Raw genomic sequence first — 260,096 nt, forward strand, 5'->3', positions numbered from 1 at the left:
GTCCATGTTCCTCTGTCCATTGTGTGAGGAGGATTCCAAAGGTTGACTAGCAATTTTTTTGCTGCTGTAAGAGCAGCTAACCGTAAACATCTTTGGTTTTACGCACAAAGTGAGGTCCCAAAAGTCATTCATGAAAAAATGGCGTAGATTCAAACATATCTCAGTATCCAACAAAAAACAAATGGACTCCTGTGAATCCAAAAAGGTGAGAGAGAGGGTCACTACAAAAACATGCCTAAAGATCCTTGCAAACAGAGATTGCACTTAGGAGAAGAGGACAGATTCATATAAAAACGTTTCATTGGAGTTAAGTAAACCCTATGCAGTAATTTCCAATGAATCATTTGGTGGTTAGGGTTTTTAGAAGACAATTTAAACATTCCCCATACCTGATCAGAAAATAAAACATGCACCTCCTCATTAAGATCCTTAGCCCAAAACGTTGTAATAGACAAAGGTTTGTATGAATGCTCAAGAAAAAAGAGAGAGATAACTGAAGCAGAGGAGGGAGATCCCTCAGAGGGAAGGATTTGTTTGCGCAAAGGGTGAACAGGCAGTTGAGAGTTCCACGGCACCCCATATGACCATAGGGCCGATATAATGCACAGATACATAAAAAAGGATGTGCCTGGCAGATTATATTAAGATTTGAGATTCTGGAAGGATTGTAAACCACTATCATCATAGATATGTCCCAGAGTGTCTACAACCCGAATTCCGGAAAAGTTGGGACGTTTTTTAAATTTTAATAAAATGAAAACTAAAAGACTTTCAAATCACATGAGCCAATATTTTATTCACAATAGAAGATAGATAACATAGCAAATGTTTAAACTGAGAAAGTTTACAATTTTATGCACAAAATGAACTCATTTAAATTTTGATTTCTGCTACAGGTCTCAAAATAGTTGGGACGGGGCATGTTTACCATGGTGTAGCATCTCCTTTTCTTTTCAAAACAGTTTGAAGACGTCTGGGCATTGAGGCTATGAGTTGCTGGAGTTTTGCTGTTGGAATTTGGTCCCATTCTTGCCTTATATTGATTTCCAGCTGCTGAAGAGTTCGTGGTCGTCTTTGACGTATTTTTCGTTTAATGATGCGCCAAATGTTCTCTATAGGTGAAAGATCTGGACTGCAGGCAGGCCAGGTTAGCACCCGGACTCTTCTACGACGAAGCCATGCTGTTGTTATAGCTGCAGTATATGGTTTTGCATTGTCCTGCTGAAATAAACATAGGCCTTCCCTGAAATAGACGTTGTTTGGAGGGAAGCATATGTTGCTCTAAAACCTTTATATACCTTTCAGCATTCACAGAGCCTTCCAAAACATGCAAGCTGCCCATACCGTATGCACTTATGCACCCCCATACCATCAGAGATGCTGGCTTTTGAACTGAACGCTGATAACATGCTGGAAGGTCTCCCTCCTCTTTAGCCCGGAGGACACGGCGTCCGTGATTTCTAACAAGAATGTCAAATTTGGACTCGTCTGACCATAAAACACTATTCCACTTTGAAATAGTCAATTTTAAATGAGCCTTGGCCCACAGGACACGACGGCGCTTCTGGACCATGTTCACATATGGCTTCCTTTTTGCATGATAGAGCTTTAGTTGGCATCTGCTGATGGCACGGCGGATTGTGTTTACCGACAGTGGTTTCTGAAAGTATTCCTGGGCCCATTTAGTAATGTCATTGACACAATCATGCCGATGAGTGATGCAGTGTCGTCTGAGAGCCCGAAGACCACAGCATCCAATAAAGGTCTCCGGCCTTGTCCCTTACGCACAGAGATTTCTCCAGTTTCTCTGAATCTTTTGATGATGTTATGCACTGTAGATGATGAGATTTGCAAAGCCTTTGCAATTTGACGTTGAGGAACATTGTTTTTAAAGTTTTCCACAATTTTTTTACGCAGTCTTTCACAGATTGGAGAGCCTCTGCCCATCTTTACTTCTGAGAGACTCTGCTTCTCTAAGACAAAGCTTTTATAGCTAATCATGTTACAGACCTGATATCAATTAACTTAATTAATCACTAGATGTTCTCCCAGCTGAATCTTTTCAAAACTGCTTGCTTTTTTAGCCATTTGTTGCCCCCGTGCCAACTTTTTTGAGACCTGTAGCAGGCATTAAATTTTAAATGAGCTAATTAAGTGGATAAAAGTGTAAAATTTCTCAGTTTAAACATTTGCTACGTTATCTATGTTCTATTGTGAATAAAATATTGAATCATGTGATTTGAAATTCCTTTAGTTTTCATTTTATTAAAATTTAAAAAACGTCCCAACTTTTCCGGAATTCGGGTTGTACTTTATTGTGAAAAAGGCTTGAGCATACAGTCTAAAGTTGGGGAAAGAAATACCTCCATGTAATCTACTTCATTGTAAGGTAGTCAATTTAATATAATGGCGTTTCCCATCCCATATATACAGTGAAACATGTGCATTAAGTTTGTTCAAGTAGCCAACTGGTGGAGAGAGAGGAATCATATATACAGTATATATATATATATATATATATATATATATATATATATATATATATATATACATATATATGTGTGTGTGTGTGTGTGTGTGTGTGTGTGTGTGTGTGTGTGTGTGTGTGTGTGTGTTGGAGAACATTCATTTTAATCACCGATATACGAGCCATAAGAAAAGTGGGAAGACGAGACCGATTTTACAAAGAATTGAGGGGGAAGTAGATATGACGTCCAGAAAGAGATCCAAAATGGTCAAATAAATTCAACAGACAAGGAATAGAATGTGACAGCTTCTCTAAAAACAATAAGATATTATATGTGTAGTTTCAGATTGTCAGACCACTTGAGCTAAAGGTTCCTAGGATAGGACAAATAACTGGAGAAATAGGGCAACCCTGACGAGTACCTCGATGTATGAAGCAAACAACCTGTGAGAACACAGGCTGCTGGATAAAAAGTTACATTCTAGCTGGTCGAAAGCTTTCATAGCATCTAGAGATAATACTGCGCAAGGGGAGGACGAACTATTTGTTGAATTAACGTTATGATATAACCTGCGTTCAGGATCTTTAGGCTGCATTAATTAAGAAAATTCGGAACCAGGAACACTTCCCATAACACACAGTGTACTTGCTTAATAATTAAAAGAATGGCATCTACGCTAATATTAGTCTGTTTCTCTCTTATTCCGAGGTCACCGTAGCCACCAGATCCAGTCTGTATCCAGATCAGAGGGTCACTGCAGTCACCCAGATCCAGTACGTAACCAGACCAGATGGGGGATCAGCACCTAGAAAGGACCTCTACATCCCTGAAAGACAGCGGAGAACAGGACAACTAGAGCCCCAGATACAGATCCCCTGTAAAGACCTTGTCTCAGATGACCAACGGGACAAGACCACGGGAAACAGATGATTCTTCTGCACAATCTGAGTTTGCTGCAGCCTGGAATTGAACTACTGGTTTCGTCTGGTCAGAGGAGAACTGGCCCCCCAACTGAGCCTGGTTTCTCCCAAGGTTTTTTTCTTCATTCTGTCACCGATGGAGTTTCGGTTCCTTGCCGCTGTCGCCTCTGGCTTGCTTAGTTGGGGTCACTTCATCTACAGCGATATCGTTGACTTGATTGCAAATAAATGCACAGACACTATTTAAACTGAACAGAGATGACATCACTGAATTCAATGATGAACTGCCTTTAAGTGTCATTTTGCATTATTGACACACTGTTTTCCTAATGAATGTTGTTCAGTTGCTTTGACGCAATGTATTTTGTTTAAAGCGCTATATAAATAAAGGTGACTTGACTTGACTAGGATAAATAGATGTTGTACAGTGATAAATAGTACACAGGTCATCTTTCAGTCTAAAAAAACAAACAAAAACAAATCAGTAACACTTTCGATGAAGCCAATATTTCTAATACATTATAAGGGTGTTCTTAAGGCATTATAATTAACGCAGAATGCATTATATATATATATATATATATATATATATATATATATATATATATATATATATATATATATATATATATATATATATTTCTAAAAAATTAGAATGTTTCATCTCATGAATATTCATAAGGACAGTTTTAATATATTCTAATATTTACTTATTTGTAGTTATAGCTTTTAAGAATATGATGATTTATAACACAATAAACACATTGCATAAATTTTTACAATGGATTATACTTCTCATAGTTATAATGTATTATAAGTCTCATATCTTGCCATTTTTCTGATGCTTTACCTAAAGCAGTCAAAGACCACTTATAAGTAGTAGTACTAGTAATAATAATAATATTAAATACCGGTATTGTATTTTTTTCAGTTGTAGTATTAAGCTCACATAAATTAATTAACATTAGCTCCACAGGAAACACTCTAATAACACTCAACATCTAACCACTCACAAGCTGTAGTGAGATACTGTGAAGATCTTGAATATTCAATGTCTAGATATGATTGTCAGAGAGAGCGTTTCCGTAACTCCCTCTTCGGGCCATTAGAGGGCTCCATCACCAGAGTTTGACAATTCTCCCCGCACTACATTTCCCATAAGCTCTGTACCTGGCACTGATTACCTCTGACACCTGAAACTCATTATTTCAGCTATTCATAGCAGGTCCACGCTCAGGCTCTTTATGAATTCTTGTTTTTCCTTGGTGAACATTTCCAAGCATTTGCTTCTTGTATTTTTGGACTGCCTATTGTTATTACCCTGACTGCCTTTGTTACCGATGTTTTGCTGCCTGCCCCTTGGACTGTTTACCTCATATTGGATTATCGTTGTTGTTTGATTGCCACCTGCCCCAACCTTACGCCTGGTAACTGTTTATGATTCTGTCTGCCCTTCTCTACTGTCTGCTCTTCCTTACCTGTGCATTGACCACTGCTTGTACGACCATTGTTTCTAATAAAGCTGCAAATGGATCCCAGTCATTGTGATGAATCATTACAATCATACAGTCCATTATACTGTAAATGAAGTAGATTTAATATGGTGTTCATTGTGTGTTATAAATAATCATACTCTTAAACTTATAACCACAAATATGTAAGCATTATGATGTATTATAATTGTTGTTATAGTTATTCATGAGTTATTATACATTTTTTTTATTATGCATTCATTATAATGCCTTAAGAATACCCTTATAATGTATTATAAATACGGCTTCATAGAAAGTGTTACCAAAAAAAAAAAAAAAAAAATCAAACGACTGAGATAAAACAAATAAGTCCCCAGAGTACTGCATAAATATTAGTGCTCTGTTGTTCAGTATATACTTGACGTATGACACTAAGAATATCTGAATTCATTATTCTCTCTTCACTGAATTAAGGTTTTATTGGAGCATGGTTTAGCAAGTGTCAGATGTTTGCCCTGAGACACCTTTGTGTAAGCTGTAGTCAAGGCTGTGTGTTTAAATGAGGGTAATGGAATACAGGAAAAGCACAAACTACTGCTTGATGCTTGTGTGATGCATTCCCACAGAGTGAACACCCACACACACAAACACACACACACCCACCCACCCACGCATGCTCTCTTCAGCCCACACGAGATCCCCTCCATACAGCAACCTGGGGCAGCCATCACATGCTTTTTTGCAGAAATAATAAGGCCACTCTTGGCTCCGTGTGTTTTAATGTTCCCTTTGAATGCCATTAGTGTCAGCTTTCCTTTCAGCTAGCTTTGACCCAACAAAAGCTTAAAAACACCTAGTGAGATCCTAACACATTCAGATCTCTGTAGAAGCAATCAACACATTTCCTACTATATGCAATCACAGATAATATTGTCAAGCTGTTTCAAGACAGTATTTAATGGCATATTGGCTGTAAGTCAGGCATATATAATTTCTTAAAATAATCTGTTGGTCACATTTTATAATTGGCTAGTATTTATTTATTTGTTTGTTTGTTTTGTTTATTTATTCTTGACTAAAGTTTTGATGTACTTATAAACAAGTATGACTATATATATATATATATATATATATATATATATATATATATATATATATATATATATATATATTTTTTTTTTTTTTTTTTTTTTTTTTTTTACAATAATATGAACAAAATGTTATTGTTAAATATTTATTGTACAGGTATTCAGGTTTTGACGAGTCTGTAGTCTGTTGTTCACATCTGGTGTAGAAGTATTAGTGTTATTTAAAATTATTGTTTTAATTAGTATTATTAATATATATTTGAATTATTGTTGTATTTATTAAAATATGGTTAAATACATTTTGTAATAAACAAGAACAAGCAATTTAATAAATTATACAAGGTATTTGCTATATTTGAACTTTGAAGGGAACAATTCACTCATTCAATTTTACGCAAATATATAATTTCAACATTGCTACAGATATACAAATTTTGGCTAACAACTTACTGAAAAAAAAACAGAAACCAGACACTTCGGCAACTTGCCACAAATCTCTAGCATTGTAGCAGTGTGTTTTGCACAGTCAAGTATCACTCAGATTCAGTCTAGGTTCATGTTTTTATTTTTATGTGTTTTATTGTAACAGCATTAAGCACATGCTGTTTAGCTGACAAAACTTCGCACACCACTGAGAAAAAATGTTAATCTTGTTGAGCACACATTTGCCCTGTGAAAAAATAAATACATAAATAAATCTCAACCAATCTGTGAAGATGAGTATTTTTATTTTATTTTATATGGATATTTGAATTACATGTACAAAGATGTTGTGCAAGAAATGTTATATGCCAAAGAGCACAATGACGTTAACAGTGTAGCATCCAGCAGAGAGAAGCAAACCACTGCATCAATTCAAACTGAGAAAGCAAAATTAATATTCTTCCAAGGTATGGGAAAGTGGCACTTTCTCCAACTGTCTGCCAGCCGGTGCACAACTCAGAAAATGGGCAATGAAACAGTGGATATAAAATGAATCTATAAAGGTGAATTATTATGAACTCTTTCAGGCTTGAGCTGCTGTAGTTTGCAGTAAAGAGTCATGGGCCGTCCTGCTGTGTAAATGCTTCCATGGTGATCAATTAGGAAATGTGATGTCTGTTGTGCTGTTGTGAAGTCATCCATCACACAGTTTGCAAGACCGATGACAGACATACACTACACTAACAAGATGAACAAGCAGGTCTCCATTTGGCATTTATCAGAGATGTTTGCCTCGAGCTGTGTGCCCTCTTGTGTCTGAAACAGATGTTAATAAGTTTAGCCTGTGATGTGATTAAACCATAAATCTCACACTTCAAGCGCTATTTATATGATGGGGTTCACTGTGCTGTTTGACGTCACTTCAAAACATTGTTCAACATCACAATCAGTTAAGAAATCTTAGTCACTCTTATTGTACTGCATGATTTAATAGTACATTTAATCCAAATCGTTGTGGGATCAGTCTTAAACAGGTCATGACATTGCTTTATTTTATCTTTAATGTTCCTTAAGTTTCACTTACATTGTTACAGAAATAGTTCACCTAAAAATATACATTTGCTGAAAATGTGCTCACCCTCAGGTCATCCATGATGTTGATGAGTTGGTTTCTTCATGGGAACAGATTTGTAGAAATGTAGCATTACATCATCTGCTCAACTAGCTCTAGTTATGAGGACTATAAAGGTGGTTAGTGCATGTTACCTGGGAGGGCATTACGTGTGACATCATGTCATTGTCGTCGTTACAGCACGTGGTGCAAGAGCTGGAGATTGGACAGGGGAATTAATCAGCGTACACTCGGCGGTGCTCGTTGTTGTGCGAGCTTCCGGTAAAGCGGATGAGTTTCGCAGTTCTTTAATGACGTGCTGTTTCAACATGCCTGTTCAAGGTTATGGTGGGTTGTTTTGTCATCATTGTCGTTCACTGGACGTTGGGATCGGAGGTCAAGTTTAACTTAAGTTGCTGAGTGACCACTAACTTACTACGTGCTGCTGTTTGACTTGATTTCATGGATATACGACTGCGAGTGTACAATTCTGTGTGCTGCTCTGCTATGTAGTCTTAATGACTAGCGTCACTACGACGTCTCCAACCTCAACGACACCATTAACGTCAACTTTTTTTTTTTTTTCTGGTGGGGATGTTTTCATCGCCTGGGATTTGATATTGGTTACCCAGAATGTAATGAGCTGTATTTAAAGTGGCTTTTGATGCTCATTACTCTTAGTCATCACTGTTCATTTTTGTTTTGATTTAAGTTTTCACCCTTTTTGTCTATTTACTTATTATGTGAATGTTGTTTGTTTTGTTTCTGAATTCCTTTTTTTTTTTTTTTTTTGCCTCAAGTGCGGTCTTCGTGGCCCCGGTACGATTTAAACAAATGTAACACGCGCGTCCTACGGTCTTAGCATAAACCAGTTTCTAATGTCTTGGACCAGATCAGAAGACTATGTTCGCTCTTGAGCCAGTGTTGCAGCAAGACAAGGGAAATAATCACAGAAGACAGATATAGTTGAAAGAGGTAAGTATTTATATATATATATATATAGTATTAAGTCGTTTCAGTTTGGGAAAAAATAACACTGTTAAATGACTTTTGAAATAAACCAATTTAAATTATATAATTGACCTCATGCTCAATAGTTCTGTTGTTAACTCTATTTACTTTAGCTAAATTAGGTTGTAGCTTGTTTTAATTATAGCTATTTACTCTATAATCTCCTTTGTTTCTTTCATTTTCATGAAAATAATATACCCAGTTCACTCTCAAAATTCAAATTACAATTATGTAACTCAACCTCTGTATTCACTCTTTTTCAGGGAAATTTCAATAAAAAAATGAGAAAATAAAATTAAATAAAAATACAGACGATTTTCCAGGTGAAATGTCCAATGACACACCAAATCAAAATCAGAAATGATTCGTTTAGCTCAGTTCAATGTCCTTTGCACTCGTTTCAGTGTTCAGTTATAAAATACCGATATGCAACTCCGAGATGAATGAGAGGGAGAGAAAAAACTTCTTGGTCACAGTTGCAACAATGTCCGAGGAAGAAGAAAAAAAAAAAAAAAGGAAAAAGGGAAAAGTATATGTGTGGTCCTACCACTTTGATGAAACATGAAATGTTTTCCAAGTTCAGGAAAAACGTCTCAGGTTACGAATATAACCATGGTTCCCTGAGAGGGAACGAAACACTGCGTCCTCTGAGGGGACACTATGGGGAACACCTCGTCGTGACCCGTGTCTGAAGCATACTTTGAAAAACGCCAACGTGTTGGCCGGCGACAGCCTCTGACGTCACTACCAGCGCGACTATAAATACAATACAATACAATACAATACAATTTTATTTGTTAAGCACATTTAAAACAACCGAGGTTAGCCAAAGTGCTGGACACTGACATAATTGCAACAGATTTTAAAAACACATAACATGAGCACAATACACAGTTTAAACAAGTGACAAAATAAAATAATAAAATGCAAAGATGAACTCTCAGGCTGGTTTAAAGGCCAATGAATAAAAGTGAGTTTTAAGTCGTGATTTAAAACTGTCAAGGCTGGGAGCCACTCTGACACGCATAGGCAGATCATTCCACAGCCTAGGGGCCACGACTGAAAAAGCTCGATCTCCCCTATTTTTAAGTCTTGTTCTAGGAACGGATAAGAGTAGTTGGTCAGCAGACCTCAATGACCTTAGAGGAGCATGCATCTTCAGTAGATCATCTATGTAAGCTGGGGCTTGACCATGAAGAGATTTAAAAACAAACAATAAAATCTTAAACTGTATTCTAAAACAAACAGGTAGCCAATGAAGAGAGGCAAGAACAGGCATAATGTGTTCTCGTTTACGGGTACCTGTAAGGAGTCGAGCGGCAGCATTCTGAACTATTTGCAATCTAGAGAGAGAGGCCTGGTTAACTCCTATATATAAAGCATTACAATAATCCAGGCGAGTGGTGATAAAAGCATGTATAACCCTCTCCAAATCTTTGAAAGATAAAAATGGCTTCAATTTGGTAAGTAGTCTAAGTTGAAAAAAACTAGCTTTTACTACAGAGTTTATCTGTTTCTCTAGGTGAAGATCACTATCCATCTTTACCCCAAGGTTCGTTACCATAGACTTTACATAGGGCGTCTGGGGTCCCAAGTCCAATTTGGAGGTGCTAGTAAAACTGCTAGGTCTGAAAATCATAATTTCAGTTTTACTTTCATTAAAATGTAAAACGTTTAAAGCCATCCATGCTTTAATATCATAAAAACACTCTAACAGCCTATTTATCGAATCCTCACCCTTACATTTTATAGGCAGGTAGATTTGTAAATCATCTGCATACAGATGGAAACTAATATTATGCTTTTTTAAGATGGAACCTAAAGGAAGCAAGTAAAGGGAGAAGAGAATCGGCCCCAAAATAGAGCCCTGCGGTACTCCACATGTCACTGGTGCTGCTGGTGAAGTAGAGCCCCCATACCCAACTTTAAACACTCTCGCTGAGCGATATGATCTAAACCATTTTAATACAGTGCCTTTAATCCCCACGTTGTGCTCGAGACGCGAGATAAGAACACTGTGGTCAACCGTATCAAAGGCTGCTGTAAGATCTAAAAGCATCAAGATTGAAGAATCTCCAGAATCTGTTGAAATCAAAAGATCGTTAAAAACTTTTATAAGTGCAGTCTCTGTACTATGAAATGCTTTAAAACCAGACTGGAACACCTCAAGAATACCATGCAGATCTAAATAGGCTTGTAACTGCACTAGGACTGCCTTCTCTAAAATCTTGGACAAAAAAGGAAGTTTTGAAATTGGACGGTAATTTGAAAGAACTGAAGTGTCCAGATTTTGTTTTTTGATAAGGGGCTGCACCACAGCCTCTTTAAAACAAAGTGGCACATAACCAGAAGTCAGACTACTGTTTATGATTGCTTGAATGTTTGGTCCAATAGTGTTCCATATCTCTTTAAAAATACGTGATGGGATGATATCAGTGGGACAAGTTGAAGGTTTTAAATGTGTAACAATGTCATTAAGGGCCAAGATGGAAACAGGCTCAAACTCCGTGAGGACTGCAGCACACTCTATGGAAATGGAAGGATCAAAGGTTGGAGGTAAAATGCTAGCTCTAATAGTGGTAATCTTTTCCACAAAAAAGTGGAGGAATTTTTCACAGGCCACAGTAGATTCTTCCAACATTATAGATTGTGGGGTATGAAGAACAGAATTAATTGTTCTAAAAAGAACATGAGGTTTATGGCCATTTTTATCAATAACATCAGAGAGGTATTTAGCCTTTTCAGTTTGAACAATTCTCTGATAATTATTCCAACAATCCTTTAGAATATCATAAAAAACCTGCAATTTATGTTTTTTTCCATTTTCGCTCAGCTTTCCTACACTTTTGCCTAGCCGCTCTAGTTAAATCATTAATCCACGGTTCAGAATTTGGTTTGGAGCGCCTGGGCTTTAGTGGTGCAATTTTATCAAGAATATTTATACAGGTGGATGAAAAACAGGAAACAAGCTCATCTGTACATTGGAAAACAGACGGCTCTATAGTGTCTATAACATTACTAAATGCTTCAGAAAATTGTGCAGCAGTGGCCGGTTTAATCATCCTGCGGATACGAGGTGGAGCACATTGCTTAACAGTATTGTATGGAAGGGAAACATCAAATAAAATTGGTGCATGGTCAGAAAAAACAGCCTTTTGTATCTCAATATTTAAAATAGGCAAACTGCATGACAAGACAAGATCTAATGTGTGGCCATGAATCTGTGTAGGACCACTTACAAACTGTATAAGGTTAAATGAATCAATAAGTTCTAAAAAATCTTTAGCCAACAGATTTGTGGGACAACACACATGAATATTCATATCTCCTAAAATTAAGATCCGGTCATATTTTGGCATAATTTCAGACAATAATTCAGTAAAGTCTCTGATAAAATGCTTGTTATATTTAGGAGGTCGATAGATAAGAGCACACAAAACGGGCTGAAATTTGCCCAATTCAAACATTGTTATCTCAAAACTCGAAAATGTTATCATTGGCAACTGCCTGCAATTGTATTTTTCCTTAAAAATAACGGCAAGTCCTCCTCCTCGACCAGTAGTCCTCGGGGAGTTAAAATATGTGCAATCCAGTGGTAGAAGTTCAGAAAAAGGGCTCGACTCACCAACATTTAACCAAGTTTCAGTCACAAATAGAAAATCCAAGTTATGCTGGGAAAAAAGCTCCCTTAAAATAAAGGTCTTATTCACCAGCGATCTAGCGTTGACCAGGGCAGCTCTGACAGGAGCCGGGGAACTGGCCGTACGAGTTACATAACTCAAAGACCGAAGGTTTCCATGGTTAACACCGCCTTTCCTAGGGCAAGGTGATCGTTGGCGAGAATACTCCATATCTGAGCCAGTAATTGGTATCAACCAGGTCCCGGCAGGATCCATAACACGCCAGGATAAATAGTGAACCAAAGGCAAACGAAAGTGACGCCGGGCTCCACAGGCAGAATAGTCCGCTATGTAAGCTTTCAACCTCACCAGCTGCCCACTGCGCTTCCCACGGCGTCTCGAGCGTCCTCTCCGGGCAAGGGAAACCGGATTGCGTACAAGATGAGCAGGTATGTTTAGCAAGTGGGGAGGGAGAAAAGTTTTCTGACCATCCCAGTCACACTTAGTCGACTTCTCCATCGCGAGACGGAAATCGATCAGCGTTTGACGATCATAAACCAGCAGAGAGTCAATACATTCCATAAACAGTGACACAAGCAGTAAAATCACGAACAATTTGCTCAGCACCAGACGGCAGGCCACAAACACTGGCGCCATCTTGGAGATCTTGGAGATACGCGCCCGTAGGACCCGTCAATATCTTCTTCGCGAAGCTTGCGTCCGAAGCATGGCAGGGAGCTAGAGGACGCAGTGTCTCGTTCCCTCTCAGGGAACCATGGTTACATTCGTAACCTGCGACGTTCCCTTTCAAGGGAACTTGGAACTGCGTCCTCTGAGGGGACACTATGGGGAACAGTATACCCACGCCGCCATGCTGAGGGGAGTGCAGACCAGAATCATGGCAAACACTAAGTACCAACTCTACCGCTTTTCTCTTCACCGGGAGTCGCCCCTGGGACGGTCTGACGGCTGCCTTATGACATTATCCCTTACGGCCAAAGGCCTAAGCTACATACCCAACTTATCCTGTAGGGCCCTGGCCCGGGGTAGAACTAAAGGCTTGGAATCACAGAGATTCCTTTAAAGGGATACGGCTAAAAGCCTGGCACTTTCCTCTACCAAGTCTTTACCTGTCACACAGGGGCTACTGCTAGCTTTCGCAAAACCTGCCGAAAGGGCTGTCCCCACAGCACTCTAGTAGCGGCGCCCTGTTCTAGATAGGTATCCGAGGATACCTAGGTGGAGTGGTGCCCAAGATGAACGGGGCTTAAACCAACTCAAGAAAGGGCACGAAGCAGCAGCGCGAAGCCCTTACCATCTAGGGATTTTAGAAAGAACGCAGAGACTAGCGTGCGAACTTACCACAATGTGGATTTCAGAAAGTGCGCAAAGACTCCCGTGCACACTTACCATAACATGGATTTACAAATACTGTTCTAAGAAGGGGCTCTCATGGAACTCTGTCAGAGCAGCTCGCAGAAGAGTGGCCCGGGAGCAGAGCAATTGGAGGCCTCAGCCCCTGCCTCAGCAGGATGCCTGCTCTCACAGAGCGTCTCAAACAGTATGTGGTACTGGAGCGCTCTGAAGAACCGGGAATCAGTCTCCCAAGAGAGGAAGACTCCGAGCTCCGAGCAGCATGCTCATAGGTGACCCTTTCAGAAAAGGGGAGCGCTGCTGAACTATCCGAGAATTGCCCACACAGCCCCCCCCAAGTTGAGGGGGCTTGGGGTGTACAATAACTACACACCGGTTGGATGAAGCCCAAGGAACACCGGGGCGAATCATCCCAAGAAAGGGAACGAAGCGGAGCCTGCTACCTGATAACCACAATATGTGGGAGTTCACCTACAGAGAGGCCTAGAGAGGCCTACTATCTGTTACCAGATAACCACCTCAGTGGAAACTGAAAGCAATATGGAACTCGACTCCAGGGAGGCCTGGTGAGGCCTACTACCTGACAACCACAAATCGCGGGAGCTCGTTTTTTAGGAAGCGCACAGTATGTGGGAGCTAAATCTCCAGGGAGGCCTGGTGAGGCCTACTACCTGGCAACCACAGTATGTGGGAGCTCTTCTTCAGAGAGACCTGATGAAGCCTACTATCTGAAAAGCACAATGTGCTATTTAGTGGAACGCACAATATGTGGGAGCTAAATCTCCAGGGAGGTCTGGTGAGGCCTACTACCTGGCAACCACAGTATGTGGGAGCTCGTCTTCAGAGAGACCTGATGAAGCCTACTATCTGAAAACCACAATGTGCTATTCCGTAGAAACGCATAGTATGTGGGAGCTAAATCTCCAGGGAGGCCTGGTGAGGCCTACTACCTGGCAACCACAGTATGTGGGCGCTCGTCTTCAGAGAGACCTGGTGAAGCCTACTATCTGAAAAAGCCACAATATGCTATTCCGTGGAAACGCATAGCCTGTGGGAGCTAAATCTCCAGGGAGGCCTGGTGAGGCCTACTACCTGGCAACCACAGTATGTGGGAGCTCGTCTTCAGAGAGACCTGGTGAAGCCTACTGTCTGAAAAAGCCACAACATGCTATTCCGTGGAAACGCATAGTATGTGGGAGCTAAATCTCCAGGGAGGCCTGGTGAGGCCTACTACCTGGCGACCACCGAACGTGGGAGCTCACCTTCAGAGAGACCTGGTGAAGCCTACTATCTGAAAGGACCACAATATGCTATTTAGTGGAGACGCACAGTATGTGGGAGCCAAATCTCCAGGGAGGCCTGGTGAGGCCTACTACCTGGCAACCACCGTATGTGGGAGCTCACCATCAGGGAGGCCTGATGAAGCCTACCACCTGATAACCACAATATGTGGAAGTCCACCCAGCCCCTCATGTTGAGGGAAGCGATGCTTGAGGTGCATAACAAATACACACTGGTTGGATGAAGCCCAAGGAACACCGGGGGCGAATCATCCCAAGAAAGGGAACGAAGCAGAGCGCGTAACCCTTACCATACAGGATTTTAGAAAGTGCGCAGAGTCTTGATTGCACACTTACCAGAGTGAGGTTCTTTTAGTTGGTACCCCTGCAGCTACCTGTAATGGAAAAAATTTTAATTTGGAGATTGAAAACAATGTACTGTCTGCATCACCACAAGTAGGCAACCTTGGAGTAATTTTTGATTCTCATTTGACACTTGAAGCACATATCAAGAGCATTTCAAAATCGGCATTTTTCCATCTAAGGAATATTGCTAGGATCAGGTCCTTTCTTTCATTACCTGATGCAGAAAGGCTTGTCCATGCACTTGTGACCTCTAGGCTTGATTATTGTAATGCCCTTTATCTTGGGCTACCAGCAAAATCTATTAAGCACCTGCAACATATACAGAATTCAGCTGCTCGTGTTCTTACACATACTCGTCAGCATATCTCTGGGGTGCTTAGGAACCTGCATTGGCTTCCGGTCCATGACTGTATTGATTTTAAAACTCTTATCTTAACATATAAAGCTGTACATGGAATTGCACCATCATATATATGTGATTTAATTACGTTATATATGCCCTCTCGATCTCTCCGCTCTGCCAACTCTCTTCTACTTAAACAGCCTTCTTGCAGACTGAAAACGATGGGTGAAAGAGCTTTCTCTGTGTCCGCCCCCAGGTTGTGGAATGCACTTCCTTCAACTGTTAGGAATGCACCAACACTAACAAGTTTCAAGAAACAGTTAAAAACCCATCTTTTTAAGATGTCTGTGTCTTAATTGGTGACACTCGATGTATATTCTATTATACTTCTTGTTGTTTTCTTTTTCTTTTTTAATGTATTTTTAATGTATTTACTTTTGTACTGTACTTGTAGCGCTTTGGCTACAAGAAAAGCGCAATATAAATAAAATGCATTATTATTATTATTATTATTCAAATCCTTAGTTCCACAAAAGTCAAGGTCTGAGCCCGTACAAACCCAGAGATCTTAGACCGTCTCAATCTGAGGGTCAGAAATGGGAAAAGGATGCTTGTGTCACAGCTCGCCCCTTCCCCCGCCTGCAGGTAGGGGTAGGAGGAATCGTGGGTCAAAGGAATGTAGGCAAGATAAGAGATGTGATCTAAATGATGTGTCAGCGCTTTTGTCTGAAATAGAGTGATACTTGAGTATCTACTCATTTCCCTTGGGGGGTTAAACATCTGCCTTATCTTCCCCTACATAATTCTCCTGTAACCACCATCTTTCCACCTGACTGAGATTAGGTAGGAACTTCCTGCATTAGTCTCCTATGCTGGACCTATGATGTTCGGTTGGTTCTATTCATAGTAAACACCTTACTGATGGTCCGTACTGGAGGCTTCTTTGGGTCACCTCTTGAGTGGGGCTCCAGCTCGGGAACCATGGTGGGTGAGTATGATCAATTCTATATATATATTTTTATTAATGTACTGGTGGTTATGTGTGTATAATCCTTGTGTGAGATTTCTTTTGCAGTGTTTTTCCGGGATCTGTTGGTTTCTGTACTTTCTAAGGTATGTCCTCTATGAGCACTCCCCTTGGCTGGATTCAGCAACCGGGTGATCAACTTGCAGTGTGTCCAGCCGGTATGATAGCCTTGGTTCCAGATTCATGACACTGGATCATGCGGCTAGGTCATAGGCTTCTGCGGGAGCCTTCTTGATCATCAGGCTCCTGGCACGGCACTGCAATATTTCCTGGATGTCTGGCTATGTCGCCCTGAGGGGTTTTTCTCGTCACCAGGATATCCCCTCTTGCTGAAGCATATAGAGCAGGAAGTATAGGTGGCATTTACGATTTATGTAATGCTGTCGTAGGCAGTGCTCCCCTCGCCATAGAGGGTTGTATTTGAGCTTGCCTCTCCCGTTCGGTTCTGTACCTCTGGGAATCTGTGACCAGATGCTTGGGAGCTTTAAGTACACACACTGAGCTCTGTGTACTTTTTGAAATCCACATGGTGGTAAGTGTGCATGTTGAACACTTTGCACATTTTCTAAAATCCACTATTTGGTGAGGGCTTTGCGCAGTTGCTTCGTGCCCTTTCTTGAGCTGGTAAAAGCCCCGTTCATCTTGGGTGCAACTCCACCTAGTTAACCTCAGGATACCTATTTAAACAGGGTGTTGCTACTAGGGATCTGTTGAGACAGTTCCTTCAGCAAGCTTATACGAGAGCAAGGGGTAGCCCCTGTGTGACAGTTCTAGACTTAGTATAATGCTAGGATTTTGGTCGTATCCCTTTAAAGGAATCTATTCTTGATTCCAAACCTTGAGCTCTACCCTGAGCCCTGTAGTCTGGCCCTAACAGGTAAGTTTGGGTATGTAGCCTAGGCCTTTGGCCGTAAGGGATAATGTCACGGACAGCCGTCTAATGTCCCAGGGGCAAATCCCATGGAAATGTTTGAGTTGGTACTTAGTGCTCGCCATGGTTCTGGCCCAGGACTCCCCTCACCATGGTGGGGTGTGTATTCCATTGTCCATAGTAACCCCTAGAGGACACAGTTTGAAGTTCCCTTAAAATCGAACGTCTCAGGTTACTTATGTAACCATGGTTCCCTGATTAGGAAACAACGAAAAAGTGGATGACATGTTCTCACGGCGCCTATTTGTACTATAGTCGCACCGGTAGTGATGTCATAGGCTGTTGGCGGTCAAACATGTTGTTGATGTTTTTTTTTAAACACGGGTTACGACGAGGCATTCCCCATAGGACGCTACTCAGGGAACCATGGTTACATAAGTAACCTGATACATTCTCTGTTCTCGCTGTGTGACCGTGACCACCGTTGCCGTGATGAGCGTCAGTGATGCCCTACTGTTCGGCTCTGAAGCGAAAAGATGAATGGATGCGGTGCCCCTGCTGTCTCTTATACTCACGGCAGCTGGATGCAATAATCACATGCCAATGTGCATTGGCATTGGTTCTTTTAGTTACACTCAAAGTGGATTGGTCTCTCTGGCGAGATCCCAATTCTTCAGTCATAACCTACGTGACGTTGAGAGTGATCTACTGAAAGGGAACAAAATTATCTTAAATTATATTTTAGTTTCAGGTATTCCTTTTTTCTACAAGTCGTTAATTTCTGAAGTATACTCACGGAAAGCCTTTGATTGCAGAATTCCCTCAGTTACTCTGCACTGGATAAACACACGTGTGTCTCATTTGTTCCTATAACATCCAGACAAGATTCAGGTTTCCTCTGTGATTTATGTGCTCAATACTACATTTATATTTTAAGGTAGTTGCTGATTTGTTAACTGGCTGATGCGTTCTTTCCTACACACATTTAACAGCAGTACTAATGAACAAATAAAACAAATAACTCGTGTTTAGTTTCTTTATGTTGATTCGTTTATTTACATTACTTACTGTACATTCATGTAATGCCAGCAGTGTTGTTAACAGTGTATTCTACATAATAGCACACATACCTCACTCACTCAAATGTGTCTTTCATATTGTGATGTGCTCATAAGCAATACTTTTCAAATATTTCCCTGTCAGATAAATCAGCAAAATCACAAATATACTAATCTGTCTAGTGTCTTTACACATTCAACAATATGGTATACAGTACAGTACAATTCAGTAGTTCAATGTGATTTTAACACAAGGAATCATGTTTTTGGTTTGTACAGTTATAATCACTGTTGTGGCTAATCTTTAAAAACTTTCTTAAGCCTCTTCAGGTTAGCAGAGGAGTTTCTCCCAATACAGAATATCCATAAAACATGCACAGAGATGTAGTTGATATCCACCTCTAAAATGGTTAAACAACATTAATTGACTATTATGGTCTGCACTTTCATGCCTTAGTGATGCATGAAAGAGGAGTAATTAAATGCACATGACAGGTTAATCCAATAATTAAACATTATATGTTCTGGTGTAATTTAAATGTGGCTCCTACTCTCACATTTGAAGACACCCTCATCCATCTTCTCCACCATGTTTGAATATGACATATCCTCCTTTTCTTCTTTATGACGTGTCCTTTTGCGTTGTCTCCTGGGATAGAAAAGTGTCCATCACTATGCACACTTCAGAATCAAGGCTGAAGTAGTAGAACATCCAGGGATTTCTCACCTTCTCTTTTCATGTACTGTTTACTTTTTGTATTCAGATGCAACATTAGCATACACATGGAAATTAATACAACAGCCAGGTAATTCTTGCATACTCTTTTATGAATACTGAGGATCCATACATACTTATTAATTTGCTTTTGCCTGCAATATAGTAGGTAAGTATGTGGTTTTCGCTTTTCGAAAACTCTTTTTATCATTATTTGCTATATTGCACTGTCAATTCTGGTAGAGACCTTGTGTGATATGTTTTGTTTTTACTTTATAATACACTGCATAAATAAAAATTTGGAATTAAAAGGCTGTGGCGGGAAGAGCAAACAACAGACACAGTGGGGGTGGCGTCAGGCCTTGGAGAGGTCTTTATTAATAGAAAAATAACAAAAACGGAATAAAGTGTCCAAAAGGGAAGAAGTCCAAAATAAACATGGAATCTGGTGTCCTCATCATGTTGCGGGGTTCGTGAAGCTGGGGCAGTTTTCAGGAAGGAAGGGGTGGAGTCCGGCGGCCACACATGCTCCCCTCTTCAGTCAGGGCGCAAGGGGCTTCTTCTAGCTTCTTCCAGCTGTATCCTTCTCGCTGGCCGCGGCACTTGAAGGGACTAGACGGCCTGGCATCCTGGCCTGACGGCCGTGTGACGGGTGCGGTTCTCATCCAGAATGCGGGTCCGGCAGCTCTGGTGGAGCAGGAGTCCCTCTACACACCCTATCTGGACCCACAAGGACACCAGCATGCATGTACGGGGGAAGAGACCAGTCTCTCGAGGAGAGGAGTGTTCGGCATTTAAACAGTGGCACCAAACTGTTTCACCAAAATCAGAAATCTTGTATTTTATGGTAATTAAAATAAAATTAAACAATAAAAAAATCACCTCTCCACTGTAAATCAGTATAAATATTTTGCACAGATTTTTTTTTGTACTGTGATTCTACAAAGTGAATCATTAAATACTGAATTTATATTGAACTTCTACATATTTTTAACATTATTATCTAAACATCAATTTAAACACAGGTATTGCAAATACAATTTTATTTTACAGTATTCTTTTTTCTTTATTCTTTTGTCTTCCAAAATAATACTGTTATTTTATAATAAAACATGATATTTTAAATACATTTATGTAGGTCTACAGTATGTAAATTATTGTTGTGAGATGTAGTATGTTATGCAGTGTGTCTATTCAGGAAATATTGTTTGACTTTTGTATGAGTGCATCCGGCCATAATAGATGTACAGCTTGAAATAAGCTCATTTTAAACAGATGGCATCTTGGTACAATGGAAATATTTAGCAGATTTAGTGTTTACAAACAGTTCTGCAGGATAGAGAGAGACTTCTGTCACATTAACAAATCTTACCACACATAAAACCAATCAGCAGCAAATGTAAATCTGGAAACCTCTTTTCAGTGGATACCTATATGGATAGGCTCTTCTCTTTTGAGTGATTTGATCTGTGACTCATTGATAAGACTTTGTGAATCGTTTTGACCACTTTGTTGAAAATAAATTATTTAAATAAATAGATCTGACTGTTAATAATTGACCCACCTACGCAGCGCTATCATTTTCTGTGGTTTGAAATGGCAAAAGAAAAAACTCTGGAGAAACTGAAACAATGAGATATTTGTTGCTGCCACTTTATCTGTTGTTTTTTTATAGTTACTGAGTTATCCTAAATCAATTTTCTACTGTCTGTCAGAGTCTGGTGATACAACTATGAAACTAATATTGATGTGAATATTAATTAAGAGAGTAATCAGTAAAATGCAACCTGGTATATTGATTAATAATATTAATAATAAGTATAAATAAAAATAAAAATAATTGGCATTAATGATTAATAAGTGACTTAATATAACGGTATTGTCACAGTGACAGCTGTTTTGCCATTTTTTTCTGAGATAAATATATTTTGCTAGAATATATAGATTGCCAGCTCCTGATACATCTTTTGGGCTGCTGCTGTTCAGGAAAGCATAATAACAACAGTCAAGAATCTGACGATGCAAAAAAAAAATTGCCACTGGGGTGAAATCCCAGAAAAACATCAACATCACATGAGCAGCGTAAAAGCAAAGCTGATTTTTTATGTTTTGGAGTAGTTCCCTTTTGACTTCCCCAAGGAGAGATGTTTCATGAGGTATGGTGGCATAGAAAGCTCCGGAACATCTGAGAGAATCTGTTTGAGGAGCTTTTGTTTTGCATTAGGTATGAAGGTTAGCCAGCAGCAAATTGGGAGATGTAATGTAAAATACCAGGACCTTGATCAAATGCTGTTCCCTTTCGATACTTCACTCATACTGCGTATGGGGAAAAGCTCCTTTTTTCCTCGATACTGAAGCCTTTTTTCAATAACGCAGTGCAACTGCACTGCCATTGGTTTAATCTGTAAACTTTTTTAAACCAATGACAGCGCTGCGAAGCTGCGCGAGCCTGTGGCGATGCAGCGCGCCAAAGCCTGCCAAAATGGGCGGGGCGAATGGCTATATAAGCAGACAATCGCCAGAGGAAATCAGATCTTACTCCTTCAGCGACGACTTCACTTCGCTGGATCTTTGCTGAACGCCTTCGCCTGGCGTTCTCGCAGACAGCCGCTTTTAGCGCCGATCTCGGGCCGCCAACCGGCGATCACAAAAGAGCTTTTTCCAGCGGTTTTCACCGCTCTAAAAGAGCGTTTCTAATGCCGTTTTAACGGCGGCGGCCATGCCGCGCCACAGCTGTGGCACATGCAGAGCACCTCTGCATGATGACGACGGCCATGGTGAGTCTGTTTTCTGCCTGGGAAAACCCCACGCCGAGGCTGCACTCACTGAGACTTCATGCTGCTTTTGTGAGAGCATGAGTCTCGCCTCTCTGCGCTCGCGGATTGCTTTCTTTAATGAAAGCGATCCCGCCCCTCGCGCCCCCCCGTCTTTTTCCTCCCGCGAGCCGGCCAGGAAAAGACAGCGGGGAAGAGGGGCTCAGCGCCCGGATTTGGGTGAGCTCACGCCGGCTCAGCACCCGCGTGCCTCACCCTCTCCAATGAGAGAGCCGTCCCCTGTCCTCTTCTCACGCCCAGAGCAGCATCCCTCGGCTGAAGTGAGTGACCGTGTCTCTTTTGGCAGATCGGAGGACGAGAAGCTTGACGACTCCATGTCACTCGCGGCTTCTGAAACGGAGGACTGGGACAGTGATTCTGACCCCGCCCACTTGCCGTCACTAGAGCCCATCAAGACAACAAGAGAGCCCTTCACTTCAGAGCCTACACTTCTGTGGGCCAAGCCGCTTCAGCACTACACACCATGGCCATATTACAAGTGTTCCAGGCAAAGCTTCTCCGTTCCCTGGATGAGTCTAGTCCTAGGGAAGTCGTGGCCTAATGGTTAGAGAGTCGGACTCCCAGTCGAAAGGTTGTGAGTTCGAGTCCCGGGCCGGCAGGAATTGTGGGTGGGGGGAGTGCATGTACAGTGCTCTCTCCACCCTCAATACCACGACTTAGGTGCCCTTGAGCAAGGCATCGAACCCCCAACTGCTCCCGGGCGCTGCAGCATAAATGGCTGCCCACTGCTCCGGGTGTGTGCTCACAGTGTGTGTGTGTGTGTTCACTGCTCTGTGTGTGTGCATTTCGGATGGGTTAAATGCAGAGCACAAATTCTGAGTATGGGTCGCCATACTTGGCTGAATGTCACTTCACTTTCTGCTTTTTGCGACCTCCGCAGCGCCACAGATTTGGCCCTGCACGCCACGAAAGCCACGGCCCAGGCCATCGGACGATCCATGGCCAACCTGGTTGTGCTGGAGCGCCACCTCTGGCTCAACCTAACAGAGATTAAGGAGAGCGAAAAAGTGGCCTTTCTCGATGCCCCAGTCTCTCCATCCGGTCTCCTCGGGCCAGCCGTAGAAGGGTTTACAGAGCGCTTCACTGCAGCACAGAAGTCGTCCCAAGCCATGCGACACTTCCTGCCCAAGCGCTCCACCTCTGCCCCGAGTCGCCCCAGGACTGCGCCGACTCAGCACCAGAGCAAACCTGTCCCTTCTACCCCCCAGGCGGCGCCCCCTAAGGAGCAGCACCCAGCTCGCCCCACTAGGTGCGCTAAACCGCCTAGACGTCAGGGCCCCCGGCAAAGGATTGTGCTGAACCCGATGCCCTCTAAATCCTCCTGATCGTTGGAGAAGAAAGAGGAAGGGGCAAAGTCCCGCCACGGCCGGACCACCCCAGAAGCTCTCTCGCCTGCCTGCTATGCGACCTGGGCCCACCGTTGTTGCATCCACGCAAAGCGCCATTGTTATGGCGAACACAATAAATATTTCACATTTTCAAAAAGAGAGCAGTTTTCCTCTTCCACACTCGTCAGTGTTCAGGCCCCTAATCAGCGGCCTGCCATCCGACACCATCCAGCCTCTTGTCACGCGGGCCGAGGCCTGGCAGGCCATCCCCGGAGTGTCCAAGTGGGTGTTGGGGATAATAAAAGGGGGCTACTCACTGCAGTTCGCCCGAAGACCCCTGCGTTTTCGCGGGGTGATTCCCACCTTGGTAGAGCCGGACGATGCTCAGGTCCTCCGCACCGAAGTGATGACGCTGTTAAGGAAGGGAGCCATAGAGATAGTTCCTCTTTCAGAAAGCGGATCGGGGTTCTACAGCCGTTATTTCCTTGTCCCCAAGAAAGATGGCGGTCTCAGACCCATCTTAGACCTCAGACACCTGAACCTCTCCCTCATGAAACGGAAGTTCAGGATGTTGACATTGAAGCAGATCCTCACGCAGATTTGCCCTGAGGACTGGTTTTTCTCGCTGGACCTGAAAGATGCTTACTTTCACATCCAGATAGCCCCCCATCACAGACGATTCTTGAGATTCGCGTTCGAGGGTGTGGCTTACCAATATACAGTCCTTCCCTTTGGGCTGTCTCTAGCTCTAGCTCATTCCACTTACTCTGCTGGTTCACCGCGACCATCTGGGTATCCAATTCTGCGATAGACAAAAAGTACAAAAGATAAATACTAAACTGCGTCTAGCCTCTTGGAATGTGCGCACACTTTTGGACTCTGCCGATCGTCACGAACAAAGAACTGCAATCATTGCCCGTGAACTGGCGAGATACAGAATCGACATTGCTGCTCTCAGTGAGACAAGAATTTCTGGAGAAACCAAACTCACAGAAGTCAACGGCGGCTATACATTCTTCTGTATTGGGCAGCCCGATGGTCAGCCAAGGCAGGCTGGAGTTGGATTTGCAGTGAAGACATTATTGCTACCACTCTTAGAAGTGCAACCTCGCGGCCTGTCGCCAAGGTTGATGACCTTGCAGCTGATGCTTAAGAATGGCAATAGTGCTGTTTTGATTAGTGCCTATGCACCCACAATGACTGCCAGTGATGACCAGAAGGAGTCTTTCTATGAACACCTTAACACTGCCTTACGCTCAGTGCCTCATAAACACCGGCTCTTCCTTATGGGAGATTTCAATGTGCGTGTGGGACGTGATGTCATTGCATGGCCGAAAGTCTTGGGGCAACACTCAGTAGGAAACGAGAACACTAACGGTAAGCTGCTGCTGGAGATATGTGCGCAACATGAGCTGGCGATCACAAACTCTTTCTATCAGCAGGCGAACAAGTACAAGACCACGTGGCATCATCCTCGATCAAAGCACTGGCACGTGTTGGATTACATCATCACCCGGCAGGAACATCTCAGGGAGGTCCATATAACTTGAGTCATGCGAGGCACAAGCTGTTGGCCTGACCACCGACTGCTGCGTAGTGTGATGTCTCTGGACCTAGCTCCATCTCGTCAACATAAAGCCAAAAGGCAAAAGCGACTGGATGTTTCTAAGCTTTGTGTTGACTCTTGCCATACTAACTTCTGTCAGACTCTTTCAGACAGGCTCAGCACACTGGATAATCAAGCTGCCAATAATGCTGAGGAGACATGGTCCAAAATCAGAGATATCACGTACAACACAGCTGCTGAAGTCCTCGGCTTCACCACATCCAAACATAAGGACTGGTTTGACGATCAGGATGTCGAAGCGCAAGCCCTGTTGAACACAATGCACACAGCTCACTTGGCATGGGTCAATGATAAATCTAGCACTGCAAAGAAGTCTATATACTCGAGCATATACTCGAGCAAGAAATACAGCAAATATCTGCCTGCGTGAAATGAAGAACAGATGGTGGCAGTCAAAAGCTGAGGAACTTCAGTCTGCTGCAGACCGACACGATATGAAGACATTCTATTGTGGTCTTAAGACAGTCCATGGGCCCCTGAGAGCTGGTTCTACACCTGTACGTGCTATTGACGGAACCCTACTTACTGACAAGGCTGAGATCCTCAGACGCTGGGTCAACCACTTTCAATTGGTATTGAACCAGCCAGCTGCTTTTGATGACTCCGTGCTTGGTGACATAGCGCAGCGGCCAACGGCCTCAGATCTATACGACACTCCGTCGCTCGAAGAAATCGCACGTGCCATTGAGCAGATGCCCCCTGGTAAAGCCCCAAGTTCTGATGGCATTCAAAGTGAGGTGCTGAAGGAAGGCGGACAATCTCTTCTTGCCGCACTCAACGCATTATTCTGTAAAATATGGAGCGAGGAAGCTGTGCCTCAAGATTTTAAAGACGCATTGATTGTTCACATCTACAAGCGCAAGGGAGACAGAGCCTGCTGTGATAATCATCGTGGCATCTCGTTGCTCTCCATTGCAGGCAAAGTTTTGGCACGAATTCTGCTGAACCGCCTCCAACGACACATTCATGACAGTGAAATCATCCCAGAAAGTCAGTGTGGATTTCGTGTAGGCCGCGGTACTATGGGCATGGTGTTTACTGCTAGGCAGATCCAGGAGAAGTGCCGAGAACAACACCTTGACCTTTATATGATCTTTATTGACCTCACAAAAGCCTTCGACTCAGTTTCCCGCACCGGGCTTTGGCTCATTCTTCATAAGGTTGGATGTCCAGAGAAATTCATTAATATCGTCCGTTCATTTCATGATGGCATGCTTGGTCAGGTTCTGGATGATGGCAAACTGTCTGACCCATTTGGCATCTCCACTGGCACCAAACAAGGCTGTGTGCTTGCCCCACTGTTATTCAGCATCTTCTTTTCCATGGTGCTGTCCGTGGCTTTTAAGAACTGCGACGTGGGCATTTCAATCCAGTTCCGTACAGATGGCTGTGTCTTCAATCTACGCAGGCTCCAGGCTCATACAAAGACACATTCAGCAATTATGCGTGACCTCCTATATGCAGATGATTGTGCACTGATGGCGCACACCCTTACCGAAGCTCAGTCACTATTTGATCGTTTTAGAACTGCAGCTTCTAGGTTTGGGCTTACTGTCAGTCTAAAGAAGACAGAAGTCATGTTTCAAGCGGTGAACAAGTCAAACTCCAATCCACCGGTAATCACTGCAGGTAAGACAGTGCTGGCGGCCGTTGACAAATTCTGCTACCTCGGTAGCATTCTTGCAGCTGATACAACAGCGGACTCCAACATCAGTGCCCGCATCGCAAAAGCTAGTTTTGCCTTCGGTCGACTGTCCGAGAGAGTATGGGATGAGCACGGCATTCGACTGGACACAAAGGTGGCAGTATATAAGGCAGTCATCCTCACTGTGCTGTTGTATGGATCTGAGTCCTGGACCATTTATCACCGACAGATTACCAAACTTGATCAGTTCAATATGCGCTGTCTCCTTCGTATTGCACATGTTAGATGGCAGGACAAGGCCCCAAATACTGAGGTACTTCAGACCTGTGGCATCACTGGTATTGAGGCCTTCCTGCTTGCTGCGCAGTTTCGCTGGTCTGGACATGTTGTACGTATGGCAGACTCACGCCTACCGAAGCAGGTTTTTTATGGACAGCTCCAGAGTGGCATGCGCTCTCAAGGAGGGCAACTAAAACGCTACAAGGACGGCCTCAAAGCCAATTTGAAACTGTGCAATATGGACCCAAATGACCTTGAAGAGATGGTTGCAGACAGGACATCATGGCGAGCACAGTGCCACACTGCCATACACTCCTTTGAGCTCAGCCGTATTGTTACTGCTGTAGACAAACGAAGACGCAGAAAGCACAATGCCTTAACATCTAGAACAACATCTAGCCAGTTTGTGTGCAACACCTGTGGCCGGTCATGTGCGTCAAGGATCGGCCTCTATTCACATCGTAGGACGCACCAACAACAACAACTGTGACGAGATCTGTCGTGTCGACAGCTCAGACCAAGAGCTCTCCGCACTTTCACGAAGTGCATGAATGAGGTGCTTTCCCCTCTGAGACAGATGGGAATCCGCATTCTGAACTATCTCGACGACTGGCTCATTCTAACCCAGTCACGAACCAAACTAGACCACAACAGATCCATGCTCCTGAGCCACTTAGAGTGCCTAGGACTCAGGGTCAATTTCGCCAAGAGCTCACTGCTCCCCAGCCAACGTATTACGTTCCCGGGAGCAGTTTTCGACTCAGTCATTATGAGGGTGGTCATATCACCAGAGCGCACTCTGGTACTTCAGCAGCTCACGGCCTCTGTCAGGAACAAAGCCTGTTTCCCTCTGAAGTTCTTTCAGAGGATGCTAGGGCTGATGGCTTCCGCCTCCCCAGTTTTACAGCTCGGCCTCCTACGAATGCAGCCCCTGCAATACTGGCTGAAACTCCGGGTCCCACCTCATGCTTGGCGGCACGGCCGCTTTCGCATCAGGGTCAACCAGGCCTGTCTAGTAGCCCTGGAGCCTTGGATGAACCCGAATTGGTTCAGTCATGGAATACCCTTACAGGCGGTTTCCAGAAGGACGGTGCTCTCAACAGATGCGTCCAACCTGGGTTGGGGTGCTCTGTGCGAGGGCAGACCAGCCTTCGGCTCGTGGTCGCACGAGGAAAGCCATCTCCATATCAACTGCCTCGAGATGCTGGCAGTAGAACGAGCCCTTCAATCCTTTCAGGAGATCCTGGAAGGGCGCCACATCCTAGTCCAGTCGGACAGCATGACAGTGGTGTCCTACATAAATCACCAAGGCGGCCTTTCGTCCAGCCGCCTCTGCACACTGGCAAAGCGCCTCTTGGAATGGGCATTACCCAGGTTGTGATTGCTCAAGGCGACACACATACCTGGCAAGACGAATCTGGGAGCATACATGCTTTTGCGGAGCAATGTCCCCTCGGACGAGTGGATGCTCCATCCCCAGACGGTTCTCAGAATCTGGGAGATTTTCGGGAAGGCAGAGGTCGACCCCTTCGCCTCAGAAAGCAACTCTCATTGCCCAACTTATTTTTCAAAGGAAACAGATGCGCTGGCCCACGACTGGCCCAGCCTCCTTCTTTATGCTTTTCCCCCGATCGCTCTGAATCCTCAGGTCATCAGACGAGTCAGGGAAGACGGGCACAGAGTCCTCCTAGTGGCCCCACTCTGGAGGAGCCAAGTTTGGTCCTCGGAGCTATTCAGGCTTTCCATGAAAGCCCCATGGCTGATCCTACTGAGGCGGGACCTCCTCTCTCAGGCGAACAGGACAATCTGGCATCCACAGCCAGAACTCTGGGCTCTGCATATATGGTCCCTCGATGGGAGCCTCTGAGCCTCCCCGGGGACGTGCTACACACCATTGCTCAGGCAAGAGCCCCGTCTACAAGACGCCTCTACGCCCAGAAATGGTCAGTCTTCGTTGACTGGTGCTTAGCACAAAACAAAGACCCTGTTGAGTGTGACATATCTCCGATACTGTCATTTCTCCAAGAGTGTCTAGACAAGGGTCTCACCCCTTCCACGCTCAAGGTTTACGTAGCAGCCATCACAGCATTTCATGCTCCTATTGCTGGCCAATCAGTGGGTCGAAACAGCCTCATTGTGCGTTTCCTGAGAGGTTCTAGGCGGTTGAAGCCCCCACGTCCTCTCACCATTCCCACTTGGGACCTTCACACGGTCCTTGGAGCACTCAAAGGACCTCCCTTTGAACCGCTGCGGTCAGCTGACCTTCGGCCCCTAACGCTCAAAACCGCTCTGCTACTTGCTCTAGCATCGGTCAAGCGTGTTGGCGATTTGCAGGCCCTCTCGGTGAGCCCTGCATGCCTTGAGTTTGGGCCCAATGACTCGAAGGTCATTTTAAAACCCAGGCATGGCTACATCCCTAAAGTGCTCTCGACGCCATTCAGAGCACAGGTAATTTCCCTCTCAGCTCTGCCTTCGTTGTCAGGTGAGCGAGAGCTGGATTTTCTCTGCCCAGTGAGGGCTTTGAGGATATACATTGAGCAGTCACAGCCGTACAGGCAATCTGACCAGCTTTTTGTCTGCTTTGGTGGTCGCACCAAGGGGTCCTCGGTCTCAAAGCAATGCCTCTCGTGTTGGATAGTTGAAGCTATCGCTCTATGTTACTCCTCTATGGGCCTTGAGTGCCCCATAGGAGTAAGAGCCCACTCTACTAGAGGGATGGCCTCTTCATGGGCCTGGTCTAGTGGTGACTCTATCAAGGACATCTGTGAGGCGGCCGGCTGGTCCTCGCCGTCCACTTTTGTCAGATTCTATAACTTGGATATCCCGACCTTGCATGCTCGGGTTGCATGAACGTAACCTCGGTTCCCTGAGATACGGAACGAGTACTGCGTTATATGCCGTGCCACGAGGCTGCGGGTTCAGCGTCGTCGCTTCAGTCGTATGACTTGATTTCCTCTGGCGATTGCCTGCTTACATAGCCATTCGCCCCGCCCATTTTGGCGGGCTTTGGCGCGCTGCATCACCACAGGCTCGCACAGCTATGCAGCGCTGTCATTGGTTTAAAAAAGTTTACAGATTAAACCAATGGCAGTGCTGTTGCACTGCGTTATTGACAAAAGGCTTCAGTATCGAGGAAAAAAGGAGCTTTTCCCCATACGCAGTACTCGTTCCGTATCTCAGGGAACCGAGGTTACGTTCGTAACCGAGTACGATTTGCAGATTGTTTGTTTGTTATGCTGGAAATTATGGATTTTGGGGATTAATTCTTAATATTTTGTGTACCAAAGCCTGATGAAAGTTTTGCAGCCTTTTACAACCGTTTAAACGTAAAATTAAAAAAAAAAAAAAACTATAACTTTATAAAAAAAAATTATAATAATAACTTTAAAAGCTAAATATGTATGAATATGCATTGACTTTAGCTTTCTTCTTATTTCAGAGGTGAGTAACGAATTACATTTACTCCGCTACTTGATTAAATTCGTGAAAAATTTGTGAGACGGGTACTTTTACTTTAATTTGAGTACTTTTCTAATGAAAAAATAAAAACCTTTTACTGCATTACACTGGGTAATATTACTCTTTTTACTTTATTTTAATGCAATACATGTAAAGAAATACATAATTTCCACTCTTTCTTCTCAGTGTCAGTTGTTCCCTTTAGATGCATTCGAGAGTGAAAGGTTTTGATAATGTCAATCAAAACAAATCCAGTTGTAGCAGTATATGTTTTTCTTTTTTAAGTGAAAGTGACATACAGCCAAGTATTGTGACCCATACTCAGAATTTGTGCTCTGCATTTAACCCATCCAAAGTACGCACACACACACACACACACACACACACCGTGAACACACACCCGGAGCAGTGGGCAGCCATTTATGCTGCAGCGCCCGCGGAGCAGTTGGGGGTCCGATGCCTTGCTCAAGGGCACCTCAGTTATGGTATTGCCAGCCCAAGAGTAAAACCCACAACCTTAGGGTTAGGAGTCAAACTCTCTAAGCACTAGGCTACAACTTCCCTATAAAAGCATTTATACAAAGCAAATGACATTCAGTAATACTGGCGCTGCAGATGACATGCCAGAAACAATGCTATATGTATATAGCACATACAGAATATATATGTTTTATTATTATTATTGTTGATGCCCTTTATATTAGCAAAACTAATTATTAAAATATTATCTGGAAAATAAGAATATTAAAGTGATTTGTTTAAGCCATGAATGTTTAAAATGTGCTCTTATAATTCTTCTTTAACTTTTTTTACAATGTGCTTCATTAACATTTTTACATATTGTAATATTCTTCTGTTTATGATCTCAAGACCTCCAGTCTGCTTGTAGACTTGAAACCTTGTTTCTGTTGCATGACTATCTGCTCTCTGAGCTTTGACTGGCTGGAATCAGCAGGCTATTTTTAGCATTATTCCCATGACAATAGAAAGGAAGTCCTTGACATAATGCTCTGATCCAGCCCATATTTGCTTGTGATGTGCTCCAAAATGACTAAACCAATCAATCATTCAATCAGTCACTTGGAGAGGGAGGAAAATAAAAATAAAATAATAACAGAGATTCACAATTCCCCCACCAGAGGTCCCAGGTATCAGGCGATTGTCCATTTGTTTCCATAGTTACAAGCATTGGAAGGTGCTGGAAAAGCCATAAAAAAATACACTTTCCTGACAGTGGTGCGAGTCGTATTCAGATGGGAGGATGCCCTGCAGAGCATTCAGATCAGGGTGTCATGCACACCTGAAGTGCAAACTGCAGTGAATCCAGATGGTTGGTGACCAGGGGGTGGAAACAAAAAAATAATAAATAAATGATGTTGTCAGAGTGAGCAATTGGCTTGTTACCCCATCTTCAACACTGGAACACTGCAGGATGTTTGACACCATCATCAGATGTGCTAAATTACACCACTGAACATTAAGGTATTTTCCACCAAAGAATGGGAAAAGGAGTCGTGCTGAGGACAGGGGTGCTGTCTTAGTTCAGGTGCTACCTACAGGGAAACGAAAAGGTACTGGGTAAGTAGATGAGAGAAGGGCAAAGAAATAAACACATTGTGATATGGTAAGACAGGGGTCTGCAGCCTACAGCTACAATAGCAAAAGAGGTGTATACATTTAATTTAATGTCCGTAGCACCTGCATACCAGTGTACATTTTCAGATAATCATTCCCACAGCCTGTTATATTAACTTAGGAGCTGTAAATATTATTATAAAATGGTTAGTTCCAGTCCTTGATTCTGACTGGTCAACAGCTGAGTTCTATTCAGGATAAACAGCTATGACCACTTCACCCAACGGTTCTGTGCATCACTGCACAACTCCCTTAACAACCACTTACTGTACGTATTGAATTATGAGTTACCCCTGTTGGTGTCATGTTGCATTATTTACCTATAATTTTGAGGTCAAGGCCCCTTGCGCTGTAAAAAAAAACATTGTTTTTTTCTTGTTTTCTTGTGCTAAGAGATACGCAGATGTACTATAAGTTTTTACTTGAGCTTCATACATTCTAAAAAAAAGAAAACCCAGCTGTTGATTTCAAATGTAGCATGTCAATAAATGCTTTTGGTGGGGGGGGGGGGGATTTGTTGGCATATTTTGGGCCGCTTAGCTATAATTGAGCACCATTTACACATCACAGCCTTCATGAGTATTGTTGCAAACCATGTCCATGTCTTTATGACCACAGTGAACCCATCTTGTGATGGCTACTTACAACAAAATACTGCACCATGTCACAAAGCTCAAATCATCTCAAACTGGTTTCTTGAACATGACAATGAGCTCACTGTTTAAATCAAAACTGCTCTGGAAGTATTAGCTTCGCCCAACCTAAGAGGCTGATTGACAAGGGAACCTATTTGTTCACAAAGACAGTTGGGCAAGCTGCTTTGTATCCTGCCACATGCTCTCTGTAAATGTATCCTGTCTTGTATTTTCACACTTTCTTATTTCTCCTGCACACACGTTTATGTATTAATTGAGTGTCAGACCCTTGCAATCACATGAAATCAAAACACATTTCTGATCTTATTGTTTGCATTTCCTTTTTGTATCTTATTCCAAAGAAAGTACATTTATTGATGATTTTCTATTTCAGCTGGCATCACCTAGGTTGTGTAGAAGATGTAGTAAAACATACTCTGTAAATCACCAGGTACAGCACTGTACTTGTAATGCAGAGAGGTCTTGTACATGAAACATGAGTGCCATGTCGAAGCAAGTTTAATTTCTGTAGTATCTGAAGCAAATGTATTCTGACGTTTGCCTTTGCTCTTAGTTTGATTTTTTTTTTTTTACTTCTTAAATAATTTTTTTAAGTTATTTTAGAGAGAGAAAAAAAAGAGTAAAATTAATAGAAAAAAATAATATTTTATATTTGCAATGGCAAAATTAGAAACATAAAATACAAATTCAGAAAGCATGCAATTAATAACTAGTAGTAATAACAATTTACCCATTTTCCAATTCAAAATGTTGAGTAGGCTGTATCTTGCTTGCCTTTAGCACCATACACTGGACATTTCACTTTGACATGCAAGATGTATATAATTTTGCAAAGATTATACCATAGACATAGATTTTTGTGACCGTGAGACTGGGCTGCAAATAACTCTATGACACAAGAAAATGCTTTAGAAAGAGAAGTCAACACTGATGGGTGAACTTGACCTCCAGCTTCCATGTACCGATCAAAAGGCTTCCTCAAAAGATGCTGGTGGTGTTTTTCTGGAGAGTAGTAAACCTCCGTAGCTCAGTGTTATTAACAATCCAATCAATTGCCAATGGATAAAATCAATCCCTGTCTCATTCAATACACATTACACTCATAAAAACGTCACATTCCGTAAGTAAAATGGCTTGAGAATGCCATTTAACGTTGGCTTCAAGGTCCTGAGCAAATGGGAAATTCCAGATCACCTCACTGAGAGAGCATGTTCACTCCGTAATCTTACACTGGTTTGAGTATTTAACCATGCTACTTTGCTTGGTTATTTGATTAGCAATCCAGTGTTCCTTCGGTCATCTCCCAGAAGGTTTTCAAAGAGCAGCCCACAGGATAGTTCACTTCCGTCCCATATTCCCTGCGGAAGTCTTTAATGTAAATTTCCTCCTGGGGCAACGCATGCAGCCTCTTTGCCTCAGTGCATTCCCCGCATGCTCGTATATGTGATTGATCATCTGGTCTTGGCACGTATATATGAATTTTTTTGTATAATCAATGTCATGGCACAAAGACAGACAGGGAAACCCAGCATGCAGTAATATCAAAGCAACATTACCCATAATCACACATGTCCAGAGAGCCTCTCTTGGGATGTGCACTAACACTCTAATGTGGACGTGACTGACATGTACTGTAGTCTCACCACAGACCCTCCTCTTCTCTACCCTCCTGATTTATGCCAATAAATGAAGCATCTCTCTCCTGCGCCTCCCTCTCTCTTTCTCTCTCCCTCCCTTTCTCTCCTCCTCTCCTGCGTTCACGCTCTATCCCTCCCTGCATCTCAGTCACACTCGTTGGATCTCACAAAAGGAAGAAAAATGCATGCAAATCCAGCGAGGTGGAGAATACGGGGGAAAGTTGCGCCCAGCAGTTGCTGAGAGCAAACGCACACCACAGGGATCCACCAGAGATGTAAGAGGTCCGAGCAGCCGCCCATCCCCCCCTGTCTGCTCAAGAAGACACCAGGGCCAGCTACAATGACCTGGGTGAACGGGAAAGAGCTTTCTGTGAACCTCCACTTGTGCAACTGCCAGCAAGTGCTTGAGCTGCCCAAATAGGAGGGCATGATTGGTTGGGCTGCAAGCGGCTGCTGCATGCTTCAGACATAGGTAAGGTGCCTAATCTAATTCAACAGATTTACCCTCTGAAGGGATCAATGTAATCCTCCACTGGGAATAATGCGAGCTGTCATTCTTTTTTTTCTTTTTCTATTTGCTTTTCTTTCTAGGGGAAACTGTATATATTGTTGTCAGATTGGAATGTTTGAGGGAAAGTGTGGTTCCAACGAAGTTTGAAAATATGAAAGAGATGTGTGTAATCAAAACTCATGCCTTGGGGATGCTTGGAAAGATCCTCATTAAAATTCAGTGTGTGTGGCAAAGCAGACAGTAAAAAAAAGGAACGATGCCTCAAGCAATCACATCTACTTTATTCTCAAATGAACAGTAATGCGAGCCATAGTCTTCCTCTTGCATAATCGTAATTAAAACTCACAAACCTGTCAATGATCTCTGAATATGACGACCAAAGGCTGTAAACAACATCATCTGGCGGCTTTGACAAGTGGATTTCACCTTTCACTTGAGCATATCTTGCATCAATAAAACTGGAATATTGAGTTAGCACGCATTAAATGCACTATTGGCTGAGGTGATGTTTAATTTGCAGTGGGCTGGGGATCTGTGAAAGCCCTTGTGGGTGGGGGTGAGGGGTCTCTCAGCTATAGGTTTAGTGCTGGTGATTGATTCAAACATGTCTATAATGCACTTCAGCTCACAATTTCAATGCACCCAATCTGTGCAAATGAGGAAAATAACTTAATTCAGTACACAAAATCAGCTGTGCTTACATTTGCATGCCTTCTTAAATAGTTATTAATAATAATGATGCTTGATTTTTAAAGACGAATCTCTGGCAATCTTTGAGGAAATCTCTGTTTGTAACTGGGTGAGTTGCAGTATTTTACTGTAGGGGAAATGTTGATCCCTGGCATTGATTATTGACATGTTTAGTGAAGAGTAGAAATCTTGTTTTGCGAATGTTGAGAATGGATAGGAAGTTATGACTAAGTGATTTTAGTTTTCTCTTTAATTTTCTTTAACCATTAAATGCATGATTTGCTAGAGGACCCAACAGATTTGAAAACTGCATCATCATGTCCTTTATATTCAGTGCCTGATTTGCTGTCAAGCCCACTGTTCTGCTCCACGTTTACTCACATGTCCAGTGCAATCTAATTTGAAAAGATTAAAGCGGTCATGTGGTCTCCTGAGGAATTAACAGTTATATGATATTCAGTGTCTCTTTAACACAATGGTTGGTTTGCATCCAGTGTCAGACACAGCAGCTCATATGCATGCAAATGCATACTCCAAACCAGTGCAATTTTCAGTTCGACACAACCCGATAAAAGTTTATGACAGCACAAGGAAGCACCAATACCAAACATTGTCTGAATACTTCAGACAATACCAAACAACTTTATCACTGTCCAGTTTGATCGTTGACATAGGAACAATGTCTCTTGTTTTACTTGGTACTCGCTAATGATAATAAAATGTATTTTCACACAATTTCAGCTTACGTCAATATTCCATGTCCACTTATTTATTTGTGAAAAACTGTGAACTAAGTAAACAAATTTACACTCATTATTGCAAAATAAATACATTCTGGGTGAAATAAAGATCTGGGGTCTGTACTACTAATTCAGTTTAGTTGGCTAGTCCAAGGAAGTTTTTACATTAGTTTTGCCAATTTTGTAATGGGGGGACTACAAAAGTGTGTCTGCTTTTACCAGTCTTTATCCCCATAGAATCTCTACTGAACCATATTAAATCAATCATCGTCACCTCACGTTTCTCAGATGCTTCAGATTAAAGCACACTGCACAGAGAAATAATTTCAGACTTTCATCTGATGGAGTGTCGTCTTTGTTTTTTTTTTTTTTTTTTTTTTTTTTTTTTAATTTTAAGCTACATATCAAAAAATATGAACTGGCCATTTTTCCAGTCACCAGCATCCCAACAACCCTGTACTGTAGGTTTGGACTGGAGTACATTAAAATGTATTATTAATTTGTGTTGTTGGTGTGTGTGTGTGTGTGTGTGCATTTTCTTCCTTCCTTCCTTTCTTTTTATTTTATTTTATTTTTTTTTTGTAAGTGTGCTGCAATTATAAACATCCTCCTCTTTGAATTATATTTTTGTACTTAGCCTTTAAATGCTGCTAGCTAGTTTAACACCTACTAATAGTAATTTAATTATTTTAAGCTTTTTTGATAAAAAATAAAAACTTTATAAATATTCTATTGACTTTAAAACTTTAAAACTCTATAATTTATTTATAAAAAATATTTTAAATCAATGTATGGTTTAATAGGCCTATATTTTCTTGTTATAAATCTAGATAAATTCACTTACATTGACAGATATTTTATATATTGTATGTCACTATTTTCCTCAAGCTTTTGTGACACCAGTGCTATTTCCTGTTGCTGTGTGAATGTGTTTTAATTTTTCATAATGATCACTTCATTATCAGCCATGAAATAATTCACACTTACTCTTGCCAGCAGGGAATTGTTTTGTCTTGTGGCAGGATGTATCAAATTGTGAGTTCACAGAGAAAGTTCAGATGGAGTGTAGAAGTGGAACCACTTAATCCAGGTTGGATCCGTTTTTTTTTTCTTTTTTTGTTGTTGTTTTTTCCTGATCATACAAAATGATGTGCATTGGCACTAACACAACTTACAAGATGATAGGATCACAGTAAGACTTTGTATATAACTTCTTCTTCAGAAGGGTCTTGCTGGTTTGGCAATCTGGACACGTTCTGAGTCTTTATTGGGTCCTACATGACACAAAGGAGGTCAGAGGCTGGGTTAAAATTAGAAACATGACTCAAGCCTTTCAGCTGTAGGTGCTAAAGGAGTCAAAGGACTGATGCTATTTATTAATAAAGGGTGTTAGACAAACAGGCTTCTAGTGACTTGGAGACCCGTTTCTAAACACAGAATTGAATGATCTAATTGAACATGGATAACTAAATCTATTTTGTAAAACTCATCGTGCATATGTTTTATTTACTTTTCCCAATAAAATGTATTATTGTAAACCAATGTTTCAGTTAGATCGTATCACATAGAGTACCAGTGTTGTAGTGGAGACCAGCTCATTCTAAGTCTGAGTTCGGGCCGAGACCTGAGTAGGTTGAGTCAGATTCAAGACCGAGATCAGAGGGAGGTCTGTATGATTCAGACAGTGTAAATATACTTTCCTTTGGAGTGAATGAAGCTTGGTTTAGTGTCAGTGTCTAGCAAATCTTTTCAGTGTGCTCCGGTCTAGAGACACAATAACACAGAGCAGTCAACATGCGTGAGCCATCACAGACTTTAAAACATATCCACAGTGTTGTATACTCCAGAACCAATATAAGTCAGTACGAGTCAACCTGGATCCTCATGCTCCACAGTCCATGACAAGACCAAAGAAATGAACATTTGATTTGGACTTGGACTCAAAATGTACTAGAGAATGAGTCAGATCTTGAGTACAACACCGTGAAGTACATTTTTTCTTTAAAACAATTCTGATGATATTCTGGCAAAAAGAACTAGCTTATAATTGGAAAATGTGATCCTCCTTGGAAGGTCAAAACTAACATTTTAGCAAGACATTGTACCAAAACCCCTCTCTTTTTAGCGTAGCATGTGTATATCAATAGTCATATGTTGATTGCTGGAGTTGATGTGAATGCAGTAGACAGAGCTGAGAGCTGAAGTGCAGCGACACAAAAGGCTATTATAAAAACTCACCCACTCTAGTGAACATTTCACCAATTAACCACCGTGGCATCTGCGATTATCCATAAAAAAGACAATTTAGAGACCACTATCATTCATTCATTTATTTATTTGTGTATCAGGACCATTTTATTGTTTTGTTGCTTTACATATATTAAATGCAAATGTTTGAATGAAAAGGTGTTTTCAAGGAAAAACAAGTTTAAAACAGCTTTCACTGATATAAGTCTGTGAACTGTGAACACTGTAGTGAGAATTGGTGCTTAAAATACAGTTTTTTCCCCTTTTGTAAATTTTATTTGATGTGGACACCAAAATATGTTCATACTGTATATCAAAAATGTAAAAAAAAATAAAAAAAATAAATAAAAAAGAAATATAAAAATTACGAAAAATGGAAGTGATACAAACTTTAATGTATACAAAATTTTAAAGATCAAATGATAAAGCATTAGTAGTAGTAGTAGTATTGTTGTTGTTGTTATTATTATTATCATTATTATTATCATTACAGTAATGGGACATGTCTATAATTTATTTTGATTAAATGTAATTCAGACATGTTTTTCTAAAATGAAAAATTTGTGGGGGGGGGGGCAGTTTGTGTCCAAATTTGTATGAACTTATAATCAGCAGGACAGGGAATTATCTGAAGCAGGTGTCTTGTGGTTGGTTCATTATATGTGCATCTATCATCTACCACCTCTAATAATGATGCAGCCAAGCCCTCGGCTAACACCACATCACAGTCCATGCACGCCCTTAACTATATCTTTTTATGTGATCTCCATTTAGTTCCCATGGAAACCTTTTGTAACTCATGGCAGAATAAATGAAAACAAAGATCCTGTGCGCAGACGGAGAGAAAGAGAGGGAGCTGTGGATGAGAGTCCACCTACTCATGGAGCTGGAACAGAACAGCTCTTAGCATGGTCAAAGTGCAATGCTACATCAACACTACCACTCTCACGCTCCTCATGCTGTAAAACAGCACCGCAAGAGCTCACTCTGGATCAGCCAAATCACGCAAACCTGATTGTATTTACAAGAAGAAAAAAAAAATCTTTTTTTTTTTTTTTACGAATGTGCCTAATCTCACTGCCCATGAATCATCAGTGCATGTTGTTCTAATGAAAATAATGTGTGTGTGCATCGTCTAGGATCCAGTCCCACCCTACACTGTACTCTGCTGAATATACATTTCACAGGGATGGCTGTAGTGTTAAAGTGTCTAGCTGTTTCAACTTAATAAATTAAGTTCAGTTGCTGCCTTAAACATTTAAGTTTAATCAACTTGCCATTTAAATTTTAATTGCATTATTACACGGCCCTGTGGAATACTTGTTTCTGATTGGTCAGTCATCACATCCCTCAATAACAACCGGTAAAAGCTGATAACACAGGCTCATCCGGGTAACTGAATTCTACATACCGTTTTTTCTCTTGGTGGAAGTTTTTAAGTTTTTTTAGCTAATATTCAAAATGGTGTACATTTCATTATATCATTCTGGTATCGTGGACTCACTCGCCCTTCAGGGTGATACATCGCGTCGGGGTCCTGATCACCCTCTCGGGGTTATTTTGGCTGGATGTACATTATCCCTTCCTTAAACCAACTTAGAAATCAAGTTGAAGAATATAACATAAAAAAATGAAATTTCTCAACTGAGTTATAGTAATGTAAAAACTGTTTGTTTAATTATTGATCATATCATTTTTACAGTGTGGGTTGGTTGGTACACCTCATATTATTTATGAAATATCTGTGGTGGAACAAATATTACCCAACTAGATACAACTTAAAGCTTAAATCCTTTGATGAGAATCTAACAAATGTAATGCAACAAATTGTTTTTGTTCCATACAGTACTGGGCAAAAGTGATGTCTGGCGTAAAATTTACTTTGAATATCTTGTATCTGAAGTCATGCTGATAGAGCTTTTCTAAGCATTTTGTGTAGGTGTGTTTGAAGAGGGTAAATTCTTTGTATGTGCGCCACATTTCAATGGTCTCATTTGTGATATGCTTATTGATTCTTGGGTATTCTGTACTCTTTCAAAAGATGTGTAATAGTGTCTCCTACTGTATAACAGTGAAAACACAGAAAGCCGGAAAATTCTGCCAATTTCTGGGAAAGAGTTGCAAATATTGTGCAAATGCCCCTTCAGATATCACTTTTGGCCACTGCTGCATGTGAGTAAACAATTCTATGTACACAAATTATTGGTCATATATATGCAGTTTTTTTTTTTTCAGAATAACCCTGAAATGATTAAGTTAAAACCCGTGTTTTAAATTCAGTCAAAAATACTTGGATTTAGTCCACTCTTCAAGGCAGAAACCCAGCTCAGGTTAACATCATGCTGAGGCACTAAAGAGGCCTCCAAATGAGACACTACTGTAGACCATCCAATAGTACAGACTCTGAGATGCTATTTTTATTCAACACACATGAAAATAAGGTCTATAGGTCTATATGATATGTTGGCCTGTCTTATATCATTTTTTATGTTCAAGGCTTTCTCCACTCGAGATTTGTTGAAACATGGGTTTTCATTGTTTTGTCAAGTGAATGTTTGACACTCAGTACTGCAAATTCTTAAATGAACTGTACTTTACCCCTCACAGCCCACAGTTTTGTTCCTGTCAAACTGAATATGCGGTTGACTCTGACTGAGCTCTGTTCTTTGGAAACCTGTGAGTAGTCATCTCCAAACAGAATGCCAGGGGCATGTCAGGGCAGGAAAGGGCAGCTTTATTTCACTGTGCATGGTACCAGAGGAGCGCCATATGAGTTTTGTGCCCCTTTGAGTTGCAGTGCATAAGTTGCATACTCCATTTTTTTTGGTAGTTCATGGAATTTGTATTTATTTTGACTCTGATTTTATATATGCTCGCATTTGTTACTGAAGACTGTTCTGTTTCAATAAATCTGTAAATAGAAGCTCCACATCACAGACATCTCATCAGAGCCAAGAGTGCACTCCAATGCAGGATACTTGTGCAGAAATACAGAATTTTAGAAGGAAATGGATTGCAAATTGCATTCCTTGAAGATGTGTAAAAATAACAGCAAGAGCTATAAAGCTGATTAGACAATTAATTAACACTGCATGAGCCCTTTTCAATCACTGTCAGTCTCGGCTCGAGACATTTGCATGATTTACTGCCACAGCCAGCCATATGTGTATATATGTGATTTTATAGTGATTGTGTCTGATTTGTGTGTGTGTGTGTGTGTGTGTGTGTGTGTGTGTGTGTGTGCATAGAGTGTGTATGGGAGCATTTTAGGCTGTGTCTTCAATCTATATGACAACTGAAGCAAATTAAGCAGTATCCCTGCCATCTGCCATTTAATGTCGAGTGTGTAAATCATAATGTTTACTGGATAGAGTAGTCCAACAGTTCAGACAAAGAAGGGCTGCACACTTAAATTAAAGCTCAAGAAGAGCTTTTAAAAGGTATTTATTCCAACCAGGCAGAATGTGCCTGATCTAAAGAGGTGTTTTTGACAGAGTTCAGTACCCAGTGAATCTTTGGCGATCACTCTGAACAGCCTGTGCTCCGCGTGCTGAACAAATTGTTCCTGGTGCCTGATGGAAACCTAAGTGGTTTAAACATTTGTGCTTCCTTCTAAATGCAGCTTTTAATTTCAGCAGATATTCACCCTCTTTGAAATATATAATTATTATTATTTTTGTCCTACACCTAAGCTCATTTTAGGGTTTAGAATTATTATATATATATATATATATATATATATATATATATATATATATATATACAGTACAGACCAAAAGTTTGGACACACCTTCTCATTCAAAGAGTTTTCTTTATTTTCATGACTATGAAAATTGTAGATTCACACTGAAGGCATCAAAACTATGTATTAACACATGTGGAATTATATATGGAATAATATACATAACAAAAAAGTGTGAAACAACTGAAAATATGTCATATTCTAGGTTCATGGACATTTTATGCATCTCTATAATCACATTTAAAGATCACTTTTAACAATATCAAACCCTATTGACACAGATCTGAATCAGTATTAGTCACATACAGTCTCAAATCAAGATGTCCTGTTTCCCAAAGCGTGAGCGGGAAAAGACACATACATGTTGAAAGGTTTGACAACAGTACGATTCAGTCTCGTCAAGCCTTTTACTGAGACACAATCCAATATAGATAAATGTCTCATAGGTTTTTAATAAAATAAAGATGGAAAATAAATTTGCTGAAAAAAAAACATATAGACATATTCACTTAATATTTCAACATAATTTAATGGATTTCTCTTTCTGAGTTTTCCCCCTTACTCAGAGCAATGTTTATTTTTTCTCTGTCCACTCTCTCTCTCTCTCTCTCCATGTGAGACTTTGGCACTTCAGAAACAGCTACAAAAACAGGTAACACTTTAGTATAGAGACCAATTCTCATTATTAACAAGTAGCTTATAGCATGACTATTATTAACATCATGGCTGTATATTAGTACTTATAAAGCACATATCCTGCATCCCTGATCACACACAATACCTAAACTTTCCAACTACCTTACTAACTACTAATAAGTTCACTTTATTAGCCATTTGCAGTGTAAAACCACATTGGAAAAGATGTGCAAGAAGCTCAAGGTACAATGTCAACACATAAAAGGACATGAAAGTGCAGCCAATGATCCTGCTGGCTGAGCGGACCACTTTATTCAAAGCCTTCTTCTCTTTCAGTTTGAGATTACCAAACCACAAAGTAATACAACTAGTTAGGACACTCTCAATTACACAATAATAAAAATTCAGAAGAATCTTAGTATTTTGAGTAAACTCTCGGAGCCTACGTAAAAAGAAGAGCCACTGTCTCGCTTTCTTAGCAATGCTATTCGTATTAGAGCTCCAGTTCAAGTCATGAGAAAGAGTCACACCCAAGAATTTACATTTCTCAATAATCTGCACATCAGAATCATAGATAGTAATAGGCAACTGATTCCTATTGTGAAAAAAATCAATAACAAGTTCACACGTTTTAGAAGTGTTCAAAAGCAAGTTGTTTTTTTTACTCCATTGAACAACATTCTCCACCTCCTCACGATAATGAGATTCATCATTTGAACTAATCAGCCCAATGATAGCATACTTGATTATCACATTATTATCATTAATAAGCAGCAAATTAGAAGTTTATTGAGGCAAAAGTCATAGTTAATGGTTTGTTTATAGCAATAATGAACTTAAAATAAAGTGTGATCCACAAACATTCTTAAAACATATATATATATATATATGTATATATACTTAGTTTAATACACAGCGAGAGCTATAAGTTGACAATTTATAATAGATTTCCCTGATAAATTTAACACTTTGATTCTATTAAAAACATTAGTTTGAGCATCTATAACTGATCCTGTATACAGCAACACAAAAATCACAGCTTATGCTTTATTTGAAGGTGTTCTTGTTACAGTGTAATTTTATACAGTTAATTAATGAGTAATATTAATTAACCACATGTACTTTCTACAGGGTTAAGGATAAGAACAGGGTTTGGTTTAGTCGCATGCAGTTATACATAATTTTCTGTTAATAAATTACTACATTTAGAACATGTAACGTTACCAAAATATATCTCAGTAAAATCTCAGTAATTTTGTCTAGCTTATATTCACATACATTTGCATGAGAAGCAGAACTGACAAGTAGAATAAGACTTGTAGAGAATATTTCTTGAATGAAATATATTTTTTTCTGACCTCACTGGCAAAGCTTCTCGAGGCAGCAAATTGTGTAAGATTTGATGATTACTGAGGATGGAGACTGTTAATAAAGACTTCTTTAAACTGTTCCTCACAAGAAGCAATCATATGGATTCAGGAAATTTGAAGTACAGCAAATTAATGAAATGGATTACATTTATGATCATTTTATGTTACTTTTTGTTGTTTTAATTTGTAAGTCACAGTACACTAAGAAAATAAGTTCTCTTACGAGAGCTCTCTCGTACTGCGTCTTAGCTAAGACGCTACGGGAAAAGTCTCTTTTCACGAAATACTGAAGCAAAAAATTATCCTTAATTTTGTATTTTTGTAAAGCGCATTTGCAGCAGTACACAGCCATAGGCGAGACGGCTCGTTCGCTCATTGGCTTGTACTGCTTCGCGCCCTTCTTGCCACTTCCAGCCGAAACGGGTGTGGCCCAACCTATAAAAGGAGCTCGAAAAGGCTGACTCACCTGATTTTTTATCTCTTCAGCGAAGCTCACGCATCGCTGGATCACGAGGAAGCAAGCGCCGTCTGGAAGAGCATATCAGCAGGACGAGCCATCCTGAAGCCGCTGGCACCGCCGCCTTCCACTGCCGTTCCTGCTGCGCTATCCGGCGCCCATATCCTTTACAATCCTTGTTCTGTAATATCCTGTGTGTGTGATTGCCCTGCGACGCACATTCACAAAAGAGCTGCGTCTTTTTAAAGATGCCTTCTTGCGGCTCGTGCAGAACCCCGCTCAGCGAAGGAGATCGTCACGTCATCTGCGTCTCCTGTCTGGGTGAGGACCATGCAGCGCTCGCGCTCGCTGATGGCGGATGCCCTCATTGCGAGTTGATGCCTATGGTGACTCTGAGGACTCGCCTGGCATCCTTCTCGAAGCCTGCATCATCCGCTGTGCTGCAGCGCCTACCAGAACCGCCTCCAGACCGGTTCCCTCCGCTTCGCCGGTCTCCCCTGCATCGCTTCCCGATGCTCAGCGTCCGCTGCTTGCCGACGCGTCATCTGAGGAAGTGGATCTCAGGCCCGCGTCGGAGGAAGAAGACACATGCTCTCTGCTTGCTTCGGGCAGTGAGGGTTGGGCGAGCTCCGTGGATCTCGCGCCGGCTGCTCAGAGGCCCAGCAGACGGGGGGATATCGATAAGGAGCTGATGCGTGTACTCTCGTTGTGTACTCTGCGTGTACTCTCGAGTGGTCTGCACCAGCGCCCCCTTCACGTTCCCGGCTGGATGGTAGCTATCTTCCGGATGAGCGCTCTTCCTCAAGCTCAAAGCACGCCCCTTTTCTTCCTGAGCTTCACGAAGAAGTGGCGAAGGCTTGGGACACTCCATTCTCGGCGAGAATCCGCTCATCTGTTTCGCCAGCATTCTCCACACTGGACGGTGCTAAGAACAGAGGCTACATGTCACTTCCGCCGGTGGAACAGGCTATAGCAGCGCACCTTTGCCCACCCTCTGCTGGACGGCGGACTAAGGCGGCGTTGCCACCCAAAGCCTGCCGCATGACGTCATCGCTGCTCGCACGGATATTCTCTGCTGCTGGGCAGGCTGCGTCTGCGTTGCACACCATGGCGACGCTACAGATTTTCCAGGGCGATCTCCTCCGCAAGCTGGATGAGATGGGACCTGAAGCGATCTGTCTCGCGAATCTGAGGAGTGCTTCGGATCTCTCCCTCCGCGCTACTAAGTCCGCTGCACAGGCCATGGGACGGGTTATGGCTTCCGCTACGGTGGCTGAGAGGCATTTGTGGCTGACGCTTTCTGACATCAAGGAGTCTGAGCGCGCTGCGTTCCTTGACGCTCCGCTAACTCCTGCCGGCCTCTTTGGATCTTCCGTCAACGAGTTTGTGGAGAGATTCGCCGAGGACCAGGAAGCTTCACAGGCGTTCAAGCACTTCTTGCCGAAGCGCTCCAGTTCTGCAGCTAGCCGCTCTAGACCGGCCCCACAGAGCTCTCAGTCACGCCCACCGCCTCCTGCTGCGTCATCGCGACAGCGTCAGCAACGCAGCTCGGGACCCCGTTCTTGCTCTTCGAGCCGTCGCCCCGCGCCACGGGAGCCGCGGCAGAGGATTGCGGTGAAGCCAGAAGCCCCGAAAGCATCCTAGCACTGCTGGGAAAGCGCCGGTGTTCGAGTTCCGCTGCGGCCGAGCTCTCACCCAAGCGCGCCGCTGTTGCAGTTCCAAGAGTTGTGACTGCCTCAGTGTCTTCTGCAATGCGCCAGCCTGCACGAGTGCCCGCTTGCCTGCACACAAAAGCCGTTATCACGGCTACCCAGATGTTTCACAAAAAGAGTGTTTTTTCTGGTGTTCCGGCCACGGCCGATGGTGCTATAAATGTTGTGACGATGCCCACTCCTCAGTGCCCATCTCCACATATAAGCACAGCCCTGCACACAGGGCCTGCGCCCATAATGTCGACTCAAGTCGGTCGCGCACACTACATAGTAAACGTGCCTACCCCTCAGTGCCCACAATTACTATGTCACAAGCGTCATGTGGTTTCTGTAAAAACGAAACCCGTGCACGTTCGTCCGGCCACGGCCGATGGTGCTTTAAATGCAGTGACGATGCCCACTACCCAGTGCCCATCCCCACATGTAAGCACAGCCCTGCACACAGGGCTAGCACACATAAGATCGACTCAGATCGGTCGAGCGCGCCGCATAGTAAACGTGCCCACTTCCCAGTGCCCACATACACTATGTCACATACGGCGCGGGGCTTCTGTAAAAATGAGGCCCGTGCACATACATTCTGCACAGGCAGACGGCGAGTTGAAAGTGGTAAAAGTGCACACATGCAGCCCACGGTTACTCGCAGATATATCGAGTCCCACGGGACCCGCTCAGCCTCCCTCCAGTCGGTTAAGCGCCGGAACGGGGTCGAGGAAGAGCGATCTGCCCGCTGTGATCAGCGCGCTCCCCGCCTCAGATGCGCAGCACACTCGAGCGCCGCCGTTGCCCAGTCAACAGAGCGCGTTTCACATCCAGCCCTTAGCCATTCATGCAGATGCATGGTCAGCGCTTCCAGGGGTTTCGGATTGGGTGCTAGGCATTATAAAGAGAGGCTACTCGCTATAGTTTTCTCGACGCCCACCGCGCTTTTCAGCGCGCGTCGAAACTACGGTCAAAACAGAAGTAGCACACATACTTCGGGCCGAAATATCAAAACTGTTGAGCAAAGGGGTTGTAGAGCCTGTGTCTCAAGCTCAAAGCGAGGGGAGGCTGTACAACAGATACTTTCTGGTGCCCAAGAGAGACGGGGTCTCAGGCCCATACTGGATCTAAGACAGCTGAACAAGGCATTGATGAAACGCAGTTTCAAAATGCTCACGACCAGGAAGCTCCTCGCGCAGATTCGCAGAGGGGACTGGTTCATGTCAATAGATCTGAAGGACGCGTATTTTCAAATACAGATAAACCACAGGCGGTTTTTGAGATTCGCCTTTGAGGGCCAGGCATACCAGTTTGCAGTCCTGCCATTCGGCTTGTCCGTAGCTCCTCGTACGTTTACGAGGTGCATGGATGCAGCGCTCGCTCCTCTCAGACTCAGAGGCATACGAGTGCTGAATTATTTGGACGACTGGCTGGTTCTGGCCCGATCACGAGCGGAGCTCGTGGACCACAGGGCCGTTTTACTCGATCACCTCGAGAAGCTCGGCCTCAGTGTCAATTGGGCGAAGAGTTCGCTGAACCCCAATCAGACGATCCTGTTTCTGGGTATAGTTCTGAACTCGTGTTCCATGACGGCGCGGCTGTCACCACAGCGCGCGATGGGCATTCAGCGCGCAGCGAGTTCTTTCCGTTGTGGCGCGACCGTGTCGCTCAAACACTGTCAAAAGATGCTGGGTCTCATGGCCTCAGCATCTCCGGTTCTGCGGCTGGGCCTGCTCCGCATGCGCCCCCTGCAGTTCTGGCTGAAGGCTCGGGTGCCGCGCAGAGCGTGGGCGTCTGGCCGGCTGCATTTCAAGGTCGATCAGAGCTGTGTGGCGGCTCTAGCACCTTGGACAGCGAACGGCTGGAACCGATCAGGTGTAAGCCTGGGGACTTCCCCGAGTGTGAAAATGGTGTCGACGGACGCCTCCACTTCGGGATGGGGAGTGCTGCTCGAAGGCAGACCGTCCTTTGGCCTATGGTCAGAACGGGAAAAGCTCCATCATATCAACTGCCTGGAAATGCTGGCAGTGGAGAACGCGCTGACGCGCTTTTGTCCCCATATCAAGGATCACCACGTCGTAGTCCGTTCAGACAACATGTCCGTGGTGTCCTACATAAATTGCCAGGGCGGTCTCGGGTCCCGAAATCTGTGCAGGCTGACGGAACGCCTCCTGATTTGGGCTCAACGGAACGTGCGCTCGCTGAGAGCAGTGCATGTGCCTGGACTGCAGAATCTGGGTCCAGACAGGCTGTCCAGAGGCAATGTCCCTACGGGCGAATGGTCTCTACACCCGCAAACAGTCCGGCTGTTGTGGGAGAGATTTGACATGGCGGAGGTGGACCTCTTTGCGTCCCACGAAAACGCTCACTGCCCCACGTTCTTTTCCAAGAACGTAAGCGCACTGTCACGGAGATGGCCGTGCTGCCCGCTTTATGCGTTCCCTCCCGTCTCCCTCCTTCCGCAGGTGATAGAACGGGTGAGAGAAACGAGATGTTCAATACTGCTTGTAGCACCTCTTTGGAAGAACCAACCATGGTTCCCAGATTTGATGCAGTTAGCAGATGTCGCCCCGTGGCCGGTACCGTTGAGGAGAGACCTCCTCTCGCAGGCCAGGGGCTCGATTTGGCACCCTCAACCGGAGTTGTGGTCCCTCCATGTATGGGCACTCAACGGTTACCCGCTGATCTCGCAGTGGGAGTGCTAAATACCATCACTCAGGCTAGAGCTCCGTCGACACGACGTCTGTATGCCTCGAAGTGGTCGGTGTTCTCCAGCTCAGCTCGAGGTTATTCACCCCTTAGTTGTGAGGTGACGGAGGTCCTCTCCTTCCTTCAGGAGCTGTTGGATAAGGGCAGAGCCCCATCCATGCTCAAAGTTTATGTGGCTGCCATCACGGCATTTTCTGAAACGGCGTCCGGTCAGTCAATAGGAAGGAATGATTTAGTCATCCGGTTCCTCAGAGGAGCTAGGAGGCTGAATCCTCCCAGACCTCCGTCAGTCCCTATGTGGGACCTCGCGGCGGTTTTGGAGGCCTTGAAGGGTCCCCCTTTCGAGCCTATCCAATCGATTAGCCTTCAGCATCTGTCATTCAAGACAGTATTCTTGTTGGCTCTCGCTTCTGTGAAGCGTGTGGGTGATTTGCATGCGCTCTCGGTGAGCCAGTCGTGCTTGGAGTTTGGGCCCAATGACTCAAGAGTCATAATCAAACCTAGGCACGGTTATGTGCCGAAATCCCTCAACACGCCGTTTCGGGCTCAGGTTATTGCCCTGTCTGCCCTGCCGGTGTCAGGGGAGGATAGAGACTCGAGTCTTCTTTGCCCTGTCAGGGTTTTAAGAGCTTATGTGTCTCGCTCTGCTGCCTTTCGGCAGACGGAGCAGCTATTTGTCTCGTTCGGTGGACGTTCCAAGGGAATGGCTGTTTCGAGACAGACTCTATCCCGATGGATAGTTTACGCCATAGCGTTAGCTTACGCTTCCAGGGGCCTTCAGTGCCCGTTGGGCGTCAGAGCACACTCCACAAGAGGCGTCGCCTCATCGTGGGCGTGGTCTACTGGGATCTCCTTGCAGGATATATGTATGGCGGCAGGTTGGGCCTCGCCGTCTACATTTATCAGGTTCTATAACCTGGAGGTTCCCGCCTTGCAAGCAAGGCTGCTGTCAGTATAGACGAATCAGGGCCCTGAGGGGAATTCTGAGTTCACGAGCGCTATGCGCTGCCGGCTGTTATATGGGCAGTATTGCGTAAGACCCACATTGCCACATTGGTCAGGCCTTGCCTCGGCTGTGTGATGTCATATTGCCGCATCTACGGATGCTGCTAGATATGGGACGGAGGGCTTTCCCCCTTTTCTGTCCTGGACTCTCTGTGAGTCCCTCAGGTGATTGTGCACTGTAAATCCTGGGCGTTGCTTCAGGTTTATTGGTGTGTGATCCCTGCGCGCACGGCGTTTTACATTGGGTTCCCGTAGCGTCTTAGCTAAGACGCAGTACGAGAGAGCTCTCGTAAGAGAACGTACTCGGTTACTAAACGTAACCTCGGTTCTCTCTAGAAGAGCGAACGAGTACTGCGTTCTCTGCCGTGCGTACAATTCACTCTGGTTCGCTTCGGCGATGAAATAAATCAGGTGAGTCAGCCTTTTCGAGCTCCTTTTATAGGTTGGGCCACACCCGTTTCGGCGGGAAGTGGCAAGAAGGGCGCGAAGAGCCCTTATTGGTCTGATGTTGCATCAGCCTGCGCTCGATAGGCTGTGCAGTTGCCGCAGAACAAGACAATGAGCGAACGAGCCGTCTCGCCTATGGCTGTGTACTGCTGCAAATGCGCTTTACAAAAATACAAAATTAAGGATAATTTTTTGCTTCAGTATTTCGTGAAAAGAGACTTTTCCCGTAGCGTCTTAGCTAAGACGCAGTACTCGTTCGCTCTTCTAGAGAGAACCGAGGTTACGTTTAGTAACCGAGTACGTTTTATATCCAACAGCAAAGAAAAATAAATATTACATGGTAAGTCATTAATTTTGAGGCCACGCCCCTTTTTGCTGTCAAAGAAACTCTTTTATAAAAGCAGATAGTTCCGGTCATTGATTCTGATTGGCTGAGCCGCGTTCAAAGCTGTTGTGAATGACTCTACAAACATACTCCTTTGTTTACTTCTGTGTGTTGCTCGGCAACCACTTTGTTGGAACCACAACTGTTTCTGAGGAACTACATTGTTTGGTGGAAGAATACTGTTTTTATTAAAATCATTACACTTTATTTGCTCTGTTTTATTCTGTGAAACATGACTAGGTATATGGACTAACTGTTTTATAAAAGCAATAAGCCACGTTGTGACTAACAACAGCCTTCAGCCGTGATTTATTCACAATACAGCACACTTAATTGCTTATTTAGATGCTGTCTTAACGTCGATAGTGTATATTTTATTGTTTGTGCAAATGTGAGTAGATGTTTGGTAGAAACACACTTGTCTTAAAATATACACGAATACTCATCAGAAAAATCAGTTGAAAAAGCAACATTTCAGTGTTTTCTGTTTTGAATCTGCTCAGTGGATACATGTTTAAAAATACATGTTTTTTATCTGTGAAAACCGTATCACTATGAGCTCTGGGTCTAAAAACAGAAGTGCTGATAAAGTTCATGTATTCCAGCGGGCAAATGTTCAGCTCAAAGCATGCAAGCACCAATTTCTGCTGGTCCTTCATTTCACTGAGTACACCAGTTAGAGTAATGACATTAAGCAGATTACAGCAGACACGTGAGCACCATACATGTTAGCTATACATTGAGTTCATACTGGAGGCAGCATGAAAGTAAATGATAGGTTTGCATGAATAAGATGAAGCGCAAGCTTTAATAATGTCATATACATGATGCTTGCCATCAAAACTTGACATCTGCTAGTAAATACTCAAGATTTCTGCAGCGCCTCCATCTTGGAGACGGAAAATCAGATGTGTGCGGCGTGCGGTGAGGCTGACTCGAGGACCGACTTGATTGATTACACCAACTCTTTTCCAGCGATGCCATTTCGTGTTTGTATTGGGAGCCACAAAATTCCCCGGACCACTGGGGAAGGCATTGCATGACATTGCATAAAGCATGCATAATGATGTATGGGAGCTCATGCTAGCAGCCTGCATGCATTTCCATTTATTTGCTGCTTTACTGTTTGCATCATTTCTACATCACAGTCTGTTTTCTGAATAGTTCAGCCTAAAGATTCTGTCATTTAGTCTGTCATGTCATTCCGCCCCAAATGACTTCTATGAAACACAGCAGAAATATGCATTACAGATGGTTTCCGTACAATTACAATGAACAGTCATCATAAAAGGAATGCATCACAAATGAAAAGACCACTGAAATATAATGAAATAATCCTTAGGACCAGAGTGCATGTTCTTCCAATCTGTTCTTTTCCATCCAGTGATCTGCATCTGGATTACGGAGTCATCAAAAGACAAATCTTCCAGGCTGGCTTATTGAAATGAATGAACAGGTTTATTGAAAGGACTCAATGGATGGTTAGTTTTACCACTCTCTCAAACACTCTCATGAATGTAATCAGTGCTGGGTAGTAACTGATTACACGTAATCTGTGTTATTAAATCAGATTCAAATAGTGAATGACTTATCAAATAGTTCAGCCATTCAAATGAATTTCCATATTCATGCTATTTCAAACCCATATGGTGATAATTTGTTGTGGAAAACAAAGGGACACTTTTTTGAAAAGCTCTTTTAAAAATGACAACAGAAGTTGTCCATATGATCAAATCTTCATAAATGATGTATTTTAAAGCAATATTCACTGATTATCTTCTTATAAAATTTGTATATTAGACTATTTAGATTTTTTTTAGCTTGAGAACTTTAGAGCATTAGAGTCTTAGTTTAATTTGAAAAGAGAAACCTTGGAAAATAAGGTTTTTTAAAAGTCCATGCCAGCCGGCCCCCTCAGAGAACAATCAATCCTGTCGTGAAACCTTAAAGACTGTTAGCTACATTACAGCTTTAAATTACTACTTTGAAGCATGACTCACATTCTGTTCTAGAGCTGACATTAGCTGGAAATGAAAAAAAAAAAACACCTATTTGTGTATTTACAACCCACATAGAAAAGCTTTCAAAGCAGGAAAGAATCGGACACATCAGGATTAGGTTCACCAAAGGTCTGTGCAAAGTGTTTTCAAATGTCATCCAATTACATAATGAAATGAAAATGACCAATAATGACAACTTGTAAAAGTCCAAACTTTTCCACATTAACTGCTACAAACATACATACATACAATCGGGGCGGCCCCACGGCCACCACTGTGGATGATTTGCAGTGGGTACTATTAATTTAAATGCAGAATGTAAATTCACAATACTTTAAGAAGTGAAAAAAAACGTGCAGACACAGTTTTGCGTCTCTGAGCAATATTAAAGTGTTTCGTTCCTGAATGAATCAACCGTTTAAATGATTCGGTTCAATCGCAATGAATCACTTATTAACAGTGACTCGCTGCCACCTATTGGCAGTTTTAATTTCACATTTTAGGTACCTTTTCATTTTTTCAATTACTTTTTAAATAATTTCAAACATCAGTTTTCAATGTTTTATCTTTAAAATATCAAAACATTATTTATTCATTTGTAACTGCAGGTTAAAGTAATCGTCTCAGGTTACGAATGTAACCATGGTTCCCTGAGAGGGAACGAGACACTGCGTCCTCTGAGGGGACACTATGGGGAACACCTCGTCGTGACCCGTGTCTGAAGCATACTTTGAAAAACGCCAACGTGTTGGCCGGCGACAGCCTCTGACGTCACTACCAGCGCGACTATAAATACGCGCCGGTAGGACCCGTCAATATCTTCTTCGTGAAGCTTGCGTCCGAAGCATGGCAGGGAGCTAGAGGACGCAGTGTCTCGTTCCCTCTCAGGGAACCATGGTTACATTCGTAACCTGAGACGTTCCCTTTCAAGGGAACTTCGAACTGCGTCCTCTGAGGGGACACTATGGGGAACAGTATACCCACGCCGCCATGCTGAGGGGAGTGCAGACCAGAATCATGGCAAACACTAAGTACCAACTCTACCGCTTTTCTCTTCACCGGGAGTCGCCCCTGGGACGGTCTGACGGCTGCCTTATGACATTATCCCTTACGGCCAAAGGCCTAAGCTACATACCCAACTTATCCTGTAGGGCCCTGGCCCGGGGTAGAGCTAAAGGCATGGAATCACAGAGATTCCTTTAAAGGGATACGGCTAAAAGCCTGGCACTTTCCTCTACCAAGTCTTTGCCTGTCACACAGGGGGCTACTGCTAGCTTTCGCAAAAACCTGCCGAAAAGGCTGTCCCCACAGCACTCTAGTAGCGGCGCCCTGTTCTAGATAGGTATCCGAGGATACCTAGGTGGAGTGGTGCCCAAGATGAACGGGGCTTAAACCAACTCAAGAAAGGGCACGAAGCAGCAGCGCGAAGCCCTTACCATCTATGGATTTTAGAAAGAACGCAGAGACTAGCGTGCGAACTTACCACAATGTGGATTTTAGAAAGTGTGCAAAGGCTCCCGTGCACACTTACCATAACATGGATTTAAAATACTGTTCTAAGGAGGGGTTCTCGTGGGACTCTGTCAGAGCAGCTCGTAGAAGAATGGTGAGGCCTACTACCTGACAACCACAAATCGCGGGAGCTCGTTTTTTAGGAAACGCACAGTATGTGGGAGCTAAATCTCCAGGGAGGCCTGGTGAGGCCTACTACCTGGCAACCACAGTATGTGGGAGCTCGTCTTCAGAGAGACCTGATGAAGCCTACTATCTGAAAACCACAATGTGCTATTTAGTGGAACGCACAATATGTGGGAGCTAAATCTCCAGGGAGGCCTGGTGAGGCCTACTACCTGGCAACCACAGTATGTGGGAGCTCGTCTTCAGAGAGACCTGATGAAGCCTACTATCTGAAAACCACAATGTGCTATTTAGTGGAACGCACAATATGTGGGAGCTAAATCTCCAGGGAGGCCTGGTGAGGCCTACTACCTGGCAACCACAGTATGTGGGAGCTCGTCTTCAGAGAGACCTGATGAAGCCTACTATCTGAAAACCACAATGTGCTATTCCGTAGAAACGCATAGTATGTGGGAGCTAAATCTCCAGGGAGGCCTGGTGAGGCCTACTACCTGGCAACCACAGTATGTGGGAGCTCGTCTTCAGAGAGACCTGGTGAAGCCTACTATCTGAAAAAGCCACAATATGCTATTCCGTGGAAACGCATAGTATGTGGGAGCTAAATCTCCAGGGAGGCCTGGTGAGGCCTACTACCTGGCAACCACAGTATGTGGGAGCTCGTCTTCAGAGAGACCTGGTGAAGCCTACTATCTGAAAAAGCCACAACATGCTATTCCGTGGAAACGCATAGTATGTGGGAGCTAAATCTCCAGGGAGGCCTGGTGAGGCCTACTACCTGGCGACCACCGAACGTGGGAGCTCACCTTCAGAGAGACCTGGTGAAGCCTACTATCTGAAAACCACAATATGCTATTTAGTGGAGACGCACCGTATGTGGGAGCCAAATCTCCAGGGAGGCCTGGTGAGGCCTACTACCTGGCAACCACAGTATGTGGGAGCTCACCATCAGGGAGGCCTGATGAAGCCTACCACCTGATAACCACAATATGTGGGAGTCCACCCAGCCCCTCATGTTAAGGGAAGCGATGCTTGAGGTGTATAACAAATACACACTGGTTGAATGAAGCCCATGGAACCCAGGGCTAATCATCACAAGAAAGGGAACGAAGCGAAGCGCGTAACCCCTACCATACAGGATTTTAGAAAGTGCGCAAAGTCATGCGTGCACACTTACCACTTTATGTGGATTTTAGAAAGTGCGCAAAGTCATGCGTGCACACTTACCACTTTACGTGGATTTCAGACAGTGCGCAAAGCGTTAACGTGCACACTGACCACTATGTGGCTTTGAGAAAGTACACAGGCAAGCGTGTGTACAGAGAGGTTCCCAAGCATCGCAGAGGCGCTGGATCGCACGGGAGCGGTGAGCTCCAACCCTCTTTTCTAGGCGAGGGGAGCATCACCTGAGGCAGTAAATACAGAGCTTCTTGCCGTAACCACCACCTCCCCGGATGCGCCAGGCGGCCCCTCAGGGTGACCTGGCCGGACATCTATGGAATTCCCTGCAGTGCTGTGCCAATTCTTTGGCCACCTAGCTACTGTAAAGGAAACTCACAGAGATTGTTAGTAGACATATAACCACCAGCAACATAACGTCCATAAACAGGTAGAGCAAGGGTTACCTACTCACCCACCCTCCTGTACTGGAGTCCCGCTGCGGGGCGCCCCCTTCTGGTCCGGACCGTCAGTAAGGCGGTTGCTATGAACATAGAACCAACCAAAACATCATAGGTCCAGAAAGGAGACTGTTATGTGAGAGACCGTCCACCTAACCTCGATCAGGTGGAAAGCTGGTGGCTACAGGGGAATTAGGCAGGGGAGGACAAAAAACAGAGGTTAAAAACATCCGGAGCTACTAGGTCATCCTACCGCTCTGACCCGGGCGAGGACGCTGCCTCGTCCGAATCACGTCCCTCAGACCCTGCTTACCGCTCCGTGACCCGCGGTTCCTCTTGCCCCTGCCCTTAGGCGGGGGAGGAGCGCGAGCCGCAACACTAGCCTTCTGCGCCCTTCTACGACCCTCAGATCGAGATGGGCCAGGACCCCTGAGTTGCTCGGGCTCGGACCTGGACCTTCGTGGAATGAAGGATTTAAAGGCCGCTGAGCGCGCCCTTGCCTCCCTGAACTTCCCGACCACCATCTCGACGGAGGTACCAAAAAGCTCAGAAGGCGAGACCGGAGCATCGAGAAGAAACCCCCTTTCTTCCTTCCCGATGTCAGCCAGGTTCACCCACAGATATCTCTCCGTCACCACCATGGCCGCCATAGACCTGCCCATGGCGGAGGCGGCCTGCTGGGTAGCTCGGAGAGAGAGGTCTGTGGTGCGGCGCAGCTCGGCTACCTGGTCAGGTGAAAGGCCCTCACCTGTATCCAGGTCCTTCAGCAGGTCAGCCTGGTAGGCCTGGAGCACCGCCATCGTGTGCAGTGAAGCCACAGCCTGACCGGCTGCCGCGTATGACCTGCCATCTAAGCGGGATGTATCTTGGAGGGGCTTAGATGGCAAAGCGGGAGATTTAAGAGAGGATGTTTGCCCCACAGAGAGATAGCAAGCCAGCGTCTCTTCTACAGGGGGCATCCTCTCATAGCCGTTCTCATGCAAGCCCTCGATATTAGCATAGCTCGTATGCTGAAACCGGTGGATGCGAGAGGAAAACGGCCTCTTCCATTCCTTTTCGACTTCTGCATGTAAGTCAGGCAAGAATGGAAGGCTCACCTGGGCTGGAGGGCTATGGTCAGACAAGTACCGCTCAGCGAGGCGACCTCGTGGCGCCACCTTGCTGGCACGCTTCCATGGCAAATCTAATTTTGCGGTGGCGCGATCCATAACCTCTAACAGAGCTAGAGCTAAAGGCATGGAATCACAGAGATTCCTTTAAAGGGATACGGCTAAAAGCCTGGCACTTTCCTCTACCAAGTCTTTGCCTGTCACACAGGGGGCTACTGCTAGCTTTCGCAAAAACCTGCCGAAAAGGCTGTCCCCACAGCACTCTAGTAGCGGCGCCCTGTTCTAGATAGGTATCCGAGGATACCTAGGTGGAGTGGTGCCCAAGATGAACGGGGCTTAAACCAACTCAAGAAAGGGCACGAAGCAGCAGCGCGAAGCCCTTACCATCTATGGATTTTAGAAAGAACGCAGAGACTAGCGTGCGAACTTACCACAATGTGGATTTTAGAAAGTGTGCAAAGGCTCCCGTGCACACTTACCATAACATGGATTTAAAATACTGTTCTAAGGAGGGGTTCTCGTGGGACTCTGTCAGAGCAGCTCGTAGAAGAATGGTGAGGCCTACTACCTGACAACCACAAATCGCGGGAGCTCGTTTTTTAGGAAACGCACAGTATGTGGGAGCTAAATCTCCAGGGAGGCCTGGTGAGGCCTACTACCTGGCAACCACAGTATGTGGGAGCTCGTCTTCAGAGAGACCTGATGAAGCCTACTATCTGAAAACCACAATGTGCTATTTAGTGGAACGCACAATATGTGGGAGCTAAATCTCCAGGGAGGCCTGGTGAGGCCTACTACCTGGCAACCACAGTATGTGGGAGCTCGTCTTCAGAGAGACCTGATGAAGCCTACTATCTGAAAACCACAATGTGCTATTCCGTAGAAACGCATAGTATGTGGGAGCTAAATCTCCAGGGAGGCCTGGTGAGGCCTACTACCTGGCAACCACAGTATGTGGGAGCTCGTCTTCAGAGAGACCTGGTGAAGCCTACTATCTGAAAAAGCCACAATATGCTATTCCGTGGAAACGCATAGTATGTGGGAGCTAAATCTCCAGGGAGGCCTGGTGAGGCCTACTACCTGGCAACCACAGTATGTGGGAGCTCGTCTTCAGAGAGACCTGGTGAAGCCTACTATCTGAAAAAGCCACAACATGCTATTCCGTGGAAACGCATAGTATGTGGGAGCTAAATCTCCAGGGAGGCCTGGTGAGGCCTACTACCTGGCGACCACCGAACGTGGGAGCTCACCTTCAGAGAGACCTGGTGAAGCCTACTATCTGAAAACCACAATATGCTATTTAGTGGAGACGCACCGTATGTGGGAGCCAAATCTCCAGGGAGGCCTGGTGAGGCCTACTACCTGGCAACCACAGTATGTGGGAGCTCACCATCAGGGAGGCCTGATGAAGCCTACCACCTGATAACCACAATATGTGGGAGTCCACCCAGCCCCTCATGTTAAGGGAAGCGATGCTTGAGGTGTATAACAAATACACACTGGTTGAATGAAGCCCATGGAACCCAGGGCTAATCATCACAAGAAAGGGAACGAAGCGAAGCGCGTAACCCCTACCATACAGGATTTTAGAAAGTGCGCAAAGTCATGCGTGCACACTTACCACTTTATGTGGATTTCAGAAAGTGCGCAGTCTTGCGTGCACACTTACCACTTTACGTGGATTTCAGACAGTGCGCAAAGCGTTAACGTGCACACTGACCACTATGTGGCTTTGAGAAAGTACACAGGCAAGCGTGTGTACAGAGAGGTTCCCAAGCATCGCAGAGGCGCTGGATCGCACGGGAGCGGTGAGCTCCAACCCTCTTTTCTAGGCGAGGGGAGCATCACCTGAGGCAGTAAATACAGAGCTTCTTGCCGTAACCACCACCTCCCCGGATGCGCCAGGCGGCCCCTCAGGGTGACCTGGCCGGACATCTATGGAATTCCCTGCAGTGCTGTGCCAATTCTTTGGCCACCTAGCTACTGTAAAGGAAACTCACAGAGATTGTTAGTAGACATATAACCACCAGCAACATAACGTCCATAAACAGGTAGAGCAAGGGTTACCTACTCACCCACCCTCCTGTACTGGAGTCCCGCTGCGGGGCGCCCCCTTCTGGTCCGGACCGTCAGTAAGGCGGTTGCTATGAACATAGAACCAACCAAAACATCATAGGTCCAGAAAGGAGACTGTTATGTGAGAGACCGTCCACCTAACCTCGATCAGGTGGAAAGCTGGTGGCTACAGGGGAATTAGGCAGGGGAGGACAAAAAACAGAGGTTAAAAACATCCGGAGCTACTAGGTCATCCTACCGCTCTGACCCGGGCGAGGACGCTGCCTCGTCCGAATCACGTCCCTCAGACCCTGCTTACCGCTCCGTGACCCGCGGTTCCTCTTGCCCCTGCCCTTAGGCGGGGGAGGAGCGCGAGCCGCAACACTAGCCTTCTGCGCCCTTCTACGACCCTCAGATCGAGATGGGCCAGGACCCCTGAGTTGCTCGGGCTCGGACCTGGACCTTCGTGGAATGAAGGATTTAAAGGCCGCTGAGCGCGCCCTTGCCTCCCTGAACTTCCCGACCACCATCTCGACGGAGGTACCAAAAAGCTCAGAAGGCGAGACCGGAGCATCGAGAAGAAACCCCCTTTCTTCCTTCCCGATGTCAGCCAGGTTCACCCACAGATATCTCTCCGTCACCACCATGGCCGCCATAGACCTGCCCATGGCGGAGGCGGCCTGCTGGGTAGCTCGGAGAGAGAGGTCTGTGGTGCGGCGCAGCTCGGCTACCTGGTCAGGTGAAAGGCCCTCACCTGTATCCAGGTCCTTCAGCAGGTCAGCCTGGTAGGCCTGGAGCACCGCCATCGTGTGCAGTGAAGCCACAGCCTGACCGGCTGCCGCGTATGACCTGCCATCTAAGCGGGATGTATCTTGGAGGGGCTTAGATGGCAAAGCGGGAGATTTAAGAGAGGATGTTTGCCCCACAGAGAGATAGCAAGCCAGCGTCTCTTCTACAGGGGGCATCCTCTCATAGCCGTTCTCATGCAAGCCCTCGATATTAGCATAGCTCGTATGCTGAAACCGGTGGATGCGAGAGGAAAACGGCCTCTTCCATTCCTTTTCGACTTCTGCATGTAAGTCAGGCAAGAATGGAAGGCTCACCTGGGCTGGAGGGCTATGGTCAGACAAGTACCGCTCAGCGAGGCGACCTCGTGGCGCCACCTTGCTGGCACGCTTCCATGGCAAATCTAATTTTGCGGTGGCGCGATCCATAACCTCTAACAGCTCCTCATACGCGGGACAGGAGGATTGAGAAGGCTCAGCCTCAGCTTCTTCACCACTCTCAGACATCTCCTGCTCTTCCTGGGTGGAACCCAGCAGAGCACTAACTTCAGTGTCAGAATGGGTTAATGATACCACATCTGCCTCCCGAAGTTCGCTCTCGTTCGCCGCCGGAGAGTGTGAAAAGGAAGGTCCCTCTCTACACCCCTCAGCGAGATCCATTTGTGATCCCCACGAGCTCATTCTCCTCCGTGCCTCGGCAACGGCGGGACCTGAGCCGCGGGATCCAGATGGCTGTCCCTCTTTCCTCGAAAAGAGAGACAAACGAGAGTGGAGCTTTCTCAGAGAGAAACGCTCGCAGTGCACGCAGACCGCCCCCTCAAGGACATCGCGCGCGTGCTCTTCGCCCAAACAAGAGACGCAAAGAGTGTGCGTGTCATCGGGTGTCAGATAATGCTGACACGGATGCACACACTGTCTAAACGCCTTGCTAGTGGAAGCCATGATGAAAACAGTAATAGATCGCTCTTACCGTTTTGGTCGTTTCTCAGATGCACGCTTCAAACAAAACAGTCAACTGAAGACGAAGAAGATATTGACGGGTCCTACTGGCGCGTATTTATAGTCGCGCTGGTAGTGACGTCAGAGGCTGTCGCCGGCCAACACGTTGGCGTTTTTCAAAGTATGCTTCAGACACGGGTCACGACGAGGTGTTCCCCATAGTGTCCCCTCAGAGGACGCAGTTCGAAGTTCCCTTGAAAGGGAATCAATGTTCCACGGAGCTGCATTAAACAGTGTGTAAAACATCTAAATGGCACTTTAGGTGCAGCTTCTGTTTTATCTACATTGCAAAGATCAATTTTGTTGATACTGATTGCATTTGCTTGGTAACAGCCCCAATGCAAGTATTTGACCTAAAAGATGGTGCGCACTTTTAGAAACAATGGTGTAAAGGTAAAAAAAAAAAAAAAAAATTCAGGAGTCAGCTGTCAGCACAATTAGAAATAAGACATCAGCACGATAACACTCAGCACAATAGTCTAATTATCATTATCAATAAAATCCCAGAAATCACAGAGATATTACTTTGCAAACCCTCAATTTTTTTTCTTTATTTTAATGTGCCACCCCAAAATTTACTGTGGCCTCATCTGACCACCCCTGTTAAAATTTTCTGGGGGTGCAACTGCATACAATACAGCAGTCAGTTTCTTTGATTATTACATAGAATAGCAATGAGGCAGCACAGTGTAAGAGGCTGTCACATTAGTTGTGTTGTAACATACAGACACGATGGTGAAGGTGAAAGGCAAGCTTTAATAAATCCACAGTCAAGTAATCCACATAGAGAAAACAGCTACAAGACCTCTAGACCTAGACGAGACCTAGGATTGAAAAAGAATAGGAGTAACTTAAGCAAACAAGCAAATGAGGATAATTAATGACACTCACCTGAACTAATGGATGAAATCAAGTCAATAACCATTGTTGGGGGCAGGGCTTCACATTAACACCCGACAACCAGCCAAATGTGGGTGGATTTTGGCTCGTGGCAGGTAACACAGTGACTCCAACTAGCCACTTTTGCGGGTTGAATAATTGTAGTGTTTTTAAAAGGTATCTGAAATAAGCCATATTTCAGTGTGACACTATGACACTACAACTTCCATGAGTATTACATGCACACAGTGTTGCCTTGCGCTTGTGCGCTAGTGAAAGAAACGAAGAGACAGCTATCCATTTCTTGTCAACCCAACCCTCTACATTGTGACTATATCTTCATTCTGACGACTAAATGATGTCTAAAGCAAACACACAAAACCTGATTAATATTCATGAATCCAGCAGATCATTAATCCTTGGTAATCCTTAGTGTGTTTTATAGTTCTTATTGTTACAATTCGTATCATTATTATCCTATCAGTATTGTGTTTAGTTTTTTTCCCAATTTTTTTTTCTTTTGTCAGAAGCATTGAATGACAGAAAAAACTAACACCTCCCAAGTTAAAATGTTCCGTTAAAATGACTAATATGCATTCAAACATGGTTATCAAATTTACTTCTAATTACTTAAGTTATATTAAATAATACTTGATTATTATAAAGCTTAAACTGACTGATTTTAAAAGTGTACTGATGTTAAAAGTGTATTTTAAAAAAGTGTGCCATTTTACAAATATCAATCAGTCCGGCGTGTAAACGAAAATATTTTCTAGCCAATGGCGATTTAATTGCCAAGGTGTCCATAGAGGGTTGCAACCTAACCAGAAGTCATTATTTGGGCCTGAGCATGTAAATGACACAAACTGAAATGTGTTCTTTATGATGAGAGGAACGTTCCCCTCAAATTTTAATGAAGATAAAAGCAACTTTGTCCGAACCATGGCATGCATTTTCCGTGAGGTTTCGAGACTGACCTACTTTCTATTGCAACTTGTAACAAAGAATTTTCTAGTGTGGTTCAATAAAGTAATTCTGAGTCTGATATTTAAACAGACTTTCTAGTTAGTGTTTCTAATGCTAAAGTTTTTTTTTTTTTTCAGTTTAGTTTTTTTTTATTAGTGATCTACATCCATGCACCACTTTTATTATGCAATAAGAAGCTACTTTTTTATGTCTTTATCCTAATACATGGTTTTATTTTCAGTAAACATAGTCAACTTTTATCAGGTAATTTCACAACAACAAAAATTTGGCTAGTAAAAATGCTGTGTGGCTAGTAACTTTGCCAAATTGGCTAGTGAGCAAAAAAGTTAATGTCAAGCCCTGGTTGGGGATAACACATTACAAGTAATGCGAGTTACGTACGTAATCAGATTACTAAAGTAACACATTACTTTTTTTATTTACAAGAAAACATCTGAGTTCCTTTTTCAAAAAAGTAACGCCAGTTACTTTGTTTTCCCATTTATTGACTGACAAGTCTCTTGTCGCCATACCCGGAGAATGCAAACTTAGAATATGTCTAAAAACTGCAATAATTAAATATGGTAAATAACACAAATATATCTAATCCCATTTAATTAACTAATGTCTTTGCTGCTGACCTTTGATAATCCAGTTCAACCATGGCCGGGTTTCCCGATAATGATTGATCTAAGCGCTTAAGAACGTTTTCTACAAGTAATTTTACGGTCGTTTGTTAATGTTTCATGTGCGTTTCCCAACAATGCACATAAAGCAATCGCACGTAGCTGTGCTTTAAGTGCTACTTAGGAGTCGCTTTCCATTTGTCGAGTGCTCAAATGTCACCTTATAGAATGGCTCTTCATTGTAGTACACGATCGTTTATTGACATATTAACCTAATGCTGTGTTCCAGACAGACAACTTGGATATAATAGCTATAATACAATACAATATTATATTATATTATAGTGTATAATATTATACTTTACATAATACAGTATATATATATATATAGAGTGAGAGAGAGACGTTATTTCCGGGTCCAATACATAGCTGGTTTTCGTGCACTTCAGCAAGTCATTGACATATATTTCCCCCCCAGTCTTTTTATTCATTTTTTTATCAGTCATTTAATTTAAATGTATATTTCTATTTTTTTCTGCCCTTTTTAATTATTTTATTCATAAATTAGTAAAAAAAAATAAGAAAATGAGTCATAAAGTGTACAAGAGAGCACAATCAAATCCTTATATTATAATCACATTGCACTTGAATCAAGTTAAAGGTGCAATCTGCTGATTGTCCTGCAGGTGATGCATACATCAGTCTTCTTACGATGCACTTAGGGCTTACTACTCGTAGATCTACGATGATTTTCACGTGCTACTTAAGTTACCATGCTTTTGGGAAACAGACCGTAATATTAAGATCAGTCGTACGATCGTTTTTACGAACTTATTAGGCTTACGAAGCTTTTGGGAAACTCAGCCCATACTAATAAGCAAACATGACTTTAGATATACTAATAATTGTGTTTCATAGTTTTTTATTGCTGAAGGGTGTTGAACCTTTTCTCCTGTGTTCTACTGTACAGATGTGAATTTACTTTTCCTTCAGCTTTATTTATTACACTTTTTGGTGTGAAAGTGCTTTTACATTTGCTGTAAATAGAACTTCTTATATTAAAAACAATCAAGCCCTGATCATATTTAAAAATTAACGTGAAAGTAATGCAAAAATAATGTAACGCATTACTTTCCATAAAAAAATAACTATGTAATTAGTGTTTTTTTTTTTGTTTTTTTGTTTTTTAGGGAGTAACACAAAATTGTAATGCATTACTTTTAAAAATAACTTTCCCAAAAATTGATAACTATGACAAGCAACACAGCAAAAACTCCAGATCAGGGCCGGCTCCAGGATTGCCCACCCAATCAGAATTAGACATAGATTACTTTATTCATTTATTTATTGTGTGCATAGATTAAAACTAATCTGAAGCTGACTGTACTTTGAGAAGTTTAGGCTATAACTTGATACTGCCCAAACAATCATAAAATAACTCCAGAAAATTGCAGCATATTTCTTTTATTAGCTGAAAGTAATGCACGCTGAATTCACGCAGAGGATTCAGTCTGTTGCAGAAAAGCAGAGGCTGACAACAAGCGAAAACGGGCCGAAATATTTGCATGTTGTCCCTTTTGACTTGCTGTTAATGTTGAATGTAAGAATTACCTACAGCAACAGTACAGTGGCCTTGTTTGGTATAAATAAAAAGTTAACCAGTGTAGAAACAATGATACAGAGAAAGAGAACAGTTATTATTATTTTTATTATTCAATAAAGAAAAAAAGTGTTAATGTAGTTAATAAAGCAATATCTACAGTATAAATATCTAGATTATCTATTAGATTACCTATATTAGAATATCTTGCAATACAAGGGGAATACCAACAGGAAAAATGCCCACCCAAGATATCTTCCAACCCACCCTTCTATAGCTGTCAAGAACCGGCCCTGCTCCAAACGATCCAAACAAAAAGTCCAGAGACATTACCTCAGAGTAAGCATATTTTGCACTTGTTCATGTTTCATTTTTGCATTATTGACACACTGTTTTCCTAATGAATGTTGTTCAGTTGCTTTGACGCAATGTATTTTGTTTAAAGCGCTATATAAATAAAGGTGACTTGACTTTGACTTTGACTTGTTGAGATTTCAGGAAGAGATTGGTTGCTATTAAACCATCACTTCACACCAAACATACACGGCTAATTTTAGTCAAAAATAACCTGCATGCCCACCTAAAAAACTAAATCAAAACCAGCGGCTGACACACACGTCAGTCAAAATTAGCTATATTAGCAAGAGGACTGCTTCACCCATCAGAATCAACTACTGCTAACACATTTATCAGAGCAGTGCACATTTTTCACAATGATGAACAGAGGGAACCCATACCATTAATAAGATTAGCGTTCTGGCAACACTGCTGTTGTGCAAATGCAAGTGAAACAGAGTGAGTGCCCACATCTTCACAACTATCATTCCCATTCATTCTCTCCCTATGGGTAAAAAAAAACAAAAAACTGAATTAATTTTAAGCCACAAACCAGCTCTGATAAATGTGTCACAAAAACAAAAAGCAACAAACATTAATACAAACCTGCTCATAATTATCTCGCGTCTTTCATGAAGCGCAGTTATTTAGAATCACTTTGCCACTAATTTCAGAAAACTGACACAGGCTGTTCTGTGTTCACAATCACAACATGTATCCATATCTTAAAAAAACCTTGATCTTGCAGAATAATGGTTTTAACTAACTCATTGATCTTTAAATACCAAAAACTTTACTTTAGATCACACACACACAAACCACACACACACACACACACACACACACACACACAAGATACCAATAGCTTCACTGTGTTTATTACAACTTCAATCACTAAATATTATTATTATGAGAACAAAATAATAAACAACTTGTACCTTTGGGTTAGGATTAGTGCTTAGTTTAGGGTTATTGCATGTAACTATGCATACTTTGTGGTTATTACTATAATAATTAATATGTGTAAAAATGATACTATATCACATAAAGTGTTACCAAAAATAGGTTTATTGGAATGAAAACAAAACATACTGTAATTATCTACAAAAACCCACAATTCAGTAAAACGTCAACTGTATTCCTTGCATGGCTATCTGAAAATAAATAAATAAATACATACATAAATAAATGATTGATTGCTAACTGCATTTCTGTATTTCTATCAACACTTTTTTTCTGGATTTAGGACCATAGAAACCATGTCTGATAAAGAAATATCACATCCAATTAATAATGAAATCCATTAGTTTTCAGTTCCACAGTAATTGATGTCAATAGATCTTGTTATCCTGAAACTTTCATGAACTAAACATGGAATATAATGTTGATAAGTTTCCATAAAACTATGCATTAAGGGTAATGAAACAGGTATCAGTTTGAGCAGCTGTATCAGTTAATAAATAGATAATTTTAATGACATGAATAGAAAAAAATGCATTCTGAAATGGTTTTAGTTAATTATGAAAAAAAAAGACAAACTCCAGCCATGCAAATGATGTCATTGAATCAAAAACTGCAGTAAATTATATATCAATATATTTGACATTAGTTTATTACAAAACAGGCACATAAATGCAGATATATGAGCTTTTTGAGAGTGTCAGAGACTGACTGCATTCTGTCCGATTGGTCGCTGCTCAGCTCTAATGCTACAGCTCTCATTTCCATGGTAACAGCGACTTCTCTGATTGGTCAATCTCCAGTATTCACTGTGAAAGGTTTATGTGTTATAGTTACAATATATATATATATATATACTATGGGATTTTTACTTCCATAGCTGCTGCACTCTATATGAAGAAATCTGAGGTCCAGACTTAAGTCTATAGAAGCAGCATTTAACACTAAAACACTAGAGGGATAAAATCAGCATAAGTTTGGTAAAACTCCAGGTTCTGCTTCTATGAGTAGTAATGATGACGGTATCAGGACAGTGTTTAAGCTTGTGAGACGAGGGATATTGTGTTACCCAGAGCAGTGAATAATAAGATGAAATCCCATAGTGTTGATTCAACTCTCACAACACAACTGTCTTACATAGCTAATTATTTACTGAGTAATTAGCCACTAATTAGCATAGTACTAATTAAGTGTTAAGTAGAAGTCAGTGGGTTTAATAAGTCCAGAGCGTGTTTAAAAATGTTAGGAAATCTAGTTAAAATTCTACACTTTGCAAGTTGATCGTATTTAAGTTTATTCATTTGAACATTGACATTTAAAGGGACAGTTCACCCAAAATTGAAAATTATGTCGTTCTTTCTTCTTCTTTGTGCTGAACACAAAACAAGATATGTTAAAGAATGTTGGTAACTCTGTATCACTGAAGCCACAGACTTCCACAGTGTGAAAATAAATAGATAAAAAAATGAACTCGGCATCATTGTTATGAGGATATGCATAAAACCTTATAACATGCATCAGTAACAGATTATAATAAGGAACACATATACACTATCAACTAAGATTTCTCTGTACAAACTCCTAATTTGATGCTAATAAATATTTAGTAAGGTAGATGTTAAGTTTAAGTAAGGGGGTGGATAAAGGGATCTAAAATATGGTCAAACAGAATAAGACATTAATATGTGCTTTAAAACTGCTAATAAACAGCCAACATGCTAGTAATATGCATGCTAATAACAGGAGTGTGAAGAAACACATTTTCAAATACTCACTTGACTGTTATTAAGTAGTTTTTTTATCAGATTTTTTTCTTTTTTTGAGTAAATTAATTTGAGTAAGTTAAATTTGTGTACATTTACTTGAGTACATTTTCAGTGATGTATCTGTACTTTTACTTTGCTATTTTCGCTACATTTGTGGTTGTTACATGGTTATCAGAATCTTCCACTAATATGTTAAGGTAAATTCCAGTTTTTTTTATAAATTTCCCTGGAAATATTTCCCTATTTAATGCATTCCTTCTGGAACAATGTGCATTTATGAATAAATTGTAACGTAAATTATCAAGGTTAGTGTTTCTCATTTCTTTATAAATAAACACTAAAACTGGCACTGTTTATTTTTAACCCATCTCATGGTGTGTGATGTTTCTAATGGTTTTTTGTATTCTCATTTTGTATTATTTGCACTGTTCTAAACATATTTTATGTGCAATAATAGCATGCTTTGGCTCAGTAGCCTTACACCTGATTTTAAATATATATACAGTATATATATACTTTTTTTCAGACATTATGACTTTAATGGTGATGCTTGCACTGAGAATTCATCACTTTAATAGTTTTTTGTTTTGATGTATTTGAAAGTAAATAAATTAGAATAATGTACAAAATAAACCTTGGCACTGCAGAAGTTGCACAGAAGCTGCATTTGATGTTTAGAGGTGGCATGCATGCATTATGTTATGAGATTACACATTTTTGTTTTACATATAAAATACAGTATACTGAATCTAGAAATATGATGTTGTAAAAAAAATTATACTTTAAATATGAAACTTAAAACTGCTTAGTGAGTGAGTCACTGAATCATTCATTCAAACAATTTGTTTAAAATGGCTGATTCATTCAGGAATTCACTACCACTACCACTACCAAATTGAAAGAACAGCATTGTTTGTTACATTTGTTACAGTTACATTTATTTGTAAAAATGTATATTATTTACATCAAGCTTTTGAATGGTATAGTATTGTATATTGTTCTTGAAACTTCATAATGTTTCACTTGATTATTCACTTGGTCAGGAATAAAGTTTGGAAAAAGTCTAACTAGTAAAATGTTTACATGTTATGTGAAAACTAGTACAAGTATATAAATAAATAAAAAGAGACTTACTCATGTTTATGATCTCTGCTGAATAAAGTGCTTCATTCTTTTTTTCTGAGGAAATCCATTTCTCAAATCCTCAACCACATGACATCTTTTTTGGGGTGAATTATGTCTTATTCCTCTCACCGCGAAGCAAACAGTAAAATAAAAAAACTTGAAGAACAGTCTGGCTGCTTTTTCTTCTGTTATGGGCGTATTCAAGCCGCGCGCTTCAGTTTGAATATGAATAGCGCATTCAGCGCCGGGGGAGTGGTCACATTAGATATAAAGAAGGAAGACGTGAAAAACAGATATCGCGTTGTTTTCATATGGATTACTTTATCACAGAATATCTGTTTTCGGCGGCACTTGTTTAGTTTAAAAGTAGACATGTCAAGCTTTCTATAGATATATCTCTCATGTCTCTTCGTTGAGTATTCACAGAGTTACAGTTCATTTTAATGACATGTTTTTAAATGAAGATCAGCGCAAAGGCTGCAGACAGCACACCTTAAAACAATGTTACAATTTACTCTGTATCACTATGCAAGTTGCCAGAAAATCTCAGAGAAAGCAATTCAGAGACAGATAGTATAGTTGAAACACTCCAATAAATGCACAAGAATATAATAATTGCAAATGATTTTCATCTGTGAAATGGCTCATGTGTTGAACCTGGGGGTTCACTGGGGGCATAGATTAATTGGCAATCAGCTGTGAATGTCATTAAGTGTCACATATATTAAGCATGCTTGCTTTTGGAGATAAATTGCAGGTCGATGAGTCAAAGACATGCTGACAGAAAGGCTGGTCCCATTCCAGACCTGTGTACATCCAGAGACCTCTGCTATCTGTGATAGATAGCTACAGCGTATAGAGAGTGGCGCTATACAAAACCATTACCCTATGAATTCAGCGGCGCCTCCCATGGCTTCTCTTAATCTAATTGTGCCTGCAACAATAGCACTGAGCACGGTGGTTCAGGTAGAGCTCTGTATTCATCTCATCTTTGTCCCTTCAAAGCACTCAGAGTCTAAATCCAGCGCCACAGCTGGGAGTGATTGTATGACAGTGGTGGGCAGACACACAAATGTGGAGTTTATTTGAAAATTTATGAGTGATGCAAGCTTTATAAAAGTGATTGAGACTAATCTTCCTTTGAATTTCTGCACCCCATGGGCTACACTGAACATGTGTTGTGTGCACTGAATTGTGCATTGTCTGATACAGTATGTATGTAATAGGTAGGGTTCAAATGAATTGTGCCATGATACCATTGCCTATTTGCTCATGATTTGCTAAATGAATTATGTGAATCAGGTAATGCTGCAAACATGCTCACAAAATTGTTGATTGCAGTTTGTGCAGGGAAAAAAAAAGTCTAAATTTATTGCTGCAGTCGCTATAAAATGTACATAAGAAGAATTCTTCAATATACCACTTTCCACAAGCTAGTCAAATTGTACTGACCTTTGTGAATCTGCTGCATTATATAATACACTTAATTTGCATAGAAAGAAGTTTGTCCAGAAAGAAAATGATGCTGTGCATGTAGAGCCTGGTTGTGTTGGACTGTGAGTGGTATATGAATAACTGCTGCATAAGTAAATGCATGCATGCTGCCAATGCATTTCCATCCCATGTAGATCAGAGGTGATCTTTGACAGATTTGTGCAGCAGCGGTTTCTCCATTAGGGCGATTGGGCGACGCACCACCAAAGGAGAGGGAGGGATTTTTTTTGCGTTGGGGCGGCAGTGGCTCAGTGGTTCATGTAGGTTATCTACAAACTGGAAGGCTGGTGGTTCAATCCCCGTCTCCACCTGACCAAATGTCAAGGTGTCTCTGAGCAAGACATCTAACCCCAGCTGCTTCCGACAAGTTGGATGGCGCCTTGAATGGCTGACACCGCAGTCGGTGTATGAATGAGTGTGTGAATGAGTGTGTGAATGGGTGAATGTGAGGCAACTTGTAAAGCGCTTTGGATGGCCATGTGGTCTGTTGAAAGCGCTATATAAATGCAGTCCATTTACATTCAACCACAGTGTTATGCTTGCCTTATCAATTGTAGACTGTTTGTGCTGCCTCTAAATAGTTCAATCAGCGTCGAGTTGCGTTTTGTGCAGTACCGCCCCTTTTTGGGGCGGTACTGCACAAATTTCAAATGCAATTTCTGTCAAACTGAGAATCGCCCCGAGTGCTCTCATAGAATTCAATTTAAAGATATTTTTTTGGGCACTGCAATGCAATCTCTATGAGTTCTGGGAGGGCTCGCCCTAACGTGCTTTCGTCATCGTGCGTAACCTTAATTTGAGCAACGACTGGTGGGAACAGTGACATCCAATAATATTTAAAAACTATTTTGAATTTGAATAACAAGAAAAGATGAAAACCTACTATAATATCTTTAATCAAATGTGAAAAAAAAAAAAATAACAGAGAAACGGGGACAATTATGCCTTTGTAAGCTGAACTTGATCGACATCACGGTGAATGTTACCTCAGCGCAGATCAATTATATCGTGTCATTGGAAGAAATACCATTCATTTGTTGTAGAATTAAAGAATTAGGACAACCAAGACCAAATTTAAACATCAAACAAGTATCTAGAAAGGGCGTGAAGTCGTATAAACGAGGATTTTCGAGGATGTGGTATTCTGCTAATTTACCACTGCATTTTGTTCCATCGCGAGAGCGTGAAGGACATCGCATGGACAACTACAGGTGCTACAGGTGCTACAGGTACTACAGGTACTACCCAGAGCTGGGTAGTAACGGATTATATGTAATCTGGATTACGTAATCAGATTCCAAAATTCAAGTACTTGTAATTAGAGTAAACTACTTTTTAAAATACTTGTAATTAAACTACAGTTACTTTTTTAGGGATTACATGATTACATATTATTTACACAATGATAATAAGTCATTCACAATTCACCGATTCTCTTAAATTTCCTTTTTTTAACTTTTATATTTTTCCTATTAAACCTGCCGCTTATTTACGTTCGTGATTCTTTCTTTCGAGTTTTTCCGGTGGAGAGTGGGGAGGGGTGTTAGAATTATGCTCAGAAGAAATCAGAAAGAAGATGATGGAAAATGGAGCTGAACGCAGCCATTAATCACTGGATGTAGACATCATTTCATTTTTAAAGAAAGAAACTGGAAAAATGTCACTGTTCAGTGTAAGCTGTGCCTACGTACAATGGATTAATTTACTGTCCACGGAAATGTTTGACCTAGCAAAGTTATTGCTGGGAATTTCATGTCCTTTAATATATTTTTTGTAATGTTGATTTTTCCTCATTGTTACTACCTTATGCACTTCAAGGCCTTGTCCACACGGAGATGCGTTTCGCTGTGTACGCATACATTTTGTATCATATAGATATTTCGTCCACATGAATCCGCCATTTTGGGAGAATGTAATAATATTTTTTGAAACCGGGTCCCAGAGTGGATAAATTTGAAAACACCGCCTTTGTGTTTTCGTGTGGTCAGCGAATCCATATATTTTCTGAAAAGATGACGTCATCAGCCCAGGTCTCGCCCACTGATCTATATTTTAGAGATGAGTGGTCTCGCCCCTAGTCAGACACTGCTACGCCAAATAACAGCAACAAAAACATGAAAAAACACTGAACGATTGTCTTTTTATTAACTAGCATTAACACAGATCAATACATTTATTGTTCCATGTTCGTTTGTATACCACGCGCAAGGTTTATACGCATAGTCCATGTCTTCTCCATTTTTAGAGTATCTCTGTGGCAGAATTACAGCGCCACTATCTGGTCTGGCATGTATACTACATAGTTCCCCATCGAGGGAGAGACGATGCGTCGATAACGCTTTGGCAACGCATTCTGCGTGAGTGCGTCTGAAGCATCCATGTCAACTAGTCCAATGGCGAGAGTGAGCGTCAGGAGTGACGTCACGACCAGGAATTGATAAAAACCCCAACCGGAGCAACCGGTGTTAGCTTTCTGTGCCTCAGCAAGCGATCTGTGTCAAACCTGTCTGTCATATTTACTGTTGTCTTGTTCAAAGTTTATATATCATGGCGAAGCAACTATTCAAACCGTGTGCTTCTCCCTGCCTGCGTTATTTAACGGGTGGGGATACACACGAGCTTTGTGTAGTTTGTTTGGGAGTGGAGCATGCGTTATCAGCCTTCGAGGAGACTGATTGCCCACATTGTGAGAAGCTTTCGCTTCGCATGCTCCGCTCCCGCTTGTCACTCTTTGATGAGAAGAGCGGCGAGCCTCGCGCTCCTCAGGGTGCAGGACCCGCTTCTGCCGAGGCAGAACGGAGAATGCATTCCTGGGGTTCGCAAATGGATCTCTCAGCGGGGTTGGAGACGGGTCCGAGGGCTCTTTCTCCTCCCTTGCCTGGGAGATCAATAGCTCAAACTCCGGTGTCGGAAGCCCGCCCCGCGGCTTCTTCCGCCCGGGGGGAGAGCTCATTGCTTCGTTGCTCTAGCTCCGAGGAGTTAGATGTAACGGGCAGTGAAGGTGACACAATAAGGGGGGAAGAGGATTCGTCATCTCTTTCCCCAGCGTATGAGGAGTTGGTTGATGTAGTAACACGAGCTGTAGATAAGTTACATATATCTTGGCCATCTGATAAACAGAGCGCTCGTCCTAAAAGCAAATTAGACGAGCGTTTTCTGTCTTCTAAAACATCTCCTACATCACGGGGTCTCCCTTTTTTCCCTGATCTTCACAGTGAGCTGTCTAGATCGTGGAATAAGCCATATTCATCACGTCTTTTCAGCCCTCAAGTGCGCATTTTTTCTGATATAAGAGGGCTGAAAGAAAATGGTTATGAAGCGATGCCCCGGGTGGAACAGACGCTAGCGAGCTATCTTTCCCCTGGTTCAGCGTCATCTATTAAGAACCCGACTTTGCCCACGAAGCCTTTAAAGATCACATCTAATTTAGTGGGTAAAGCTTACACAGCAGCAGGTCAGGCTGGAGCTTGCCTTCACTTGATGGCTTTGCTTCAGGCTTATCAGGCTGAGCTGCTGGGGGAGTTAGATAACAGTGAGGGAGTCAGCCATGACGAAATTCGCGAACTTCATCGGGCTACGGATTTATCTCTCAGGGCGACTAAAGAAACAACACGTGCTATTGGTAGATCTATGGCTGCTTTGGTTTCTACAGAAAGACACCTTTGGCTTAATCTTTCAGATATTAAAGATAAAGATAGATCTTTTCTTTTAGACGCTCCCATTTCTCATGAAGGTCTGTTTGGTGATGCTGTGAATGAAGTGGTTGAAAGATTTCAAGAAAATAAAAAGCAATCTGAAGCTTTTAAAAGTTTTCTCCCTCGCCGATCTAATCCTGATGCTGCTGGGCGTGCAAGGCAGCCCCAGCCTTCATGCTCCTCATATCGTGTTTTTCAAAAAGAGAGTGTTGCGTCTCGCGCTCCTCTTCAAAAACCACGGGGACCGAGCCAGCACTCACAGCCAAAGCAATCTAAGCAGAAGCCGGATCTGAGGACCGTTCTTCTCGCTAAGAAAGCTTCGGCTCAGAAGAAAAGGTCCTGACGCCAAATGGGTCAGACCTGTGAGGGCAGCCCCAACCGAGACGGTGCGGTGTACACCTCAGTATACGGTGCCCGTCCGGTCTTGGTGCTCTCACGGGGCCGTCCTGCCAACCCCACCACCCTTGGTGCCTCGGGGCGCAGCGCTGTGTCTCTCAGATGCTGCGTCGGGCTCGCTCCCTCTGAGGGGGGTTCAAGAGCAGTTAGCTCCGGTGGTTCCTGCGTTTCATCTTCAGGTCCCCGCACTAGCTGTCCAAATTACACCAGAGGCCAGCCTCGAGAGGCTGGTTCCCTTAGTAGAATGTCTGACAGAATGGAAAAGTCTGCCGAATATATCTCAATGGGTCCTGCAGATAGTAGAGAAGGGTTACAGAATCCAGTTCGGTTCTCGTCCCCCTCGCTACAACGGGGTGTTGCTCACAGTAGTGTATCCCGAGCAGGCTCTGGTCATGGAGCAAGAAGTGAAATCTCTTTTAGCGTAAAATGCTATAGAGCAGGTGTATCCTCCCGACAGGGCATCAGGTTTTTACAGCCGTTATTTCATTGTTCCAAAAAAGGATGGAGGGCTGCGTCCCATTTTAGATCTTCGTCTGTTGAATCGTACAGTTCAGAAATTAAAATTCAAGATGCTGACACTCAAACAGATCGTGACTCAATTCAGATCCGAGGACTGGTTCGTCACGATAGACCTAAAAGATGCGTACTTCCATATCTCCATCCTCCCTCAGCACAGGAAGTTCCTAAGGTTTTCTTTCGGGGGCAAAGAATACCAGTATCGGGTACTTCCCTTCGGTCTAGCTCTCTCACCCCGCACATTCACGAAATGCGTAGATGCAGCTCTGGCCCCACTCAGGCTGCAGGGCATACGTATTCTGAATTACTTGTCTCATGGTAGCAGCGTCCAATGTGATCCCCTTTGGCCTGCTGGGTATGAGACCTTTACAGTGGTGGCTCAGGACCAGAGGGTTCTCCCCGAGGGGAAACCCACTTCGTACGATCAAGATCACGCGGCGGTGTCTCCGCGCCTTGGTCATATGGAGAGAACACTGGTTCCTGTCCCAGGGTCCGGTATTGGGAGCTCTTTGTCATCGGGTTGCCATCTCGACAGATGCTTCCCTTTCCGGCTGGGGAGCGGTAATGGAAGGCCGCTCAGCTCAGGGTCTGTGGGAGAGCCATCATCACTCTTGGCACATCAACTACCTGGAGATGATGGCGGTCTTCAAAGCTTTGAGGCACTTCCTGCCAGACCTGAGGGACCATCATGTGCTGGTTCGCACAGACAATACATCGGTGGTCTCTTACATCAACCGTCAGGGGGGTCTGCGCTCGCGCCCACTCTGCAAATTAGCACACCAGATCCTCCTGTGGTCCCTGGGGAAATTACGCTCTCTGAGGGCAATGTATATAACAGGGACTCAGAATATTGGAGCAGACACCCTGTCGAGGCAGGTGCTGAGGTCAGGGGAATGGGGGCTTCATCCCGAGGTGGTGGAGCTCATATGGGAATCTTATGGCCAAGCAGAAGTGGATCTGTTTGCGTCTCAGTACACGACGCACTGTCCACTATGGTTCTCCCTTACTCATCCAGCCCCCCTGGGGTTGGACGCTATGGTACAGACGTGGCCGAGGCTACGTCTGTACGCCTTTCCCCCTGTTGCTCTGCTCCCAGGAGTTCTGGAGAGAGTCCGCCAGGACGGAGTAAGTCTACTTCTTGTAGCTCTACACTGGCCGAGTGGAATCTGGTTAGCGGACCTGATTCATCTCCTCGACGGTCCTCCCTTGGAGATCCCGATCAGGAAAGACCTTCTATCTCAGGCCGGGGGCACTATATTTCACCCCCGGCCAGAGATTTGGAAGCTTTGGGTGTGGCCTCTGAGGCGGCACAACTCATAGAGAGTGGTCTCTCAACTGAGGTTGTGGAGACCATTCTTAGCTCCAGAGCTCCAGCTACGAGGAAACTTTATAGACTCAAATGGAATGTTTTTTCTTCTTGGTGTTACCAACATCAGTGTGACCCCGTCCACTGCTCTGTTGGCTCAGTTCTTGAGTTTTTACAGGACCGCTTCACTTCTGGTCTTTGTCCATCCACCTTTAAAGTTTACGTGGTGGCCATTTCGGCTTTCCACGCCCCAGTGGGTGGTGCATCTCTGGGTCGTGACCCTCTTATCTCTCGTTTCCTTCGTGGCACCTTGAGGCTGAGACCTGCAACTCGTACTAGAGTGCCGGCCTGGGACCTGGCTATAGTTTTAGAAGGCCTTTCTAGGGCTCCTTTTGAACCCCTAGATTCTGTCTCTGAGAAGTTTCTTTCCTTGAAGACTACCTTTCTCCTTGCTATTTCGTCCCTAAAAAGAGTCGGAGACCTTCAGGCTCTCTCGGTTTCTCCCACCTGCCTTGAATTTGCACCTGGGATGGTCAAAGCATTTCTCTACCCTAAGCAGGGATACGTCCCTAAGGTACCGACCGTTGTTCCGAGACCTATTTTTCTGCAGGCTTTCTGTCCTCCCCCGTTTGCATCATCGGACCAGGAAAAGTCTAACCTCTTGTGCCCGGTGCGAGCATTGGACACTTATGTTCATCGGACTTCTTTTCGGAAATCCGATCAGCTGTTTGTTTGTTTCGTGTCACCTAAGATAGGTCTTCCTGCCACTAAACAGACACTTAGTAAGTGGATAGTTGGGGCTATCCTTCTTGCCTATGAGTCTTCTGACCTACCGTGCCCTTTGGGGGTCAGAGCTCATTCTACTAGGAGTATGGCGGCCTCTAGAGCCTTATTATCTGGGGCCTCTCTTCAGGATGTTTGCGATGCGGCAGGCTGGTCCTCTCCACTCACATTCGTCAGGTTTTATAGCCTAGACCTGGACGCTACTCCCGGGTCTCAGGTTTTTAATTCTTGAGCCGTTGGTTTTTTTCTGGCTGACACTCAAGCACTTGTTATATGGCGGTTTGGGTATTCTCATTCCCAAAGCGTTAGCGACGCATCGTCTCTCCCTCGATGGGGAACGTCTCGGTTACGTCTGTAACCTCAGTTCCCCGAGAAGGAAACAAGACGATGCGTCTCCCTGCCATACTTCCTTCGTTCCTGTGATCGACTTGCTTCGGCACTGTCGAAGCTAACACCGGTTGCTCCGGTTGGGGTTTTTATCAATTCCTGGTCGTGACGTCACTCCTGACGCTCACTCTCGCCATTGGACTAGTTGACATGGATGCTTCAGACGCACTCACGCAGAATGCGTTCCCAAAGCGTTATCGACGCATCGTCTCGTTCCCTTCTCGGGGAACCGAGGTTACAGACGTAACCGAGACGTTTTGTGTCGGTTTTGTGGTTTTGTGTGGACACAGATATTTCTTGAGATGAGATGAGATGAGGAGGGGGGGGGGTAGGATATGGAAAGCTCTGGCTTCGTGTGGACGTAGCCAAAGTGTTTTGAGGTTAAATATTTGACCCAGAAATGGTCTTTAATATATATGTCAGCAATGTTATTGTTGTGAGTTTCATGTTCGTTAATATTCATTTCTGTAATGTTGTTATTGTTTATCTTTTCCTCATCGTTACTATGCACTTAATATGTTTGAGATGGATAGAAATTTCATTGCTATGTGAATTTAGTCTTTTCCAAAATGCATGTTTGCAATGTAGCTATTGTTTGATGTTTTTAATTGAGACAGTCATATACACTTCTAGTGTGTGTTTTTTTTTTTTGATCAAATGTTTGACCTAGCAGTGATGTTGTGAATTTCACGTTTTTCAATATTGGTTTTTGTAATGTAGCTGTTTTATAAATGTATTTAATTCTAAGTAAATATGCTTTAAAAAAGATGTTATTTTGTTTTATTCAGTGTTAAACACTAACAGCAAGGTACATTAGTGTTAGTTTTTCGGAAGTATTAACTGTCCATAGATTGCACTTGAAAAAGTAGCTATTGTGGCTGTTGTTGGTGAATTAAATATATATATTTTTGGAACATATTTTTTTCTTTGTATCTGTCAAAATAGTACAAGATTAGGCTAATTCATTATATCAAATAAGGGTTAGCTTGAACTGGTTCTTCTTGAACCAGTTCACCAAATCGAACTGAATCGTTTGAAATGGTTCACGTCTCCAATACGCATTAATCTACAAATGACTTAAGATGTTAACTTTTTTTCACGTGGCTGACACTCCCTCTGAGTTAAAACAAACCAATATCCCGGAGTAATTTATGTACTCAAACTAGGGTTACCACCTGTTCTGGTTTTACCGGGATAGTCTTTCTTTTTAATTTATCCACTCTCATTCAGTGTGCCGGTTTTCAAAAGGCAACGTGAATATGTATGTTCAATTTACTATTTTCTCACTTGAAATAGCCTATGCATTGTGCACAGAGTGGTCGGTGTCTCTCATAGGGTGTCTCTTGTGTGTAGAATGCACTATCATTGGCTCTGGGACGGGCATGTCATGTGAAATGACGTAAACTACGTCTTCTAGCACGTCTGTCTTGGCAGCTAGCCAGTTACTACAGGTGGCAAATTGAAGCAGTGAAGAAGATTGTACGTCGTCAACATTGTTTGTTAGTTTCAACATGGTCAGCGAGATGCAGGAACGAAGATGACAGTGTGTCAACAACAACTGACAGGCCAGTAAAAAATCAAATGAAATGTTCAACCTACTTTAATAATGACTGGATGAAAAATGACAATTACTCCACATGGCTAAAGCAAACACCAGGCGATCCACTATATGCTACTTGTCTGTATGCTCAGTTAAAAGTTTAGCAGAGCAACTGAATCCACCGAGCTGTTGAAAGTACGTTAGTTGCTTTTGTTTTTTCCATACCAGTCAGTAATGCCTATGCATAGATTGTTCAGTTATATAGAGGATGTTTGGTCCGATAAAAGAAACAGACTGTCAGTTGCAATGGTGAAGTCTGAGCTTCAGATCAGTTTCAATTTCAAATTGTCATGCACTGAATACAAGATGAATACATAGATAGAAGACTAGGTAAGCTAAGGCCTGTTTATGTATGATTTTGTTATTCCAATGTCTGATAAATAAAATAAAAGTGGCTATAAATGTGGCTTAGGTATAGTAAATGCAAATCTAATCATGTCATCCCTCTACTTATTTCTTTAGCAAAGAGGAATCAAAAGCAAGCACATGCACCAGTATCTAAGCAATCAGGCAAACTATAAGTTAAGGAAGATAAGTGAGAATACTTGAGACGTTTAAAATATTCACGAGTATGCACAATCTTACTGCACAAAGGCCAATTTTGTCTTGTGGGTCTAACGTTAATGTCTAATGGACATTTTCACTTGTGAGCAAAGTGGTCGGTTAGGTCATTGATATGTCCAGATTTTTTATCAGACATAGGTGGCAACCCTAACTCAAACAGTACACTGACTGAACTGCTGTGAAGAGAGACCTGAAGATGAACACCGAGTCGAGCCAGATAACAAACAAAAGATTAAATTGTTCTCGAGTCAAGAACCGTTTCTGTCAGACGCGTCCGATTCGAGAACCGAGGAGCTGATGATACTGCTCATGTGTGATTCAGGGTGAAGCAGACTGACACACAGAGCATCTGAACCGAACTGATTCTTTTGGTGATTGATTCTGAACTGATTCTGTGCTAATGTTTTGAGTGCGGGTAAACTGAAGGCTTGAATCAAGGGCAATCATTGCCAATGACGCCATTACGTCGAGCGCAAAAGAACCGGTGAACTGTTTTCTTCAACCGGTTTATTGAATCGAACTGTCCGAAAGAACTACTGGTGATCCGAAAACTGATGCAACCGGTTCTTGACTCTTGACTCAGTCAGTGTACTTTTTGAGTGCATGCATTACTCTGGGATATTGGTTTGTTTGAACTCAGAGGGAGTGTCAGCCACATTAAAAAAGTTCAACCATTTCAAACGATTCAGTTCGATTTGGTGAAATGGTTCAAGAAGATCGGGTTACATCGAATGATTCGATGATATCACTAAACTGCAGTGAATTTTTATTTTTTTCTTGGCTAATTGACAGGTTCTATTATTGTTATTATTATAGCATATTTTAATTGCTGCTGGACAATAACCATATATAAGAAATATTTGTAACTTTATAAATAATTATTTTCCTATATTTTCCAGTTTTTTGCCATTTTTATCACGTAATAAAGCAGGAAATATATTTTATATATTTCTAAAGGCTACTGTAATAAAATTATCTATCAATCATTCAGCACATTCCGCATTCTTCATATACTTTATTACCTGGATATTAATTGGAAAAAAAAATTACCTGGATATTAATTAGAAAAAAACTATTATAAACTCACACACGCAAAACCATATATTGTCGCAATTGTGTGTTGTCTTCACGTATCATCAGTCAAAACGTTTCTGCGTTTTATTCAGCTTAGCTACAGCAATAGCTGAATGCCTTTGTCCGTATTAGGGATTTCTTGGCAAGTCAGAAGTTATTCACTTCTATGAGTCTGTGTTGAACTTTCATCATGAGAGCATCCCCCAGCTTCGAGTGTGAATGAAACATACACATGAAAGTGTTTAGTGCTACATAATGTTCCCATTGCCTTGATTTGGATATGAATAAAATGTCAAGTCATGCTAATACCATCTTGCCTCTTTGAATTTAAATCTAGATTTATTCACACTGGCCCTTGAAAATCTCTTATTCTACTCCCATGCACCCACAGATCATGTTTTCATGCCATTTGTATACACTTTTTAATGCTATATTTTGTTATATTGATATTGTTTTATTTGTTTGTTTGTTTTTTCTCATCCAATATTTTAGTGAGGCAATGCCCCTGCTTGAAGTGAAGTTTTGCTCACCGGGAGCTTAACCTTGTTGTAATGTCTGTATGTCTTCTGCCTCTCTGGGAAAGAGACTCAGACCTTGGTCAATCCGCTTTGTCTCTCTAGGATGGAGACTCAAGACGTGCTTGCATCTTACCGGACTAAGACTCTAACCTCCTTCCTCACAGGCTAGAGGTTCAGAACATGGTTGTATCTGTTGCTGCCTCAAAAGCTGGAGACTCTGCTGTGGTCTGTTGATGTCTCTGCCTCACGAACAGAGGCTCAGAACCTGAGTGTACTGTATCTGTTACAAACTCACCTTCACAGGCCAAAGAATTAGAAGTGTCTGTTGAAAGGGTACCGTTATCACTTTTCAATGAGGAGGAGATTGCAATTTGGTGCTTCTCTGTTTCCATCAGTGGGGGAACACGGTGTGGTGCATCATCGTCTGTTTCATTACATCTTTTAGATTTTTCTGTACCTTTCTGCCATATACATATAAACTGACAGTCACCACTGATAAGCTACTAATACTAATTTTTTTTCAGGACTATTTAACCTTTTTCGAATCATAAATTGTAAATAAACTGTGTGTTTGTGTGCACTGTAAGTGGTAAAACGTTTACCAAAGTTTCGTACTGTTCTAATGAAGTACAAAGCATATTTCTTTCAGTCAAACATGAAATCCATTAATTGATTGTGGAGAGTTTTGATGAACCCTGGTCGGGGTTGCAAAACCAATGTACAGTAGGTGACAGCTATACTGTATCCCTGCTTTTTGCTTTTTAAAGCTCTGTGTTACTAGATTATCATGGGTTTTTGCACTGCTCTCTTTTGAGGAATTTGGAGCTCACAGAGTTATTCCCTGCATTACACCAAAGACATCACAAGGCCTAGCAGATATATGTGCAAATATCTGCGAAGATTAGCTCCATCACACAATGCAAACATCTGAGCCATGAGAAGCATGTGTTCACCATATTCCATATGCTAAATTAACACATACCGCTGACATTTGCTTTATTGCAGCATTCAATAAGTGCTGAATGATTTATCCATTGGATAAATTTTTTTTATACAATTAGGTGTCCAAACCGCTCTCAGTTGCATTTGAGCTCGGCCCTCAGATTCTTAGCTGAGAGTCTTTTCATAGATTTCATGCTGCTATAAAGACGTTCTGTCTCAATGTGTCGCATCTAACTGCAGCACATACAGAGGCAGTACATTTGGTAATGCTGGGCTGCTGTTGGGAATGAATTGGTGGTGTGAGGTGCTCAGAACACCCACTCCATGCTTTCATTAGCAAGTCGACAAAGTAGCTCCAGTGATCAATACCTAAGAAAATGTATAGGCCATAATTAATGCAGGGATTTCTGAAAAATGAGAGCACAACTTTGGGCCCTCATTGTGTAATTAATCCAAGTGCTGCAGGGGCACACCTTGTGTCAACAGCATTAAAGGTGCATTTCTTCTCCAACAGATAGAGTCAAGAGCAGAATTTAAGTATTACTCTGACTGAGCCTTGGCCCTGTTTATAGCTGCTAATGTTTCCTCTCTAGGGTGATTCTGTTTCATGTGACCAGCTGAGAAATTGGCATTTGCATCTGCTAACATGTCTCAAATGCATGATTTTCAGGATTTTCTAAAGGGGGGTGGGGGGGATCTCCGACTGTATGACTGCACTCATCACTTATTACATCAGGGTATTTCTGTGTGTTGATAAAGTGCAAAAAAAGGTATTAAAAAAAGAAAGAATTCTAATTTGCATAAATCCTCATGAAATCTGTCATTACACTACAATTTGTATCAATTTTGTAAATTAAATGGTAAGATTAAAACAAGATTGATAGAAAAAAAAACTAAAAGTAATCTAAAAAGTAGTCAGAATACAATACCTAAAATGATTAACCACGTTTGTTACTAACCACAGTTTTCATCATGTAATATGTAATCAATAACAGACTACAATTTGTTAGGAATCTACCCAGCTCTGTATCTAACCTATCCATCCTAACCACTAATAATGATGTTTAATTCCCTACACACTACTACAGTACAGAACGTTTCTCATAGCTGCTTATCATCACATATATTGCCTTCAGAGACCAGCTAACAATATTTGCATCATTTGCAATGGATCCACAGCAGACAGATGCAAGAGCGCATGCATGCATCTTAAGTTTTGGTAGCAGATCCTCTAGGGACAAATATTTCAATATTACAGGGAAGTGGGATCCCTGAGCTGTTACCCAGCTAAACCTATAACTTAGACTAACACCACAAGGAACTTTTGGAGAGGAAGAAATCTGTAAACTGATTGTAATTTATGAAAGAGTTCACTGGCAGTATACAGACAGAAATGTGGTAACAGCACAACTATCACTGTATCTTTAGAAGATATCATAAAATCTGTTTAGTATTTAAGTATTTATCTCTCTCTGTCAAGTCCAAAGTCATTAATTGACAAAATTTCAATTCAAAAATCATATCTGCTCTTCCTAAATAAACAAAGGCAGTCTATAACATCAATCCAGGTGCTATTTTTAGTTTTGCCTGTTACCGTTTGACGTGCATCAGAATTCCTGAGCTCCTGATGTATGTTTTTTTTTTTTGAATCTCTAATGGTCCCCTTCACTTCAAAGCCCAGTGCGACTGCCAGCATCTGGTAATGAAGTTGTCTTTGTGTGGCTGAAACTTCAGAGGCAGGTTTAATCTTTCTTGTAACACCTATCACCCCTGCAAGCTGCTGGTGTCTCCCCCATGATGCGGGCTACCGTCCCTCGATACAGCATCAGTCTGCTAGGCGCCATGTGCTTGTGATGAAACATTGCCAGCAACCAAATGTTCGTCATCAGCGATGAGAAATGGAGAGCAATGAATATGAAGGTCATTCATTCCAGTTGTCACATCGATGTACACAGCATTTCATACAATACAGAATGTTCCATAGCAGCTTCACAATAATGAACAGGAAAATGCAGTTCTATCAAAGTTTACATTCACCTTGCAGAATGTGCAAGATGTTAACCATTATAGCAAAATAGTAGGGATCATAGATACATACTGTAGTCCACAAGATAAAATAATGACTGAATTTACACAAAATAAATATATATATATATATATATATATATATATATATATATATATATATATATATATATATGAAAACCAAACAAGCAAGCCCAGCCCAGGTGAGAAAAATACAAAAGTACAACACAAAAGTAATTTAATGCATTACTTTCCATAAAAATATAATTAAATAATGCAAATACAGTTACTTTTTTATGGAGTAATGCAGTATTGTAATGTATTAGTTTTGAAAAGTAACTTTATCTAACACTGCAGATAACATTAAATATACACGCTCACATGTACACAAATATACAGTAAGATAAAAATATATACTAAAATACTATATAATTGTCATGGACTTGACTACTGTGTCGAAGCGAGGAGTGAAGGAGACGTAGGAGATTTCACCATGAACTTTATTTACCAAATAGGAACTAGGAACACACGTAAGAATGGTGATTGATGTTTAAGACAGCACGCTAGACATGGAAACACACTAGGCTTAAATCATGGGACTAATCAAGGAACAGACGAGGGGATGAATGGGACTCAGCTGGAACATATTGTTGATCTAAAATCAGTCTTTGTCCCCTTACAATTCAATCACAGGGCCGAATACCAGTTGCCTTGTCAAAAATCTTTATTGACATATGTATCAGGCATAGGAGAGAAACTTGTTGTCTTTGCCAGCTGTATGTTCTTTCTCCGTTTCTCAGTTTCTCTGAGGCTTTAACAGTGACCATAGCTTATATACCACTGACCAAATTCCTTACAAGGTACAGAAACATGTTGGTTTGTTCAAAATAGAATGTATACTTCATGCTTACATCAGTTGGTATATTTATACATACATACATTGGTGGAAAGAAGAAGCCACCCTATGCATCAGTGGAACACATTACATGTACACACGTTCCTTCATGCACACATTCTGGTATGGTCAAAATTAGCTCCTCTCCCTGTGTCTGTCATATGATCCTACATGTTCATGCAGACTTTAACTCATGCACTAAAACTACATCATACACTAAAACTTCTCAAATAAATATAAATAATATTAAAATAATACATTTTTTGGTCTACAATATAGAACTAAATGGGGACAGAATCAGGAAGGACCAAGGGGAAAACCAGGACATGAAGCACGTGGGGACTTTATTCCCCCCTCCCCGAAGGCACATCAACATGCCAGACAACATCCAATGGCGAGGTCGGGAATGCGCATAGAAGGCCCCTCAGGACAGGCCTACACGGGATGGCAGGCCTCCAGGGCGGTACTCATTACGGGACCCATCTCGGATCAGGCAGTTCGGGGCACCATGGCAAGCAGGGAACTCAGGAGGCCATGACCGAGTAAACAGTTCAGGAGGCCATAGTGGAGCAGGCAGACAAGTAGGCCATGGCAGGGCAGGCGGCTCGGGAGCCATGGTGGAGCAGCCTCCGAGGCCGCAGCCCCAGCCCTGCCCAATCCTCTTTGGCTGGAGCCATTCTACACCTCACCCCTCCGAGGCCCTCCGTGGGCCAGACACAGGGACTGTGACCCTCTCCGGGCTAAATTCAGGAACGGGAGCCCTTCTTGGGCTAAACTCGGGAACCGGAGCCCTCCGTGGTCTAAACTAACGAACAGGAGCCCTCCATGGGCTAAACATGGGAAAAGGGGCCCTCCGTGGGCTAAACTCGTGAACAGGAGTCAAGTCAAGTCAAGTCTCCTTTATTTATATAGCGCTTTAAACAAAAAAGATTGTGTCAAAACAACTGAACAACATTCATTAGGAAAACAGTGTGTCAATAATGCAAGATGACAGTTAAAGGCAGTTCATAATTGAATTCAGTGATGTCATCATTCAGCTCAGTTTAAATAGTATCTGTGCAATCATTTGCAATCAAGTCAACGATATCGCTGTAAATGAAGTGTGCCCAAGTAAGCAAGCCAGAAGCGACAAGCGGCAAGGAACCAAAACTCCATCGGTGACAGAATGGAGAAAAAACTTTGGGAGACACCAGGCTCATTTGGGGGGCCAGTTCTCCTCTGACCAGACGAAACCAGCAGTTCAATTCCAGGCTGCAGCAAAGTCAGATTGTGCAGAAGAATCATCTGTTTCCTGTGGTCTTGTCCTGGTGGTCCTCTGAGACAAGGTCTTTACAGGGGATCTGTATCTGGGGCTCTAGTTGTCCTGGTCTCCGCTGTCTTTCAGGGATGTAGAGGTCCTTTCTAGGTGCTGATCCAGCATCTGGGCTGGATACATACTGGATCCGGGTGACTGCAGTGACCCTCTGATCTGGATACAGACTGGATATGGTGGCTACAGTGACCTCGGAATAAGAGAGAAATAGACAAATATTAGCGTAGATGCCATTCTTCTAATGATGTAGCAAGTACATCAGGTGTTATGGGAAGTGTTTCCGGTTCCGGTTTACCTAATTAATGCAGCCTAAAAATCCTTTAACAGATTTGGATATTAAAAGCGTGTTAGTGTGTTACGTGTAAGCCAGGTTAAAGAGTTAGGTCTTTAATCTACATTTAAACTGCAAGAGTGTGTCTGCCTCCCGAACAATGTTAGGTAGGTTATTCCAGAGTTTAGGCCCTAAATAAGAAAAGGATCTGCCGCCCGCAGTTGATTTTGATATTTGAGATATGGAACGGCCTGCTGATTTGACTCGGAAATGGCTTGCACTTGTTGTGTTGGTCGGTGGGCTTGACTGGGGAAAGGCCTGCGGAACTGTCGGCGGACTGGTTCTGGCTCGGGACCAGGTCTACGTGGTGATGGTAGTTGGCCCCGAGCCAGAACAGAGAAAACATGATGGTGTCATCCAATGCCATTGGGCGGGGAGCCTGCCGAATTCCCAGGCATACTAGAAGAAGGGGAGATCTCAGCTGGCTAAGGCGGTGAAGCGAGCGGCTATTTCCATGGCCGCTGGGAGAAACAACTAGGAAAACAAAAACAAAACGGGGAGAAGGGGCGCTGTTTTCTGTTTCGGTGCTGTCTTCTGTCACAGTGTTGCCTACTGTGTTGGAGTGAGGAGCAAAGGAGACCTAGGAGACTTCACCATGAACAGTCTTTATTTACTACATAGGAACTTGGAACACACGTAGGAACAGGGATCAACATTTAAGACAGCACGCTAGACATGGAAACACACCAGGTTTAAATCATGGGACTAATCAAGGAGCAGACGAGGCGATAAATGGGACACAGGTTAAACAAATAGAACTAAATAGGGACAAGAACAGGAAAGACCAAATATGGGCAAAGAGGAAAACGGGGGAAAACCAGGACATAAAGCACGTGGGGAACAGAACACACAAAACACATTACAAAGTCTGACAATTATACATAAAAATAAATAAAGAAATAAAGAAAGAAAGAATAATAATAATGTAAGTAAACATTTTCATGCCTTGTGTTTGCAAAGTTATATGTTTATCGTGCATTGGTGCTATTCCGCTACTTATAATGTGCTGGAACAGAGCAACATGGTCACAGCACATTCTCATAAAGATGCATTCCATGTCTTCACGTCCATCTGAGTTTGTTCTTTCAAGGCAGCATGGTAAGACCAGTCTCCAAGAGAATGCAAACCCATTCTTAGAATTAAAATATAGCCTATGTTTTGCTGATTCAAGGAATTCATTCTGCTAAACACTATTGAAGACATATTGCTTGGCGGTAGAAATATAATTTTTTTATTCATAAATTATTAAACTTTTGTTTCTGTGTGTTTATTTTATGAAACTCTGGTGTGTGTGGTAACCGCTGTGTAAACATGATAAGCTCAGTGAAGCTGTAGTTTACAGTGATTTTTCAGAACAGCCCCTTAGCTATTCTACAATCACTGTAAACCACAGCTTAGTGGAGCTTATTGCTTTATTTAATTACCATTTTATTACAACATAAGTGTCACAATTTGGACATTGTTTTCCGTTTTAACTGTTTTCCTTTGTTGAATTGGTTGTCATGGTTATGCATTTGATTATTTTCAAGTGTGTCTAGTTATCACTTGTATATTAGTTCAGTTCTGTTTGTGTTTCCTTTATTCAGTTTCGTCAGTGTTACACTGTGTGTTGGATTAAAGACTTTCATCTTCATGCATTTGTTAACAGAGTAGCGTGACAGAAAGTCTGTTCCTATTATGCATCTCGAACTATAAACTGTCATATGATAAGTAACTGTATTTCCTTCTGGTCTGAAGTTTTGATAACACCGGTTTAAACTAATGTGTTCGGTTTAAAGTTACCATGAACATTGTCACTGGAAACTACCATACTATTAGTGCAAAATTGTAGTTGTAGTTGACATAAAATATTTACTCTTTAAATTATGTATAGAAACCTACATATTAAGATATGATGTTAAAGGCTGTTCTTGAGTGATATAATATATTACATAAAAAAAGTTATAATTTTATTATAGTATAATATAATAAAATGCATAAAAATTAAGAAAGAAATACTTAACCATACACAAATACTTTTGATTTAGCAAGATATTTTAATAAAATGTAACTGCATAATAATAATAAATATGATAATTGTCTCAGTGTCTGGGTTGTGTTCCCTTGGTGTCCTCCGTTCCCACGGTTTCTTTCTTATTATCACTTCCTGTTTCCTTATTTGGTCACCTTCCTCCTTGTTTTAGTTAATTGATTGTTCCCCACCTGTCTCCAGTTTCCCCATTATCCTTTTGTGTATTTATACCCGGTCTGTCTGAGTCTTTGTCACGGAGTCCTCGTCTTATGTGTGAAACAGTTCATAGTCTGCTCTTACCGTGTGTTCTTGTTTTGTGTTCATGTTTATTGGATTTCCTGGTTTTGACCCTGCCTAGACTGTTTACCCCTTTGGATTTGCCCTTTTAATAAATCTCACACCTGCATTTGGATCTCTCCTCGTTTTTTGTATCACCGCACGTGACAATAATAACAAGGATCTCTGTTCTATGTTTTCCATTTTCATGTGTTTGTCATGTTTCCTCACCTGCCTGTACCGCTCCGCTACTCACCTTAGAATTATGTTCAGTTATTATGTTTCACCTGTTCCCAGTTGTTCTTTAGACTCTATTTGTTCATCTGTTTGTTGTAGATAATATTGTCACTGTTACTGATTATTCTACTAAGTATTCTTCTGTTTTCTGGTATTTTCTGCTGCTGAACTCCTGTTAGCTTTCATATGATCCCTGTCTGTTCTGTGGATGTTGTGCCAGACTTGCAAGCCATAACAGCACTGCTTATGAAGGGCCCAGGGAACTCTTTTAAGCTTTTCATTATGGTACAATGAACTTTAATGGTTGTGAGCAAATCATATCAGTTTATGATTTGACAAGGTGTGGCTTTACCTTTAAACAATCATCTAAGGGTATGTTTACTTCAATGAGCATCTACTGTGCTAATGAAATGGCATTACTATGGATTATTTGTCATTGAATACATTTAGTTTGTGACAATTGTCCCTGCAGGTCCTCTTTATATATATATATTTTTTTTTTGTATAAAATTTAAAAATGCAGCTGTGCGGTTTATAGTCTCTCATTGGATTTGTGTTTTTTTTGCTGACTTTGGCATTTATTTTGAAGCCATTGGGCCGTGTTGACTACAGCCAATAACCTTTACAGCGTTTACAGCCTCAAGCAGGAGAGGCACAGAATGTGTGTGACGTTAAAGAGAAATGCTGAGGAGGCAAAAACCTCCCTCCTCCTCACTACAGCTGACCTACAGCCTCCTTTAATTTACAGCTACTCAAGTCGCAGAATACGCCATTTTGTATAGTGTTACTGAGATTTAATCACACTGATAGATGAAGATGTGCTGCAGTTTACAAATGGAGAGGCACATTCAGGAGAAAAAGCTGAATGGGAAACCGAGAATGCAGTGTTCTACAGCACTTGTTTCTCATTGAAATGAACAGTAATCAGTGTTTCATGATTATTAGATTGTGCTGTGAGGTGACACTGTGCTGCATTCAGGGTTATTACAGTTTCTTGTGAGTGTATTCATACCCCTTCATTTTTTTTGCTTTGTTTTGTTGCTGCCTTACATTAAAGTGCTTTAAATTAGTTTATTTTTTTCCCCAACATTCTACACTCCATACACCATAATTGTGAAAAAAAAAAAGTTTTTAACATCTTTGCAAATTTATAAAAAAAAAAAAAAAAAAAAAAAAATGATTCCATTGCATATATATTCATTACCTTATCTGGGACAGTTCAAATTTAGCTCAGGAGCATTCATATTGCTTTTAGATTGTTACTACACTTCGAGTGAAGTTAACCAAATTCAATTGAATGGGTATGATTTGGGATGGCATACACATCTTAATAAAAGGTCTAATAGCTGACAATGCATTTCGGAGTAAAAACCTAGCACTGAGGTCAAAATAACTGCCTGTAGAAGTCAGAAACAGGCTTGCATCAAGCCAAACATCTGTGGAAGAGTTCAGAAAAAAAAATCTGCTTCATTGAAGGGTCACAGAAGTATGTACTCTGTTACCCTTGATGGAAGAAGTTTGAAACAACCAGGACTCTTCCTAGAGCTGGCCTCCTGGCCAAACCGAGCAACTGATGGAGAAGGGTTTTGTTTAGTGTGGTGACCAAGAACCTGATAGTCACTCTACATGAGCTCCATGATCATATGTGGAGATAGGAGAAATCTACAGAAGGACAAACATCACTGCAACACGCCACCATTCTGGTCTTTATGGCAGTGTGGCCAAACTCAATCCTCTCCTCAGTGAAGACACATGAAAACATGCTTGGAATTTTCGATAAAAGCACCTAAATTACCCCCAGACTCTGAGAAACAAGATTATCTGGTCTGGTGAACCTCAATTCTAAGCACCATGTTTGAAGAAAACCAGCTCTGCTCATCACCTGCAGAGTAGCGTCCCAAAAGCAAAGTGTGCTGGTAGTGGCCTCATGCTGTGGGGCTATTTTTTAGCAGCAGTGACTGAGGGGCTGCTCAATGACCCAACATATTGAGATAGCCTTGATGAAAACCCAGTCCAGAGCATTCAGAAGCTCAGACTAGGCAGAAGGTTCACCTTCTAACAGGACAGTGACCCTAAGCACACAGCAAGAGTAGCTTATAGACAACTCTGTGAATGTCCTTTAGTGGCCCAGCCACTGCCTGAGCTTTAACCCAATCAAATATTTCTGGAGAAACCTGAAAATGTGCATCTGCCCCCATCCAACCTGACAGAGCGTGAGAGGTGAAGAGATGAGGAGAAGAATGGCAGATAATAGCCAAACCCTGATGAGCAAAGCTTGTCGCATCAAACAAAAAAGACTTGAGACTGTAAAGGTGCTTCAGCTAAATATTTAGTTAAGGGGATGAATACTTATGCAATGTACTTATTTAAGTTTATTTATTTTTTATAAATTTACAAAGTTGTGACAATTATGTTTTTGCTTAGAAGGATTTCCCATTGATGTGAGGAAAAAAAGTAATTTAAAGAAGTTTATCACAAGGCAGAAACATTATAAAATGTAAAAAAAAAAAAAATCACAAAACTTTTACACAATAAAACTTATGGTGTATTTAAGCTGTCTACTGCCATAGCAAAGCTTAAAAACTCTCTACTGAGAATACATACAGCTAATACAGTGTGTCTTGCCAAGAGTTAATGTCAATGCAAGTGTTGGATGTGCAGAAAGCAAATCTTTGTTACTAATAGAAATTATTTTAATGTGCATGAAAACTGATGTAATGATTCGTTAAGTGCATAGAAAAAACATTCGGGGCTTGAATGAAAATATTCGCGGCTTCAGCCCCTTTAGACTGCCCCAAGTGTTGCCCCAGCTAAAGACATATTACATATTTAAAGTATCATTTCAAAGTTCTATATTGATTTTATATTTAAAACTTTATTCTAATAACACTATTTATGTAAAAGCAAAGCAAATGCATTCATGGCATATAAACAGTATGTGTATGAGATGCATTAAACCGTATGTGTAAACAGCTTCTTGTTCATATGGATCTTGTTCATATGTCTTGTTTTTCGAATTTTAATAAGTACATTTAGAAATTCACATGAAAAATTATACTTTTTTTTATAAACTGTCACTGGTTCAGGATTATTTTTCAGTTTTATAGAAATCCTATGTTTAGGTTACCAATTTCTTTAATAAATGTATGATTTGAAATTATGATATTTTTTCGTGACACTAATGGTTACAAATGCACTTCAAGTGCATTGATAAAAAATCATGATATATCCTATTTTCATAGTCAAAAGAAGTCAAAGAAAATATCTGAATGTGTTGAGACAGAGCAGCTTTTTTTCTCAGCTAAATTTAAATTGCTGTACACTTGAGCTGTAATAAATTCAGGAAGCTGCTTTTTTCCAACACAATTGGAAGTAAATATATTAATAAACAGGCTATGGTGTTAATGTTGGAGATTGTGATAGTCTAGTGGTTAAGGATGTGCAAAAAAAAACTTATGCCCCTCAGGTAATCAAAACATTCATAGCAGGCAGCTTGCTCTAGGAGATGAGGATAATGAGCTTAGCGTGAAAATACTATCTGATTCCACTTAAGTGATAGAGCTACACTCAAAAAAATGTTTTTCAGTTTTGTTCACTTTACCTGAACAATTCATGTTGAATTAATGCCATTTTGGCTATTTTTCAGTTCAACATGATCGTGTCATGTTAAACTGACTTAAAACTGTCACTCGTTGGTTTAACATAAACTTTTCATTTTAAAAGAACATGTTTCAATCAAGTACCTCAAAATCAGTTTTACACTTCCCATCATGCTTTGCACAGGACTGGATATGGGGAGAGAAAATGTTGAAATAAAGTGTTATTTTATGCGGTTTTTAGTAAAATGTGATAATAAGGAGACTTTTTCATGTCTAATGCTCTATTATGTGGGCATTTTAAAAGACTTTATATTGGTGTATTTTGTGCAAGTTACCATTGTGGTGAAGTGTGGAGCTTTTGGTTGGGTTGAGGACCTGCCAAGTTAGCTAAAATTACAATGTTGGCAATTTTATCTAGTAGGCAGTACAAAAATGTATATTGTTGACATGGCTTTGTTAGATATATTAGACATGACACAATTAAATGTAGTTAACAGGGCATTTTTTTTAGAGTTGGCATGTCAAAATTAGACCTAGTTAACTTGAAAAGATTTTCTCTATTAGGGATGGCAAAACTTTATCTAGTAGGAATAACACTTTTTTTTTTTTGAAGTCTTGACTAAATGAATTCAAGTTCATACAACAAGATTACAACAAATCATATCGAACAAATTAGATATTGTTGGAACAATGTGATTCAATTTCGTGGAAAACCTTTCCTTAATTTAATTAAGTGCGTTTAGTGTAAAACTTCACTTAAGTGTAAACTGATTGTTAACACACACCCCCCAATTGTAATTTTATATTGAAGTATTTATTTTCCCATATCAGCAACCAGAAATGAAACACAACAGTCAAAAAATAGAATAAAATATATATTCACCGGATCATTATATTTAAGATTAACATTAATATAATAAAATTCAAGACTAAAACTGCAGATTAAGTCCTGAGAGACTTTCTGCACTTTGCATCCTAAGAGGCTCTCTGGAAGACAGGCATCTAAATACAAGTAAAAGTTAAAAAAAATAATAATAATAAAAAATAAAAGAAATACAATATGCTCCTATCTCAGATCAAGGTGCGTTTTTTTTTTTGATTAGTTGTTTTTCCATCAGTTTGCTAAAGCAAGCATCACAACGTAAGTGCTGTAATGTATGTAATTTTTTTATGTACTTAAAGGGTTAGTTCAGCCAAAAATGAAAATTATGTCATTAATAATTCACCCTCATATTGTTTCAAACCCGTGAGACCTCCGTTTATCTTCAGAACACAGTTTAAGATATTTTAGATTTAGTCCGAGAGCTCTCAGTCCCTCCATTGAAGCTGTGTGTACGGTCTACTGTCCATGTCCAGAAAGGTAAGAAAAACATCATCAAAGTAGTCCATGTGACATCAGAGGGTCAGTTAGAATATTTTGAAGCATCGAAAATACATTTTGCTCCAAAAATAGCAAAAACTACGACTTTATTCAGCATTGTCTTCTTTTCCGGGTCTGTTGTGAGTGCGTTCAAGGTGCTGCTGACGTGTTTTCTGGTGCGCCCAATAACAAAGATAACTCGACAGCAGCATCGTACGACAGCAAACTGTGTTCTGAAGATGAACGGAGGTCTAACGGGTTTGAAACGACATGAGGGTGAGTCATTAATGTCATAATTTTCATTTTTTGCTGAACTAACCTTTTAAGGAAAAAACCTTGTATGAAAAAACCTTGTAAAAAAATAGTATTTGAATTTAGCATGTTTGAAAATTTCTGATTTTCAAACATGCTAAATTCACATACTATTTTTTTATTTTCTTTTTTTCTGAAAAACGACTCTACAGCCGGTTAGTCTATGTTGAAATGTGTGTTCCATGCCGGAATGTCTGTTTTTGTTTTGGTCTGTGTGACTCCGCCCAATGGTAATTTACTCAATAATATTTTGACACACTGGGTTGTAACTCACCCAGTGGCATTTATGCTACAGGCATTGTTTCATCAAGTCATTCAGCTTGTAGATGAGGGGTATGATATTACCTTTCTGAGAAATCTTACTTAACATTATCCACCTGTCTGTCATTAAAATTATGCATAAAAAGAAATAAATAAATCCACAAAACATACATCTATTTTGTTTTAAGTTCTTCTACTGTCAGTGGGTCTTTGTGCAGCATTACACATCCGATGGTTACCATGAGAACACAAACCAAAGGGCACACAAGAGCAGTGATAAAAACAACTGATGTAAAAGTAATAATCTGTGCGCATCATGTAATTTGATGTAAAAATCAACCACAGATTGCAATAAAGTTCCATAGTACTTATTTAAAAGAATAAGAGTCCTAAAGCCTTGAAATGAGTTAGCATTTTCTATCAGCTGCTTAGAATCAGAACTAATGATGCCAGATTGAAGAATGAATTGCACTTTTAATCAAACTGACTTCTGTCAAACTGGTTTGCAAAAAGATCTGAAATTGTTCATCAAGCAGTTTGATTTATTCAGACAGTTTATAGTACTTCATGCACAATGAGACCTATTCATGGCATCTGCAATATAGTGGAGCCAAAACTGAGAAGAGGGTCCAGAAGTTTCAGCAGTGTTTCTCTTCACATAATTCACACAGATGCAATTCATGGGAGGCAGTTATGTCTTCCTTTTTTTCTTTCTTTTTTTTATTTTTTACAAAAGATTGGGATTCTATTATAGACACGTTTAACTTAATATCTGAAGTTTAGAAATATGAAGTTTGTGAATCCGAAGAATGGTTTCCGGGAAGGTCTAATTTATGCGTTATTTTTAATTAATTTTTATATTTGTGACAGTTTCATGAGTGAGGCCCACTGTTTGCAGTAGTTTAGTACAGTGAAATAGTGATGGGATACTTGGGAAACAAAGAAGAATCCTGGATGAGGTGGATATGTACCTACAATCAATTCACAATAGCTATGTATTATGTGTGCAGCTGGTGAATAAGACATATAATGTCCATGTATCCATTATAGTATCAACAAAGGAGTATCAACATATGGGGCTTTGTACCCCTAGAAATGCCCCTGGTTTAATGGGCTGAAAATGAAACCAAAGCGTTTTTCTCAGTCGCTTTTGTGCTTTTTTCACATCATCCCTAACATGTGCAAAATAATAAGTGCATTTCTCAGAACAATTTGTTCAAATTGCAATATACAATAGATAAGTTTCTAAAGCTAGTCAGTCACTAAAAATCCTTAGTACATCTCTCAAAAGTAAATATTCATGCCAACGATCATGTCAGTGCCATCAGAATGACAAGTCATTGAGTCATTGTTCACGAACAAGCTCGTCAAAATGTTAAGGCATGTTGTCAATGTAACTGTGTACTTTGACAGTATTACCAGATGTAAACTTAGGCTACAGTATTGGATGACGGTTACTGTACTGAAAATGCACAAGGCTGCACTTCTATGGCATAAATCAATTTCAACAGTACTATATACATATTACTGTATGTGGGTTATTGATTGAAAGAGACAAAATAGATTTTGTTTTTCACAGCTTTCCACAGGAAACACCCCTAAGGCACAACTTTGCCTGCAGCACTGTTTCTAGTGCTGTCTCTACACATCCACATCACACCGGATATTTTCCCTTCCAATGCAATGTGGAAAGAATCTTTTGGAATGCCTTATCCATCCTCTGCAGGCATCTACTGTGATGTCCTCACATGCTGCATCCATTGCAGCCAGCAGGGTCATCTGTGTGTGTGGCTGATGATCGTACACCTTCCACCTCCATGCTGAAAAGAACTCCTCAATTGGGTTAAGGAATGGTGAATAAGGTGGGAGGAATTCTATGAGCATCCTCGGGTGGGTCACAAACCATTGCCTTATGATGTTTGATCGATGGAAACTCACATTATCACAAATGACAACATACTTTGGCAAATCCTCTCTAAACAGACCCCTCTCATCATCAGGGATGAGAGCCCTGTAGAGAGTCTCTAAAAAGTTGAGTAGATGCTGGGTGTTGTATGGTCCTATAAGGGGGATATGGGTTAGGACGCCATGCTCTGAAATAGCAGCACACATGGTGATATGTCCTCCCCTTTGGCCTGGCAAATCCACAGTAGCTCTCTGACCGATGACATTCCTACCCCGCCTTCTGCATTTGGTCAGGTTATAGCCAGCCTCATCCATGTATACAAAGTTGTGAGAGGGTTCACTTGATTCCAACTCCATTATACGCTATATCCCAGAACACAGTTGAATTAGTTTTGGTAAGGAAGAGTGACATAAAATGTGCATATATTGTATGTTCCTTCCACAGCGATGGAAGTGTGTGCAGTTTATGCTTACTGTACTATGTATCACAATAAAATTATTCTGTAAAGTAGTTACATAGATATATGTTTTACCTGTACATACTGGAACTGTAGCTCCTTAACTCGGCCCTCATTCCTTTGGAATGGTACACGGTACAGCTGTTTCATACTTATCTGGTTTCTATGCAGCACCCTGTTGATGGTTGAGATGCTTACAGTATGGATGACATCGTTGTCTTCTATAATGGTCCTTTGTATTTCCCTGAGTCTCATAGCATTGTTTGCTCGGACCATGGTGCATATAGCCTCTTTCTGTTGAGGTGTGAAAAGGCGTCCTCTGCCACCGGTTTGAGGTAATCTTGCAGTCCTATGTGGGGACAAATGCAGTGATGCATCGCACACTTTTACATAGACAAAAATTATGCGAACACATTTTACTGTAAAACATACAGGTGGGTGCATGTAAAGTGCAGTATGTATCTGTATAGAGTATATTTCTGTATGCTGTGAAATACAAGTGGACTATAAGCATTATAGGAAGTATACAGTATACTGCTTATATACAGTAACAGTGCACTGTTCATTGGTGGGCATACCGGTTCTCTCTTCGAAACGTTTGAACTATTGAGGACACGGTTGATCTCCCAATGTTCGGCTGCACCCTTCGACCCGCCTCAGCCATAGTAAGGCCATGATTGACAACATGGTCTACAATAGTGGCCCTTATGTCATCAGATATGCGCCTATGTCCTCTTCTGCCTCGTCCTCTGTTTTGCCTTCCACCACGCATCCTTGCTCCTCTTCTTCCTCCTGGCTGTTGACCCTGTTCGTTTCCTGGTCCATCCATTGTTGGAAAATTGCAACTCTGTGTTGTGGTCTGTCTATATATGCTTCCCAATTGATTGTTCATGAGATTGTTGGTTGAACTAACACTTTACATTCCTTGAGTGAGGGTCAATTTCACCTGCACGATTCATCAATTCACATCTTTGTACAAAAGGTCTAATAAAAATTTGTAAAACTATGCCTGTGTCACGGTTCTGTTTAGTTTCATCATGGACTTAGTTGTGTTTTCATGGACTTGTCATTGGTTTTCTTCAGTCACATGTCTTTTTGTTCAGTTTTCCCGCCATTCTTTAGTTGTCATGGTAATTCATTTAATTTACTCAGGTGTTCATCGTAATGGCCCTTATTTGTCTTGCATTTAAGTTGCTGCTGTGTGATCTTTCATTTGTTCTGGTATTGTCTGTGTAATACACAGCTGTCTCGCAGTTTGGCATTCTGTGGATTTATTTAATAAATCTTGTTTCATTTTCATCATTGCCTTCATCCTTGAAATATTCGTGACAGAATACCAGAACCAAAAGGAAAATGAGAAGAAAAACAATGGACATTGCTTCCATTAATGTTGCCCTGACGTGGGGTAATAATTTACTAAAGGGAGGAACAGTGTTTGTATTCCAGCAAGGTAGAGACTTGGAACTTTATGTGGAGGAGTTCCTTGACATCTGCCATCTTGCCACCTGTGATGACGTCTGTCTTATGGAGGGATTTAGGTGTGGACTGGATGAAGATCTCCGCTTTGTCATGCCCCGCGGTGCTCGCAGCTGGACCCTAGAGTCTTATATTAACTTTGCGCTGTGGACATATGGATCCACATTCACAGTGGGCGAAGTGGAGGATGATAACAGCCTCGTCCAATCACACTGCACAGACATCGCACAGTTAGACCCAGAGCGCAACCCACCAACACCCCTCACCAAGGAGACGACAATGCCAGAGCCCCCTGCAGAAGGAGAGCTTCCGTCCACTGTGAGAATGGAGCCTGTGATGACAGCACTCACTTACGCCCCGGAGCTGAAGCCCCTATGTAAGTCTGACCAGGGGTGTGAGCCGGCAACAGCCGTCCCTGTGGGAATGTTGGTGATACATTGATACTGGGGAGGATTGGCTAATTGACTGGAACACGGAGGCACTGCTTTCCACCCTACCCCACCCTGATATTGCTACGCTTTCTTCATCGCTGCCGATTTTACCCAGCACTAAGACTGATTCTTCACCTGGTATGAACTGTGAATTATTATGTGAGATCCCAACCAACCTCACTCTCCTACCGACACTACCAATCCCATCCAATCCTCCAGCCCTTCTTCAGCTGGATGCCTGCAGCCCTTTGTATTCCCTAGTGATGCCTTCCAGCGACGTAAAGCCTCAGGTCATGCAGTCACCAGCCTCGGCTGAGTCAGTGGATCTTTTGGCTCTGCCTCTGGCCTCTGATCCCTTCCCTCCACCTCGGCCCGTCGACCATTCGGTTCCACCATGGCTCCTCCCTCCCTCGGCTCCACCAGAGACCCTCGGCCTTACGACTTCACTGGGTTCCGTTGTCCCTCCAGCTCCACCTTGGTCCGACATCCCTCTGCCTGTGCCACGGACTTACGAGCCCTCTGCAGTGATCTGTCTCTCCACCCCTACGGCTTCGGCGGGCTCCTCCTTCCCTACGGCTCCATTTCAGTCCTTGGTCACACCAGCTCAGCCTTATTCCTCGGGCACTCAGGCTCCACCTCAGATGCTCGTCGCCACGGCTCCACCTAGGTCTTCAGTGCCAGCGTTGTCGCTTGGTTCCATCAACTCTCCGTCATTGCCCTGGGATCCCCTGATATCAGCTCTGTCTCCTTCGGTCGTCCTGGAGATGTTGTCGGCCATGCGGACAACACCTTGGCTCCTCCCTCCATCGACTCCGCCATGGGGTGTCATTCATGCTGTACTTTGGGGCTGCAACATCAGGCCACAACTTCCATCAGTGCTCCTGTGGTTGCTCCCACCATCTGTGCCACCATGGAGTTTCTGCCTTTCTGCCTGCCTATTCTCACCAGCCCTCTGCCTTCTCCTCCTTTCCAGCCCTTCTCCAACTCCTCGCCCTCCTCCAAAGCCCCCACCATCCCTCCCTTACCTCTTCATCAGCGGCGCGAGGTCGCGCCTTCCAGGAGGGGGCGTTATGTCACGGTTCTGTTTAGTTTCATTGTTACGGCCCTTTATCTAATTTGGCTCGTTAAAACACATGTAAGACAAGGACCGTACATATTAAGAATCACAGACGATTGGGTGAGGTTTCAAGGTGTAAATCGTTTCTTTTAATGAAACAAATGAGAGAGCGCACCAACAATAAACAATAAATCAAACTAATAGTACAGGTAGGGCAGCAAAAAGGAAAACAGAAAACCTGACTATCTAACTCTGTAGGCAAGATCTTATCTGCTCCCGAAGAAAACAACAAACAGAGTGAGCCTTCCGGGCCACTGCTTTCCTACGCTGTGTTAACTAAATAATAAAAGTGATCAAAGAAAATACCTACTACCTGACTTGAAAATAACAAATAACAACTCAGTCCATGATCTGGAACAGTCGAGGCGAAGATCGTTGACCACTCGCCATGAGGCAAGAAACCCCAGCTGTCACTGATCAGAAGGGTGGAGACAGCTAGAGCAGTGAGAGCAGAGAGAACCGAGAGAGACCAGCCTCAATTCCGGACCAGCTTAAATACGGGGTTTCCGATGATGTCATTCATGACTGCACCTGCGATCTCAGATAGAACAATTAACATTCAGTAATTTAAAGCACCACCACATAACACCCTCACCCTTAAATCATTAATTGTAGGGTGAAAATATATATCTTACCTCAGAGACTGCAATTAATTTAGATGCGAGATAAAGCATCCGCAACCACGTTATCCTTACCCCGAATGTGACGAATGTCAAGCTCAAAAGGCTGTAGGAATAAACTCCAACGCATCAAACGTTGATTGTTATTTTTCATCCGATCAATAAAAATCAAGGGATTGTGATCCGTGTAAACAGTCAATGGGTACGAAACAGAACCAACGTAAACGTCAAAATGTTGAATAGCAAGAACAAGGGCGAGAGCCTCCTTCTCAATAGTCGAGTAACGTCGTTGATGTTTATTAAATTTACGTGAAAAATAGCAAACAGGATGCTCGACGCCAATGTGATCTGATTGAAGGAGAACAGCTCCAGCACCAGTGTTACTTGCATCAACAGCAAGAGAAAATGGAGTAGTAAAATCAGGAGCAGACAAAACAGGAGAATTAACTAAAAGGGCTTTAATTCTCTCGAAACTCGATTGACAAATCTCAGACCATTTAAATGGAACCTTAGGACTAAGAAGGTCGGTTAAGGGCGAAGCAACTACAGAAAAATTCTTACAAAAATTTCTGTAGTACCCAACCATACCCAAAAATCGACGAAGCTCACGACGTGTATTGGGCACGGGAAAATGAGTGATGGACTCTACCTTAGACTCAACGGGTCGAACTTGACCGCCACCAACAATCTTTCCCAAATAAGTGACCATAGCTCGGCCGAATTCGCACTTCGCTAAATTAACCGTAAGGTTAGCTTGAGACAAACGACTGAAAAGCGCGTCGAGTTGATCCACATGTTCTGACCAAGACGCGCTGTAAAGGACCAAGTCATCCAAATATGCTTCAACGTTATGCATGCCTTCGAGGACGTGATTGACCAGTCTCTGAAAGGTTGCCGGTGCGTTTCGTAAACCGAAAGCCATTACGGTATAATGGAGAAAATTATCTGGTGTTACGAACGCACTGATTTCTTTCGCACGATCTGACAACGGCACCTGCCAGTATCCTTTAAGCAGATCGATCTTCGTAACGAACACAGCATTTCCTACATGATCCACGCAATCTTCCATACGAGGCAATGGATAACTATCTGGTTTGGTCACAGCATTAACGCGTCTAAAATCAGTACAAAAACGAAATGTACGGTCAGGTTTTTTTACAAGCAAACAGGGTGAGCTCCATGGACTAAAACTTTGCTCTGCGATGTCATTCTCAAGCATGAAGGTCACCTCATTTTGCAACAACATTCTCTTTTCAGGACTTACCCGATATGCGTGCTGTTTAATAGGCAACGAGTCACCAATATCGATGTCATGCTCTATTAACGAAGTACGAGATGGAATATCAGAGAACAAATTACTGTACGTCTGAATAATATTAGTCACATCAGCTCGTTCGGCAACGGTCAAATGAGAAAGGTGCAAGTCTAAGGTTCGAATGATCTCAGAATTTTTCAATCTTCCCGCAACCAGTTCGGTAGAAGGAAACTCTACATCCTCCTCGAAAGAAGAATCATCACCGCTGTCCGATACAGCAGAACACAATGGGTGAATCGAAGATTCAGGACTGGACAGCGCCTCAGTGTCAGGTATATCAGCACTGGACAGCGCCTGTCCTCCGGCCACCGGAAAGTCTGTGGGTGAGACAGTTAACACAGCCGACTTTCTTCCAGACAAATCTGGCGATCTCTCAAAGTACGGCTTGAGCATGTTAATGTGACAGAGACGAGTTTTCTTTCTTCTGTCTGTCGTCGAGATAACATAATCAAGCTCACTCACCTTTTCTTTCACTCGATAGGGACCATAATAACGAGCCTGCAAGGCAGACCCAGGCACTGGCATCAGCACAAGCACCTTGTCACCAGGAGTAAAGCTACGAAGTTTAGCACGACGATCAAAATGCTTCTTCATTCGTTGCTGTGCAATCTCTAAATTCTCTTTGGCCAATTCGCATGCACGATGCAACTTAAAACGAAAACCTGAGACATAGTCAAGTATGTTATTTTGAGTTATATCACTAGTCCAATGATCCCGAATCAGCTTCAGTGGGCCACGAACAGTATGCCCGAACACTAACTCGGCCGGACTAAAACCTAACGACTCCTGCACTACTTCTCTCACTGCGAACATGACCATAGGCACTCCTTCGTCCCAATCTTTTTGAAACTCAAGGCAAAACGCACGCAACATTGATTTTAAAGTCTGGTGGAACCTCTCAAGTACTCCCTGACTTTCTGGATGGTAACAACTTGAGGTGCAATGTTGGATATGCAGCTGAGCTAAAGCTTGCCTGAACACACGGGACATAAAATTCGTGCCTTGGTCCGACTGAATAGTACGTGGAAGTCCAAACAGTGAAAAGAACTTTATAAGTGTTTTTACAATCACTGGTGCAGTGATTTTACGCAGAGGAATAGCCTCTGGAAAACGCGTTGACGTGCACATTATAGTGAGCAGATATTGGTTTCCCGACTTCGTGCGAGGCAAAGGACCGACACAATCGATCATCACACGCTCAAATGGTTCACCGATAGCTGGAATAGGATACAACGGAGCAGGTGAAACATTCTGGTTCGGTTTTCCCGTCATTTGGCACACATGACAGCTTCTGCAATAACTTGCTACATCAGTTTTCAGGCCAGGCCAGAAAAAATTTCGGAGTATTCGATCGTACGTTTTATTTACTCCTAAGTGACCGGCAAACGGGCTATCATGCGCAAGACTCAAAATTTCTGAGCGGTACGAGGAGGGAACTATTATCTGTTTGACGATTTGCCACTCATCATCAGCAGATGCAGTAGGTGGTCTCCACTTCCTCATCAACACTCCATCTTCTACAAAGTATCCTTGCGATACGTGTTCGAGTTGCTCAGCAGGAACAACAGCTTCAAAAAGGGATGACAATTTCTCATCTTTCCTCTGTTCAACCATAGGCTGCTCGCGAGATAGAGACAATTTAGTAGGCCCCATAAAATGTTCATCTAATTTTTTAACGGCACTATCTGAACCGTCAACAAAATTTGAACATTTCACTTCACAAAAATCAGAATTAGAAAAGAATGTATCACTCAAATCAAAATTACACTCAATTTCTGATTCAATAAGGTTTTTATCTTTTAGTCTCTGAGTCATAGCGCGAGTAATAGCACATGAGGGAAAAACCTCAGGATATTCCTGAGCTAAGGCATCAGCAACAGTAAGATACAAAAAAGGATCATCAGTTACCTCAGGGCTAGCAAAAACTTTTCCTCCCGCTAAGTCATTCCCTAAGATAAACGTGACATCTCGAACGGGAAGACATGGTCGCACTCCAACAACAACGCGGCCAGACACAAGGGAAGATTCAATTTCGATCTCGTGCAAAGGTACCTTAACGAAGCCCATCTCAAATCCTTGTACTAAGACACTTGAACCAACAGAGCTCTCATCAGACAACGGCAATATTCCATCCAGAATAAAACTCTGCGCAGCGCCTGTATCACGAAGTATCTTGACTGGTTTGCGCGAAGCACTACCTGACAAAGATACAAATCCGTCCATCAAAAACGGCACATATCCCTCATTTTCACACCTGTCAGCTTCCGAAGCCAACAACTCAAGTCCTTCCACTTGTGGCATGGACGTCATCAATAAACCTACCGGTTTAGGAACACGGTTTTTCTTTTTGAGCACACTGCACTCAGAAATAATGTGTCCTCGTTTCTTACAATAGAAACAAACGGGTGAGAACACAGACTTATCAGAACTTAGCGCCGCTTTATCAACAGGCAGGGGGCGTTCAAAATTACGCTGAGAAGACCGAGTGCTGTTAGCTGAAGAAAACTTTGGTGCAACACTAAACACGTTCCTATGTGTGAGCACATATTCGTCAGCCAATGTCGCAGCAACAGAACATTTAGAAGCTTTTTGCTCATTAAGATAGATTACAACGCGTTCTGGTAAACAGTTTTTAAATTCCTCTAAAATAATCAGTTCACGAAGCTCTTCAAAAGTAGTTACTTTCATGGAAGCACACCAACGATCAAACAGGGATTCTTTCTCCCGAACGAACTCAACGTAAGCCTCATCAGTTTTCCGTAAATTACGAAATTTCTGACGATAGGCCTCGGGGACTAGCTCATACACTCTGAGAACGGATGTCTTCACTTGCTCATAATTAAGAGAGTCTTCGACTGATAAAGAGGAAAAAACTTCCTGGGCTTTACCCACAAGAACACACTGTAACAACATGGGCCAAAAAGTCTTCGGCCATTTCATATTGACAGCGACGCGTTCAAAAAGAGCAAAAAATTTATCAACTTCTTGTTCTCGAAAAGGAGGAACAATACGAATATTACGACTCACGTCAAAATCAGAAGTGTCAGATAAACCCCTTTCACAAGCGCTTAACTCAATCTCTTTTAGATGGCACGCTTGCTCCATTTCGAGCTTTTTCAGTTCAAGTTCATGTCTCTCACGATCTCTAGTTCTCTCTCTCTCACGCTCCCACTCTTCTCTCTCTCTCAACAAAACTATATCGTGCTCTTTAGCTTGTAATTGCAATTTTTTAATCTGCATCGCAAGATCTTCAGAACTACCTTCAAATTCAACATCAGGATAATCCGTCATCTTTTCCTCATCACCAAAAACGCCTTGTTCATGCAATGAATCAACAAGCAGAATCTGAAGCTCCTGTTTAGTTGAAGTCTTACGAAAATTGACCTTAAAATAAGCAGCAATCTTCGTAAGATCTACTCTATTAATTTGAAACAGCTCAGCTTGCGTCGGTTTCGCAATGAAGTTCGCTAATTCAAACATGATTAAAAATAACGTCTGGTTATTAGAAGGAAAAAATTTAACGAGCACTACACGAGAAAGTATACACAGACCAATCGACTGTGATTCAACAAAGTTACTGAAGTTACTCAAGTAACAAATACAAAGTGTGAGCAGATCAAAAAGATCAAACAAAGCCACACAAAATTCAATCTCGGACGAGCCCCCAAATATGTTACGGCCCTTTATCTAATTTGGCTCGTTAAAACACATGTAAGACAAGGACCGTACATATTAAGAATCACAGACGATTGGGTGAGGTTTCAAGGTGTAAATCGTTTCTTTTAATGAAACAAATGAGAGAGCGCACCAACAATAAACAATAAATCAAACTAATAGTACAGGTAGGGCAGCAAAAAGGAAAACAGAAAACCTGACTATCTAACTCTGTAGGCAAGATCTTATCTGCTCCCGAAGAAAACAACAAACAGAGTGAGTCTTCCGGGCCACTGCTTTCCTACGCTGTGTTAACTAAATAATAAAAGTGATCAAAGAAAATACCTACTACCTGACTTGAAAATAACAAATAACAACTCAGTCCATGATCTGGAACAGTCGAGGCGAAGATCGTGGACCACTCGCCATGAGGCAAGAAACCCCAGCTGTCACTGATCAGAAGGGTGGAGACAGCTAGAGCAGCGAGAGCAGAGAGAACCGAGAGAGACCAGCCTCAATTCCGGACCAGCTTAAACACGGGGTTTCCCATGATGTCATTCATGACTGCACCTGCGATCTCAGATAGAACAATTAACATTCAGTAATTTAAAGCACCACCACATAACATTCATCATGGACTTAGTTGTGTTTTCATGGACTTGTCATTGGTTTTCTTCAGTCACATGTCTTTTTGTTCAGTTTTCCCGCCATTCTTTAGTTGTCATGGTAATTCATTTAATTTACTCAGGTGTTCATCGTTATGGCCCTTATTTGTCTTGCATTTAAGTTGCTGCTGTGTGATCTTTCATTTGTTCTGGTATTGTCTGTGTAATACACAGCTGTCTCGCAGTTTGGCATTCTGTGGATTTATTTAATAAACCTTGTTTCATTTTCATCATTGCCTTCATCCTTGGAATATTCGTGACAGCCTGACCGTTTATGACAAATAGTTCAACAATTTTGCATGTAATGGCTTATGCAAAGAACTCATGCCTAGATATTTTGAGGGGTAAGACTATTCAACAGAGAACCATTTACTACAATTTGATCAACATGACATGAGCAATTGAAAATGTGGAAAAAAGTTGACACTTGTACATTATCAATTGCAATATGTACAAAAGCAATTGCAATTTGTTCAAAGGAATAAGAAATTGCTTTAATGATGTGAACAAGTGACTAGATGATTTGGAATTTGTACAAGTAGTATCAAGAAATGCACTTTTGATCTAAGAAATGCACCAAAGCGATCGAGAAAAACTGTAAAAGCCTCTGAGTGTCACCATGAGTTTTGAACATCTGGAAGGGGAAAGCAGAAGGTCATATCTCAGTCCTTCACACACCTGCACCATACAGGACGTCAGTGATGGAGGTAATTACTCTGTCAGATGAGATTTCCCCAGGGTGCTTCTGCTGTGAATCATTTGTGGTAAATTTAACACAATCTCTCTGATTTACACCTCTGGCATCCAGGAAAGCCAGTCTGATAGCTGATAACTAAAAGCTAATTAACTGCTGGGTTGCAGAAGGACCTGCCACGTCTGCTTCTGTTCAATGAGTCATGCGATCAGCCTTCCACCTCAGAGCGGAAAGCTAAACTATCAAACAATGGGTCTCATATTCAAAAGATCAAATTATTTGCTTTTGCATATATTTTGGTGAAGGGCACTCAGGGCTCACCTCACTTACTGTGAATACCTATTATCAGGCCAGTTGAATCCCTCGATAAAGACACATGAAGTTGCCAGCTGATATGTAGATTATTTTTATACAGTTACCAATTTAAACATTCATTTAAACATGTTTTCTTGATTATTTCAGTGATTGGCTGCTTAAACTTCTCCCATCTATTTTGAAGTGCTTGAACCAGGTTTTTTTTTTTTGTTTGTTTGTTTTTTTCACATGAATTAAATTGTGGTGAACGGTCTTAAAGACATTGACATGACCACATTTCCTGGTCACACTGCACACATGACAGTGTTGGGCAAAGTTATTTATAAAAGTAATGCATTACCGTTTTAATGTGTGTAGATTCCTTGCATTAGTCTTTGGACTTTTATTGTGAATTTTATTTGTTCCCTGTGTTCACTTCCTGTGTTTAGTACTTTGTCAAAACCACTGGAAGGCAAGCCTGTAACCTTTAGTCAAAAAAGGCGTAATGGCTGATGGTTAGTGATGGGAGAAACAAAACATTTCGAAGTTTCAAATCAACTGAACCAATTGCTTCGCAAAATGATTTACTGTTTCGAAGCACTCGAAACACCACATTCTGGTTACGCCTGCTGGTCAAAAATTGTGTAAATGCAACAAAAACAAATGTCAAACCATGCAAAAAACTGCTTTTACAAACCCAATGCAAGTGCTTTCTTGAAGGTATAATAAATTAAATGCAATCAAAGTAATAAAATACTATTAAAAATTGTGTCTGTAGAATATGTCTTAAAAATAATTATTATTAATTTTCAAATGCTTGTTTTGTGTGTTTTATGTAGAGCTTGAGACAGACCAGTAAGAGACTACTACTCATCCTTTTAATTACACAAATGTCTCGTTAAAATGTCTACAAATTCATAAAACCGATCCAAGATCAGAGACGCTTATTCATTAGTTCGCTGCGGGAGCGCAATTTCAGTTAATTTGCGTGATTCATGGGTTCACAGAGATCGCCCCTCTAAAGCTAACTATTGAATTTTTTAAATGAAGCAAAGGCTCTTTTATTGAAATCACGTGACTTTGGCATATTGATACACACTCCGAACCACTGTTTTGAGAAAAAAATTATTTCAAAGGTTTCAAAGCAATTTATCATTTAATGAATCGATAGCCTATCGGCTAATCTTCAACATGTTTTATGCTAAACAATGGTTTTGGTTTGAACTATTATAGACTTTACACAAAAAATAGTTTTATAAGAGAAGTCACAGCATTTTTACAACAGGAGGGATTCAGCTTCAATGACATCACTGTAACGTGATTGGTTATCAAGGCACATGTGATCCAAGTTTACGTTACTCTTTCTCTGATGGTGACTAAGACAGACCCTCATTTTTAGTCATTTATCCCTGTGTTTTGTTAATTTCTTTCTTATTTTGTTTTCATTAAACATCCTGCAACTAAGTCCAGTTCTCCACCTGCCATTCCTTGCTCCACAACGTTACAGAACAATTGACCTACAATATGGATCTCGCAGGAATGTGTCAACGACGTCCAGTCACAACATAGCCACCGTGACAAAGTCTCCAGCCTTCGTGAATGCCACTTCAGTCTCTTTAGCCGTCATGGATCCCACACCAGTGTTTCCAGGCATCGGGAATGTTGCAACTGAAGATACCAAGGCAGTTCTTTTGGTGTATCCAGCACTGATGTCTGTATGAGTGGCCTGTATCCCCAGCTCAGCATTCTCAAGCATGGCAGACGCGCTGCACCTTGTCCAAGAGGTCATTCCTTTGTTAATGGCATTTTCCATGTTAATGGTCGCCATCTTGTGTGACTGGGCTGTACACATTTCCTCTGAGATGGTGGTGTTTGCCACAGAACCTCCTGATGCAGTGGCAGCCAGTACTGAATCCCCAGAGTGGGGGACAAGAGTCTTTGAATGGTCTGCCTGCCCTGGGCACAGAGCCTATCTCTGAACTCTCAGGCTGTCCTGTCACATGCACGGAAGGTGTCCCTGAAATTTCTGCCTGTTCTGTTATGACCACAGAGGCTGTTATTAACATCTCTGTGTTTTCTGCTCCACCTGCACTGCTGTAGTGGTCTCCAGATCTGCCAGCTCTTCCCTGGTCTCTTGCTCTACTGGCTCCGCACAGGTTCTGTGCTCCTTGTGTTTTGTTCATTTGTTTGTTGCTTTGTTTTCAATAAACATCCTGCAACTGGATCCACTTCTCTGCCAATCAGCCCTTGCTCCACAGTGTTACAACAATATTGACTCACCCCGTAAAAAAAGTAACCAATCACATTACTTACTTAGTTTTTATAGAAAGTAATGTTACATGGCACAGGCACTATTGGAAGAGAACTGAACTGGATGATGACATCTCTGAATCATCAATGGACTGACTTTAGCTGAACAATGTTATTGTCTTCTTGCATCATTGACTAATTATTTTCATGTTTGACTCTAAAGCTGCTTTGACACAACCAGTATTGTATAAAGTGCTATACAAATAAAGGTGACTAGACATTACCTTTGCAACACTCTTCGGCAATAAAGAAAAGAAACACAAATGTCATGTTTATGTGAAGTAATTTTTGCTTTTTGGTATGGTTGAATTGGATCATGGAAAATCAGCAGCAAAGACACTGGTTAAAGCAATGGGATTTAATACAAAGGATATTTGTGTGTTTTTGTTCATATTTAATTAATGCAGGTTTGCGTCATATTCTGAGTTTGCATTTCACCATTTTATTCATTTTGAGGAGTACTGGATCTGTTTTTGTGCAAGTGAGATGAGTAAATGCATGTTCACATTTAGTCTTGATCTACATTAACATCATGTTTCCAACAGCACACACAATGCCTCTGCACTCACTCCTGATTTTGCTCATTTTCACAAAACAGAAAACAATGTAACTGGCGTTACTTACTTAAAATAACTCTGATATTTTCTTGTAAATGAAAAAGAAATATGTCACTTTACTAGTTACTTGAAAAAAGTGCTTACTGACCCTGCATAGACAGCAGTGCAAGTAAAGAGTTCCCAGACCCAGAAATGTAGTAAGGACATCGGTAGAATAGTTAATGTGAAATCAGCGGCTCAAGTTCAGTTTTGCAAAACTACGAGAATACTATTTGTGCGCAAGAAAAAAAACGACTTTATTCAATAATTTTGATTTGGTTTACCATCTTCCGCCATTTTGGAGAGTACCATGACACAATGTGCCCTGAACGTAAACAAGGTGCAACGTACAGTATGCATGTTTACATTCAGGAAAAGCTTGTGCATGCATCGTGATGCGTCATATTTTTTAAAGAGCAGGTCATATGGTATTTTAAAGTGTCCTCATATTTTGTTGTAATTTTGTCAGAATATACATTAAATATTAGAATCATCTTTCAATGATTTCAAAACAATTAGTTTAAAGCCGTTCTGAGTTTGTAAACCCCTCCCTTCCATAAGCCTACTCTGCACTGATTGGTCAGCTGGTCAAGTCTTTCTGCAAGATTGGTCTTTCCGCATACAGTGCATGTTGGAAACAAACTCCCATTACCATAAAAATGTTTTGCTTCGGGGGGGTTCCTTGTAAACAAAAATGCTATAATAAGGTTAAAAAACTGGCATCAATATTACCTTATCAATTTGAGCCAGAGCCCGAGGATGATACCGATGCAGTCGCTCAACCGGAAACTCCATCACAAGCACGACTTGATCACGACGATTCTCAGTGTTAAGTTTAATATGTATGTGATCCTTTACGTGATGTGACAGCAGTTTCAAAGCATTCATTATCATTATTATTTAATTGAGGTGCACGTGGGAGCAGTGTTAGAATGTCCAGTGAGGCTGAAAACACAGCGTCTTCTCAACATGATGCTAACACAATAACTAGCGGGAGTGTTTGTGGGCAGGTTAGAGTGCTCATATTTCGCGGGCAGACAGGGATTATGTTAATGTGTTACCTTGTGACCAATAAACAGTAGGTAACAGGCAGAAGATTCTAAAATATGACGGCTCGTTAAGACAGTTCAGAGTCGACTCTTTTGAGAGAATCTTTATGTATCATGCACTTTTTTGATTAATAACTTTGCAGACTGTTTACACTGAAGGACAGCTACGTTACAAAATGCTAATATATATATGTTTGAAAACCCATATGACCTGCTCTTTTTAAAAATGGGACAGCCTAAGGACTTGAGCAGATTTGATTTTCTTCTACATCCTCTGTTCGACATTAAAGTTTCATTCTCTTTCTACAGAGCAGCTCTGAAAGCCACAGGCTGGTTGTATGGCTCTAAGAATAGCATTACTGAGTAGAAGTGAGCGAACAGCTATGTGCATTGGATTTTCTCTCTTACGCTCTGTTGTAAAAGGTCTTGAAACAGTTAATCTCAGTGTCTTTACCTCCTTAGAGAACCTTTCCGGAACACTTTGAGCTCATTGAAAGTGCTCATTAAAATAAGGTTAGCTTACTGATGCAAAACAGAAGTGCACTGGGCAACCTCAGCGGGTTTCAACTTTGACACCTCAGGTTAGGCGTCCTATTCTGAGAGTTGTTGTGCATTCATTTCAAGATCGCCGCTCTGTAGGATTTATCATGCGTTAAAGTCAACATGAGGTGTAAATTTACTGTAATGAAGAAGTTTTTATCAGAATCTGTACTTTGAGTAGTTTAAATATTATGTACTTTTACTCAAGTACATTTTAAGTGATGTATACTTTTACTCCACTATTTTCCCTCCATTTGTGGTCATTACATTTTTGTTTTATATATAATTGTATTTTTATCATACAAAAATATGCAAAAAAAAAAAAAACCTTTATTCCATTCAGTTGTAGATGCTGCTTATAGAGCAGCTTATTACCCAGAACGCCATGGCCCTGCAAAGAGACGTGTGTGTGTGTGTGTGTGTGTGTGTCTGTCTTCTTTTGAAAATATTTCCCTGTTCAATGCAATTTTTTTACAAATTATCAGCATAACAGTTTGAGAAAATGTAGCTGTGTAAAAGGTAGACATTGGTTTTCTTTAATAACTCTTTTTAACCCATCTCATGGTGTGTGATGCTGACCTCTCGTATGAGTCTCTAATGGTTTTTGAATTCTTTGCAAGGTTCTGAACAATAATATTGTACGTGCAACAATAACATGTTCTGGCTCAGTGGCCTTAAACCTGATTTTAAATATTTTCTAAAAAAAAAAATGAATAGCAGACATTATGATTTAAATGGTGATGATTGCACTGAGAATAAGGTATGGTTAAGGTTTTTTTTTTTTTTTTTGATGTATTCTAAAGAATTGTCAGTCAAAATTATAGATAACTTTTTAACACTTACTCAAGTAGTTTTTTTGCACAAGACCTTTTTGCTCTACTCTACTCTAATTTTTGGGAAAGTAATGGTATTTTTACTTGAGAATATTTTTTTCAGTACTCTTTCCAACACTGGTGCAGTGTGCACAGTTAATCAGTGCATGTTATTTCAAAGAAAAACTAAATATTTTCACACAGTCTTCACACATTTACAGAGCCAGCAACTATCTGATGTCCCTCTTGGGCTGTAATTGGTGCCCTACTCTACATATAGGGTGTGATGACAATATAACTTGTTCCACCTGTGAAACAGCTTTCTTTTTTGGCAGATGTCACCTTCACCACACAGGCTATTGTTAAATTGTTAACCAGCTGTCCGACACAGTGATTTAATATCTGAATTCTGTGATCAATATTGGATGCTTCGTTACAAGTAGGTGATAGCAGCCGTGGTTCACTGTAAACGCATTTAGCTCTTGCTTTGTTCTTTTATAGAATGGGATCTTTTTACGATCCAATCGATACACATTGGATTCAGTCAACCTATAAATTTTTTCTAAATTAGTACATTTATATTTATGCAGATGCTTTAAAGTGCATTCAAGGTGTACAGTACATTAAACCGTATGTGTGTCCCTGGGAATAGACTCCATGACACTTGTTGCTAGCATGATAGCCTGATCCTGATGTGGAAATATGTCACATTAAACAAGAAAAATGGTGTTTGAATGCCATTTCATGTTGACTTTAAGACAAGTGCCTAATTAAAAGTACAATAAACCATCTGCTTTCTAAGCAAATCTGATTCATAAATAATATCTCACTGCCCTACTGAATATTTAAAATATAATAAAATAGTAAAAGTCAATCATAACAATAATGGCTGATGTTTTATCTCATAAATCAATTAAGTGGTTAATGAAATTATTATAATTATTATTTACTGAAATGGCAGTGAACCAAAATGTTGGAAACAATTGATCAGATATATACGATTTAAGAATATATATAGTCTTTGCACTTGCTGCTTGCTAGAAGAGGGATGAGACATTGACATATTCCAGGATTCCTGGTGTAAAGGCTTGGACTGGACAGTCAGGCAGCGTGTCTCATCCTGTGTGACAGGCCAGTGCTGCAGAGATCTGACAGATGCTCTTGTTCAGATTTAATGTGTGCGGCAGCTCTTCTCTGAAGTGCCTTTATCAGCAATGCGTCATCTGACCAATGCATCTTTAAACAGAAACGTCAAAGAACAGACAATGTCTGCAGACTTGATGGGACACGCAGTTTTCTGGTTTAATTAGTTCAGTCACAACTCAAGAGATCAATAGATGTCAAAGATAAGAAAATATTTAGAAAAGGACATACGGCCTGATTTTTTTTTATAGTTTTCTTAGAACCTTAACAATACATTTTGTCTGAAACAAAGAGAGATTGTCCTTAGGATATTTAGATATGTTACAGTTTTGTGAGGATCGTGCGGAAAAAAGGGGAAGTTATACATTCAAGACACTTTTGACTGCATGAAATCCAAAAAAAAAAAAAAAAATGATTTAATCTATTTTAAAATACTGTATATATTGCATTTAGGGACTGGCTTATTAATATTAACATAACTTTAAATCTCCTTGTCATCTAAGGTGTAACATAAAGCTTACTTAATAAAATGTTGGGAATATATTCTGCATGTAACTGCCTGTAAATCATTTATTATTTTAAATATTATTATTATTTTTTGCAGATCTGTACCTGTTATGGAGGGGATCGGGTGAGCAGATGCCTGCTGTCTATTGCTATGAATGGCTATTATTGTTGCATGTTCTCATTGGTTTGTTGGTATGCGTGTCAGTCAAACATGGGGGAAAAATTGCTCTTATTGTTTATTTTCATGTTCACTGTTCATCAACATGAAAATTTTGATATTTCAGTATATATCAGTATGTCGTTTAAGAGGACACTGCCACCTAATGGCTTTCCTGACACCAGCCCTGAATTTTGTACTTGTTGGAGTTGAGGAAATACCTGGCAACCATCCCAAAATATTTTAGCATGTTAACAGATATGATGGTCTTTAAAGTACAGTATTTGGTGTTAACAGACTAGATCTGATGGCATGCTGCTGTTAGTCAAGTCAGGTCAAGTCACAAGATTGACTCAAAGCAGCTTCACAGTGAAAAACAGGTAAATAACAGAATCAGATGTGGAAACTCAGCTATGGAATCTCTGAAAGACAATAGTGTTATTATTTAGCTCAAGTCAGTTCAGAGTCCGCTCAGTTCAGACGGTAGCACTATGACTCAAATTTTTTTAATTGTTATCACAATTTCTGCTTCACTCGATTTATTAAGCATAATGGTTTGCAATATTTGCCCACTGGTTATTTATTCTAAAAATATTTCATTTTAATTTGGCAGTTCCGTTAGCTTGCATTGCTAACAGGTCGCTACAAGCTTTTGTGTTTGCGGTTGCCAGATTTCAAGAGTTTCAATTCCCCAATCAGAACTTTTTTACATAAAGTGATACATTTTTTATAATCGATACACAGATTGCTTCTGTAATCATGTAAGACATGATGCTGCTGCTGCACAAATATGCATAAGCAAGCAAGCAATCCTGTTGGCTGCCATTTACAGGAGGAGATGTTTCTGCCAAATTTCACTGGTTCAGAGACAAACTGTTCATAGATGATAAATATGATTATATTCTTCCTTCTGTTGTTCAGGTTTCAGTTTTTCTGCCCATGAAGATAAAGGTCCAAACAATCAATGTCCCCAGTTCTGCCCTGGGAACACTAAACTACTAGTCCTCCATCTCAATCCAAACACTTAACACGACCACACTGTGATCAGATGGACCTCAAAATCCTTGAAATATCTGCTTCATTTTTCGGGTAGCAGGACTGTTGATGCTGTCGTATTAATTAGTATGGCTATGGCATCAGTGCCGTACTTCATCTCTGTCTGATTTCAAGCAGAAAAAAAAAAACACGGCTTTGAAGTTTGCAATGTCACATTAGAGGAAAGATGTGAAAGAAGCATCTCTTATTAGAGCGTGAGTACCCGGCATGTTATGTCACTCCTATCAGTAAGATATGTCTTAATGAATGAATTGAGTAGTTCCAAAGATTCTACAACATTCTATACTTTAATGATGTGTAAATATAGAGTATACTTTCCGTATATGTGATGTTTTCTCATTATAAGATTTCAATGAAGTATTACTGAGGCAGCTGGCTTATGCATGAGGCAGAATAAACTTCACAGACATCTGCAATCATAGGCCAAAAGACCAAACGTCCACATTAAGGTCACACTTAAAGCCTTCTTAGAGAATGAGACAGATAAACAACCCTCAGTGTCTGGACCAGAAAACTGAAACCAGAAGAACAAACTTTACTGTGTGCAAATAATACAGTGTATTTTTCCTCACGCCTGACTTCTATTGTCTTTTGTTTTTGTTACTTATTTATTGTCACTGTTAAGTGTGTTATTTATTTTCTTTTTTTCAGACTTTGTCATGTCTGCATGGTGTTCATTTGCATAATAATTTGACTTGCACATAGATTTCTCCATTAGGATAATTTAACTAATGTGTGTCTCATTATTTGTCTGGCTTTTGTTTCTATCCCATCTCCAACATCTCTAATACTAATGCCGTGTGTGTCACTGCTGTAGTGCTAACAATAAATGCACGACAATGTAATTGATATAAATCTTTAATCCAAAACACAGGTAGCATTAACGTAGACATTAACGAGAATGAACAAACTAGAACTGAATACACAGGAACTTAAATACACAGAACAAACAGGAATAATTAACTACACACACCTGAATAAAATGAGACAATTAATGCAGGGAAAGGTGCATGAGAAAAACAAAGTCCAAACTGAATGACATGTGACATATCACCCCAGGAGAAAGATGAGGCAGCGAGGAGTGAGGATATGGCGAAGGGATGGTGAAAGACAAAGAAAAGATGCAGGGGGATGTTCGGGAGAAGGGCGGACAACTGAGAGGAGGAACGACAAACAAAATCCAGGGAGGTGCAGTTGGAGCAGATGACCAGGAAAGAGCCTTGAGCAGGAGAGGATAGGTGGAGACCAGTGATGCGTGGGTCAGTGTATAAACAACCCGCACCAGACCGATGTTTTCAACTAACCCGCCCGCAACTCGCACCGAAAAAAAAAAAGAAAATATAGTACCCAACCCGCTTCCTGACCTGCGTTTTTTTACAAGTAGTAAATGTGTCAGCCCTTTGTATTAATTTAATTGCTTAAATAGGCTATAGCCTACAGGATAATTAGCGTTATGACCGCACACATAAAGCTTGCCACAAAGAACTGGTTAAGTATTGATTATGAATGTGTCTAAATGAGCAAGGAGACATTTAATTGTTTAGTAATAAACTGGTGTTTTCTGTGTCGCTGCTGAGATGAAGTTGACCATGAGGACTCACCATGAACGCCAGAGAAATGCACATTTAATATGGATTACATCATCAGAGAGTAGCCCGTTTATTTTGGTTTGAATATTATAGTTTAAAAGTAGACATTTCAAGCTTTTTGTAATATATCGCCTATATTTATTTTTAAACCCACCGACTAAATGATTAAGACACTACCTGACCCAAAATGTCACCCAAAGTTTCTACAGCTTTTTTCTTAGCTATTTCAGAATCTGGAAAAATTACTGGAGCAAACTTGTTCCTGCAGTAGAGCGATATGAATGTGTGTGATGTACGGCATGATACATGCTCGTCACTTCTGCTGCCCAAACTTTGTCAGCCTGTGGGTCATTTGGTTTATTGTAAAACGATTGCACTGATTTTTTGCATAAAATGCAAAAAGCTCTCTCTGCTTCACCATCTACAGGTGTTAACCAAGAGTATGTTGCGGTCCATTCGCTATTAAAAGTGCATCTTCTCTTTTTTTGTGGCCATGACTGCTTAACCTGACCGAACAGCGTGCGCGCTCTCCAATTTGAGATTGTTGAATGTTGAGGAGGCGTTCGTGCACCAGTCAACAGTTTGATGGACGTACGACTCAGCCTATCAACTAACGCTTTTATTTCTCTCCTCTGAACTATTGGACATAAGTTAACAGTACGCCTATGGACGTATCCGTGTATTTATTAGGCAGGGTCGAATGATAATGTGGGACAGATGCTCAATTTGCGTGAGGTGGGACAAAGGGTAAAATTGCTGTACAGTAAACATAAAGCGGGACAGGTGGTCACTCTATAATCGCGCCAGTTATTCAGCTAATAAAGTGTAGTAATTGGGGGTGGGAGGAGTGCAGGCTCAGTAGTCTGGACTGTGGGACGAGGTGAAGCGGAGACATCTGAGCCTGGACGTGGAACCACTGTCTCCTCAGGTCCAGGAGACTAAGACTCCCAGCAGGCCCAAAAAGGAACCCCACAACTGAGGAGGTGAAATAGTGCCGCGTTTCCACCGAAATTACCCAGAACATTTGTACCAGGAACTTTTTCCCCCCAGACCTGTTGCTTTCTGCGTTTCCACAGTGGTCTAAAGTACTGGGAAGATTAGGCAAATAGACTGGTGACATAGGTCAGCTCGTGTTTCTCAATACAAAGTACGCACATTTTGGATTTGCATCCTCGGTAGTTCAGACTTTGTGCATTCAACTGGGGAGTGTGATGTCCACTACGACGCAAATCCAGTAATTCTGCTGGATTTCCGCCTTGGCTACTGCAATTTTCCTCACTGTATATTTACAATAAAACGAAATAGGATATCAAATACCACAGCCTCCTTTCATTTACATTTGAACATAATACTATCCGCAGACATGTACTTAGTTCAGGGAAATGTGTATATATATATATATATATATATACAGTCATTACAATGAAACGAAATTTCCCTTTTTTATTTTCATTTTAACATATAGATAAATTGAATACAGACCAAAGATTACCTGGTAGATTTACCCAAAACTAATAATATTTTATGTTTAACCACTAAAGAGACATCAGAGCCAGCGGCACACATCAGAAGGTCTAGTCGAGGTGAGGCTGCTCTCGGCGGATACATGAGGACTGATTGTGTGGAGCTCACCATCTCCGAAATCGGCGAAACACACTTTTAAATAGGTGCTGTATTCATAAATAGACATCAGATTTAAGTTTTAAACAACTAAATTCTCGCCTGAAATACTTTTAAAATTACATTTCATGACATAATAACAGTTATATTTTGAAAATGATCCAAATAAATGGTGGCTAAAAATCACAATGCTGCGTGAACTCAACCAATCAGAATGTTTAGCGCCCAAGTCCTGCCCCTTTGAAAAAGTACTACCTCGCCAGCAGGGACTTTCTGAGGGGCATTTTTTTACCTGAAACTTTATTTAGTTCCTGGTTCCTGCGGTGGAAACACACCAAGTACCAAGCCAAAGTCCCTAGTTCCTGGGTAAAGTTCCTGCGGTGGAAACGCGGCTTAGATAAACTGATAGGCTGGGCACTGGGTTGGGAATAGGGCTGGTGTCTTCTTCCATGAGACAGACGGTGAAGACATCCACAGGAGCTCAGCACTCACTCCACATAAGCCCCCTTGAGGACCCTCCCCAAACAACTTCACTTGTGTGGCGGTTTTCAGTGCGGCGTGGAGGAATGTACATGGGCAGTTTTTCTGGGAAGGTGGTCTGATTGGTGAGACTCGAGGCAGAGCCGGTGTAGAGCATAAACAACTATTAAGTTCTCTTTGGTGATGAATCAAAACGCATCTGATTGGAACATGTGGCTCAACAGAAACATGTGTAATTGGTGACTTCTGTTTTGGAATAAAGCCACATTAAATTTTTTTGTTCTAACTGAAACTCAGGTTTTATGTGGACACATTGAAGCTACTGTAAGATGCAGCAGTATTTAGGGATTGGGGCTCTTGGGAATGATTTTACATTATGTCGACAATGGACATGTTTGTGACAGTTACAGAGACGTGGTAGTTTTACTATGCATGTTTTCCTCTGTGTTCTATGCTTTATTTTCAATAGGATCAAGGAAAATAAGACTGAAATGACATGAATACTGAGACCAACTCCGTCCGTTAGTTATAGTGCCCACTCACTGGTTTATTTAGCTGCTTTTCAGTACACCATTAAGTATGCCACTTAGTACTGTAAGACTTTGAATGTTAAAGTGCAAATGAACACCTGACCACTCTTGTGGGTTTCCTGGATAAAATTAAAAATCATAGAAGGGCAAAAACATTCCAGGCAGACATTGGTATAATGTAAGCAACACAGCTACAACAAATAAAATTGATATTGGGTGTGTTAGATTTATAATGTGCAAACAATCAAGTATTGACTTAAAAGCTTGCCTACTCTTCTACAACACACTCTTCACCAAAAGAGTACATACTTTTAGGGTGTAGAATAGGTAGGCAAACTAGGATGCAGCATGATTCATTCGCAAATGTGGCATTGCTCATACCCGAGAAAAAAAAGAGACATCATACTTAGAATAAACTATGTGTTTCTTAACGTATTGCATGAACATTTCCAAAAAGTACTTCGTAACTACCCACTTCTGGAAATGTGTCATTCAATGCTGTAAAATAACGTGACTGTTGGATGTTTTTGTGAACATTGCACAGGAATTATCAATGCATAATCTTTTTTTTTTTTTTTTTGATGTAAAAATAAAAAAATCCTTGTACTGTAGAGAGTTATTAACTCAAAAGTGTTTGAGGTAATACCTTTTTCAGCAGCTACCTTTGCTTTTCTAGATGGTTTCTCCATTTGAGGTACTGGACAAGAAGAAGTTTAAAAGAAATGTATTTCAACTGATTTGTATGATATATTTTTTTCTCCCACTAAGTGTGTGTGTGTGTGTGTGTGTGTGTGTGTGTGTGTGTGTGTGTTTGTGCATATATTACTTCAAAGTTTTCTGTTTATTGTTTATTAAGTTTAAGTTTTCTGTTTATTTCTGTTCATTGAGTTATACATTTAATTATGTTTCTAAAGAAGACTCATGCTGTGCTGTGATCTGTGTGTGTGTGTGTGTGTGTGTGTGTGTGCTTAACAATGTCCTTTAGCCATGACTGTATTCACAATACTACTCATACTTTATTCCTGAAATATACATGCCAATGTTCATCAAAGGTCAGTTTCCATCATTGTCAATAAGAGGCTCATAGGTGTTCTTCAGCACACAAGCTTATGTGAATAGGACAAATTCAATTTTGGTGGTCTGATTGATGTAACTTGTTAAATTAAGTCTGTATTTACATCCATCATTTTCGCATGACATCTCTCAAAGCAGTGGTTCTCAACTCCATTCCCGGACCCAATGCTCTGCATGTTTTGTTTGTCTTCCTTTGTTTGGTTCACCTGATTCAACCTCATGAACTGAACTGAGAGTGTCAAATAAGAAAGATGTACAAAATGTGCAAAGTGCTGGATCACCAAAACTGGAGTTGAGAACCACTGTCTTACAGCATTACCCAGTTAGGAATAATATATTACTATTATTACATATACATGGCCTAGGCATGATTTTAACTGATTTTATGTGTTATTTTTGCAGTGGCTCTCTCTACCTATGCAGAGGTATTGAGGATCTCGGACTCTGAAACAGACCAGCTATCCACAGCACCTCGTCTAGAATCATTGTAAGTCATAGACATTGCATGCACATTCAAAAAAAAAAAAAAAAAAAGCAAATGTCACATAAACCTTGGGTAAAAGACATGGCGCATACTGGTGGTATTGAGTGAGATCGGTAGATATTACCTAGTGAGACAGAGTTACTTAGCTGACACTTCCAGTTGCTTACATTAAGTAGAGAAATTAATGTCACTGCCAGGATTAGCATCAAGAAACACTGGGGCAATGGCACAAATACAACAGCATTAGTAAAATTAACAAGTGACAATACAATACATCATAACAGTTTTTGAAAACCAAACATTTACGACAGCAAAGCATATTATTCTGCAGTACTGTTGTGGACTAATGCTATTTTGTGGGCTAATGCTTCTGTACTGTCACAAAGCATTAATAGAAACGTTTTCTGAAACCAGTTTTAGAAGTTTAATTTCTGTCTTGTTGTATCAGGAGTAACAAGAGAAGGCCTGTCTGGTTACAAACAGAGTAATTCCCCAGTAGAACATAAAAATAAAAAAAACATGGCATATAAAGTGACTTCCTTTTGCCAACATCCTCTTCTGTTGCCTTTAGGTAGTGTCCCCTCATGCCTTATATTAAATTCTTCAGCTAAATCATTAAGTCTCCTAAAACTACACTGAGCTTCCCACTCCTCCTCCTCCTCCTGCTCTTATTCTCTGAGTGCATTAAAAATGAGTCACGCGTGTGATCGAAACCAGTGCATTAGAGCTCATGAATTTAGCATGCTTTGCCATGCAGAAGCAAGACTATTCAATCTGAACTTTACTGTGTGTGAGTGATACTCATGAACTCCTGCTATTTATAGCTCAGGTCAAAGCACCACATGGAACATTGATGGCTTGGGCTATGATGTCATGCAGCGTTACTTCACTGCTAATTTTGCTAAAAATGTAGAACTGAGAGAGTCAAGGTTTATGCTTAGGATACAATAACATGATCTGTATTTAATAATTTAATTGTTATTTTATTTGATCAGGAACATAAAAATTATATCATGACTGTCAAAAAGCTATCGGACGTTTATGTCTCAAAGATGCAATTCACCTTTTAAATTCCAACCAAATGTTTATCATCAGCTTGAAGAACAAAATATTTGGTGTGAAACAACTCCACCATGTGCTTTCTATTCCCTGAAGACTACAGTCCCACTAACATACCTTTTCAAAGAGATTTTAGATGAATGGTACGACTCTCAGAGACTGGTTCTTACCTCAAAAACAAATGCTGGGTATCGTATTTGACACAACAGAGACCCTTTGTTCCTCCAGAGACAGTGACAAGGAAAGTCACTCTGCTCAATATCATAGTAGAAAATGGAAGTCCATTCTTATATTTTAATTCAGGCTATAGTTTCACTTTATTAAGTGCATTCTTTTTACCTAGACCAGCCTTTAAAATAGTTTTTAATGTGATTTCAGGAATTGAAGCTTGTAAGATTTTTGGGTCATTTAACATGTTGAAATGGCATCATGAGAAACCTTTCACCTTTCAAGACACAAAGAACTGCGCCTAGTTAGGAAATATCTGTCCAGGGGTGTTACTGAGATGCCCACCAAGGGAAATGGCTTGGTTCTTCTCAACAGAAAGAGGCTGGCAAAAAAAATACAAAATTGTTTGCAAAAAAATACATTGCTAGGCAATATTAGGCTTTTGCTGGAGATGTTGGCGAACATCTTGTAGGAGGCAATGATTGTGATTTTGCCAAGTAGATGGTGTTCCTGGATCAAATCATAATAACTTATGTTTCATTAATTTTTCAGAACAACACATAGGCCTATCTATATCTAGTTTTATCATTTGAAGCTTAACAAAGTGTGCTTGTTATTTTTCAAGTAAATGGCACTTGGTTTCATATTTTATTTCCTAATGCAATAACATTAGATCTGACTCAGGCTATGCTAATATGTTTAATTAATCCAAAATGATAAGTTGCTATTTATATAAAAGCTTTTTTGAACTTCTAAAAGCTAATAAGTTGTCATCTTTGATTGATCTCTAAAAATGTCATAAAAAAATGCTATAAAAAATGGCATGTCTTTGGAAAGGAAGTGTTAGTTTTATGGTCTGAGTGATGTCGTACTATGAAAACCACTGCTGACAGTGTTTAAATCCCTTCTGACGTACTCTCACGCGCTGGCACTAACTCATTTGGGTTTCTTCAAATGCCTGTCTTCACAAACATTGTCTGTGGTGTGATCGGCTTAGACAGAGCACACGCTCACGCCCGAGCCACTAATGAGACGTATCCGTCATAGTGGATCATTTGCTAGATGAGACTAATTACTGTGTTTCACCCATAGATGATAATGAATTCATTATTTATGTTGTGGCTGTATTTTCAATCATCTGATCCAATCTAGTAGAGATGCAGACTTAGAGCAGGCTTATAATGGGCAGGCTGTATAAGTATGAGTGAATGGTTTTAAGAAAACACTCTTGAGTTTGTGAAGAGACAGCAGAGTGTTTTCTCTCTCTCTCTCTCTCTCCGTCTCTCTATCTCTCGATCTCTTGCCTGGGGAGTCCAAGCTGTCTGCTGTGATTCTGATCCGTCTCACAGTCTGGCTGACAGAAGACTGACATAAGAAAACATGGCCCGCTTTCTGAAGTCTATTACTGTGGCCTCAGAAATAGACACTGGCAGGCTGGCGTTGATGTTATTTAAACAATTATATTGTTCATATGTCATTGATTGGCTGCATTGCTCAACGCTCCAAAACACATCGTAAATAGAAACCTTTGATGCTCCACTGAGCGTGAACACAAATACATACAGGAGCATTTGCTAAATCTGTGTTTTGCTGTTGTTGTAGTTGTTTATATATATATATATATAAATTAAAGTTGCATGTCAGTGATAGTGGCAGGTTTGGTTGCATTTTATTTTGTGATTTGGAGAGTGTTATGATGAGAAATAGGGACAGATTGTGAAGGGCAGCAGCTGCACAAGCATTTTAACTGGTAAGGAGAGAATTCAGCGTGCAATAAGCTCAGATATCAGGAACATGACATGTCAGAATTCAGACAAAATTAGACTTGTGACAAAACTATATCGACTGTACCCTAGATCAAGAAAGTAAATTATTATTTTCCAAATAATAATAATTATTATTATTTGTTAAACAATGACACCTGGGCTGTTTTTATTATATTTTCACTCGAAGTAAAAATGTATATAATCTTGTGATTTTGAAGTCAAAAAACGATGAAGATTTAAATGCACATAAATGTGTCAGGCTGTCTCAGTTAAGCCACAGGTCCTGCTGTAGACTAGAGATACAGGCAGTGCTCTGAGCAGCAGCTCCTGCAGTGCTGTCATTTTCTCCCTTATTATTTATCACTCTTTCACCGCAGTTTAAACTTCTGCTCGTTCATCACTGAAAAGGATTTGTATTTTAGCAAATCACTTTTTCCAAGCAGTTTCCTATGCTATATGCCCACCTCAAACCCCTTCTCCAGCTACCTGTCTGCACATGAATATCTCACCTGCCGGTAAACCATCCAGGAAATAATAAATAAATAAATAAAAGGTGAGTTCATTTTGGTGCTATAGAGACATGATGGAACTGTCAGTGAATGGAAAAAGCTATGTGTAGGTCAGAGGTTCAAATTCATTATTGGTTGAGGGCCAAATTGGATAAAATGTCACCTCCTTCAGGCCTAATTACCTTTTGTTAAACCTTAGTTTGCTCACAATTGCATTAATATTAACCATATATACTACACTATAATTTACAAGAAAACTAGGAAAACTTTTTTTTTTTTTACAATAATTAAACCATATTTTTCCAAGTGAGATAGTAGCTTGTTGTGGATAAATAATATGAAACTAAAACTGCTCATTCATTCAAAACATTTGTTCAAAATGCCTGATTAATTTAGAAATGAAGCAAGTGACTATCACTTCCTGTCTCCTGAGATACCTACAGTACAGACCAAAAGTTTGGAAACATTACTATTTTTAATGTTTTTGAAAGAAGTTTCTTCTGCTCATCAAGCCTGCATTTATTTGATCAAAAATACAGAAAAAAATGTAATATTGTGATATATTATTACAATTTAAAATAATTGTTTTTAAATTTATTTTACTTTAAATGATCATTTATTGATTCAAAGCTGATGACAAGCTGAATTTTTAGGATCATTATCACGTGATCCTTTAGAAATCAAAATCTTTTAAAATATAAATATTTTGTAATAACAATATACACTACTTTTTTCTTTCTTTTTTTTAATAAAATCGATACTTTTATTCGGCAAGGATGTGTTAAATTGATAAAAAGTGATAGTAAAGAAAATATATTATTAGAATCTATATTATTAGAATCTTTTATTTTTATTTTGAATAAATGCAGTTCTTTTTAACCTTTTATTGATCAAATATATGAGACAGCAGAACTGTTTCCAACACCCATAATAAATCAGAATATTAGAATGATTTCTAAATGATCATGTGATAGACTGATGTTACATGTGACACTGAAGGCTGGAGTAATGATGCTGAAAATTCAGCTTTGCATCACAGGAATAAATTTTTTTTTTTAAGTATATTCAAATAGAAAACTATTTTTTTAAGTTGTAATAATATTTCACACTATTACTGTTTTTTCTGTATTTTTGATCAAATAAATGCAGGCTTGATGAGCAGAAGAAACTTCTTTCAAAAACATTAAAAATAGTAACGTTTCCAAACTTTTGGTCTGTACTGTACATCTGATACATTTTTGAAGGCAGCATTGAGGTATCCTTCACTACATTAGATATCCCATAATCCAGTGCATATCATTCCATGATGGTTAAAAAAATTAAGAAAACAATAAAAAAAAGAAAAGCATCTGAAAGTTGAGTTGGGTCATCAGTTTTTGCACTTTTTATGTTATTTCTAGTGATAAATAAGAACTATAGTAATAAAATATTTGTTTAGTTATTACCAAAGCTCGCTTTATTTTGCTGTAGATCGTTAAACCATTACTCGTCCTCAGAATCTTGTCCGAAATCAGTTTCATGAGGTGTCCTTGTGTGCAAACACCGCCTGGAAAGTCATTGCTGATAATGCAGCGAGGCAACAAATCTCAGGCATTGTGCTGCTCGGAGAGCACTTATGTTCTACCCCTGCTTTGTTAAAACCTGTTTTTTTTGGCTAAACAGAGCAAAAACAGACAGCACTGTCTAAAACGTAACTCAATGCTAACAGCTTGTTTGCTGAACTGTATAAAATCACTCCCATCGTGCTGATATTCAGCAAAACAACACTTTAACTCATGTGATATTGCTTATATCATGACATACTGTACTTGTTTTTGTTAGTTTTTTACATAGTCATAAAATGTCGTTAAAACCGCAATTACCATATTATAGTAGATAAAAAAACAACTACAGCGTGTAACTGTCCTTTAAATTAAAAATAAGATATTGTAGCGAATACACTTTATTTAATTTTCAAAAGAAATAAATGTAAATTTGAATTTGAACCTTTGTGGGCCGAATGTTTGACACGTCTGGTGTAGAATTCTTTTGTGAAGTGTCTCTTCTTTTGAGTTTCAAAAACTTTGAACAACATGATATTGAAACCCTGGTGAGATTATTTCTTTAATTTAGTTAGCCCTGTATTGTAACTTTAGCCTGATTGATATTTATTGTGCTGCATTACGTCATTTTTCCCACCATGTCCGATACTAAAATCAGTGTGACACACTTTGCAAGAAACGTGGGAATTGTCGATGCTGTTTTGCGATAAGTTGTTAAATTCCTACGTCCAGCTGTTGTTAAATTTGCAGCTATATGTTGTTTGTTTGTTTTCACCGTAGCACCACCTGAGCTTTCGAATGCCATTTCTACCAGTGATACTTGATTCAGCTTCCCCCGTCAACCTGCGCAGATATCAGCAGGGCAACTGAGTTGTGCGTTGACAGGTTGAGGTCATAAATGGGTTAAAGATTGTATGATCTGTTGATTGTGTGAGATGCGTTTCATACAAGATATGGCAACTGGACAAACTTGGAATAATATATTAATGTCATTATTCATATAATGAGGTAGGGCCTTACAAATGATGGGAGTTTCCTGGGAGAAATAAGAAAACGTGAGAGGGCGGGAGATGGGTGTAAAAAATACAAGAGACTCCCAGAGTGTTGACATGTATGAACCAGAGACATCATTACTACAATACATCAAGTGTCATTCACTGGTCTGGAAACTTTATAGTACAGTTAGAAACAGTACTAAAATACCAAGGAAAGAAGGAAGGTCAGGTTGATGTTTGCTTACAATTCTCACTCTGTCTGCACAGCGTATGTGATGGCGTACCCTGTCTGCACGAACGGGGTGCGCAGAGGTATGCAAATACATAATTTCCTGGTCCTACGCCTTCCACAGAATATATAAACACAAGTAAATAAATTTAAACCACTTAATGATTGCTATCGGGACGTGAGTAGACTTTCAAACAGCATAACAAAACTGTTTCTGCAGACAATCTCCTATTGCACTTTTAACCTTCCTGCATTATTGAAGGATTGAAACAGGTAGGGGATCACAAAAGAAAGATTCCCAAATACTCCAGGGATGCGAAGGTCAAAACGAGGTCCTTATAGTTCCTCAGAATTACCATTTTAATGTCAGAGTCTTCCTGAGAAAGCAGTGCATAAACACGAATGCCAGTTGTATTTGTATGTGCGTGCTTGTAATGGGCTCTGTCTATGAAGACGAGTGACACTGAGATGGAGGTATTCAGTGAAGCATGAAATAAGCTTTTCAGGAGAACAGTGCAGGGTTGAGAGGATGGGGTGGGAGTGTGGGGTGATCGCTCATGTTATTTCTTAATTAACAACTAGCTGTTCTTAAGCCAAGCTCGTAAAATGTGTTCTATTCATCCTTTCTGGCCAGTCTGCTGCTAATTTCTGCAGATATTAATTTCCATCAGAAACGCTGAGCGTCTGGAAAAGAAGCTTTAAAAATATAAATGACTGTACACTCAACATTGTGTATGCAGTTAAAATTGATTTAAATACAGGCTTTTCATTACCGTACTCTCTCATATTTAAGACAAATTTACTAGTGTGTGACAATGCAGTGATGCAGCGAGAATCAGTTTTTGTCCAAACCCAGACAATCCTGTCCGGTATAATTGTTCTCCTAAAGAGTGTTATTGATTTTTCCTCCAAAGTTTCAGGGGCATTGGGGCCCTTAAAGGAATAGTTCACCCAAAAATTATAATTTGCTGAAAATGTCCTCATTCTCAGGCTATCCCTGATCAGGATGAGTGTGTTTCTTCATCAGGTTTGTAGAAATGAAGCATTGCATCAGTTATGAATTCAGATTAATTATTGAAGAAACTAATATAAATGTTTATTCAAATGCATACTGGTACTCTTATTTATTAGTAAATGTTGGAGTTTTGTTTTTTTTAATCTGAGAAAGGCTTTTTATGGCTTAATTAATTTGCAAATGAAATCCAGATGACACTAATAACGGCAAATAAATCTGCACTCTGCATAGTGGCATATAGTTATCATTAAAGCGTAATAAGTATGAATTATATTAATTGCATGTCTGTTTAATAGTGTAACATTAATGTGTTTTACTGATTCCTGTTTTTGTGTGCTGTCACAACAGTCTTTAGAAATCATACAGAATGAAATTATTCATCAACATTACATTACAACATTCATTACATCGACGTTTTAACATCAAAAGAGGTCAGTGCATTAACTGTGTTCAATAAATGTGATGGCGTTAATTAATCTCATTTATTACACGTGCAATAAAATCAGCTCATATATAATGAGCTTAAAATGACTTGTAAAAATGTGTTCCTCTCAAAAGTTTATGTTGATATTGTATGTAACACTTATTAAAAAGTAATGAAAGCATATGTGGCTAGACCCTGTAAATCTGAATGATATTAGGATCAAAATAATATCGCAAATCTATACTTAACCAGACGACTGATAAAATAAATGAATCCAAAGAAAGGTATGATGGATGAATGCAAATTTTGACAATGACTTCAGCAAACAGCTGAGGCTTGATAATGTCCTCTGAGAATTCAGATAATGCTCACTTAACTCATCTCATGCGATTTAAACATCCTGCTCCAGCAGAGCTCTAGTTCTAGTTAGGCAATGCGTATACAAATGAAGGGGAGGAGAAGTCGAGCTGAAAAACATCATTTACACTCTCCACAACCAGAGTCATTAATTATCTTCACAGTCACAGACTAATGAACAACTCATGGAGACAGAGACAGGAGAGTTGAGTTGAGACAACAGAATCAAAGACAGTACTATAACCTTCCTCCTGTCTGGAGAACTATATCATATCCAAATCCTTAAAGAGACAATCCTCCCAAAAATGACAATCCTGACTTCATTTACTTACCCTCATGACATATGACATTCTTCTTTCAAAAAAAAAAATAGAAAGAAAGAAAGAAAGAAGAGAAATAAATGAAAGTCATACGGTTTAGAATGAGGTTGAGTAAATGATTTTTCATTTTGGGTACACCATCCCTTTAAACATACCCATACATAATAAATAAATTCATGTTTTAATTGATCTTATACAGTACATATGGGTCATTGTAAGGAAATGTTTCCATTTTATATCACACCATTCCCATGCTAGCTAACACAATCCAGCACATATTCTTATAGACCTGGTAACATTTCATGCATGTTGAATAGCTGAATTGATTTTATGCCACTTGCTTTAAACTGACAAACCATCAATGCTAAAATGTGCAGTGTACCTTCAAGAATGAACAGAAATGATTTATGGTCCACCAAGCAGTATGAGTCATTCACACGGCAGTATTTGTTATATACACTAGTGCAGGAGTCTTATTACCTTATGTGGAGCGGCTGTGATCTTTCACATAGCACCGATGCACTGAATATTTCATAGCTATAGATTTAAACAACAATTTACCTTTAAAATATTGATTAGAAAAACAGTCTGATTTCCAGTTTTCTAAGATATAGGAACTGTACCCTTCGAAATGATTCTATATTTAGAAACTCATTTAGCAGCAAAACCTCCACTTAATGCTTTCTGTAGCTGCTTATCAATTTTGGTCCACCCCTCCAAATCTGTTTCAGTGAATCAATATTTCAGGGTTGTGTTGATGGTACAGCTAGCTTAAGGATATGCCACAGCATCTGAATTGGCTTAAGGTCAAGTCTCTGGAAAAGACAGTTTTCAGTCATTCTTTGGTTGATATTTTTATTTGGTTGATCATTGGTGATGCATTAGGTCATTTTCTTGTTGTATCACCAAGTCCCTCTAAAACTTGAAGTCATGAACTGAAGTCCTGACCTTTGGCTGTAAAATGTCTTAATACACTTTTGAAATCATTTTTCCTTCAGTGATGTCAAGAATCCAGACCCAGACCCAAACCATGATGCTTGTACTATTCGTCACAGTTAGGATGAAGTTTTAGGGCTGCTGTGCAGTGTAACACTAGCAATAGTCCAGAACCTCACAGCAAGACATTGATGAATACTTTAATGGCAAATATACATTGTACGATTTTGGGCTGTCCCAGACGAAAGACAACCAATGAGATACAATCAAAATCAAAGACAACCCACAATCATTTTCTTGCAATGTCAAGAATTTAGGATAACTACCTCACAGTGTGTTTGCTGCTATGACCTACATTTACTGACAAGCCAGTAAAAATGCACATAGCCACATGACACTAAAACATAAATGCCATGGAGGCGAAACTAGCTAGAGAGGAATACCTGTATGTAGGGTTCCAGTGAGTAATTTATTTTCCCCCTCTGTCGCCTCCTCTTCTTTTTTTCAGTTTGAAAATCACAATTGCCATAGCGTGTTTTGTCTTGCTGTATTTCATTATCATACATGTCTACATACATGTTCTACCCAAGTTTATTTGATCTGTGTTGCACAAATGTGATTTGTAATGATCTTATAAAATAGCTGAAATCGCACAGTCTGTAGAAAGCATTACATCTTAGTTCCATAAGCCCCATCCAAACCTGTCTACCCCAGCAAACAGAACCCACGCCTAACTGCAGGTTCCAGTGAAACCACACAATCACTGTGCTTCCACCCTGTTGCTGGTTTCAGAAATTCACTGTTCAGAATGCATGAGTGTTCATTCAGCTGCAGGTAGCATGAGCTAGTGTTACTAGAAGTCCTGACTGAAGGGAGGAAAAAAGGAAAGCATGACAGTTAGCTGGGATACTGCAGTGATGACAACAACAAGCTCTGACACAGTCCCACATGGCAGTAATGTAGTCAGTGGTACATAAAACTGTCAAAGTTAATCATCCTGAGTGCGTTCAGGAGTCAGTAAGGCAGTAGACAAAAATCCCAGACCAGAAAAGTCTGTTGGTGTAAGGATAGAACTAAAATCTGCAAAACGTTGGCCCTCTAGGAGGCCCTCTATGCCTTTTATAAAGAGTTCATTTTAACAAGGAGACACTGTCATGGACTTGATGTATGGAGAGAAAAATGGCTCACAAGAGTTTGTCTTCCTGTCCAGGACAGATAGAAGGTAAATGCTCGTGATTGGTCAGATTCAGCAGCAGTGGTTCTGATATGCCTTGGGTTGACAGGAGTTTTTTACTTAAAGAGGCATGAACTTGCGATAGAAAAGGCAGTTTGGAGTGTGAAGTGTCAGAACTGGAGTTGATGTGAACGTGCAGCTTGGAAGTATTGTGTATCCAGCTGAACAGCTGAGAAGTTCCTTTTAATAACAGGAGAAAAAACACAATAGATTGTAGGAATTCGTGTCGAGCAATCACTTAATATCGAAAGACTATAACCGGCTGGGAAAAGAACAAAACGAGAAGTACTTATACACAGTAAGAGAGAAAAACAGAGGTTATTAATAACTATAGAAACAAACAAGGCCTTTATTAGTACCTAAGGAAGTTAGAGCTAAAAAGGGGTGTGGGAAGATAGAGTTTGTATTGTATTTGTATTGTATTGTATTTGTATTGCATGTTAGCTCGCTTACTGTGTCCAAGAGTATAATTTATTGAAGTTCATATGTCTCATTAACAGTAAACTGTTACTTTTTTTTCTTTTTCTTTTTGTTTGTTAAGAGTGCAAAAACGACATAGGGTGAACACAAAACACAACAACAACAATAAAACGGCAATGATAGTAACTGCAATGAAAAATAAGCAGAAATGACAAATGGGTAATAGTAGAAGTATTTAAATAGTAATAGCATGTATAATAATAATGATAATAATATATTGTGTTGACGGCAATAGTAATATCAATAATAATAATAGATAATATTGATAATAATTTTAATAAAAGTAGTGATACTAATGCTAAAAGATGGTGATGAAAATATTTTGTGTTGACGGAAATAGTAATATCAATAATAATAATAATAATAATAATAATAATGATGATAACATTTATATCAATAATACTAGTAACAGTAATAATAATAATAATAATAACAATAGTAATACTGAATATGGTTATGATGATAATATTTTGTTTTGACAGCAATAGTAATATCAATAATAATATAATAACATTAATAACAACAACAATAGTAATAATAATAATAACAATAGTAATAATAACAATAGTAATGCTAAAGATGGCGATGATTATATTTTGCGATGACCGCAACAGTAATATTAATAACAATAACAGTAATTATAATAATAATGATAAAAGGACAATAGTAATAATAGTAATGAAATGACACATACCTAACACTTACCACACCTCTCCTAGCTTCTGTGTCAGTTTTTTTTTCTTTCCTCCTTCTCATTCACAGTACAGTTATTATTTGTATGTATGCCTAAGCTGAGGTGGTGCATTAAAAGAAGGGTGTGGTGCATTAAAAACTAGATAGTAAAGTTTGTGGTCCAACTTTAAGTTGGCTTGAAAAAGCCTGGCCAGAAAGTTTGAAAAATTTAGAAAGTTTGAAAAGTTTAAAAAGTTCAAAAATATTAAAAAGTTTGAAAAGTTAAGAAGTTTAAAAAAGAAAGTGATTAACATATTGCTAGCATTAAAAGCAAGTGACCACCATGTCATTAGCATGATTAGCAAAGTTGCTAGCATGTTGTTACCATGATTAGCAAAGTGACTAGTATGTACTTAACATGATTAGAAAGGTATCTAGCATTTCTTTAAACATAAGCAAGTGACTAGCATGTCGCTAGCATGGTTAGCAAGTTACTAGCATGTCACTAGAATGTTACTAGCATGTTCGTAGCATGATGAGCATGTTGCTAACATGTTTCTAGCATGATTAACATGTCGCTAGCATGTTTCTAGCATTGTTTCTAGCATGATTAGCAAGTTGCTAGCATGATTAACATGTTGTTAGCATGTTTCTAGTATGTTGCTAGCCTGTTTCTAGCATGATTAGCATGTTGCTAGTATGTTTGCTAACATGTTTGTAGCATGATTATCATGCGACTAGCATGTTGCTGGCATGATTAGCATGTTGCTAGCATGTTTCTAGCATGATTAGAAAGTGACTAGCATGTTTGTAACATGATTAGCAAGTGACTAGCATGTCGCTGGCATGTTAATAGCATTTTTCTAACATGATTAGCATGTGGCTAGCATGTCTTTACCATGATTCACATGTTGCTAGCATGTTTCTAGCATTTTTCTAGCATGATTAGCAAGTGACTAGCATGTTTGTAGCATGATTAGCAAGTGACTAGCATGTTAATATCATGTTCCTACCATGATTAGCATGTTGCTAGCATGATTAACATTTTGCTAGTATGTTGCTAGCATGATTAGCATGTTGCTAGCATGTTTCTAGCATGATAATCGTTTGTAGCACTATTAGCAAGTGACTAGCATGTCGTTAGCATGTTACTAGCATGTTCCTAGCATGATTAGCATGTAGCTACCATGTTTCTAGCATAATTAGCATGTCACTACCATGTTTCTAACATGATTAACATGTAGCTACCATGTTTCTAGCATGATTAACAAGTGACTAGCATGTTTGTAGCATGATTAGCAAGTGACTACCATGTCGCTAGCATGTTAATAGCATGTTCTGAGCATGAGTAGCATGTTGCTAGCATGTTTCTAGCATGATTAGCATGTTGCTAGCATGTTACTAACATGATTCGCATGTTTGCTAGCATGTTGCTAGCATGATTAGCATGTTTGCTAGCATGTTCCTAGCATGATTAGCATGTTGTTAGCATTTTTCTAGCATGATTAACATGTCGCTAGCATGTTGTTAGCATGTTTCTACCATGATTAGCATTTTGCTAGTATGTCGCTAGCATGTTGCTAGCATGATTAGCATGTCACTAGCATGTTTCTAGCATGATTAGCATGCGACTAGCATGTTGCTAGCATGTTTCTAGCATCATTAGCATGCTAATAGTATGTTTCTAACATGTTGTTACCATGACTAGCATGTTGCTAGTATATTTCTAACATGATTAGCATGTGACTAGCAGAGGTGGGTAGTAACGAGTTACATCTACTTCGTTACATTTACTTGAGTAATTTTTTGGGGTAACTAATACTTTTCGGAGTATATTTAAAGATGGGTACTTTATACTCTTACTTGAGTAAATTTTTGGTGAAAAATCTGTACTTTTACTTCATTACTGTGAGCGACACTCCTCTCGTTACTTTATCTTAATGCAATAAATGTTATAAATGCTTCAGTTTATTCCAAACGCGCCGTCTACTTTTCTCTGGGCAATGAGCGATCCCCTTTCGCGAATGATTCATTCTTTTGAGCCAATTCTGTTCAAAGGCTTGATCAAACCAATTGGCAAACGAGTGAATTGGTTCATGAATCAGTTTGAATGAGTCGTTCAGTTCCCTGCCGCACGCGCTGAGCGACTGAAGCGGTTCACTTAGAGTTGTAACGTTTAAGAACAAAAAGAGCGTTGAAAACGTGGCTGGAACTGCACTGAATTGAAAGCAAATCTGCTAAGGCTATATTTGCTAGCGATGGAGATCCTTATTAGATGAACACCACGTGTGCTGTCTACTGTTTAACAGGTAATAACTGGGGCTACATTCGATTAGAGTACACGATACCACTGTGACATTAGTTTGTTGTATGTGTGTGGCTTATAACAGAGGGGAGTCAAGTTGAATGCAGCTTCCAAAAGACAAAAAATAGCCGATTAAGATTTTATTAATTTTGATACAATCACACCGGTGCGAGTACGTTCAGCAAGTCATATTATCAGCTGCTAAATTCAGATCTGTGATTGCTTGCTGGCGCTGAGCCAGAGATAGATGCGTTTATACAACGCTGCGCATTATAACCAATCACACATGATTCTTTTGAGCTTATTAAAGCATTGGCCAATCAGATGAGTCATCGCTAAAATGCTGGTGCTTCCTTCACTCGCTCACTGACTGAATGCCTCTTTCTGGCGAATTCTCTCGTCAGAAACAACAAAGTGCAGATGTGTGTACGAATCTTTAATTAAGATATTGATTTCACAGTGTTAACAGTTTCAGTGATTTTAATGGGAGTTTCTGAGTGACTGAAATCTAGACTGTCATTGAAAATGATCTTTGATAATGTAAATGTTATTTGCTCTCTTTCTGAACAATGAAAGATTAGTAGCAATATTTATATCACATTAACTTTCAATGTTAAATTCACATTTAATATAAAGTCAGTCGTATTAAAAATATGTTATGGCATGACACGTATATCTGTTACTTAAGTAAACAGACAGGGTTTTATAATAAATTACATAAATTGGAGTATATACATTTATACACGCACACATACATTACATACATTTTATCTATATATCTAAATAAAAATAGGCTCAGTATGACCCAAAGTAACTAGTAACCAGAGGTGGAAAGTAACGAATTACATTTACTCGCGTTACCTTAATTGAGTAGCTTTTCTGTGTACTAATACTTTTTAAAGTAATTTTTTAAATCTGTAATTTTACTTTTACTTAAGTATATTTTGTTTGAAGTATTGTACTTCGCTACATTTTAAAACACATTAATTACTGAGTAAAAAAAAAAAAAAAAAAAAATCGCTCCCTGAAAACTACGGCATAATGGGCAGGAGGGCAAACTGGCGCTAAAATCACAAGAAAGATGCAGACGGACAAAACAGGCGTTAGTGGTGCAGACATTTCAGCATGATTAGCATGCGACTAGCATGTTGCTACCATGTTTCTAGCATCATTAGCATGCTAATAGTATGTTTCTAACATGTTGTTACCATGACTAGCATGTTGCTAGTATATTTCTAACATGATTAGCATGTGACTAGCATGTTTCTAGCATGATTAGCAGAGGTGGGTAGTAACGAGTTACATCTACTTCGTTACATTTACTTGAGTAATTTTTTGGGGTAACTAATACTTTTCGGAGTATATTTAAAGATGGGTACTTTATACTCTTACTTGAGTAAATTTTTGGGGAAAAATCTGTACTTTTACTTCATTACTGTGAGCGACACTCCTCTCGTTACTTTATCTTAATGCAATAAATGTTATAAATGCTTCAGTTTATTCCAAACGCGCCGTCTACTTTTCTCTGGGCAATGAGCGATCCCCTTTCGCGAATGATTCATTCTTTTGAGCCAATTCTGTTCAAAGGCTTGATCAAACCAATTGGCAAACGAGTGAATTGGTTCATGAATCAGTTTGAATGAGTCGTTCAGTTCCCTGCCGCACGCGCTGAGCGACTGAAGCGGTTCACTCAGAGTTGTAACGTTTAAGAACAAAAAGAGCGTTGAAAACGTGGCTGGAACTGCACTGAATTGAAAGCAAATCTGCTAAGGCTATATTTGCTAGCGATGGAGATCCTTATTAGATGAACACCGCGTGTGCTGTCTACTGTTTAACAGGTAATAACTGGGGCTACATTCGATTACAGTACACGATACCACTGTGACATTAGTTTGTTGTATGTGTGTGGCTTATAACAGAGAGGGAGTCAAGTTGAATGCAGCTTCCAAAAGACAAAAAATAGCCGATTAAGATTTTATTAATTTTGATACAATCACACCGGTGCGAGTACGTTCAGCAAGTCATATTATCAGCTGCTAAATTCAGATCTGTGATTGCTTGCTGGCGCTGAGCCAGAGATAGATGCGTTTATACAACGCTGCGCATTATAACCAATCACACATGATTCTTTTGAGCTTATTAAAGCATTGGCCAATCAGATGAGTCATCGCTAAAATGCCGGTGCTTCCTTCACTCGCTCACTGACTGAATGCCTCTTTCTGGCGAATTCTCTCGTCAGAAACAACAAAGTGCAGATGTGTGTACGAATCTTTAATTAAGATATTGATTTCACAGTGTTAACAGTTTCAATGATTTTATTGGGAGTTTCTGAGAGTGACTGAAATCTAGACTGTCATTGAAAATGATCTTTGATAATGTAAATGTTATTTGCTCTCTTTCTGAACAATGAAAGATTAGTAGCAATATTTATATCACATTAACTTTCAATGTTAAATTCACATTTAATATAAAGTCAGTCGTATTAAAAATATGTTATGGCATGACACGTATATCTGTTACTTAAGTAAACAGACAGGGTTTTATAATAAATTACATAAATTGGAGTATATACATTTATACACGCACACATACATTACATACATTTTATCTATATATCTAAATAAAAATAGGCTCAGTATGACCCAAAGTAACTAGTAACCAGAGGTGGAAAGTAACGAATTACATTTACTTGCGTTACTGTAATTGAGTAGCTTTTCTGTGTACTAATACTTTTTAAAGTAATTTTTTAAATCTGTAATTTTACTTTTACTTAAGTATATTTTGTTTGAAGTATTGTACTTCACTACATTTTAAAACACATTAATTACTGAGTAAAAAAAAATAAATAAAATAAAATAAATCGCTCCCTGGAAACTACGGCATAATGGGCAGGAGGGCAAACTGGCGCTAAAATCACAAGAAAGATGCAGACGGACAAAACAGGCGTTAGTGGTGCAGACATCGCTGAAAACGAAACCCCGTCATATTCTGAAGTTTAACTCGAAGGAAATGAAGTGAACCCCTGGCCATATGTATGCTCTATTATGCAGTGTAAGCTGTACTTGTCTAGGAAGACCAAACTAACAGCTTATAAAATCTCGACAAGACATCAACCCTTCGCAAGAATGTAGAGGTAAGCTAAATAATTGCATCGTTGCATTGGTGGTTAAAATGAAGCTTTGACATTTTAGCAAGAGGTTTTGCACAAATTAGCTAAAAAGACCGTGGTGAGGAGTGTGCTATTTGTGTTTTAATGACGTGCGCGCGCATTTATAGTGCGTTCTTTCACTGTGTGATTCAGTCTCCTAAAATGCATTTAGAATGATCACAAAATTGAAGATATAGGGGCAGAAAATTCACATATTTATATAATTTCATATATTAAATCAAAATCACACAAAGAATGCCATCTTTTCCTCCAAAAATCATCATGAATATATACATACTTATATATAACAGTTCAGTAAACAAGTTAATTAAGAGACTTGCGTTTTAGACACCATATTGCCTTTTTTAGCTCTATTTCTACAACAGAAAATAATTCCAAACACAGCCACCAAAGCACAGTTTTGCGTCTCTGAGCAACGTGACAGTGTTTCGTTCCTGAATGAATCAACCGTTTAAATGATTCGGTTCAATCGCAATGACTCACTTATTAACAGTGACTTGCTGACACATACTGGCCATTTTAATTTCACATTTAAAGTATCTTTTGATTTTTTTTAAATAATTAATTTCTTATCATTTCAAATGAGTATTCAACATTTTATGTCTTGTATATCAAAACATTATTCATGCATTTGTAACTGCAGGTTAAATGCATTCTTGTCCTGCACTAAACAGTGTAATACATCTAAATGCCACTTCCAATGAATCTTCTGCATTTCCTCTGCATTAAAAGATGAGTTTGTTGATACTGATTTGCCTGGTAACAGCCCAAATGTTTTATTATTCTAAATAACTGATTCCTTTAATTAAAAACAACTAGTTTGAGATTAATAGACCTATCCCAGGGGTGTCAAACTCAGTTCCTGGAGGGTTGTAGCCCTGCAGAGTTTAGTTCTAACCCTGCTCCAGCACACATATCATGTAGTTTTCAAATAAACCTAAATGATTAGATTAGCTGGATCAGGTGTGTTTAATTAGGGTTATATCTAAACTGTGCAGGACTGTGGCCCTCCAGGAACTGAGTTTGACACCCTTGGCCTGTCCCATTTTGACTCCCTCCCACTGTTAAAATGTAACTAAGTAATTTTTACTCTGAGTAAAGTTTAAATGAGCTACTTTTTACTTTTACTTGAGTAGATTTTTAGACTGGTACTTTTACTTGTACTTAAGTAAAATTTCATTAATGTAATGGTACTTTTACTTGAGTAGAATATTTTTGTACTCTTTCCACCTCTGCTAGTAACTAACTACTTGAGTAGATTTTTTATCCGATACTCTTTTACTCTTACTCAAGTAACTATTCAAGACTAGTACTTTTACTTTTACTTGAGTAAATATTTCTAGAAGTACTTTTACTTTTACTTGAGTACAGTTTTTGGGTACTCTACCCACCTCTGATGGCTAGCATGTTTCTAGCATGACTAACATGTGACTAGCATGTCGTTAACATGTTTTCTAGCATGATTAGCATTTGACTAGCATGTTTCTAGCATTAGCATGTTGCTAGGATAGATAGATAGATAGATAGATAGATAGATAGATAGATAGATAGATAGATAGATAGATAGATAGATAGATAGATAGATAGATAGATAGAAACAGTCAGATAGATAGATGGATAGAAACAGTCAGATAGATAGATAGATAGATAGATAGATAGATAGATAGATAGATAGATAGATAGATAGATAGATAGATAGATAGATAGATAGATAGATAGAAAACTGAAAGTCAAATCAGTTTGAAAAGATATAGCATACCAAGTCATAACAGTCTGAAAGTCTGACCCGAGTTTGGTTTTTGTAGAGTTAAAGCTCTAGGAGGAGTTAGAGTTGCAAAATTTTGGGTCAGAAGAATAAGAAAAAGAAGAAGAAGTTTAAATAGGATTTCAGTAAGTTGGCTTTCTCAAGCCAACTTAATTAGCATTCAGTGCATTAAAAAACGTGTGGTATATGTTAGGTGTAGATTTGATTTGGTTATATTTATATATTATATATATATATATATTCAATTTTTTATTTTGATAATTTTTTTATTAAAGATATTCATTATACTTACCGTCAGTAAACTGTTTCTAACCACAGATCGAGGGCTGTATTTCCAACCACCTAAGTTTGTGTTGCTGTTTGTGAATGCTCATTTGATATAGTTTCGGGAAACTCTGAATTGTTGCACTATGTTTGTAATGGAACTTGTGACCATAGTTGGCTAACGATGCTTTTAGGAAACATACATAGGGGCAGAATAGGGGCAGCTGTGACCTAATGGTTAGAGAGCCGGACTAGTTAACAGAAGGTCGCCGGTTTGAGTCTCGGTTTTTGCTGGGTTCAGCCCGAAACAGTTATCATTTTCATGTCCTGTGCCACGTTGTTTAAATAGCAAATGCATTTGTGCCCATTTGTGCGCCCATGGGCATGCTGGTCTAAAAACCAGGTGTGTTCAGGCACATTGCTGGCGCGTTACTATTTTAAAACATCTGAAATAGACTGTGCCGTTGACCAACAAAAACCTGATCTTAAGTCTAGCACAATATATATATATATATATATATATATATATATATATATATATATATTTGTTATTTAAAGACCGTGTTAGTGGTGCACCTATAGGCGGGTGAACAACGCACATACACTCTGCTTATTACACACACAGGGAACATTTTTAAAAATGAAAAATTTAATTAGTAAAATGTAAAAGATCATTATTGTGTACATATTAAAATGCCTACATGTCATAATGGATAGTCATTGCATGTATCCGATCCGATCCCTCACGAGAGAAGCATTCAGTTTTTCTGCTTGGAAATTCTTCCATGTAAATAGCGAATCGGCTATGGCTCGAGCACAACTGGCTTTTAAAGGAAATAGGAGATGAGACTCTGATTGGTTTATTGGACATTATGCCCAAAACACACCCATTACTCACTAAGAGAATAGGGAAAACCCCTTTAGACCATGCACCGGTTGCGCCAACCATTTTTCCCGTCATTTAACTAGCAAAAGTGGATTCGAACACAGCCTAAGTGCACCTGCGCCGTTTTTTTTAATATGCAGATATTTAAACGTATTCTTCTTCTTCTTCTTTTTCTTATTCTTCTGACCCAAAATTTTGCAACTCTAACTCCTCCTAGAGCTTTAACTCTACAAAAACCATAAGGCAGAATCTTCCCACTTTGTGTTGTTCCACAGTAAAACACTTGTGTTTAATGGAACACTTGTTTGATTTGACACTTTTCTTATGGCCTGTTGCATTCCTACTTTCAGAAGTTTTAGCAGCATATTGCAAACTTTACTCGCATAACAAGGAGGTTTTCCCAGGACTGGCTTGTAAGTGATGAGTCATCATTAGCTGATGCCTTGTTGCAATGGACAGCAACACATGTCCTGAAAAAGTTATGCTTGGTTTCAAAGCAAATTGTCCCAAGAACAACAACTGGACCAGAAACCTCTATCGAATGAGGATAAGGCCACAAGAAGTAGTGTTTTGGGAGCAGTTTTTCTCTGTTGGAAAAGGTCAAGAAATCGAAGCCAGTGTTTTGAAATCTTAGAGTCAGGATAACCAATTCTTTCTGCAGGTGATATGACCAGTTCAACGTTCAGGTGCTTTTCCGCCAAGAACAAAGAAAGCTTATGCATCCATGTTCAGACATGAACATCCTTCATTAACCCATTGTTATGGTGTCTAAAAGGTTTGTCCATTGATGCATAAGAACTGGGCCATTATCAAACTTCTGCAATTCTTTATTGAGTCCAAAATACCTTAAGATGAAATGATCAACACTGGGATGGAGATAGGACACTTGAACATTGCCGAGACCTTTTCAAGCATAATTACTGCAATGAATAGATAGATAGTGATAATTGAATCCAAAATATATTAAATGGGTTCAACAACTTGCAAATTGTCCTTAAACTCTAGACTTCTTTTGAATGAAGAGCTAAGGAAGCCCCTGATCTCTAGTGCTGTCAGATTAAATTGAACCAATTCAGCCACAACAATTGCCTCCAAGGACACTGTCGTAGCTTTCAATGACTTGGCTTTTCATAATAATGAAGATATAAAAAAAAAGCCAGCAGCAAGAGAATAATTAAGAAAAGTATATTTTGTGAAATGAGCAGAACAAACAAAAACATTCTTGTTAAATCTCTCAGACACATCATTAAAAATAAACTCTAGCCATCCATTTCTAATAGTTCTAATGCACTTCTAATACAGAAGTTCTAGCCATGCAATTCTAATTATCTTTTGGGATGACATTCACAGTTTTTGGAGGTGTGGTTTGTCTACATCCAGGAACAATGTTGGATGATATTACTCAACAACAACATCACTCAGGTGACTGAATGACAGAAATTAGTTGTTAGTAGCATGGCTCCTTCATTTTCACATTTGCATATGAAGGACCATGTATAGGAAGATTGTAACATTCATGTATAGGGCGATTTCAAATCTGAGCATTTAAGAAGGACAAAATACTGTACAAAGTCTCATATTTTAAACTGAGGAATTGCTTTGAGGTATGAAACTTGCAGTATGTTCTGTATTGTAGAGTTGCCTCTTATATGTGTAAATAAAAGGGACACTTAAGGACTGTTTGTGACGCACTTGAATGTGGTCATATTGAATCTGCTCTACACTTTCTACAGTCTTTCTATTGATTAGGGTAAATCATATTTATTTTGTCTTCTGGGAATCTTATGTAGCTTCTAAAGGGCAGCAAAAAAAAAAAAATTGATCTGACCCCATACCTAAACTTAACAACTACCTTACAAAACTCCTTCCCCGCCAGCATTTTTGAAAAAAGTTGCCAGCCACATCAAGCGATTTTGATGTTTTTCACAAAATTTTGATGGCCTCCAGTATATTTTGCTGTACGAATATTTGAAATATGCAATACACCAAAATAAATATCAGAGCCTCTACTTTATTATTTTTTTGTTCGGGAGGTTTTGGTCTCATTCAGAAAATGTGTAATATCGCCCCCGACTGTATAACAGTGAAAACACAAAAAGCCATAAAAACTTGTCTTTGGTGGGGAAACGTTGTCTTCTAAAAGACGAGATAACTCGTCAATGGTGGGGAAAGGTTAATAAGCAGAAAATTAGTAGTTTATTGAGGCAAAAGTCGTAGTTGATGGTTTGTTAATAGTGAAAATTGGATCTTAGGCTACGTCCACACGAAGTCAGAACTGTCCCTATCCAATCTTTTTTTTTTTCTCATCTCAAGAAATATCTGCATCCACACGAAACCATAAAACCGACACAAAACGATGTGGTGTACAAGCCAAACCAGTATACGCGCTGTAATTCTGACACAGAGATGTCTTTACTGCCCATACATGGCACTGCTTGTATCTTTAATTTTGCAAGCAATAATAATGATCAGGCAGAGCAATCCTAACAAAGATTTGTAGGTGTAACATATCCCCACTACTTTGAAAGCCTGGAGGAAGGCATTCAACGCAGAAAAAACAAAAACATCTGCAACACATACATGTAAAATAAATTATGTTAGCTTCAACTAGACAGTGCCTGGTGTATGAACCTTGCCACACACTTATCTGTAGTTAAAAATGCACGTCTAAGCATGCAGGCAGCAGCGCACACTCTATAATTAAGCAGAATGCTTTACATTTATAGATTTAGATTAAATATGTTATTGTCCTAAATAGAGTTAAGCTCACAAATTACATGAAGAAAAGACTTTAGGTACAGAAACTGCGAAAACAGAAGTAAAACAAACAGTGTGACTCGACAGGGATCCTTACAGCTTACCAAAGAACCACTGGTCCAAGAACATTGACATGTTTGCAAGAATCAGGTTTATTGACATTTATTTGTAGCTGATTTCTATGTCAAGGAAATATATAAAGCAAATCCTTGAAGCTTTATGTTAGACAGCAATATACATTATAGCTAGATCTAAATCCAGAGGATCACTTATGTCACTGTTACATCATCCAGCCCTAAAATTGGTTAAAGCACTAAGGCATTTTAGACATATCATGATAACTTTCAGTAAACCGCTTTGAAATGATGTGTATTGTGAAGCACTATACAAATAAATTTGACTTGAGCCCTATTCAGTAATTGTTTTTCATGTGAACATCTATAAAAATAAATTGGCATGGCACCTCAGTGATAAACCTCATGAATTCGGAGGGAGATTTAAGCCAGTTGTGTGATCCATGAACCCAGAAACATGCCGGCCTGTCGCTTGATTGTCTGCTTTAAATAAAATGTCAAATGCTTGGAATAATGAGAATAAATTCATAATTAATAATATCATATATTATCTGATTATTAAATCTCCTGATTAAAACTTGAAATGGTTTTCTGTCTTGCATTTTATCTCTCAAAATGATGGATGTCATTGAAAATGTGGAGATTAGCACAAATAACTCAATGCGGTCTTTTATTTATAGTGTTCCTGTAGCTCAATTGGTAGAGCATTGCATTATCAAGCGCAAGGTTGGGGGTTCAATTCCCCGGGAACACATGATAGTTAAAAATTGATAGCCTGAATGCACTGTAAGTTGCTTTGGATAAAAGCGTCTGCTAAATGCATAAATTTTATTTTATTTTATTTTATTTCATTTTCATAAGGTAAACATAAAGCTGTTTAATTTATATTTTTAGGCATGTAATTTTAGGCCTATATAATACATATTTTAAAGTTGTATTGTACTCCTGTTGCTGCCATAATAATGACCCATTTCAAATGTTTACATGTTTTTCTTTTTAATCTTAATCCTTAATCTTTAATCTTAATCTATCTTTGTGGAGTACCTACTAAGGAAACCTGTGCTTCCTAATGTTATCTAATCATCCCCCTTTGTAGAACACAAGCCTCATCATAATGAATGGGTTTTTTTAAATAAACGCTGCCAAAAACTTTACAGTTACACAAAATATAAAATGCAAATATTTCATTGATGAGTATTCAATACAATATATAATGCCGGGTTTGACTTTACCTCCAAATTTGATATACAAGTCACAAAACGGTAATTACAAATCCACGTTTGGGTGCCTGCAAATTGAAGTGATCCATTACCTTCGATTTTCTGTAGTTTTGGCAATCTGTAAAAAAGATAGCTTTGATTTCTTGTAGAACCCTATACATATATACAACACATTGTATAAAAGTGTATAATATTGTGGAATACCTCCCGCCTTCCAAACAAAGAGCCAGTGGCCATCTGGCCAGCTCCACTTTCCATAGAAACATGAGAATTACTGAACACCTTATGGACATTAAGAAATATAATCATCAGTGATGATGACTTTTCGATTTACTGAATATTGCTACCAGTGTTGTGCGCTTTATCCCACCGTTTCCCAACCCTGTTCCTGGAGGCACGCCAACACTACATATTTTCAAACTCTTCCTAATCAAACACACCTGACTCAACTCATCGCTTGTTAGTGGAGACTCTGCGATAGATGGGTCAGACAACGAATAGATCCAAATAGTGTACAGTTACAGGGGTGGGAAACACTGTTCTCTGCATCTATGCTGGCTACATTTATAGTGCAGTCTTCACAGCAGAGGTGGAGAACTCTGGCCCTCGAGATCCACTTACCTACAGACTTCAGCTCCATCAGTACACTCAAACACACCTGAACAAGCTAATCGAGCTCTTCAGGATTAATAGGACGCAACAGTAAGATGAGTTTGATCAGGGTTGGAGCTAAACTCTGCAGGAAAGTATATTTCGAGGGCATTTTGTGTCTAGTTGCCCTGAATTACGGTAAATTTAGGTTTCTTAATTAAAAGAGATGTTAAGGCTCCCACCAAGACCATCATGCCTGATGCTTATTGTGGGGGAAGTCGTGGCCTTGTGGTTAGAGAGTTTGACTCCTAACCCTAAGGTTGTGGGTTTGAGTCTCGGGCTGGCAATACCACGACTGAGGTGTCCTTGAGCAAGACACTGAACCCCCAACTGCTCCCCGGGCACCGCAGCATAAATGAGCCCACTGCTCCAGGTGTGTGTTCACTGCTCCGGGTGTGTTTTCACTGTGTGTGTGTGTTCACTGCTCCGGGTGTGTTTTCACTGTGTGTGTGTGTGTGCACTTTGGATGGGTTAAACGCAGAGCACAAATTCTGAGTATGGGTCACCATACTTGGCTGTATGTCACGTCACTTTCACTTTACAATTGCTTAGTCAAGTTAAATTTGAATAGGTAACCTTTCTAATTGCATTAATGAATTCATTGCCTTCTCTTATAATTTTTTTTTCATGGCATTGTTTGGTTACTTAATATTCACAAGTTACAATTTTATTATTCCATTAACATCCCTGAGACACTAAATTTGACCACAGTTTCTGCCACTGAATTAAAAAAAAAAAAAAGATGGTAATTGTTACTTTTTGTCTTGCAATTCTGACTTTATTTCCCAGGATTGCAAGGTTATTTCTTGCAATTTTGACTTTATAACTTGCAATTGCGCATTTATATCTCACAATTATGAGAAAAAAGTCTGAATTGTGAGATAAAAAGGTACAATTATATAATAATTTATGCATTTAGCAGACACTTTTATCCAAAGCGACTGTCAGTGCATTCAGGCTAACATTACCTAACATGTGTTCCCTGGGAATCGAACCCACAACCTTGTGATGCTAACGCAATGCTTTACCACTTGAGCCTCTATATATATATATATATATATATATATATATATACTTTATATAGTGTCTATATATAGTTTCTATTTTAATGTTCCATAAAATATTATCTCCACTGTGTCATGTCATTTTTTAAGGCTGTACATAGAAGATAATTGTTGTTTGTTATACATTAACAATTTTTTTTTTTTTTTAAGAATTTTATGTTTATTTAAATCTGTTTCTTTGTAGTTATTTGTAGACATTACTAGCAATTTCTAAGTGAAAAATGGTTCTATATCATATTTGTGAAATGTAATAACCAAAGCGCTTTTGAAAGTGAAACAAAAGGGAAAGGCTTCCCAGTGGGTGCATGACTTGTCACTCATAAATCGCATTCGAGACAATAACTGACTGCTTTTTATCCTCACTAACTGCAGCTAGCATTCGGATGCGTGTCTCCAGCTCAGTGATCTTCTCCATCAGCCTTGCATTCATCACATGTGAATGATCCCTCACTGCTAACGGATGAAGCTATGCTGAACATATGGTGTGACGTGCACATGGCAATAGCAGGAGATCCACAGTTGCTTGATGAATGAAGAGTTTGTTGTTTCTGAGTAGTAGGGGTTTTGAGAAATTAATGTGAAATGTGAATCACCAAGATAAAGATAGATCCATGAAGTATAAATCACAGAGGAGAAACAGCCTGATGTATTCCACAGATTCTTCACATTTAGATGAAGTGAATGTATCCAGTATAATCACAACATATCTTGCACTGGAAACTAAATTAAAAGTTAATCAAAGTGTTTAGCATAATTTTTTTTTAGTATTCTAGCAACACAAAATAAATGCAATGTAATAAGGAAACAGAGTGAGTTGGAAACATTACAGAAACAGAAAGCAAACAGTGTTTTTGAGTATAATGTAAATCCATGTTCCATTTGACAATGTTCCAATGAATTTTCATCAATTTTATGTTTTTAAATATTTCTTTACCAAGTTTACAATAATAAGAGTGTTTGTTTACACCAAGTACAAACAGCCCTTCTTGATGGTGAAGTCTATTTACATGAATCTGCTTTAGACAGAATTACTAAAGAAACCCAAGTCTACTGCATGCTTTTTCTCAAGCTTTTGTTGCACTTTTCCCATCATGCATCACTTTTAAAATAAAAAAATAAGGATATATTCAGAAATATAGTGCATAACATGTTTTTAAGACAAACAAACAAAATGTATTTGATCTAAGAAAATTCTGTTATTTTTACTAGCATCAATTGCATCATCACTAACTGCACTTTAGGGTTCATCCAAAAATATAAACTAAGTCATCACTTATTCACCCTAGTGTTGTTCTAATAATGTCGTATTTCATTTTTTCTTTTGGAAAAATAAATAGGTATCAACATACACATTCTCATTTAGATCATCAGAATACGAGTTCATAGAGACCAAACATTGAATAAGTGAGGTGATATTAACTAGTGACCTATCATAATCATGTATACGATAAACAAGACTATATACTAGAACGTAATAATCATACACAATGACATGAGAATGCAAAAAGTGCTGCTCGGACTCATCAATATAATGGCAGAGAATGGCATCAACCATCAAGGTTTAAAAAAAAAATGTTTTTTGTTTGTTTGTTTTAAACAGGAGTCCAGACCTTGGCCCCTGTTCTTATTCATGAGACTATATTAGCACAACAGCTCATGCAGTTTGGGTGGTTTTCTATTTGTACTTAATGCAAATAGCTTCTGTCAAAATATAATAATAGAATAAAAAGCATATGTAACGCTTGAGAATACTGTTTCCTCATTTATGAATAACTGCATTGGAACACACGAGTAATGCAGTAATACATCTCTAGTAACTACTGTTAACTAACAAGAACTCTGATTAATGAACTAGTAAGTAATAGCGCTTATCTTAATGTGGTAGTTCACTATAAGCTAATCAGTAACTACTATTTTTCATATCTCCCTAAAAACTACTAAGAACTACTGAATACAGGTTCATAATTAATATGAATAATGCAAAATGAAAAATTAATTCTAAAGTGAAGGTCATGGTAACACATAGTAATGACTCAAGTGCTACTACATCCTTCTACAGGAATAATTCATTATTTGAATCAGTATTCTAAAGAGAATAACATGATAACTCCCCAGGAATGACTCAATTCATTGTAAACTTTTGAGGTTTTTGTAAGTTTCTGAATAGTAATTTCTTCCAGTGGAACACCCATCCAAATAATTCCTTTAGGAGAATGCAGTAACACTTGAGTTGTTAATATCCACAACATATGCAGTGGCTATTTGCACTGAAAATAGCATATTTTCTTAGCAGTAGATGCTATTTACACAAAGCGAAAATAGCAGTATTTTCTTTTATTTTTTTTATTATTTTTTTTTTAATATGCTATTTACACTAAGTGCAAATAGCGATAGATTCTAGTTAAACTATGTAAAAATAGGAGTAATTTCTTTGCAATAATAGTAGTTAGATGCTGTTTATACTACTTTGTGCAAATAGCTGTATATATCTGCACCTCGCTATTGCAGTGCATTATAAAACAGCATGCAATAATAACATGAGTCTAAATTATCATTTTCATTAAAATTATTAAATGCATGCTGCTTTGGGACAATAAAGCCCTCCCTGCACTCAACTCATTAACACTTTAGAATAGAAAACACATATTGACTATCAACTAAGAGTTTTCCCTCAATAAACTTCTAATTTTCTGCTTATTATTAGTTAGTTAGGTAGTTGTTAAGTTTAGGAATGTGGTAGGATCTAGAAACCTAGATATAGGGATTTAGGTATCGAGATCTGAAAAAATAGTAGTGACTGATTAGCTAATAGTGAACCACCAGTTTCAACTGAGTGCTATAACTTAGCCATTTGTTAATCAGAATTTCTTGTTAGTTAATATTAGTTACTAGAATGTTCATAGTGCATTATTCACTTGTTCCTGTGTAGCTATTCATTAATGATGGAACAGTATTCTAAAGTGTTCCCAAACATGGACGCAGTGTACCAGCTCACTTATAAACCACTTATAATGTCTTTTTAAGCTTGTTTCAATTCAGATGTGACCAAAAGTAAATAGGTTTTATTTACTCCATCCATTTCCACTGCACATAAATATATATCTCACGTGACTTTGGCCTGTATTTTGCACCAGGCCTCTTCACATTCACAGGGACTCGCTGCAATTCTCACTCTGTTCACTCTAGTGTATTTCTCTTTCGTGTCTGTGAGACCCATAGGCAAGACCACCTACAGTATTGATCGGAGATCATTAAGTGTTAGAAATAACATTCTATAAACAGTGTATATATATACTCTGGGATTGAACATGGCAAGGGGAGCTGATAATAGATAGTTCTGACAAATTACTCACATGGCCTCCCACACAAAACTCTGATACGCCAGAACCATCCCCACTGCCCTAACTAGGTTAAGTTTTCTCTATATCTTTCAGACTATTGCTGATGTGTCACTGATTGTCTTGTTAACTCGCTGTGTTTCTGTAGTATAAGCCCTGGAGAAACGTACAGAGCTTCTGCTGCTACAGAAAACCTTTATGTAATAATCACTGGGGTGCTTTGTAAAGATGTCTAAACTATGAGAGAGGAGTAATTACTACTGAACAGATACACACACAGTATGTTGGGCAAGATCTTGTGAAGAGATGCACATCTCCATCGGTATTCTTGTTGTGTAGTGTAGATGCATTCTTTTATTTTAATGAGTCTAATCCAGACTATACAACAGCCTTCTGTTAGGAATCTCTTTTAAAGAGATGTAATTCATTCTCACAGCCGGGGGTTAAATTGTGAATGTGAAACACTTAAGCAATATTCAACAGGATATACATAGATACATTTTTCTTTTCTGCAAATATGATTAGCAGTGCAGCATGAAACAAATACCCTGCATGGTCAGCATTGATAGATGCTCTCAAACTTCACCTCGGGCATCTTGGTTCCTCGACTGTGTTCTTCAAAAGATCAAGTAGTCTTTATTTCCCCACACTTCGGTGTTTACTGAGATAAAAGCGGTAATGAAATGCTGGGACAGTGCTTCTTTCAGAAGGCGGGGTTAGAGTGCCTTGTGCTGCACTCATTAGTGTGTGTGTGTGTGTGCACAGTAAGAGGCTGAAACCCCTGCAAGCCAGCCTGCTCAGCCTGCCAGATAATTGCACACTGGTGGCCCAGGCACTTGGTATTCTCAACACACGGCCAGATAAGGCAGCTGAAAAGAGCATCCATCACCCTTGGTGCAACATTAAGTCAGACAGTCGGTGGCAAGACTCCAGCCGAAAGGAAACCATTGTGTTGTGTTGTGCTATTGTGAGCCTGTCCTCCAACAAAAAAACAACCATATAGGTAGTTTGTGCAAGCACCTTATTACAACCTATATTCACGTTTTAAAGTTAAGCGCCCTCTAGCGGGCCTAAAAATAATGACAGTATAGCGTTGCATCTGTCGTCATGAAATAACGTATAACGTCATTCCCAATCAAAACGCACATTTATTTAAATGAAATGCGTGGGCTTTTTACACCAATCTCACATTATTTTCTACATATTTTACTAGATGGCTTATTCGTTCGAATGACCACACCTAACCCCACCCCTAAACCTAACCCTCACAGAAATCATGCTAAATTATGATTTATTGAGCATATACATTTTTGTGCACATCCGTTCCCTGGGATCGAACCCATGATAGCATGATTACATATCAAGGTATAACGCAATAATCTACCAACTAAGCTACAAGAAACGCAAATCAGAGTGCAAATAAAAGAGTACAAAACATTAATATGAAAACGACCTTTTGCCGATAGGGGCGCAATTGTAGTATACGCTCTGATGGGTTGTATTTCAGGGATTTGGACAAATGACCTATACAAGCGTATTGGTTGGAGGACAGGTTGGCTATTGCTTATTAGACGCACATATAAATAATACAGTGTTACAATGAATTGCTCATTATATGCATCCTTCAGTCCCAGTAAGAAACTGCAATAAATCTGGCTGAAAATGTTAAACCAATATGGCAGAAAAATTTGTATATGTATTTCAATACTGACAAGTACCGATACAAATAGTTCAAATTCTAATCAAAATGGACTCTCTCAGATATTTTCTGTTACAAAACCCATATTATTAAAAACTAGGGTCCCACTTTATATTAGGTGGCCTTAACTACTATGTACTTACATAAAAGAATAAGTACAATGTACTTATTGTGTTCATATTGTATTGTAAAACACTTTTGCTGCTATTGAGGTGGGATAGGGGTAAGGTTAGGGAGAGGGTTGGAGGTATGGGTAAGTTTAAGGGTGGGTTAAGGTGTAAAGTATGGGTCAACAGTGTAATTATAAATGTAATTACAGAAATTAAATACAGATGTAATTGCATGTAGTTTTTTTTAAATATAAGTACAATGTAAAAACATGTATGTACACAATAAGTACATTGTACTAAATTATTAATTAAAATGTAAGTATATAGTAGTTAAGGCCACTTAATATAAAGTGGGTCCAAAACTAGTGTATGTGTGCTAGTTAACTGTCTTGAGTCTCTTCACTTGAGTGATTTGAGTGACTTACTCCGTGATGCTGCATCGGGGGATGCCTGCATATGAAAATATAAGACATAAAGTATCTCTCTGGGTTTTGTTACAGTGTCAGAATCATGACTGGTGTAGGTTTAGGGGTAGATTTAATGCCAGTGATAATGATTTCAGGACAGATGTTTCCGTTATTATATTTATGTGGGGAAGTCGTGGCCTGGTGGTTAGAGAGTCAGGACTCCCAATCGAAAGGTTGTGAGTTCGAGTCCCGGGCCGGCAGGAATTGTGGGTGGGGGGAGTGCATGTACAGTTCTCTCTCCACCTTCAATACCACGACTTAGGTGTCCTTGAGCAAGGCACCAAACCCCCAACTGCTCCCCGGGCGCCGCAGCATAAATGGCTGCCCACTGCTCCGGGTGTGTGCTCACAGTGTGTGTGTGTGTGTGTTCACTGCTCTGTGTGTGTGCACTTCGGATGGGTTAAATGCAGAGCACAAATTCTGAGTATGGGTCACCATACTTGGCCGAATGTCACTTCACTTTCACTTTATGGAAGCCACTGCCAGAAGCAAGGCATGGTTTTGTGTCTTGTAGTTTTTTTTTATTTTTTAGGGGTGTTGACCAAGTGACAGTGGATATAATGATTTTGCATCTATAATGATTTTGCCTTACTTGCCTGAGCAAACTATACAGATGAAGTAAGGTTTGCAGTGTAGAATGGACAATCAAATCTTAAAGTATCAGATTTTTTAAGTCAACATGAAATGGTGTTCAAAATCCACCTGTTCAGCATTTCTGTATGCATTCAAAGACAAAAGCATTACTTTTATCCACCGCACAGCTGATTTTATTGTGAAAGTGTCCCTATGTAAGAAAGCCAGTGTAGGTGGAGTGAGCTTGATTTCAGGATAATTGGGATATTTTTTCACAGTCATCTGTTCCAATTAACTTGAATTCACCCTATTATTACGCATTATTATATTTTGAAGAAAAACTGCAACCCTTTTTATATATATAGGAATGAGATGCACTAATGAATCATGCACAACTAGATCAGGAATGTGTAACTGTGTACTGACAGTAAATGGAGAGAATTCTGATTTATGTTAAATATTAGAAGTGTATTGTCTGTTGAGCACCTTATGCAACGCAGTGAGTGTTTGAGTGAGTGAGTGTTTGCCGCCCACCTGAAGGTGTATAAAATCACAGCTCCCAGTAATGTCACGCAGACAGTCAGGGTTCACACAGTACCTTCTTCACTCAATAGCAACCAAGTCAATTAAACTACGAAACTCCTTTAAAAAATGAATATGTTTGTGTTGTAATTTAAGTATATATAATCAGACTTTCAGAAATACACTCTCGTCAAGATGATCATTTATTAACATCTATTAATGAAAACTCTCTCACTGTACTTACCCTCATACGGTCCCAGATATTTATAGATTTTCTTTCTTCAAATGAACACAAATTGATATTTGAAAAAAATAAATAAATGGTAGCACTTTCTATGAAGCCCATATTTATAACACATTATAAGGATATTCTTAAGGCATTATAATGAATGCATAATGCTTATATTCAACTTATAATGTGTTGTTTCATCTCACAAATAATCATAACAACAATTGTAATACTGTGCATTACAAAACTTATTTCTGGTTATAACTTTTATTAGTATGATTATTTATAAACTGTCTCAGGTCATGTATGTAACCATAGTTCCCTTTCGAGGGAACTTCAAACTGCGTCCTCTAGGGGGCGCTTTGGGGAACACCTCGTCGTGACCCGTGTCTGAAGCATACATTGAAAAAACACCAACTTGTTGGCCGGCGACAGCCTCCTACGTCACTACTGGCGCGACTATAAATCAGCACCGGGAGAGCACGTCATTATCTTCTTCGTCTGAAGCTTGCGTCCAAAGCATGGCAGGGAGCTAGAGGACGCAGTGTCTCGTTCCCTACTCGGAACTATGGTTACATACGTAACCTGAGACAGTTCCCTTTCGAGGAAACTTCGAACTGCGTCCTCTAGGGGGCGCTTTGGGGAACAGTATACCCACGCCGCCATGCTGAGGGGAGTGCAGGCCAGAATCATGGCGAGCACTAAGTACCAATTCTACCATTTCCATGGGAGTTGCCCCTGGGACGTTTAGACGGCTGTCTGTGACAGTACCCTTTACGGCCAAAAGGCCTAAGCTACATAGCCAACTAAATTGTTAGGGCCTCAGCCCAAGGTAATCCTACAAAGTGTGCAAAGACTACATGTGCACACTTACCATAGCATGGATTTTCAAATACTGTTCTAAGGAGGGGCTCTCGTGGCACTCTGATAGAGTAGCTCATAGATGGAATAGTGTATCTCAAAACAGTATGATTGAGAGTCATCAACTCGATCTATGGAAACAATACTAGAGTGCTCTGGGGAAAAACAGAGCACCAGGAAAAAACAGGGAGCGCTGCTAAATTACCACGGGAATCACCCAAATAGCCCCTCATGTTGAGGGAAGCGATGCTTGAGGTGTATAAACAAATACACACTGGCTGAATGGAGCCCAAGGAACCAAGGTCTAATAATCTCAAGAAAGGGAACGAAGCGGAGCGCGTAACCCTTATCGTACAAGATTTCAGAAAGTTTGCAGAGTCTTGTGTGCAAACTTACCACTTGTGGATTTTTAGAAAGTGCGCAAAGTGTTCACGTGCACACTGACCACCATGTGGTCTTGAGAAAGTACACAAAGTCACCTTTCAAAGTCAAAGTCACCTTTATTTATATAGCACTTTAAAAAAAATACATTGCGTCAAAGCAACTGAACAACATTAATTAGGAAAACAGTGTCAATAATGCAAAAATGATTGTTAAAAGCAGTTCATCATTGGATTCAGTTATGTCCTCTCTGTTCAGTTAAATAGTGTCTGTGCATTTATTTGCAATCAAGTCAACGATATCGCTGTAGATGAAGTGTCCCCAACTAAGCAAGCCAGAGGCGACAGCGGCAAGGAACCGAAACTCCATCGGTGACAGAATGGAGAAAAAAACCTTGGGAGAAACCAGGCTCAGTTGGGGGGCCAGTTCTCCTCTGACCAGACGAAACCAGTAGTTCAATTCCAGGCTGCAGCAAAGTCAGATTGTGCAGAAGAATCATCTGTTTCCTGTGGTCTTGTCCTGGTGCTCCTCTGAGACAAGGTCTTTACAGGGGATCTGTATCTGGGGCTCTAGTTGTCCTGGTCTCCGCTGTCTTTCAGGGATGTAGAGGTCCTTTCTAGGTGCTGATCCACCATCTGGTCTGGATACGTACTGGATCCGGGTGACTGCAGTGACCCTCTGATCTGGACATAGACTGGATCTGGTGGCCACGGTGACCTCGGAACAAGAGAGAAACAGACAAATATTAGCGTAGATGCCATTCTTCTAATGATGTAGCAAGTACATAGGGTGTTATGGGAAGTGTTTCCGGTTCTGGTTTACCTAATTAATGCAGCCTAAAAATCCTTTAACGGATTTGGATTTTAAAAGCATATTAGTATGTTATGTGTAAGCCAGGTTAAAGAGATGGGTCTTTAATCTAGATTTAAACTGCAAGAGTGTGTCTGCCTCCCGAACAATGTTAGGTAGGTTATTCCAGAGTTTAGGCGCCAAATAGGAAAAGGATCTGCCGCCCGCAATTGATTTTGATATTCTAGGTATTATCAAATTGCTTGAGTTTTGAGCACGTAGCGGACATAGAGGATTATAATGTAAAAGGAGCTCATTCAAATACTGAGGTGCTAAACCATTCAGGGCTTTATAAGTAATAAGCAATATTTTAAAATCTATAGGATGTTTGATAGGGAGCCAGTGCAGTGTTAACAGGACCGGGCTAATATGGTCATACTTCCTGGTTCTAGTAAGAACTCTTGCTGCTGCATTTTGGACTAGCTGTAGTATGTTTACTAAGCGTGCAGAACAACCACCCAATTAAGCATTACAATAATCTAACCTTGAGGTCATAAATGCATGGATTAACATTTCTGCATTTGACATTGAGATCAAAGGCCGTAATTTATATATATTTTTGAGATGGAAAAATTCAGTTTTACAAATGCTATAGAAACGTGGCTTTCTAAGGAAAGATTGCGATCAAATAGCACACCTAGGTTCCTAACTGATGACAAAGAATTGACAGAGCAACCATCAAGTCTTAGACAGTGTTCTAGGTTATTACAAGCAGAGTTTTTAGGTCCTATAATTAACACCTCTGTTTTTTCAGAATTTAGCAGTAAGAAATTACTCGTCATCCAGTTTTTTATATTGACTATGCATTCCATTAGTTTTTCAAATTGGTGTGTTTCACCGGGCCGCGAAGAAATATAGAGCTGAGTATCATCAGCATAACAGTGAAAGCTAACACCATGTTTCCTGATGATATCTCCCAAGGGTAACATATAAAGCATGAAGAGTAGCGGCCTTAGTACTGAGCCTTGAGGTACTCCATACTGCACTTGTGATCGATATGATACATCTTCATTCACTGCTACAAACTGATGGCGGTCACATAAGTACGATTTAAACGTATTTTTATATTTGCGTAATAGACAACATTGTACAAGAATTAAAGGGACATCCTCCTCATCCTTAGATTGTCCTACTGGTGTTCCACAAGGCTCAGTTTTAGGCCCTCTTTTATTCAGTATTTATATAAATGATCTACCATCTATTTGTCTAGAAGTTAAAATTCAAATGTATGCAGACGACACGGTTATTTATGTTCATGCTAAATCTAAACAGCATGCTGCATCTCTACTCACAGGAGCTATGGAGAAAATCGCAGATTGGATGGCATATTCCTGTTTGACATTAAATTATTCCAAGATGGTTAGTATGTATTTCTCCATTAGAGGAAGTAGTTGCACTCCTCCTGTGATTAGTATTAAAGGACAAAAGGTACAGGATGTTCAGCAAGTTAAATATCTGGGTGTGTTTATTGATAGTGGTTTAACCTTCAAGAAACATATTGCAAAAATTTCTAAAACGGTATAATTTAATTTGGCTCATTTCAGATTTATAAGAAATCAAATGAGTATAGATGCAGCAAAACTGTTCATGCATGCCATGATACTGTCACATTTTTCATATTGTAGCACAACCTGGTCTCAAACAAGTCTTACATTATTGCAACCACTTAAGAGTCTGTACAAACAAACATTGAAAGTCATGGATAAAAAACCTAATTCCCATCATTATTGTAATATAGTTAAAAAGCAACAACTGTTGACTTTTAAAAACTTTCTGTTTATGTCAAATGTTGGTTTAGTATATAAGATCGTTCATGACTTAGCACCACAATCTCTTAAACAGTTTGTAATAATAAACAGACCAGGCTCAAGGTTTACAAGAGCTTCCTTTAGAGGGGATTGCGGTGTTAAGTTTCGGTCCACGACATTTGGACAAAACTGCTTTTCAGTGAAGGCAGCTGGGATGTGGAATTCCCTACCACTGACTGTCAGAGAATGTAGTACATTCATACATTTTAAAGGTGGTGTAAAAATATGGTTGAAGGATAATCAGGTTTGTAGTCATTGAGACACCGAATGTGGTTAGTATGTTTTTTATTGTGTATGGTAAAATTTTTGTAATGACAATTGTTTGTCTTTGGATTTGAATAATTGATGTTGCTTAATATGGCTTTGGGATGTTTTTTATATTTTGTAATATTTTGCATGCTATTGGCACCTGCCCAGGGACTGCAGATGTGAATTAGCTTTTAGCTAAATCTGGTACAATACATATATTGTGCATTGTCCCTGTTAAATAAATAAATAAACCATGCTAATGCACTTCCATTGATGCCAACAAAGTGTTCAAGTCTATGCAAAAGAATGTTGTGTAAAACTAATAGAGAGATACACCCACGATCAGATGACAAGAGCAGATAATTTGTAACTCTAAGGAGAGCAGTCTCAGTACTATGATACGGTCTAAATCCTGACTGGAAATCCTCACATATACCATTTTTCTCTAAGAAGGAATATACTTGTGAGGATACCACCTTTTCTAGTATCTTGGACAGAAAAGGGAGATTCGAGATTGGTCTATAATTAACTAGTTCTTTGGGGTCAAGTTGTGGTTTTTTGATGAGAGGCTTAATAACAGCCAGTTTGAAGGTTTTGGGGACATATCCTAATGACAATGAGGAATTAATAATAGTCAGAAGAGGATCTATGACTTCTGGAAGCACCTCTTTTAGGAGCTTAGATGGTATAGGGTCTAACATACATGTTGTTGGTTTAGATGATTTAACAAGTTTATACAATTCTTCCTCTCCTATAGTAGAGAATGAGTGGAACTGTTCCTTAGGGGGTCTATAATGCACTGTCTGATGTGATACTGTAGCTGACGGCTGAATGGTTGCAATTTTATCTCTAATAGTATTGATTTTAGAAGTAAAGTAGTTCATAAAGTCATTACTGCTGTGGTGTTGTGAAATGTCAACACTTGTTGAGGCTTTATTTTTCGTTAATACAGCCACTGTATTGAATAAATACCTGGGGTTATGTTTGTTTTCTTCTAAAAGAAAAGAAAAGTAATCGGATCTAGCAGTTTTTAATGCTTTTCTGTAGGATAGGTTACTTTCCCGCCAAGCAATACGAAATACCTCTAGTTTTGTTTTCCTCCAGCTGCGCTCCATTTTTCAGAGTGTTCTCTTTAGGGTATGAGTATGCTCATTATACCATGGTGTCAAACTGTTTTCCTTAACCTTCCTTAAGCGTAAAGGAGCAACTTTATTTAAAGTGCTAGAAAAGAGAGAGTCCATAGTTTCTGTTACATCATCAAGTTGTTCTGAGGCTTTGGATATGCTAAGGAATTTGGATACATCAGGAAGATAACTTAAAAAGCAGTCTTTTGTGGTAGAAGTGATGGTTCTTCCATACTTGTAACAAGAAGTAGAATTTACAATTTTGGCTATATGAAGAAAGAAACGTTACCAAAAAATCTATCTCTACAAATCAGTCTCTATAAAGCAGGTAAATGGTCCTTCAAAGTCGACCCATCAAAAACCACACAAAATGAACATGATTGTGATCCATATGACCCCAGGTGATGAATCAGTGTCTTCTGAAGTGAAATCATAGTTGTGTGTAAGCTAAATAATAATATTTTAAACTTTTTAAACCAAAGAGTTTACGATGGTCTTCTCATGACGCTCACATTGTGAGGACTGTTGGCTGGAAGCAATGGTTTAAAGTTTAAAATCTCTAAATGAGTAGTACTTTTTTAACACACACCTATTGCTTTGCTTCATCACATACTGATTCATCAGTCGGGGTTGTGTGTATTATCACAGTGTTTACTTTGTTTGGTTTTTTAAGCATCACCTTCAAAAGACCCATTCACTTGGATTACATAGACTCACACAGATGGATTGTTTTCTAAAAACTCAGTTTGTGTTCGTCTAAATAAAGCAGGTTTTAAAACGCATGACAGTCAGAATTTTATCTCTTTATTGGTTAATACCTTGCTCAATGGCAGGAATTTTTACAGAATGGCAGGATGGGAATAAGGAGGGGTTAATAGTTAGCTTACATGAGCCACATTTACATTCATTTTGATATCTTGTAACCATCTTTGAATGTTCTGAAGTCTTTATACTGTCAGTATAAAACACGATTTAATGGAAACATTTTGATTAGAGAAGAAAAATTGAAGAAACACCTTGAATATTAATAGTTTGTTGCCATTTTTCATTTTTTCTTCATGTTCTATAGCACTCAGGATAAGGGCAAATATAGCCACACATAACATTTACCCCTGTGTTTCCCCAATTTTTTTTTACTTTTAGCTGATATGTTTCTCATATTTTAAAATCCACAAGTTTTACTTTGTATCCAGTATACTATAATCTATATAACGGGGCATGAAATTGCACTTCATTATAGCAATGACAGACAATGTTGGGAACGTTACTTTAAAAAAGTAATTAGTTATAGTTACTACTTGTTCCAAAAAGTAACTGAGTTAGTAACTGAATTACTCTATAATAAAAGTAACTCGTTAACAGGGAAAGTAACTATTTGTGTTACTGTAAAAAAAATTTTTTTAAAAAGTTGCTAAATGTCAAAGAATTTTTTTTTTTTTTTAGCACTTTTCACAAGTCAGTTGAAATAAGTAGAACAGACAGGTGTTCGTACATAACTTTCGAGATTTATTATAGTCAACAGACAGCAAGAGTTTTATCCTGCACTCTTTGTAAGAAATGTGTTTTTGGCCACTAGCTTTGTAGATGCATGTGTCACACATTACTTGTACACATTACATGCACGTTCTTGCCTATGACTACAATGAATTTGAAGTAGTGCTTATATCTCCACCTTGAAAATGCCAACTTTTCATCGGATTGCTCCTGACTCGCCATTTCTCCTGCTGCTGCGAATCTCTGTGTCAGTGTTGCCAACTTCTTTCAATGGAAAGTAGTTAAACCCTGCCTGAAAAGTCGCTAAATGCCGCTAGATGATGTCATATGCTAATTAGCATATTAATGACGTAAGTGCGTCATATTATCTTGCCCTTTCTGTGCTCATGTACTGCATTTTAATGCAGCCAAAATTCTCAATAAAACGTTTTTCATTATTATATTTTAATGTTTCTGTTGTCCGACAACGGAATTAATATTATAATGACTGAAACGCGGTCCATTAAGACTGCATAATCAGCTCCAGATGTTAATCTCTAAAGTGCTGCTCGTCTCTGCTCGCTGAATAGAGAAGATGCAGAGAGAGAGAGGCGTGTGCGCGCCCTGGGGGAGAGAGAGAGAGAGAGAGAGAGAGATCATGCTCGTGCGGCACTACCGGAGAGTCTCAGAGACTAAATAAGGTCTGTCAAAAAAAAGTCGCTAGATTTGTCGCTTGTCGCTTTTTTGGAAAAAAGTCGCTATGAGGGTCTGGAAAGTCGCTAAATCTAGCGACAAAGTCGCTAAGTTGGCAACACTGCTCTGTGTAGCTGTTGCGTGTGTGTGACTGTGTGTGTTTGGCGCCGCTGGCGCGTGTGTGTAAAAACACTGGCTCTGATTGGCTACCATGAAACACATGACTCTGCCTTAGCCAATCATAATCGCTTATCTCGTTATTAACCCACCTGCTCACTCGCTGTGTGAGCCAGGGACGCGTTCGGATTGCATATTAAATCAATGCATAGTAACGCACCGCATTTAACGTTCAGTAGCGTTAACGGCGTTGTAACGACGGGAAAAGTAATTAGTTAGATTACCCCGTTACTGAAAAAACAACGTCGTTACCTAACGCCGTTCTTTTAAACGCCGTTATTCCACACACTGATGACAGAACATATTGAACACCTTATAGACAGGTTCATTACTGTTGCTTAAGAGACCCCTCGGCATGATGTCTCATCTACAAACCTGACAAGGCAACAACAAGGCATCGATGGAGGTGCAGTCATTCATACAGAGGAGACTGCTTTTGTTTCACTTTTGGGGGGTTTTCCACTGGGTACAGGACCTGGTACTATTTTAGTACCACTTCGTTTGAGGTTCCAAGTGAACTGTACTGTTACGAAAATGTGATGTTCACTCTGCTGATCACTGATTGGACAGAGAGAATCGTCACTATCTGCATCAATGAACTTGTAACACAAACACAAAAGAACAGCTATTTAAAACAGTACAGCCAGCGAAGGATCAAACGTAACAGTTTTTTTATCAACCAAAACTTTGTGTTGTCTGTTGCAAAAGTACAGACGTTCCTGTCTTTTTTTTTTTTTGAGTTGTGGCAGAAGAGGAAACGCAACTATAAAGAAATGTGAATCATTCCACCCATTTTCTAAAGCGATACTAAACTGCAGTGGAAATGCCAACCATGCCGTGCCGAGCCGAGTCATACCACACCAGTAGCGAGCCAGAGATGAGCTGTGTTTTCACAATCCACACATACTGTTTCCTGTCAGTGAGGAAAGGACAGACTGAAGCCTCACTGGACTCTTTTATACTAATGACTTCAACTTTGACTCACTCTGTCACTTCATAGCTCAATCAGGGTGTAAACAGTGTTCTCCTGTTGATTGTCAAAGCATGGCCTGCTGCCAGTCATGAGCCTGAGCCGCTGACAGGAGGAACCTCCGTATATCATGAACACTGACTGAGAAATGACACTTCAAAATCACTCTCAAACCACAGAACGTCACTGGCTGCAGTTTACGCTATTATGAGGGCTGAGAGCATCAGTATGGCTCCTGGTCTGAGAGCTTTTGCTCAAGGAAATTTTCCACTCACATCTGCCAGTGCTGCTGAATCTGTGCAAATTTCCATCGCTCACATCTCGATCCACCCTCAGCACTTTACTGTGTCTCATTCTTCATTTTCCCCTGCCGCCTACATCCAGGCAAATAACCCTCCTCTTCTGTTTGTTCCAGATGAAACCTTCATTCTCTTTGACAAATGCATAGTCCATCATGCTAATGTGTTTCTGGAAGCATTTGTCGTCTGGAAAGTCATTGCCAATCAACTCTTAATGGCAGTTTCATTAGTTAGTTTGGATTTTGCACTATTTTTTTTGTTTTAGTCATCCTGACTAGGCCTTTGGAACACAACCTACAGAGATAAATAGGTTACAGAACTACATTCTTGGATCAGTGGTGGTGGTTGCATGTCCAGTGTGTATGTGCGTCTGTTCAGCAGGACTGATATAATTGGGCAGTTATTGATGAAAAACGCTGCCTAAAGCAAGAAACAGCACACGTCAGCTTGGTTTTGTTATAATGGTTCAAATCTCTTACTTCAGGGTTATGTTCTGAAGAAATGTTGATCAAGCTCAACAAGGATCTCTAATGATCTTGTCTGCCCACTTTGTGTAGACCATTAAATCTACACTGCTTTTCTAAGTCAGCATGGAACTGCATTCATGAATGAAATTACTACCTTAAAGAGTTATTTCCACCTGACTGAATCCTTAAAAGTAGCTGTGCAGGCATAAATAAATAAATACTTGAATAAAACCCATTATTCGCTGAGTTCCTGTGGCAATTAAATTCCCAGGGAACACACATACTGGTAAAATCTAAATGTATAGTTTGAATGCACTGTAAGTCGCTTGGATAAAAGTGTCTGTTAAATGCATAAATATAAATATATTATTTTATATGTAACAAGTTTTAGGTTATCCTTTTTCATTGTATTTTGCTTCATATTTATGGCTGGTTTAGGCCTGTCATTGATAAATGAATGACTCTAAAACCACCAATAGAACATAGAAAGTCTGTCTAAATGAGTGATTCGTTGCATAATATATTCAAACAATAGTTGATTCATGTAGAAAAAAAGCAAGTGGCTGTCTTTATGAATGGATCATTGAATTATTCATTCAAATACTGATTTATTCGAAAATGAAACACACAGTGTCGCTCTGAGACGCACTAATGCTTTGGCTTTGTTTGAAACTATTTTCATTGGCGAAACAAAAATATACATACAACATAACTACTATTAATGTATTGTTTGTTAAACTTTTGTACTGTATAAAATATCACATTTGTGATCATGCTCACAAGCTGATAGGATTGATCATGCAGTGAATGCTTTTGGACTCTCAAGATTGACATTTTCATGTATCAATATACACTCACCTAAAGGATTATTAGGAACACCATACTAATACTGTGTTTGACCCCCTTGAGCATTGATTCAACAAGGTGCTGAAAGCATTCTTTAGAAATGTTGGCCCATATTGATAGGATAGCATCTTGCAGTTGATGGAGATTTGTGGGATGCACATCCAGGGCACGGAGCTCCCGTTCCACCACATCCCAAAGATGCTCTATTGGGTTGAGATCTGGTGACTGTGGGGGCCATTTTAGTACAGTGAACTCATTGTCATGTTCAAGAAACCAATCTGAAATGATTCAAGCTTTGTGACATGGTGCATTATCCTGCTGGAAGTAGCCATCAGAGGATGGGTACATGGTGGTCATAAAGGGATGGATATGGTCAGAAACAATGCTCAGGTAGGCCGTGGTATTTAAACGATGCCCAATTGGCACTAAGAAAACATCCCCCACACCATTACACCGCCACCAGCAGCCTGCACGGTGGTAACAAGGCATGATGGATCCCTGTTCTTCTGTTTAAGCCAAATTCTGACTCTACCATCTGAATGTCTCAACAGAAATCATCAGAGACTCATCAGACCAGGCAACATTTTTCCAGTCTTCAACTGTCCAATTTTGGTGAGCTTGTGCAAATTGTATCCTCTTTTTCCTATTAGTAGTGGAGATGAGTGGTACCCGGTGGGGTGTTCTGCTGTTGTAGCCCATCCGCCTCAAGGTTGTGCGTGTTGTGGCTTCACAAATGCTTTGCTGCATACCTCGGTTGTAACGTGTGGTTATTTCAGTCAAAGTTGCTCTTCTATCAGCTTGAATCAGTCGGCCCATTCTCCTCTGACCTCTAGCATCAACAAGGCATTTTCCCCCACAGGACTGCCGCATACTGGATGTTTTTCCCTTTTCACACCATTCTTTGTAAACGCTAGAAATGGTTGTGCCTGAAAATCCCAGTAACTGAGCAGATTGTGAAATACTCAGACCGGCCCGTCTGGCACCAACAACCATGCCACGCTCAAAATTGCTTAAATCACCTTTCTTTCCCATTCTGACATTCAGTTTGGAGTTCAGGAGATTGTCTTGACCAGGACCACACCCCTAAATGCATTGAAGCAACTGCCATGGGATTGGTTGATTAGATAATTGCATTAATGAGAAATTGAACAGGTGTTCCTAATAATCCTTTAGGTGAGTGTATACAACCATTCGAAAGTTGTTGTTTTTTTTGAGTGAGAGAGCGAGAGAAAGAGAGAGAGAAATTTATGCTTTTATTCAGCAAGGACATGGACTGATATAATTTATTTTATAAAAATTCTAAAAAGTGAAACTTACAAAAGATATCTATTTTGAATAAATGTTGTTTGTTTTGTTTTTTGTTGTTGTTGTTGTTTTGAATGATTTCTGAAGACTGCACTAATGATGCTGAAAATTAAGCTTTGATCACATTGTTTTATCACATATATTTTAATGTATATTACAATAGAAAATCATAATTTTAAATTGCAATAATATTTCACAATATTACAGTTTTTTTTCAGTACTTTTGATCAAATAAATGCCGCCTTTAAAAATACTGATCCCAAACTTTTGAACTGTCCTTTTCTTTTTACTTTGACCTCAAAATAAATGCCCAGAATTTACCTATTCAAATAAATATTGTATTGAGCATTAATAAAGACCTGTATGGTTTGCAGACACAAGACAGCCTGACACTTTTTCCTAAAGTCCTGTTATATTCATAAGAAGAGGCTGCATAACCTCTAATCTCTCTATTGCGCTTGGAAAGATGCTCTGTCAGGAGTTGGTGAATATTCTTGTACATCATGTATGCTGGTTAAAGGAGACAGTGCTGTTCCCAGCTGCTGCCAGTAATTTATTTTAAAGGCTAAAATCCATTTGACCCTGAGATAAACATTTCACGATTGCTTTTCACTGCTTTATGAAATAAAATTGCTGTGTATCACCCAGTACCTCTGCAGACATAATAATCTTCCCCGTGGACAGGGAGTGCTTTACTCTTTTGGACCCATTGCAGTCTTACTAACAGATGGATCACTTCATCTCTGAGTAAGAAAGACATTGTCCATCTGGACAGGTCCATTATTGTTTTGGTGACCAACCGAGGTTGAGTTTGGCACATTCTTTCGTGTCTCCTTTATCAATAACACCTGATTCAACTCATTGTTTTATTAACAGAGATATAAGAACTGAAAGTAATACATTCAAAGCATGTGGAAGGATAAATATCCTTGTTTTTGTTGCCTCTTCAGTCTTTTGTCTCTCAATGTCACAATACAGCTGTAAGACTCTCAGCTAAATAAGTTTGAGGAATGACATGAATAATGAATGAATAATGCAACAAGGTTAATTAAATAGTAGCCTTTCATTGCTGTAATATAATCTACATTGAGATGACTGCAGAACATGATCGGTGCTCTTAAATCACAAATTATATAACCTGACACTAAATCAACTAGGAGATGAACTAGGACTGCAGAATTGATTAGACAAAAATCAAGATTACAATTAAATAATCAAGAAAAATGTTCAGGTCTACAGTTGTGTCAAAAGTTTTTGTCTACATCTATGAAAAATGCATCTAGTCATTTAGCAGAAGCTTTTATCTTACACTCATGAGGAAGATCATAAGCCATTTATTACACTAGTGTAAACTAGAGTACAGAGGCAAGATCAAAAGTAAGGTTTTTTTTTTTTTTTTAAACAAGTCTAAGTCAAGTCAAGCAACTTTGGTTTCTCTATATTTTAAGTGTCTTTAAAGGGGACGTATCATCCACCTTTTTACACGTGGTGCTTTTCCACTGCATTGCATGGTACGGTTCACTTTTGGGGGGTTTTCCACTGGGTACAGTAGCTGGTACTTTTTTTAGTACCACTTCGGTTAAGGTTCCAAGTGAACTGCACTGTTACCAAAACATGATGTGTAAACTCTGCTGAGCACGGATTGGACAGAGAGAATCGTCACTACCTGCATCAAAGAACTTGCTACACGAACCGCTAGATTTAAATCAGCACAGCCAGTGAAGGATCGAATGCAACAGTTTTGAATGAGCGCACCTTTTTTAACAACCAAAAAAGGTTATTTCGTTGTCTGTTTGAGGAAGTACAGATGTTCCTCCGTTGATATCAGAGGAGCCGATCCCACGAGAGCTTGATGGGATGACACCGAATTAAAAAGTTTTTCATGAGTCGGCGCAACTATAACAACATGTGAATAATCCCGCCCACTCTAAAGCAGTACTAAACTACAGTGGAAACACAAACTGAGCCAAGTCGTGCTGTGCCGTACTGAGCCATACCACACAGTGGAAAAGTGCCAAAGATGTAATGTAAGTGTCAGGTGTCCCTAGAATGTGTCTGTGAACACCCCACAGATCATTTATTATTCCATGCTGAAAATTGCCATTTTTTACAGAAGCAAAAACATGCTGTTTTCGTGCCTGTATCTTTAAATTCAAATGAGTCACTGCTCCTCTCACATTTGTCCCGAAGAGGTCTGTGCCTTTACAGCTTGTGCCTCAGAAAAGAGGACGCAATATTACATGTGTAGCGCAAAAGTTACAAAAAGCAGTACATGAAGTGGAGGCATGGGCATATATATCGTTGGAGTTTCAGATTTCAGAAGTCATATGTGTTACATTTTTACACTGTTTGTGTTTTGTTTTCATGTGCTCTGTTTTCTCCCTGCTTAGTTTGTTGGCATGGTTTCAGATTGGTTGTCAGTTAGCTCAGATGTTTACCATTAATCTCCCTTGTTTTCTTTTTATTTAAGTTCATGTGTTTCTCTCTTCAATTGTCGGTTGTTGTTTATACTTATGCTTTGGTATCAGAGTTTACCTGTGGATTATTAAAGACTTTGGGATTACTTATCTTCTTCCTCATTGTGTGTGTGCTTTGTGCAACCAGAGTTGTGACAGAATACACGACCTAGAATGTGAATGCTTCACCCCATTTGTGGAGCCCCACTCCCAACCCAGTGCCCGGCCCTCAGCCACTCCAATCTCTGTCTCCCATCAGCAACTCAGGTCTGCTGGAAGCCACCTCTTCCTTTCCCAGAGGCCTGCGACCTCTGAGGCCTCCTTTCCACCTGGACCCATCACCTCTCCTGTGCCTGCGCTCCTCCCTCCCTCAACTCCAGCAGTAACTCCTGGGCATTTGACCTCGCTGGACTCCCTTGCACTCGTCAGCTCCACCTGGGTCGGACATCGCACCTCCTTCACCACAGACCTGTGAACTGTCTGCCCTCTGGCCCTCCTCAACTCAGGTTAGCTTTACCCTCCCTCAGGCTCTACCTCCGCCCTCAGTCATTCCAGCTCCACCTCTGCCCTTCAGATCCCTGCTTCCACCTTGGGGGTTGTCACTGTGGCTCCTTGGTGGCCACCAGGGTCAACGTTGAAAAGAATATACTGTACATTAATTAGATCAAGTTTGAAAAGTGAAAGTGAAAGTGTCTTGACATTCAGCCAAGTATGGTGACCCATACTCAGAATTCGTGCTCTGCATTTAACCCATCCGAAGTGAACACACACACACACTGTGAACACACACCCAGAGCAGTGGGCAGCCATTTATGCTGCCCGGGGGCAGTTGGGGGTTCGATGCCTTGCTCATGGGCACCTAAGTCGTGGTATTGAGGGCTTAGGTGCCCATGAGCAAGGCAAGGTTTGGATTGGTAGTATAATATATGAAATTGCATCTGAAACAGTTAAAAAGATTGAAGCAATTCAGATGCAAGCTCTAAGACTATGTTGAAGGTCTTTTTGAACATATCCAATTGCAGCCAAGCATCTAGCAGTTGGAGAAGCTCCTTTATACTTTTGTAGGTATAAACTAAGAAATGAATTATTGAGTCAATATAAAAGGTCACAAAAAGAATCATCCAGTAAATGGAGTGATTGAAGAATGCTGGGAACATGGAAAGAAAAACATTAACAGCTTTGGATGGACTGCTAACAGGGAAGCAGAAGTAGCTGGTATTGCAGACTACAATGTTAGTCCAACTGTAATTGTAATAAGTGTACCACTGTGGAAATTGCCAATGCCAAGAGTTGACTTACAAATAATGGTTAAGAATGAGAAAGATATCCCCAAAAACATTATTGTACAGCAGTATTTAGATCAGGTTTATACATTGTGGTTGCATTTACTGTATACTCTGGTGATTATATAGATCCTGTCTCTGGTAGAACAGCTGCTGCAGTAAATGTCCCTAAGTTTCAAAACAGTGTTACGAAAAGTATAACTGATCACATCAGTGTATGTAGTAGAATTAAGTGCCATGATGGTAGCACTTCAGTGGGTAGAGGATGTAAAACCAAGATTAGTAGTAATTTGACTCTTATGCAGCACCAACAAGCCTTGCAAGTGGATTAAAATCATGAAGGCATAGAACTTTGAAGGCAAAGGCAGACATCTGTACAATATTCAGCAGAATGGGCATGGAAAAATTAAGTATGCAAAGCCTTTTGAAAGAAAATTCAGAACAAAAATGTATTAAAGAAATAAGATTAGAAGGGAGAATTTCTTCTTTTTTCACTTCTTATTAGTGTTCCACGCTCCAGTCCAGTTGGTGGTGGTAGTACACCTAAAGTGTCTTATTGTGCTGTAAAATACACACAAGGTTATGTCAAAAACACAAAAACGGTCGGTTATGTCTGGGTGCGAAAACAGCTGGGAAAGAAATTGCATGTGTGTATTAGATCTGTGTGGCAGCAGTGTAATATATATATTGCTGCCTGTGCAAAACAGAAAATCACTCAGTGCCAAGCTAGTAAGGCATCGATTGTTACCAGTCAGGGTGTAATGGTACACAGAAGTCATGATTCGGTACATACCTTGGTTTTGTGGTTACAGTTCGATATGAGTTTGGTACAACAGGAAATGTATTTTTTCATTTATTTTGAACAGACAGTAGTGCTTACATGTAGCATGAGCAGTTTTTTGTGATTTTAATTAGATTGTGTAATTTCTAGATTTAAAGTCAAGTCACCTTTATTTATATAGCGCTTTAAACAAAATACATTGCGTCCAAAGCAACTGAACAACATTCATTAGGAAAACAGTGTGTCAATAATGCAAAATGATAGTTAAAGGCAGTTCATCATTGAATTCAGTGATGTCATCTCTGTTCAGTTAAATAGTGTCTGTGCATTTATTTGCAATCAAGTCAACGATATCGCTGTAGATGAAGTGTCCCCAACTAAGCAAGCCAGAGGCGACAGCAGCAAGGAACCGAAACTCCATCAGTGACAAACCTTGGGAGAAACCAGGCTCAGTTGGGGGGCCAGTTCTCCTCTGACCAGACGAAACCAGTAGTTCAATTCCAGGCTGCAGCAAAGTCAGATTGTGCAGAAGAATCATCTGTTTCCTGTGGTCTTGTCCTGGTTCTCCTCTGAGACAAGGTCTTTACAGGGGATCTGTATCTGGGGCTCTAGTTGTCCTGGTCTCCGCTGTCTTTCAGGGATGTAGAGGTCCTTTCTAGGTGCTGATCCAGCATCTGGTCTGGATACGTACTGGATCCGGGTGACTGCAGTGACCCTCTGATCTGGACATAGACTGGATCTGGTGGCCACAGTGACCTCGGAACAAGAGAGAAACAGACTAATATTAGCGTAGATGCCATTCTTCTAATGATGTAGCAAGTACATAGGGTGTTCTGGGAAGTGTTTCCGGTTCCGGTTTACCTAATTAATGCAGCCTAAAAATCCTTTAACGGATATTCATTTGGATATTAAAAGCATATTAGTATGTTATGTGTACGCCAGGTTAAAGAGATGGGTCTTTAATCTAGATTTAAACTGCAAGAGTGTGTCTGCCTCCCGAACAATGTTAGGTAGGTTATTCCAGGGTTTAGGCGACAAATAGGAAAATAAATACAAATAAAGCAAAAACAGAACAAACAGATTTCCCTGGTATAGTTCTTTCTCCTTTTTAGAGACTTCGTAAAAATTCCACACAAATTTTGGGAAATGATGGCAATGTAGTTTGTGTGCAATTCTGGAATAGAGATTGGCCAAAATAAAACTAAAAACTGGTTCTGATTTATAGCCTCTCAACCAGTGCATCTCTAAAACCCCAAACTTTCCAACACTGCTAATTTAAAACAAGCAGGCGGTTCTTCGAGCTCTTGCATGGCATCCAAACTTGCAATTCTTGTTTTGGGTTGGTGCATAGATCATCTTTTCTTTTGCTTTTTCCTGTTGTGACGGTTAGCGGTTAGCAACCCTTTCTGGATCAGTCCCCTATGACTTCGTCTGACTGCATGAACCGAAACATGACATCCATACAGAGACAGTTCGGGACGAATACATGTACCATTACAAACCTAGTTACCAGTCATGGGCGGGGCCTATTCAAAGTGACATCACTTTGCAGAAAATGGCTCATTTCGAGACACCATTTCTGAATTATGGGGGAAATAACAGAGTGTATGAATTTTTACCACAATAGGGTGGATGTGTACACACACTGCGGACACATAATTATGTTCAAAAGGAATACAAAAGTGAATTCTACATAAAAGATCCCCTTTAACACATTTACATTCATGCATTTGGCAGACACTTTTATTCAAAGCTACTTACATTGCATTCAAGGTTTACATTTGATCAGTTCATGCTTTTCGCTGAGTATTGAACCCATGAGCTTTGAGTTGCTAGAGCCATGCTCGCTGTTTAAACTACAGGAATACATTCACTGCTATGTTTACAAAAATTGTTTGGCACAATGTACTTTTTTGTGTTGTATTGCAAAACACAGCAGGAATTAAAGGTCAGGAACAACAGTGGAATTATAGATGTAAAATGCAAAGAGAAAATGAATTGCAGATGTAATTACATGCAGGTATTTTGTAAATATTATGGATGTCACGTCTATATTGATGTTATTATTATTTACAATATTATTTACAGTAATATATTAAAGTAACAGTTTAGATTGTTCATGTTTTGAAGACCAATGGGAGATCAGTGTTTATTCAATGTCTTGATTTACTGGTGTATAAAAAAATGTGAATCAGAAACTCAGTTCTTAGCTTATTTTGAATGTGTACATGAAGACGATGGCATGCAATTGCAAGATCCAGAAAACGTGTTATGTTTAAGAAAAGTGATTCCGTACATGCCCTTATTAGGCCACATGATTTATGATTAGGGGACAAGTAAGCTTAATAAACATTTTTATATGTCATTAACACACACTCATAATGCATTGTAGAATTTATGGATTGCTTACAGAGGCACATCTGGGCATGGCTCCATGAACTGTAAATATTGACTCAAGGTATTGCTTCACATTCTTTTGAAGCCATTTTGTCGGCCATTGCAACCATATTTTGAAACTCACAAACTGAAAGAGAAATGGGCACATGCCAGTAGGGCTCTGCTTGAGCTCCAGTTGAAAATCTATTCAGAAAGGACAAATACTAGATAGTGAAATTACTTCAGTTATACAACTTGAAGTGGGACTATTAATTTCAAAGCAGCAGATGGGTTTCAAATGTTGCTTTTAGACAGCTGAATCATGACCTTTTGTGGTAAGAATGGCCTCTTCCGCTTTTCCTATGGAGTAGACAGTTCTCTATTGGGTTAAAACTGCATCAGCATAGGTAAATTATATAGCACATTGAAGAGAAATTACTGCAAATGCCCAGTAAACGGAGACGTACACACAGGACTCTTAACCCTAAAGTGGTACATTATTCACAAATTCATTCAGAACCCATGACATTCTCTGGAAAAACGTTTTGCACTAAGCATGTTACATTCAAGATGCATGGGACCAAATGCTGTAATAATTTCTTTAATTTGCATATTATAGTGCAAGGTTACATTATTTACAGTCAATATGATTGTTCTTAAAGAGTAAATAATAATGAAAGTGACGTGACATACAGCCAATATGGTGACCCATACGCAGAATTCGTGCTCTGCATTTAACCCATCCAAAGTGCACACACACACACCATGAACACACACCCAGAGAAGTGGGCAGCCATTTATGCTGCGGCACCCGGGGAGCAGTTGGGGGTTCAGTGCCTTGCTCAAGGGAACCTCAGTCGTGATATTGAGGGAAGAGGGAGCGCTTCACATTCACTCCCCCCACCTACAATTCCTGACAGCCAGAGACTTGAACTCACAACATTTGGATTACGAGTCCAAATCTCTAACCATTAGGCCACAACTTCCCCTAAATAATAATTATTATTATTAATTAATGTGACGCAAATGCAAGACCTTGTGAGAATTCTAAATTGGTACTAATGGCTTTCACGTCCCTGGTTTTATTGTGCATGATACATCAGTGCATGTTAATTAAAGGGGTCATATGATATGATTTAAATTTTTTCTTTCTCTTTGGAGTGTTACAAGCTCTTGGTGCATAATGAAAATATGAAAAGATGCAAAGACTATAGTCTCAAAACCAAAGAGATATTCTTTATCAAAGTTAAGACTCTGCCACGCCCCCCTAAAACGGCTCATGCTAACACGCCCCACATGTCTACATCACTATGTGGAAATATTTGTGTAATGCTGCCCAAATGTTCACGCAAATAAAGAAGGCGTGGTTTCAGTAACACAGTGTTGAAGCAGTCATCTCAGGGAGATGTGTGTGTATCTAGGAGAAAGAAAAAGCACTTTATTTGGCCTTCCGAAAGTAGATGCATTTAGGAATCTTTAAGATTAATTAAAACAGAACAGCAACACATTTTATGGACGACAAACGACACGTTTGAGAGAGGCGGGGCATAGAGGACCTACAATAATGCACAGTATTTGAAAAATAATGGGTGTTTTGAACATTAAAGCATGATAACATATTCTATTACACCAAATACAAAATAATGATCTTTAAAAAAGCAACATATGACCCCTTTAAAATAAAAACAAACCAAGGTGTGTTAACAAAAAAAGAGATGGTAGAAAAGAGAAAAGTAGATCAGAGTTCTATCCTTGCTGAGAATTTTAATGAAAGAAAAAAAGAAATCCTGTCAGATACAGACACAGGAAGACATGTACTGCTTTCAAATGCCAGAATCCTTCATACGTTTTTGCCGTCTGTATGCTAAAAACATTTTAGCCCAGCAGTGGAGTCTAGACTCTTGGAGGAAGACGGTGAAGACGATGCGTGTGGTCTCTGTGATGGCAGGTTGAGTGAAGCCATCATCTTTTGCAGTCATATACCTCACTTTTCATCAGCTCGCTTCTGCTGTATCCATGGCAACGCTTCAGCTAGTCATGCCCTTGGGATGCATTTTTTGACAGTATCACTCTGTCTCCATTGCTGAAAAGGTTGGCCCAACGCTGAAACATTGTTTTGTTTGCATGTGTCCTCTCTTCTAGGTCCTTTTGTCTTGTTTTTTGTATCCTCCTCTGATGCAGATTTATTTGATTTAAATCTAACTGATAATGGCAACATAATGGTTGTCTCACTAATATCATCACAGTGTTGTACACCGGAATTATAAGTGATGATCAGTCAGTAATCAAGCGTCTGTACCCTCTAGTAATTGTAATATATTTGGCAACTTATTGCATGTAAATCAGAAATCTGAACAATGACTTATTATTTTATGAGAAACACCAGGAGCAAAGTTAATACATATTTCAGTTAAACATTACTGAAACTGAAAAAAAAAAAACATTATGAATAACCTTTAAACCGGTGGTTGATTGGAATTTCACTTTTTTAACTTTAGTTAGTGTGTAATGTTGTTGTTTCAGAATAAACAATATCTGCAAAGTTGCAGCTCTGAAAGTTCAATGCAAACGGTGATATCATCTTTTAAACTTCTGGCAGTTTAATGCCTACAAAAATGGACTACATCAAGCTTCTTCCCAGGTCTGTTACATTAGGAACCCAGATAAACCCCGCCCCCGGGAACACGCAACAAAGTTGGCGAGGCCATGTTCTGCTGCTTTAGAGAAGAGAAAGAGAAAACTAGGGGTGCACGTAAAAATCTGTGCATATATGAATCGCGATTCTGTCTTCCAGTGTTCCTGTAGCTCAATTGGTAGAGCATTGCGTTATCGAGCGCACGTTTGGGGGTTCAATTCTCCGGGAACACATGATAGGTAAAAATTGATAGTCTGCTAAATGCATACATTTTAATTTAATTTTAATTTTAATTTTAATTTTAATTTAATTTAATTTAATTTAATTTAATTTAATTTAATTTAATTTAATTTAATTTAATTTAATTTAATTTTACATTTCTAGCGATTCTAATGGATTCACAAATTTCAAAACCAATGTTCTAAAGCAGCGGTCAAATCCTGTTCTTCGAGTCATCCTGCTCTACGTCTCTCTCTCTCTCTCTTCCTTATTCAGATCATCAGATCAGCTCCAACAAACTGTTCCATTTATACACTTAGTTTCACAAAGCAATAAGAAGTGTTATACATGGACATGCATACAGTATTACTGTATTAAACCTTTAATCAGAATAAAACCGTATATTAAAAGCTAACAGAAGCAGTAGCATTTACAAACAACAGCATATCTAAAAGTATGAGACAACAACAAACAAACATACCATAAGAAGCCGTGCTTGCACAGTTACTGCGCGTTCCTTTCATTAATATTCTCTGCATCTCAGTCTGGCTCAAACTGATAAGCAATACAGAGGACGTCATTGTTTACAATTTAACCGGAGCACATTCTAAACTTGAGAGGGGCGGGCTGTTCAGACGCGCTTGAAGCAGTTTAGCCAATCACAACACACTGAGCCAGCTGACCAATCTCAGCCCATCGCATATTTCTGAGGGATGGTCTTTATAATAACAGGAAATAAATCAAGGCGTTTGTCAGAGAAGGGCCAGATTGGTATGGAATAAAGCTAAATTATGTGAAAATAATGCATTTTTTTGCACCCCATAAACACAATCAACCCTTAAAAAAAGGGTGGACCACCCCTTTAAGCAAAAACTAAAGTTTCTAGACCAAATAAGATTTTTATGCAAATTGATACGCATACCAAACATAATGAGTAGTAAGGCAAGCATTATTATCACTACTGTTCATACTAAACAGTACTAAACCTTTGTAAACTTTGTGGTAGTGGTTTTGATGTCTGCAGGATGCCATAGGATGCCTCTTGGTGAAGGTCAACATCTCTCCTCCATCCATATTAGAAGCCAGAGGTTTTCACAGTAATTCACATGCATCATGGTAGTCACCTGATGGAAAGTAAACCCTCGTGACGCATCAAGTCCTGTCCCGAGTGCATCTCCCCTCCAGCGTATGAGTCATCATGCTGGGTGATTTTAAGTTTACTGCTGCCTCAAAAACAGATTTCCACAGCAGCCTAAAGTGTTTTAAACATACAGGAGAAAGAAAGTGCTAGAAAGAGTCTGGGGTGAATAAACAATCTGATAGAGCTATGACCTTCAGAAACTGCCGGGAGGAACTTGATGACTGAAGATTGTCATTTTGTTGTGTCACATTCACAGCCAGACGTCAGCAGTCTCTGCTCTGCAATATTAGCATTCCTAAGAAGACCTATCCATTTTTTTTTCTTTTCTTTGTCCCGGTTTGTCTTTTTCTTTCTTACTCTTGGTAAATCCACTGCACAGCATAAAAAGAGTCTTGGCTGTTATTTCACCCTCCATCAGCGTGGCCATGGGTGATTCACTCTGATACAAGTGCACACTGGTTCTAAGAGTTTAAGTGTTTTGTTTTTTTTGCATAATGCTTCTTAGAATATTCCACAATGACTCTTACCATCCAAGTCTTTTATATACGGCATTACTTTAATATAGAAATGTATGCATTACTTGTAATGCACAATAACAGCTAAGTGGTTTAAAGACTGAGCAGGATGAAACAAAGAAGTTATTAAATTAGTTATTAAAGAAGTTAATTAAATTTACAGTATAAATTGGTGTAAGCTCCAGAAATCTACATACAAATCAAGGACATATGGTATCTATGCAAAAGAGTGAATAAAATATTATCTGAAATAACTGGTTTATGTAGGTTGGCTGGTTGATTTATTTAATCACCAGAAACTATTTGAATTTTATCATTTAGAAAGAGTACAAATACAGAACAGCTTCTTTCCTTACCGTAGTCATGTTTTAAGAAATCCTTGATGGTGCTTCATATAACATTATCCAGAAAAACAAGTGTTAATGATAATGATAGTGATTTTAATATCGAGGTTGATAATGAAAAGGATGCATTGGGATCAGCATTTATAGACATGGACTCTCTCTTTTCTAGCACTTTAAATACAGTTGCTCCTTTACGCTTAAGGAAAACAGTTTGACACCATGGTATAATGAGCATACTCACACCCTAAAGAGCCCGCAGCTGGAGGAAAACAAAACTGGAGGTATTTCGTATTGCTTGGTTGGATAATAGTCACATATCCTACAGAAAAGCATTAAAAACTCCTAGATCTGATTACTTTTAGTCTCTCTTAGTAGAAAATAAACAGAACCCCAGGTATTTATTAAATACAGTGGATAAATTAATGAAAAATAAAGCATCGACAAGTGTTAACATTACTCAATAGCACAGCAGTAATGACTTTATGAACTATTTTACTTCTAAGATTAGAGATAAAATTGCAACCATTCAGCCGTCAGCTACAGTATCACATCAGACAGTGCACTATAGACCCCCTGAGGAACAGTTACACTCATTCTCTACTATAGGAGAGGAAGAATTGTATAAACTTGTTAAATCATCTAAACCAACAACATGTATGTTAGACCCTATACCACCAGAAGCCGAAGCGGAAAATCTCTAAAAATACCCAACCCTAATTATGAAGATCTGTACACTGTAATATATGTTGCATTTTGACACTGCCAACCTTTAAATTAAGTTGACAGTAAGTAATAAACAATATTGAGCATTGAGTAGTTGAGTATTGTGCATTTTTCCTTACCACTATTTCTTAATAATTGATTAATGATTTTAATGGAACCGGAATCAGAACCGAAACCGTTAGGTCGAACCGGAACCGTAACTGGAAAATTTCTAACGATTCCCAACCGTAAGTATGACCAACACAATATTAGACAGATAAATGTTATTTTCTGTAGGCCAGGCCTATGATACGGTGAAATTAGCTGATGCATGAATTGATATGCATGACACTGTATTGAACTACAATCACAGTAGTATATTGACTGATTTTTTGAACTTCCAACCTTATAAGCATGTAATAATTATGACAACATAAAGCTCTGACAAATAAGCCTGGTGTAAACATTAACATACAAATCACACAAACTGAAGAATATTGTAGAATTATAAAAACACATCTGTTGCTTTACCACTTTAGGTAATTCAAATTCACTGTAATAAAACATGTAAACATGTGGACTGCACTTTATAAACACCGTCTGTTAACTTTAGACCAGTGGTTCTCAAACTTTTTTGGTCATGCCAAATAATTTCACTAAATATTAGGAAAAACGTATGTTTTTTTAATTTAAAAAACCTACAGGGAAAAAACACCTGCATTACTTTAAAAAATACCATTGAGAGAATAACTGTTATTATTATTATTATTATTATCTTTGTTGTTATTTATTGTGGGTTTCATGCTGTCTGCTAAGGCATAGGACACACACAGGCTTTCCTCCTCACCAACGACATTAAACACCTTGTCTACACCGGACACGAGCCACGGCAAAATACAGTAGAACCCAGTGATGCTGTCTACACTGGATGCGGCGTGGTGCAACAAAACCTGACATCAAACTGATGCCTTGTTCTATTTATGGCCTACTGCCAAAAAGTTAAATGATTTGCAATGGTCGTTTTGTTGCGTCCAGTGTACAGTAGAGCTGTTGTGGCGCTGCAACAACTGTATCATCTGGTAGACTATAGACACAGTGAGTGAAACCGAGGGCAAGATATGCTTCATTATATTTTGTGCATTTAGCTTTTGAATGACCAGCATCTGCCTGGGTCTGTGTGACATCATCTATGGCTTTTCTCTTCCCTTTAACAAACCGATCCATCTCCCATTAACTAAGTTAGGTCCTTTGGCTGTTTACTGTTTTATATATTTTCTTTTTCTGCTGATGGCCCGTGTGCCCTTTGAGAACCACTGCTTTAGAAAGACTTTAAATAAATAAAAATATATATATTAGCCATATTGGACCATATTAGCCCGGTCCTGTCAACACTGCACTGGCTCCCTATCAAACATCGTATAGATTTTAAAATATTGCTTATTACTTATAAAGCTCTGAATGGTTTAGCACCTCAGTATTTGAATGAGCTCTTGAGATTTTTAGGTTGCATTAATTAGGTAAATTCTTTAGAAGAATGGCATCTACGCTAATATTAGTCTGTTTCTCTCTTATTCCGAGGTCACTGTAGCCATCAGATCCAGTCTGTATCCAGATCAGAGGGTCACTGCAGTCACCCGGATCCAGTACGTATCCAGACCTGATGGTGGATCAGCACCTAGAAAGGACCTCTACATCCCTGAAAGACAGCGGAGACCAGGACAACTAGAGCCCCAGATACAGATCCCCTGTAAAGACCTTGTCTCAGAGGAGCACCAGGACAAGACCACAGGAAACAGATGATTCTTCTGCACAATCTGACTTTGCTGCAGCCTGGAATTGAACTACTGGTTTCGTCTGGTCAGAGGAGAACTGGCCCCCCAACTGAGCCTGGTTTCTCCCAAGGTTTTTTTCTCCATTCTGTCACCGATGGAGTTTCGGTTCCTTGCCGCTGTCGCCTCTGGCTTGCTTAGTTGGGGACACTTCATCTACAGCGATATCGTTGACTTGATTGCAAATAAATGCACAGACAATATTTAACTGAACAGAGATGACATCACTGAATTCAATGATGAACTGCCTTTAACTGTCATTTTGCGTTATTGACACTGGTTTCCTAATTAATGTTGTTCAGTTGCTTTGACGCAATGTATTTTGTTTAAAGCGCTATATAAATAAAGGTGACTTGACATACAAATTTGGCAGGAGGCAACAAGTTTGACATTAATCTGCCAAAAAGACAGAGAGAGGTGTCAGGTGTGAAAGTTTCTCAAAGGTAAGTGAGGAGAAAGGCAAATACACAGTAGCGGTTCAACATCTAGTCAGGGTTGGTCTTCCTGAGGAGGTCTTAATTACAGGTTTTATTGATGACCCTTCGAGGTTGCTCATGTGTCATCAGTAAGGCAGCAGACCTCAACCTTTCTGTGAGGAATAAGTTGCTGGAAAGTTGCTGAATGCTGCTTTGCAGTTTGGAATCCATCAATGTATGCCCCAGTTTCATATTCACTTATGGCACCAATCTCTTTGAGTGCCGGCATCTCTGAATAACCCTGCTCCATTAGACCCAGAATGGTGGTGAAGTCACATGTAGCATGATTGAAAGTAGCATGGCAAAAGTAATCAGGCTGAGAATGGCAGCTTCCAGGACCTCAAGATCTCCAAAGGGAGGTTTTGAAAGAATGGCAATGGCCTGCGAAGTCTATACACTGGGCCAGTTCAGCTTCAGCTTCTCAAAAGCATGTGAAACAGCATTCAACCCTTTAGCATAAGCCACGGAAGGCTATGGTCCAGTGGGGGGTGGGGGCTGGATGTTGGGGTTGTCCACACACTCTTCTTAGCTTCCAGCTCAACATCGGATCCCCAGGAACCTACTCCATGTGGCACCTGCTACTGCAGAACCACAGCAATTTATGTTCTTGAAAATAAGCAAGACTAAACCTTTCATCTTTAAATTAACCCAGTGCATGCAGTTGGAGGTGCCATCAAGTGTGGCTCTTGAATGCTGCACACCCAAACACTTGAAGCAAATCTCATGTGAATCTTCTTCCTCACTTCCTGAACACCATCACCTTCCCCCCTGGGGAAATAAAATATATACTAGATGATCGTCATTGAAACACGATAGAAGGCTAGATAAACTACTTCTTGAGGATGAGAGATCTGAAAATTGATGGTGCAGAAAATACAGGATTTTTGGTCTGTGGCTCATGATTATATTCAAAAAGTATCAATATGCTGCTTTTCATTTTGCCCAAGTGTTTATATCCTAGGCGATCCATCTTTTTCACTCACTAATGTTGAGATTAGTAGGGAAGGGAGACAAATTATTATGAGAGGTTGGTGTTCAACAGAATGCTGTCTTTTCAAGAATGGTTTATAGAAATGGGGAAGGTGGTAATAAAAATGTTTTATAGCTAACTAGTAAACATGGAAACAGGGTAGACTGAGGATACAGGGTAATAACCAGGTGGTGAGATGCAACATAAACATTTATATTGTATATTTTTGTGATTATCTTTCCTTTTTTTTTTTTTTTTTTATTTAAAAACGTTTATTTTTTCTTTTTTTTCCTTAGATTTGTTCTAGCAATCTGCATAACTGTGACTGACATATGTGGTATTGGTAGTGTAGTGTGAGGGGCTTTGACAATACCCTCTATTTTAAAATGGAGTGTACTGTGTAGCCTAATGATGTTCTCGCAACAAGATTCGGGAGGAGCGCGTCAGCCTAATCAACACAGGTGGACCACAATCTAGTAATCAATCCCACAGTATAAACATTGCTGACTTACCACTATCCATTGACGGTTTATCAGCATCCCTCCTCCACCCCATCTCCTCACTTCGAGTTCACTTTATAAATAGACGGGGAAGGGGGGGTACTCTAGGTTCGGGCCATTCCCGAGCTCGAAGCCCTTCCCCGGACAGCACGCCAAATACGCATACCATACCTCAGCTAATTATATGTAAGCATGAACTCGTAAATTGAAGGAAAATAAAAAGTGTGAATCATAAAAACCCATAAGGGTAACAGAGGAAGAAAGAAAGAAAGAAAGAAATGATTAAAAAAGATGTTACCTCCTATAAATTACAACTCACCTTCTCATCATCTTTGTCTACCCAGGTGAATGTGTACAAAACAGAGCCAACCCTCGGAAGTGGTTCACAAGGTCCGGTTCTGTCCTTTCAGGGGATGGCCTGGGTCCAGGATGGGCACACAGAGGAATATGACAGGTGCAGTCATTAATAATCATCTTATGTCAAATGATAACAATGGGAAACATAAAAGAGCCATTACCTTATCTTCCCACAAGGAAAGCACCTCATCTATACAACACTGAATCAAAAAATGGCACAAAGCATTGATGTTTTTTTAATGGCCTGCTGTTATACGAGATACAGACTGTCTATGTGAATGTAATTGCCAGGTCTTGTTAGATATTGGAAACCTAATGGAGGGATAGGTGTGCAAATCATGCACAATACAAAGCCTGTTTAGTTGGAATATATATTTGTCATTTGTGTCTCCATAGAAATGAGGTTTCATTTTATGGATACTTAAGACCTTTGTTGTCTTATCTGGTAGCTCTGTGATGTTAGAGGACAGTCAGGATGGTATGGACAGTGGTAGCCTGACTCCTGGCTCAGCTCGACAGGTCTGCATACAACGCCATCCAAGCCACGGCTTTGGGTTCATTGCCGGCAGCGAACGGCCTGTCGTTGTACGCTCTGTCTCTGCAGGTAAGACGTGTGTCTCTGTCTGGAGCTATAGGGCAGATGTCTCTTGTCCCCTGGCTCTGGTGTGCCAGCCAGTCAGCTTCATCTTTTTTTTAACAACTTTTGAGTCTTCAGATTTGAGATGACTATAATCAAATGGGAATTCAGATACTTTTTAGTTTGATGCCTTGACAAGATAAGTGTGAAAATCCACTGTAGGACAAGAAAACAATGTCAGGAGGTTTAACTAATCAAGTCTATAAAGAACGACACAAGTTTACAGACTCCTCCCTTACAGACGGACCCTCAAACGGCAAGCTTTATCCCGGAGATCAGATCCTTGCTATCAACCAGGAACTAGTGAGCGACGCGCCCCGGGAGAAAGTCATAGACCTTGTAAGGTAACACCCTTTACTGTCACCAGAGGGAAGGGCCTTGTCTGGACGCATGACTGTGCTTTATGTATTTCTTTTCCATGTGTCTCCATCAGATAAGAGAATTCATTTCAGATAAGACACACTTTTCAAATTCTGCAGCTCCTTTGCCAAAATGTCTTTTTCTTCTGCAGGCGGTGCAAGGACTCGATTGTTCTCACTGTGCTGCAACCACAACAGGTAGTTGAGGACATTATGTTTTATCCCATCGAAATTACATTAAATTTCAGTGCTAAAGTCAAACTACTATGCCAATTTCAATTCAGTGTGCACATTTTTACTGGAATTTGAAATTCAGGTTCAGCTTCGTGTACAAAAACACATTTGCATTGTGCCAATGTTACATAATTACTACACATACATCATAACTTAATGTAGTATATTGAGACTAAAGCTCAGGAGTGAAAATGTCATGTGAATGATTCGTGTCAACGTTCCCCAATGCACTGAGCTCAGTTGTACATTAACACTGCTGCCACATTTCAAGCAGGTCAATCTGTAACAGTGCTAAACAATTTCAACTTTGACCTTGGTTGCTACTGAGCTTGCAGTGTACAAAGCTGTTGTGATCCTCTGCATATACAACTCCAGCTGTACTTCCATTCTAAGTCATATGATATTCAGAGAACTGTGCTGGGTAGATTACTTACAAACTGTAGACCGTAACTGATTACAGAGTATATGATGAAAATTAGTGATACAATTTAAGATTACTTTTTAAATCTAACTAGTTTTAAACTCACCATTAAATGTAGCATATTGATATAAAAAAGCAAATACAAAGACATATATTTAATTCATTGATATAAATATCATAAAATGCATTAAACATCACATTAAGCAGGTTTTCCCAAACTGGGCTTAGTGTAAGAATTCCAGTGAGTTTCTGAGTTAATAAAAAGCTAATAATTCATTAAATCATAAACATTTAAAATAAAATACATTATTTAAACACTTGAACACTAAAAATAGAAATGTGTTATTTGTTTAACTGCATGTCAATGTGAACATTAACTGCCACTGATCTGTAAACATGAAAATAAAATAATAATAATTAAATGAACAAACATGAAAACTACACACCCAAGGTATTCCAGGTTTGAAAAACTTTGTCCAGACTTCCAGAATCAAAAGTAACTAAAAATCACTGGATATGATGAAGACATAGAGTTTCACAGCTATACATCAACAATCTTTAGTCAATCTTTACAAATCTTTACAATCTTTACAAATAATCTTTAATTTGCATAATTATTAGTTTCAAACATGGCCTAATTGCTTGAGAGCTGCATTTTTCGAACGATTTCATATTTACATGGTTATTCTATATTGTGATTATAGTCAAAGCTAAATGGTATGACATAGAATTTTAAGAATTTATTTATTTAAGAATATATATATATATATATATATATATATAATTTACTGCCATTACATGAATAATATGTAATTATGTAATCATAAAAAAGTAGCTGTAATCTGATTGAGCATAATAAAATGTAATATACTGTAATTAAGAGTACTTTATTTTTGGAATCTCATTACATAATCCAGAATTATTATAATTATTCTGTCAGAGAATATTTAGCATATACAGTAAACACATTCAATATTTTATGCAAATTGATCAAAGGTAAAATTACCATTTGCATGCTATTTCTAACACTTTTTGTCAAAGCAACACAAAATGTTTCTGCTGCATTGAAGTGCACTGCACTGTCTTGTCTTCAAGTAAAAATATATAAGTGTGCATAAAAGAATATCATTTTACTTGAGAAGCAAAACTGCATAAGAAATTACGAATTATTTGCAGAGAATATTTAGAATAGTTTTAGGAGCAGGAGAAAGGTATTACTCTAAATGAAACAAGTCTTAACCTTTTTCCTGTCTGTTTCTCTTTCTTTCTTTCTTTCTTTCTTTCTTCATACCCTCCCTTTGTCTTTCTTTTTGCTTCCTTAGTCACCTAAGTCTGCCTTCATAAGTGCAGCCAAGAAAGCTCGTCTGCGAACCAATCCCCCCAAAGTGCGCTTTTCTGAGCAAGTGTCCATCAGCGACCCAGACTCAGTATGTGCTGCTGTCTCTTGCTCACATCACACCCCAGTAATATGTGTGCTAACACAGCTGTCTTTATGTGCTGTAATGAGACCCGCACAACACCAGCGCTCCTGATAGACTCAATAGCTCCTGATTTGACTTGTATGGACTGTAAGATTTGAGTTTGTTGAATGGACTCAAGGTATTTTGTGATGTGACTTTTCACAGTCTGTTCATGCTAATATTCGTTAGTATTTACAAAGTGTCAATCATTAGTGTCTGCTACTGGGAGTGTTACATGGCTGTCATTTCAGACTTTCAATATTGAAGTCTCAACATCTCCTGCTCATCTCATTTCATCAGATGTTACCCAGAGGGCCCACATGTAAATCCCTCTCTGATGGTGCTTTCTAGATGTGGTCCAACGTTTCGAGAAGCTAAAAGGATTAATCCAAAATATGTGCACTTCTGATGTGGTTTCGTCTTCCTCCACCATTTAGGAACTCAGACTGTATTAAAGCACATATATGAAAACACAGGGCTTTGAATTGACTACGCTTGATTTGGTTTGAATGAAAGAGCTCAAGAGTTTCTCTGTTTCATATGCATAGAGTAGATTTGCATTGAAGTCAGCCGGGCAGATATTGACAGATGTTCTTTCTCTGAATAGAATATGAGTCCTAGTTTGTTTGCTGAGATTTATTTGGATTTACTATAGACTGACTTTTATTTATGCATATGGCTATTGAAAAGGGAAATTCTTAGAGCAGGCGCTTTGAGTAATTCCCTCTGCTTCTGATTGAGGTGTTTAGGAAACAGAGCTACATGGAGGAACATAGCGTCAGCTTCCTTTGAACCATTTCAGCATACTTAGTGGAAATTGAATAAGGTAGCATCCCATCTAGAGAAAGGCACAGCCTCCCCATGACCTTAAATGTTGTTCCTAGACATTCATTCATTTGTAGCTTTTCATTAGCTGTACAGATGCCATATCCTCTTGGTGAACATGGGTCGATAGCACCCATGTTAATGTCAATGTCCATGGATTATGTCCCATACAGTTTGATATCTGCCTTATGAGCAAGGAAGAGTCAACACTACACCCTTGGGTGCTGGTCGCACCAATTTAATAAAGCGGACCGATGGGAGGGGTGTGCAGCTCTCCTGGAAGAAGAAACTTGCTGATCAGGCCTAGAGGGCCAAAATCGGTAAAGATCAAACCACCCTCACCTGAGCCTCCTCTAATCATGTCAATCCATCTTGTGTGAACAGCAGGGGCCAGCGGGGCTTTCTTCATTAAAACCTGCCTGTCAGCACAGAGTAAATAAGCTGCTACGATTTATTAAAGGCGTTAGGCTAAAAGACAAATGCCAACGTGGGACTTATTATTCATATCACATCATCTCACGCCGTAGCAAACGTGCAGTTGATTGGGATTGTGCTGAATGTACGAAATAGAGTTAGCCAACCTGCTCACTTCACCGCCTGTCATAACATGATCCCAACTGACATGCCAAATTGACGTTTGCTTATTTGTTCCCATTCTGTATTTGTGTATAAAGTGTAATAGCACTTTGCACATGTCTCCACAAGCAAGCCTAAAGGGACTTTGGGTAAAACACTTGCCAAATGTACCAAAACATTCATATAGAAACGTTCATGGATGCATCATTAATCTCAACATTTGATTACATTAAATAATTTTATTGATGACACTCAGTGGAAGATCAATCGATCAGGTGATAGAAAGTTATGACACTTACTCCAAATATAATGTGGAACCGGCCACAAATCAATATGATTCGGAGATCAGGATGTTATCTGAAAGTAATGACCTCTCATTCTTGATACAAAATTACGTTCAAGGTTTCTCATCCACTTCAAGGTGCACTAAGTCATTTTTGAACACTTTTTTTCCATTACAAAATAAAATAATCATAGGAGACATTTAGACGTCTAAATGCCATTAATCTTTTCCTGTACAGTATCTTCGGTAACAGGTGTAAGGAGAACATGCAAAGTCATTGTCATTGGTTGTTTCAGAAAGATTTAAAGTAACATTTATTCACATTTACACCTAGACGGTTCTGAATATAGGGATCAGAGCCTTGAGTGTCATATGGACAGCTAAGGGATTTCACACTGTGTTTGACCCCAGGTTATCACCATTCTAAACACTGCTTTTAACCCCAGAACGTTAAGAAACATTTCACACATGTGATTTAGAAGCGGGCTAGCACTGCTTTTGTGTTAGAATGCTACTGCTTGATGCTTAGTGACAGACAACCTATCAGAAATTGAACAGCATGGCTCATGTAACATCAGTAAGAGGAACTACGAGTTGTGTAAACAGTACAACAATTGAGGGAAAAAGTAAGAAATGTCAAACAACTGAAAGTTTGACAGATGATAGACGTAGTACCGGATTTTTCAGACTATAAGTCGCACCTGAGTATAAGTCGCATCTGTCCAAAAATACGTCATGTTGAGGAAAAAAACATTTATAAGTCGCACTGGACTATAAGTCGCATTTATTTAGAACCATTTATTTCAGTGTAGACTACAGGAGCACTGAGCAGTATAGAGTGCCCTCTCACTGCTGGAGACGGTAATGTTTTCTCTTGGTTCATTTCTCTCGGTTCATGTCAAGTTAATTTTGATAAATAAGTCGCACCTGACTATAAGTCGCAGGACCAGCCAAACTATGAAAAAAGTGCGACTTATAGTCCGGAAAATACAGTATACCTGATGAACCACAGTGCAAATGGTGGAAATCCTGACTCTAAAGAGTTGAGCGATGGTCGTGTGCTCTCCATTCCGTATCAATAGCATCTTTCAGAGAAGTGTTGATTTCCACAATGGGGTCTCTCAAAAGCATTTTCTAAGTAGATGAAAGTTGGTTGTGCAATTCAAAAGTGGCATATCCAGTCACTGTCAGTAAATGTGCTGTTAGCAAAGAAACACTACTAGTCATGACTTTTGGAAGTGACCCTTAATTTCCAAGATGAAGATGGGGCTATAAACAAAGGTCCTACTGTACAAGCAAACACTAATCTCTCCACACTTAAAAGAAATTAAAAGAAATATTTTTATAATTTGCTCCGTGTTTTCTTACTTTTGTCCTTTTTTCTTTTTCTTGCCTTTGTCAGTCTCAGGAGGCTTAAAACAGCCAAGGAGGGCGTACATGGCAAAAAAATTTTAAATGACAGGGTAACTGCTGCGAGAAGAGCCATGCAAACAGGATCTGTGCTGTTCCTCCAATCAGTGACACTGAATTTAAGTCAAGTCAAGTTCCCAGGGGGAAATTGCTTTCCATGTTACAATTGCTCTCAAAAAGAAAGAAAGAAGAAAAAGAAAACAAGAAAAAAATGGATGAATATTTAACCATAGATAAATAAAAAAATAATAAGACATACAAATAATAATGTATGACTATTCCAATAAAAATGGTAGTTTAGATCAGATATAAAATTGATTAGGTGCAATAACATAAATGTTGTGTATAATAAGTCCAGTGTGATAATAATAATTAAGTACAATAGTTATATAGTATATATTGCACACTAGTATTAATAAATAAATATTAATAAAATTAATAAGAATAATAATAAATTGTACTGCACATGAAAATCCCTTATTGCACATATATTGAAATTTGCATTGCACAAGAGAAATTGAACATGCATTGCACATGCATTACTCATAAATGTCTTATACTTATAGAGAGGAGTTATAAAGCCTAATGGTCACAGGTATAAAGGATCTTCTGAGGCGCTCAGTGGAACACTTGACAGTGATCCGTCTCTGGCTGAATGTGCTACTCTGATCAGCCAGCACACTATGTAGTGGGTGAGAAGTATTGTCCATGATTTAATTAAGTTTTGACAACATCCTTCTCTCAGCCACAACATGAACAGGGTCCAGCTCCATGTCAAGTATAGAGCCAGCCCTCCTAATTAATTTTTCCCGTTTATTTCTGTCCGCCACCTTTATACTAATTCCCCAACAGACTACCGCATAGAAAATTACACTAGACACCACAGACTCATAAAACATCCGCAGCATAGTGTTGCAGACGTTAACCCGGGGTTTAGGAATGTGTAGTGTGAAATGGCAGCTTATGAATATCCAGGATTAAGTTTTAACCCTGGGTAAAGTATAAGCAGTGTGAAACGTGATGCAAGATAACCTAGGATTCAGTTTACCTGGGGTTTAGCATGACCCATGGTTAACTATTTCAAGTGTCAAAAGCCCAAAAGAGGTGGTAGTATGGACCATTTTGGTTGAAAACCAGACCAACTGCTGTGTACTGTATTATTGGCCAATAGAGCATTGCAGTAGTCCAGTACTGAAATTACTAGAGTCTTTGCAAGAACTGTACATGTAGGGTCTGGTTTTCCTAATTCTGTGAAGAGGAAGGGGCCAAGCACTGAAACTTGAGGCACTCCACTACTTGATGGGATTTAGAAACCCTTTCCAGGATACTTTGAAGGACCTGCTATTAGATCAGGCTCAAAATAGTATAGTGACTCACTGTTTCAAAGACAGCAGACTGTTTCAGTTTAATGAGGATCAATGGTTTTGGATTGGTTCTGGCCAGCAACAGGGTTTCAACAATGACACCATAGGCATTGAACCAGGAAAATGCACGAGCTAGTTCACCACACAAAAAATTACTTAGTGCACCTTTAATTTTTCTTATTGGAAATAAAGTAGATGCCTTGAAGAGTTCCTCTCTTAGCTACAAATATATGCTGCAACTGAATTCAATGTTTGTGTCCAGCTGATCTGCATTTACAGAATATGGTTTCGCGTTTGGAAATGTAATGAATGTGATATGACTTCTGCTTAATTTTGTACTCTTTATGACTAAAAATAGTTTTGGTAATATTTCCAATTCATTTATACTATTGCTCATAAGTTAGAAAGAAAGATCTTCCCTTTAACCATTGTTTTGTAGTTAATGTTTTTCCTTTCAGGTTTTCCATACAGTTAAAGTCCTCTCATGTGTTTCTACATTCTTTCTTTGTCACCTTGAAGATATTAGATTTTCTTATTGGTTCTCTGTATTAACCTATTGAGTCTTTTCTAATATCTCATCCAAGGTTCGCTTACTATTTTCTCTCCTCTGTTTCTTTCAGACCATGCTTAAGGACGACTCGTTGCTTCTGATACCAAATGTGTTGAAGGTGTTTCTTGAAAATGGACAGATCAAATCCTTTACATTTGACAGCCGCACCACTGTTAGGGTGAGTGTATTGGGAAAACTCTTCCCAGTAATACTAATTAATGATCAATTCTCACTATTATTTAGCATGCATATTAATAGCATACTGGCTTTTTATTAGCACATATTCTTATAGCCTTATTCTGCATGACCATATTTTAAATCCCTTAATCTAACCCATACCTAAACTTAACAACTACCTTATTAACTATTAACAAGCAGCAAATTAGGAGTTTATTGCAGCATTAATCTTACTTAATAGTTATAGAGAACTGGACCTTTTTGTTAAATAGAGACAATGTATGTAAATGAACATGCCATAATATGGAAACATTTCTAATTTACATATGTAGTCCCTACACAGGTAAGAGAAACACAATAACAATAGACAGATACAAAAATACAACAAAAAACATAACATTAACATTACACTTTACTCAAGAAAAGGGGGGGGGGTGTGCAAAGCATTACAAGTGATCACAGATCTGGTTTACTTTTGAGTCACTGTTTAAGATGGCTCTAAAAAGTGTAAAATGTAAAGCACTACCTTACTGCGTATACAGCTCAACAAAATCTCGTCAACAAAATCAATTATGCCACTTATGTAAATACACTGATGCTTTACACTGATGGATGAACTCAGGTCTGGGACTCATATTTAACACACTGTCAGTTGTGATACAGTTGTGACTTGAGCTATCCGTTCATAAGCAGCTACTTTAACCTGTTGAATGAACAAAACATTTAAAAACTCACACTTGTAAACAAATGCTAACAGTGACAGTGAACGCAGCTATCATGTATTCTATGATGAATCTAATTAAAATCTATTTATAAAAGTGGTATATCATTCCAGTATTTATGTCCCTTTACTGTTTTAATAACTGTTTATCAAAATGTGGTGCTTCTTTATGGCATCTCACAGTACTATTAAGTGATGGACCTGGTGCTCTATTCAATTAATTCATTTATTATATATATATATATATTTACATTTACTAATAATGCAATTATCTAATCAACCAGTCACATGGCAGTTGCTTCAGTGCATTTAGGTGTGTGGTCCTGGTCAAGACAATCTCCTGAACATCAAACTGAATGTCAGAATGGGAAAGAAAGGTGATTTAAGCAATTTTGAGCGTGGCATGGTTGTTGGTGCCAGACGGGCCGGTCTGAGTATTTCACAATCTGCTCAGTTACTGGGATTTTCACGCACAACCATTTCTAGGGTTTACAAAGAATGGTGTGAAAAGGGAAAAACATCCAGTATGCGGCAGTCCTGTGGGGGTAAATGCCTTGTTGATGCTAGAGGTCAGAGGAGAATGGGCCGACTGATTCAAGCTGATAGAAGAGCAACTTTGACTGAAATAACCACACGTTACAACCGAGGTATGCAGCAAAGCATTTGTGAAGCCACAACACGCACAACCTTGAGGCGGATGGGCTACAACAGCAGAACACCCCACCGGGTACCACTCATCTCCACTACAAATAGGAAAAAGAGGCTACAATTTGCACGAGCTCACCAAAATTGGAAAGTTGAAGACTGGAAAAATGTTGCTTGGTCTGATGAGTCTCTGATGATTTCTGTTGAGACATTCAGATTGTAGAACTTTCCAGCAGGTATATCTAATGTTTATATACATTTATATATGAATATATATTACAAGAGATGGATGTTATTATTATGTTCTGAATTATTTGAGAAAATGATTGTGTACATTCCAAATGCAAGCATATTTATGTTATATTTCATGTTATAATCTTACTAGGTTACAGGTTTGTTGTATTATCATTCCTGGTCACCAGAATGTCTGTGTATGCTTAATAAGTAAGTGCGCAGGCGCCTTTAATTTAGGTTTCATTTTCATTTTAGTTGATGGTCAGGATTGGTATGCCTTGCCGGTGAGTGGCTGTGAACTAACATTGCTAGTAATTTGGGTTGATATTTAATAACATTTGAGTGTGTAGTTTATTAGTTAATTCTGGTATTTGTGTTTGTGTTTTCATTGCAGGTTTACAACCTAACTAACGTCACTGACAGGCTAGCGTAGCAATAGCGTTCAAGCTAGCTATGTGTGAAAGAGTATTGTGTGCGCAATAAAAGCTCATAAAGTGACCCGAGTTGTATCCGCCGTACTTGTCCTGAAAACCCTTCCAGTGGGGAGTTTATTGAGCTATAAAAGGTAGCTTAGTGAAGAACTGGACAGTTGTAAACCGTCGTCGGAGCCGTGCTAGAGAGAACACGAGCCCCGAGCGGGTAGCCATTGTTGATGACTCGCGCAGACGGGAAAGCAGCCTCGGATTCTGAAGCGGCCGTCAACAATACACAACGGAGAAGCCGAAGCCAAGATCTAACGGGACCGTTAAAGGGCTGAATAACTTCCACAACCGTGAGTAAAACTGTTTGGATAATGATGACAGCCGCGGGGCTATTATAGTGACTTTGTAAACAACACCACTACAAGCCTAACAGTTGGCAAAGAGTTGTTCGCGGATGAACGATTCTTTTGAACAAGTCATTGAACCGATTCCTTTCAACGATTCTTTTGAACGAGTCATTTAGTCAAAAGGCGATTTTGAAGATTCTGTTCACTAGAAAAAGAGAAAAAGAAGAAGTATTAAAAAACGACAAAGACAAAATGGCAGATGACAAGCCAGATATAGAGAGCTTAAAGCGGAAACGCTCAAATGCGCAACGAAACTTTACAGCACGAATAAACCGCCTTAATGTTAGTGCTGGCCGTTTATGTGAAGTTGAGTTGTCAGAAGAATTAGCGAGGTTGAAGGATGATTTTAACAAACTCCTCGATGTCAGTAATGAATATATTGACGCACAGAGCAAAATAGACCCTACGGGTGACGACAGTGAGTCGCTGGACACCCTGGCGAGGAGAGATGCCAGTGAGCAGAGGTTCATTGAAACAGAGTAAGATCATGGAAATGTTGTGGTCCAAGTATGCAGCGCCGGACATAGATGCTCTTGTAACACAGTTCAAGTCTGCTCTTGATCGGGCTGAGGCGCTCGGGAAAGGTAAAGTAGTGCCATGGACGCAGCAAGGGGTCGAAAGTGGAAAGGTGGATAGGAAACTCCATGAACTCAAGGAGGCTGTGTACACTTGGAGAGACTATCGGCCACATGGTAAAGATAAATGGATGCTCCTTTTGTCATTGAAAGAGGACAAGGAGCAACTGATGGATGAGTGGACATGCAGACGTGAAAATGAGGTTATGAGTAGGAACAGTACAGAACTAAAAGATGATGAGGATGATGATGTCGGAGGCGATGATGTGGAGTGTGGGCCTGTCACAACAGCTATCAACAGCCTCACAGCTCCAGATAACATCACCTTTACCCAACCAGTAAGCCTTGCTATTGCTACTGCACCTGTTAACACCAAGCCTGCTATCGTCAATCCGACCACTGATGGGCAGGAAACTGTATATGTCACGAGCTCTCCTTCATTCATGTTCTCTGAAAGAGCAAGTATCTCTACCTGTGCTGCTCAAGGTACTAATGTCACTAGTCAACCTCAGAGCTGGTATGGAGCACCTACCATACAAAGTAACCCCCAGCTGACATTACAGCCCAACTTACAATCTAGTCGGTCTGATGGTGGACTTGGTGTCAGTTTCGCCCAACCTCCGACCCGTACCAGCATACCACAACTGATGAGTGTTTATGCTGCACCGTCCGTCAATCCACCCGGTAGTAGCATGCCATATAGCAGCCCTGGTCTGTACGCTAGTGGGGATAATAGCTCTCAATGGGCCCGACCAAAAATAAGGCTCACACCCATAAGTTTGCCTAAGTTCTCCGGGGACAGGAGAGACTATTGGCGCTGGAAGGCTGAATGGGAGAGTATCCAGGCGCAGGCAGAACCTATGGGGTCGAGGGAATGCAAGAAACTTCATTTGCTAGACAGTATAGGAGAGTCTGTGAAAAGTGAACTCAGACTGTTGCGTTGCAGAGATGCAAACGACATCTTCAGGGAATTAGAGAACCGGTATGGTGACAAAGCACAAACGGCAGAAGAGATTGTGTTGGAGCTTCAATCACGACCTGCTGTAAAAAACCACCAGCCACGGGAGACATTAGAGTTGATCCTTGCAGTGGAGAGGGCAGTAATGGACCTCACGGACCTGGGGTGTGCAGTCGCAGTACAGAATCAGCTGGTGATTCGGTCATTGGAGAGTAAACTCCCTGATGTCATGAAAAGAGAGTGGCTCATGTGTGTGAGAAACCCTGGTAACGATGTCCACCCAGGAAATTGATTCGACAGGCTCTTGCTGTTCCTAGAAGACCAAAAATCGTTGCTCGTGAGGTTGGAGCAGTTGTTGCCCAGCAAACCATGGCCTGCTAAACCCCCTGAGCGACCAAGCTACCGGGAGAAACCAGGCGACAGATGGAGGGAAAAGAAGTCGTTCACTAAGACTACAGCAAGTGAAGTCAAAAAAGACTCCAAGCAGTTACCGTGTGCTGTGTGTGGTGATGAAGAACATGGAGGTAAACTGTTTCGCTGTAAAACTTTCAGGAAGGCCAGTCTATCAGAAAAGAAATCTCAGGTGAAGAAGGCAAAAGCATGTACGAAGTGCCTGGATGTTCACAGGGTTGACAGTGGCTGCACTTCAAAGTTCCTCTGTCGTAAGGAGGAGTGTAAGAAAGGCGACACTCCAGTTGACCACCACTATTTCCTCTGCCCTAAGGTATCAACTAAGAAGGATGCTACTAAGAGGGATAACAAAGCAGAGGAAAAGAGAGGACCTCGGAGTCCGACAGAGGAGCAAGAGGCTGTGTTCGCCGAGTTGGGATTGACTCCCCACCAGTTGGAGGCTGTCCGCAAAGCCTGTACTAACAAGGCAATGTCGACAGTGTGTTCTGGCAAGGTTCTGATATAACAGAGTGGCTTGAGAGAACATCCAGTCCTCATGATGCTCGTACCTGTCACAACAAAGAGAGGGGACAGTCTTGGAGCCTTGGTTGATCTCGCGTCTGACACAAAATACATTACGCACCAAGCTGCGGAAAGGCTCGGGCTAACGGGTGAAACCAATCTCCCTTGTTGTGTATGGTGTTGGCACAATGAAGGTAAAAGTTGATACGAAAAGGTATCTCGTGACTATTAAAGTGTGGACCTCAAGAGGAACCCTGAAGTTTCACGAGATGATCTGTTATGGGATGGAAGACATCGCCAAAGTGGATCGGGTGGTGAGATCAGAGCGACTAGAGCAGCTCTTCCCTGAAGCTAAGCCGTGAGAACTGGCCTGCCCAGAAAAGATCGATCTATTGATCAGTTCTCGAGAAGGTCGATTAGCTCCACAGCGGCTGCAAAGGGTCGGCGACCTGGTATTGTGGGATGGTCCTCTGGGCAAGATTGTGAGTGGTGTGCATCCAGACCTCTTCGAAGAAGTGGAGGTGACCACCTGGCAGTCAGAGACGCACTTCGCTCACTCAATGAAGACGGTAGCCGTCAAAGTTAAAGAACACTTAATGGGTAGGTCAGGAAGCCATTTGGAGCGAGAAAGCAGTGTAGAAGTTCGAACAACAGCAGTGTGCAATAAAGAGATCCTTGAGTGGCTAAAATGGGATAGCATCGGTGCTGCTTGTGACCCTACCTGTGGAGGGTGTCGCTGTGGAAAGTGCCCACTGGGAGGAAAGGAGATGTCCCTGGCTGATGAGAAAGAGCTGGAGTTAATAAAGGCAGGACTAACTTTCAGAGAGAGAGACGCCCACAGCGACCAGCCACACTGGGATGCAAAGTACCCCTGGAAGGAAAGCCCAGCCTCTCTTCCTAACAACCGAAAAGCTGTGGAAGCAACGTTCCTGAGGGCTGAGAAGCGGCTTGAGAAAGACCCCCTGTGGAAAGAGGCTTACATGAGGCAAGTCCACGAGATGGTGGGGAGAGGAGCTGCTGTTAAGCTCACTAAGAACGTGATGGACAGCTGGAAAGGTGCTGTGTGGTGGGTGAGCCACTTAACCGCTCCAAATCCCCACTCAGTGACTACGCCGGTGCGTCTAGTCTGGAACAGCAGTCAGGAGTTCCAAGGGGTAAGCATGAATAACATTTTACTCAAAGGCCCAGATGTCCTAAATCCCATCAGAGCGGTGCTCCTCAGATTTCGGGAAGGAAAACATGCAGCCATCGGAGACATCACCAAGATGTACAATTCGGTTTGGCTGGAGGAACAAGAGGTCCATGTGCATCGATTCCTATGGAGAGACTCACCGAAGGATGAGATTGAGGATTATGCTGTCGTGAGGGTAAACATGGGGGACAAACCAGCGGGGTGCATTGCACAAGTTGCAATGCGAGAGACTGCGAAGTTGCCCCAGTTCTCTGATATGACGGAGGAAAGAAAAGTCATAGAAGAAGATTCCTATGTCGATGACCTCCTTACGTCCCACAATGACCCAACCTGTCTAGACAAGATCCAAGAGGGAGTAGAGAAAATACTGAAAGCAGGTGGCTTTTACCTCAAGCCTTGGGTCCGGTCCGGTCAAAGTGGGAGGCGGGAGGGGATAGAGTCCAAGCCAGTGACTCTGACGCTGCCCAACCAGCTAAGTGAGAAAGATAACAAAGCCCTGGGGGTTGGTTATCTCGTGCAGGAAGACAAACTCTTTGTGATGGTCTCTATCAACTTCTCCAGAAGGAAGAAAAAAATGAGAACTGAGATTGACCTCACTGAAGATGAAGTGGAAGTAAAGACACCAAACCCACTGACTCGCCGCGTTCTACTGAGCCAGATAGCGGGGCTGTACGACCCGATTGGTCTGGTAACACCTGTGAAACAGACAGGAGTGATCCTTGTAAGAAGAGCCTTCCAGGAAGCTGGCAAGCTGACTAAAGATACCTGGGATGAACCTCTTTCTGACGAGCTAAGAGGAAAGGCAATTGAACTGTTCAAGGACTATGCTTGTTTGAGTAGCATCAAGTTCCACAGGAGCCTCACGCCATCTGACTGGAGGGGTAAACCCTGGGGAATCACGTTTTCTGACGGGAGCTGTGAGTCCTATGGCGCTGTACTGTACTTGCGATGGGTAACATCATATGGTGTGGTCACCCGGCTAGTAGAGTCAAAGGCCAAGTTAACCCCCCTCAACCAAAAAGGTGACGCAGTCAAAGCTGAGGTTTGCGGGGCAGTATTCGCCACACGTCTGAAGGGATATGTATTGAAGCATGGACGGATAGACGTGGAGAAGTGGTACCACTTCATTGATAGCCAGACGGTGCTTGGAGCCATCCAAAGGGAGAGCTACGGATTCCAGACATTCTTCGCGAACCGAGTCGGAGAGATTCAGAAGGCTGGACCCGTAACTGACTGGTGGTGGATACCAGGCGAGGTCAACATCGCTGATCTAGTCATGAGAGGGTGCTCTCCTGAATTGCTGGGTGAGAACTCTGTGTGGCAGGAAGGTCCTGAGTTCCTGTCTAATCCAGTTGAGGATTGGCGTATGAAGTCCGCTTCAGAAGTGGCATCTGATGCTAGGGAGGTGGTGAGTAAACTCCAGAGAAAGGCCTTTTCAGCAGTACTCACCAGAGCTCAAGAAGAAGGGAGTTACACTTCCTGTGACAATGCTAATCAGACTTGTTGTCAGCAGGGATGAGGCTTCAGGGCTCCTAAAATGCTATGGTAGGATCCAGACCATTACCCAGGAATATACCGGTGTGCCCCTGATCCCCTACAATGCATGGATTAGCACCCTTCTCACACGAGAGGCCCATAAGGTTAACCATGAAGGTGTTGCTGGTACACTCCTCCGTGTGAGGTCTAAAGCATGGGTGGTGCTGGGATCAAGAATTGTCAGAAATGTCATTGACTCGTGTATGCACTGTCGAAAGACCAAAGCGAGAATGTGCAAACAGGTGATGAGTGAACTCCCCCTCGAACGAACTGAACCAGCCGCACCCTTTGAGTATACGACATTAGACCTTTTCGGACCATATGTTGTTAAAGATACGATAAGGCGAAGAACAAAGATGAAAATCTGGACTGTGGTGTTCAGCTGTATGGCTTCAAGAGCAGTACATGCTGACATTGTGGAAGATCTGTCGACGGAAGGATTCCTAAAAGCATACCAGCGCTTCACAGCTCTCAGGGGTCACCCAAGAAAGCTTTGGTCGGATCAAGGGACCAACTTTGTGGGCACCAGGCCAGTACTACAGGAGCTTTACGAGTTCTTAAGTGGCATTGACAAGGATCAGGTCCAGAAGAAGGCGGCAGCTGTAGGAACCGACTGGATGTGGGTGTTTCACCCGGCGGACTCTCCACACCGAAATGGGGCAGCTGAGGCAGCTGTCCGTGTACTTAAGAGAGCATTAAGCAATGTTGGCAAAGAAGGAAACCTGACGGCATTGGAGTTCCAGACTCTCCTTTACCTTGCTGCTAACTTGTCAAATGAAAGACCAATCGGTGCCAGTGCCCAGGTACAGGATGAGACCGTGGAAGTCATCACTCCCAACTCTCTTCTGCTTGGTCGCGCAGGACCCAGTGGGGACTCCCAAGGGTTTAAGTATCCAACTTACCCCGTTGTGAGGCTGAGGGCTATCCAGATCGAGGTTGACAAGTTTTGGAAGAGATGGAGCCAGCTGGCAGGTCCGGGCCTCTACATCCGTCAAAAGTGGCACGCGCCTGCTAGAAATGTTGCAGCAGGGGACCTGGTGTGGTTAGCTGACCAAAATGCGCTGAGGGGCCAGTTTAGGCTGGGTCGAGTCATGGAGGCGTGTCCTGATGTAAAGGGTGTGGTACGAGATGTGAGGGTGAGAACATGTCGAAGCTGTCCAGTTTTCTGCGGACAGGTCAAGAAAAACCAAGGTATGGAGAACTATCCCTCCACCATCCTCCACAGGGAAGTTAGGAGGTTGGTAGTTCTACTTCCGGTGGAGGAGCAGTAAAGGATCCCCATCATGGTGTGTTTCGGTTGATAAAGGATCCCCACCATGGTGTGTTTCGGTTGATGAAGGGTCCCCACCATGGTGTGTTTCGGTTGATAAAGGAGCCCCACCATGGTGTGTTTCGGTTCAAGACTTTCCCCACTACCATCCTTCCGTAGGCTGGTGGTGTGTTTCGGTAAAGGAGGATGTAATGTTACCAAGGACAATGCGTGTTGTTTATGGACACTAAAACCATCTTGAAAAGATAATTATTAAAGTTATGACATAATACGTTCATATCTGAGTATGCAATATTATTTGCATTATCATGGAGAGAATTTCATATCTTGAAGTTTAACAGTTTGGTTATGATGGCCTACTTGGATTCTAGAATCAGTAGACCAAGTGGGAGGTGTAGAACTTTCCAGCAGGTATATCTAATGTTTATATGTGAATATATATTACAAGAGATGGATGTTATTATTATGTTCTGAATTATTTGAGAAAATGATTGTGTACATTCCAAAGGCAAGCATATTTATGTTATATTTCATGTTATAATCTTACTAGGTTACAGGTTTGTTGTATTATCATTCCTGGTCATCAGAATGTCTGTGTATGCTTAATAAGTAAGTGCGCAGGCGCCTTTAATTTAGGTTTCATTTTCATTTTAGTTGATGGTCAGGACTGGTATGCCTTGCCGGTGAGTGGCTGTGAACTAACATTGCTAGTAATTTGGGTTGATATTTAATAACATTTGAGTGTGTAGTTTATTAGTTAATTCTGGTATTTGTGTTTGTGTTTTCATTGCAGGTTTACAACCTAACCTAACCTAACTAACGTCACTGACAGGCTAGCGTAGCAATAAGCTAGCTATGTGTGAGAGAGTATTGTGTGCACAATAAAAGCTCATAAAGTGACCCGAGTTGTATCCGCCATACTTGTCCTGAAAACCCTTCCAGTGGGGAGTTTATTGAGCTATAAAAGGTAGCTTAGTGAAGAACTGGACACAGATGGTAGAGTCAGAATTTGGCGTAAACAGAATGAGAACATGAATCCATCATGCCTTGTTAACACTGTGCAGGCTGCTGGTGGTGGTGTAATGGTGTGGGGATGTTTTCTTGGCACACTTTAGGCCCCTTAGTGACAATTGGGCATCGTTTAAATGCCACGGCCTACCTGAGCATTGTTTCTCACCATGTCCATCCCTTTATGACCACCATGTACCCATCCTCTGATGGCTACTTCCAGCAGGATAATGCACCATGTCACAAAGCTCAAATCATTTCAGATTGGTTTCTTGAACATGACAATGAGTTCACTGTACTAAAATGGCCCCCACAGTCACCAGATCTCAACCCAATAGAGCATCTTTGGGATGTGGTGGAACGGGAGCTCCGTGCCCTGGATGTGCATCCCACAAATCTCCATCAACTGCAAGATGCTATCCTATCAATATGAGCCAACATCTCTAAAGAATGCTTTCAGCACCTTGTTGAATCAATGCTAGGTAGAATTAAGGCAGTTCTGGGGGGGGCCAAGATGGCGGCATAAGAAGTGGATGCTTTTGCTGATGCTCCTGCCTCACTCAATATAAAACTCATCATTTGTTCAGTTGAGTGCGTAATTTAATGCATGTTGGCAATGTAACCTGAGGTACTATGTCATTAGAAACTTTTTGGCCTGATTCTTTTGTGAAAATGCCGAAACCATCGAAGAAACTCAAGAAAAAGGATCTACCTGAGGGCGCAGCTAGCGAGGATTGCCACACGAGCGACGATGTTGGCCAACTTGATCCAGCGTTATCTAGGGCGCTACAGGAGATGACTGATAAAATCACAAAGGTGATTGACGAAAGGCTTGGGTCGCTTGCGCAGACTATTCAAGCCCATTCGCAACAACTTGAGCAAACGACGGGTAGACTTAATGAAGCCGAGAACAGAATTGCTGAGGCCGAGTCGTCGGTTGATACCGCGAACGCGCGGCTTCAGTCTCTCGCGCGCCAAGTTTCGTCACTCGCCGAACACCTGGATGATATAGAAAATCGTGGGCGAAGGAAAAATTTACGTATCATTGGCCTCCCTGAAAATGCTGAAGGAACTAATCCGACCGCATTTCTTCAGACCTGGATCCCAGAGTTCCTCGGCATTGAGACAAAGTCGGGGATGCTTAAGCTGGAGAGAGCCCATCGCATCTCTATGCCGAAAACCGACGCCAAGGGTAGGCCTCGTCCGCTTATTGTTCGCTTCCACAACTTTCAAGATAAGCAGCGGGTTCTGGATGCCAGCAGACGCGAGGCACAAAAGGGAGATCTGATGTACAACAGCTGTAAAATATCGTTTTATCAGGATTGTTCCGCTGATGTTCAACGCAAGCGAAAGGAGTTTTATGCGGCGCGGCAAAAGCTACAGCAGATGGGAGCTCAATATGTCATGCTTTACCCAGCCAAACTCCGAGTTACCATCGGTAAAGTTACTAAAGTTTGTGAGTCCCCTGATGAAGTTCTGGCCTTTATTGACTCGACAAAGTGATCATTTTGTCTTGAATGGAGGTGGACTGTACCTGATGGTTTTAGGTAGGCTTAAATAATTTTATGGATCGTTTTGTTTCCCGCCTGCCTTAGTGGTATGTCTAAAAAAGTAGGCCTATCCTAATTTTTGTGCTTGATTTCGTACTCTCTAATCTGTCAATGAGTGAGACAGGTTGCGTTAAAGTGCATGGTTTCTTGAGTTGTTCAGTGTTTATCAAGTAGCCATATCTCTTTGAGGTTTGCAAGAGCCTTTTGCGCTGAACGGCGCTTTGTTGGTGCGCATCGTTCCCCTTGTTATGGGGGAAATACCCCTTGTAAAAGTATTGTTCACTGTTTTTTCTGTTTTTTTTTGTTTCTTTTTGTTTTTTGATGATATTTGTTATAATGTTCACTGTTGAAGCTTGGGCAGGCTCTTTTTCATTTGAGTACTTAATCTGTTACTTTATATAGAGGGAGGAGCACTTCCATATATCTGCATTTGCTCTATACATTAAAATTTGCTCTATAGATTAATGTTGGGTAGTAAATTAAGAATATGCACTTGGAATGTTAGGGGTTTGCATGGAACACTAAAATTAAGGAGGGTTATGTCTGTTCTTGTTAAGGAAAGGGTAGATATTGCTCTACTACAGGAAACACATCTGGATGATGAGGCACATTTAAAGTTAAAACACAATTGGATTGGCCAAATCTTTTTTTTCATCATTCACAACTAGTAGTAGAGGGGTTGCTATACTTATTAATAAGAACATCCCTTTTAATGTTGTAAAGAGTGACAAAGACCGATTTGGTAGATATGTTTATCTTAATGGGGTTCTTTATGGGGAAGAGGTATCGCTGCTAAATGTGTATTTTCCTCCAAATTTTTCCCCTGAATTTCTCATCTCAACCCTTGTTAAATTCTCTGTATATCCCTCTGAAACACTTATAATAGGAGGGGATTTTAACTGCCTGATGAACCCTTTGATGGACAAATGGCCTGTTAGAAATCCCTTTCATACTAAGCAGTCAAAGGCATTAGTAGCTATCTGTGAAGAACTAGACTATTTGGATGTTTGGCGAACTTTAAACCCGACACAAAGGGACTTTACCTTCTATTCTGCCCCGCACAAATGCCATACAAGAATTGACTATTTTTTAATTAATAAGCTGTTTTTGCAATCGGTCGCTTGCTGTGAGCTGGGTAACATTCTGGTATCAGATCATGCCGCTGTATATTTAGATCTATTAGTTCAGGGAGCCCCACAACGAACAAGAAGGTGGCGTTTCAACACTAGCTTACTTAAGGACTCGGCTTTTCTCTCTTTTTTCTGTACAGAACTCAAAATTTTTCTTTCAATTAACTCTACTGATTCAGTGAGCCCATCTTTAGTATGGGAAACTTGCAAAGCATATATTAGAGGGCTGATTATTTCATATTTGTCTAGCAAGCGACACAGACAATTGGCAAAACAAAAACTTCTTGAAACTGAACTTGATAATACTAAGAAGGAATTTAATGCAACTTCAGATTCTAAAATGCTTGAAAAAATATCTAACATTAGGACCTCTTTGGATTTGTTATTAACACAAAAAGCTAATACAAATTATTTATTTTCGAAGCAGAAATTGTATGAGCATGGTAACAAACCAAGTAAATATCTTGCTCAGCTGACCAAGGTTAGGGCAAAACAACAATTAATTACCTCTGTGTTGGACACATCTGGCAAACGACATTTTGATAATCCTTCAATTAATGATGTGTTCAGGGAATTTTATTCAGATTTATATAAATCTGAAAAATGTGTGGACAGTGCAGAGCGAATGTATTCATTTTTTAATAATTTACCCTTGAAAACTCTCCCACAAACTTATAAGGACCTTCTTGATGCCCCAATCAGTAGAGAAGAGGCTATGCAGGCACTTCAGAGTCTCCAGGCCGGTAAAGCACCTGGCCCGGATGGCATAAGTTCTGAATTATATAAGGAATTCCATTATGTCCTGCTGGATCCCTTTCTTGAGATGTTAAACCACTCTTTTGAAAAAGGATTGCTACCTGATTCACTAAGAGAGGCTGATATCTCACTAATTTTAAAAAAAGGGAAAGATCCAGAGGACTGTGGATCTTACAGGCCGATAGCACTGCTCAATTCGGATTTGAAACTGTTATCCAAAATACTTGCACTTAGATTAGAGCAGGTATTGCCAATATTAGTCTGTGAGGACCAGACTGGTTTTATTAAAGGAAGGAGTTCTAGCCACAATGTCAGAAGGCTTTTAAACATAATTAATATCTCACAAAATCAAAAACTTGATACCTTAGTTATTTCATTAGATGCCGAAAAGGCTTTTGATCGTGTTGAGTGGCCCTATTTAGTTTACACTTTGCAGAAATTTGGGTTTGGAGATACGTTTTTGAGGTGGGTGCAGCTGCTCTATAATAAACCCTCATCTGCTGTCATCACTAACAGCATTAGATCTAAAACATTTCTTCTGGGTAGAGGCACTAGGCAAGGCTGCCCACTTTCACCATTATTGTTTGCCCTTGCCATTGAACCCTTGGCAGAAGCAATAAGATATGATTCGGTGATTAGAGGGGTTACAATAAATGACAGACAACATAAGATTTCACTTTATGCAGACGATATTCTGCTATTTTTGTCGGATGCAAATACATCAGTTCCACGATTATTAGATGTTATACACTTCTTTGGAGAATTTTCTGGTTATAAGATTAATTTAACAAAATCTGTTGCTTTACCATTGGGCAGACTTACCTCGGAAACACAAATGCTCTCCTCTTTCCCTGTTAAATATTCCATGTCAGGTTTTACCTATCTAGGGCTTCACATAACCCCAACATTCCAACTTTTATTTAAAAGTAATTTTGATCCTCTTTTAAAAAAAATTCAGTGATTTGCAGAGGTGGAATGCTCTTCCCGTATCCTTTTTGGGAAGAATTGCTATAATCAAAATGAACATTTTACCTCGTTTAATGTACCCCTTAATGATGCTGCCTATTTTACTTTCTAGCAAAGTCATTAAGGAGCTTAATGGATGGCTTTCTTGTTTTATATGGAGTAAAAGGAAACCAAAGTTAAAAATGAGCAAACTACAGCTTCCTAGTCATAAGGGTGGTCTAGATGTTCCCAATATCAGACTGTATCAGCTGGCGTGTCAGCTTCGTTTTGTGGCGGATTGGTTGAAGAATGATCCAGGTTCTATTTGGCTTGATCTTGAAGCCTCACAATCTCTGTGCCCTCTTCAGAATCTTTTGTTTGTTGTCAACCCTAAAAAGTTAAAAGTTCTATATGATAGCCCAATCGTACGGAACACTCTTAAAGCTTGGGCGCAGTCGCGCAAGTTAGAGGGTAGGTTTAATTTGTCATCAGCTCTTACACCAATTCAAAATAATCCAAATTTTCCTCCTGGTACTGATGACTTTGGGTTCAACCTCTGGAATTCTTTAGGTATTGTGAGGCTGAAAGATACATTTGAGGGTTCATCACTTATGTCTTTTGAACAGTTGTCTGCTAAATTTAATCTGCCAAGACATCATTTTTTTAGGTACTTACAGCTAAGGGACTTCATTGGTAAAAAGACCACTTTGCATACTGATAGTTCCAGGACCGAAATTGAGAAAATACTACTAGAAGACACGAGACAAAAAAAGATATCTCATATCTATGTTACACTGAGTTTGACTCTCCCAGGGGACACAGATAATCTTAGACAGATGTGGGAAAATGATTTTGTAGTAAATATCTCCAGAGAGGATTGGGATTTAGTCTGGGATCATGCTAAAAGAATATCAGTGTGTAACAGAGCACGTGCTATTCAATTCAAAATAATACGTCGGCTACATATCACCCCTTTTATCAGGAATAAAATGGACCCAAAACTTTCCCCCAATTGCTCAAAATGTAAAATATCAGTTGGTAATTATATTCATTGTATTTGGTCTTGTCACAAAATTCAGTTGTTTTGGAAGAAAATCGCAGACCACATTGGCAACATTCTGGGAATGACAATTGATGTTGATCCTTGTTCATTTATTCTAGGTCTGCCAGCTGGTATTGTTTTGAATAAATATCATAAAAGGCTTTTTAGTATTTTAACTTTTGCTGCAAGAAAGAACATTTTGATGTTCTGGATAAGTGAGAAGACTCCTTCAATTAAAAAATGGCATGGCCTTGTGAAAGAGCTCATCCCAATGGAATTTTTAACATGCATACTACATTCTTCTACAGACGTTTTCAAACGAATATGGACACCCTATTTAGACTATGTTTCTCTTACTTTGGACAATTGCTTATATTTTTCTTGAAAACTGTTGTAATGGCTCATGACAAGAAGCCTATTCCTGTGAGTATTGATGTATCTTCCCTTGTAACCTATTTATTTTATTAATAATTGATTTGAGAATTGTGTATTTAAGATCTGCCTGAACTGTTGTTCTTTTTTTTTCTTTTTTTTTTTTATGCCTTGTCTATTCTGTTGGAAAAAAAATGGAAAATTTCAATAAAAATATTTGAAAAAAAAAAAAAAGAATTAAGGCAGTTCTGAAGGAGAAAGGGGGTCAAACACAGTATTAGTATGGTGTTCCTAATAATCCTTTAGGTGAGAGTACATCTGCATACATTTGAATATTGACATTTGGATATGCATTAGGCAAATCATTCATATGAAGTTTAAATAAGATTGGACCTAGAATAGATCCTTTGGGACCTCTGTAAAGCAGTCAAAATGAGGACATTTGGTGCTGTTGCACACACATCACTTTCTATTGCAAAGATGTGATTTCATCCAAAGAACTGCTTCTGAGAAATTCTAAGAATATTAAAGATTTTGTTTTGAATGCTTTCTTAAGTAAAAGATTCTTTCAAAACAATTTATGGACAATAAATCCTCCCTTGTTTTTAAATGAGATTATTCTCACTGTACAACCTTATAATTCAAGTGTTACCTAGTCACTGTGCAGGAGCTACTAGTGATCTGGACCATTATTTTAAAGTTAATGGCAATTTTTTATAATTGTTCATAGTTAATTAGTAGTTCTTGATGCTTCTCTCACTAAAAAAATATTGATTAACTAATAATAGTCCTAAATTTGCCACTACTTCCTGATTAGGTAATCCTGTTTCAGTATTAATATTAGTAGCTCAAGTGTTATTGTAGTATTCATTTGTCCTGTATTATATCCTGCACTCAGACTATCATTCTAAAGTGTTACAGTATATAGTAATGTAGCTTCATGAGCCAACATTATATTTTTCTTTCTGAAAGCTAAAGGTAAAAAGGGTAAGAACTTTCTTTTGTACAGCTAATCTTACGTTACGTCAGATTAAAGAAAAAAGTTAACTCCAAGAACTATGATCAACTGGAAGAAATGCAATACAGTTTTTATTCAATTATAGCTTTCAAAGGCTCTATATTCTTTTGGAGGTGTAGATCTGTAATTGAGGTTTGTTGGTTTCAGGCCAAAAAAACCTAGTGAGCTTTTACCTCTCCTGCACTTGTTGGATCACGGCGTGGTTAACTTTTCTCACAATCTGTCCTAAAATTATATCTTCAGCCTTTGGTCAGTATCATCAAGCAGATTATATCAATCCCGCTGACAGAACACCGCGCAGTAATCTATCTATCTCCTATAGCTAGAGTTACTGTCATCAAACCCAATAACGCTCCACACAAGCACGCATTGGTGCTTCAACACAGAGTGTTTAAACACAGTATTTGCTTTGGTCACATGGAAACCTCATTAAATATTTGTCATCCATTTCTGAAGTAAAAAAAAAAAAAAAAAAAAAGTAAAAGTGACATGACATGACACAGCCAAGTTTGGTGATGCATACTTAGGATTTGTGCTCTTTATTTAACTCATCCAAAGTGCACACACACACACACACTGTGAAGTCAAGTCAAGTCACCTTTATTTATATAGCACTTTAAACAAAAAAACATTGCGTCAAAGCAACTGAACAACATTCATTAGGAAAACAGTGTGTCAATAATGCAAAATGATAGTTAAAGGCAGTTCATCATTGAATTCAGTGATGTCATCTCTGTTCAGTTTAAATAGTGTCTGTGCATTAATTTGCAATCAAGTCAACGATATCGCTGTAGATGAAGTGACCCCAACTAAGCAAGCCAGAGGCGACAGGGTAAGGAACCGAAACTCCATCGGTGACAGAATGGAGAAAAAAACCTTGGGAGAAACCAGGCTCAGTTGGGGGGCCAGTTCTCCTCTGACCAGACGAAACCAGTAGTTCAATTCCAGGCTGCAGCAAAGTCAGATTGTGCAGAAGAATCATCTGTTTCCTGTGGTCTTGTCCTGGTGCTCCTCTGAGACAAGGTCTTTACAGGGGATCTGTATCTGGGGCTCTAGTTGTCCTGGTCTCCGCTGTCTTTCAGGGATGTAGAGGTCCTTTCTAGGTGCTGATCCAGCATCTGGGCTGGATACGTACTGGATCCGGGTGACTGCAGTGACCCTCTGATCTGGAAACAGACTGGATCTGGTGGCTACGGTGACCTCGGAATAAGAGAGAAACAGACTAATATTAGCGTAGATGCCATTCTTCTAATGATGTAGCAAGTACATAGGGTGTTATGGGAAGTGTTTCCGGTTCCGGTTTACCTAATTAATGCAGCCTAAAAATCCTTTAACGGATTTGGATATTAAAAGCATATTAGTTATGTGTAAACCAGGTTAAAGAGATGGGTCTTTAATCTAGATTTAAACTGCAAGAGTGTGTCTTCCTCCCGAACAATGTTAGGTAGGTTATTCCAGAGTTTAGGCGCCAAATAGGAAAACACACACAGGGAGCAGTTGGGGGTTCAGTGTCTTGCTCAAGGGCAACTCAGTCATGGTGCTGAAGGTGGACAGAGCTGTACATTCACTGCCCCCCACCTACAATTCCTGCCGGCCCAAGTCTCAAACTCGCAACCTTTGGATTACAAGTCCAACTCTCTAACCATTAGGCTACAATGGGTCGGGTGACTAAGAGTGTTGATTTCAGTGTTTTTCTGTCCTCCTGTAGTTTACACTCTGCCAGTGCTGTTGCTTTGCACTGTAATATCTGAGCTATTGTAATACAGCATAATTCATGCTTTAGGAACTAAAAACCACAACCATTAGTTAATACAGAATTCTAGAATTCAAGAATTCTTTTCCCATTTGCCACAGGATGTGATATCATCGCTGCAGGATCGCCTCTCTCTACGCTACATCGAGCATTTCGCTTTGGTGCTGGAGTCTGGTGGACTGGCCCAGAATCAGAGGCTGCATCTGCTCCAGGAAAGCCAGCCACTGTCTCATGTGAGTAAATGCCACCCAAAAAACACCATCTGATACTTTTCCTCCACTCTACAGTTCAAACGGTTTAAAAGCAGCCTTCAACGTAGAGCACAAGGTACTTCACACCAGCTTTTTATGGCGAGTTGCTACAAACAACCTTAAGGGAATACTTCAGCCCCAAAATGAAAATTCTGTCATTATTTGTAATTAATAAAACCTGTAAGACCTTTGTTCATCTTAAGAACACAAATTAAGATATGTTTGATGAAATCCGAGAGCTTTTTGCATAGGCAGGAACGCAACTACCATGTTCAAGGCCCAGAAATGCAATAAGGATATATGGCTGCAGAGACTGACATGGAAGAGAAGAACCTGTTGAGTAAAATTTTATTTTTGTTTACTTTGTGCACAAAAAGTATTATTGTAGCTTCATAACATTACGGTTGAACCACTGATGTCACCAGTCCTATTTAAACAATGTCATGAAGGATTTACGGGTTTGGAAGGGCATAAGGGTGAGTGATTAATAACAGAATTTTCACATTCAAGTGATAGTATTTATTCCTGATGCTAATGTTATCCATCATGATTGGAAAATATTCCAAAAGCATTATGCCCCAATGGAAGCAAGTACATCTGACCATCTGTACAAGGCATTTGAAATGCTCAGTCACTAATTTAGTTATTTGATTAGCAACAGAAATTACATTTTGATTTAAATTCAGTTATTCCAAATCATAAATGTTCACTAGTTTAAATTGGATTTTCAATCATAGATTTTCTTTTCAGTGTGGTCTCAGACTAATGGACCCCATTGTATATGAATATATTGTAATGGAACGGTGTGACTGTTCTTTCAATAAGAACCTGAATTACAGGATGATAGATTTAATTTGGAATGAATGCTAGCAGCACACCACTTAATGCAATGTGCCAATTTAGTACTGGAATGTTTATTAGTGTTTTATTTCAAAGGTGTATTTTATTCTGTATTTTCAGGTAGTTCACAGGACCTACTTCCAGGGAATGAAGTGTCTTTTCCGTATTTGCTTCTTCCCAAAAGACCCTGCTGACTTATTGAGGAGAGACCCCGCTGCATTTGAGTACCTCTACATACAGGTGGATTTAGTCAGGAATATCCACATAAGAAACAAATGCTCCCAGGAGTGGTCTATATTAATATGTAGCCTCTTGATGTGTTATTTGTTCCGAATTCCCACAGTGCCGCAATGACGTCATTAAAGAGAGATTTGGGATGGACTGGAAGTCTGACGTCATGCTTAGGTTGGCAGCCCTTCACATCTACATCACTGTGTCGATGGCGAGACCCAATCAGAAGATTTCTCTAAAGCACGTTGAGTAAGTCTTTGTCTGAAAAGAGTTAATTTTATTGAACCTAATCATCACCTTTATTTAAATATCACATTATAACTTAAGGTCCGTTCACAAGATGGATCTTTGAAAATTCAGTGCACTAAACTGATTTTAAATGCAACAATGGATGTTAATGTGTGTTTTAAAAATGTAAAGTTGCCCAGTGCTGCCCTTGTGTTTTTTGCTGAACATGCCTTCAGCATAACCTTTTCCAAAGAGACATTATTAGACTTTGGATGACCATGTTTGTATGGCAACCATGCGGAGCATATAGTTTTACACCAGTGGCAGCTGACACTCGTATTCTTATTTCTTGTATATAGATTTCTATTTGTATATTTATCTTGGTGTTTTGGAGCTGAGGTAATGAACCTAATTTCCCCCAAGGGATTAATAAAGTATTTCTGATTCTGATCAAAAAGCACTATAAGGTCTTGTAGCTAGTTGCATGCTTTGAAGACACATCTTGTACCATTATTTTTAGGAAAGAATGGGGTTTGGAACCTTTCCTACCTTTGACGCTGTTGCCAACCGTCAAGGAGAAGAACATCTGCAAGACTCTATCACAGCTGTTGAAGACATATCAGCATCCTCCACCAGCAGGCAACAAGGTACATCTGGTTACCAAGAATGATTTGTAGCAAATATACACTAAAAACACAAGAACTGATGTTTTACCCGACTTTCACAGTGCATTGTGTTGTGTTTTAGAGTTAACTGAAATGTCCATGAACTTGATGGATAATATCCTGGCAGAAGATTACCAGTACATTTATTTATTACTTTTAAACTGTATTTAACTGTAATTGAGGTCTTTCTCCTCAAATGTAAATCAAGAAACGTGCAGCAAAGAAACCATTTATCTCTTCAGTCTAAGGCAGAACGATTTTTGTATTGCCGTTTTAATTTTTTATGCCCTAAGAGCATAGTTTATATGTGTATTGTTGAAATAGAGATATGCAAAAAAGAGTGCAATTAATTGCTCATACATATCATTGATATACATAGCAAACCTTTTAGCAGCAAAACATTGCCCTCTGCTGGCCAGAATGTCACACTCTTTGCACTTGCAGTTTTATTTTCTCTTTACCCATGTTTTTATGCAGGTTTCTCCTCTTCAAGGGAAACTACAGTACATGCGTGTCTTAAATGACCTTCCACCATTTGGAGGCTTCTTGTTTCACACAGTTGGCTTGGTAACATGAATCTGAGAATCTTCTCAAACAATAATCAAGACACTTTTGCATTGATTTTCATGGTTTTAAAAAATTACAAACTTACCTTTCAAACTTCAGATTATTCAGTTTCTCATTATTATCTTTTTCTATTGAAAGGAGGAGAAGCAGTCAGCCACTACATTGTTGGTTGGGCCGAGACACGGTATCAGTCATGTGATTGACCTGAAGAACAACCTAACAACTGTCTTAACAGAGTTCAGCCGCGTGGCCAAGGTCCAGCTCTTCAGAGAGCACCATGGAGTAGCCCGGGTGGAGGTTGTTATTGTGGAGGCAAAGGTTTGGAAAAATACTCTAAAACAGCATTGCAATATATAATGTTCTAAAATGCAATACTATACTAATATCTGTTTCCATACTAATTAATGTAGCCCTTGGTCTTATTAATGGAGTGGCCAGATGCATCAAACTTTGCCTGTTTGATCTCTGGGTATTACAAGCTATTTGTGGACCCTAAAAGGACAATCTACAGCAGGATACCTGGTCAGTCTTATACGATCAAGGCAGGTATGTTAGAAATCTTACTGCTATTGTTGAATAAGTAAATTGTAATTTCATTCAAAATAAAACAAAGATACTGCATGTAATTTTCTGACAGTGCATTTGCTTTGCTTTTCATCTTTCACTGACTAGCTGAACTAAAATATGTTGTATTGAATATGCAATTTGGGACATTTCAAAATAAAATGTATGTAAAAATGGTGAGAAAAAATCCATCAGAGTGATCCCTCCATCTTCTTGAGCTCTCCATCCTCATCTTGAGTCAGTTTATGCAGGTGTAACTGAAATGTTAATCAAGCTATATTCATATTTCTGGAAGTTGAGTATATTTTGCGTCATGTAACTAAAGCATGTATTGGATGTTCGCATCGCCTGTGGTCTGCCAAAAAGAAAGATCGCAGCATGTCATCACATCCCACAAGGCTCTTTTCCATCTCTGAGAACTCAATTCAACAGACTCACCTTTGTCATCTGGACTCATTCCCATCCATCATCTTTTCTACTCGTTCAACCACTCAGACAGTTCTGTCATTTAGATTCCAGAAGCTCCCATGCCCAATACCACTCCGGAGCCACAGTGCCAAGTGGGACTCGGCGAGAAGAGAGAGAGGGGTCGTCTAGAGAGCCAATACAGAAGACATCGGCATCACCCATATCTCAGCACCTTGGCCTGTGTCACATCCATTTAAAAGAGCAACAACAGCTGCAAGAGCTTCAGATACAAGCTGAACAGGAGCTTGACATTAATGAGAACCTTATCTCGCAGGTACAGTGTCGTTCACGCACAAAGTCTGACCCGACTCTAAAGAGCACTGAGTCTGTGGCTGAAAATGAACGTCCCGCTGATGACAGCTCAAGCTTCAGGAACAGAGCGAAAACAATGGAGCCTTCACAGAGGATTTTCTGTGACTCCTGCAAGGCAAAACTCCAAGCTAAAGGTTTGACCTCAGACACTGGGGAGACAGGAAGGCTCATTTTGCAGCAGTGCACAAATGCATGTGCTACCCGTGAAGGAGGGGTTGTTGATCTCATTGCCTTACCGCTACCTGGGAATGAGGAAGATGAGGAGATGGATGACGGAGGAGGAAAACTGCAGCCTCCCCCTCCTGCCATAGCAGCACCACCTCCGGGGTTTCGCGATAACAGTTCTGATGAAGACGACCCGAAAAAGAGTCGGAAAGGAATCAGAGCCTCTGCTGCTGTGGCAGGGGGTCGAGAGGACGTTCCTGTTACACTGATTGATAATGTGACCACTAGGACGGTTCGAGACCATGCTCAGGAGTTAGACGATGCATTAGTGTCCACCCTCCAGGCGCTGGAAGCACTAGCTGCATCGGAGGACTACCCACACCATCACCAGCAGACACCACAGACAGCAGGTGGACATATGTACTATTAAAAGTTCTGGTTCTTTACATGTCTATAAGTAAATTAATCTTTAGAAAGTCAAAGCAAACTGTAAAATCAGAGATATTCATTAAAAATTATTTGTGTCTACACTTAATATTATATCAAGGTCCCAAAACAAGTAATGCAGTGTTACCTACTGCATACCAACACAATAACAAACAGGATCTTAACACTTTAGGAATTTTTAGTATTTGATTTTTTACTTATTCTTAATTAGGACATACATTTTGTCCTTATAATTTTGCCTACCTGAAATGATCTTATGTTATTTCTTAAGAGCATGGTTGTTTTCTTTCTGTTTCCTCACAGGGTTGATTGTGCTTGCTGCCATAACCCCCGAATCATCCCTAGACTCCGGACATGAGACAAACTCATCAGAGCTAACTGATGTGTCTGAGATGGTGTCTGCCATGAAGCAGCATCAGAACCAGGCCTATCTACTGGCCCACCACATCAACAAAGAGCGACTTTTCAGTCGGCGAGACTTCCCTTTGACAATCCCTGGCTGTACCACACAAGCAATTGGTAGGGGGGCTTTTTCAATGAGTCAGATCCGTGGCGGGTGTCCACCAAAGCCTGTGATCTTAAGTAAGACTGTGCCCTTGAAAGTATGCTCCAATCAAGGAATCAGCCCCTCTGATAACTCTGTGGTGCAGGGGAAGAGCCATGAAACAAAAAGTGAGAAGGATTTAGAAAAAAATGAAAAAGGCCCTGTCAAAGATTGCTTGGAAAAGTCTGAACTGCAGACATCTGAGGAACTTAAAGCATCAGAGCAAGAGACTGCTCCCAAAATCGATACGGATCAGTTGCCTCAAGCTAATGAAGAGAAAACAAGCTCCATTACCTCAGAAGGTGTCCAGGAAAAAGATTCTGGTACAGTCATCCTAGAAACTACCAGTATAGCCTTACCCGTTCTCTTACCTGTGGATAGAACTGCATCTGCTGAGATTTGTCCGACAAATATGTGCCAAGATGCCGAGAATGCCTCAAGTGAGACCACTAAGCCTTCAAGTTCCAAGGGCCTTTTGCCAGCTGCTGACTTGTTCTGCACCTGTCCAGTACGGCCAGAGCCTGGCCCACAGGTGCGTCTGAAAGATCCACAGGCCCAAAAAGTTGTTGTATTTCACACATCATCGCCCACAGATGATGAGCGTCTCCGTGCCAAAGGACTTCAGTTAGCTAACAACAAAGAGAACACAGCAAAGACATCTGATGCAAGCTTGGCTAAGCCTAGCACCCAGCCTCCTACCAAGTACTCACCAGTTATGCCTGTTAAAGTAGAACGGAAAGAGATGTCAGAGACAAAAGCAGAGAACTCCCAGAGTAAAGCCCCTGTGGAACCACAGAAATCTGCTAAAAGTTTGCCTGTTCTGGTAGACACAACACTTGTCCTAAGTTGTGCGGAAAAGGGTGCAACTATCCCAGGAGCTGAGTACAAGAACCAGGCAAATAACAAAGTCAAATATCAACGTAGTACTCCCTTCCTGAGTTTTAGGAACTTAATTTCAGCCACTTTCCCAGCACGTTTGCGCAGAGAGACAGATGAGCGACGTGCTCAACTTCAAAAGGTCAGGCAGTATGAGCTAGAATTCCTGGAGGAGCTTCTAAAACCTAAAACATCACAAGGAGAGTTCATACCAAAGGGATCCTCTCCTGTTCCCTCATTTACTCCGTGTGCCTGCCAGTTGCGCACAAGTCCTGTACAGAAAGTTCCTGGGATCTCACGAGAACAGCGGCGCAGCTGTGATTGCAAGAGAATGTGCCGTGGAATGCGCCTCCCGGATACAGCTGTTGGTTCTGCAGCAGACCAGAGAGGAAGAGAGAGGGCAGTCTCCAAAACACCCCCAGCAATTCCAAAGTCTCCACATGCTCAAGGAGAATTACGTAAACTTCAGACTCTGGAAATCAAAACCACTCGAATCCGCTCCACAAGCCTAGAGTCGAGGGAACCCAGAGATACACCCGCGTCATGTTTGCCTACTTGCGCTACCCATTCAGAATGCATGGGTGCACCACAGTACAAAAAGCTACAAAGGAGATATAGCATAGGGAAGATAGACAATAATGACAGCACCCCCCTGTATGCTGAGGTTAAAACTACAAAAGCAAAGAGCCTTGAGAAAGAAATGGAAAGAGTCAGGGCCACTGGACTTAGACTTCCAACTCCAGTGGAGCCTGCACATACTAAAGATGGGGATGCAAAGAAGAAGGGGATATTTTTTATTCAGGGAGAGGAGCTGCTTCAGGAAAGATGTGAGGGTACCACTGAGGTTCTAGGATTGCCGAGTGAGGACACTGAGGACAGAGAAAAATGCTGCTCCTTCTGCTTCTGTTACCGCAAATGTGAAGCTGCTGATGAGAGTAGTGAAAAAGATGAACTGTCTTATTCCATCCCCCTGCAGGTTTTGCCCGGAATGCACCTAGACTCAAGGGCAATGCCAGTAGTCAGCAAAACACTTCAGGTACTCAATGCAGAGGATTGCAGTGGGGAAGAGGAAGAAGAAGAGGAGCCACAAACACAGAGGATTGATCTGCGGGCCTGTGGAAATCTGGAAACTAGCCTGGGAAGGGTACAATCCTTGCAGGACAAAACATTCTCGCTACCTGATGGATTCCTAAATGCACAACTTGATGCCAATGAGCTGCTCTCAATTTTAAGGCAGTGTGCCAACAGTCCCCAAATCGAGGGTGAACCTCGTATCCCTCCTGCAAAATTGGCAGAGTACAAGCAAGAACTTGCAGTTCATTTTAAAGAGTTCAGGGCATCATGTAGACGAGTGGCAAGTGTTGAGAAAAGTCCCTCACGAATGTTAAGTGCTGTCACAGCTAGCTTCCAGGTGCTGTGCAACCTTACTGAAACATTCATTCGGCTGGTCAGGGGTGTGCGATCTGAAACTCAAAAACTTCAGCTTTTACTTAAGGTTGAGGAGGTAGCTGTCAACTACACCCTTCTTCTTCGTGCTGCTGAAGAGGCAATGGGACATTCTAGTAGCCTCCCCAATAAGAGTGCAAGTCCTCAACTCCACACATCCATCAACATGGGCTCTCTTAATCGCTCCATCAAAACCTTGCCCAGCAAGTAATGACTCATTCATGCACGAGATTGTGAGGCAGGAAAGAAAGACAGCTAGTGAACACTCTGGCAGGAATCTCTTTAGATCATACATCGGTTTACATTTTGACTTGCCTTTCTGTTGGCCGCCTGTTAAACTTCAAAACCACATAACTATCTACTGTTATTTGTTTCTGAAAGTTGTGCCAACATGTACCTACCAAGGCTCTTTTACATTATGTGCACAGAAGTGAGAAAACAAACAGTTGATCCTGTGCATTCTAGATGATCAATAGGGCTGTTCACTCTCATGTTCTTAGAGAAAGGGTACTGTGAAATGGACTTAGTTTTGTATATTTAGTTGTTCCTATATTTAAACAACAAAGTGACTGTCTTGGGAAGGGCTGGTGGGGTTTTTATGTGCCCTAAAAATGGTTCATATAAAGTATTACGAAAAATATACATATTATCATTAATGCAGTTACTGTTGAGACATTGTAGAACTAAAAATAGATTATAAATTATAGATCTAAAACAAATGACCTGAGGGTGTGTATATATATATATATATATATATATCGCAGAGAATTACATGGTAACAGATTTTGTACATTAGGTAGAGAGAGAACTGGTTATTTGGTATTGTGTTTGTTTTTACATTTTGTTTGTTGTGACATGAAATACTCCCTTTTCACAATATCGCATTCACAATGTCTGGATTTGTACCTCTAAATAAGCTTCTGAACTGGAACTTTAATGAATATTTATGAACACAAGAGCCCATTAACAAGATAGTGGAAAGAAACACCTGCCCAGGGCAGACAATGTAGCAGACTTAAATTCACTGAAACATTAATTGAAAGGAAACAAAGGTTGAGGTGAGACCAAGATGAAAAAAAACGCTTCTGTTTGCTAACGCACAAAAAATAGTTTCTTGCTCTCACCCCTACAAACGCATCCAGACCCATACCTCATACATGTAGTGGCATAATTTTCTGTATTGGAGGAGTGGGCTAAGCTCATGCTATCTGCATAATTTAGTGCAATCACTAAGCTAATGCTTGTGTGCATAAAACGAAACCATTCTGTTTCCATGTAAAACCTAAATATGTGCACAAATAACCAATGTTTCACAGTATTTTTTGAATATTGCATTGTTTTTCTTCTATAACTTGAAACGTCTTAAATGTAGAAAACTTTATTATTATTTTTTTCATGTGATGTCATCCGTTGTGCACTCTTGAGAACATAACCCCATCCCAGTACACACACACACAGAATAGTTTTATATGTATTTTAATAAAACCAACTGCTGTCTTCTGCCTGAAAACTTTTCTGTCTCCACTTCCAATCTAGGATACAAATGGGTAAATTATGGTTTCATAATCCATGTAAGGCTCTACTACTGTGACATTTAAATAGTTAACATCTCACTGTTTTGGTGTCTTGCATGTTACCTCTATTTTAAAATAGAATTGGATGAAGTGGGCTCTGTAAAGCCAGCAACTCAAAGACTGTTTAATTCCAGATTTGGATTATTTCATATCATTAAAAGATCAGTGAAAGTACAGATACAATCTAGTGTTTTGCAATATTTCCATATAAAAGTAAAGTATAATTATTGTAAGGAACATGTGATATTTGTGAAGCTTCAAATCATTTTGAGAATAACTAACATTGCATATATTTATCAAAATAACTTTTTTTAAAGAGAAATCACATGTATCTTATGATTTATAGTAATATGTACCAGAGACAAATAATAACTATATTTTAGAGTGTAATATAGCATGTAACATGTTTATTTTTATAAAATATGTTACAATAAACTATATCCTCATGTTTATACTTTTTTTTTCAGACATACTTTCTGTCAAAGACTAGTTGCATTGCCAAAATGAGATTTGTTACTGTGGTTCTTCTTTTGTTGTGTATGTTCATATTTCGTTCTTTGCGTTCTTGCTTCACTGTGGTCTTTTTGTGTGTAAGGTCATGTTTAAAGCAATAAAGAATATTAAAAGTAACATTTTCATCTTAGTTTTGGCTATGAGAGCAACTGATCTAATTCATAATGAGTGACACTTAATTAAAAATATACAGTAACAAAGCGTTATATAATTTGCAAACCATCATCGTTAATTCATAGATTTATGATCTGTTGCTACATTGCAAATTCATCAATAGACTAAATACAAATAGTGAGTTCTTCACGTACAACAATTAACAATTTAATTAACTCATATGTAAAGAGTTAGATTGTGTTTTTAATCCTTTGTTAACCATATATAACTAATGTACAGTATTTTAAAGCATTCGTAGAGTTGGTAATGGTTATGGGAGTAAATAGGTGGTTTTTTTTAGGTCATGGAAAATACTGAATTGCCATTAATTTTAAACCTACCTTTCTTAAACATTAACTAATAATAACAAGTGTTCCTCAATGTTTACATATACATTAAACATAAAAGTCTATCAATTCACTTCATTCACAAACATTTCTTTACTATTAATAACATTTTAATGTTTGCATGAACCATTAACAATAGCTTTACTGGTTTAAAATCACAAAGGATAAAAGCATTATCTAACTCTTTACATTCAAGTTATCCGATTCAAAAAATAAAATTGAATGGGTTATTAATAATATAATAATTTCTATTTCTCAACTATGTTAGTTAGTTAATCAATTTACAATCTGGAAAATGCATCTGAAAGTGATTTGTTTGCCTTCTTTGATCTCAGTAGCAGTTTTGTGACTGGCACAGGATCCCCCAAAAGTGCACTGTGAACTGGTATTTCAGTGTAGCTTTTAATAAAGCCTATCCATTCTGGAGCTGATGACATTTCAAGAACATGCACAGCAATATATATATATACTGTGAATTCGTGGTGAAAGGAAAAACACAATCTGCACTGTGTGTAAAGTAAAATCCACAAAGTCAGTAAGTAACTCTACTCTATCTACAGACCTATAATACAGTAGCAGTCCCAGTGTTTTTAATATATTTATGACTATTCAAGTCAAAATGAAGAGCGGCAGGTGCACCACACCTAAATGCAGTCGTTTATTTTGATGCATAACTTTTTTCATTGTCGAGCTCCGGGAAGGCACATATTTTAAACGTATTTTACGTATTATTTTCTTTTTCTGAAAGAAGGTGCTTACTATTCAGAAAACGCTGTTTAGCCACCTCTGGAGGTCAAATGAAATCTTATGAGCTGTCCGATTCATTTGATATGAGATTTAGAGAGTTTTTGACTTCTTTTATCAGTACAATGCACAGTTCAACACCTGGATTTTGTAACTTTTAGTCGATAAACATTAAATAGACATCAAATTAGAGTGTAGTTATAGCATACATTAAATGCATTTAATAACATTTAAATAAAGGTTTTCAACTACAATTTTTAATTCATTTGGAGGAAGGGTGAATGAAGACATTTTAAGACCCACAGAAGCTGTGTAGTCGAACAGGTTCCTTTTTACATCTATTGGATGTCATGCCGTTCACATCTGTGGTGGACTGTGGGATTTTTAGGGAACCTTACAGTGCACTAGAAGCATTCTGTGATTGAGAAAGCGTTTAAAACATCTGTGACGCGCACACAGTCAGAACAGCAACAGCACATGTAACTAGCCACTTTAATGGCATAATACAACATTTATAAGCAGATTAAAATGATTTTCCTTGAATTATTTATTTAGACTGTTAATTTCTTACATCTGAAAAGTGCTAAGATCTGCTAAACGTCAAGGGAAGAATACCTGAGTGTGAAACCATTTCTTAAAAGAAAAAAAAAAGCTTTCTGAAAGAAATGTTAATTTTGTTTCCTTCTTACCAGTAGTCCATCGGTCAGAAAATAACTGAAATGCATGAATTTAATTTTCCTGTAACAAACAGCACTATCTGTTTTTTTTCACCGCTGCCAAACGAACGCCTGATGGATTTAGAGAGACTGAATTATTGTGAACAAAACCGTTTAAAGCAGCTGCAAGTCAGTCACTCTTTCTGTTTCATTGCGATGTCTTAAAACAGGTTTTCTTCTGAGTGGGAGCTTATGACGAAGGTTTTTACACATGATGACGTTACAGTGAGCATTACAGAAGGATGTCTGACAAAAACATGATTGACAGGAAGTAGCGCCCCTCCAAACTCACATCAGAAGTCAATAGAGACAGATATCAAGGCAATGGGACGAAGCATGGCTTCTGCTTTAGGATGAAATAAATAACTCTAAAGTGACATTATAAAAGCAAAAGGTGCTCTAAACGTGATTTGCATTTGTTAATGTATACATCTATCATAGAATAACTGAGACTTGTTAAAAATATTCACAATTGATTCATACTTACTGAATTCAGTGCAAAAACAATAGACGTAAGGCATGAGTCGAGAAATAATTGGCAGTATGTGCACGTTTCGCCGCGTTGTTAACGTTTCATTTTACACAAACATTTAATTTTGGAGTGGTATTCACAAAGCTAAGGAAGGCTGAAGAGTGCGGAAATGCTGGAAAAACACACAGTTTCAGATCTGATCATGATGGGTACAAAACAGTAAAAGGTAGAGTAAAACCTGGACATACTAGCTGGTAAAATACATCTATGATTTAATGACTGATAGATTTTAGTCAGCTAATGCTGATGAGTAGAGCAACAACATCACGGAGCAGTTTAGAAATGACATGCGAGTTAGATTTACACAGCACATGCCATTATAAAGACTCTACGCTTAACCTTGTTTTGTGAAATTCAGTATGGCGTCTATCCTGATGTACTGATGCTCTGACCCATAAAATAAAACTCATTGTTTACTCATTTTGGGGCTTTTTCCATGCAAGCACTCTCCGTATGAACCACTCTCCGTTCTGTCACCTTTCATCCTTTTTGAAGCCTGACAGCCACTGGTCACTCAGCAGATGCTCTCGGATAACATCCTGCGAAACTTCTGCTATCATATCTCTAGAGAAGATGTTTGGAAAGCAAATAATGACAATGTGAATTTTTGGGTGAACTACTCCTTTGAGCATTTCAGTAAAGTGGGTATAAAAATAAAGGCATCTGAGACCCTAAGTGAATGTTTTCTTCGGAGAGGTGTGACCGAGACCGTACTGTTAGCCGCTTCTACCCACCTCAGCTGGGATTGATGTTTCGTTACGCTTAAGCAGAACATTAAATAAGAGGGCTTTGAATGACACGATGAGCTTGTTTTGGGGATGAAAGAAAGAGCGTTATAGCAGGGTTTCTTTGTGATGCCGCATTATGTGTTGGTTCTTTTCCGACGGCCGTCTGAAACCCTTCTTGCAATAGTCACACCTGTGCGGATAGTCTTTAGTGTGGATGGATATGACGTGCCGTTTGAATCCCGAAGCGTCTGTAGTGTTGTACTCGCAGTATTGGCACTGATAGACCTTGCGACCGCTGTGCGTCTTCATGTGCTTCTTCAGTTCGTTCTGATGCCTGAATCCACGCTTGCACCGCTTGCACTTAAACGGCAAGTCCTTGGTGTGAACAGACAGAATGTGTCGGCTGAGCGCGAAGGGGTCCGACGTCTTAAACTCGCAGTGCCTGCACTGGTGCACTTTATTCCCCTTGTGCGTTTCTGCGTGCTTCTTCAGTTCGGAGGGTCTGTGGAAGCCCTTCTCGCAGACGTCGCACTTGTGCGGGAAGTCTTTGGTGTGCACCGAGATGACGTGCCGCTTCAGGTCGCTGGAGTTGGTGCTCTTGTGTTCGCAGTGTGGACACTGGTGAGTCTTATGGCCCTGGAAGATCTCCGTGTGCCTCTGGAGCTCCTTGTCGTCGGCGAAGGCCTGCGGGCAGTGGCCGCACTTGAAGGGCAGGTCAGTGCCGTGTTTGCTCTTTATGTGAGTCTTTAGATTGGACTGGTCAGCACAGTGGAAGTCGCAGTGCTCGCAATGGTAGGGCTTCTCGCCCGTGTGCGTCCGCATGTGCTTCTTGAGCTCCGATGGGTGCCGGAAGCCCTTGGCGCACTCGACGCAGACGTGAGCGAAGTTTTTGCTGTGCACAGCCAGCAGGTGGCGGTTGAGGAGGCCCTGCTCGGCCGTCTCGTACTCGCAGTACTTGCACTTGTGCAGCTTGGGCTCCTTGTCTCGCAGGATGAGCTTGTTGGAGCTGAGCGGGCTGGCCTCGTGATAGTGCCGCGTGTACTCGGTGTACTCCGGGATCTTCTCGCTCTTGATGATCAGCTTGTGGCTCTCCAGGTGGTTGTGGAAACTCACCTTCTTGTTGGTGGTGAAGTCGCAGTCGGTGCACTGGTACTTCTTCTTGAACATGTGGTCTGGGTGATTCTTCATGTGGCGCTTCAGGAAACCGCGTGATTTGAACTTCTTGCCGCAGATGTGGCAGGGGTAGACGGTCAGGGGCTGGCCGTCTGGACCGATGATCACAGCTGAGACAAAGAAAGAGAACATGCAGAAAATAGACACCAGTTTGCTCCTGTAGCGTATTTTCAGAGTGAAACCCTCATTATCATTTGCTATTATTGCTCTATTACAAGCATTTTTTTTTTATTTAGGAATTTTATTTAACAGAACCTAAAATTCTGAAATGTATCATAAGACCAAGTTTGAAAGTGCAATTTCTCACAGCATGAAAACAAAGTTACAGTCTTCCAGCTGATAACGATGCGAAAGCAAGGTTGTTATGACTATGGTGATGCATCTTATTGTGATTGAACAGTTTAAGATCTGAGCTAAAGAACTGTGCTAAAGACGATTAACAGCAATGCACAGCATAACTTGGGTCGCTTTACCTTCTGTCAACTTTTTATAAAGGTTGCATGACTTGCAATGCTAAAAAAGTGATTTTGTTAGGTGAAAAAAAAATATATAGTGCAGCTGACACTGTAAAGGATGAAATATTAGGAAGACAAAATATTGTTCTCTTTTTTGAAATCGCAGGAAAATATGGGCTGAGGTTAAGTTCCTGTGAACATGTAAACTGCTTCTAGCACCAGCAGCGGATCATACCTGTCTGAGACTGGCGCGTCTCCCCTCTCCTCTTCTTCTTGATCTTTTGTTTAAGTGCTCTGCTTGTGCTGATGCTGTCGGTGATTTGTAGGTACGGAGTGGCCGCACTGTTCTTACTCTCTAGACTGCTTCCTGTGGGGAAGCCATGACAGGTAAAGGTGTTTGGACTGGACATGTGCACGCTATAAATGCACTAAAATGACAAAAGTCTGTCATCAATTATCACAGGGTTTCCCAGTTGAGGGTCTGCAAACCAAATAATTCAGTGGTAAAAATGTAAAATTTAAATAAATACACAATACTGCAATAAACACATACAACTGCAAAAGGCTGATTCAGTGTGATGTGCTGCGTTTGTGGTAAAGCTACAAAGACAATTCAAGAACTATTTCTATTTGTTTGTTTCATCTAAGAGGCCATAGCTGGTTTTCAGAAAGACTGAACGTCTTTTAAAATAAAAACAATCCAATTAAGACACTTACTAACAATATGACTAAATGCTAAATTTGATCTTAAACTTAAATATTTTCTTGAAATTCACCCTGAATTTTGCCTTCAGAGCTATCATATGGCTTGAACATAGTCATGCTTACAGACACACACTACAGTATGATGCTAGTATGCTAGACTGTTTCGATTCTGGATGAAGTATTCATATAAAGCTATTTCGATCTGTAAATAAAGTGAAAGACCATAAGCAGTGGCCCAGGTGGCGGGAACAAAGGTCTTGTTGACCGGTGCGTCCTCCAGCTGTGCTTCAGTGATAACAGGAGCTTCTTCCTCCCCAACGATGACCTCCATATACACCTGGTCAGTCATCTCTGAGCAGTCTACATTCAGGACAGAGAACAGCATGAACATTACACACACCTCTGACTTGCTGCAAACACATCTAACTCTTCTTAAAGAGAGATGGAGAACTCACTGATGTCCTCGTGTCCTTGGCTGGTGTCCTTTACAGCCATGTAGACCATCTTCTCTCTGGTCAGTCTTCCTGAAGTGGCCGGCTCCAGCGCTGCGTGTCCGTTGGGGAAATCACTCTCCTCCACCACCTCTGTGCTGCCTACAACACAGACACACTTTATCGTGTCAAAACGTAATGACTGAAGCATCTAAATACTTCTTGTTGTCGCCCTCGTGGTATTCATTTCTCGACCTTACGAGCATCAGTAACAGTAGCAGTATGCAGCTTAAGGCAAAGATATGAAACGTGTTTCTTACCTATTTCCACATCTTCATCTCCATCTGCCTTAAAGATGTAAACTTTAATGACCTCGGAGCTGAACTCGTCCTCTTTGGAGCCGTCGTCGTCCTGGACCACGTCTGCACTGATCTTTAAAGGCGCGTCTCCGATGTCCAGCTTTTCCCCGACCTCATCCACTGCAAAGAAGCCACACATTAAACTGCTGTGGATCCGATCAATCCATCCATCAAACTGCAAACTCACGGGAGATCATGAGGTAGTCCTCCGAAGTGCTCTTCGCATCCTCCTCTTCATCCACTGCTTTAATGACCTCTGCGGTCACCAGCTCGTGGTCCAGCGGGCTCTGATCGTGAGGAGACATGAGCTCAGCCACAAACACCTGATCGGGCACCGTCTCCTCCATCAGGTCAGCCTCTTGGATGGCCACCTCGGCCCCCAGGATGGACTCGGCCATGATCACGGCCTCGGTGGTGATGACGTCCTCGTGACAGATGTCCGGTCCCTCCACCACCTCAGTCTCCAGCATGATGCCCTCGTCTGTCACCATCACGGCCTCCGGCACAGACACCACGATGTGCTCGCCGTCGATGTGAGCCATGCCTCCCATCCCTGCAACTACACAAAGGGCTGCATCAAAATAAACATGTCTGCACGTACATCAGACTTGCAGAGTTTTTATTGGGGTATTCCATCAACTCTTGATAAGCCAATGAATGGCTGACCTTAAGCACATGTGTGGTTTTGTTTAGTTCAGGTTCACTTGCAAAAAGGGCAGTGTGAAAGTGAATCGCACCAAACAAAAAAAATTCAAAATCAACATTGTATTTGTTCCGAACCAAAGTAAGTGAACCAGCGGACTCACCTGGTGTGAATACACCCTGACAGTAAAGGTACCCAAAACTTTAAAGGTGCAGTACGTAATATTGATAGCTAGTGGTTGAAATGGGTACTGCAGTCCAATTTCTGAATATTGGAGAGTTGGCGGTTCTAACCCTGAGTCTGCCACTTCTAAATAAAATAATTTTTTTTCATAAATGTAGCTATTTTATATAAATGTATATATTTAGATTATTACAATTTCAGGCTAATAAATAAAAACATACAACAAATCCCTCCAAAACGGCACAAATGTAAAGTAAAATAAATAAATAGTGATATTGTAACATCATGTTTTTTTTTTTTAAGAAATGTAACATCACTCACTCTATCACAATATGTCTGATTCTATAAGTATTGTTGAGTGCCGAGCAGTTATTGACACACATGGTGACATGATATTGATGTGCCATGCAAATGAGCGGTTAAAATCTGATCCAACATTCAGTTTATTTATTTATTTATTTATTTATTTTTCTGGTGCAGGTGCCCATGAGCTCCCACCTATCCTCCTCAGACTCGACTCTTCCTCGGGTTGCCAGATTGAAGATATGCAACATGAATGAGATTTACTTTGGAAGTTTATGAGTTGATTTATTCACATTTTAATATGCCTTTGATCATAGTGATTTTTAGATGGACAGAGAGGCTTTTTTTCTGCGATCTGTAAACCAGTCCGTTTGCTGACTTCCATGCTGCAGTACACTGTGTTTTACACTGGCTACCCAGTGCACTGACTCACTGTGGGGTGAACTGGCAGTGGGCGGAGTCACACAGAACAAAACAAAAACAGACATTCCGAAATAGAACACAGATTTCAGAGCAGAATAACTGACTGTAGAAGTGTGTTTTAGAAAAACAAATATGTGCATTGTGCTGGTTACTGCTTTCTATTTGAATATATGGTCAAATGTAATTTAGTCCAGTGATAAAAGCTGTATTTTTAGCATCATTACTGAAATGATCCTCAGAAATCAGTCTAATATGCAGATTTGCTGATTATTAATATTTAAAAGAGTGAAGTATTTTATTTTATTTTTCAGGATTCTTTGATGAGTAGAAAGATCTAAAGATTAGCATTTATCTAAAATAAAAAGCTTTTCTGACATTATGCAACGACTTTTCCATTCAAAAGCTTGGAGTCAGTATTTCTTCTTTTTTTTGGAAATAATTATAGAAATTAAATTAAATAATAGACATTATTTAGCAAGGGTGCTTTAAATTGATCGAAAGTGATGATAACGACATTTTTTTATGTTACAAAAGATTTATATTTCAGATAATTGCTGTTCTTCTGCACTTTCTATTCATCAAAGAATCCTGAAAAATTCTACTTCAACATAATTATAAATGTTTCTTGAGCAGCAAATCAGAGTATTAGAATGATTTCTGAAGGATCGTGTGACTGGAGTGATGATGCTAAAAATATAGCCTTGAAATCACAGGAATAAATTGCATTTTATAATATTTTCAAATAGAAAGCAGTTATTTTAAATAGTACAAATATTTCAGAATGTCACTGTTTTTGTTGTACTTTGGATCAAATAAATGCAGGCTTGGTGAACAGAGGATACTTCTTTAAAAAAAAAACATTACAAATCTTACTGTTCAAAAACTCTGGACTGGTAGTGTATATTAGCCTATAGTTTGAAGTTAAAGATATTAATGTTAATCAGGAGAGTCTGAGACGATTATTTAACAGTGATTTTACATTTCTTGTTTTTCTAAAATATTTTTTGGTTTTATAGGAGTTTCCACATGAGTTTTTCATAAGTTTGTATGCACAGACATCTGCTTTAGGCATTTTGCTTTTGACCATTTCTTTTATTTGAGCGCTTTCATTCTTCAGAGTAAATGCACTTATATTCCTCATATTCTTCAAATCTCTTAACCTTCAGCAAATAGTTCTGAATCTCACTTTGTCTCTTGTTAGAGGTGAATCTCACTGGCTCTGTTATGAGGCCTGTGATTGGCTGTTCGCCGATGATGTCACACATTAATGAGCACGTGCTCAGACTCAGGATCAAACAGAGAGAGCTGATGATCAGCATCATGGAACCAACAGAGCTGGATCTGAGTGGTTTTATCAACTCTAAACTAGTCCTGCAACTCTGAATGTGTTCAACTATCATCAACTCGTCAGAGATGAAAAAACACTTTATTATTATAACTCTACATTAAAATCACTTTAATGAAGATCATTTCTCATTTGCAAAACGTGCCACGCTTAAGTGGAAGATTTCTGTCACCTGCTGGAAAACAAACACTTTGACCTGACATTACCACGATGACCAGTAGATGGCAGCAGAGGATCCCTCATCTCATCTGACATTACCAGATTCACTCTTGATATATGTGTTTGTTATTAAGATCATTGTCAACCAAAAAAAACACACACACACACAGAGCTGAGTTGGCACTACAGGTACCCCCCCCCCCCTTTTTTCAAACTCATCGGATATAAAAAAAACACATAAATAAAGGATTCAAAACATTGAATTCAGCCGAAAGGTGACAAGTTTGCATCCCTGTCAGGTTTCATTAGAAGTTCTGAGTTTGGAAAGACATTTTTGTCTGAGCTAATCCTTAAAGTGTGCCTGCGTCGACACAATGAAAGCAACATGAGATGTACATAAAATCGCTGAAATCAAATGAACTATTTATTCACATACATCAAAATACAAACTGTGCATTGTCCATTGGCAGCCATTTGAAGATGAAAAACTTTCATTGTATTAATAAATAAAAACTCATATTTAATGTGATAACCGAAAACTGACCAAATATCGACTATTTTAGTGGCATTCCTTACCAAAATCTGGCATTATCATTGTATGGGGCATTGTTAAATCGTTGTGAAGCTCCAGGATCCCTCCACCTTGATCCATTATCTGTGAGCGGTCCACAACACTGCACAAGAGAATTAACACAGATCAAGCATTGCGGTGGGAAACTATCTGACGTAGATATAAAACACATGATATGGAAAACGAATCCATCAGACTGAATCAATAGGAACACTTATTAAACAATCTGTTAATAATCCATCATATTTATTTCTCTTCTATTCATGTTACAGTAATGTGGCTACAGAGCAAACGCTTGTATTGTTATTTAACAAACCTTCACATCTGACAGTAGATCCCTTCATGTAGAAGCGTCGCAGACATTTAGCTAATCTGTGGATCTGGCATCTGGGAGGAAAGTGTCTGAGAGAAACAGAGATATTGTGTTTATAATATTTTAATGTAGAGACTACCTTAGTGAGATTTTAACTACAAATGTGTTCACAAGTATAAAAAGGGGAGAAAAATTAAATCCTAAAACACAGATCAATGCATACAAGCAAGCTGCAAAAGTGAACTCTGTAGTTTATAAATGCATGCATAAAAGTGAGGCAGATTGTCATTTAGAAAGTTTGTCAAAATGAAATCTTACCATTACAATAATACACTTTTAATAAACGTTATGTATAAATGCAGTAAAATAACAACTACGTTAATAAGAGTAAGGTGGTTGGTCATAATTATATACGGTTATAATAACACAATACTATGAGAGGGTTTCCAACGTGACGTCATATACCTCTATTTGAAAATAAGTTTATAGTCCCCGAAAAGGCGAACTGTGATGTAGTATTTTTTTTAATGGTTGCAGTGTATGAGAAACCGATGTCAGGGTTCGATTTATGAGTTATGACTGATGATGTAAACTAGTCGAAGGACGCACTTACGAATCCTACTACGACAAAAGGTTCTACTCATGAATATTAATTAAGTTACGTGCCCTAACAACCCACGCAACGATAGCACGACCTTATTCCTATTCATGACGCCAGCCTTCACCATAGTAGGCTTCGTAACTGAGCATTTAACTGGTCTGTGCGTAAGAGTTTCTAAAAACAAAGTTACTATCGTTGCATCGATTCAATACACTTTCAAAACATATACAAAATACAATATTACGTTGTAAACTCCACTTAAATATAGCCGAAGAAATCAGTTCACACGCAGTTAAAGGCTTGCGCGTTGCTGCACCATCGTATCCTCCGCCATTACACTACATGCTAAACGGCTAATAGCATTAGCTAGCGAATGTGTCAGCATAAAAAATGAATACAACACACCCCGGGATACAACAAAAGCGCAAAGCCCAGACGCATGCTCTGCATTTACTTCGGACATGACTGGTTTGAGCGCCAAAAGCGCCTAACGAATGCTGTATGGACTCGTTTTACGCATGATCCCGCTAGCAGGAGCGCGCACTGGGCGCTTCCTCGCGCTTGAGCGCAACACAAGGCCGACTGGGCCGACGGCGAGCATTTTACAGTCACGCCGCACAAAACCAAAACGCTTTACCTACTCCGCGACTGCCTTCGGAGCGTTGAAGAGTTTCGGATCCCCTCGAATCTGTCGTAATTTATTATTGTTAATTTTCCAACGGTAGCGCTACTGCGGCCTGTACATTGAGGATCCCAAACGTACTTTTCCAGGCCTGAGCCAATCACGCTGCTCGATTCGCTGCCTCAGCCAATCAGACTACTCGTTCCTAAGCCTTATCCAATCAGAATGTTCGTTGACAACAGCGGAGGGAGGGGCAGAGTGAACGTGCGGCACGCTTTACGTCACCTCATACGATAACATTGCGCTCTGTATGAAAGTTGCACGTTCAAACAAAACTGAACAAAACACATGTACTGCAAATGTATTTCGGGTAGTTTTCTAATGTGTTACTGTAACTCGCCAAGCAAAGAAGGCACCCTGCAATGAATAAAACGCCTGGTTTATTGCTGAAATTGATTTATTGATTTTCTGAGGCACCCCATTGTCATTGCATACTCAGATATTTCAAATTTCACTGGCTTAGTGAATATTTACATCTAGACTACACAGGCATCAAAATGCATATTCAAACTTCCTGAAAGTGAAGTAACACTGAATTAAGGAGGAACAGTGTTGCAGTAGTAATGCACCTTGGCACAATGATGTGATCTCAGTTAAAAATAATAATAATGATAATAATAATAATGACAAGTGTTTTCTTCTCCTATGAGGTCAAATTTTGTGAAAACGATCTTTTTCAATATTGCTGTGTTTTCTCTTGACCATACAAAACGGACAAACGTCTTGTTTTACAGAATTCGATTCCTTCATCAAATTAAAAATTCTCAATTTTTTCCACAAATAAAAATCATATATATCCTTCATTTCTAAAATAGATGAACATGCAAAACCAACAGCAGGTTACACCACAGTATTTAGGAATTAAATTCCACACATTGTTTCACAAAAACTACATGTACTACGAGACATCAAACCTTTTTCACTATTCAAGTTCTCGTACTTTTTTCATACATCCCCATTCTCAAGAAAATAAAAGTATATTGATATTTGAAAATCGATTTGCTGTAGTCTTTGAATGCGAACTGTGTCTGATCCATCATTCCTCTCAGCATGGATTCCCGTTTTAGTATTTTTCTCTGCCATGTCTTTATCAGCACTAGATTTCACCACGAGGGAAACCGCTGCAGCTCCTAGGGCTTCAGTAACATCCATCTTTCCAGGATTCATCGGTGATGGGAGCACACGGTTTGGTCATTCCCAGAGATCTGCTGTGGACAAACGGTAACCTCAATTCCAAAGAGCTTGCACGGTGGCTACGACAGCGGTGTATTTGGCTGATTTTGACTTACCTCCTGGGCGTCTGTGGAAGTCTGCCTCTGGAGGAAGGTGAAGCGGGTGTCAGGCCTCTTCCTGAAGTCTGACGGGCGACAGCAGCAGAGTTGGACGCCCCATTGGTGGGACCTGGCGACTGCACCCTCCTCATGCCTCGCTGGACACTCGCTGGCCCTTTGGCCTGCTGTCGCACCGCAGACATAGAGCTCACGGGACTCAGCGCTTTCATAGGAGCCCGCAGATAGAGAGGGGACTGGCCCTCAGCCCTCATCCTCGCAGATGATACACCTACACAAGCAACAAACACCCATCAATGCTGAAAATACACAGGAGGAGGCATTTTACCCCACAGTCTAGATTTTACACATTTTTCACACAGAAAAAAAATCATAGAAGCTTTCAGGAAACCCCAAGTAGCGGGAGTTTAGCTCCATAACTGTAAGTGACGGAGAACCAGAAGCCATTATTCTGCCCAGATGAGCAGAAACCTAGGGCCTCGTTTATGAAGAGAACGACGACGGTTTCCAAAATGTTCCTACAAATGATTTATAAAATGTACTTATGCATAAAAAAATATTCCTAAATGCATCCATTTGCAGTTGATCTGAAATCCAAGCGCATCCATCTACAGAACGCCCACAAAATCAGTTCAGAAGAACATGTGTGAGAGATATCCCAGGAATCCATCAATATAATGACCTAATTCAGTGGCGTAATCATGACAAAGCAGTTCATATGATGCTCATTTGTGCCCTTAATAAATGCATACTGATCATAATTCTCTATATTTCAATAATATTGCATTATTTAAATTTACTGGTATGAGTGCAGAAAGTTTGCCGTTTTCTGGCATTCACATAAAAACATTTTTCACATCAATTTTTCCCTTGATAAATCCTGATTTGTTCCTGGGATGGAATTTAGGATTAAATCCGATCGCATATGTGTTTTATAAATGAGGCCTCTGGATCTCAGAGAAACACAGAGCTGGAGAAATGCTCAAGAAAAGCAGGATGCCATCTGATGAACAAGCTCCTGTCAAAGGAAACTGAAGAACACATTCCCTCAGAAAAACCTTGGGAGACCTCCAGGAAAGATCTTATTCAGCGCACTCACAACAGGGCACTCAATAGCCTCTTTTCCACTGTCAGGCCAGAACGAGCCAGTGCTTTAAACTTTTGTTGTTCACAGAGCTTATTTTCTGCAATAATCCTGAGTTTTGTTTTTTTTTTAGTCGAGGGAACCAGGATGATGCAAGTCTAATGCCCCACACACACCATAATTATAAAGATAACAATCTTTATATTTACATCACAGCCACGGATGCCTTGCTGAATGACTGATGCATAAGGAACGCAAAAAAGGAAACACTTTCTTTAACAGACTGACTTGAAACAAAGCCAAACCACCTGACAGAAGAAGAAAGCCGTTATGTTTACAACTCTGGAAAACGCGGGGTTTTCAGAAGTATGTCAAGTCACTTGACGACTGAAGACGATGTCCTTGAAGGACACTGACATTACATCCTCCTGCCTCTATTAGTGTTGTCACGGTACCAAAATTTCAGTATTCGGTACCGATACCAGTGAAAATCCACGGTTGTCGGTACCAATTTCGGTACCAAAGCAAAACACAAAAATATGCTAATTAAAAAATAAAAAAAACTTTTTATCACTAAAAATAAATCCAATGCCATTCTTTATACTTATTTACAATTGTGTTTAAAAGTTCTTCTACAAGTAATATAATTATGAAAAACAGTAAACAAGTTTACCCAAATTTAATTTGTCTTTTAATTTATGAAAATTAAACATTTTATTTTTGGTAAATAAAGGGGATTTGCTATTCAAATTAAAACATGGAAGAAATATTGTGATTTATTTCTTTAAAAAATAAAGTTTTATAAATTTTTTCAACAGTAGTAGCAGTATCACATACATTTTACTAAATAATAGTAATATTTCTAGCACAATGCCTTTATGTAAAAATTAACTCTTAGGCCTAATGAATGCATATTTGTCATTTTAACTGAACTTAAGACTGGTGGTGATGCTTAAGAGGGTTTCTGTAAAAAAAAAAAATAGTAATAGATCATATTAATTATTATTAAAAGATAATACTACTACTAATTCTACTATCATACCAATGTATATACAATGCACTATGAATTGATGAGCTGCTGGGTTCATGAATATTAATCACGTTGTCTGCGTTCGGTCAAACTGATTTGCTGAAATCAAAACAGGGACGGTACTATTCAGCGCCAGCCAATGAAATTGCCATTTGCGCATTAGCTCCGCCCACTACCGGAGAAACCGATATGTCTTCTGCTTGTTTGAAAATGAATATGAATAATTCTAAATGAACTCCGTTATTTTGACAGGAGAAGACAACAAAGAATAGTTTACATATAGCGTGTCGATTCAGCGTGGTAAGACTCTCGCTCTCTCTCTCTCTCTGCATGTGTGAGAAACAGCGCTATCAGTAAAGCGACGGTGAGTCGTGCGCCTTCACAAAGAGTTTACAGAGCATCAAATACAGGTGCGCTGTGAGTCCATTGAGATGAACTGAACAGTTCAGATCGCTTGATGGAGAGAGAACTCTGAAGCTCAGATGATGAAATTAATGCAAGCGTCATGCGCTTCAGTCTATGTAGTAAACAAACCCGCACGTCTCTGTCATTAATTAATTCACACAGAGACGCGCAGAACACGCATTCATATTTCAAACAACTTTTGCGGCTTAACATTTACAGATACTGGTCCATATGGAGATTTGATTTGATTAATTTATGCTAACTTTGACAAATTCCATGACTGTCCATATTAAAATGTAAGTTTCATTTTCATGACTGGATTTTGAGATTCCGTCCTCGTTTTCTGCTTCACGGAAATCATAGCGCTGAACCGGGTTTGAACGGGACCTCGGTACTACCGGTACTTAAAGAAACATGGTACAGTCACATTAAATTTTTTAGTACCGACTTGGTACCGAAGTACTGGGTCTTTTGACAACACTAGCCTCTATGATATCCATGATGTGTGTGAGCCTACAAAAACACATCTTCACCTAAGGGCTCTACAAAAGAGATGCAAGAGTGGCTCAAGCTCCCACTACAGGTAGGACAGGTTTAAAGAAGAGACTAACGCTGTGAGAGACAATGGATGGGACGGGAGGAGAAACTGACCCAGCAGCATATTGTCAGTTCAACAATGGTGTAGACTGAGGGAGTGATCACACACACACACACACACACACACACACTGAGGGTGGAGGAGCAGGGTACCAACCTGTGGGGGTCTGGGGCAGACGGGACGTGCGTTGGCCTGAGCTCTGTAAGTTAGCCTCCATGCTACGGCTGTTTCTGACTGCCTCCAGAGACCGCAGGCTGCTGCGCGGGGTCAGGTTAGGCATGCTGTGCCTGAGCTCCTCTGAAACCACACACACACGGCCTGCTTAACACACGCACAACAACACAGAAGGATTGCATGCAGAGTCGTATCATGCAGGGATTTCCCTGAGGTGCACTTCATCCTGACTCTTTATGACGTCTGAACATCTTTTCATGTGTGACATTAGTAACAGTGCTCTGCTGTCAGATCCAACACAGTCCATTACAGCATCTTGGCAAAGCTGCACTTTTGTGCTGAAATGTGCCGCTTGAGGATTCGAGATCCCACGGAAATGATCAGAGACTTTCAGCTGTATTTTATCATAACTTCTTCTAGTAGTAAAGGTTTATCATCTATGTAGCTCCCACCTTACCTCGCCACAAAGTTTCTGAGCACCCAATAGACAAGACTGCGGTGGCAATACAGACAGTATTGACATGGCACATTTGTAAATATCGACTTTTCCACAAGTCATTATGATTCTTTAGGGTCTTAGAAAAGCCTGTAACATAGTTTGGGTAAATTTCTCAATGGCAGTGTAAAAAACACATTTTTACCCTGTCAAAAACAGCTCTTTTCAGAGCAAGCAGTTTTGTAGCATGCTCCTTTAAATGTTAATGAGCTCTGCTGACTCCGCCCCCCTCTCTTCAAAGCCGCTCTCTGAAGGACTGCTTACTTTAGACGCATGTGGTAAATTACCTGGACTTCCAATGGAGGGACAGAAATCTCTTGTGTTGTGTTTTAACACTTCAAACCTTTATGTAAAATGCATTATAAAGTTATACATGGATAACTCATAAATAACTGTAACCAAAGTTAAAATGCGTTATAATCTTTTGAAGGTTTGTTTGTCGTGTGTTTTAATGCACTGAATTTTCTAAATGTGTAACAATGAATAGATTAGTATTAGAATTAATTATAACTGTGGCTACAATTATTCATGAGCTGCAATAATAAATGCTATTATGCAATGCATTATAGGGTGAATTACGAGCTATAATTCATGCAATGCTATTGTTTACTAATAATGGAATGTCTTGGAGCCAAAATGTGATTAGCTAACTTCCAGAAACATAATGCAAAGATCTGAAAATGCATTTCGTGACCCCTTTATTCATGTATTTAGTTCATCAATCAGCATCGCAATCAGTTCCCCCCAGATCACGTCTAGCACAAATCCCTGGTTTCATGTCTGATGGACACTAAAGGAGTGAGGCAGCGAGTCCTACCCTCGCTCTTGGGCCCCGGGCCCTGCAGGGAGCGGCGGGACACACGTGTGCGTGGAGAGGCCAGGCGGCTGGACGAGCTGTGCGTCAGAGAGCAGCACTCGTCCTCCTCGTCCTCCAGACTGTAGGAGTCCAGCTCCTGATCGCTGTAGGTGCCTCGACGCAGAGACTGCAGGGAGGCCGAGGAGCTGCGGCGCGAGGCCGAGGTCGAGGCGTAGTCCTGACGGAGACCTGAACAACACCGAGTCAGAGAGACATCAGTAGCAATGTCACACGTCAAGTCAAAACAGCTGGCATGATAGTGATTTTGAAGTGTAGTTGACCTTTCAGGTGTAGTTTAGCACAAGTTCTCTTCACAGAACAGCAGCACACACAGAAAGCTTCTGTCAAACTGAGCACTAATGTCTTCCATACCAAAAACTAAACTAAGCTGAGGAACAGGTATTTAGAAAGTAAAGAGGGTCAAACCACATAAGCCTTTCAAATTCCTATGGTTTGTCGAATAATAAAACCTTTGTGCTTTCACTCTCAGCTGCTGTGTAATAGTTACACAACAGACTCGAGTTAATCTCCAAAAGTGCACAGTTTGTCCGAACCTTTGTCTGAGCTCGCCGTTGAAGCGGAGTTCGAAACGAACAAAGGAGATTCAACAACAGAAAGCATTTCCATATCCCACGTCTATTTGCATTTCACATGCTGAAGGATACTCACTCTCCTCCTGCAGACGAGCCATTATCTGAACATCCGTCAGGTCCTGGAGCTTGTAGCCCATAGAGATGGAGTCATCCGAGGTGCTTAACTCACTGTCCACAGACGACTGAGAGCTGAGCGCAGGGGGGGCACCCGTGAGACCTGGGAACCACCCAAAACACACTCACTAAACCAGAGGATAGCACACAGGATCTTCAGCAAATCTGATCACCAATTAGTTGCAGAAACATTCACCAGTCACTTCACTCTCAAACTGTGAACACCACATTCCTACAGACAAAATACATCTATAGAAATATATGGCTTTGTAAAACTACTATCGAGGTTCGTTACACAGCAGAAACTCATGCAGAGGTGGTTACTCATGACTTCAGACCAAACAGGTTTTAAACACACAACAACACACAGATGAAGAGTGTGCCAGCCAGAGATGTTTGCTAGACACCTCATGCATGAAATCTGATCCTGTCACCTTCTTTATGTGTACTGTACACACCAGCTCCGTCCACAGCAGTGTGTGTGTGTGTGTGTGTGTGAGAAGCGCAGTGGATGGGGTTATGCCATACCTGAGCTGCCAGAGGTTAGTAGTGTTGTGTTAGTTGATTTGAGGTACCCAGCAGACGAGGACGTGGAGACGCCAGCCTCACTGGACTGAGATGGGCTGCTGTACACGTTCTTCCATCTAGACGCTACAAAACACAAGAATCAAATACAGCATTAGCGCAACTCAACCAACCGAGGTTTGTTTGAAACCTCAAAACAAGATCCTTTGGAAAATGTCTCAGTATTCGGTTTTGTTTTTCACCCACACAATGAGTCAGTTGCTTCCAGCGTTGTTTCGGACTCCACCGACTTTCATTATGTGGGCAAAAACATTTCTTCAAAATATCTTCTTACATGTCCCACAGAACAAAGAATGTGTGAGAGGCGTTTTAGCAACATGAGAGTGAGTAAATGATGAGTGAATTGTTATTTTTGGGTGGCTACAGTGGCATGTGAAAGTTTGGGAACCCCTTGCTGAATGTGTGAAAATGTAAGTAATTTTAACAAAATGAGAGATCATACTAAATGTTTGTTATTTTTTTTATTTAGTACTGTCCTGAAATTTAGTCCACGAGAAAAAAAAATGCTTAATTATTCAAATAACCCCATTTAAAAGTTTGTGAACCAGCTGTGTTGTTCTTAATACTGTGTGTGGTTACCCCTGATGATCCACGACTGTCTCTCCCTTGTTTGTTCTGAACAGTTAAACTGAGCTCTGTTCTTCAGAAAAACCCTCCAGCTCCTGCAGATTCTTCAGGTTTACAGCATCTTTTGTATATTTGAACCCTTTCCAGTCGTGACTGTATGATTTTGAGATTCATCTTTTCACACTGAGGATAATTGAGGCACTCAAAAGTGGCACTGTGGGAAGTCGTGGCCTAATGGTTAGAGAGTCAAGACTCCCAATCGAAAGGTTGTGAGTTCGAGTCCCGGGCCGGCAGGAATTGTGGGTGGGGGGAGTGCATGTACAGTTCTCTCTCCACCTTCAATACCACGACTTAGGTGCCCTTGAGCAAGGCATCGAACCCCCAACTGCTCCCCGGGCGCCGCAGCATAAATGGCTGCCCACTGCTCCGGGTGTGTGCTCACAGTGTGTGTGTGTGTGTGTTCACTGCTCTGTGTGTGTGCACTTCGGATGGGTTAAATGCAGAGCACAAATTCTGAGTATGGGTCACCATACTTGGCTGAATGTCACGTCACTGTCATTTTCAAACACAACTATTAAAAAAGGTTCAAATGTTCACTGATGTTCCAGAAGGTCGAAGGCCTAATAACATCTTGCAAAGGGATCTACCAATGCAAACTAGCCTTAGGGCTAATTTGGGTATATTTACATTCACGAATGTTGATTAACATACACTGTCCCTTTTTTGTGAAATTAATTAAAGCTCATGTTCATCTCTCTCCAGAGCCCACATCTCATAATATGGTCATTCTGTATTCAAGTGTATACAATGAACATCACCATAAAATACTGTTGCTATTACACATGAATGTGTTCATGTTTCCGTACTTTGGTCTAGCCGGTGGATGAGCGTCCGACAGGCGACTTCGGTCTCTGGACTGGGATGATCGAGGAACTTCCGACACCATTTCAGAGGAGATTCAGGCCCCAGTTCAGCCACAACCTGCTTCTTCGGTGAAACGTACAACCTAAAGAGAGAAAACCAGGACACATTCACAGAACGACAGACACAGCACCAGGAATTGAAATCAATCAGATAAACAGCCACATTAGTTCTGGAGGAGAAATGGGACTACATCAATATAAGATCACTTTTACACAAATACAGACACCTGAAGAAACTTCCTGTTCCTCTACATGATTGCTGCTCAAATGTAAATCGAAGTTAAATCAAAGGGTCTTTTATGTGGAGCAGACAGTGTCGACTGGAACAGATGCTTGATGTTTATTTGTGAAGCATCCATGCATCATGAGCAGCTGTGTCAATAAATGCCATTCTCTCCGAGACAGACACAACAAGCATTCAGTTCCTTTAGCCGCTCGCACATCTCTTTTACTGTTATGAAGTCAGAAAGCTTGAGAACACAAGACGGTAGCTACTTCTGCCTATTTAAAGCTGCGATGTGTCACTTCTGGACCACTAGAAAACCCGAATGGAAGTACAGAAATAATGACTGTGTTTCAACAGGTTTCCCAAGCACAGAGTAATACTAATAACAGCACTACAGGGTTTATGCCGCCTTAACAGAAGGTGAGAGACTGACGAGGCCCAAACCCTAAACCTACAGATGGGCATCTTAAAAGCCTTAATTTACCTGAGAAATGAGAGACAATGTACAAATATCCCAAACAAAACAAAACACTGAGGCTTTCTATAACAGATCCTATTAAAAAACTGCTCTGCTCACCATCCGGTTCATAACGATCATCTGTTTTCAGCATGGATCACACGAAGCATAAAGCTGCTACCACCTCGCCAAACATACGTCCCCAGCACTGCTAGCAAACATAGCTCTATAAGCTCACGCTACAGATATGGACACACAGAGCGGCTAATTGCTAGCTGACGCCAAACCGCTGTCGGATTATTCTACTGGAAATTAAAGCTGCATTACCAGCCGTTTCCTATTATTGATTGCTTTTGGGAATGTTTTATTAATTAAATTAACGCAGAATGGACTAAAAATAACAGCGTGTAGCCAAATAATTACATTTATTAGAGTTTATTAATATTAAGATCCCCCTGAAGTGCTGATTTTCTCATTATCTCATAACATTACAGCAGATGTACTAGGAGTTCATAAAATATATGAGTGAACTGAACAAATCATGCAAATCAGCTGAGGTTTTCCTGAGATCTGATTTGCAATGGGTAAATGATGAAATAGGCATCTAATACAACCTAGAGGCCAGAATATCCTAGAGAAGGGGCTCTTTTGATTTGGGCCAATAGTAAGGGACGTTGTGTTTTTATTAACCTTGATTTCTCACAAATTGGTGTGTTTTTCCTGGGCGATCCGGCGTGAACTGCTGCGCTAACAGATCCTGATGAATGTGCTGTCAGGATGTGTGTTAAATAAGCTTAATTTCAGTTAGTCTTTTAGCGACCAGATCACTTGGAATATATGGGACGGCTGCATTGATAGATACTTCTGCATCTTCTTCAAAAGCTGGATGCTGCTTGGCTTTTATTGCTATTCTGGATGAATGTAGCACATTTGTAAAAAAAAATTAATTCTCCCAAAAAAAAAAAAAGAGGAGTGTACAGCGGCACCAGAGTGAGTAAATGACTAAAGTTTTATTTTTGGGTGAACTAACCGTTTAGGTTGGAATACATTACAGGTATTTGTCCTGATTAGCCGTCCAGATGTGTTGAGGCTGAAAGTCAGAGCCAATCTGCAGATTTGAGATGACAGATTTCACAGTGTATTAACTGACTCTTCTCAGCAACATACTTTGGGCCGATTTTAAAACATCATTTTTATCTATCATATATCTCCTCGCTATGAAGCACATATTTCTTTGTTGTGCTTGAAACACCCTGAAACTCTGGTAGTGTGTGATTCATTTAGTACATGACGCCCAGTGTAAAACACATGACTCCTAGTGATTTTAATTCATTCCTATTTTAAAAGTCATGTAGTGTATTCCAGCCTTAAGTATAAGAGCACAATCCCATAACGACACCTAGCCACCGACTCACAACATGCACAAAACCCACTGTGCTGTTTTGTTTTTTTTAAGAATGAGTTCAAATGTAATGGATTCTGTAAATATGTTTGTTCTACTTTTTAGTGCAATGTGAGATTATAATAAAAGGATGAATAAACCCACCAGCGGTCTTCGTCCTCGGCCTGAGCACACGTCTCTAAATCAAGTTCATCCACCTGGTCCAGGGCGGACTGGTCCATACCCGCATCACTCGCTCCCAGCGTCTCAGAATCACACATCTCAGGAGACAGACTGGGCTCGAAGCGGCCCAGCGTGTGTTCGGAGGCTGAAGCACCCGGCGAGCTCAGGAATCTGGTCCTCTCCTCCTCATCCTCCAGCCTGGAGGTCTCAGGCACTGAAGACATGTCCTCAATGCTACTGCAGCCCGCTGGAGGTGACAGCGCCCGCTTCCCAGCATCCTCTGCTCCGGGAGAAGTGTCCATGCCATCGAGCAGGTTACTGATGTTGGCTCCGGTGGAGAGGTTGCTGTTGCTGGCGGCCCCCAGCACGAGTCTGCTGCCCCTGGAGCGCAGGGCTTGATTCTGGACCTCCAGACGGCGCACCAGCTCTTGAAGCTTACGCACCTCCTCCAGCTCCACCGCGGTCAGATGGGGACCGAACTCTGGCTCTGAGCTGGACATCACCGCGTCTGCATCACCTCTGTCCGCTGGCTGAAGGGCACTCACTCCATCAGGGACCACCATTCTCCTACAATAACCATGTGTGAGTGTCAGGAATCAAACTACAACAAACTGAAGAAACAACAACATTCATCAACATATCTATGGGCATTTCTCAAAGCACCTGATTTCCTTTTTATAGTTCATTTTATTTATAGGCCTCCAGTTAATGGATTTGAACTCATGAGTAATCTCCAACAGAAATGTAATCTGGTTAATAAATTACAAATAATTATTAAATTTAAAAAAAAAAGATAAACGCTGAAAGGTTTTGCTCTAGTTTAAACATTATTATTTATAATCATTATTTGTAATCGTTACTGCGGAATGGAATAACATAGAACTATTTAACAGCAAATATTACTATTGTTTTATTAACTCAAGTTACTGTAGAGATGCTCAATAAAGGTTAAAAGTAGCTCCGTGAACGTTACACAGACTGCAAAATCTGATATACTAGTTTATATTAGGTTAATGTTATCTGCTAGCAAAATGTTCATAACAGCAATGGCACACAAGTTAGCCGAACAAATAAAGCAGCAAACAAACGAGGACTGATTAAACTAGCAAGGACCTCCTTATAGTAAAAAAAAGAAAAAAAACTTTTCATCAAGTTAATTACACTGTAAACCTTAAACAATCCTAAAATTGTAATCCAATTCGTGTTAAATAACATAGAAGGGCTGCTGTATATATTTGCATCTACATTAAGCTAATGTTTCTATCTCTCCGGTAGCGTGCAACGTTAAACTGAACTGTTTCCAATTAACTTAGTACTCACACAATAACCAACATACCTTCTCTTTCGTCACAGTCTCTGCAAACAACCGATTTAATGATTTAATATTTAAAAATAATAAAATAAATAAAAACATATATTAAAATAAATAAACCGCGGGTCTGCCGCCGCACTGTGTTTTGGCTGTGTGGAGCTAGTTAGCTCGTTTGCTATCGACCCGAGGTGATGGACACCAGTTGAGCCAATCGAAAGTGAGGCCCCGCCCTCTGCAGTGACGCCAAGGACCATATATAGAAATGTAGCTCCGCCTGCTGGACTCGCATGACTGCAGTAACGCGCTCTGTCCAGTAGACGGAGGCAGGACACAAACTGTGTTGTGTTCAGTTGATGTACTGTAGACCGAAATAAATGTTTTTGTTCACAATAAAATCCTAGTGTACTCAGTACTGCATAGAGTACAATGCATTCTAATGCTTGCTTCTTTAATAGAATGTGAAACAGGCAGTACTGTTACGCAACAATAAACTAAGCAGTTTTCTCACGTGACCTTACTCGGTTGTCTTGCAATCTTAGACAAATAAATAAATAAATAAGCAATTTGAAAATAGAGGGCACTTCGGACATCTTTGTATTCTATGCATGCAGAATATTTGCATACACAGGTCAAACATAAATGTGAGTTTGTGAACTGTATCAAATGTATTGCCACGGGTAGTGGAATGGCTAATGCAGGCATTGATTCTCACTGAGTAAAACACTGGTTTTCGTTTAAAGGACATGAAACCTAAATTACAATGAATCCTTGTCATATTCATGTTATTATCAGTCTTACTGGAGACTTTTATTTATTAAAACTGTGAAGCCTGACATATGAAACAATAGATACAACAGGCTTTAATTTTGCATAAAGTAGGATAATATGGAGCTCAAACTCAACACAAGTTTTGAGAATGAGCAAAATATGCAGATGCTGATATTTATATGGTCAAAAATTGAGATGAAATTCTGCAGCTTGTGATGTAAATCAGTGAGATGTTTATGCTTGTTTGCTCTATGTCTGCAGTAATGTGTGTCAGTGAGATTAGATGTAAATGATCCGCACATATAACACAGTGATTGAGAGCTGAAGAAATCAAGGCTCCTCAGAAGATGTGAGATGTTCTGGAGGCTTGTGAAGATCATTCCTCCGCTGAGGAACAGTGAAAGTAAAGCTTCTGGAAACAAACGCTCCTCAAAAGATCCTGAGGATCAGATTTGAGACTCTAAAACATGATTGATGGAGAATCAAGTAAAGCTGCGCTGCTTCAGTCCAGGAAGAGTTCATCTGGAGATATTACTGACCTTATTCTGACCTTTACTTGATCACAATCAGGAAAGATCTGACACCAGAAGCAGCAGCTGAAATTGGACGCTTGGACAATTACACTGAAAGGCCTCTTACTTGATAAAAATGTACAAACTAACAGATGGCAGAAGGCATGCAGTAGATTGTGAACAACAGGATTTTTAGCAAAGGTATTGAATGTATCGATTATTAAGAGACCTTTGAAATTTGTGAAATATGATACAGCAGGTTTTATAGGGTAAAACACCATCATAAATCTATAACAGGTCAGGACATCCAGCAAAAAAAAAAGAAAAAAAAATTGAATGAACTTCCTTGCTGCACCCTGCAGCTTCCTAATTACTTCTGGCTATTCATCACACACACACACACACACACACACACACACACACACACACACACACACACACACACACACACACACACACACACACACACACACACAGGGAAAACATGGGCTTGTCTGAGTCTTCAAGTGTGTATTGTTAGTTGAATGCATATGCTCATATGAAACCAAAAACATTTCCACTAAACATTACATAATCACCCCTCATATTTTGTGCATAACAAGAACTTGCATTAAGAACAACACCAACATTTTTAATGTCTCATCTTTATTTATATTTATACAACAGTTCTTTCTGAGTGTGATATTCTAGTGATAACAGTAAATGTGAGTCTCTACCACTAAACCTGACCATCTGGTTTCTGTACTTCATTTGGCTGTCAAAGTACACGGAGACAATCAAAAACACATTCACGAAAATGCCATTGTACATACTTTATAACCAGGGCTTGACATTAACACCCGCCAACCGGCCAAATGCGGGTGGATTTTGCTCATGGCGGGTAACACAGTCACTCCAACTAGCCACTTTGGTGGGCTGAATAATTACCAGTGTGTGAGTTGGAGGCTAAGTATAAGTTTAGCACAGATATATTTTCACTCGCAACACTCTGACTCTGACTGAGGGCTTCAGAGTTTCACTCTCCGTCAAGCGATCTGTGATATTTCTCAGTTCATCTCAATGGATGCGCACCTGCATTTGATGTACCTTGGACTCTAGTGTGAAGGCGCACAAATTGCCATCGCTTTCTCACACACACACACAGAGACCAAGTGAGTGAGGGAGTGAATTGACTCGCTACATTTAAACAATATTCTTTGTTGTATTTTCCTGTCAAAAAAACAGTGTTCCTATGGAAGTCTTCAGCTTTTAAGAACAGCCAGGTTTTCCGGTAGTGGGTGGAGTTAATGCGCAAATGGCATTCTCATTGGCTGGCGCTCACCAGAGGTAGCCAAGTTGCAAGCAGATTTTGCGGACGTATTTTCACCCCTGCCCCCTATCGTTTACCGGAACACAAAACAAAAGTGGTTCAAGATTAATTAATGGCCATGCTAGAGTTGGGAGAAAAAGGAGAATCGCATAGTGACTTGTCGAGCCTAATAGTTTTAGTCCCTAAAACAGATGGCTTGGTCCGTTTCTGTGTTGATTACCGAAAGGTGAACGCAGTGTCAAAATTCGACGCTAATCCAATGCCCCGAGTTGACGAGCTGCTTGATCGGTTAGGTTCGGCTTGCTTTTATTCAACACTGGATTTAACAAAAGGGTATTGGCAGATCCCCTTGTCGCCATTATCCAAAGAAAAACGGCCTTCACCTCGCTGTTTGGGTTACACCAATTTGTCTCCCTTCCTCTTGGGTTATTCGGGGCTCCCGCCATCTTTCAGCGTCTCATGGACAAGGTTCTCCAGCCCCATTGCGAGTACGCCGCTGCCTTTCTCGACAACATCATTATACACAGTAATGATTGGCAGCGGCATATGGAGCATCTACGTGCAGTCCTGAGATTCTTAAGGGTGGCTGGACTCACGGCGAACCCACGGAAGTGTGCAATTGAGCGGGTGGAGGTACGGTATCTGGGCTTCCACTTGGGTCATGGGCAGGTGCGTCCCCAAATTGACAAGACAGCAGCGATTGCAGCTTGCCCAAGCCCCAAGACCAAAAAGGAGGTGAGACGGTTCCTGGGGCTGGCGGATATTATAGAAGGTTTGTTCCTAAATATTCTGAGCTCACCAGCCCGCTGACTGATCTCACCAAAAAGGAAGCACCAGATCCGGTCCAGTGGACGGAGCCGTGCCAACAGGCCCTGACCAAGGTAAAGGCTGCCCTGTGCGGCGGGCCGCTCTTGCACTCTCCTAACTTTAATCTCTCATTTTTGTTGCAGACGGACGCGTCAGACAGGGGGCTGGGTGCAGTCCTGTCTCAGTTGGTCGCAGGAGAGGAGCGGCCGGTGCTGTATCTAAGTCGAAAGCTCTCACAGAGAGAGACTAGATACAGCACCATTGAAAAAGAATGTTTGGCCATTCGGTGGGCCGTCCTCACTCTGCGTTATTACCTCTTGGGAAGGGAATTCACTCTCTGTTCGGACCACGCGCCCCTCCATTGGCTCCACCGCATGAAGTATACCAACCCATTGGGATCACCCATTGGTGTCTTGCTTTACAGCCTTTTAAATTCAAGGTGTTCCACAGGCCGGGGGCCCAGATGGCTGTGGCCAACTTCCTCTCCAGGAATGGGGGTGCGGGGTGGGCTGCTGCAGGCCAGAGTACTACCCGGCCGGAGTCGGGCGGTGGGGGTATGTGGCGAGGTGGGCATGGGAAGGCGGAAAGTTGAAGCGGGAGAAAGTATGTGGGGACGAGCGGTAATAAGAAGGGTTCAAATGATTAATGATTAACACCTGTTTGTAATTCCAGTGATTGGGGAAAGAGAGGAGGTATAAGGGCCCAGCAGACCGGGGAAAGGGGGAAGCTGGATCTTTGGGAGAGCCAGAGCCGAGTGTTTGTGTGTATGTGTGAATGCAGAGAGCCGAGCCGCAGTTTACTTTTGTTTATCTTGTTTTATTTTGAGTTAATAAAGAGCCTTTTTCGCCACCCCTGACTTTCTTGTCCATTATCTATCAAACTGTTCTACACTTATATTTATTCATTACACACAGACTGATATATTTCAAATGTTTATTTCTTTTAATTTTGATCATTATAACTGACAACAAAGGAAAATCCCAAATTCTGTATCTCAGAAAATTAAAATATTGTGAAAAGGTTCAATATTGAAGACACCTGGTGCCACACTCTAATCAGCTAATTCACTCAAACTGCAAACTGCTTTTAAATCAACTGCAAAGCCTTTAAATGGTCTCTCAGTCTAGTTCTGTAGGCTACACAATCATGGGGAAGACTGCTGACTTGACAGTTGTCCAAAAGACGACCATTGACACCTTGCACAAGGAGGGCAAGACACAAAAGGTCATTGCAAAAGAGGCTGACTGTTCACAGAGCTCTGTGTCCAAGCACATTAATAGGGAGGCGAAGGGAAGGAAAAGATGTGGTAGATAAAAGTGTACAAGCAATAGGGATAACCGCACCCTGGAGAGGATTGTGAAACAAAACCCATTCAAAAATGTGGGGGAGATTCACAAGGAGTGGACTGCAGCTGGAGTCAGTGCTTCAAGAACCACCACGCACAGACGTATGCAAGACATGGGTTTCAGCTGTTGCATTCCTTGTGTCAAGCCACTCTTGAACAACAGACAGCGTCAGAAGCGTCTCACTTCAAAAATGACTGGACTGCTGCTGAGTGGTCCAAAGTTATGTTCTCTGATTAAAGTAAATTTTGCATTTCCTTTGGAAATCAGGGTCCCAGAGTCTGGAGGAAGAGAGGAGAGTCACACAATCCACGTTGCTTGAGGTCCAGTGTAAAGTTTCCACAGTCAGTGATGGTTTGGGGTGCCATGTCATCTACTGGTGTTGGTCCACTGTGTTTTCTGAGGTCAAAGGTCAACACAGCCGTATACCAGGAAGTTTTAGAGCACTTCATGCTTCCTGCTGCTGACCAACTTTATGGAGATGCAGATTTCATTTTCCAACAGGACTTGGCACCTGCACACAGTGCCAAAGCTACCAGTAGCTGGTTTAAGGACCATGGTATCCCTGTTCTTAATTGGCCAGCAAACTCCCCTGACCTTAACCCCATAGAAAATCTATGGGGTATTGTGAAGAGGAAGATGCGATATGCCAGACCCAAGTATGCAGAAGAGCTGAAGGCCCCTACCCACATGGAAAGAACCTATATGTGGATATATTCGCATATATGAAACCTATATGCAGTGTATATGCACATATATGCAAATATATGATAATATATATGCTGCATATATGCGCATATATGCTGCATATATGCACATATATACTGCATATATGTCGTATATATACTGGGCCATATTTTCAGAAAATGTACGGATTCGCCGTCCAGACGAAACGCAAAGGCAGCGTTTTCAAACCATCATCATATCCACTCTGGGACCCGGTTTCAAAACATCGGTTTCACTCTTCCAAAACGCCAGATCCGTGCGGACGAAAATGCCTATCCGCTAAGAAATTTGTGCGCAAAAAAAAAAAGGAAAAAATAAAAATCTCGGACACCCTATCAAACATCATTGGATAGTGCAGGAAGGAAGAGGAGGAGGAGGAGGATGATGAGGCGCGTCATGATAGACCTTCAAAGAATAATAAAGATAATTTTTTTTTTCTGTTCAGTTTTTTGTCTTATTTTTGTTCTTGTACTATTTGATTGTTCTTGTAAACACATAATGTACATTTCTATATTATGGACTTTTATTTATGTTGCCTAGCAGGTTTTTGTCTTATTTTTGTTCTTGTACTTTATTTTTTGTTTTGTGCTATTTGATTGATCTTGAGTAAATAAATAATGTACATTTCTACATTTTGGACTTTTATTTATGTTGCCTAGCAGCTATGGATTTTAATTTTACTATTATAGGTGAACATATAGGTGCATATATACGTGCGTATATGTACCTATATAGGTATGTGTATGCACATATATATGTGTACATATATGTGTGCATATATGTACATTTTTATGTTCATATATATGTACATATATATGTGTGCATATATGTACATATATGTACATATAATATAGGAAAACGCCCAATTTTATATATGTCACATATATTAAAAACCTATATCAAAACCTATATTGAAACATATATGTTTATATAGGTTTTTTCCATGTGGGTATCAGAGCAACCTTGGCTCTCATAACACCTGAGCAGTGCCACAGACTGATCGACTCCATGCCACGCCGCATTGCTGCAGTAATTCAGCCAAAAGGAGCCCCAACTAAGTATTGAGTGCTGTACATGCTCATACTTTACATGTTCATGCTTTTCAGTTGGCCAAGATTTCAAAAAATCCTTTCTTTGTATTGGATCCTCAGAAGGAGGATCTGGAAAGTTAGGAAGTTAGGAAGACTGCTGTTTTCATGTGACCCAGCAGCCACCTTGACTACGGACTGTAGTCTGCTCAAGGGTCTGCACTTTTAATGATCACTTCTGAAACCACTTCAGATTTTATTATAATATTAGTTTTGACTCATTTTTATTTAGTACTGGTCTCACAGTACTTATTTTTTTGCATTCTGTTAAAATTACATTCTGAATCTGCTTTAATAGGAATCAGTCCAGCGTATTGCACATCTTAATGAAGGGGAAAGATGTTCATTGACAATTGAGAGCTTGACTCACTTATTACTTTAAATCTGGGCTGGATGGATTACAGACTATGTAGAGTTAAAATGTATGAAAGTTTGTCTAGAAAATGTGATGGGTGAGGCTTTATTGTACTTTATTGTACTAAATACTTTAATTTACTGTCACATGACTCACTTTCATTCATAAATCATCTCCCGTGGCCTCATGGGATAGTAAAGTGTCCATCGAATACACACTTCAAAATCCGGGCGATGTAGTAGGTCATCTGTACTATAAATTCGGACACACTACTAGCCTCAGATACTGTTTTTCATCTACTATATAGTAGGCAAGTATGCGATTTTGTACACAGCGCGATACTCCACTCCACATACATAATACAATGACCTTTTAATAAAGTAATTTATTAATCTTTCAATGATGCAACTCAATGTTACTTCGTTAATAGTTCTAAAGTGACGTTTTCGAAATAGTAACAGAAGCTTGAGCTCCGCTGTTAAACCAAAGCCACTAGAAAGCAAGTCTGCAACCTTTAGCAAAAAGAGTGTAACAGCTTATGCTAACACTTCTGCTTTGGCAGAACATGGGAAAGGAGACCCGAGGCTGTTTTGTTTGAAGGGATGTCAATGGAGGAGAGGCTTCACTACACTGAATAAACAGCTTTTTAGTGGAAAGAGCTCATCATTGAATGAAACAAGAGCTAATCTTCAACATGTTTAATGTAATTTTATGACAGAAGTCACAGGGTGCATCTCAATCAGCTCCCTTGTTCAGAAGTCAGGGCACTAATCAGGGAGTCGACCATGTCATCTCATTCGGATAAGAAAATGGTCCTGCCTGTTGTTGATTTATTACAGCAGGGGAATCTCAACAAATCAGAATGTGGTGACATGCCAATCAGCTAATCAACTCAAAACACCTGCAAAGGTTTCCTGAGACTTCAAAATGGTCTCTCAGTTTGGTTCACTAAGCTACACAATCATGGGGAAGACTGCTGATCTGAAAGTTGTCCAGAAGACAATCATTGACATCCTTCACAAGGAGGGTAAGACACAAACATTCATTGCCAAAGAAGCTGGGTGTTCACAGAGTGCTGTATCCAAGCATGTCTTGGTCTTGGTGAACACAGAACAGGTAAACAAAATCCAGACTGAAACCAGGCAGGATGAATGACGCAGGTAAGCAGTCAGGTAGTGCTCGCAGGTAAAGACAAGCACAGGCTCCACCAGGCAGTAACCGCAGTACAGAGAATCAGACTTGACTCAGGAAAACCGGAGCAGCAACTCATCTGACATATGCACTGACAGGACAAGAATCAGTAGCAATAATCCTCAAACATCAGAAACGGACATGAACGAACAAACAATAAACCGACAAGAGGGGAAAAGAACATAAGGTCTAAATAGACAGAAAATCAGGGCAAAAGGGAAACAGTTGTGAGAAGAGCAGGGAGAGTGAGCGTGAAAGAGAGCGAGAGAAACAAGCAGAGGGATAAAACTAAACTCCTGACACTTTTCCATGACATTCTAATTTATTGAGATGTACCTTTATATTGAGTGGGTTAAATAGAATTGCATTACTAAAAATAAACTAAAATACAATTTTCATTGACTAAAACTAGACTAAATATCATCGGTTTTCGTTGACTAAAACTAGAGGAAAATAGTCATGGATAATTCTGACCAAAATAAGACTAAAATGCTCAGACTTTTAGTTGACTGAAACGTGACTAAAACGAATAAAAACTAAAGTGACAGCTTCACACAAAGACTAGACTAAAACTAAAATTAAAACAGGCTGCCAAAAACAACACTGCTCATGCCATATTCCATGAGTTCATGGAAGACTTCACATATAAGTCTTGTGAAGGCACAAAATTTGAATGATTAACAATTTAACTCACTCAATACAGACAGTTTAAGTATATTGAAAATAATTATTTTCAAATTAAATAAATGAAAACAGCACTCATATGACTTCTTTAACAGCAAGATTTCAGGATTTCACAGACCAGCAGCTTGAGAAAATGCTGAAAGCTGTAGGAGAAAAGCAGTAAACCTCTGACATGCAAGTACAAGTGTGTCATGATCAGGCAGATACTACGAGGAATACAGCAAAATCATAGAGACACAAATATAATGAGAAACAGAAAGTTCTGAATCAAATTAGTGTAAAGTTAGGCATAAAAACTGTAAAATACCTGTAATATGTTTAACATGCCATCAGACACAGACTGTTCTCTTTCAAGCATACGTTTCGGTGTCTCATTATGGGATACGCCCCTTCCGCGTATTCCTCAGAAGCCCAATTCCATTTCGCCAGCCCCAATTGACTGGCAGACATGACGTTGCGTCAGGGAGTGGCTCCCTCCTCTCGGTATAAAAGGAGCATCACAACGTCATTACGACATTCAGAAACCTCTTCTCGCTTCAAACCAGAAGCCTACCCAACTCTGATAGCTATCAACTAGTCTCCACGCTGGTTGCTGGCTAATCATTCTGGTACTGTGCGTATAGATGATCTGTTGGCCACCACGTCGCTTTCGCCTACCCCTCAATCGGCATTCGAGCTCATTGTCTGGGTCATTCTGTACTGCAACTATGGCTGCAGCAATGCAGACTACCGTAGCTAGCGAGGGAGATCCGCGACTTTGCTCAAGATCTCATGCAAAGACACACACCAGGTCTGCTCTGCATGTCTTGGGCTGAAACATGCTCAAATGGCGATCGATAGTCCCGGATCCTTTGAACACTGCGCGTGTTTCACCATGAAGAGCCTCCGTCGCAGGTTAGTGCGCCAAGCTAGCTTGTCTGGCCATGATCCCCTCATGTCAGCTAGTTCCGCTCCGGTTCCCGCCCCTAAGGTACCTGTTCCTGTAGAGCTGCCCACCACGGCAACGTTATCGTGGGGTAAAAAACTGGATGCATTTGAATTTGAGGAAGAGGGGCAATCGGATTTCCTTCTCTCTGAAGAGGAGGAGGATTTTGAGGATTCCCCTTTTCTCCCCCCTGCGCAACCGGCACAACACCTCGTTACGGCAGGATCCACGGAGGAGGCGGGCGGGGCACCATCCTCTCCGCTTCTTAGTGTGGATCTGCAGGACGAGTGCAAACGCGCTGCAGAGAAACTCAACATTCTGGGCCGACCGTAGTAGCTGAGACTGCAAAGTCGCGCTATGAGGGGAAAAGGCTGCCGAGACTTAAACGGGCAGTGAGATAACTCCTTCCAATCTTTCCAGAGCTTCTGGAAGAGGTTTCTGTTACCTGGAAGGACAACCCTTTTACTAGTAAAATGCTGTGCAAAGGGGGTCTGTGCTCGAAGTGGAGGGTATAGAGAAGGAGGGCCTTCTTCGCATAATAATAATAATAATAATTCATTACATTTATATAGTGCTTTTCTAGGCACTCAAAGCGCTTACATTGTCAATGGGGTATCTCCTCATCCACCACCAGTGTGCAGCATCCACCTGGATGATGCGACGGCAGCCATAGTGCGCCAGAACGCCCACCACACACCAGCTTACTGGTGGAGAGGAGACAGAGTGATGAAGCCAATCAGCAGATATGGGGATTGTTAGGAGGCCATGATGGTCAGAGGTCAATGGGCGAATTTAGCCAGGATGCCGAGGTCACACCTCTACTCTTTTCAAAAGACTTCCTGGGATTTTTAATGACCACAGAGAGTCAGGACCTCGGTTTAACGTCTCATCTGAAGGGCGGTGCTTATTGACAGTATAGTGTCCCCATCACTACACTGGGTCACTAGGACCCACACAGACCACAGGGTGAGCACCCCCTACTGGCCTCACTAGCACCTCTTCCAGCAGCAACCTAGTTTTCTCAGGAGGTCTCCCATCCAGGTACTGACCAGGCTCAGCCCTGCTTAGCTTCAGTGGGAAACAGGTCTTGGGCTCCAGGGTGATATGGCTGCCGGTGTGCCCCCCATGGAGCCTTTAGTCGCAGCGCATCTGCATCCAAAGCATACGGCGGCTGCGAATCCAACATTGGCATCAAAAGCGGACTGCTTCCAGTCAAGCATGACGGAGCGCTCTAACAAAGCAGGAGTTCTCTCAAGCCGGGCCATGAACGCCATCTCTCTGCTCATGGCATACCAGGTGGAGCTACAAGACGAGGTGTCTGACACGCCAAGAATGCAACGACAGTTCAGAGTGGCATACCAGAGCAGAAACCCGCCTGGCCCAGGAAGAATTATCCGCCCGCGAACGCTCAGACGGACCAGCCAGCCCCTTGCCCTACCCAGGTGATGAGGAGGAAGAAGAAGGCCGTTTGAGGGGGTCTTCCTGAGGGAAGGGGGCTCACAGACGGAAAACGAGTTCAGATGTTTACAGATGTTATGTGGGGAAACTAGAGCTGGGCTGGTCCAGGGGATGCAGAGCGGTTAAGAGAACGAAAGACGGTGCAGTGGTGTACACCCATCGACCCACTAGTCGCAAGCACTTTACATGCTCAGAGTTCAATAAAGTTTTCACTGTTTCCCCCACAAATGTTGCAAGACATAATGCCCAAAAAAATGTTGCAAAACACTTTATCAAAACACAACGTAACACCACCTCGTGGAGTCATCTCTCTGCTGAAGGTGGTGTCCCACGTAAACTCTGTCCAAGCGCTAAGTGTTCATGCATGCGCAGTTCAGACCACAAACCCGTTTTCGACTCAGCCACACGATGGCACAGCAATGCCGCAAATAAACTATTGGCGAGAGTGCACACAGTCACGTTGGGTGCTAAGAACAGTACAGTACGGTTACAGACTGCAGTTTGCCACTTCTCCCCCGCAGTTTAAAGAAATAATTTATTCTCAGGGGAGCATTGATACTTGTTCTTCAGGACGAAATTACCTCCCTATTGAACAAAAAGGCAATAAGAGTGGTTCCACCCGACAAAAGTCACAATGGGTTTTACTCGAGATATTTCCTAATCCCAAAAAAGGGAATCAAGCTCTCCGCCCCATATTAGATCTTCGTGCACTGAACAAATACCTAAGGAAGTACAAGTTCAGAATGATCACTCATTCTATAACTTTGAAACTGGTGCACCCAGGTGATTGGTTTACGTCAATCGACCTGAAGGATGCATATTTCCACCCCACAGGAAATTTCTGAGGTTTGCATTTCTTGCGTGGCATACGAGTATCTAGTCCTCCCCTTCAGCTTATCTCTCAGTTTCAGCTTATCCGCTCAGGGAGAAAGGCATTCGTCTCGCTACTTACATAGGACGACTGGCTGGTGACAGCTCAATCAGAGCACAAAGTGAGAGATCACACAGCCATGCTCCTAGAACATCTACAAAAACTGGGATTAAAATTAAAACATCAGAAAGAGTGTTTTAGTCCCCAGGCAGTTTATAACGTATCTGGGGTTGTTACTGGACTCAGTGAAATTAAGAGCATGACTGTTGGAGGAGAGAGTAATACATTTTATGAAATGCCTGGCCGAATTTCGGAAAGGGAACAATGTTTCTTTTCGCACATGCCTCAGACTATTAGGTCTGATGTCCTCAGCTCTAATAGTCATCCTTTTAGGCAGACTATTTATGAGAGATTTTCAACACTGGGTAGCTCGTCTGAGTCTAGACCCGTTACGGCATTCACAGAGAAGAATGAGAGTGACGTCAGCGGCAGTCTTGGCACTGCGTCACTGGCGCCGCCCATGCTTTCTGGTACAAGGGGTGCTGATGGGTGTTGTCCAGATCAGGGAGGTCATAACGACGGACGCGTCGTTGTCCGGCTCGGGGGGCATTCACGAGGGCAGAGCAGTAAACGGGAGATGGGGTCCCCATCTGAGACACTGTCACATAAACTACTTGGAAATGCTGGCTGTCTTTCTAACATTGAAGCATTTTCTTCCTTTTCTGAAAGGACATCATGTTCTTGTGAGAACAGACAACATTACAGTTGTGACATACATAAACAGACAGGGAGGTCTCAGATCACTCCCTTTACACATGTTGCCATGCAAACTGATTTTGTGGAGCAGTGCCAGTCTTTTATCCCTGAGAGCGACACACGTACAAGGCATCATGAACCGGGGTGCAGATCTGCTGTCCAGGGGAAATCCCCTTTATGGAGAGTGGAAGCTGAACACGGAAGTGATTGGTCAAATTTGGAGCATATTTGGCAGAGCGACAGTGGATCCGTTCGTGTCGTAGGATAATGCTCAATTCCCTCTGTTCTTCTCTCTGAAGGATCAGAGCGTGCCTCTGGGAATAGACGCACTGGCGCACGAGTGGCCTCGCGTTCTCCTGTATGCGTTCCCACCGATTGCGTTGATATCTCCAGCCATTTACAAAGTGAGGGAGGAGGGCCTGAGAATGATACTGGTAGCTCCGCAGTTGCCAGGGAAATTCTGGCTGGCGGATATCGTACATACGCTGTACGCAGAGCCATGGTTCCTGCCATTGCACAGGGGGGTATTTCATCCTCATCCAGAGTGCCTGGCACTGTGGGCCTGGCCAGTGAGTGCGGCTGGTCTGCCAGACAGTGTTATCACAACTATACAGAATTCTAGGGCCCTGTCCACTCGTTCACTCTATGAATGTAAATGGGGCATGTTTGAGCGTTGGTGCGCGGCTAGACACGTAATCCCCTTTCAGTGTTCAGTGGCAGTATCATATCTGCAGGATATGATAGATCAGGGAGGGTAAAGCATTCTCGACAATAAAGGTGTTTCTGTCCGCAATATCTGCCTGTCATGTAGGTTTTGATAACAAAACTGTGGGGCAGCACCCGTTGGTGTGCCGGATTATGTAGGGTGCGTGTCAAGCTTTGCCAGTCTCAAAACCGATCTCTCCGTCATGGGATCTGGTTCTGGTGCTTGATGCGCTTTCAGTGACTCCATTTGAGCCACTGGACAAAGCTGACCTGAAATCATTTTTGTTTAAGACGGCACTGCTTGTAGCTTTGGTTTCAGCGAAGCGTGTAAGTGAAATTCATGCACTTTCTGTGAATTCAGCATGTATGCAGTTTATGCCAGGGGACGCAGGGGTGTTTTTGAAACCTAATCCTGCTTTTATGCCCAAAGTGGTCAATTCTATAGTTCCTCTCAAGTTAAGAGCCTTTAACCTAACGCCTTTTCAGCAGAAAAGCAAAGGCTGAATACGTTATGTCCAGTGCGTGCTTTGCGCATTTACATGGAGAGGACTAAAGGGTTCAGAGAGTGATCAGCTGTTTGTGTCTTGGACGAAGCTGCATATGGGGAAGCCGATTACTAAACAGCATTTATCCCACTGGATAGTGGAGACAATTTATCTTGCATATTCCAATAAGGGTCTTACGCCTCCCTCTGGTTTACGTGCTCATTCAGCAAGAGGAATGTTGACTACACGGGCCCTCTTTAAAGGAGTTACCTTAAAAGATATTTGTGATGCGGCGAGTTGGTCCTCACCGCACACATTTGTGAGGTTCTATAAACTGGATGCTACAGCTCAAACGTTTGCACATGCCGTTTTGAGTGTTGGATCTTAAGTGTTAACCAGCCCAGTAATAGTTCTTTGGTTGGCAGGAGACTTCGAGACAGGCTATCTGGCAATACAAGTTAGGATATCCCATAGTGAGACACCGAAATGTATGCTTGAAAGAGAACAATAGGTTACTTGCGTAACCCCGGTTCTCTGATAGCATTAAGTGAGGATCACCAGATCACCCTCCTTGCTGTGTGAAGCGAGGAAGAGGTGTGCTTGTTTTGAATGTCATAATGACGTTGCGTCGCTCCTTTTATACTGAGAGGAGGGAGCCACTCCCTGACGCAACATCATATCTTCCAGCCAATTGGTGCTGGCATAATGGAATTGGGCTTCTGAGGAATACGCGGAAGGGGCGTATACCATAGTGAGACACCTCACTTAAAGGTACAGGTTGTAGGACCTGCCACAAGAGGGCGCACTAGCAAAACAATAACAATCACATGGTTTGATGACAATAAGAAGGAGCGTGGAATGATGGGATGTGTTGTCTTCTATCCAACCGCTGATGGCCATCAATCAGACGGAAAGAAAAATCATGGATTTAACGCGAGTTCAACGATTTGCGTGAGTAGATTACATACAAAGTCAATGCAAAGACGCGATCAAACCATGAATCAGACACGTCCCCGCGCGGGTCTAGAGACACGTTGCCCGCGTTTGACGTATATGCCCCATAATACTAATATTGTTGATCGTTATAATAACATACGTTTTCTGTAAAGATACGAATCAAAACAACTCACCTGTCGAGTAAAACACAAGCGAGATCGGCATCTCTTTCTAGTTGAAGTTTGTCGCTAAGCTACTTTCGCATTTGTCCACAACACTGTTGTCATGTGGTTTCGATGTCAGTAAAGGCGGTAACAAAGAGTAACAGTTGACAGGCGACTGCACTGCCCTGTGTCACTGTTTAGAATGGGGATTTTCTCATGATTTACAAGTAGTTGAAAACATTTTTTGAGATATTGATATTTTTTTAGATATTTTCCATCAGCTGGAAAAAATATATAACACTAGCCTAGTGGTTTTTGGATATTTTACTGCAAATATCTTACAAATTGTACCTTTAATGCTATCAGAGAACCGGGGTTACTCAAGTAACCTATTGTTCTCTGATGCAATCAGGGGCGTGTGTGTATATGTGTGTGTGTGTGTCTGTATGTGAGTGTGTGTCTGTGTGTGTGTGTATATGTGTTTGTGTGTGTGGCCACAAAATGTCCCCATGGGATAATTTTTTATCCCCCCCCCCCCGCCCACTAGATTCTTGTTTCAGATATCAGTCTTGCCTGTTATTGTGTTTGTCACCAGTCACTGCTTTTGTTCACGGCTTGGCTTATGTTTTAAACACACCTCTCAGTGTTAACGTTCAGCCACTTCTTGTGTTCCTGTAGTGATACCTGAATATCAGGTGAACTATTGCTGTAAACAAACATGTGTTTTACACCATTTTAAGTGAATGCAGGAATCCCATAAGCTTACAGGAAAGACCAAAGTCAAATAGAGGCCAGTATATCTACTGGATGGCAATCAGTATCATTTCCACAGCACCTTCTGTGCAAATAAGAATTCAGTAAAAACACCTTTTGGTTATTTATCATGGATTTAATATATATTTACAATCAAATGCTCTCCTTCGCACAAACATCTCCTCAGTCTCCTCTTTTATCGGTCTCTAATAAGACGGCTCTCTTCAGACATGACCGCACATGTCTGTCGAACACATTCCTGTCCACTAGTTTATCAAAGTTACCTTTCACCCATTCTCTGTGGGTTTTGTTTTGTTTTTTGTTTGTTTGCTCTGCTTCACAGACACGTGTGGTTTCTTGCATTCTTGTAGAGGCAGTATTTGTATACAACATTTGAATATGCAGATTAGTGTGGTGTTATCTTTCCCCTGCGGGCTGCAATATGTTGCCACCTGTATAATCAACCGGAGCATGCATTCCTGTCTTTCTAGACCTACAAATAACATGAACTCATTATAAACTGAGTTAGGTAACGACCTCTAGATCTCTGAGAGCTCACACCCTCCCTTGAGCAAGAGTGGTTTTTTACACAACAGTGTCTGAGGACCAACTCTCAGGAGTTCAGTCGTGAAGGTGTGGTGCTTTATAAAGAGATAAAGTGGGAACAATACTTGACTGTTTGCTTTAGACAATCTGCTGGCTATAAGTTATTGTGCAAGTTCATGTCATCTCATTCTGCTAATCAGTTAGTTGACGTGCAAAGTAACTTTTCTCGAATGTTTAGAGTGGACTAGTAAACTCCTTTAACAACAAAGGTTATAATAATAGTCTATTGATCATTTGAAAACTGTGGTCATAATTTACTGGCCTTCATGTCTACTGGATATTTCCACTTTGATTATTTACTCTTCAATTACAGAATTTTGTCCCAAAGTATTAAATCAATGTGGTAAATATATTTGTATTAATTATATTAAATTTCACCCCGTTGAATAAGTGGTGAACTGTATTGTTGACAACATCTACAGTACTTGTCAAAGGTTTGGAAACATTTTCATTTTTAAATGTTTTTAATGATGTCTCTTGCACTTATGTGCTCAAAAATATAGAAAACAAATACATAGTGAAATATTACAATTTCAAATAGCTGTTTTCTATGTGGATAATTGATTGCTGTTATCAAAGTTGAATTTTCAGCATCATCACTCCAGGCTTCAGTGTCATTTCTGATTATTATCAATGTTGAAAACAGTTGTGCTGCACAATATTTTTGTGGAAACCATTCATTTCATGA

At 40.5% G+C, this 260,096-nt stretch overlaps 5 protein-coding genes across 10 annotated transcripts; 3 read left to right on the forward strand and 2 right to left on the reverse strand.

The window, feature by feature from the left end:
• Window positions 1–76,769: 76,769 nt before the first annotated feature.
• On the forward strand, window positions 76,770–77,720 carry LOC132114379 (uncharacterized; the record flags this gene model as incomplete). Its single annotated transcript, XM_059522480.1, has 1 exon — window positions 76,770–77,720. A coding segment is annotated over one exon (951 nt), but the record flags the coding sequence as incomplete, so codon positions are not given.
• A 21,198-nt stretch (window positions 77,721–98,918) lies between these two features.
• On the forward strand, window positions 98,919–107,105 carry LOC132114359 (proline-rich protein 36-like). Its single transcript, XM_059522465.1, has 2 exons — window positions 98,919–100,600; window positions 106,854–107,105. Exons 1-2 carry the CDS (start codon window positions 99,645–99,647, stop codon window positions 107,083–107,085), a joined length of 1,188 nt encoding a protein of 395 aa, XP_059378448.1. The 5' UTR covers window positions 98,919–99,644; the 3' UTR covers window positions 107,086–107,105.
• A 14,628-nt stretch (window positions 107,106–121,733) lies between these two features.
• LOC132114056 (FERM and PDZ domain-containing protein 3-like) lies at window positions 121,734–218,537 on the forward strand. 3 transcript variants are annotated; one of them, XM_059522185.1, is made up of 16 exons: window positions 121,734–121,813; window positions 182,682–182,791; window positions 183,144–183,298; window positions 183,573–183,675; window positions 183,843–183,888; window positions 185,668–185,772; window positions 190,884–190,991; window positions 209,538–209,669; window positions 210,648–210,767; window positions 210,871–211,007; window positions 211,507–211,633; window positions 212,129–212,218; window positions 212,357–212,536; window positions 212,629–212,764; window positions 213,295–214,137; window positions 214,478–218,537. In XM_059522185.1, exons 2-16 carry the CDS (start codon window positions 182,751–182,753, stop codon window positions 217,249–217,251), a joined length of 5,097 nt encoding a protein of 1,698 aa, XP_059378168.1. In that variant the 5' UTR covers window positions 121,734–121,813; window positions 182,682–182,750; the 3' UTR covers window positions 217,252–218,537. The 3 variants fall into 3 exon arrangements, with proteins under 3 accessions (XP_059378168.1, XP_059378170.1, XP_059378169.1); XM_059522187.1 differs by lacking the exon at window positions 213,295–214,137; XM_059522186.1 differs by lacking the exons at window positions 121,734–121,813; window positions 182,682–182,791 and adding an exon at window positions 186,804–186,950 and having other exon boundaries at window positions 183,268–183,298; window positions 183,573–183,670.
• A 3,622-nt stretch (window positions 218,538–222,159) lies between these two features.
• Window positions 222,160–230,805, reverse strand: LOC132114058 (zinc finger protein 711-like). 3 transcript variants are annotated; one of them, XM_059522191.1, is made up of 9 exons: window positions 230,649–230,805; window positions 229,414–229,499; window positions 229,103–229,200; window positions 225,658–226,023; window positions 225,432–225,590; window positions 225,136–225,273; window positions 224,903–225,040; window positions 224,211–224,342; window positions 222,160–223,630 (listed from the first exon to the last, which is right to left on the reverse strand). In XM_059522191.1, exons 3-9 carry the CDS (start codon window positions 229,176–229,178, stop codon window positions 222,453–222,455), a joined length of 2,187 nt encoding a protein of 728 aa, XP_059378174.1. In that variant the 5' UTR covers window positions 229,179–229,200; window positions 229,414–229,499; window positions 230,649–230,805; the 3' UTR covers window positions 222,160–222,452. The 3 variants fall into 3 exon arrangements, with proteins under 3 accessions (XP_059378174.1, XP_059378171.1, XP_059378172.1); XM_059522188.1 differs by having other exon boundaries at window positions 225,658–226,029; XM_059522189.1 differs by having other exon boundaries at window positions 225,658–226,029; window positions 230,653–230,803.
• Window positions 230,806–231,812: 1,007 nt separating this feature from the next.
• Window positions 231,813–243,151, reverse strand: LOC132114059 (SLAIN motif-containing protein-like). 2 transcript variants are annotated; one of them, XM_059522192.1, is made up of 9 exons: window positions 242,991–243,150; window positions 241,637–242,221; window positions 239,351–239,490; window positions 237,861–237,983; window positions 237,295–237,435; window positions 236,587–236,814; window positions 235,256–235,396; window positions 231,983–232,253; window positions 231,813–231,901 (listed from the first exon to the last, which is right to left on the reverse strand). In XM_059522192.1, the coding sequence occupies exons 2-9, from the start codon at window positions 242,215–242,217 to the stop codon at window positions 231,832–231,834; spliced, it is 1,695 nt and encodes a 564-aa protein (XP_059378175.1). In that variant the 5' UTR covers window positions 242,218–242,221; window positions 242,991–243,150; the 3' UTR covers window positions 231,813–231,831. The 2 variants fall into 2 exon arrangements, with proteins under 2 accessions (XP_059378175.1, XP_059378176.1); XM_059522193.1 differs by having other exon boundaries at window positions 231,832–231,898; window positions 242,991–243,151.
• Between the last annotated feature and the right edge of the window lie 16,945 nt (window positions 243,152–260,096).

Source organism: Carassius carassius, chromosome 33 (assembly GCF_963082965.1).
Source record: "Carassius carassius chromosome 33, fCarCar2.1, whole genome shotgun sequence".
Classification (NCBI taxonomy): domain Eukaryota; kingdom Metazoa; phylum Chordata; class Actinopteri; order Cypriniformes; family Cyprinidae; genus Carassius; species Carassius carassius.

What these genes read in the sequence shown, in the direction of transcription:
- LOC132114059 (XM_059522192.1), bottom strand. Translation starts at nt 242,217, where the DNA reads ATGGTGGTCCCTGATGGAGTGAGTGCCCTTCAGCCAGCGGACAGAGGT. An exon ending in CCCGGGGCCCAAGAGCGAGG is followed by an intron (nt 235,397 to 236,586) that starts GTAGGACTCGCT and finishes GTGTGGTTTCAG; the next exon opens with AGGAGCTCAGGCACAGCATG. An exon ending in TCTGCCCCAGACCCCCACAG is followed by an intron (nt 232,254 to 235,255) that starts GTTGGTACCCTG and finishes TTGCTTGTGTAG; the next exon opens with GTGTATCATCTGCGAGGATG.
- LOC132114058 (XM_059522188.1), bottom strand. Translation starts at nt 229,178, where the DNA reads ATGGATCAAGGTGGAGGGATCCTGGAGCTTCACAACGATTTAACAATG. An exon ending in GGACTACCTCATGATCTCCC is followed by an intron (nt 225,591 to 225,657) that starts GTGAGTTTGCAG and finishes GCTTCTTTGCAG; the next exon opens with TGGATGAGGTCGGGGAAAAG. An exon ending in GACGCGCCAGTCTCAGACAG is followed by an intron (nt 223,631 to 224,210) that starts GTATGATCCGCT and finishes TCTTTGTCTCAG; the next exon opens with CTGTGATCATCGGTCCAGAC.
- LOC132114056 (XM_059522185.1), top strand. Translation starts at nt 182,751, where the DNA reads ATGGCCTGGGTCCAGGATGGGCACACAGAGGAATATGACAG. An exon ending in CACACAGAGGAATATGACAG is followed by an intron (nt 182,792 to 183,143) that starts GTGCAGTCATTA and finishes CTTATCTGGTAG; the next exon opens with CTCTGTGATGTTAGAGGACA. An exon ending in TTGAGTACCTCTACATACAG is followed by an intron (nt 210,768 to 210,870) that starts GTGGATTTAGTC and finishes GAATTCCCACAG; the next exon opens with TGCCGCAATGACGTCATTAA.
- LOC132114359 (XM_059522465.1), top strand. Translation starts at nt 99,645, where the DNA reads ATGAACTGTGAATTATTATGTGAGATCCCAACCAACCTCACTCTCCTA. An exon ending in CGGTTCTGTTTAGTTTCATT is followed by an intron (nt 100,601 to 106,853) that starts GTTACGGCCCTT and finishes TCATGGACTTAG; the next exon opens with TTGTGTTTTCATGGACTTGT.